Raw genomic sequence first — 259,028 nt, 5'->3', positions numbered from 1 at the left:
TTTACGTTTAAAACTGACTTCGCAGTGCTCTGATCTGATAAGTGTATACATTTATTTACTCAATAATTATTTACAAGAATTGTTCATTCTACTATTTTATGATGAATTACATATATATAGGATTATGCTTTTACTTGCAAAGCTGATGGACTTTGTTTTACTCATCTAGTATTTTATCATCTCATTTTACTATTCTGTTTACATAAAATAACGGCGTTTCACTACTGCAAAACTTAAAAGTTACTATTCTGTTTGCGTTTAAAAATCACATTTTAGTGCTTTCATTTAGTTCGCCTAAAAAATTCGCCAAATTTTGAAGGCCAAAATAGTTTGGTGCCAACTTACCCAGCTTATGGAATTTTAGCCTATTTTTTTAAGTGAAAATAGGTCAACGTGTACATGGATACCGTGTATGTGCAATTCTTAAAAATGCGGCAAGCAGTTTGCTATTCTGCGCTTTCTCCCAATTTCGCACCTAATCTTCGTCATGATTAAGCATTTTTGTTCCATAAAAGTTCTAGTATAAGCGCAATTCGGCTAGCAGATTGTTGGAAAAAATGTTGAGTAAAAAAAAAAAAAAAAAAAAAAAAAAAAAAAAAAAAAAAAAACATGCCTTTACTTCGTGAAAACAAAATGGCGTCCAAAACAAAACTAGCAGGTTGCTGTAGCAGGGTTGGTCGCCCAAAAATCGCTAAGTTACCATAATCTAAAGATTCACCAAAATCTTTTGTGTTTTCTTCATTAAAATACAATGAAAATACCTATTTATGTTTCTTAATATTTTTGTGCTGTTGTTATTTTGAAGAATATGTTTTCCCATCGGTTAATGTTATCAAAATAGCTGTAGACAAATGTGATCACATGAAGCGGTACCTATTACTTATAAATGTGTATGAAAGTACAAAAACCTCTATATTGCGTTAAATCAGGTCTGAGACTATTCTACTTGCTTAATAATTATGATACCTATTAAAGTAAAATTAATAATAACGTATTATTAACGTACCATATTTAACCTTTTTTCTCCATTGGATGATATGTTGCTCTTTCTCTCCCACAGTTTCAAGTTTATCATCGGGATTGTAAAGCATTTTCTTCATTACCAATTTTTCGAGCCGCGGAAGGTTTTGAGTTACGCGTAGACCTTCTATAAATATATCTATAACTGTATCACAGTATTTTCTTAGACCTACGACAAATTGCACCTGTTCGTCTTTGACTTCTAACGGCACTTCAAAAACAGGGGTGTTTTGGGGAGCCCACTTATTGCTTGAAAAATCGTCTTTCCATATATATCTCTCTTCTATTTCTTGAAAAACTTGGCAGGCTTCAGCAATCATGTTAGCATATTTACCTAACGAATCATTTATCACAAATCTAATAACATCCTGCATTTTGAACATAACTACTCTTAATAGCTTTCCCAATTTCGTTAATCTTAAACTATGTACTTCTGTTTGATCTAAATCGTATGAGCCACTGCTGCAGCTTGAAATATTAAATATAATGGCATCTGCCATCTTGGACATCCATTCTCCTTGAACGTATTCTTGAACCTTTTTCAGTTGCGTTCGTTGCAGAGATTCGAATTTATCCAGGGGAAGAATTTCGTCAAGAGGCAGAACGTACAATGACGTGTTATTTAAGACCAGAATTTGCTCCTCTAAGTGATTTAGAGCGATTACAACTTCTTTTTTAACCAAAAATGTTTGTTTTTGGAAACTTTCAAATCTCTCTGAAAATATGTAATTCAAGTTAACAATACTTCCTCGCTTATGAGGACACTGATTACTAATGTTTTCATTCTGAAACTCATTCATTAGACGAGAATTTTGGCCTGAAATTTCTGTATAAATTACACGATTGACTGTCATCTGGTATTCAGTTTCCATCTCTTTTACGCAGGTTTGCAAGTGATCTTTTATCCATTGTAGTTTTTGTTGTAGCTGAAGGCTGCGCCTGGCGATAGATATTATAATATCCACGTCTCCTTGTGGCCATTTTGGAATTCCCTCTAAAGGAATACATTGTATGTAATAGTTTAGTCTTAAATTTTCTTCAGCTAAATGCCGGGTTGTAACAGCTGTCCACAAACGCTTTGCAAATTTTTCAGGGTCTTCAGCATCAAACATTAGGTAGATACGAGATACCCACAAACCTGAAGATTTTTCCGATTCTGAGACAAGATTTTCGTCATTCAAATAGTCGTTTTCCTTCCTGACAAGATACATTTTCCGACAATCATCGTAATCAAGTACAGCTACTTTTGCCCATTTCAGATACAGTGGTTGACCAACTTCTTGCCGAGGAACAGGTACGAAAGCTGTTCCTGGTACAGGTTTTACGTTGCTTTCATCGACACCAAGAGACAACCACTCTTCAGGGGAACGTGTTTCATAAAGATAGTCGTCATCAAAGAAGTCCAAGGATAAAAATGGCTCGCAAGGTATACCTTCCTCTATATCCGATTTCAGAGAGTACATTCTATCTGTGTAATATAAAAATGGTGGTCGTATTACATTTACGTCAAGACCAAAGTTTTGAAGAAGTTCTTCGAAATTTTTATCTGAGAAACGCCGTTTTGCGATATCAGTGGCCACACGTTTTGGTAGCACTCCATAAGGCACTTGAACTTCTACCTGTAGCTTGGGATCATACCCTTTCTTGAAGTAGAGCTGAAATTCTTCAGAATCTTCCTTAGATTTAGGTATATCAATTTTTCTCGTTGGAAATAAATCAGCTTTGATAAATGGAGGAGTGTGAACCCATCCAAGAGTCTGCCAATAAAAGCTTTCTAAGACAGAAGCAGGTGCATTTTCTTCTTTAAGTTCTGGTTCCCGAAAATAATTTGGTTTTGGTGGTGTAAATGTAGCTTCTCCCAATTTTTCGTTTGCCATTCTAAAACTGAAGATTATAAATGAATAAATCCTAGGAATAAAACAAAACAAATAATATCAACTCCCGAAAACAAACGTGAACTTAACATTGCATATGATATTTTCAGTCAGAAATCCGTCTAAAATTCTTCAAAGGAAAAATCTAAAGATCATTTTTTAAAATTAAACGTGTTGCCATATTGCCATACCAAGTTTAAAAGTATCCTACAAAAATCTCTTTCTGCTGAAAGATTTTTAGACGATGACCCCCCCTCCCAAGAAAAAGAAATTGCTCTTTAGAAATAGCGATCTTTTTTTGTTTGTTTGTTTGTTTGTTTTAATATCTTGAATTTTTCCGCGTTTTCTAATGTATTTACGTGTAGAACATCACAGAAAAAATATAACTTCCAAAGTAAAATTTATTATATTACTTGCAAATATTTACAAATAATATATTTGCACACCTTGTCCACAGGAGACGTTATTCGGCCTTTATTTTCGCATTTTATTAGTTTATAGACATATTGTTAACTATGAACATATATGTATATCACTTACATGTACATCTGAATTATACAGATAAATTTACTATCTCCTGTATTTATGATTACACATGTTTAAGTTTCAAAGGCGTATCTGGCAGCAGTAACTTCTGTTTTGAAGAATTGAATGAGTTCTGAAAAGGCTTAATGATACCGTGATAATAAAATGAGTGACCGTGATAATAAGATGAGAAATAGAGTTTGAATCTAGGCTATTTATCTGATCTACTTCTAATATAACATACTTCCAGCTACAATAATGCTTTAAATGACGCAAAGTTTCATGTTTTAAATTTAGAGATAACAGTTTTGTAAATATTACGAAATCTAAACTTTTTATACGTTCCTCCTATCCTTATATTTGGGAGAACATTGTGTGTGTTATAAAAAATACAATACAAAGGATTTGACTCACGTACTAGAAAAATTGACCAATATCTCTAATTTCAAAATTTGAAGTAATATTCAATTTGCATTGAGCGGCCGATTTATAAAAAAATTAGAATGATTTGAGGTTGATTTTTTTTCCACTTAAATGCCATTCAGTGATATTTTTAGTCCAAAGGGGCTTTGTTCCCGAAGGACTATTGTTTTCGTTTTTGCGATTTTGCGTTGGTTCTCTATAAATGTCCGTTTCACTTTTCAAACTGTAAACACCAAATGTTAGAGTCCTGCATTATAGTTGAAGAAATTAAATAATGAAAAATCTGAATAAATGTATGTATATTTCTTGCATTGCGATAAAACAACGGTACATAGACCCATCGAATTTTGAATGACGTAATCCTACTGCGAATATGGGCATATGGAAGCCCAAATTTGAAATTTGTTTTATTATCGATTTCATATTTTGTAAAACTTTAACGAATTTTTAATTAGCAAACTCGAGGATTTCAAAGTGAGCAATGACAAAATTGTACAGAAAAACATTTTTATCTCCAGCGCGCGCGAGACTCTGTATCGGAAGTTTTAAAGATATGTTCAATTTAAAACTATTGCTTTTGAACTGAATTTTATGGTTTAAGTGCGAAGAACATGATGTTTAATAAATAAAGGTAACAGACAAAATGTTAAAAAAATGCCCCTTTGAGCGTAATTTACAATTTGAAACCTTTCAGAATTTTTTTATTTAATATTTTATAATTTCTAGTGTTTTTAGTTTATAATTTTGTTAAATTTGTACGAAAAACGAAATTTTGCACTAGTAATTTATAAATTTTCAAAGTCTGAAAATGCGTTATTAATATTCTCGTGAAGTTTTTAATAACTTTAGAATCATAATTTGATAACTGCACAAAAAAATCATCGAAGTGCAAATATTTTTATTTAATTTCCATAATATTACGAGTTGGCTTCGCTACGTGCCATTGCAGTTTTCCGAGAATACGAATTCTATAAGATTCTTTGAATAAGACCTCCATTTTATAAAATAACTCTACTGATTAATACTTTTTAGAATAATTTGCTTACAAATGTTCGTCATGTAATCTTTCAACATCAGAAATATTTTCCTAAACTGACACTTTTAGTTAAGTATACATGCAAACATTTCGCTCTTCATTTTTTGTACGATACCTGAATGATTCTCTGTTTTAATATCAGACATCTATGCCAGTTTTAATCGTCAAGGAATCGAATTTTTTTATTTTTAAAATGAGTACAAAATGTTCCTACATATATGCATACGATACAAATTTACTTTTTTTTACTTAATGTATTTTACATAAAATTGATTCTTTTTTTAATTCAAAAAAACTAAAATGTGAATTTATGTATAATTTAAAACTTTTTTGTAGTCTTAAGTGTATGTTAATGACTAATGGCTGGGAAAATAAAGTCTAGATAAGAACGTTTGTGGACACGGTGTACATAAATATTTTAAATTGCATCGTTTTAATGAAAGATGCTAAAAGGCAATATATTTAACTATGATGACAATCTTGTTCACATACGATGTGACTTTCGCTTTTTAGGTGCGCTTTGCAGTGCGTTCTGTTTAATGTTCTTAGCAGTTTTAACTACTGGTTGTTTGTGCTCTGTCCCATTGAGAAGAGCTGTACAAGTACTTTTGTGGAAAGTTCCAGAAGTGTACAGTGTTTCTGGGAAAAATACTATCAAGTTACCATTGGTTCTGTGTGAATTCATACAAACCCATACTCGCGCAACATTTTTTTTTTTTTTTTGTTAGAAGTGAGACTGAATGCCAGTGACAAGAGCCATGGATGAGCAATTAAGAAAGTTGTTAACAGCCTTTGCTGCATTCCACGAATAGATGAAAGCGGGTCAAGAAATGATGGAAGGGGCCATGAAATCAGTTCAAGAAAAGACTGAAGCTGGTCAAGAAGAAATTAAAAGAGAAATTACTCCCATGATAAAAAACAAGTTCGAGGCCATGGGAGGAAAACTATACATGGCTGCAAACAAAGTTGAAGAAACCGAAAAAAGAGTTTCTACTATCGAAAAACAAATCGATTACAGAATTTTTGCTGCTGTCACCAAGAAAGCGGACAGCTGGGCACAAATTCAGTGCCTTCACAAATTAAAGTTCACAGAGATAGCTGGACACAATTCCGAGGCCTTTAAATTCGTGTCTATGTCTTCTCGACCTTCTTTATAGCGGCTATCCATATCTAATGGCAAGTATACAAGACTCAGTTCTCTGTGGTGGCAAACGCTAATGGAGCCAGTGTGTTGGATCTGTGCTTTGACAAGAAGTGTTTAAAAGACTATAGTAGTCTTCAGATAAAATCTCGCCAACAGAAGTCCATGGAAACACCCCAAGAGTTCTCCACGGACGTTGAACGGTTGTCTCATATCGCCTTTTCGAATTGGCCAACAGAAACAAAGGAAATTTTATCTCTACAATTCTTCATATATGGCATCCAGGATTCTGAGATATATAGAAAGGCAAATTGCGGATATCAAGAATATAAAATGTGCTTTAATGTACGCCATGAAATTCGATGCAGCCTAGCAAGCAACTCATAGAAACCGTCATCCAGTCAGAGGTGCTCAAGTCTAGAAACCATTGGATAAATGACTGCGTGTCTAGACAATTTAATAAGGCATTTCAATGCCTTATAGCGTAATAGTAGCGGCAACAAACCGATCCTAAAATGCTGGAACAGTGGTGAAGACCATGTACGAAGGCACTGCGGAACACACCAAGGCACGGAAGCTAAGAGCAATTCCAACAAAGTAGAGGGAAACTTAATTACTGTCCATTCTCATGAGGCGGATATTATCAGAGATTGAGAAGCTCTTCAGCTCTATTTTAAAGCTGTTCAGATTTCTTTAATGAGTGGTGGTACTAATGGATTTCCTTGCAATATGACCATAGACACAGGAGCCAATGTTACCATCATCCGAAAAGATCTGGCTCAACGATTAAAATGTAAACTAATCTGGACGCCGCCCTGCGTTACCTTGCAGATCCTGTGTACGGGGATAAAATCGACATCGATGGAAAGTTAAGCGTTAACATCACGTTTGGATGTTCTGCCTACCTGGTTGCGGATAGGGCCGGCAGGCAATCGGGCCGATCAAGAAGCCCGAACGTTTGAATCGACACAGATGACTCAGCAAGAACAGCTTTGTGAGTGAGGGAACATGCGTAGAATTAATACTTTCACTCAGAAGTATATCTTCCAATGATATACAAAATGCACAGATAAGGCAAATGACAAAATATATTCTGGATAAAATATCAGCTTTTAGAATAATTTTTTCTGCTGACGTATATTTGAAAATATTTCACTATACTGCCAGTAACGAAATAGTTGCAACTTAAAGTATTAGATTACCTCCTAGCATATAATATGGTTAGGGATGCTAAAAGTTCTTTAAAAGTAATTTCTAGAAATTTCAGCGCACCAAAATCGTTTGCAACGGATTGCAATAATAAATTAGAAAGGCTGAGTTGTGATATAATTATAAAAGAACTACCTGCTAGAAGATGTCGAAAAGTGAAACAAATAGACGGCGAAGAATCGTCTGACTATAATTTAAATTGCAGTATCAAACAAATCGAAGTTACTGTCTTCAATTTTGTAATGGATAACACCATTTTTTCGGTATAAAGACATATCACTTCTCGATTCCAAAACCTTTTCGAAGCCATTGGTCGCCGAACTCTTTCGAATATTCATCTATATTTAATAATATAGATAAATATTCGGTATCTTTCAATGATGCAGTGTAACAATTAACGGGCACTATGCAGTGTAACAATTGGTAATTTTAAGGATGAATATCAAGTCCTAGTAATTAAATAGGAAATACTAAAAAATTCAATTGAAACTCATCATTTTGAATCTGATATCGAGTCAGGAGAGCGTGCTCTATCTATTAAATAGCATTCATCCAAAACTATATGCATTTTTTTCAAAAATTGCGTCTTGTCTGTATATAAATTATTCTTGAAATATAATTTATATAGTGTAATGCGTACAAGTTTGTACTCACACTATCTACAACGCAAGTGTATGTTCCATTGTTCAATAATAGTGGACTGTATTGTAATTTGCAATTTCCTCAGCTGAACTTAAGAAACTTCAGACTCATAAAACTTGACCGAATCTCTTTATTAGTGCTTCAAAATATCACGTTGGCTGAGGAACGGCGACAGAACATGGGGTTAGGTTAGGTTATTTAATCACGGCAAAGCCTCGAGGGCTATCTGCCTAAGGGGAGGGATGCCTTCGTGGAGGACTTTATAAGGGAAACTGGCTCGTATGCACGTTAGACATGGGGTAAACCACGAAAACACCCATGCAGCCAGCCCGTTCGCGGGATTCGAACCTCGGACCGAACTACCAGTGTTCAGCGACTTTACCGCTCGGCCGCTGGTGGGCCTCAGAACACGGGGAAACCTCTGGTTCGAAGAACATTTGCCTCGTTGGAACTCCAATAATACCCAGCAAACATAAAGCTCCAAATGCACGCTTGAAAACCCTAACAACACTGCGCTGCGCCGCTCCTCGGTTCAACGACAGAAATACAATTTGCATAACAACAAACACCAAGTTTAATGCGAAAGAGCTTTTTTAAAATTAAAAATTGTAAAAAGTAGATTAAGGAGTACTATGAAGCAAGCTAATTTGCAGTCATTGTTATTGATGAACATAGAAAAGGATATTTTGGCAAGAGCAATGGCTAATTATGAATAAACCGCTGTTTTGTTTATATAATTATTTAGTCGCTGTTATTTATTATTATATTTATATATATTGTTACTTTTTTTCCGACACCAGTTGTTACGTTATTTTCTTCCTTTACGTTCGTACTGGGTTCGTAGATTTGGAGTGAATAATGACGACACTTGATGAAGTATCGAAACACACTTTATTTACCAATATAAATCAGGACAGCTCTAAAACACTTTTACAGTCGTCGAAGTCACGTTTTACAGTCATCGAAGATCTATTATAAACACGCTCGAACAATCAGCGACACAACCTTCACACTGTCTGGCAATAACGGTAAAGACAGTTTCACTGCAAAGCACCAGAGTACAGCTTCCGACTCTGCTTGGTCGTTCTCGGAACTCCACGTACTCTCGAGACTCTCCACGCGATGCACTCGACGATACACAAGAGTATAGCTCTCGACTCAGCACAGACTAAGACAAAACTCGACAATGCACTAATTCGCGATGCATTGAAAGACTCTCGATGCACTCGACAACCAACTCGTCGCTAGACTTCGAGACACTCGCTCAATGACTGACTATCAGCTCGCTAGACGAGGTACACACACTTTTTTGAGGTCGCTGGTTAGACTGTAGACTAAAGACAACTTTACAACAAATACAACAATTTTATTTCGTGGACTGTATCATAATTAAAAATCTAAATCGAAAATGATAAATTCCCGACCATACGGATCAAAACATGTATGCTACGCTAGGAGTTCGAATCTTAACTAACTGAAATTGCGCAGAAACAATGCGCTGTACATAACTTTGAAATTGCGCAGAAACAATGCGCTGCACAAAACTTATATTGCCGCGTAGGAGGCAACATACCGCCCCACGTTGCAATATCTATGATATGCAAACTAAATCTAAATATACAATTCAATATCAATAACAATTCAGCTATTCAGTTTTTTTTTAAGCATTAACAAAAGACTTAAAGTTAGTAAATCATTTACAGAATGAAATAAGCAATTCAGAAAATTCGATAAAGTCTGAACATTCGGCAAATTTTTTCGATAGTTATATATATCAACATTTCAAACAGTAAAAACATTCACAGTTTTTCATTAAAATTACCAAAATATAATAAAGAACAATGTATATTTTATTAACAATGAAACTTAATCCTTGAAGTTATCTTCAATAGGCAATAAACAAATTTTTGATATTGGCCTTTTAATTGGACCAAACTTTGTGTTCATGACTGCTACTCGTATCTTACCATATTTACCAGGAATTGTCCGATCAATTCTTCCTAGTAACCATTTAAATGGAGGTAACTGATCATCTTTAATAATAACCATTGTATTTTTCTTTATATTGTCCTTTGAAAAATACCATTTCTTTCGTTGTTGCAAGTGATTAAGATAGTCAGTTATCCATCGTTTCCATATAATCTGTATCATTTTAGTTAACTTTTGCCATCTTGACAATCTGCTTTCTGACAAGTCTAAAATTTAAGGTTCTACAATTGAGTTTATGTGTCTACCTATTAAAAAGTGACCTGGCGTCAAGGGTTCGTAATCTGAAGGTTCAGACGATAAAGGAGAAAGAGGTCTCGAATTTAGTATTCCTTCAGTTTGATCAATTACGGTTAAAAATTCTTCATAGGTTAGTTTAGCGTCGGAAATAGTTATTTTAAGATGAAATTTGAAAGACTTGATTCCGGCCTCCCAAATTCCACCAAAATTGGGGGCACGAGGAGAAATAAATTTCCGAGAGATATTTTCAAATGCCAAATACTTACCCAAAACTTCATCAGGGACAGTAACTAAAGAAGCAAGTTTCTTTAACTCTTTGTGAGCTCCTACAAAATTAGTTGCATTGTCACTAAACAGACATGAGCTTTTACCTCTACGCGAGAAAAATCGTTTTAAACATGCAATAAAGGCTTCAGATGTTAAGTCAAATACTATTTCTAAATGAATCGCTTTTGTAACTAAGCAAACAAAGATTGCTATATAAACTTTATGTAAACTACCTTTCCTTTGATTTCTATATTTGATTAGAAAAGGTCCTGCAAAATCTATCCCTGTGTTATCAAAGGTTAGATTTGGATTTACACTTTCAGGAGGTAAATCGGCCATTAATTGGTCTGAAATGATAGGTTTATGACGAAAACAAATTAAGCATTCATGAACTGTTTTTCTAGCTAAGTCTTTGCCACCAATGGGCCAAAATCTTCTCCTATCAAAATGTAATAATGCTTGAGGACCAGCATGAAAATTTTTCAAATGATAATGGATAAATATTAGCTTGGTATGCTTATGATTTTTTGGCAATAAAATTTGATGTTTAGAATCATAATTAATTGTGGCATGAGTTAAGCGACCGCCTACACGTAATATATCTTTTTCATCTAAAAATGGATTTAAAGTTTTTACCGGACTTTTGATTACTTTCTGATCTTGAAGTGATTTAATCTCCTCTGCAAGTTCTGTTACCTGAACCATTTTTATCAAGTGCATTTCCGAATCTTGAAATTCAGTACTACTAATGAGGCCTGTTTTCTTCATTTGACTTTTCAGATTGGACAGAAACCTGAAAATAAGACTTAAAATTCTAATTAGTTTAACATAATTACTTGTTAATTCAAAAAAGGTATTCCAAAACAAGTTTAAATTTCAGTTCAAATTAACGTCTAAAAGTTTTTTAAGTTCATCCTGATAAGCAGGAGAATCTATGAGAGTCTTGTCAAGTTCAAATAAAGAAGCATCACTAAATTCGTTCTGTTCAGGACCATTCCACCACAAGGAAGATGTCACAAGTTCATGAGGATAAGCACCACAAGAAATCAGATCTGCCGGATTATTTGCTGATGGTACATGCTTCCAGTGTCGCGGCTCTACTAGTCTTTGGATTTTGGAGACTCTATTTGCAACAAAGGTCTTCAAAAGATGAAGAGAAGTCTTCAACCATGACAGTGCTATCGTTGAATCAGTGCACAGAATGATGTCATCTAAATGCATCTTCAATGAGTTGCTAACTTTCGAAATCAGATGAGCCAATAACAAACATGCACAAAGTTCCAATCTTGGAATAGATAAAGTTTCAATGGAGCCACACGAGATTTGCTGGCTAGTACATAAGATGACGAGCTGTGATCTTCATCGACACAAATCAAGTAGACAACTGCACCATAAGCGGCTTCCGAACCATCTGCATATCCAATTAGTGAAATCTTGCTTGGATGACTGGAGAGGATGCAACGATTAATTTTTATGTTCTCAAAACAGCCTTTAAATTTGAAACTATCTGTTACCATTCGTGAGCAAGAGTTGCGAAAAGTGGTTGTGCCCAACTCAGTTTTTGAACCCATAATTTCTGTAAAAATATCTTGGCTTTGGTGATTACCGGACCAATCAGTCCTAAAGGTTCATAAAGTCTGGCAATTGTCGATAAAATGTCTCTTTTGGTATATGATGATTTCTCCTTGATTGAGACTTTAAAGCTGAATTCATCCTTCTGAGAATTCCATGTAATACCACATTATCACTTTTGGAGCTTAACCACATTATCACTTTTGGAGGAGAATGGAAGCTCAGAGCTTGTAGAAGGGCTATCTGTGGCATTCCGACAGATACTTCAACTTATATTCATGAGATGGCGCCACGTGTAAAATCCAGTTCTTAATCGGAGCAGCAAAGCGACGTCATTACTCACTCAGACTTCTCGTCAGACAACTGTACGCGACGGTAGCATGAACTGTGTTCCGAGCTCTGCGTTGATCTCTGCAATGTAATTTAAATTGTAATTTAGTACTTAATATATTCTTTTGTTATAGAAGATTGTCTACTCTTATTTTCTTTAATTATATCATGCATTAAGCACACGACCACCAAAAGTGGTGACCTTTTGACTGACCACGCTACTGACAATGGATTTTCAACGACCCTAAGCCACGTGCATCCAAGGCATTCTGAAGAACTGACTAAAAATAACAACGAATATGGACATTAAACGTATGCTACAACGTACCCCTTCAATTATTTCTAGAAGTACTGATATATATTGCTTGTGTTTTTTTCAAAGTCATGCATATCACCGCAAGGAGCTTCAGCAAATCATCAATGTGATCTGTTTGTTCCGTTCCGCTGACTTCGCCAGTGCGAATTCTTCGCAATTCTTCGATCATTCAACTTTTGTGACAAATGTGATACAATAGTGATTTTCGCTAAATGTGCTACATCAGTAATTTTTCTGCAACGTGCTACGGCAAAATTCTTCCCTCAGTGTTCGAAAGTAGTGAATTTTTTTCCCATGTGCTACAGGAGTGATTTCCTTTTTCCTTCGAAAGTGCCTTAGCAGTGTGAAATGGTGATTTTGTGTGTGCGCAATACAAAATGAACGCATCATTTTTTTTCTCAAATAGGGGTTTCTTTTCAAATGCATTTCGGTAAAATATTATTTGTGTGTGTAATTGCTGACCCTGTATTATTTGTGTGTGTATCGTTACGTAAATTTTTTCTGCATGGTTAAAATATTTATTGTTATCATGGCAAAATATCAATAGTGTATCCTCTTGCTACAATATTTGTGCTGTTAAGTGTTTATTAATTAAAGTGAAAATTATCTATCAGTATGCCCGACGATATTCCACCAGAGCCACAAATCACACGCGTTGCGGTGAAGCCACCGCCTTTCTGGAAAAATAATCCTTCATTGTGGTTCGCTCAGATCGAAGCACAATTTTCTATCGCTCGCATTAGGAAGGATTCTACAAAATTCAACCATGTAGTTGCAGCAATTGAGTCTGATATTCTGAATTCAGTGCATGACTTAATTCTCAAACCACCTGATTGTGATAAATACTCCAAACTGAAACAGCGGCTCATTGAAATCTATTCAGAAAGTGAATCTTCAAAAATACGTACTTTACTACAAGGACTTGAACTTGGAGATCAGCGACCTTCATACTTGCTGTCACGAATGCGTGATCTGGCAGGAAGCCATTTTAGTGACGACTTGTTGAAATCACTATGGCTTTCGCGTCTCCCTAATAACATACAAATAATTCTTGCTGCTTCCAATGAAGATCTAACCCGTTTAGCAGCAATGGCTGACAAAATTAATGAACATGTTACTCCAGCTTATGTCAGTGCTGCTAATGCTGCACCTTCCAGTTCATCCCTGGAACAACAAGTGGCTGAATTGACTAAAAAAGTATCTGAACTCTCTACAAGTCTTCATGCTTCACGGAGATACAATCGATCAAATCAGGGCCCACGTAATAAATTTCGTGCTCGAAGCAGGAGTCGATCTCGTCACAATACTCGAACGCAGTACAAAGAACCCACAAGTGGCATATGTTTTTATCGTATGAATTTCGGCGCTCAAGCTCGCAAGTGTGCCCCTCCATGCACTTTTGAACAAGCGGGAAACTAAATGGGCGGTCTTCTGCTGGCCAACAGGATGTCCGCCACATCGACAGAATAGTACTGGCTGATCGTTCAACTCAGTTATGTTTTCTAGTAGATACTGGAGCTGACATATCAGTGCTCCCGAGAACTAAAACAAATGCTCACCAACTTAAACGTGTACTGTATGCAGCCATGGTACCCAAATTGCAACCTACGGCACCAAACTATTGACACTTGATTTAAACTTGCGCCGGACTTTCAACTGGCCTTTTATTATTGCGGATGTAACTCAAGCAATTATTGGTGTCGACTTCTTGACACATTTCCACCTTCTAGTGGATGTCAAGAATAATTGCTTAATTGATGCTACAACTCAGCTGACATCACAGGGCCAAGTTTCTCACATATCGAACGTACCTACCAACATAAGTGTTGTATCGGGCAGCACACGGTTTCATCGTTTATTAGCAGAATTCTCTGACATTTTAAACCCATCCAAATCAGGGCAGCATACTCATCAGCCAGAAGTGTATCATCACATTGAAACACATGTCTCACCTGTATTTTCCAAGCCTCGTCGTCTTTCTCCAGAGATGCTAAAAGCTGCTCGCAAAGAATTTGAATTCATGCTAGCACAGGGAACCATTCGCCCATCTAAAAGTCCATGGGCCAGTCCACTTCACATGGTTAAAAAGTCTAATGGTGACTGGCGGCCTTGTGGAGATTATCGTCGACTTAATGCCGTCACAGTCCCTGACAGATATCCAGTCCCACATATCCAAGACTGTACTCATCTTTTTCATGGAACAAACATATTTTCTACCCTCGATCTTGCCAGAGCATATCATCAGATCCCAGTGCATGCTGAAGATGTGCCCAAGACCGCAGTGACTACACCATTTGGTCTCTTTGAGTACTTATATATGCCATTTGGCCTTCGCAATGCTGGCCAAACATTTCAGAGTTTCATACACCAAGTACTGTCTGGCCTCGATTTCTGCATCCCATATTTTGATGATATCCTGGTTGCATCTACAGATGCGGAAGAACATTTTCAACATCTGCGTCAGATTTTCACTCGCCTTAAAGATCATGGATTAAAACTAAATCCATCCAAATGTGTACTTGGTCAACCCTCAGTTTCCTTTCTTGGATGTCTTGTCACCCAGAATGGAGTCAAACCTTTACCGGAAAGAGTCAAAGCAATTAACGACCTACCTCAGCCCAAAACCATCTCTGAACTGAAGCGTTTTCTAGCAATGTTAAATTTCTACCGACGCTTTCTGCCAAATGCCGCAAAAACACAAGCCTACCTACATGAGTTTCTGAAGAATAGCAAAAAAAAAAAAACGATCAACGAGCTGTCCCTTGGACTGAATCTGCATCTGCAGCATTCGTGCAATGCAAACACGATCTGGCAAATGCAGCCACATTTTCTTATCACTCACCTAGTGATCAGCTCTCTATAATGGTAGATGCATCTGACACGGCCATAAGAGCAGTGCTTCAAGCCCATACCACTAAAGGACATTCCCCAATGGCATTCTTCTCCAGAAAACTTACTACTGCAGAAAGGAAATACAGCACATATGACAGGGAGCTACTTGCCGTGTACTGTGCTGTTAAATACTTCCGGCACAACTTGGAAGGACACGACTTCATCATTTTCACCGATCATCGACCATTAACCTTCGCTTTTAGAAAAAACTCTGACTCATGTTCTCCTCGTCAGCTTCGACATCTGGATTTCATCGCCCAGTTTAGTACAGATATCAGACATGTCTCTGGTACTGATAATTGTGTCGCTGATGCCTTGTCTCGGGTAAACAATATCAACCTCACTACCCCAGATTTCTCTGAAATTGCAAAAGCTCAATTGCATGATGAGGAACTCAAGAACCTAATCTCAAATCCACAAACCTCCCTTCAGTTACAACCGCTGCACATTGATCCAACGCTTAAAATTTACTGTGACATAGAGAACAATAGAATACGTTCCTATATTCCTGTCAATTTTAGACGTGAAGTGCACATCCTGGAATCCGTGTCACTAAAAAGCTGATCGCAGACAGATTTGTCTGGCTAGCAATGAATCAAGACATCACAGAATGGACTCGTTCATGTATTCGATGTCAACGGTGTAAAGTATCCCGTCACACTCACAGCCCCATTCAACAATTTAACCTTCCAGCAAGACGCTTTGATCATGTGCACTTACACTTGGTTGGCCCATTGCCTCCTTCAAATAGTTACATTTACCTCCTCACTTGTATTGATCGGTACACAAGATGGCCTGAAGCCATTCCTATTCAAAATATATCCGCTGAAACTGTAGCTCGAGCATTCATCTCCCAGTGGCTTTCAAGATTTGGCATGCCTACCACCATCACTACTGACCAAGGCCGACAATTTCAATGTCACTTGTTCGCATCCCTCACCTCTCTTCTTGGCATTCGCCATATTCGCACAACACCATACCATCCATCTGGAAATGGGATGGTGGAACGCTTTCACCGATCTCTCAAACAAGGTCTGAAGTGTACACACTGTACAGAAGCCTTATCCCTAGTCTTGCTTGGCCTTCGCACAGCATTCAAAGAAGACATTGGTAGCACTTGTGCTGAAATGTTATATGGTGCAACCCTCCGTCTTCCAGGTGAATTCTTTCACCCAGAATCTACTCCAATTATCGACCCTCCAACATTCCTTCAAAGTTTACGTGAGACCATGAGCAATATCTCGCCAACCCCAGCATCTTCGCATAACCAGCCAAGCTATTTTGTACATCCTGCGCTTGAGACATCTTCGCACGTATTCGTGTGCAACGATGCAATTAAGCCAACTTTAACACCTTCATATGATGGTCCATTCAAAGTTGTCAAACGAACACCGAAACATTTCACCATCATCTGCAATGGCAAACAATCAGTGATTGGAATCGATCGTCTCAAACCAGCATTTCTAATGCAAGATCCAACAACTTCCTCATCAACATCACTCCCGGAAGAAAGCTTACATCCCGTTAAAGAGCAACCTAAAACTACCAGATCTGGAAGAAAGGTTAAATTTAATCCAAAGTACTTATAACGTACCGATGGTACTTGGGGGGGGGAGTACTGTGGCGTTTCGACAGATACTTCAACTTCTATTCATGAGATGGCGCCACGTGTAAAATCCAGTTCTTAATCGAAGCAGCAAAGCGACGTCATTACTCACTCAGACTTCTCGTCAGACAACTGTACGCGACGGTAGCATGAATTGTGTTCCGAGCTCTGCGTTGATCTCTGCAATGTAATTTAAATTGTAATTTAGTACTTAATATATTCTTTTGTTATAGGAGATTGTCTACTCTTATTTTCTTTAATTATATCATGCATTAAGCACACGACCACCAAATATCCAACAGTTCTGGAGAATTAGAGTTCCATTTGTGCAAAGTCATTCCACAACTATGAAAAAGCTGTGCAAGCTGATTTTTCAATTCCCTTTCTGAGTCTAAGTTTGATGAACCAGAGATGACATCATCAACAAACATCAACAAAGGTCTTCAATTCAACAAAGGTCAAAGCTGTCTTGCCAAAGCTGACAAGACAGCTTTGGCAGCTTCAGGATATTTATGCATTTCGTCATATGCAATTTGCTTTATGCATCTAATGGCTAAAAATGGAGCATACCATAATTCACCGTTTTGAGTCTATATGTCACAGGTGAGTCGCTAAGGTTTCTCTTCCGTAAGATTCGCAGTAAGTCTTTTTGGGATTCATCAACTAAAATTTGCCGGTACATGTTTTGTATATCCACAATAACTGCAACTTGATGTTTTTTAAATCTCATAAGAATATCAAAAGTACCTTCTTGGACTGCTCCCGCTAAAAGTAAATTATTCAAACTTAAGCCATTTGAGCTTGGGGCATTAGCATTAAACACAACTCTTAATTTTGTACTTGACTTCTCTGGTCTATATACTTCATGATAGGGGAGGTAATATTCAAGTTCCGGTTTTGAATTATCATCGCCCATATGGAAAATATGGTCCAAATATTCATATTCTGTTATGAATTCTTTATATAAATGTAGCGTTTTTGCTGAGACGTTTAACTAATTGATTGAGTCTAATGTTGGATAAGTGCTTTGAATTTCCTAATTGTTCGTCTTTCATAGGCATTTTTACGATAAATCTGCCATCTTTATTTCGTCTGTAAGTGACTTTGAAATGTTGTTCACAGAATTCTTCTTGGCTAAGCATTGGCATTTCTTCACCAATATTTTCTACCAACCAAAATTTTTCTACCAATCTATCAATATTATCAACATTACCGATAAGTCCTCAATAATTCTGACAATTTTCAAAGGATGTTTTCAAAGAACCAGTGGCTATATAACCAAACACAGAATTTCTGAAAACGAGCGATTTCGTAGAAGATTTAAATCGTCCATTAATAAAAATGTCACAAAATATTTCTGCTCCTAAAAGCAGATCTATACTAGATGGAGTTGCAAATTCTGGATCAGCCAAACTTGATGTATTAGGAATATCTATATTTTCAATATTTAATTTTGTAGAAGGTACTAAATCTGTGATTTTATTTACAACTAAAAAATTTAATGAAGCAGAGAACGAATTATTTCCATTAAAAATAGAAGCAAAAGTACGAGATTTAATGTTTGAAATTTGCCCATTTAAACTAGAAACGGGAATATTTATTCTTTCCTTTTTTAAATTTGCACGCTCACAGAATTCATTTTTAGCAAAATTTGACATTGAGCCTGAATCGAGAACAACTCTTGCTTTAACGAATTGGCCATAAATATCTCTAACCCAAACAATCGCAGTTGATAGGAGAACAGATTTATTTTTCGAAAAAAGAGACGCCGATAAGGCTTTTTCTGTTGATTCATTGCTATTCAAAACAGCCTCATTTTTGCGGTTCTCTGGGGAGGGCGTAGTTTCACTTTGCTTTCCCCCACTTGTTGCAGACGACATGGAAGCTTCATTCCGATGAAGAAGTGAATTATGTTTTGATTGCAAACCGAGCAAAAGTGTCTAGACTGACAGGAAGCTACGTTATGATTTGACTGTAAACAATTAATGCACAAAGAAAGCTTTTTAATCATTTCGTATCGTTCCATTGGATTTAATGCTAGGAATGTTTCACATTTAAAAATTGCGTGATTATCTTTGCAAACCGGACACATAAATTTTTTATTATTATTCGTTTTTGTCACTAGCGATCGAACTTTATTTGGAGGAATGTTTTGTTTTGTTTTTGCAAATACAGTTTTGTTTTTGCAAATACAGTTTTGTTTTGCATATTTTTTAACATCTGGCATCGCTTTTGAAGAGATGTCATGAAAGAATCCCATTCACATAAATCATTACTATTTAATGACATTTCAAATTGCTTACGCGATTCTTTATCTATTTTATTAAGAGTAATATTAATCAGCAAAGCTTCGCTTAATTTATCCATATTTAATTCCATAACTTTTAATGCTCTTAAATGTTTCTGAACTTTATCAATTAATGAGCGTAAATCTTTAGGATTTTCATAAACTATTTTTTCAATAGAAAGTAATTCATTAATACGAGAATTTACAACCAGTCTCTTATTATCATATCTTTCTTCAAGTGCCTTAAATAAGGAATAAAATGTATCATCTGTTGTTCGTATCTGCTTTGCATCACCAATTAAACAAGATTGTAAATAAAACAATTTCTGAGAATCTGTTAATTGTCTATTACATTAAATTAAAGCTACAAATTGGTTTTTAAATAAATTTCAGTCTTCGAAATTGGCAGAAAATTTAGGCAATGTTATTTCAGGCAATTTATAATTCAATGAATTACTTCTTGTTTCTGGGATACTATTATTTGCATACTCATTATTTGCATTCTTACTACATAATGAAGTATAAAGACATTTCAGGCTTACCTGAACATTGCTAATATCCATCTCGATTTCTTCAAAAGTAGCTTCGATGTCTGATATTTCTTCATCTTTGCACACTTTGTAATAATCCAAGCGAAGTTCATCAATTTGTTTATTTAACTTGTGAACTTTTTCTTGCAATACTTCTATTTGTTCGAAACCAAAATCATCACTTTTTCCACTGACAGACGACTTTAACTTCGTTATTTGAGCTTTAATACCCCCACGTTTTCTGTTTAACGTAGTTATGTCTTCATTAGCCATTTTTTTTTATTCTAATTAACTCCGGCTCGACGGACCGATGTTTTGAGGTCGCTGGTTAGACTGTAGACTAAAGACAACTTTACAACAACAACAACAATTTTATTTCGTGGACTGTATCATAACTAAAAATCTAAATCGAAAATGATAAATTCCCGACCATACGGGATCAAAACATAACTTATATTGCCGCGTAGGAGGCAACACACACACTGACGGCGGACCAGCAGGGTTTATATAGCTTTCGACTTGTGTTTCGAGAACATTCTGAGCTAAACCGGTAAGAATTCGTTCCAGAAGGTTCTCCATCCGTCCATGGTATATCGCCAAATGGGCGATTTCTCGCCAAATGTGGCAACCCAGCCATCCTTTGCCATTTTATGGCAACCCTAAAACTGCTTTGTGGGGAAGCCATCTTACCGCGCTTGGACATTTCGTAACAATATGTAACATAAAATATATGTAAATCAAAATTATAATTTAAAATAGCCCCTTAATTCTCCCTCTTTATTCTAAAAATCATAACTGGTTTGCGTCAATTCTATATCAATGCATCTCGCATGGTTTGCATAATGCTATGACGTAACTAATTCAGAACCTAAACTCACAATTTTAAAAACTGAAGCTTTTTTAAACTAAACCAAAATCTTCCTCTTGGCCAGCTTCCAATATTGGATAAATGAGCCACATTTTGCTTGAACTTCTGTGCTACTTTATGCTAATTTGCTTGCTCTTTTCCTATCGCAGCAGTATTAAAAAATGTAAGAGTTCTGGAAAATAGGCACGATTAGAGTCCCAAATAAACTGTGGCCACAAATGTGAATTTTATTAAATATGGAATTTAATACGGCCCTACATCTTCCTCTTCAAAATGGATCGATGCTCTAAGCATCATGTAACTACGCCAATTAGCATTACTACGCTTCTAGGTCTCAATGGTTCCTATATCAGTACTTCTAAATTTTGCTTTCATTACATACTATATATATGACTATGTTACTTTTATGCAAAATTAAATTTTTATTTTATAAAATTATATTTTCTGATGATTTTAACTTATGACACTCCATATGGGGTCTTCGGGCCGACATATATTTTTCCTGCCAGGGCCGATTTCTTTGGCCAGTCCGCCACTGTACCTAACATCACATGGCACATGTAGCAGAGCCTTTGTCTAGTGGTTACTTCGCAATCCTTTGAACTTGAAATTCTACCCTTGCCCTCGGATTAGACTGTTGTGGTTTATTCTATTTGGAAAAGCATCCTACCAATTTAACCCCAGAACAGCCGAGAGATGGCAGCACGTGATTACAGAGTACCAGTTTTCCTTCTAAGATTCTCATAAAGCAAGGGCAGTCAGTTGCCGAACGTTCGAGGGATACGCACGTATGTGGAAGTGCAGGAGAAATTAATGTTGTTAAGTTTGAATCTTAGCATCTAATTTAATCTTCATAATTAACTATCGTCTATTCTTAAGAATGGTAACCCGGCCTTGCAGCAACCAAGCATTATTGTTTTAAACCAATATTGGCACAAAAAAGCTATTTTTTTAACCTATTACTCGGGACTTAGCCACGTGACTGAAAATGACCGAAGGACCAGCAGTAATCGAAGCAGTAAAGATACCTGTGTACAACTTCGCCGATCCTGCACTGTGGTTCACCCTGTGCGAATCAACATTTGAACTGGGAACACCAAAAGCGATATCGGAGTCTCGCACGAAGTATAATTATATTGTTTCGCACCTGCCTGCCGAAGCCGCATCAAACGTGAGAGATGTGATCAAGGCCCCCAACTCCATCCTTACAATCACATTAAAACTGAGCTAATCGAGAAATCAAAGAACTCCTCGGCAGTTGTTTCGACAGTTTTGGGAGATCGCCGGCCAAGTGAACTCCTACGCATAATGCGACGACGCGCTGTGTCATACACATGGACCTTATAAGAGATAGACTAACCCAGTGGGCGGGGCGCGCGTCACCAACACGTCCCCAAGAAAGAGTAGGGACGATTTGGTTTACTTTAACACTGAAACCTATGGCGTTTGTATCACATAACTCTTTTTAATTATTAAATGTGATACGTTGTATAGCTAATTAAAAGACATGATTCAAGGCAACTATAATACTGATAAAAACACATGACTTTGGGCAGATATGATGCTATTTAAAAGCACATGTTGCAGGACAGAGATAATACTAATGAAAGACACATGATGCAGAACAGATAAATAGCTTATTGGCACACATGGTACAGGGCATATGTTATACTAATAGAAGCGCATGATGCAAGGCAGATATAATACAAATGGGAGCATATGATGCAAATAAATATTAGGGTAAACAGTTGGTGTTAGAACACATGATAGTATGTGTGTAGTAATATTTTAATGAGACAACTCATAATGCACGAGCCTAGGCGAACACATGATATAAACACTGTATGCAGAGCAGGTATGATGCTGATATATACACATGATGCAGAGCAAATATAGAGCTAATTAATAAACGTGACACAGGGAAGATATGATACCAATAAAGATACATGAAAATACATTATGCAGTGCAGTTTAAGTTTTAATGAACACGTATGATGCAGATTAGATATGAAAAAAAAAAAAAAAAAGCCACATGCCGCTGAGCAGGTATAGTACTATTAAAATCATTTGATGCAGGACAGATATGATACTAATGAATATACATGATGCAGAACAGATAAATAGCTTATAGGCTCACATGGTGCAGAGCATATGTTGTACTAATAGGAACGCATGATGTAAAGTAGATGTAATACAAATGAAAATATATAATGCAGATAAATATTTCGGGTAAACAGTTGGTGTTTCAGATAATATATATGATAGTATATGCGTAAAAATACTTATGATTCGACAACTCATAGTGCACGAACTTAGGCTGTCATACGATTGGAACACATGATGCAACGCAAATATGATATTAATATATATACATGATGCAGAACAAATATAGGGCTTATTAAATGACATGGTGCTGAGCAGATGCAGTACAGGTGAAGAACGAGTAAATAAATATACTTAATACAAAGTAAATATGATGCCAATAAATACACATGGTGCAGAGCTGATATGATACTAATAGCAAAGCAGATATAATACGAATAAAACACATTGTGCAAATAAATATTATGGTAGACAAACATACATATGATAGTATATGAGTAATAAGTGCTAATAGAATTATATGATACAGAGAGCTGATATGATGCAAATAGGAAGACATACTGCAGAGTAGTTATAATACTGACAAAAGCACATAATACAGTGCTTGTATAGAACTAATAAGGACACATGACAACATTAAAGTTAATTAAATATTTGCTATTGTGCAAGAGTTCTCAAACCAGTTTAAGTTCTGTTTAGGTATAAGATATCCCATAAGGTATGCATGTGTAAATTGTAGTTTCCTGGCTAAATACAGTGGAAAACCTTATGTTGAATAAATGGGCTGGCAGATATCCTGACCTAGTGCTGCGATAAATTTTATAATGTTACATATTGCATTAATGCTTCCCTTGTGCTTAATTATCAGTCGGTGGTAGGCAGTTATGTTGCTCGTGGGCATGAAAAGATGCATGGTTTCTGTCAGAGGGCACCTGGATAGGTAGTGGTCTGGCGTTCCGTTTTCTCCACAGACAAAGATGTCTGTAATTGATATCCCATGTCGATGAAAATAAGACGGAAACGGCCTGTGACCTGTTATGTAGTTTACCAAAGGAGCAATAGCGATAAGGTGGTCAGTTGATACTTTTGAAATACGCTCATAGGTACGCTTCCTTTTTCCGCATTAGTCCATTTTTCTTGCCATTGTTGTATTGCTTGTTCTTGCAAATGACGCTTTAGATAGTCGAGATTGCTTGCAGCATCCTTAGCCAAACGGTCAGCTGCTTCATTTCTCTGGTTGCCATCGTGGGCTTTGACCCAGACCATGGTAATTTTAGTGTGACGATTATGCTGCAGGATGTCTTGCAAGTTAATGATGCTCGGCGATACATGGTGTTGATTCTCTATTGCATTTATTGCTGAAAGTATGTCCGTGTATATGGTAGCTGCCTGTATATTGTTGTTGAGTATATGCTGTACCGCTGCTGTGAGAGCAGTAACTTTTGCCTGGAAGACGCCGTTTTCCGGATTCAGATGTCCTTTCCATGTGTATTCAGTGTTGGGACCTTCATAGTGTATAAAGGCACTACCTACTCCAAGTTCATGCTTCGAGCCATCCGTATATATCTTCGTAAGGGTGTCTCGATGAGGGTGGTTGGATTTAACTGTGCGTATGCCTGTCCCTTTTAGTGAGGAAAGTGTACGCAATACGTCGCCCCGATGCTCATATTGGACTGGGCTATAGGTAGTGTTTCCAAATGTCGCATCTCGGCGCAAGTGGATCAGGTGGGCATATGCAGATTCCATTAAGGCTTTGATATGCAGTGGTATGATACCAGCTAGTACCTGTAGTTCGATATGCTTTGCATAGGTTTATCGCAAAAGGTCTTTGCAAGGCTGATAGTTGACAGATTTTTCTGGCTCCCATTGGGTTTGCCCAGATTGGGGCTGCTATATAATGCGATTTTCTCTGCAACTGTTAGATATAACAGTTTCTGAAAATGGGGGCTCTGACCCCAATTCCTATCCTGAACCTTCACACAAAAAGATTAATCGACGCTAACACTAATCTTGGCTCTAAATGAAGTTTACGGGTTACATTCAATAAAGACAGTATCTGGTGACAGTATGTACCATAAATTATTATTAGAATTTCCAGAAATCACAAAACCACCCCGTGCTGACCATGAAATTAAGCACACAGTAGTGCATCATATCCAAACCACAGGAAATCCTGTCACTGCTAAAGTACGACGTCTTGCCCCAGACCGCCTGCGAATCGCCAAAGAAGAATACCAAAATATGATAGAATTAGGCCACATTCGTCCCTCAAAAAGTAACTACGCATCACCTTTGCATATGGTCCCTAAAAAAGACAGCACAGAATAGCTCCTGTAGGAGATTACAGAGCCCTTAATGCACAAACGATAAAAGATAATTATGACATTCCTAATATATTAGATTTCACTTCTGAACTCCATGGCTGCAAAATTTTCTCACACATTGATTTAATTAAAGCACATCATCAAATTCCTATACGTCTTGATGATATTCACAAAATACAGGCAGCTATAATTACCCCTTTGGCTTATTTGAAAGCTGCCGCATGCAATTTGGCTTATGTAATTCCACATTCCAAAGATTTATCGATGAAGTTACTCGAGATTTAAAATTTGTTTATGCATTTGTAGACGATATATTGGTAGCATCTAAATATGAGGAAGAGCATATCTCGCATCTAAGAATTCTTTTTGAAAGATTGAAAAATTGTGGTTTTAGCCTTAAACCTTCTAAGTGTGTTTTCGGTGTTTCCTCAATAAATTTCTTAGGTGTCAAAGTATCCGAAGAAGTAACTGAACCACTGAAAGATAGAGTAGACTGTATTTTGAACTTTCCTAAACCTAATACCATAACTCTAAGACGCTTCTTAGGTCTATTTAATTCCTATCGACGTTTCGTTCCTAAAGCAGCACACATATTAGCGGCCTTAAATAAATTTTTGGAGAATATCAAAAATAATAAACAGAGCAGAAAACCTAAACGAAATGACCCAAAAGAAACACTTCAATGGTCTGAGGTTAGCGAACAGGCATTTACAGATGCGAAAAATGCACTAGCTACCGTAACTCTCCTACGTCATCCAATTCCAGGAGCCAAACTTAGTGTTTGGGTTGATGCCAGTGACCTTGCAGTTGGTGGTTCTTTGATGCAGCTCAACACAACCAACTGAGGACCAATTGCCTTCTTCTCTGTCAAGCTCACCAACAGTCAACGAAAACTCTCAACCTATGATCGAGAACTATTGGCCATTTACAGTGCTGTGAAGAGATTTCCGCACATGCTCGTAGGTCGAGACTTTGTCATTTTCACTGATGAAAAGGCCTCTTATCTACGCCTTCAAGCAAAAGCCAGAGAAGTGCAGCCCACGCCAGTGGCGTCAACTTGATTTCATTTCTCAGTTCAGCACAGACATTCGTCATACCAGTGGTGTAAATAATACAGTTGCAGACGGATTATCCAGAATCGAGATAAACAACATCTCAAATTCCTCGTTTCTTGATTTTGAAGCATTTAGTCGTGCTCAAAAACCTGGTGATTTACAAAATCTGCAAAACACCAATCATTCACTGGAAATAAAGTCCATGCCCAGCCCAGTGTCAGCAACAGAACTCATCTGTGATGTATCAACCGGAATTCCAAGACCTCTTGTGCCACCCTCTTTTCGTAAAATAGTGTTCGACCATTTTCACAACCTCTCGCATCCAGGAATAACAGGATCCTGCAAGTTAATTTCTGCTCGCTATGTATGGCCCAATATGAAAAAGAATATTAAAGATTGGTTAAAAAGTTGTGATGCATGCCAGCGATCTAAGGTTCAAAGGTGTACAAAAACACCTCTGCGTACATTTGCTACACCAGATGCAAGGTTTTCGCATCTGCATGTGGATTTAATAGGACCATTGCCTCCTTCTGAGGGCAAAATGTACTGCCTCGCCATCATCGACAGGTTTACACGATGGCCAGAAGTGACACCCATCGCTGATATGACAGCAGCAACAGTATGCAGAGCCTTGTTCGAAGGATGGATATCCCGCTTCGGATGCCCTTCTACCATCACCACAGATCAAGGTCGCCAATTTGAGTCTTCTCTGTTCAGTAAGCTCACACAAATTATGGGAACAAGAAGAATTCCCACTACAGCTTTCCATCCCCAAGCAAATGGCTTGGTGGAACGTCTTCACAGAGTCTTGAAAAATTCTTTAAAAGCCCATGAAAACCTAAGATGGACTGAATCGTTACCAACAGTTCTCCTTGGCATTCGAGCTGCTGTTTAAAACTTAAAACTGACGTACAAGCATCAAGTGCTGATCTTGTGTATGGAGCTTCACTAAGACTTCCAGCAGATTTATTTTCCCAAAGTGCCCAAAATACAACTCCAACGTGCAGAAACTCCAGGCGCAAATGCAGCAGTTAAAGCCATTTCCCAATCAAAATCACCAAACAAAAATCTTTGTGCAGCCAGAATTGAAAAAGTGTACACATGTTTTCCTTCGTGTAAACAAAATAACACCACCCCTTACTCAACCATATACAGGTCCCCACAAAGTCATAAGTCGAAGCGACAAAGTAATAAAAATATCCATAAAGGGCAGACAAAGCAGTGTTTCCATAGATCGAACGAAACCTGCATCGATATTTAATGATGAAGTACAACAAATTCCTCATGAGCATGAATCTAAAATCTCAGAAAACACTAATGGAAACTCTGTCAACCATCCCAAAACCACAAAATCTGGACGAATTGTGAAGTTTTGCAAGAGATTCATGACAGAAATTGGTTATTTTGCTCATAATTACTCATGAATTGTTTCGTTTTCAATGTTCATCACATCACGTTTATCCTCTACAATATTTCAGAACTGACGAACTCTTACTTTCATTTATTTATGTCAATTATATTCAACCTGTATTACTTTATTTTGTTTTCTATTTTTATTTAATTTCATGTATGTAAACGATTTCAGCAACTGACAAGCCAGCATTCAAATTCCCTCCTGTTTATGCTAGTTTTGTGTAAATGCTGTCGTTCTCTCACTTCGCTTGTTCACTGGGGGGATACTCTTGTTATGGTTTATTCTATTTTGAAAAGCATCCTACCAATTTAACCCCAGAACAACCGAGAGATGGCAGCACGAGATTACACAGTACAAATTTCTCTTTTAAGATTCTCATAAAGCAAGGCAGTCAGTTGCCGAACGTTCGAGGGATACGCACGTGTGTAGAAGTGCAAGTGAAATAAATGTTGTTAAGTTTGAATCTTTGCATCTAATTTAATCTTCATAATTAACTATCATCGATTAAGAAGACTTTTAAAAAATACAATTTTTCGTTGGACTTGATAAATAACGAATTGTATTCTGCTTCTGAGGCGGAACAAAAATAACAATTATCGCAGTTTCAGCACTTTAGTGCTAAAACTGCGATGGTGAAGGCCCCGTACAAAGGAATTGCAAAATACCATAAAACACGGAAGTTAAGACCGCTCCAGCAAGAAGGCAGGAATCTAATTAGTTGCCATCTCGCTGAGCGGAGGTTGCCACATATTAAAAAGCCGCATTTTAAAGAGCATTAAATTTCTGGACCAAGTAGCGGCAATAATAGATTGCATCCATGGGAGATATTAATGGACTTTGCTAGCCAATGCTAACATCATCTGAAAAGATCTGGCTCAACGACTGGAAAGTAAACTTATATGGACGGCACCCGTTACCCTCTAAACTGAGTCTTATGATAAAATCCACATCGATGGAAAGTTAAACGTTAAAAACCACATTTGGACGTTCCGCTTACCATCACACAGCATAATTATAGATTCTTGTACATTCGGTGTAAACTTTCTACCTAAAAGTCATTAAATGCGACACGCTCGCTACTTTCATATGGCCATAGTACGTAATGTTCAGTGTATATAATGTAAATAGTATACCAAGACTACGGTCCTAATTGTATATAAAATTCGTAAATTAATGAATTTATTGTTTTAATATCGCTTTGACCTTCCTTTGAAGTACAGTTTCCTGTCCAGGGATTGTATTGCCTATGACGTGCAATCCTCGGGAAAAGGTCAATGTTACGAGTTTTGTATAATGTAATATGAACGGTCTCAAGAAAATAAAGCTCTGCCTAACATTGAAATCAATGGCTCTCTCTCTCTCTAAACTGGAGAAGGTTTTAACGAATAATTTCGTCGCCAAACTTGTCAACCATTTAGTCTGGGCCTTATACGTACACTTCAATTGTATATGCCCTTCAGTAATTTCAGGAAGTGGAAGGTACTGAAGATCTTTCGGCAGCCGGGGGGTGGAACTGTGTATGACTGCACAGAGCATCAGTTCTCCGTTCAGAGTATGGAGAGAATTTGCCGTTCTTTATACGCACTTTTTACTGCTTTGTGTTTAACGTTTCTAGTAATTCGAAGTGGTAACTACTGATTATGCTCTGATGTACAGAGAACTGTACAAGTACAAAGTGATTCTTTTAGAACAGACCTATTTCATTGAGCTGCAATTTTGTTAAATAGTATCCGATTTTAATGCGGCAAAAGATTCAGGAAAGAGGAAACTTTAATGGTCTGTTCCGTTTTTTGATATGCAACGCCGAAAAAAAGAATAATAACGAAAATCGAGAAATGCTATATAAGGAAGGATGGCTTGCGCCTATAAAACATTGTTTAAAATCTTCGATTGCTATGTGGCATACCAAAGTAACTAGCAAATGTTTATAAAAGTTATAAAGTTCATAATCATTTATTTACCCTATAGTAGGTGTTGAAAATGACCACCCTCATGGCGTAGACATAACCTAACTCGCACTCCATATTGCCCTGACATCCATTCTGTCGGCAGTGATGTTTGCAATTTTCCCAAAAATGTTCGCGGTTTATCGCAATAGACACGAAACGTGAAACTTTTCTGCCAGTATGCAGTCTTTCTTGTATGGAATTTCGTTGTTTTATTTATTTTTTCGGCTTTCAGAAAACGGGACGAAGCAATAAATTTTCATCCTTCCTGAATCTTTTGCCGTAATCTCATTAAATTCAGATACTTTTTAACAAAACTACAGCCCAATGAAATAGGTCAATTCTAAAAGAATCACCCTGTACTTTCGTGGAAGGTTCTCGATCTGTAATGTGTTTCTTTTGGGAAAATAAATTTTACAAAGCTATCAACGGTTCTGTATGCATTCAATCCATAGCCATGCAACAGTATATATGTTACGGTGGATGTATGAAACATCGGCATTCTATAGAAGGAAAGAGGAATATTCTGGATATGCTGAAAAGACAGCATGTAGTAAAACGGTTGAGAACCACTGTTTTATAGTGGCAAACGGGGCATTTAAAAGAATGCCTTGAATTTTTGGGTAATGCATGAAAGTTGTACACTTTCCCTAGGCACTGTAAAAAATACCTAAGCATTCTATAGAATGCAAATGATAGTTAGGTGAAGTGTGAAAAAAGGTCATGAAAAGGCTATTATTTAAAAAACGTGCATTCCTCAAAAATACAAATGTTATTTTTTAAAATGAATAAGAGAGCATTAAGTACTTTTATTCATATGTTCACATGTAAAAAAAATGAAAGTTGTACAAAACAAAATGTATGCCTTTCTTAATAAAGAAATCAACATATATGTATATTTGAAACGAACTCGAGATTTATTTTGTTCTTTGTCATAGAAGTGTATATGTTAATTGTTTCACACACTGCCAGCCAGTTTTCAACATTCTGTATAATGCTGGCTTTCATATATTACTGGTAACATATACATACATTTGTCTTCCCTATACCAGAGGTCAAACAAATTATACTTTAATGAATAAGCAGGTTTTTAAGAACGCAGACATTTACTAAAAGTTTACATGTATCATTTGCTTATTATATAAGAATTTTAAAGAATGACTATTTCCACTTCATTTATGAGGAAAATTAAGTATTCAAAAACGTTCTATTCGCTTCAAAAACCAAATATTCCACTAACAAAACAAATTATTTACGAAGCCCAAATTAAATTACAAGAAACAAATTTGTGTGTTTTTTTTAATTAAAGTAAGATTGGGAACGTTTGATGAATGGTACAAAATTACCTGGTTAAACTGAATTTAAAAAATTCTAAAATATGCATTAAAAAATTAAATTTATGACTAGAATCATTTAAACCAAACAGATTATGCACACATCAACAGTCTTCCTCAGTCAATTTCAAATGTATTTTGCAAAACGAATGTAAACGCTAACTAATATGGAAATGCAACCAAAGCTGAAAATTTAGTTGGGGAAGAGACATGAATGACATTTTTATAGGATATCCATATGCAAGTGTATACGAACCTGAAATTTCTGCTCATGTAATGATCTCCAAAGAGGGAGATAATTATAAAAGAAAATTTTTCAATTAATCTTTGAAGAATTCTGATTATAATGATTGGTTCAGCTTAGGAAATATGACATAGAAACTTATCCTCTGCAAATATGCAATATAATTACTAGACAGGTACATATAAGGTTTGGTTTACATAAAATGATTTTTGAGATTTTTAATCACCAAAAAAATATTGCCACCCAGAATCTGTTCTTTCAGTTTTGATCATGAATCCAGATTTCGAGATGTGGACATAAATCGGTACATAAAACATAGAGAAATTAACAAATTGATATGTTTTTCAAATGATTGTTTATGGCACAGTGCACAAGAACAATCTGCCTAACAGCACAGATGCCTTCCAGCATTTATTTCAAATGATTGTTCTAGGGAAAATGCCCACATCCATGTTCCACATGCAGAAAACCACGATTGTGTTCATGCAGGTAGATTGGCTGGGCTGTCATTCAAAAGATATGGACAGTGAAATTTTAATGAATACTGAAAATCAAAGAAAGACAGTTTAATTCTTAATTGAGAGGAGGGAAATGACAAATGTAGAGAATAAGTTTTCTGGGATAGAAAAATAAAAAAAATCAGCTACACCTCTTCTCGGATTTCAAAGAACATGGATCTCTCCAACTGCTAGTTGGATATGCTAACCATTTACACCAGACAAGAGAGTATAATTTGTTATACTCTCCCTCATTTATACAGAGTTCGTACACATTTCTGCATGTGGAAGTACTTTTAACCACCTGCGCTAAAAAGACGTGCCACGCACGTCGAGATGCTTTTGTTTCAAACTGCAAGCGACGTGAACACCATGTTGATAGGCATTTATCACAAAAATGAAAATAATGTGGTGCACACGTCGCCTAACAACGAGATTGTTTATTTCTTGAGTTACAGCTCTGGATTGCACTCGCAGATGCGGAGTGATGTAAATAAGACACTTTACCACTTGTTATTATAGCACACCGCATCGCAACCGTGAAGTTTAGTCGTAGCGCAAGTGGTTAAGGATATATCAGCAAATAGGAACTGAGTAAACTAAGGCAATTTATGCACCCGGACTTTACTTTTGTAATACCACTTTAGTAATTTGTAATTAATAAAATAAATCTGCAAGTAAGATGCATTATTATTGATCATAACCTAATATTTAATTACAAAACAATATGATATATACCAAACGATTTTTTCAAGTAGCATTAAATTATAAAATTTCCTGCAACATTCATATTTTTAAGGAGATTATTGACTTTTCATGCAAATTTTACTCACAGGGACAGCGAAAACTGGACGGAGCACAAAACTTCACCTATGGATTTCAGATTTTTGTTCAGTCGCACTACTGTTCATGCATTCTTTGTTTCTTTATTTACAGTTTTACTATTTTGAAATACCAATTGGTATCTTGATAATGCTTTGATGTTTATTTATATTTCATTGTTCATAGATAGATTTTTTATTCTGCAACAGATTTCATACAGAATCCTGTTGGATGCATCTATAAACATTTCTTTCATTAGTTCTGGCATATGCCATGAGTTGCATGATTCTTTCTTTAAAGCTCATTTCATTATGTACTCGCTCAGCCCAAAAGTTTGTGCAGATTTTATGTCCGGCATAAGCTAAATTGAGAAGTAAAATATTAATCAGCATTACTCGTAACAGAAGCTTGGCTGTTGCCACTGTAGTTGCTTGCTAAGAGTCAGGCAGCCAACTGACCAGAACAGACATGAACACCTCACATTTTGACAGTTGGTAAGTGTTGAAAGTTAGCTGCACTTTGCCTGATCCAGTTAGTGTCATAGCTTCGTGCTGATTTACTGTAACCTAGTTCATATACAGTTTGAATCAGTGGCTGAAGCACCCAAGGTGTTAGGTTGTTTTGTATTATTTTAAGCCTCATTAACTGTGAGGAATAAAGTTTTATTTAAAATTTTACATTTTTGTGTTGTATCTTACACCACAATTAGGATTAAGAAAAGGCAATAACTCACCTTAATAAGTAGAAAAGGGTGAGCAGTTAGTTACAAATAAGTAAGTTAGGCAGTTAGATATTCCTAGTCATAACAGATTTACATAGTTACAAACAGAACTTTTTTTTTTTTTTTTTAATTTCTAAAAATATCCATTCAAAAAGCCCTAAAAACATATATGCTATTGATTCTAAAATGATACTAGCATACTTATACATTAAAAACTACAAAACATTTACACATATTTTTTATTTGAAAAATTTCCAGATATTTTAGTTAATTTACAAGAATTTCCTTCTTTTTAGCATCTTTCCCAATTTATTTCAATAAACAAGTCAATGTTCTCACTAATCTCTCCTTCATCTTTTAATTTGTTAATGTTTCAACAATGTACATTTAAGGAATAATTTTCTCTTTATAAAATCCATTTTTTCTTCAACGAGTTTTCTCTTCTTTTTAGAATTTTCATATTTAAATAAAGATTTCCATTACTTAAAGATCTGGTTAGAATGTCGACCAAATTCTGCTATTGATGAATTAGCAGCCACCACATTTTTAGGTTAGGTGCCACTGCTGAGACTATTAATTTTTTCAGCAGGAAACATGAAAAATCAGCTGTGCCTCTGCTGATATTCAAACCATGAATCTTCCAATGGCTAGCTGAACATGTTAAACATGTATACCATGACAGCATGCATGGTGGATTCGACAATTCCTTATACTGCTACTGTTAATTATGTTTAACATTCAGGATCAGGATCACATATATACATGATCATGTGATTCTCCCTTCACAGCCCATGGTATCATTACATGTGTAAAGCCTTGCTCATTCTTGAGGGCCATGATCACACTGGAGCGATTTCAAATTGGTACATTTTATTTACTTTTTAAAATGACACTAGAATTCTGTTATATTTTCAAACAATCTTCCACCAGTAGTTACTTCAATATACGTTTTTGGGACTTTTCACCCCACAGTAGCGTTAGCTCAGAAGGGCTATTAGTGTCAAAACGAGATTTTGCATCGAATCACTTTTGAAATTGTTGCTACCAAATTTTACCCCTCATATTATTTTAAAAGAAATTAAAAAATAAAGAATGTGAATTAATGCAGGTAATTTCTCACACTGTGAATAGTTTCATTATCTAATTCACATATTGTAAAACTTTATGAATTTTTGATTTACAAACTCAATGATTGCAAAGTGAGCAATGGCAACACTGTACAGGAAGGGGGAAAAAATATCTCCAATGTCTATCAAAAATTCTAAAGCTATGCAGTTTATAAATATTTTGTGATAATGTAATTGTGATAATAAATTTCTGTTCAATTGAAAAAAAAGGGGGGGGCTAGTTCTACATCTCCTGGTGTACTTGGCCGATTGACAAAATTCAACTTGCGTTTTTCATGTCTCGAAAGCGCAACTTAGGATATATATTAGATTTATGTATAGCATTGTTCTAATATAGGTATTCTAACACAAAATCGGACTCTCCAATTTCTGTAAATTTAAAAGCAACAGTAATGTAGCACAATTCTGCTTCTCCAGTTTGAATCACAAATGTATAGCTACCAATCTTGACATCTTAAAAACCATGAGGAACTTGGAAGGTTTTCATACTGTGGAGCACACCATTTCAAAAAAGTCCACACTAACTTAATTTTATAATCCTTTGTTCAGATTTTTAAACAATTTGTAATTCAATTCTGATGTAAAACATATTAGCATTTAATTGGATATTCTAAATTTTATGTTCTTTGGTTTCATTTTAAAATTTTTTTACACTTTTATACCAAAAAAACCCTAAGCAATGAAGGAAAGTTTTTATATTTATCAAAGCACTTTTAAATGCGATGAAAATAAAATTAATAATTAATGTACACTCTGCCCCCCCCCCGAAAAAAGAGGACCGTTCTATATCTGGGTATCAACTGGGTCGGTTGATGAAATTCAACTTGCGTTTTTCATGTCTCGAAAGCACGACTTAGGACATGTATTAGATTTATATATAGCACTGTTCTAATATAGGTATTTTGACACAAAATCAGACTTTTTCTGAAATAGCATACCAATGTTTTTCCATATTTCAATTCTACGACTCAAATTATGCCAAACTACCAAGTTTTGTAAAAATTGCAAGAGTAGTTTTTCAAAAATTAGCTCTCAAAATTTTAGCTCCTCAATGTCAATTGAGTATATATTTATTAATATCTCTTTTTTTTATTAAGCTTATTTGATTCTTCCTTTCACATTTTGAAATTCACGTTCATTCCAAATAAAATTCACCCATTTTTTTTATTTATTTTTTAAATTTGTATTTTTAAATAATTTTTATAAATTTTTCAAAAAATTTCTAATTGTAATCTATAAAATTTTTACCATCTTCTTAAAGTAGATGTATTTCTAAGCATACCTTCAAAAATTACAATTTTTTATTTAAAATTTCTGAAGAGATACGTGAATTTATATATTGGTGTGTTTTGAATTTGGCATGTTTGTTGAAAGCGGTAAAATATCAAATGTTGTTTAAACACTTCGCTAAAATTATTTGGAAGTAGAAACGATGTGACTTTTTTCTGCTCATGCACAATGTAAAAAGAGAGGAACGAGATCGCTAAGATAATGTAAAAAGATAGGAACGCTTTTTTTTTTTTCTTCTGCATAATAGAAGGGAAAGGAAAATTGGTTGCCATATATTAAGAAGTTCGCCAAGTGAATTATTCTTGGCCAAACTGAAAAAATTTCGCCAAGATAAAATTTTTAATTTCTCTGTAAATTACACAAATTTAATATCTAGGCAGAATTTGAGTCATAGAATCAAAATATGGAAAAAAATGGCTACGTTATTTCAGAAAATGTCTGAATTTGTGTCAAAATACCTATGTTAGAATAATGCTACATATAAATCTAATATATATCCTAAGTCTTGCTATCGAGACATGAAAAACGCAATTTGAATTTTGTCAATCGGCCCAGTAGAATGGAAGTCCCCCCTTTTTTTGCGCAGTTTACATGGATTCTAATATGAGGTATAAGCAAATTTATATGTTAAACTAGAAACAACAACAAAGTATCATTCATTCAGTTACATTTATGAAATTTGTTTGGATATATCATAATTTTAGTAATAACTTGTTCAAAGTTTTAAAGCATCCATCCCCCTGATAATGTATATAACTAATGACAGTTTTCTTTAAAATTTGCAATTTTTTTATCTATGAAAACTTTATTACAGTACCAGATATTAGCACTGATAGAAAACTGTAAATCTTAGTGTATTTACTTGCAGTAATAATTTTAAATGAAATCAGGCTTAATGAGGGAAATATGCAGGTCCTATGCATTTGTATATTTTCAGAGCTTACGGGCCTTGGGGAGGGCTTCTTTCTGCTTTCACTCGTCACAAACACGTTAAAGGCGACTGCAAACAACACAATCGAGCATGAAATGATCGAGTGATAATTAAAATTCCATCATCCAATAATTATTTACCATCAAATATTCAAAATAACATAATAAAGATATTGCATTGCAGAAAGCAATACACAATAATAAAATGGTTGCTATTATAAATAAAAGTTATAATTCTTTAAATTAATTATTTCAGATGATCATATTGCAATAATAAAAAGTACTTGTTAAACTTTGTCCATTAAACACTTTATCAAAAATTTACTTCACTTGTACATTATACAACTTACTCAGCCTTTTAATTTTCATGAAATCCAATAAAATATACTAATGCAATTAAAGCTGTGAAATAATGTGCAGTGCACAAAGAAGAATCAGTCCCATGCAGTTTCACACAGGAAGTGTTCATAAAAATTTTGCTTGATCAATTAAACTTTGTAAAAATTTTAAATGACAAAATGTCAATAAATTTACTGTCATTGCATATCTTACTGAAGAATTACATGAAAAATAATGCCTTTAAAATAAGTTTTTTTATCCACAGCCAATAGAATATTGAAATTTAATCATTAAGTGTAATGGAAAGTTATACTTAGCCACTTTCTTAAATTGGCACGAAACACCATAGGAAAATAATCCCAAAACCTTAAATCATTTTTTATTCATACTGAAGAATATATATATTCTTTTAACTGATTAGGTCAGCCCACAGAGGAAAAACATGCAAATGAATGACAAGATTACAAAAATGTATCTACAAGAAAAAAAAAAAAAGTAGGGTATAATGTCTCAAAAACAAAGTATCACATCCATTTAAAAGCATTTAATTAAATAGTTGAAAAAAAGAGCAGTAGTTTTTAAATAGTTAAAGAACACAATTTACATATTATCTATATTGTAACAAAAATGTTGCTAAAATAACACACACTAAAATAACACGCATACACAGCAATACTTGCATTATCCCCCCTTTAATCACAGTCTAATTAAATTTATTCATTTAATTAAAATATCTTTTCTTTAATTAACATGCAATATCCATAAAAATTCATGTATATGAAGACACAGGCAGACATAACTAATTATAAATAAAATCTCAACAGAAAAATTCCATTTATGATTTTGTTTCAATTAAGCCTTGCCCCCCTTCAGAATAAACTGCTTACAAGTGAAGACTTTCCACATGCACAAAAGAAAAAACAGTTTCTCAAGTTTTAATTCATCACAGGATGTGAGCATTTTTAATAACACTCAGCAATGTAGGATACAATTTGACCCCCCTTTCGGGGCATATTAACACCCTAATCAGAAATTAAAATATCTTTTTAATGTTTTACTTTACAAAATCATATAAAAAGTTTAGTAAAAAAAAGCCCCTGTAAGATTATTTTAGTAAAAAAAAATTGTTGCAACCAATACGAACACAATAAATTACAAAATAGCTTAATACAATTTATACCCCCCCCAAAAAAAATCTTACAGTACATGATAAAGACTTATACTATTTCATTTTTCTAGCACTCATTTTTTCTTGTTTTTAATTCCTTGATGATGAAGGCAACTTTTTATTATTATTTCTTAATTTGTACACCATGCAATCAACGGGAAAAGCAAGTACTGGGGGAACATAAAACTGTACAACTGCTGGAGCTAAACTGTGAAGTATGGTAGCCAATATTGCTGCATAAACAAATAAGACAGCAGAGCATCACAGGGCCTTACAAACATATTCACAAATTGGACTTGCTTATATATAAAACTTCAAAGTACTGTCTCAAAAGTTCAAGTTTCATAGTGCACGCATATCAAAGAAAAAGAAATGTCAAGTTGAAAATTCTTTATTACAAGACCTTTCTGTAGATGCCTAGATTGAACCTTGTTTGCTTAGTTTAAGACATCATTACTAACATCTGACAAACAAAGCTGTGCAGTCTATCCCCTTGACCACAGTGCTCAATGTCTATTACAGGAAAACACTGTTCTAATAGTCTTGGCTCACAGTCTGTCTCAGCAGGCAGATCTTTCATATAAAAAAAGAGGAAGATTGAGAAAAACAGTGCAGATGGCACAGATTTCATGGACAGTTCTGTTGCCACTTTCCACACTTAAGTGCAATTTCTTGAGAAACAAAGGCCTCTGAGTGTCCTGCAACTGAACCATTAATGAATTCAGAAGCTCTACTTCTTACAACTTTTTCCATCTGATGCACACTTTAACTCTGCAGAAAGGTCTCCAGAAACACTACAAATTGTGAGAAGGAACGCATACTTCTGTAACATTTGTACAATCATGAAAGACTGAATGCACAGTTGTCCAGCAGAGAGGGGCAGCTGCAAGGCTGGAAAAAGCTGTCGCCTGAAAAAGACAATTATCATTCAAAATTCATACAAAACTGAAAATATTCTCTATTTCTGCACTATAACACAAACATAAATAATATAATCATGGTATATGCACACACATGTCAGGTCATCTCATCATATAAATAACGGGGTTTGGGGAAAACAGGTATAATTTTTTTTTCAAATATTTTATTATTTAAGTTCATTAAATATGTTTGTTATAACAATACAAAAGCTTATTTCTTACATATACTGAAACATAACAAATGAATATATAGGAATAAATAAAATTTTAAGTTACAATTTATATTTTAGATCATTTATTTTTTTATTTTTTATTTTTTTTTTTTTTACATTTCTAATTTTCTGTTTTTCCTTTTTTTTTTTATCAAAAAGGCACCTAATGTCATTTGCATTTTTCTTTTGTGCTCCTTAAGAAGTTGTCGATAAGCAAACAAGGTATCCACGACACTCCATCTTGCCTTTGAACTCCTATCAAAATCTGCATTATTTTCAACAAATGAGTCCATAACTTGTTATGGAAGTTAAACTGGTTTTTAGAAGTTCTTTTTGTTTTTTCATTAAAAGTTCTTTTTGCTCTTCTTCAGAATTGCTATTTTTAATACTTTTGTGTTCTTGATTCACAAATTCCTTGAGCACATCATTAAAATGACTTTCTGAATTTTTACAAAATTTCCTCCAGATTTTCCACATTTACTTCATCAACTTGTTTGTTTCTAGTGTCATCGTCCTTCTTTAAATCTGGCCAAATGATTTCTACACTCCTTTCACACATTTTTTTTTTTTTTTTGTAACCTCATTCCAAAAGAAATTTGTTTTCTACCGCATCCATGATATTCTAGTTCCTCGAAAAATCTCTTATTGATTGTTTACCATCACAGTCTTTTTTTCAATCATTTGTCTAAATGTTCGTTCCAATTAATAAGCTTTAAAATTAGATATAACACCTAGATTGATCAGTCGGATAAATGCAGTTATGTTACAAGGCAAGAAAACTACTTTGAATGGACTCTATGTTAATCAGATAAATTTGTTGGGTGGCTTGGAGAATTCATTACCTATTAAAAGTAGCACGTTTGGTTCAAGTTTTTTGATTTCACAATCTTCTTCAGAATTGCTATTTTTAATACTTTTGTGTTCTTGATTCACAAATTCCTTGAGCACATCATTAAAATGACTTTCTGAATTTTTACAAAATTTCCTCCAGATTTTCCACATTTACTTCATCAACTTGTTTCTAGTGTCATCGTCCTTCTTTAAATCTGGCCAAATGATTTCTACACTCCTTTCACACATTTTTTTTTTTTTTTTGTAACCTCATTCCAAGAGAAATTTGTTTTCTACCGCATCCATGATATTCTAGTTCCTCCAAAAATCTCTTATTGATTGTTTACCATCACAGTCTTTTTTTCAATCATTTGTCTAAATGTTCGTTCCAATTAATAAGCTTTAAAATTAGATATAACACCTAGATTGATCAGTCGGATAAATGCAGTTATGTTACAAGGCAAGAAAACTACTTTGAATGGACTCTATGTTAATCAGATAAATTTGTTGGGTGGCTTGGAGAATTCATTACCTATTAAAAGTAGCACGTTTGGTTCAAGTTTTTTGATTTCACAATATTGTTTAACAGACAGGCAAAAATGTTCAGTGGATAAATTCTGGACAATTTCTGGCAAAAAAAAGTTATCCTTAATTTTTTTTATTAGACTCCAAAATTAGATATTAATAAGTTCATTTTGCTATTCCTTTCAACACTCTTAGGTTTTTGGAGTGATAAACAAGAAGTGACTTTAAATTGAAGTCTCCAAAAATTTCAGTTGTGTCAGCTGTTTCAATCTGAGTATGATTAAAAATTCTTGCTTTTTTTATTATAATATCTTGGCTTAATCGCATATTATGTTAAATTTTGTTGTCAATCCACACAAAAAGTTGTATTTCCATCTACTCCATCATATTATTTCTAGAATGGGTTATTCTAATTGCAGAGGATTTTGTAGTTGCTTTTGTAATTTAATATGTATATTGAATAGCTCAACAGCCATCCGTGAACTATTCCTTTTCACTCAAGAATTTAAATTTATAAGTTTGTTGAATCAAGATGAGCACAAATATTATCAGTACGTTTTTAGATATACTGATGACATAATTGCCTTTAACAACTACAACAAACTGGAAAATGCAAATATTTATCCTACTAGCCTTAAGCTTAACACAACCAACGCACAGCAAATTGCCACCTTCAAATTATCAATTACAATCTTATTAAAATTTATGACAATAGCAGAGATTTCAAATTCTACACGCTTACAAACTGGACTTCTAACATTTCGAAAAAGGTCACAGTTTATCAATTCACAACTTCTAAGAATTAAAAGAATCTGTAATAACACAGATCTTCTACAAGAAGAAATACTTTACTTCATTAGTATCTTACAGTGAAATCAAATATCTAAAGCAGTTATTAAAACATATTTAAAAAAAGCTGGCATTTACCTATTATTTTAAAGTACTTGTTTTAGTGATATGGAATTTTTCTCCCAAACTCGAAAGGAAGGTGGATAATGGATGATTGAAATGAGTAATCTAATGTAAAAATGTAACATAGCTTCTCAGTTCTCCAAACTCTTTTCTCTCACAATTTGGTCTAGAAATTCAGTATATTTACTATAAATATTACGACTTACTGGACAACCTTTCCTTGTTATTTATTTTAAGGGCCTTTTTTTCTTTCAAAGACACCTCAGGGCCTGTTAGCACAAAGAATTAAAACTTTAAACTAACATTTTTCTTATTTCTCCATTTCTTCTTCTTTTTAGCCAGTTTAACAAATGCACAGCATTTTAGCCATCTTGTTTAAGTTCTCGCTTCTAGGTACAACAATTTCCTTTGCACAACACCATTTTGAAAGAGTTGCATTCTTCCTCGATCCCTCTCAACCCCCGAATTTCTTTCCTCACAAGCCGGACAGTACCATTGGCTTCTGCTAAAATACATTAACTTGCTTCCATGTCATACTCCTCCAATAGGTGGAATTTGACTGTTTTTTCATTCTGGTAGCACTCATAAGGCCTTCATTACTTTCTGGGAACCTTTTTCCTGTTTAATTTTGGAAAGAAAACACGTAGGACGCAGGTATGTTGCTCTTTTGTTCATTAATTTTTTTCAAGAATTCTTAGCTTTAAGGTCTTAACAGGACCCCTCATTGTCTTTATTATTTTTTTTCATTAGGATAAAGTTTTTACTTTTTGAGCTTAGGGGCCAGTCCCTTGAAATGTTTATTAATTACTTGCAGGTTTAACACTGCAAAATTTGTTTCTACATTTGCCTAACCAGCCTACTTTGTATAGGATTTTTCTTATATCTTTTTGATCATTTTTCTTTTTTAGATTACAAGTTTTTTCTTGTTTAAAAATTTTTTAAACTTTTTTAGTTCAATTTTGTGTTTTCTCACGCGCAGGCATGTCGGGAAAAGGGACAGATCAATTGAGACATTGTTCATAATAAAAAAATTAAAAACAAAATTTTAATTAAATTTGATATGAAAGCCAATTTCAGTCTCAATTGATCTGTTCGACAAAATGTGCATATTTTCTGGTAAATCGGATTGGTTGGAGGCTTCGGGCACTTTTTCCTTGACAAGTTTTGCGTGAGGCCTTGAACAAAGTGGATTGACCATGTTTTTTCTATGTAATATTTCTCTGTACTATATTAGTTTTTTAGATTTTTTCACGTATTCATTTTAATTTTGTTGTATGGTTATTTTTGTTTTTAATATGAAGATTTTTTTCACGAACAGTTTATTACTTTAACATAGTTTTAACTTTGTTTAACATGCAATCTCTGGAATAGGATTATTAAAATGTTCTTTACAGCTTTCGCTAATTTTTCCCTCTGCTTTTATTATCATTCTTTTTTAAAATTTACAACTCAACGCGCAATTTTTGACCAACTAGGTCTCGGAGAATCTTTTTTATTTTACTACTTGCTTGCTTATATACCAGGTGGCCATAATTAAACTGACAGTGCTCACAGTGTTCTGTAGCACGATCTATTTACAAGAATGACGCTACATTTTATAGGAAGATTAAACAAGATGGGGAATGAAGGATTCCGCGAAAAAACAAATTAGTTCCAAAAGTCACCATTAGGGGAATATTTGGCGCTATGTAATAGAAAATAGAGTGTTAACAAATGCAAGTCAATACGAAAATTACCTTTTATTTTGCATTCAAATGAGGTTCAATGTGGCTGCCGTTGTTGTGGACCACATATTGCATTCTGTGCACAGTATGCACAACAGCAGAAAGTAACATGTCTGCAGGAATCTCCCGTACAGTCCGTTATATGTTATCCTTCAACATATCCAGGTCCTGGACCACTCCTTGATAGACCTTGGTCTTAAGGTAACCCCACAGCCAGAAGTCTATTAAAACATATTTAAAAGGGTTTAATCAAGGTAATCTGGGGTAAGATCAGGCGACCGAGGTGGCTTGCAGTTGGAAAGTAGCGGCTAATGACTCTTTCTGTTGTGAATTTCTGTCGTAGCATCTGTTGCACCCGTACAGCAACATGTGGAGGGGCTCCATCTTGTATGAAAGTGATTTCCCCCAGGCATTGTCTTTGCTGAAGTGCTGGAATGACAAAGCTGTTCAACATGTGGCGATATTTCCCTCCGGTAACAGAACAGGTTTCCGGTCCTGTCGGGGTAATGTTCTCATAGAAGAATGGACCAACGATAAATTCCGCTGTGAACCTACACCAAACAGTTACCTTTGGTGAATGTAAGGGAATTGCTGTGACTGCATGTGGTGATTTGTCATCTCAAATTCGGTAGTTCTGGGTATTCACAGTTCCTTTCAGGTAAAAGTAGGCCTCGTCTCCCCATAAGATTTTCCACGGCCAAGCATCATCCACCTCCATTCTGGCAAGAAAGGTGAGAGCAAAAGTCAATCGCTTATCATGGTCGGGGTACAGTAACTCCTGTACACGGCTGATCTTGTACGGATAGAAGTTGATAATCTTTCGTAAGATTTTCCATATAGTACTGTAAGGCATATCCATATTCCGAGCTACTCCACGAGCGCTAGAATTGACAGCAATATTGCCTGGTCCTCTGTCGACAATTGCTGTGGCAACTGCTTTGATTGCATCCTGTGGTACAAGTTTTCGTCCTCTGCCTGACTGAACCTTCAGAAAACCTGTTTTCTCAAACGTCACAACCATTGCTTTTAGCCCATTAACTAACACAGGACCGTTACCTTTATGATTTTTTTTTTTTTTTTTTTGGTGTGTGCATTCTGTTGGTTGAGGTAAAAGAATTTGACCAGTAACGCACGCTCGACTAAAGAAGGAGACATTGCACATAAACTTTCAATCCGATTGATTCGAAACGTAACACATTGCCTTTTAAAACCCAAGCAGCTGGCACTGTGTGAATGGGATGTAACATGAAATTTGAATAAAGAACTTCTTCTGCTCAGCATACGTGATATTGCAGAGCACGAGACTTTATCGGTGTTTATGTAGATTTTACGCTTTTTTAAAAGTGTTGCCATATTGCACTTGAACTAAATCAGAAAATGTGCATAATAAAAGGTAATTTTATTCCATATTAATTTGCATTTGTTAACACTCTATTTTCTATTACACAGCGCCAAATATTCCCCTAGGGGTGACTTTTGGAACTAATTTGTTTTTTCGCAGAATTCTTCGTCCCCCGTCTTGTTTAATCTTCCTACAAAATGTGGAGTCATTCTCGCAAATAGATCATGCTACAGAACACTGTGAGCACTGTCAGTTTAATTATGGCCACCCTGTATATATCGGGTTTTGACGAAAGTTCCCACCACTTCAAATATCATCTGTGCAAACAGTTTGCACTGCCGTGTTTAGTCATACGATTTTTGGCACTGGAAGACTTCCTTTACAACACTGTGCTGCGAAAATTGTAAAAAATATCATTAAGTTTGTCTGAAATGGAACTATCACCATACCCAAATAGAATCATCATTTAGTTCCAGTTCTGTTGCAAAAAGTCACCAAATCATGTGTATAGATTTAGGTGCTAATGTTGTATCATATGACACTGTGAAGGTTTGTTAGTGAAAGTTCAAAAACTAGAACTATGACATTCCAGAAGCAGAGCACTCTGGCCACCCTACTGATGTTGATGAGGACCGCCTCAGTGAATTTATGGAAGAAGATCAGTATGCAACCACTTGAGAACTTGCTAAGGAGTTACACATTAGTGCCATGTCCATTATTTGTGTTCTGTATTGCATAATCTTGACAAACAATCGCCGGATGCCGCATGAGGTGACTCAAGCAGATAAAGACAGCCGTATTCGGACTTGCATTAATCTGCACAAATATCAATCCAAAGACAAAATTCTGGACCAAGATCGTCATTCGTGATGAAAGTTGAAATCCAAAAAAGGGGGTTGGTCTGCCCACGGTGACCCCCCTTGGCAGCATTGCAAAGCGCAATTTGAGTAACAAAAAGATCATGTTTTGCATATGGCGGGATTGGTGTAGTATTATCTACAAAGAGTACCTGGAAAAAGGTAAAACCGTACAGCAAAATGCTAGTGTGTATTGATGCTGCTATCAAGGAAAAAAGTTGAAGTGAGTTCTGGTACAAAGAGGTAATGTTCCATCAAGATAATGCAAGACCACATGTGTCTTCATTCACTGGTTGGACTCTGTATGAACCTGAATGGGATCTTTTCCCACACCCACCACATAGCTCTCTGCGCCGAAGACTTTGGAAAACTACTAAAACCTAGGCAGAAAATCCTACGTTTGGATGGTGATTACTACCTGCACTAAAAATATTGCTTTCACTTCTTTTTTCTCCTCCTAAATTTATTAAGTACATTTTTGGCATAAAACTTTCTTTACAACTAGATATAATACAAGGTCCGGCTATTAATTTCCAGGACTAATGTAACTGTAGGAGAACGAAAAGTCAGAAGATGGCGCCAATAATCGCACATTGAAGAATGTTTTCTTGTGCATGTGCAGTGCAAACGACGCCATTTTGAAGTAAGTGGTTCTCGTGGAAAGGCCCATTAAAACGTAGCTCTTAAATTCCTATTGTCGAAGTGAAAATGGAGAAAAGAATCAACATTAAATTTTGCTTCAAATTGGGCAAGACAGCTGCGGAAACCTACGAAATGTTAAAACAAGTTTATGGCGAGGAAGCATTATCCCACTCAAGAACTTTTGAATGATTTAAATGCTTTCAGGATGGGTGCGAATGCGTCGAAGAAGACTATGGCCGACCTTGTACGCATGCTGGAAGCAATTGAAAAAGCTAGCGATATGGTGAAATGTGATCGTCGATTGACTATTTGAGTACTCGCCAATGAATTCAACATAGACAAAGAGACGGTTCGGCGAATTTTGACGCAAGACCTAGGCATGTGCAAGATTTGTTCCAGATTCTTTCGTCACCATTTAAGGGATGAACAAAAGCAATTGAGACTGGACGCATGTGGCGAACTTATCGACAACGCTCATGCTGACCCTGCATTCCTGGACAGGATAGTCACAGGAGACGAGTCTTGGTGTTATCAATATCACTCTGAAATCAAGCTTCAAAGCTCCAAATGGCGATCTCCAAGTTCACCAAGGCAGAAAAAATTCCGATTTGAAAAGTCCAAAATCAAGGTCATGTTAATCGCTTTCTTCGATTGCGTTGGACTCGTTCATCATGAATTTCTTCCTCCTAACATGACTATCAATGGACAGTTCTACACAGAAGTTCTTGACCGACTTCAAAAACAAATTTGTAGAGTGAGGCCTCATTTTCAACAAAATGGGAGTTGGCTGCTGCTACATGACAATGCCCGCCCACACAATGCATTGCCTGTGAGGCGATTCTTAGCCCAGCATGGTGTCATTGAAATGCAGCATTCACCATACTCTCCAGACCTAGCACCCGCAGACTTTTTCCCGTTTCCTAAGCTGAAAAATTCGCTGAAGGGAACAAGATTTTAGGATGTCGAAGCCATCAAGAAAACTGTAACGTCACTATTAAAGAGCATTCCAAAAGAGGACTTTAAAACTTCTTCCCGAAATTTCTACAACCGAGCACTTTACTTTGAATCATATTAAATGGCTATGTGTTTAACCTTTTTTTTCTTCTGAGTTATTCCACGAGTCCTGGAAATTAATAGCCGCACCTTGTATATTACATACACTGACCGGGGAAAAAATAAGAGTCACAAAATTTCAGAAATACATTTGTCTATGTAACATATTTAATTAATTAAATTTTCAACATCACAGGCATACAAGAGAAGGGCCATTTCAATTCTGAAATGCTGTAGAATGCATTATGTTGTATAAGTGCCAAATGTCAGTTTGTGAGCATGACATTCCATGGCTGTTGCACTTCGTCGGTTGCCCAGTGATGTCCTATATATGCTTAATTGTAGAAAGATCTGGGATTTAGCAGGCCAAGGCAACACGTCAACACTCTGTAGAGCACGTTGAGTTACAGCAGTAGTATGAGGGCGAACATGATCCTGTTGAAAAACACCTCTTTGAATGCTGTTCATGAATGGCAACAGAACAGGTTGGATCACCAAACTGAGACATAAATTTGCAGTCAGGCTGCATGAAATAACCACAAGAGTGCTCCTGCTGTCATATAAAATTGCTATCCAAACCATAACTCCAGGTGTAGGTCCAGTTTGTCTCAGCCACAGACAGGCTGGTTTCAGGTGCTTGCTTGGCTTCTTTCCAACCAACACACAGCCATCACTGGCACAAGGCAGAACTAGCTTTCATCAGAAAACACAACAGATCTCTATTCCACCGTCCAATGCATTCTAGTTTGACACCACGTGCTGCAAACAGCAGTAATTTGAAGTCGGTGGAATACACACTACAGGGAAACTTGTTTGGAGCTGTTCTACAAGTAACCAATTTGTAATAATTTGTCACTGTGGTGCCAAGTGAAGCCCAAATTTCTGGCGCAGATACAGCGCAATGCATCACAATCATAGGCTGAACACAATGGTCTTCTCTCTCAGTAGTGCCACGTGACCACTTGGAGCCTGATCAATTTGATCACATTTCCTTGACCACTATTGAAAACAATCATGCACAGTGGATACATTCATGCTAAGTTTTTATAGAATATCATGGAAAGAAAATCCACCTTCTCATAGCCCAATTACATGACCTTGTTTAAACTCACTGAGCTATTGATGATGGTTTCTTTGTCTTTTTAAAGGCAATCTTGACTAACTCATTATATCAGATCTCAATGACAAATAACAATCACTAACTTTATAGTGCATATTTAAAGCAAACTGGATTTGCATGTCCATAGCAGCGCTACTGGCACGAAATATGAATAAACATCATCTTTCAGCTGTATAAACACGCCAGCCAAATTTTGTTTATCTAGCATGATTCTTTCTTGGTGTTGGGATATCCCCCCAGGTCAATATATATCTATGTATATATATAAGATATAACAAAATAAGATAGCTGCTTTAAAAAAAAAAAAAAAAAAAAAAAAAAAAAAAAAAAAAAAAATAAGAACTAGTGACCTCAAAAATTAACATTCTCAATTTGGTGATCTCCCCCTAAATTCATCTGTTCTCCCAAATTCGAGATTTTTCGACATTATGTAATGCTACTTGAAAAGAGTAACCAAAACTAATAACTAACAAATCATAGCTTGTTTCTAGAATCACACCTACTCTGGTATAAAAAATCCCTGGCAGCTAGTTGAGTCACTTTGTTCCTAGCTTCCACCTTGCTAATAACTCCTCGCTTCGCTGTCTAAACTGCAAGAGCCTTAATTTTTTTTAGAATCAATATACGTAGAAATTTACCATATTTAATTATGATTGAATAAGTGTCTACCAAATTAATTGGATGTGTGTGAAAATAAAGACTGGAAATTCTTCAAATTCATGTTTTATTATCTTCATCTGTATGTCTTAAACTCTTATCCCTTCTATAGATGCATGAAGCTAGGCGGGACATTTCCGAGAAACAAGATTCTAGTAACACTGCTTTAAGTGGGAGGCTTCCGAGTAATGTTTTATCTAGCTAGGCGAAACATTTCGAAACTTTACCGAAAATGTTCCGTCTTCTCTTCTCTGGAAAGAGCTATGATGGAGGGAACAAAAGTCCCCATTCTTCCACCCTATTTTAAGAATAATTCGGTCCGAATGGCGCATGCATGTTTGCACTCATGGTCGTGGATGAGGCGGCCGAACTATAATTTTCAATATGGTGATGGCTCTTGTTGTGAAATCATGGACGGTGGAAATAGATGCCGATTTGATTGAGGAAATACGGAAAAAGCCGTATATATATATATTGCTGTTTTATTGTAATATAACTGTATAAGTTATTTTTAAATGTATATATATTATATATTTATTAAATTTATAATCGTGGAAATTTCAGAGTAGACAATATTTTATGACGTGCTATTTCTGATGATTTGTTTACAAATTATTCGTTGCAAAAAGTTCACCTAATTTGTTGTATTTCAGACTCATCGTGTGAAAAGAATGTTATTGTTATATAATAGAATTTTTTTATTAAGGGGAATACATTTTCAAAATATGTCTGTATATGCGCAACTTTACTTTTCTGCTAATTACTTTTATTACTTTTAAATTGAAATTGCATAATCAGTGATTATGTATATTTATTAAAACAGATTATTTAATAATGACGATACACATTAAATTTGTATGCAACTATCTGCACGTTATTAATGAAATGCTTTTAAATTATGAACACATTAAGAACTATATTTTAAAGAAGTTTTAAGAACTATATATATAAATGCTACATATTGAAACATTGGAAATTTATGGATTTGTTATTATGAATGATGAAAAACAATTGTATAAACCTTCATTAATAAAAAGCTTATTCATTACATTAATACTAATAAACATACATCAACAATTTCTAAACCATCCCATCTCTCTCGCTATGTTTAAGTAAATATTACATGTGTGTATATATATATATCAGCAACTGTAGTCATCAGTTCTTTGCACATTATCATGGATATGGAATACACAGTTGACAAATAATTGAAGTGCATTTTATGCATTAGGCTAGTCATTAAAATTCACCCACTTACACACAACCTCCTTTGCACTTGTAACTATACTTGGGAATTTAAACAAAAAAATTGAGCAAGTAGCCTTTATGAAACATTTAACATTTTGGGGATGAAATAAAAATTTTTGACTCATCACAAAACAAATATCAGTAAATGGCATTATATCATGTACACAAAAATCATTAAATAAATATATGGATTCAAAAATAACTATTTACAATAATAAAATCAAATATATACAACACATCATTACAAAGAATAGGACTTGTCTTTGCACGTTTTTTCTCGTTAGATTTTTGAATCGCCAGAGTCGAGATAAAAGTGATCTACTTAATAGCCATCACCTTTCTATTATTTTCGATAACTAACAATAAAGTTTAAAACAAAAAGAGTGTAAGAAATACAACATGAAAAAGCAATCATCATTTGAAAGGAAACGTCACTTTCGCCAATCTGAGCAATAACCGATTCTTGTTTTGCTTTCAGCCCGTTTACCAAGTGAAGATGGTAACCCGATTTCGCAGAAGTGTGCTTCTCAGAATTGTTCCTCCAAACGTTTCGCTCTGGCAACAAATATCGTATGTGATACGGTCTTTAACCACAGCCATGACGGACATCGAAAGCAGCTGAGAGTTCTAGCCATCGTGACTGAGCTTCAAAAATATGACATATGTACACACACATAATAGGTCATCTGAGATGTTCTGCAGTTTTTGATGAAACACAAATGAAACAGTGAGAGAAGAATATCATTTTGTTTTACAACATGTTTCTACTTCTCTGGCAGCTGAAAAATTCCTTTTTTGAAAAAGATCATTAGGTTTATTCATAAAGAAGTTATTTGGTATACTATTTGACAGTCTCCAAACAAGTGAACTCCAAGCCACTCAGAAAATTTTGAAGTGGATGGAAGAGATGAAAATCAGAGTATAAGGCCTAATGAATACAAAAAGGGAGAGGAGGACAAAAAATAATTCCAGCCATATTCAACAAGACTTTGCCTAAGAATCACTGGAATGTGAGGCTGGCATTGCCATGATGAAGACAATGCCTTGATAACTGATCAGTTCTGGGTGCTTTGCTTTGATATCTGTTTTTAAAACTGCCATTTGAGAAGAGAATTTTTTCTAAATTGTCCACTTTGGTGGGAACAACTCATAGCATACATGTCCACCATACACAAAGTGTTACTTCTTTCAAATGAAGCCCCTCATCTTGATGTTACTGAAGGAGGTTCTTTCGGCTTACCTTGTGATCTTTATAACATTATAGTATAGTATCCATTTCTCATTTTCAATAATGAAACACTGAGGGGGAAGGAAAGCTTTCTTTCTTAAAAGCGGGGGGGGGAAAAAAAAAAAAAAAACGTTACACATTGAAACTCAAACAAGTATACTCTGCTCTGTAAAGTACATATACACTGTAGTGGCTTACAACACCAATCTTTTTTAAATGATTCTACACAGTACTCTTTGTAATATTAGATCTATGCGATATTACTGTATTAACCTGAATTTTCAGAGACAGCTTCATTGAACTCATCCTTGTTCACAAAAGATGGCTGCTCAAAGTGAGTATGATCTCTGAATATGAAATTTCTACCCTTCTCCAACCATCTTCGAATACTCATATATAATCACAAATACCAGCTTATACACATATGATGAAAATTTTATGAGCAGTTTGAAACAGCATTTCTTCTTTTTGTAAAATAAAAAAAAGAATAATATAAGAAAAACAAAACTAGGGGTTCTTCATTTTTGGCTCTTTGCTGAAACAAAAATTATGCCATTGCTCAATGTTAGAGATATGCAAACACAAGCAGAAAAGACCATATTTAAACATCTGCTTCAATCAAGATCACATTTTATCAGTAGTACAGTCAAAAGTCGTTAATCCGGACTCGTCGGGACTTCGGCGATTCCGGATTATAAATCATCAGTTTAAATCTGCTAAGATGGCATGCAGAAATTATAAAATATGAAACCGTAATTTATGAAATAAAGAACAATTATGAACTAAAGAGTATCAAAATTTACAAAAAAAAAAAAAAAAAAAAAAAAAAAAAAAGCTTAATATTTATTTGCTTACTTTATTAAACATTTCTTTTAATGTAAGTTGTTTAAGTTGCTTTGTTTTATGTGCTAATACTTTCTCTTTAGTTCTATATAAACAGACATAATTTCTTGTTCAGTTACAAAGTTTCGCTGTTCAAGTCCTGTAATTGCTGTGCCGAGAATACCGACTAATTTCTCAATCAAAATTTTTTCGTTTTCACTAATCTCTCTGTCACTTTCTTCATGCCTTTATCTCTGTCACTTTCTTCATGCCTTTATCCAACTTTTGCAGCAATTCCACTTTTTGTTTGATGGACATAGAAACATACTTTCACTTTAATCCAAAGTTCAAGCTTACTTTTATAAAATTGCTCTAACAGTCTGCAAAAAATAAGCCGGATCCAATTCGAAGATTAAGGAGCAACGCAATCTGTAACATTAACTGAAATAAGATAATTATATAATTTTAGCTTATACCGTCTGTTATACATTAAACGCGCATGCGTAAACGTATTATGCGCTTGCACACACGCATATGCGCAGCCGTAAAGGTGTTATGCGCATGCGTCAACATTCGCAGAAAGTTCGTACCTTTGAGGTCCGGATTATAGATCATTCTGGATTATGGGTGTCCGAATTAACAACTTTTGACTGTAATAAAATAATTAGAAAACTCACTTCAATTTGAAAACTAGAATAACTCAATATTGAAGACTGCTGGTTACCACACACTTATAATTATTAGAGGATATAATTTAAATTATATATTCCAACTCTTAAAAAGAAAACAGATGAAATATGTATACCAAATAAAGCTTCTAAAAATTATTTTACGTTAGTATATGTTCAAACAGAAACCAATATTCTATAAAAATTGATAACGAAGCAAATTTGTTAGTATACAATTTCAGTTATACTTCTAAAATTCTGTCCTGCCTCCAAAAACCTCAAACCAATATGGGTTAAATGCTTCAATCATTATTCTTTACTTTTCTTACTTTGTATAGTGTTATAATGAAAACACCAAGACTTTTTTTCTAAGAACATATTAATTTTTTCCCTTTTATTTCTTACTGAAAAAATTTGTTTGGCATCTGCCCAAAGATCTGGAGTAGATTAAGGATGTATACCAAGGCACAACTGTTAAGTATTTCATTCAGTTTAAGAATAAAATTTTGCTATGAAAACTGCCTGAATAATCTAAGGATTAAGCAGATATAATTTAAAATTTGCTTTTTCAAATTACTGAAAAGAATTTTCCCATTTGATACCTTAACTGTATCTATGTCAGTAAAACATTAAATGCTATTATAATATGCTTTTAATTTACACTTTCATATTTGTTATGAGGGATAAAGCAGCACTTTTCATTAAATAACACTCAAAAACAGTACTTTAGACTTGGGAAATTCAAAAAGAATGCATAAAGTCTTAAAATGATTATTTGCACTTGATAAATAAATTACTTTAAGAATATAAAAAATTTTTATTATTAAATTAAATAAGTTCTGTAATAAAGTATTCAAATGAAAAATGAATGCATACCACAATAATTTTAAATATTGAATGTACCAATGTCAGTTATGAATCTTGATTGCCTTTTCCAAATAATTATATCTTGATCGCTTTGGAGCTTTATTAATATGTTCTAAACCAAGCCAAGGCCTTGGTTGAACTGCACCGCCTGAAAAGGTCATGAGCATTATAAATTTGAGTTACTATACTGTACAAGGTTTGAAAAAAATACTAAATGAAAAACAAGAACTTACCAGTTTGTGGATGCGGAAGAAAATCAGGCAGATTAATATGGTAATCTTTATCTTCAATAATCTGTGGTCTTCCCATAACAACTAGAGCAAATTTATACTAAAAAGAATATTATTATTAAAAAACAGAAGCAGGGGGGTTACTTTTCCCTTAGCCAGGTACAAATGTCACCTAAGTAGATCTTTCATTTTGGTTACAGTGCACCACTTAAAATGACTCGCTGAAGTTTTTTTTTTTTTTGGGGGGGGGGGAGGGGGGAGGAGCTCTAAATGTAAATGAACTCAGAGCCATTAAAAGATTCAATTTTGATTATTTGAATCACATTAATTTATGAATAATTCTTTTTTGTTATAAGATGTTAGCGTTTCAACACACCACTTGCTTTGGCAGTAAAATGCCCTTTTCTGTTCAACGTAGACAAAATTAAAATTTTTCAGCATAATTAAGCATATAATAATCAAGCAAAATAATTAAGCAGCACGGAAAATGGATGTTATGTGAAAGATGGCATTTGGTGCAATATTTATCAAATTAATGCTTATGACTGGCTAATGAAAAAGTACCAAACAAGTTTCTCACATTGAATTCACAATTGGCTAAAAACATACTTAATTAAATCAGGGTTGCCACTCAAACAGGAGAATGAAATTCCCAGACTTTTCCAGGTGTGTTTTAAGAAAATTGCACTCTTTGCAGTTTGCATGTTGGCTGTGCTAAGAGGTAAATTAATTATGGTATTATCTGAAAACACAAAAATTTGCCAATTACATGACTTATACATATAATCCCCAAAGTATTACTATTATAATTATAATAAGAGTTGTTTTCTCCACTGAAGATTGAGATTAGAACCTGCCCAATTTGTATTAAAAATTTTTTTCGTTGCAGACAAACGAAAGAAATCCATTTAATGATATTTTAAAATAAATTTGGGTATTCTATATTTATTTAGCAGCATATTTAAGCAAAAAATATGTGTATTAAATTTCGTAATGATATGTCATCATACTGCTAGAATTAGTTTCAGGATTATGCCAGAGAAAATTTGTTGAAATTTGAAAGTATTATTTACTAATAATAAATAAATTTAGAGGGAAGAAGCAAGATTAAATGATACGAATAACATTAAAATAAAGATAATTACTTAAAAATTGAATTAGAATAATTAACGATATTTTAGCAAATATAGTTATATAAAATGGTTAGCCTTCGATGACTGATAACTATTTTTTTATTTACTGCAAAATGACAAAGAATTTTTTAAAAATAAAAAAAAAATAAAAAAGGTTTAAAAGATTTTGTGGTAAAAACTTAGTTTACTTAGTTTTGAAAATTGTCACCAACACCAAAATGACCCATTTACTGTTCATCATAATGTCTCCAAATCTCTTGTGTACCGTACATGGAGGTTAGAATAGAATACATCGAGGCTATTCTAACCAAAGAATGTCTATATAAAGAAGGAAAGGTTCCACAGACGCAATGCTATTACGCTGTTAGAAAGCAGAGAAAAAATTCACCAAGGAATTTGACGACATAACCTAGCGGTAAGAATTTTTCTCTCTGCAAAGTGTACAGGAAACTGAGGAACACATGTTAAGAAACGTTCTTTGACAAAACATTCCTTCTCTGACTTTTCGCAATAATTTAAACACGAATTTTCATATTTTTTTGGATCAAAATAACTAATCTATTAATTAATTTACTTGTGTGAAAAAATATTTTCTTTTTTTTTAATTTAAAGAAAGTTAAAACGATATTAATTTTATGTTGACACCTTCGAGCTTTGCTAACAGATATTTCATGCATGCGCAGCTGTTTCCCTCTACGTTGGAATGGAGCCACTCCTGTTGCACAAAAGTTCCTTCTTTACATATTCTTTGATTCGAACCTCCATAGTACCATATACTAGGATTAAACCGATTTTGTTTTATACAAGAATAATTATTTTGTTTAGTTCAACATGCACATGTGATTTTCTCGAGGTTACTGGAAGCCAAAGTTGCTGGAGACTTGCTTTGCCTTTCTAAAAGACAATCTAATTGGAGCTGTGAAAATTGGCTCTATGCCAGCTGCCCGAATGATGCTTGCGCAATACACAATTCGAAAAGAAAGTGATCGCTTCCAACGTCAGCGCAAAACTCGGCTTTTGGGGGGGGGGATTGCCGTATGAAATTCCCTGAATTTGTGGGTCAATATTCGAATTCCCCGACTTTTTCCGTTTTTCAAGGTAGCGTGGCAACCCTGTTAAAAATATATAAGGGTATTGTATTGTAGAATTCAAAAGTTCCCAAACTGAGTTTATAATGTAAAAAAAATTTTTGCAGTAGTGCGACTAAGAGAGCGTTTTTGTGTTACAACATTCCCCCTCTTTTTCAAAAGGGGTTTGTCCCAAATCACCTGGTTGAAAGCTTGCGGCGACAGCGTTTTTTGTAAGCACAAGCAGTAACCGGCGATAGAAAGAAATAGCATCAGTTGAGCAGAAAATCAATATCAAATTTTGTGTTTGCTCGGCAAAGAGTGCTACGGAGACTTTCGAAATGTTGAAGCATGAGCACGGAAGAAGCATTATCGAGATTGCAAGCTTTTGAGTGGCATTGTCGCTTCAGAGAAAGCAGGGAATGTGCCAAAGACGATGAATGCTGCGGCCATCCCGTGACTTCACACACCAATAAAAACATAAAAAAGGGTGTTTGCAGCAGTATGTGCGAACAGGCAGCAAACATTCTGACAAATAGCACATTCAGTTGGGATATCAAAAGCCACATGACAGCAGATACTGACTACAGTTCTTAACATGCATAGGATGTGTCAACACATCGGTCCCTGCATGTTAAACGTAGACCAAAAGGGAATTTGAATGGAAATGGTGGGAGACTTAATCTCTGCTGTTGACAAAGATCCTTCCCTACTTGGCAGAATTATTACTGGAGATGAGTAATGGTTTTTTTTGTATGACCCACAAACCATGACAGCATCAGCAATGTGGAAATCACCATAATCTCCATAGAAGCAGAAATTCCACCAAGATCGTTCTAAGCAAAAGGTCATGCTAGAGGTATTCTTCAATAGCCAGGGTGATGTGTATCTGGAAATTATCCCTGATAGATGCACTGCGAACAAAGAACTCTACGTCGAAATCCTAGGTCATTTGCAAGAGTCGATCTGGAAGAGACCAAAAATAAGGGCTAAGCAGTCATGAGTGCTGTTGCATGACAACGCTCCTGTTCACCGATCCCTATTCGTCAATGATTTTCTTGCGAAAACGAAAACAACTGTTTTGCTGCATCCTTCTTACTCACCTGATCTTGCATTCTGCAATTTCTTCCCATTTCCTGAACTGGCAAGACACTTGCAAGGTCGTCGACTGCAATCTTCAGATGAAGTTAAACGTGCATCTCGAGCTGAATTAAAGGACATGGCCAAAAATGCATTCCAGACATGCTTCGATGACCTTTACACATGCTGGCAAAAGTGTGTTGTTGCACAAGGGTCTTATTTCGAAGGAGGATGTGTTTCTGCAATTTAATTCATAATATATTTTATGTTATAGACTCAGTCCAGGAACTTTTTAATCCTACCTCGTATATTAATCACTAACAGAATGTAATAATATCAGGAAATAAAAGTTATCAAGAAATTAACAAATTTTCATCAAATTTCATTTCACATATGTATAATTTTTTATAGAACAGTACATGATTACAAATATACGCTGCTTGAAAAATTTGGCTACACTTTCAAATGTTTATTACAAATAAACGGAGGTTTTCACTTACTGTTTTCAATAAAGAAAATATCAGTGTTTTTCCCCTTCAATGAGCATTTATTCTTCAATTTGTGTAACATCATCACAGCTTCTGTTAGGGTGGCCATATTTTGGTTTTAACAACGCTACCTGTCAATCTTTCACGTCAGTTATTGTAGATCTTGAAGGTGGAATTTGATTGTAAGTAGTACAAAATTTACATCGTACCTCTGTTGCAGATTTAAATTCAATAACTATGTTACAACTTGCACTTGTTTTTGCGGTGAAGCTATAGTCCAAAATTTATGCTGTACCTCTGTCGCACATTTAAATTCAATAAACCATGCTACAACTTGCACTTGTTTTTGCGGTGAAGCTATAGTCCGAAATTTATGCTCTACCTGTGTTGCAGATTTAAATCCAATAAACCATGCTACATCTTGCACTTGTTCTCGCAGTGAAGCCATTTTGAAATGAGATTGTTGCAAAATGAGGATGTAGTGCCACCTAGTTTACATTTCAGTTGAAAGAAACTATAATCTTTTATTTTATGGGACATTAAAAAAAAAAAAAAAAAATCTTTGTTTACTTTTAATTCATTTTTTAAAGTGTAGTCATACTTTTAAGGACACTCTTTATAATTCCAGATTATCACATGAAATGCATTAATCTAGAGCAGCAGTCGGCAACATTTAGAACTTCGTTGACCACTAAATGCATAATTTTTGATTTGGCAGACCATTAAAATGAGTTTAGAAAAAATGGTAAATACATCTATACAATAATAATCAGAAAACTTTTATTTTATTAATGTGAAACTTTTATTTAATTAATGCAAATTGCCTAGGATCTTCCAATTTTAGGTAATAAAAACCAAAACATTCTTTCAGTGACTGGAAGTGCTGTTGAATAATGGATACCATTTGTTGGTTGAGATTGTTCTCTCCTATATTTTCATTTAAATTTATAAGCATTTGTATATTTCCTTCTACAGCGTTTGCTACAGTGATATTTTTTGAAAAGCATCTATTTTACTCATACTGTAAACGCATGCTTAAGTTGTCCTTGCATATGTTTAGTTCAGTTAACAGAGGAAAACCATCTGCCAAATATACAAGGTTGTCTACCCCCTCAAATCGTCAGACAAGAGTTCTTGAAATTCCGGATTATTTTACTGCTAAAAAATAATTTGATTTCTTCGTGTAGACCGAACAGTCATGTCAGTATCTCACCTCAATGTGAAGAAGAAGGTGAGTATAGTATAATGAGAGCCAATTTCTTTACAAAGTGCTTCAAATAATCGAGAATTAAGCACTTTGTGTTGAATTCATTGTGACGTTAATAACATCTGCTGATACTTGGTGTAGTTCTGGGGGACATTTTTTTTTTTTTTTTCCATGACAAGATGCTCACTATGTGTAATGCAGTGTGTAGACCGAAAGACTCCTGAAGGATGTCCAGTTATGTTTAGTAATTTCGTCAATTTTGGGCTTTAACAGTGTTAGCAGACTTACTACTTTCAATTTCTGTACAGGCTTTTTTCCCAAAATCTCTTCACAAGCTTGCAATATGCAAGGTTTGAATAATTCTTCTCCAATTGTATACGGCCTTTTGTTTTTCAGTACTTGAAGTGCTATCAGATAGGAAGCCTTTGATAGGGGCTTATCTTAAACAACCATATTTTTAAGGTACCTACTTATATTTGCATATTTTCACACATTTTTAAAAAATATTCAAGTAGTTTATTAGCAAAATCTGAGTGTTTTGATTTCAAGTGAGGTATCATGGCAGCATTAGATAAACTCTGAGAACAGATAATTCCAAAAGGCCATTCATTCAGCTTACTACTGGGTTCTGGAATAAATCCACATTTCATATAGTCTGAATCACATTTTCTTGTTATTTTGGGTTTTTTTCTTTGCACCTCCAGCTTGAACTTTCTCTCTATTGCTGTCTGATCATGACGAGGAATGTGGATGCTTTGATTCATTGATTACCTCTTTGTTAAATGAATCAATACTATTTTCATTAGTTATTCTATCTTTAGTTTTACTAAAGAAATGCAAAATATTCGCTCACTTTTTCTCACTCATTATGTGTCTATTATCTATTTTATTTGAATCTGAGAACCATAAAAAAATTAAAGAAAATTATTAATTGGTGAAAAATGTCTGCAAAAAATGCATAAGTTTATGTACATAGTTTTTCTGTGGACCATCAAAAATTTTTGGAGACCACGGATCTACAGCGCATAACTTTTGCCATTCATTACATGGTGCAATTCCCTCAAAATCTAGTTTTTAATAAATCAATGCCATTCTAAAATTTGCCTAAGTTTACTTGTGTCTCTCCATTATAATCCAACCAGGTTTTTTATTAACGCAAACATACACACAATAATGATTTGCCCAATGAACATATCATGAAACAAGATAGCTGTTTGCCCCAAGACTTTTTTACGGAAATTTTTTTATTAGGTGCTGCTTAATGTGATCACATTTGTCCACAGCTATTCTGATAATAAAATATTTAAAGCAAAAAGAAAGAAACCTCCAATCAGAAATAGAATTTAACTAATTTAATATATATGACTAGAAACACAAATACTTTCACAGAATTAGAAATACATGCAAAAACATATCTATGAACTTATTCACAAGGTCTCTAATGCAGTAGTTCATTTATGAAATGTTCATAACATTTCTGGAAATTCTTTGACCAAAGGTCTATCCTGAATACTTGGAGGGCATCCCTCATTCATTGGAAAAGAACGTAAAACTAAAATTTAAGATTGTGAAAAAAACCCACCCTTAGTTTGGTGTAGATGTTTTCAGCAAAACTATGCTTGCTTTCTTACCCAATTTTGAATAGTTGAGCAAAATCAAAATAAAATTTTGTGTGCCCCATAATCCCTTATTTGCTGACACTTTTCTGACACCTAGCAATTTTTATACAATTTGTTTTGGCCTTATTGAATTGTCGGTAACAATAAGTGATGTATTTTCTAGAATTTCATACACAAACAGGCAAGACTCCGGAAATTTGCTCATAACATCCAAATGATAACATTAACCACAATCACATAAAGCAGCGTCTACTGTATTCATATTATATGATTTAGCAAGCACTTTAATAGGAATTAACACCTAGATGAACCTGCTAATGTTCGATAAATTTAATCATTAAAAAATATGAAATACTTCAGAAGAATACTTTAATAACAAAGGAAGTACACCTAATTATGTTTTTTCCATGACCGACAAATTCCGGGGAAAGGAGATAACTGTGGATATTAAGAAATTAAAGGCGGATTCCAGATATGAAAATCCAAACAATCTTTTCAATCAAAATTTCCTTTTTAAGAATTTAAATACACTTTGTAATGAACTTATGTCCACATATACATATTAAATTGTTACAAAACATCTCAACTTAAAAAGGTTTAATCTCCCCCTCTCAAAAAAAAAAAAAAAAAAAAAAAAAAAAAAAAATCATTCTTGGACAGCTTCTTTCTATTTGTAACAAAATGATCTAGGTTACTCCACACATTCCTATTTTTGAAATTTCCTCTTTCAAGAATCTAGCATTGAATATAACAGCTTGAAATAATTTCTTTTACTGATTAACTGCCTTTGCAATTTTTGTGACCTGCAAACAATAGTTGTGGCAATATGGAGAAATTCACAGTACTTATGTATTATCACATCGACTATAAAACTGTTCCAGAGCAGCATGAATTAGCATCAGTTATGGATAATCATAACATTTGTGCTTTTGTCTGATGTAACTCTGATCTTGTTAAGCCACCTTTTGTTTTTATGAAAAAGAATATAAATTAACTGTTATTGCTGTATTTTTTCTTCTATTTTGAGAAAAATTATTAAAATTTGGACCTGCCTTCTACAGAACAGCAAGCAATGCATTATTTTCAAAGTTTTTTAACTTTATTAAATAAAAGTGTATTAATGGACATAGTCAGCTGAATATGGCAAATAAAACAGTATTAGATTTGGAAAATTATCTCGATTAGTTCGTAATTGTACTGTCCTACATAGAGCTTCCAGTAAATTCAGAGGCCCTAACAAAATAGCAGAAACTGAGAAAAGCCTATTTATGGAGCACAAAAACCAAGTAGGTTAAATAAAAATTGTTTATTAAATAAAGATGCATCGGCTCCTCCAGAATTCTGCAGGAATGATTGGCACAACATTCATAGGTCGGTGGTAGCCAACTTTCACAGTAATTATTGGGATATCTGTGAAATTCAGCACTGATCTGCTGTTAACTAAATCACTGTTAATATTATCTAAGCCAAAAAGTGACAATACAAGAAACCATACAAGTATTCTTCCACAAGAAAGACATTACATCATCTAGAAGAGCTGAAATTATAGCTATTGTCCCATTAAGATTCATACGCTTTGTAGAAGGGCCGGTTATGGTAACTTCAGAAACTCGACTAGCTTCTCATTTGCAAGAGAGTAAGCACTGACCATTGACAGGATCCTTAAGAGGTTATTTAGATTTTAATGCCACATGTATTTACTAAATTCAGTTTGTGCAAGTTAATCGCTGAATTATTTCCAGGAGTAAAGTTAGCTCAAGTACACACATTAGTTTAAAAACAAACTTTGTAAATAAGAATTCTACAGGCACTCTTGTACTTGTTCAAATTGTTAAATCTGCTAAGTCTTCAAATAAAAAGGCCAAACACATGCTATATTACCTTTTTAAAGGAGCTTGATTAGATATCATCATCCCCATAACGAAATAAATCTCAGAATTTGACTTTTCTTGTATATTTTGGACTAAATATTCAGGTAAATGAAATGATATATATACTTTTGTAACATATACAATTTAATAAATTAAATGAAAAAACATAACATTACCTTAACGTTAATTAGCTTCAAAAATACACTGCACAGAAAATGAAACTATAAAGGTAGATCACAACCATGGAAATCTCAGCTCTTAACTTCCACAGTTATTACAATTAATCAGTTATGAATAAAATAAAAGCTTACTCTTTCAAATTCCTTATCTGGCACTTCAAGTTTTTTCTGTATTCGTTCTTTGATTTTACAAAATGGTTCTTTCTGAAAGTAGAAGGAAAAAATTAACCAGTGAAAATTATTTGTAAACATTGTTACTCTACAGATCAAATTTAAAAATCATTTATTTTTGAGCATACAAGGTGAGGAAAAAGACTATAAATTAAGACAAAAATGACACATTAAACAGCCTTCTGGATGCTTTCTTTCCTACACAAAATTTGACAATTACATTTTGGTAACGCATTATTTCAAGCTAAAGTGACATGAAAGGATGATTAAAATTTTATTTCACTTTTTAAACATGCTACAAAGTATGATATAGATGCAATTTTTTTTTCTGATGTTATATCTACGAGAATGTTTAAAAAAATATTGCAATATCTAGTAAAGAAGCATATACACTAAAGAAAATTACACAAGCACACTGGACTAGTTAGAGTTTCAAAATAATAATACAAGGATTCACCCCCACTGTTATATCACTTTACTGACATTCAGCATGCATAAGCATTTTCTCATAATTGCTTAATAATGTTTAACAAAATTATTAATTTAAATGAAAAACAAAATTTAACGACTATACATACAACAGAAACAACAGAATAAGAAAGTATTTACAGTATTGAACACATCTAAATATTTCAGTATAAATTGTTATAATATTCAACTAAAATTATCACATCCATCATTATTTAAATTTGATTTAATGCAAGTCATATTAAATTTGTTATTCAACTTACATGCTTAACTTTTAAAAGAAAAGGTACACCAAATGTAGAGAAGACTTCCTAAAAAAAAAATATATATATATATATATATATATATATTTGGAACATAAAATAACACAAATTATAAGAAAATATATAGCAATCATTCAAATAATGTTTTGGTTACACATATAAAATAAAAGAAGTGGGAAGAAAATGCATTAAAATATCCATTAATATTTCAATCTAAAAAACTATTTTGTAGTTCTAAAAATGTAAAAAACTAAATTTTGTAGTTCAATCTAAAAAACAAAATTCATGGGACGGTCATTCTTTTAGTTTAAAGAGCCACTGGTGTTTTATGTGTAGAATTACTAACAAAGGTTCCAGATACACTTTGTGCATAATATCACGACAATCCCACCAGATACAAAATGTGATCTTTTTGTTAGTCGAATTGCGCTTTGCGGGCTTGAAGGACGCAAAATCAGGGCTGTGGAGTCAGTAGGAAAAGTGACCGAATCAAACGCCCTCATATGCAAACATATACACATAGGTTACAGCTTATTTTTTTAGTATAAAAGATGCAATAGATGCTACAGTGGGAAAATTGATGGCATAGTAAATTATTTATATTAATTAGCATTTATTTTAAAATGGAAAAACTGGCATTAGTAATTTCTAAGGAAAAAAAACAGCTTTGGCAAGATTTTTTTTTTGTTAGAGGACCACAGATCCGATTTGGTAAATTTCAGAGCTGAAGAGTCTTTCCACACTGACTTGAGTAGGAGGAAGAGCTGTTACTGTTAGAGCCATTTCTTTTAACTTTCCACACTGACTTGAGTAGGAGGAACAGCTCTTACTGTTACAGCCATTTCTTTTAACTTTTCAGAATAGATTTTTATAAGTTCTATAAGAGCTGATTTGCGCAAGAGCAATCATATTTCTCTATTTCTTCAAAGGTGGTGTAGAAATCTGGTTTGTATTTTTTCATTTTCATATCTAAAGGCTCTTGGTTCTTTATTCTCATTCGGTTTGCCTTAGCCTTTTCAGAATTATCTAAATATTTCTCAAAATCTCATTCATCAATGGAAGAGGATGATAGATACTCAGTTGCAATGACTCCAGTTTGACTGTCCTGATTTGAATACTTCAATTGTTCTGAGAATAATTTCATTCTTAGTGAAAGTTCATAGATGGCTTTCTTTGCCTTTTAATTTGTTCGCCATTCAATTCAGTGTTCAAATTCAGTGTTTTGGATCTACATATATTGAACCAAGAGAGATCTCATTACTTTAATTTAGAAGTCAAACAACATCTGATTGTCTCTCAATCTAGTTTCTCTTTTTTCATTGAAGAAATAATTCCTTCTGCAGTAAACCTCCATTTCAGAAATCGCACACATCACATTCTTCCATTCTCGTCTCCTGTTAATTCTTCGGATTGTAGCTTTTTTGTGGCTATATTCAGTGTAGAAAGAAGAATTTCCAATTCTGCAACATCATTCCACAGTCTTTCTATTAGTGAAACATTATGATTATCTACATATTCTAAAAAAGTTCTTAATTCTAACAACCTCTATATCTTTCCCATCGCGTTGCTTGATCAATAATTGCTCCTTTTCCTGCTCGCTTCCTAAGAACGGTATCAGATTTTGGGAGTTCTTGCTGCTATTACTGGTTACCTAAATTTACCAATGAGATGTGCAACTAAATGGATCAGTTTAATCAATAATGGCAAATATCACATCCATCTTCCTCCCTTTTATTTATTAATATGTCAATAAAAGACAAAATAACTATGGATATGGTCCATAAATAATAATAAAAAAAAAAAAAAAAAAAAAAAAAAAAACTCAGTTCATCGTTAATTTTTTTTTTTTTTTTCAATTCACTTTAATTTCATTTCAAATTGAAACTGTCCAACAAAAACTGGAGTTGGAGTCGACCTATTTTTAGCAACTCCAGCTTCCGACTCCTTTTACCGAAAAATCTGCCCAACTCCGACTCCACAGCGCTCCTCAAAACAACCCCTTTTCCAGCCTTGTTGCTGAAGTAAACCTACTTTTCATCACAAGTGATAATCTGGTCCAGAATTTTATCCTTGCTTTGATATTCGAGCAGATTAATGCAAACCTGAACACATCTGTCCTTATCTGCTTGAATCAGCTGATGCAGCACCCAGCAATTGAACTTGTAAACCAAGTTTATGCAATGCACAACACAACTAAAGGACATGGCACCAACGTCCGATTCCTTAGGAACCTATCGAGTGGTTGCATAATGATCTTCTTCCACAAGTTCTCGTAGGTGGGGCTCATTAACATCAGTAGGCCAACCAGAGCCCTTTGCTTCTTGAATGTTATAGTCCTTGTTTTTGAACTTAAAGTCCCAAACCTTCACAATGTCATATGATCAACATCAGTACCTTAAGGTGTGCACATGATTTGGCGACATTCTGTAGCTGACGTTTTGCAATAGAACTGGAAGTAAATGATGGTTCTCATCTGGTAGTGTGATAGTTTCATTTCAGACATCTTGTACTTAATAATGATGATATTTGTTTACAAATTTTACAACACAGTGTTTCTAAAGCAAGTCTTTTTCTTTCCAATTAGAAAAATCATTTGACAAAATATGATTAAAATTGCCAACAGTTTACACAGATGTTATTTGCAGCGGCAGGAAACTTTTGTCACAACCCGATATATAAATTAAGATGTCTGCAATTATATTCCAAGTAAATGTTAAGTCTGAAATGCATATGTATAGTTATTTAGCACCATAATGAGATTAAAACGAGGTTTCACAAAATCAAATGCTTTCTCATTTTGTATAAAATACAGTAAACACAAAGCTGAACAAACAGACTATCTTACCGGCCAACCTTGCCACTCAGCAAAATTAAATAAAATAAAATACAGCAACCACCACTCGAATACACTGCCTATCAGACAACCTTGTCACTCACACTTGGGTGCGTGTGTGCACTGAGCTTTAACGTCATTAAAACTTTACTATTTTCGACACGATACCAATGTGTATACCCTCTCCAATTTATATATAAAAAAAAAAATTGTGTGTTTGCCAATATGGTCTTTCCTTCATCTAATGTTGTATTTCAATTGAATGCAACATCTGTAGTTTCGAAGATACAAACATTCGCAAATACCTCAAATGGTGTCTTAATTTTGGCTTTCCCATCAGACCATTATGGAGGAACACAATCCTACATTACAAAAAAGTACTGACAATCAAGTTTAAAAATAACCTAACAATGAGTTCAACAGTTTTAGAATTCAAGTACCTCACCCTCCTTTTAAATATATGTTAGAAAATTATGTTAATGTATGACATGTTGTTGTCTGTAGTCTAATTTGTGACCCCTCAATTTACACTATCACTAAATCATAGATCCCAATGATCTGCTAAATAGCATATTTAGATGATCGATTACAGTACAATAAAAAAAGCAAAAAAGAAAATCTAGAAAAGTTCAAATCTTAATGTCACACCAGCTGAGGTTTTTTAAGCTTTCACTGAGCAGTTGTTTAACAATAGTAAAATCTTGCAATTTGATGATAATCCTAGAGTGTTAAAATTTATCTAGCTTCTTTAACAAAATGCTCTATGAACCATTTGGTGAAACGTTCTTTTCATGAACCATGAATTTTGTTTATTCCTTTAAACCACAGGTACTCCTTTCAGAGCTCTGGAACTGGTGCTATTACCCACTACCACTGTTTTACATTTGTAAGTTCCAGTTGCATTGCTGCATACTAAAAATAGTAACTCTTCCTTTAGCTTCTTTCACCTCTGACGGTGCATTTTCTTTGCTTGTCACAAATACCTTTCTTGGCAAACATAGCCACAAAAGTTCAGTCTCATCCATATTAAAACCTGTTCTGGGCTAAGATTTTCATCTGCCACTAACACAAAAAATTCATCAATAAATTCCTTTGCAGCATTTTTATCTTCTGAAAGTTTTCCCACGTGCTTTCAGATAACATATACCAAGTCTCTGCTTAAATCAGTTTAGCCAACCGCTGATGAAATTGCACAGCTCCTCTATTTTTAAATCAGCATGAATCTGATTTCTGTTTTTTCTCAGAAGCAGTCCTCAAATTGGCTCCCCCATCATCCCTCATCCACTGCTGGAACCACTCGTACAAGACAGCATTGAGGTTTGACGATTTCGCCTCGTGCAAAGATTTCTAGTTTCGGATTCCGGTGTTGGATTATTGTTGCTGTAAAATTTCAACAGCTTTTTTTTTTTTTCTTTGCCATGTCACAATTTCAAACGATTCTGCTATAAACCGAGAAGTAATACCTTTTTCCATCTTTTGCAAAATTTCCATTTGCCTTGCCGTTAATGCAATAGGTTTAGCTTTTTCAACGTTACAAACAGTAAAATCATGAATGCATTTCTTATCTGCCATTTTATTAAAAAGCGCTCAAATGCAAAATATTTTTAATTTATCCACAAAGTATCCAGATATAAAAACAGCAGCATTAAACAATGCCGTGAAACAATAAGGGTCATAAAATACAACGTGAATCGTGAACTTAAAAGAAAAGTTGACCAAATCATCTGCTTTTTTACCTTGATGCAGATTGGTGGGGAAAAACTTTCACCACGATGTCAATAATTTGGTGTTTCTGTTATTAATCATCCAGTAATTATTACATCATTATTCAGCAAGTATTTTTTCTTTGGTATTTCGTTCTCCATGTTGCGGCTTCCAGAACATATAAATTGAATGTTTACATTTTGAGAGGCAACGTGGATTTCAGGTCGTTGGATTTTCAGTATTTGGCTGTATAAAAACACATTAAAAAATAAACATATTACTTCGAACTTGCCAAAAACAAACTCTGCTGATTTCTATCACATGTTATTTTTACGAGGTCAGTAAATTTTGTGTATCGCAAAAAATTACCATATTACGAAAACGAACATGTAAATTAGATAATCAAACATAATTAAAATTAATTAAATTTATTTATACAAGACCTTCAAAATATGACTCATAAATGCCAGAATTAAACTTAAATCACCATCAAGGTCACGTTCATCACTCTGTTCTAAATCCCTTCTTCTAACGTTGAGTCATTTTCATTTTATTTTTCAATGATTTCCGGTTTAATCGTATTGTGATATGATCGTATCAGCTTGAACCAATTGCCATGCTTTATCAATCCACAAGGCAAGTTTCCCATATGAAGCTTTTCTCATCCGTCTGGAATTTTTGAAAAGAAATGAAATCTGCTTTGCATCCATTCCTCCCACTGCTTTCGCAGTTTTGTGCTCGAAAATTCTACTGATGGTGAGATACAGTGGCTGTAAAATTTTTGTAAGCCCACCTGGCATCATTGAGATATTGTTACTAAGTTTTTCTGCTTTATATTTTGCAGTAACCACTGAATGGGATCATAATGAATCCAGAATGATGAGTCCCAGAGGTTGGAAAAAAGCAACATTTCTTTTTTTAAAAAATTTCTGTCAGCCAAAACAACAACACTTCTTCGCACATCCATCTTTTATCACTGGTACAAATAATGATCTCTTTAAAAATTTTCCCTTTTTTTCTACAGAAACTAATCTTAAAATCACCAAAATGTTGATAAGTCGCCAAATTTAGAACCGTTTAATAAAAGAATTCACATCCCCAAAAGCAAAAAGTTGTTTAAGAGCTCTTTATTAGAAAAAACGAATTTCGAAATATTTATGTTTCACTTCTTTGCTTAGAAACTTGAGTATCCCATCATTTATATTAGAAATAGAAACAAATTATAACTCATGAACCCATTCAAAAAATAACCATATATACAGCAGTGAATCGCCAAAAATATTCCTCCAAAATGCTAATTCATACACAAAATGACAGTCGCAAAAACAAAGAAATTTCAGATGATTAAGGGCCTTCTGCTGGTTTTGTCCAAAATTAAGGACTTTTAAGGACCAAAAATCGATTAAAAAAATCTAAGAACTTTTAAGGACTCTTACGGACCATACGAACCCTAGCCTAGTAATGGACCCATGTCTCATCCATGGTGATAAATCGGCGCATAAAATCTGTAGGATCCCTGTTGAATCAGTTCATAGACACCTGCAAAAATCGTTTGATTCATATTCAGCGAATGCGGCACTCATCTTGCACAGAGCTTTCGCATGCCTAATTCTTTATGCAAGATGTTTAGCACCCTTTCTTCCGATATCCCCACAGCTTCAGCTATCTCACACACCTTTACTCGCCTATCGTCTAACACAAGGATGTCAAACTCACGGCCCACAACAAATATTTTTGTGGCCCGGCCAATATATCGGCAAATAATAATATATAATAATAAAATAACATGTCAAAGAAGTAAAAAATGAAATGTTTACTTCTAAGTAATTAACGATAATTTATTCAGTGTTGTTAGATTACTCACAGCAAGCTGACACACACATTACTTAAATTACAAATGCGTGCGAGTAGCTTGCGTTCAGCTACCTTTGGCTTTTGGGGGACACGTGCACTCAGAACTTGTACGCATCCCCCGATAGCCAAATGTGGCCGAGCTCATGGTCTCAGTTTTCAAATCATAGTTTTGTACGATATATTGGTGCATGCACTTTGCTTTATTATTAATTATTACTTAATTCATATTGTTACGGATTTCATAGTTATTTATTTATTTAGTTTTTTTTTTTATTTAGAATTGTAATTAGATTTGCTTCATGTTGCCTTAGCAACGCAGATGATTTTTGAAAAGACAGCTGCGTAGGAAGGTTAAAAATAGAACAGCGCGTGCATTTAATACCTAATAAATAAATATCTCGTAATTGCTGTTGCCATCTACAAAAATCCAGATATTTATAGATGTTTCCAGTATATTCGAGAAATTAATTATAAAGCTTATAAAAGCCGAGAACAAACAACTCATCTCAGTAGTAGCTGTAGTTCTAGTGAACTGTTTGTTTACTTAATGCTGTGATTGATTTGCAGCAATTTTGCTGCGAGATAGAATTAGTTTCTCTGTTTTGAATTGATTTTTGCTAAACGTTTGACATTTTGTGATATTGTTAGAATATTTTTGAAGAAACATTTCAGCATTTTGATTTATCTCTTGTGGAAAGAATAAATTTTTGTTAACTTTTTAACGTTAACCGTGTTTATTCCAGCCCTTTGTATTCAGTATGCCTATATCAAAACCAAGTGGTAGTAAAATTAAACGAAAAATCGCTGACGAACATAGAATATTCCAAGTAAAATGGGAATTAGAATTTTTGCTGTGAAATAAAAGATAAAATAATCTGCTTGATATATAATAATACTATTAATGTACCAAAGTTATATAATATTAAACGTCATTACGAACACACAATCGAAATATAACAATTACGAAGGATTAATGAGAGAAGAAAAGTTGAAAGAGCTCAAGTTAGAAGTGAAAAAGCAACAGTCCATGTTTAGTAAAGTATTGCAAGAAAGTGAAGCGGCGGTACATACAAGCTACGTCTTGTTCGAGTTGATAGCTAAATATTCGAAGCCTTTTACTGACTGTGATTTCATCAAGGAATGCCTAATGAAAGCTGGAGAAATTGTTTGTCCTGGAAATGTGAAGGCTTTTCAATCAATTTCATTGTCTCGAAATACAGCTGCGGAAAGAGTTACTGATTTAGCCGCGAATTTAAGTGATCAGATCAAAGCAAAATCATCTAGTTTCGAAAGTTTCTCCATTGCCTGTGACGAGAGCACGGACATTAGTGGCAAAGCTCAATTAGCAGTGTTTCTTAATTCTTGTGACAAGAATTTTAACATTTTTGAGGAATTACTGGAACTAATACCGATGCCTGGTACTACCACAGGAGAAGATATATTTACTTGTGTTTTTGGACTTCTGCAGAAAATCTACCTTTGGCAAAATTAAATTCTGTAGCTACAGATGGCGCTCCATCAATGACTGGGAAAAACAAGGGCTTCGTAGCATTACTAAGAAAAAAACTTAGTGAAATTCATGGTTCAAACATTCATCATTTGCATTGTATTATACATCAAGGAGTTCTATGCACAAAAGTAATAAATATGGAGAATGTTTTGTCATATATAAAAAAAGTTATAAATTTTTATAAGATCTCGAGGTTTAAATCAGCATCAATTCACTGCTTTCTTAAGTGAGTTAGATAGTGAATATTCGGGTTTGTCCTACTATACCGAGGTACATTGGTTATGTTGCTCCAAGATTCTCAAACAATTCTGGGATTTGAAAGAAGAAATATGCCAGTTTTTAAAAACAAAAATCAAGACATAAGTTTGTTTTACGATCCAATATGGATACAAGATTTATCTTTCTTGGTTGATATAACCAAACACTTAACCGATTTAAATTTATCGTTACAAGGAAAAGATTATATCATTACGAACATGTTTGACATAATTAAAGCATTCAAATGTCAACGAGTTCTTTTGGAAAAACAACTTAAAAACGAAGATTCGAAGCACTTCCCGACGTGCAGCATGAACAAATCAAGTTTAGAGGATACTTGTTCGTATCAAAAATACGCAGAAAAAATTGCAAATTTAACAACTGAATTTGAAACAAGGTTTAATGGTTTTAGTTCCCTCGAAGACAAATTTTTTTTGTTTTCTTCAATTTTCTCAATAAGTATTGACTCAGTACCCAGCCATATGCAAATGGAGGTGATCGAGATTCAAGTGGGCGTGCCTGAATTTTACAAATATTTTACAAATATTTACAAATATTTTACAAATATACCAGCCAGGTTTGAAAATACTCAAAAATTCGCATATGAAATTATTTCCATGTTTGGCAGCACTTATCGGTGCGAGCAGTTATTTTCAGTCGTGAAAGGTAATAAGTCTCCTATTAGAATCCGTATTAATGATGCTCACCTTGGGTCAGCGTTGAAAGTTATCACTGCAAACAAAATTTCTCCCGAAATAGGAAAGATAATAGCAGAGAAGAGATGTCAAGTATCAGGACGTAAACATTAAATTTTTCTTGTTCTTTTCTATATAAATATATATATATATGTTTATTATTGTATTATTCGAAATAAATCTACGTTTCTATGAATATAGATTTTTTATTTATTTATTTATTTTTTTTTTTTTTTTTTTGCGGCCCGCCTAAAGTTAAACCTTGTTTGTTTGGCCCAAGTGTACCTATGAGTTTGACATCCCTGGTCTAACACAACATCGTGCACCTCTTGATGGTTTTTGGCGTGGTTGCCGTTTTTGGACATCCTTCACATGGGTCATCTTTGAGGATTGTACACCACGTTTAACCCTTTGCGGTGACTATACTTTAAAGTCAGAATTTTAACCAAAAAAGTTGTATGCGGTCAATTAGGCCTAAAGAAGTATACACGTAAAATTTTGTATAAATTGCACTTACCGTTTTAATTTTGTGGGTGCTCTATGAAGTGAAACACTGCGCCGCCAGAGATTTTAAAAGTGCGACTAAGGGAGCATTGCAGTGAAGCACAGAAATGAGTAGGATCATTTTTAAAGTAATGAAAAAACACTGTATTATGGCTCTATACATGGTTTTCTGGATATACACAACATTATTGAACAAATATAGATAAATGAGATAAATATATGTATATACACAAGTCCTATATACAAAGATATTTACAAATTTTTCGATTTCTTAGCTTTGTAAAATTGTTCAAAGCATGTCACACCTTTCCGATGGAAGCACAAACCAACTTTTTTCTGATAGAAGCATAACAACAGGTTTTGAACATAAAACTTGTTTTGTGCGGCTTCTTGTTCCGTGAAACAATATGTTTATAATTCCAAGTAAAAGCTTGAGGCTGCGTAGAGGTGCCTGGGTAAGATGGATCATCAAGCTTCTCATCAAATAAATGAGTTTCATCCGACATATCATCACAGGATTACACTGGTTCAGGGGCATATATATCAGTATTGCTGCTATCTTTATGCTCTGATTCAGAATAAGAGGGTAATTCATGAAGCACTTTTAGCGCTTCTGAAAGAGTTATAGCTTCTCCACGCCATTTATGGAATGGCCTTTCCTCCGTGCCATTTATGGAAAATTAATAATAAAAAATTAACTATAATTAATACTAACAATAAAGAAAAATAAGCTATAAGATACACATACACACAAAAAAAATATCTACACAATTACTGAAAATAAATGGGAATGCGACTAAAAAGTGACAGCAAAAAATTTGCGCAGCTGTAAGTAAAGATTACTCGAGCTACTGATAAAAATCCCGCCTGAAAATTACTCACAAAAATTTCAAGATGACTATATTAGGGCTTTCATAGCACAAACTACACCTCATCCCTCAACTGCTTTGTTTGAATTCATTCCCCCAAAACAACAGAAATAGAAAACATATACAACAGATGTTGTGATGCGTAATAGTATGAGATTGCTAAAGGTGCAGTGTTCCCGCTAATGGAACACCCCGTTTTATTCAATGATTCTGTGCATGCTTTTTTAATGAAAAATGTAAAAAATATATAACAAATAATATAGAGTACAGCCATCAAAATTATACAGAAATTGTTTTTCAAACAATTTTATTTGTATCACCAAGAAAATATAGAAAATTACTAAAAAATAAGTGGATTTTAATAACACATCATAAATGAAAATTCAGTCTCTTCTTGTGATATGCTGCCGTCGACTATTTCAAAAGAGAAGTTCGAAGTATATTATAAAGGCATTTTCATCCATTTATGGTGGAATTTAATGGTTTCAGAAGCAATTCAAGTTGGGTGTTCCATGTAGTGGAACACTGAGCAACAAAGGGTTAAATTCAGCTTTTTAATGGTTGACATGGAAGAAGCAGAGTCCCCATAAACTTTTGGCAACTTCGGATGAATTTATCCATCCAATACAAAGAATTTTATGACTGCACGATACTCCAGTTTACCCATTTTAACGAATAAGACGCAAGAAGTCTACTTGGAAAATTCGTGCAAACAAACTACTTGAGAGAAGAGTTGAAACTTGTCATATGAGCTATTGACACCTGCACCCAGGCAGGAAACAAATTTTTGCTGAGTGGAGCAGCATCTCTGGGTTAGGCCAGGAACTTTTCACCTTACTCATATGTCTTAACTGTAGAAAATTTTGTAAGTAAAGTATTAGGAAAAAGTACCATCAAATTTGAAATAAAAGTTGGCAATCGAATAAATTAGACTGAATTAGAAAATGTGTTGCATAATCCAAATCTAAGAAGGAATTTACTATCGGAAGCAAGGTTAGAAAAGGCAGGTGCCCATTGAATATACTTCAATAACTGCGGTAGATTATGTTATGCTAAGTGGTATGATGTACTTCTATGACATAAAAAAATTTAGGCATACAACAGATACAGAGAAAGATGAAGTCATGGTACAGAAGATTTTGCCAAGTAAATTTTGATTATATTCAGAATATTAGTAAAAATCAAAGAGTGAAAGGATTAGCCGAATTCAAAAAACCAACAGAGAAATGCGATCCAGGTATGGCTGTTGCTAAATCAACATTAACGTTTGCGAAAATTACAACACAATGAACGAATTATGCAAATTGAACCAAATTTACAGGAAATGTAAAGTGAGGTAAGGCATGCAAATAATTAGAATTGCAAGGCAATTGTGGATGAGTGGACTAAGAACCGGCTGCTTATTCCATGTATATCAGGACCGTAAAGTTGTGTTGAAATCTGCTTATTGTCATCATCTGCAGCCAATGTTTATTAGTGGTCAATATGCCGCATCAACAGCAGAAGGTGCTATACCAAGAACCAACGGAGTTTGAACAAGGTTGTATTGTCGGTATGCAAGAGGGTGGACCTTCGTATCAAACAATCGCAGCTCATATGCAGTGTAATATCACAAATGTGATGTGTTTGGAAGAAATGGACAGAAGAGATCGGCAGAAGACAGAGCAAACAAGAAGAAATTGTGGGTGTGGGACATGCAATAGCACAATGGCACGGGACAATTGATACCTCATCTGCATGACTGCAACGGATCGTACAGCAGCTTCTCTTGTGTAACACAACGGTGGAGCATGGCTACAGGTGTTGCATGTCTAGCTCCATGGTTCGTCGTCGCCTGCTGTAGCATGAACCGCATGCAAGGGTTCTAAGCAAGATTTCCCTCTCACTGTAACATAGATGCCTCTGACTTCAATAAGCATGGCAACAAGTTGTTTTCTCTGATGAATTTTACTACAGTCTGGAGTACTACGATGTGAGAGTACATGCTGGAAGTTACAGAGGGGAATGTCTGTTACATCAGTGTGTTACCCAGTGTCAATTGCCTGGCATCATGGTTTGGGGAGCTATTGGGTAAAATTCCTGATCCCATCTAGTACAGATTACAACAACCTCAACAGTAATCGCTAGATAAGGGAAATTGTAGAGCGAGGTGTCCCCCCCCCACTTTTCGACACATTACGGGCACTGTTATTTCAGCAGGATGATGACCATGCAAATGTTTCTCAGACTACACAAGCATTCTTTAGGGCACAACAGGTTTCGCTTCTTCCATGGTCTGCTTATTTCCTCGATATGTCACTCACTGAGCATGTTCGAGATTTAATCGGTCGGCGACCGGCTCATACACCTGGTTGGGCACACACTAAGACTGCACTGTGTCAAGTCGTAGCCATACAGAATACCATTTCCCAGGATTACATTCAGAACTTGTATGATTCAATGCCATAATGTGTACAAGCTCTCATAGTTCAAGGCGGACAGAAAGTACTGATTTCTGAAGGTCTTTTTCTTTTTTTGTCTTGTAAATTCGAGTGCATTGTTCAATAACTTTAAAAACTAACTACCTTAGGCAAATGGAAAAACTGATAAATACATAACTAATGCCAATAATGGTGGTGAATTCTGTAACAGGTAATTCAAAAGCACTTAGCCTAAAAAGGGAATAGTGTTGAACATGCAAATGCATACACCCCAGAAAACAGTGTGTGTGTGTGTGTGTGTGTGTGTGAAAGCTTTAACAAAACAACGTTTGGTGCAGTTAAAGCTATGCTTAATAATTCTAAAATGGGGGAAAAAAAAGGTGGACAGATGCTCCCGGATGTTTTGCACAAATTTGGAACGAGGTGAGTCATAATAATATCTGAACCCATTACGAAATCTTCCTAAACAGAAAACTTAGTTTTATTTATTTTAAATGTTTGGACGTAAAGCATATGTTGGCATACCAAAACAGAATAGAGACAAATTACAAACAAAATGCAAAAAAAAATTTTGGTAGGATATGCCAAGGAAACTAAGGTTATAAAATATAGCTACCAGAAGAACAGAAATCAATAGAAACCTGTGATGCCAATTTCATTGAAAGAATGAATGCAGTAGATAGCATCCTAGGCCAGAAACCTAAAACTGAGTTTAAAGGATCAGAAATGTTACCAGAATCGGATGGAGAAAAGGAAATTCCTACAAACCAAATAAAGAGATCCTGTAGAGAAATTCTGTAGAAAAAAAACAGTTGTCAGATTAGGCACACTGATGTACAATATCACTTCATTACAAGATGGTGAGTGATGGAGTGTTTGACGTCGAATTCATCTCCAGCAAATTAAACAATGTGGACCTATTTATAAAGGCATGTGCCTGATATGGATTAAAAAAAAATTGTTTCACTGTTTACAATATTCAGGAAGAATTTAAGAATAATAAGTATTGTGTCCATATAATACAACAAAAATGTGAAATTTTTTGTAGTTCTATGCAAGTTTAATTTTAGACTTTGCATCAGTAAAAGGGGGACATTGTTGGCTTAATATTTTGTTAGTCTTTATTGCCTTGTAACTTAATATCCATATGCCAGCAAAATCATCCTCACCTTCCACAATTTGCTGCATTCAAATACAAAACTCCTACTGACAGGCATAGTCACCTAGAGTCAGGTGTTGCAAAAGGCATGGTTTGAAACGTAAATGCTGCAGCCAAGCATTCCACACTGTTTTATGCTGAATGCCCAGTTCACGGCTTGTACAAATGGTTGACTTCTGTGGGCTGACCACAAAACTCTGTCATGATTTCTTCTGAGATATGCAGTCACCCCTCCTGCTTTTCTCTATACACAGACAACCCATATCATGAAACTGAAACCAACGCAATATCCTCTAGTAACCAGGCACAGCTTTTATGTATTTGTGCACGAATGCACACTGAATGCTCATAATCAACAAACACTTCACTTATTCTAACACACAAAAACTATTTTCCAGCACAGTCATAATCTTGCAGAATACTGTCGCAAGCCTGCCATATAGTGTACATGCCAGCCACGAGGCAGGCTTTTTAAACTTAGTGAATTTATCTACCTTTCATGTATCAACCATCTTTGTACATCATAAATCTGTATATAAACAGTGCTTTAAAGCCCGATGAATAATTTAGATTAACCTTGTATACTGTTTGCATAAGGAACAATGATTTTAAAACTATGCAAACTATTGAACAATATGTTTAATATAATACAGCAATTCCAATGTGTGTATTATGCACATTTATCACAGAATTTTCTCAAGTAATAATTAAGTATGTTTAAAAAAGTAAAATGTATTTTTATGACAACTTTTTAAAATGATCCTCATATCTCAATAATCATTATAAAATAATGAAATTTTACAAATATTATATTATTATATTATTTCTATCAATATACAAATATTGATAGAAAGTACTCATATCAACATAAATTGTTTTTATCAAAATCAACAAACCTTCTGGAAATGAGCTACAGGTATTAACAGTTCATCATCTGCTATTTCTAACTCATCCTTGGGAATTTCTTCAATTCTTATGGACCTCGCACTTCCATTACCTAACGAATCTAAGGGCATTTCTTCCCTTTGAACTGCAAATATCTTGTAGCTTATTATTTCTAATAACCTAAAAAATAAAGACAGATCTATGCAAGAACAAAACAGCTTCGTTTCAATTTAGTACAATGCTTTACAAATTTAACAGTTCAACACAAAATGGAAATTATTTGTATTAAGTGAAAATACTCACCTAAGTCTACCAGAACCATTATCTGATAACTCTACTTGCTTTTTGGCTTCTTCCAAGAGATCAGCTACAAAGCCATTCTTACTTGGATATAATACTAGTTCTTTCTAAAATAATGATGTTATGTTTGTTAAAATAATTTGTTTAACAAATTTCTGTTATTTGGAATTGTTCAATATATATATAAAATCTATCATAATACTTACACAAATTTATAAGTTTTGAAAATGCTACAGATATTAAAACAAACAAGAAAAAAATTTGCCTACTTTTACCTCAAAAAAATTCTGTAGTATTAAGATATAATACTAGTTCTTTCTAAAATAATGATGTTATAGTTATTGAAATAAATTATTTAAAAAATTTCTGTTATTTGGAATTGTTCAATATACATAAATCTATCATAATACTTTCACATATTTATAAGTTTTGAAAATGCTACAAATATTAAAACAAAGCCCCCCCCAAAAAAAAACTACTACTACTTTAACCTGAAAGAAATGAAGAATTCATTATATTTTAACCAAACAGAAGGTGGCAATGATTAAAATATGGAATAATTCTAAATTACTCTGCATTTAAAATTTGTAAAAATCTTATACAACTGCATATTAATATATTTAAAAAATTTTCAATTCATTTATCTTCCATTAAACAATATAAAAAACTACACACCTCTTCTTTTAATTTACTATTCACCCACGTACACTTGAATTGCTTTTTATTCTCTAGTTCACTAACTTTAATATTCATCTGAAATATATAAAAATATTAAGAAATACATAAAAATTTCATTTGAATTTTCTATAATTCATAATAATTTTTTATTTAAAAAATTGAGCAAAACAACTTGAAACTGGAAATACCAAATTTTCTCAACAATGCATTTTTTCTCAATTACATTATCCAAAAAGTTATTTGAAAAGCTATTGCGAAGATTTACTAAGGTTTCCTTGCAAAGTTGTTCAGCATCCTTATACGAATGCTAAAAACATGCCACTTTTTTTTTTTTTTTTTCATGTGATACACATATAAGCAAATAGCATTACCATGTATTACATTTTTTATTTAATACTTATGCTTAAATCAGAAGAATAATTAGTTATTTTAACATAAGAAGAGAAATAATGCAATCCTTTGAACCTAAGATGGTAGACCAAAATTATTTTATATGCCAAAAATGCATTTAAAAAAATGACAAGACAAAGAAAAATGTCACTGGTTCTTAATTTGAACAATTGTACCATAGGTAATAAAAAAATCTCATTTATTAAAATGGAACTATGGCTGCACACTCAAATACTTTCTCATTAAAAGCTGCTTATTAACAACAAACAAAAGTCTGAAATGTTTAAGATTTTAAATTACATCCAAAGGGGCTTTTTTAAACATTTTGTGTGTTACATTTATTTATTAAATATCACATTCTTTGCACTTAAAGAATAAAATTCAGTTCAACAGCAATATTGCAAAATAGTTTTAAAATGAACATATCTTTAGAATTTCCGATACAGAGACTCACACGCTGGAGATAAAAATGTTTTTCCTGTACAACACTGCCATTGCTAGCTTTGAAATCGTTTTTGGTTAATCAAAAATTCGTTAAAGTTTTACAAAATAGGAAATCAATAATAAAACAAATTCACTTTGTGGCAACAGTCTGAAAAGTGATTCACTGTTTGTAGTGAATCAACACATAATCGCAAGACAAAAACAATAGTCCTTCAGGGACAGAGGCCTTTGGACTACAAAAGAAGACACAAGAATGAAAGAATAGTATTTCATTCATTTCAAATCATATTATTTACTATGCATGTTTTACTTTTCACTGATAATTTTAGTAAAAAAAAAAAAAAAAAAAAAAAAAAAAAAAAAATTTAACTATATTTACAGTCAACTCTCAATTAAACCATGAATGGAATTACTAGGTTTTTGTCTTAAAAAAGTTTATTATGCAACAATAAAAAACATTGCAATCACCATGGAATAAAACTTCTAACGCATGGCACATGGCAGCCATCTGCCTAAGAGGGAGAGATGCCTTTGTGTATAACATTCTAAAGAAAACTTGTTCATATTCACATACAAAAAAGAAAACAAAAATATAGAATAATGCATATGTGGATCTACAGGATAATCTACATACTTACCACATGAACTCTAAAAATAAAGTCCTAACCAACTTTTCTTTTCCATGCAAATTTGAAATTGGTGCATCATTTATGCTCTCTTATAAATAAATATCTCTTAGTATTTTCTGATCATTTGTATCCCTAATAAAAGTCATAAATTTTTTAGCAACTTTGGAGAGCATTTGCAAACTTATTGCAGACTAATTTTTTTGCCAGTAAATGCCCCACAGTCAAATGGCAACACTAAGAATTTAATACAACAATGAATAAAATTTAAAAAGCAAGAAACACTGGTTATAAAAACATTTACTTCTCTTCAAAAATCTCTCTCTTTTTTTTTTTTTTTTTTTTTTTTTTCTGTCCTTATTCCCATGTGCACAGCAATCTGTTTTAACTTAATAAAAACATCAGAGATTTGCACAAACTCAGCATTGCACACCAGCTAATGCAATAGCAATATCTAGCTTGCCATGTAAATACATTTTGGCACCACTGAAAATTGTCACGTAATTTTTGTAAAACGCCACGTAATTTTTGTAAAAATTTGTAAACGACATGCCTAATGATTTTTGAGGGGGAGGGGGTTGATGGAGATGTGGATAATCAGAAAGCATCTATTTTTCTTTAATAGCATTCGTACAGTGTGCAAAAAAAGGGGAGACAGTTTTATATCTCCCGTTCTAATAGGGCCGATTGGCAAAATTCAACTTGAGTTTTTCATATCTCAAAAGCACAACTTAGGTTGTATTAGATTTATATATAGCATTGTTCTAATAAAGGTATTTTGACACAAAATTCAGACTTTTGAAATGATATGCTGTTTTTTTTCCTCATATTTCGATTCTACGATTCAAATTATGGCAAACTGTCAAATTTTGTAAAAATCGCACGTGTACTTTTTAAAGAATTAGCTTTCAAAGTTTTAGCTCCTCAATGTTAATTGAACTCGATATATATTTATTAATCTCTCTCTTTTTACATGATTCCTTCTTCCAGAATTCGAAATTTAGGCTTACTCCAAATATAATTCGCACATTTTTAACGATTTATATTAAAAAATTTTTTATAAAATGTTGTATTTTAATCTATAAAATTTTCAACATCGTCTTTACAGTACATGTATTTCTTTTCTAGACACACCTGCAAAAAATTATACTTTATTCAAAATTTTCCAAGATACACATGAATTTACATATTGGAACGTTTTGAAATTTGCTTATTTTTTTCCCGGGGGGGGGGGGAGTAGTTTTTTCCTGCTCATCTACAACGAAAAAAAGAAATAAGAAATAGAAAATAGGTTGTTATAAATTAAGAAGTTGGCAAAAACTGAAAAATACACCAAGATAACTTTTTGATTTTCTTTATAAATTTCGCACCAAATTTTACAAAATTTAATATTTAGACATAATTTGAGTCGCAGAATCGAAATATGGAAAAAATTGGTATGTCATTTCAGAAAATGTTCGATTTTGTGTCAAAATACCCATGTTAGAATGATGCTATATATGAATGTAATATATATCCTAAGTTGCACTTTCAAGACATGAAAAATGCAATTTGAATTTCGTCAATTGGCCCAGCAGAACAAGGGATATAGCACTGTTCCCCCCCTTTTTTTTTTTGCAAAATATACCTTAATTCCATCACTAAAGATGTTTATTTTTCTGTTATTTATAGTATAACATTCTTATTTCAAAAACTAATTTTAACCTGTGTAATTATTTTTCAGGTTAAACTGCTTAAAAGTAGAAGTAAAGTACTTCAGCATTATAGAGGTTACTGAGTATGCTTTGGCGAAATTAGCGACATTTCAAAATTCATTTGCCAAGTATCAAAACAAAGCACAGGAGCCTTCCCCCCCCCCAAAAAAAAAATTACCACATTATAAGAACATAATAAATAAAATTTATTTAACAATTAGTAAAACATGAAATTTAATATGTATTTATCTTTCCAGAAATAACATTCACATTTGTGTAAAACACAATTTGACAGTGCTTTGTCTTGTTTCACCATTTGGCTGCAGTTTCCTTATAAATAATTTCATTTACTGGCATTTTTTTTTTTTTAAATACTTTTGCTTAGCGTACAAAATACTATGCTCTTGGTAAGAAAACCACTGATTTTTTTTTTTTTTTCCAGCTGATAGCAAGTTAACTATGGTCAACACTTTCTAGGAAAAATTAATAATAAAGAGTGAAAGAGCAAATAACATTACAAAAAAACATTCTTATTTTAAAATTTACAGAAAGTTGCCAACATTTAAAATGAACGTAAGTAATGACAGAAAGACTTCATTCAATCAAAAGTGAATATGAAAATTAAAAAATGTAGCAAATTATAACTACCACAAAAAATTTCTGTTCCAAGCAATGTTTTTCTAATTGATTCCAAGTTAAAATGCTATACATTTTACCCAAAAAAAAAAAAAAAAAAAAAAAAAAAAAAAAAAAAAAACTGAATCTATAATATCACACAGACAATGTCGTTGACTGCTGTGGCGGCGAGTTTGGTAAACTCTTCTTTATTGATTGATATTCTGATAAACATTGACTTTATTGTGTTAAAACCTGTTTTATTCGAAAGATTATATGTTCCGGTTTCAGAAAATGTATTGCTCGTTTGATTATTTTGAATAGTTTTAAACTTATGAACTTTAAAAATTTCGAATACTGAGCTGACGTGGTGGCGAGTTTGGTAGGCTCTTCACATTGATTGATAAACTGGTAAATATTGACTTTGTGCTGAAATGGGTTTTAGTTGAAAGATTTTATGTTGCGGTTTCAGAATATGTACTGTTTGCTTGAATACTTTACATAGTTTTCAAATTACGAACTTCTAAAAATTTGGATATTGAGCCAGGCCTAATGGATGCTGCCTGTTGACATTTGAAAAGCTGGTGCATCAACTGCTTAAGTCTTTCTACCTGATGGGGGCAGAACTTGGTGATAAAAATGTAGTATTTTATGGAAAATTATTTTAAGAGTTTTACATTGTGATTCTGATATGAAAATGGACTTTTAGACATTTTTGAATTTTATAAAATATTTTATTTATTTGTGAATATGTTCTAAACTCGCATCTTGTCCCAGTCTTGCGTGCTTACATTAAAATCAATGATAATACAAGAGAATCCATTCCTATGGATAATAAGATTCTGGAAGACGACGAAGATGTATTTTTAGTGATCGATAGATTAAATAAAGTTGTTGAGGATATGAGAGAAAAAAGAATTGCAAAGGCACTTATTGAAATAATCAAGGATTAGTTTACATTGCTAACAGGGTGACTCGTCATAATTTAATGGATGTTGAAATGGGAAAAATGAAGAAAACGGAGGATAAATTGGAAAACTTAATACAAGACATCACTGAAATAAAAGAATATATCAAAGCATATGTGAAAGTTAGGGAAAACAAAGAGAATGAGGAGAAAGTGAGTGGAAATACTAGTGTAATAGATACCAAGGTTGAGAGTGAAGATAAGGTAGTGAAACCTAATGGATCTGAGTATAATGAAATTGTAATAAAATCACTTAAGAATAATATAGATGTATTTACGGAACTGAAACGAAATATCAATCCACCAAATTTAGGCATAAGAGTTATTAATTTTTATAGTAGAAAAAATGAAGATGTGGTTGTGCAGTTAGCCAATCGAGAAGATTGTAAAATACTTGAAAGAGCAATTGTTGAAAATGAGAAACTAGCGAATATCGTGAGACCTCGTAGGAAAAAATTTATTAATCCGAAGGTTATAATTTATAATATTTCAGATATTGTGGAGGATGATCAAATCATTGAAAAAATGAAAATAAAATGTAAATGTGGTGGAGACTGTACTAGGCCATTGTTTAGGATTCCGACAAGTGAAAGAGAGGTATCTCATCGTGAATTTCAAATCTCTGGTGTCTGTCAGGGTTTCCTTTTGGAGGAACAGCGATTGGTAATTGGATGGAAATCCTATGCAGTAAAATTGTATCTACGTCCAAAGCGATATTCAAATCACTATGGATATGGTCACCTGAAGAAATTTTGTGAGAGCGAATCAGCATGCAGTAATTGTTCTTTAAATCATTTTAAATTGGAATGTAAATTGACTGCCAAGTGTTGTATCAACTGTAAAAAAATTAATGAGAAGTATGGTACCAAACATGCAGAAGATCATGATGTTTTTTCAAAAGATTGTCCGGTGCTTTTGGAAGAAATACGTTTTATTAGAGATCACTTGGATATGTAAAAATTATAAAATTGTGCTGGATTAGCACTTTGCTGGGACTGACAATTTTCCTTATTTTTATGTGTTTTTTATTTTAGAGATTCTATTTTGTATTTCACAAATTTTGCAAACTTCTATTCCTGATTTTTACAAGAAGATTTTTGTACTATATTGGATTTTTGGATCCTGATTGTCTCGCCCACCTCCCGCGTAAGGTAAGAGACTTTTGATATTATATTGACAAATTTTAAGTGATTTGATTTTACATACTATAGCTTTTTACAATAAAGAAGAGGCTGAGTGGTTTTAAAATTTTTTGAAATTTGTTTTGATTGTTGAGATTTTAACTGATATTTTACTGCTTTGTTTGGTTTTAAATATGAAGATTTTAAACTTAAATTTAAATCATTGTGCTGCTGCAGCAGTCCAGCTCTCAGCTATAAAATTTTGAGTGATACCCCAGATATTATTGCGCTGCAGGAACCATATTATATAGAAGTAAATGGAGGACTATAAACACAGATAACGGAAGAGCGGCCATTATTATTGTGAATGAAAATTTTGAGTTTTCCGTAGGGGTGGCCACCGATTGTATTGTGACAATTACTGTAGAAAGGGAAGGCTTTAAAATGAGTACCACCTCTGTTTATTTATGACCGGCGGAAGACCTGAATGAACACCTTGGTGAACTGGAAGAAGGTTTTAACGTATATGCAAAAGATTTTATTATAATTGGCGATTTTAACATTAAAAGTTTTAACTGGGGGGCTAAGATTTTGGATCAAAGGGGGATTTTAGTCAACGATTTTATTTTACAACATGATTTACAACTTTTTAATGATAGTGATTCTAAGACCTACCTTTTCCTTGCAGGTGGGTGTTGGATGGACTGATCTCGCACTTGGGTCATTGACACTAAAAATGAGGAGCACTGAAATGGAAATTCTAGATGCTGAACCACTGAGTGATCATAAATATGTTTTAATGAGAGTGACAGATTTCCAAATTGAAGATGATTACTCCTTTGCTTATAGTAGAAACTTAAGAAAAATCAAACATATGCTTCATAATATTGGTAAAAGCATTGAATACTATGAAGATAGAATAATTAAGTGCGAGACATCAATGGAAATTAATGAGTGTGTTTCTCGACTGGAAGAATTATTAATCGATAATATGGATAAGTACCTAAAAGTGAAATGTAAGAAAAAAACAAAGACAAATTACTAGTTGGTGGACTCAAGATTTGGACAAGCAAAGGAGGATTATACGTGCACTAAGGAAGAGTTCCCAGGTTAGCAAGATCGATGATAATTCAGAAGTCAAACAACAAAAATCAGCGTTATATTTACAAAATTTTCACAGGACTAGTTTCGATGGTTTTACCGAACCACCATCCTCAGCTGCAAAACCGCAAATGTATTTATTCGGCGTGTTATTGTGTCTTAATCGATGATAATGTTAGACTTAAGAGAAAAATTGAATACAAAAGAAATTTGGCTATTTACAAAAAGAAAATTAAAAAAAACTAAAAGAAACTATATAAATAGGATCTTTATACTAAATAAGGAGTATTATGATAATTATTATTGGACTGCAAAAGGAAGGTTAAGAAGTCAAATGATTTTGAAACAAGTCACGGGAAATAGGGGTCGCTTCCGTGGAGGAGATTTATAGGAAAATTGTGGAAGAAGTCGTATATGGAAAGCAGGATAGTGATTTAAGTATCGTAGGGGAGGTCAATATGGAAGATGATTACAGAATTGAAGATGCCTTTATCTATGAAGAAATTTCTTATACGATTAAGTGTTTAAGAATCCATTCTGCCTCCGGATTAGACAGGATCGGGGTTTGACTTATTAAGAAATTATTTGAGGAGTTTCCTTCATTTCATTTGATTTTATATAATAGATGTCTTTATTTGTGTATTTTTCCAGATGCTTGGAAAATTGGTCAAATGATACTCATTCCAAAAGGTATTGGAGGATATAGACCTATTTGCCTCTTAAAGACTTATGCAAAAATTTATGACAAACTAATTACAAACATAATTTAACACAAATTAAGAGAAATAAACTATATTAATGACAGGTAATATGGCTTTCAACGAGGCAAGTCTACGGATTTGTCCTCATATAATGTTTTACTTCATTTGAAAGATAAGAAGCAAAGACATCATGTTGCCCTGATCTCTTTCGATACCCGTGGAGCATTTGACTCAATTATTTGGCCGTCCATGCTATCTGAACTGAAGAAAATAGGGATCACAAAACAACTATTTGAAATTATTAAAGATTATCTATAAAATAGGAAGATTCTTTTCAAAAATAAAAATGATTCTGTCCATCTTGTTTACGATATTGAAAGAGGATGTCCTCAAGGCTCCTTGCAGCGCACCCTTGTTCTGGAGCCTCACTGTCAATAAAATTTTTATTAACATGACTGGTGTTGAATTATTCTGCTTTGCTGATGATATTTTGGCTATTGTCTATGATGACTCGTTAGAGAAACTCGAAAAAACTTTCAAGAGTTTAGAGGAAAATTTTATGAACTGGAGTAGAGAAGAAAATATAGAGTTTAACAATGAAAAAATAAATGTCATTTTCTTTCCTAGGGGTGGTAAGGCTACTAGAAAACCAAAGTTCAAATTTAATGGCATAAAGATTAATTTTAAAAGTCACTTTAAATATCTTGGAGAAATTGATGAAAAGCTAACTTGAACTATTGAAAATTTTAAGGCGATTCACAGAGATATAGAGAAAATTTTAAAATATTATAGAAGTGTACCTTTGATTCACAAACTTTAAAGTTAAAAAGCACCACCCTTAGAGATATTTATTTAAATGTTATTAGGCCAAAAATTTTATATGGTATTGGCATGTGGGGCTGCCAGGCAGGGGAATTAATTAGACTGAGAACTAAACTAGATTCATTGCAAAGGAGCTAGCTGCTTGCAATCACAAGAGCTTTCCATACTGTTTCTACAGAAGTTATTTGCTTACTAGCTGGCATTCCGCCACTCTCAATTTTTTATAACTTTTATTAGGAAAAATTTTAATCAGCTATGGTTTTAAAAAGATTTTAACATGTGAAAATGGTGATGTTTTAAATGGTAATGCCTTGACAGGAAAAGATTTTATTAATATACATCCAAAAGATTTCAAGGGTATACCATACGATAAAGATATGAATACTATACTGGCATGATTGACATATACACTGATGGCTCCGGACATGAAGGTGGAACTGGTTGTGCTTTTGTTATCTTTTATTACGGAATCAAAATCTATAATGGAAAAATATGATTAGAAGGAAATAAATCAGTGTATCAAACTGAAGCAGTTGCAATTAGAAAGGCACTGTGGTGGAGTTATAAAAACTTAAAACAGTACTTTACAATACATATTTATTCTGATGCTCTCTCGGCCCTACAAGGCTTGGCAAATCCGGAACCAAGCAATAGACTTCTTTTGGATATAAAAAACATTTATAACAAAATAAGAGAGAAAAATGGTATATATTTTCATTGAGTCAAGGCACATATTGGTGTTATCGGAAATGAGAGGGCGGAAATGCTATCTAAAGAGGCTGCCCTGGGAGAGGGTGATATTTATGATGCTCTTAATGATTCCAGAAGAATTACCTTGAGAAAAATGAAAGCAAGTATAATTCAGAAATGGGCTCGAGAATGGAATGGTTCAAATAAAAATAAGGGTTACTTGAGGATTTTGACCATAAAAAGAAAAATGGACCTCTTTAATAATATAGATACTATTCAAGTTATTATGGATCATGGTAGATTCCCGGCCTATTTAAAACGTTTTAATCTCCAGGGCAATGATCAATGCTTGGATTGTGAGAAGTACGGAAATGCAGCTCATTTTATGGAAGAATGTAAACTGACCGAGAGTGTGAGGATGAGATTTGGAAAAATAAATGAACAGAATATAATTGAAAAAAGAAAATTCTTGAATAGCTATGCAACAGAAATTATGAGGATTCTGAATGAAAACAAGACTATTATAGGAATAGAACATTAAATATCTTAGTTTTTCTTTTGTTTATGAGTTTATGTGTTGGATGAGTGAGTTATGTGTCGTCTTACTATTTTTTGTTTTCTAACCAATTATGCTTATGATTTTCTTTTTGTATTGTGTGAGTGTATTTTTAAAGATACGTAATCTGTGTTAATCTGTTTAATCTTTTAACTTTTTTTTTGTTTGTTTGTTTGTCTGCGTCGGGTGCGCTGCGTTAACCATGAGGCCGAGATTATTATCGGCCAGGAGGGTTGCAGCATAGTCGTAAACTAAACTAAACTAAACAGACAACATCATAATCAAAATAAAATCCACTGCAAATTAAAATTATGGGATTATATTAACAAAGCTTGGTGACTAATTTTCCTATTTTGACAATGGACTACAGTTGACACTATAATCCTAAATTACCACAATTGTTTACACTTTGTTTCTAGAAAATACAATAAGATTTATTTCTCCTTTCTGTGTCTTTTAACTGCTTTCAGATTAACTGCAATTCTGACTCAACATTCCTGGTAAATTAAGAGTTGACTGTATGAGCTTAGGTATTTTGCATGTTTTATTATTTACCTCTAACAAATTAAGCCTTGCTAAATACACAACTTATCATAAACATATGTATTAAAGAAAATATAATGTATATATATATATGAAAAAATAATGTATATATATGAACTATATTTATGAAAAAATCTCATGCATTAGACACATATCCTAAACCGGTTTAAAATTTATGAAAATACAGTAGCATGCTTATGTTATACTTCATCTAAACTGATGACACTTACCTGCTGATAATATATTTTTTTAGGTTGTCTACCTTTAACTGCTACAAGAAGTTCTTTTAGAGTTCCCTCATAAGTACACCTTAAGGGAGCACCAGGGCCATCTCTGTGGCTATAAAGTAAAAATAAACAATATCTAATGTGGACACCACAACTCGCTTGTATGGTCTATTAAATTAAATACATTTTTGTTACATTTCATTTAAACTTATTTCCTTGAATTTCATCAGAGAGATATTTTTCATTCAACCTAATTCAGTTCTCACTTCATGGTAAGGAAGCATAAAATCTAAAAAAAACTTCATTAAATATTGTAAAATATAGAAAAACATAGAACACTAAATACAGTTAAAAAGATAGATTTTTAAAATTAAATTTTCTATGCAAAAGCAAGCAATTTGGCTAGCAGTCCCACTTGAGCAAAATATACTCAAGTTAGGCACTAACTGACTTAATTCACTATTCTAGTTTCAAATGCAAAGAAATCGCTACCTCGATAGGGTTAGCACCACTTAAAACTTTTAAATTGTTGAACATTCTACAATTATTGCATGCAGATTAACTAAAGGCATAAAAACCTTAACCGGAACATAAGAACAATACAATTCAATCACTTTTAAAGGAAAAAATACACAATTAGCCAACATATAAGAATAAGAAATACTGAGTTCATTGAACTGGGTAACAGAGTGGGTATATACACTCTTGTCACAAAAAAAAAAATATGCACCCAGAAGAAAACGAACTACTGTCACGAAACTTAACATATATGTAGTGTATGAAGAGACAAAAAATTAATTACAAATTCAAAATGAAATATAATTTTATTAAGGAGTCATGGCATGAAAAAGGTTAAAAATCAGTAAGTAGTATAACCACCTCTGACGGTTATACAAGCCGAAACACGGCAGGGCATTAAATCAAGTAGTTCATTTATGAACCCTTGCAGAAGATCATGCCATAATCTTCGCAATTGGGCAGTTAATTCAACATTAATCTGGTATAACTGTAGTTGCCTTCCTAGCATGTCCCAAACATGCTCTATTAGTGAGAGGTCTGGTGACCTGGCAGGCCAAGGAAGTACATCTTATCCTTGAAGACACTGTTGGAAGAGTTGTGCAGTATGTAGACAAACATTGCCTTGCTGATAAATTGCATCTGGGCGCCTTTATAATATAGGCAGTACAGCTGGCATTAAAATGTCGTCCACATAACTGGAAGCTGTTAGTTTCTTGAAGATGATTAGAGGTGATGGTGTGTTCCAACAAATCATTTCCCACACTGTCACACATTGTGTAATCGCCGTATGCTGCTTGACAACAATTGCAGGATCAGACTGATGGCCTGGCCAATCTCCACATGTGTGCGCTGGTCATCAGCACTGAGACAATCACGATTCATCACTGAAGATAACACGCCTTTATTCGGTCACATTCCAGCTCGCCTGAGTTCGACAAAAATCCAATTGACACTGCCTATGTATGATGTATGGTCAGAGGTAGGCATCTTAATGGACAATCGGCAGCATATATTTGTTTTGGTCAGTCGTCTCCAAATGGTTTCTCTTGATACCCCCAGATTCCTGGAAGGTAGCCGCTCTTATGGTTGTGTGATCTTCGCACTCATTCGTATTCCTGGGACACCTTGACCTTCTGAAACAGTAGACGATTCCTTCTACAATCCATTGTCGCCAACACCGAGCCAACTACCATATCGCTCCATCTAAAGGAGGTGGAAGATACACCCTTTCTCAAAGTCTAACAACTGTTCATACTGCCGCTGGTTACATCTCAGAGGCATCTCTAGTTACAATACCATCCATCCAATTGATAGATTCGCTTGAATAGCCCTACAGCATGAACAATCATGCTTTTAAACTCTCCCAGCTGTGCATATCATATGCACATAACACGCTTACCCTTGTCTCATTGGCGTTGAAATTTAAATCATTTGCAAATCTCTTACCAGACTGCATTCCTGCCGAGTTTCATGATTGAGGCTTGAATCCTTCTGAGTGCACATATACATATTGTTACGAAATGCACAGGCACGGTGAGATAGCTTCCCCACAAAACAGATTTAGAGTTGCCATAAAATAGAATGAGAATGCAGTGTTGCTATATTTGGCAAGAAATCACCCATTTGGCGACAAAAGTGGCGATATGCCATGGACTGATGGAGAACCTTCTGGAACGAATTCTTACCAGTTTAGCCCAGAATGTTCTCGAACACAAGCCGACAGCTATATAAACCTGCTGTTCCGCAGTCAGTTTACCTCATCGAGAAGGCGTGTGTGCCTCGTCTAGAGTGCGAGTTAGTCGGTATTGAGTTGGTGTCTCGTCTATCGAGTCAATCCCTGCGGAGTAGATCGAATTGACAGCTGGGCAGCGAGTGTCGAGTGTGTCGTTGAGTTCACCGAAGGAGTCTCTTAGTGTATTGCGGTTAGTGCATCATCGAGAGAGCGTATTGAGCTCTGGCAACGACTGAACCGAAGAGTCGGGAGCCGTGGTGCATTGCAAGTTGTCACGTGGAGAGTCTCGAGAATACGTGGAGTTCCGAGAACGACCAAGCAGAGTCAGAAGTTGTACTCCAGTGCTTTGCAGTGACGCTGTCTCCACTGTGATAGCCTGATAACCTGAAGGCTGTGTTGATTGTTCCAGCGGGTGTACAGTAGACTTTGACGACTGTAAACGTGTTTTGGAACTGTCCTGATAATACTGGCTAATAAAGTGTGTTTGGATACTTCATCAAGTAGTGTCATCATTATTCACTCTAAACCCGTACGAACGTGAAAGAAGAAAGTAATGAAACAACTGGTGTCAGAAGAAAAACGTAACAATATATTTGTATAAATTTGCTGCACCTGACTGCAACCAAAAAGGGAGGTGCAGAACTGCATGTTAATGTTTCCCTTCATAATTCTCAGTACAAACAGGGAATTCATTGTTCAGGGATCCCGTGGTCAGAAGGCTAAGTATGCTTGGCTATAATGTGTGTATTGACAGTTTTGGGATGTTAATTTTGAAACATATTGTAAACTAAATTTTTGTAACTTTTTTTACTTCCTTGTCCGAAATAAAGGAAGTAATGTAATCTTGAAAAATTTTGGGTATTATATTTCCACGAAAATATCTATTCTGACTGCTCACAAATCTATTTGAACCATGTTTTTCCGTGACATCTGTACATGCGGACACAATAAAGGACTCTTTTTCTAAAATGTTGACATCTTACAAAATGTCAGCATTCTAAGACTACTTGTTCTTGAGTTATGCAAGATCTATGCATATAGATGTCGTGAAAGAATCCTTTCTGAATCCATTTTGGAAAAAAGCAGCCTTTATTCTGTCCGCACATACAGATGTCGAGTAAAAACATGGTTCAAATAAATTCGTGAGCAGTCCGAATGGATATTTTTGTTGAAACATGATACCCAAAATTTGTCATGATTCCAATATTTCCTTTACTCTGGAGAAGGAAGTAAAAACGTTTACAAAAATTTAATTTCTAACATGTTGAAAACATTCAAAAACTGTCAATACACACATTAAAGCCAAGCACAGTTAAGCAAGCATAGCATAACGCAGGATCCCTGAGCAGCAAGTAGCCTGTTCATACTGAGTATAACGAGGGGAACATTGTTATCATTTCCATATTAAAATTTTATGGTACGAGGTGTATTCGGAAACTAAGTACCGTTTTGAAAAAAAAAAAAAAAAATAGTAAAACAATTTTTTTGATTCCAATTTCATTTTTACATGAAAATACATGTCTTAAACTATTTTTCAACATAGTTTCCACCAATGATCAAACACTTGTCATAGCGGGTGACCAGTTTTTGTATACCATCATCAAAGAAACTTCCCGCAAGTTTCGATAACCACGACTCCACAGCATTTTTCATGTCATCGTCAGATCCAGAGCGCTTGCCACCAAGCTCGCATTTCATGTGCAGGAACAAGTGATAGTCGGATGGCGCCAAGTCCGGGCTGTATGGCGGGTGATCGAACTGATCCCAATGAAACTGTCGAATTAACGATTGAGTGACACCAGCAGTATGGGGCCGAGCTTTGTCATGGAGCAACACAATTCCTTTACTGAGCATTCCTCTTTGTTTGTTTTGAATGGCACGCCTTAGTTTTGTTAAAGTCTCACAATATCGTGCCGCATTAATGGTTTCACGTCTGGGAAGAAATTCAGTAAGCAAAACGCCTTTCCTATCCCAGAAGACAGTGCACATGATTTTTTGTGATGACATTGTCACTTTGAACTTTTGTTTTTTCGGAGAACGAGTGTGTTTCCACTCCATCGATTGTTGTTTCGATTCTGGTGTGAAATGACACACCCAAGTTTAATCACCTGTCACAATTTGGTTTAAAAAGTTTTCTCCCTCATCACTGTACCGCGTGAGAAATGTCAGGGCACTACCAAGTTGCTTTGTTTTGTGAACATCAGTGAGCATTTTTGGAACCCATCGGGAACACAGTTTGCGATAATTCAAGCGGTCAGACACAATTTCGAACAAAACAGTACGTGAAATTTGTGGAAATGCCTCTGAAAGAGTTGTCATAGTGAAGCTGCTGTTCTCATGAATTGCTCCATCAACTTTCCTTACCAAATCATCGGTGACAACAGAAGGCCGATCACTCCGAGCCTCGTCGTGGACATTTGTTCGACCTGCATTAAACATTCTTACCCACTTTCTCACCATTCCATCACTTATTCACCGTAAACTTCTGTCACTTGACGATAAATTTCGACCGGTTTAACATTCCTCGCGTTCAAAAATTTAATCACGGCACGAATCTCACAGTCAGCGGGAGAACTAATTGTCTTAAACATTTTGAATGTGCACAGCAAACTGAAAACACAACATAGAGCAACCAAAATGGCGACAATTGAAAGTCAGTGAACAAGAAAGACTAGTGCACATGCGCGGGACGCCTACCACAGCGCTGCGACGGCGCTAGAATGAAACGGTACTTAATTTCCGAATACGCTACGTATATTAATGCTGCAACTGCTATTTTTCTTTCAATTTATTAGTCCATTTCCAGTTAATGATTTCATATGAATAAAATTCTCTGATTTTACTAATTCTGTACCCGCAGCCAAAGGATTAACACATTTTGGGATGGCCATCTATACACACAATTTAAATAAATCACTTGGTAGCTAAGATTCTAAATGATACATTCATCTAATTATTCTGCAATGACATACACAGTTAATTTTTTATTTCAGTCTACTGCTAATGATTTTAAGGGGTGAGTATCAAACAATTTACATATGAACCCTTTATAGATGATAAAAATGCTACTAGTTATAAGGATAGAGACTGTTGCAAATGATTTTACTTTACAGGACAGCAGAATTCTCTCATTAAGCCTAATTTAAAGAAAAGGGTAAAAATTACAATTTTTAAAATTATTTTTGTACTTTTGTTTCATTATCCTACTTATGTCAGCATGAATTTTACCTTACTCATACTTTAAGAATTTAGAAAATTAATACTGCTCATAAGAACTGAAATATATTTAATATGCAGCTGCATATGATGCATTGAGGAAACAGATAATTTATTATGGGAAACTAGCTTTCATGTATACATGTCTTAACTACTTAAACTGTTTCTCAATTATTAAGCTATCATCATTTACTTTCTTATTTCAGTCAGAGATTTATTCCATTAAACTTCACTACCAAGTGTACTTTCATTATTGTCCATTTGTTACAATAAAAAGATTCTTGCAACAACTGAGGCAAAATTTTATAACTCTTTACTTCATTACCTATTTCTATACTTAACATTTTTCTCCATAGATGAAAAACATTCTCCTGAAAATAACAGGGGGGACATAATATATTAAAAAACTTAGAAGTAATATCTACCCTAGATGGAACATTTACTGTCTGTCTATGAGCAGAACAGCTCTTGCCACAGTGTCTGGCGGAGCGCGGTCGCTATAGCAACAGGACTAGTATATTTCAAATGGGGAGAACTAAGGGTTGCTAATTCATCTTTAAATACGCCAAGATGGCAAACTGAAAAGTAAATCTTCAAGACACCCTTACAGAAAACGAGTCAAGGCTTGTTTCTACAGCAACAGACAGCTGCAGACTAACTGGCGAGAGCTTTTCTTATGACAGACAGTACAAGAACGCTTAGAAAGAAAAGCCAAACTTTTGTTTCCTGCAGAAATAAATGTTTTTACATTCTAAAGAAAAGAGGATAAAAAGAAAAGCGACCATATCAACTGCAACGGGCAAGAAATGCCAATTATCAGTGCCATTCTAATGTTCTGAATAAACAGATTTTCAACAACCATTTTCTAATACTTCTAATTCAACTTCTTTTGCTTGCCCCATTTACACATTACCTATTTTCTTGAATGAATTCCTGACTGCAACATGATACATGGCACAATTGTCTGCAAACAGTTAAAGAAATTCATAACAACAGCGTTAAAATAAATGGCCCATTATTTACAAAGCATATGATTCTATGATCAACAGCATCCATCCCTTAACAGTCCTTTGAAATTTTTTCATTACTTATTATAGTCATAATAACTAACATAAATTTTATGACACTTCAATTAAATTCAGTATTGAGATAGTATGTGATCTACCACATTTAATTAGTTACTTCTTAGATGGCACCATTAAAAATGTTATTTTAAAATATTAAAATAAATACAAATAATTAAGAATATATAAATAGCTTCAAAATCCCCTAGCACAATTCAACTGTTTTAAATATTCATCAGGGCTAACAAAGTTCTTTATTGCATACTACATCTAGACCAATTTTTCTTTAGAAAAAACATACACCTAATTTTGAAATGAAGATATAAAACTTTTCTTCAGTTCACTAACACCAAATTCTGAGATATCAGGATGCACCAAACGTGTTCTTAAAATTGGAAAACAATGGGAAACCTATCAACATTTCGATTATACTTATGATAGTTATGTTAAATAATTTATGTATAACTTTCATCATGATGAATCTGAAAAGGCACAGGAAATTTGTTGCACATAGCTAACTGTTCACTAATATGATTTAATTTATTACTTACATCTTTTGATATATTTTCATATGTTCATTAATTTTTTTGTTATACTGTAAATTTCTTTTTATTAAATTCATGAAGTTAAATTAAAATTTGGTCATTTTAACGTTGTTGGGATTTGACTATGTATTCTAAGTTATCTATTTCAATAAAACACTGCATTCAATATTTATTTACTACAGCATATACAAGCCACAGTAAATTAGATTACAGACAGTGAAATAATGCTTACTTACTTTTGAGCTTTAAAAAACTGCAGCCTGTATGGATCTGCATTTAACCTCAAAGCAACAGCATGAGCCATCTGTAATTGAAATTTGATATATCTGTTACATTTTTGCATATAAAAGCAAATACATATATTCTGTATATCTGTATTATAATTTTACATAAAGCAATAACATGTATGGCGATTCTGAATCAGATGCTTTTATAGTGGTAGTGTATAATAAAGAAGTAATTTTCAGAGTATAAAATCGATAATCGAAGACGCAATAAACGTAGGCCAACACATAACAATCATAAAGAATTACAATGAAATGTTTACAAACTGGAGCAGCATCATTCAAAATATGATTGTTGCATGACACTATACAATCAAAAGCAGCTCAGGGAAATGTAAAAGATTCTAATTATTGTGAATATTCCAAGACTTCTTTATTATTATTAACTGCAAGTTCAGCATTGACCTCCTAGGGGTCTATGAAATTTTAAACGGGATGAATGATTATCAAAGAGATGACAGCTGAATACGCGCTAGCAGCTGATTGGCATAACCAAGATTCCAATGATTACAAAAAATTTATTAATAAAACTGATCATTTATTGTTTATGGACATGAAATTATATCATGTAATAAGGAAAATATTCTAAAATAAATGTCAACAGAAAAATGCACTAAAATTATTTGATATATTTTTTTAAATCAATATTTTTTTTAATAGGAACATTTTATGCAATATAAAAAAGTAAAATGCAAGAACACAAGAAAACACAATTAAAAAATATAAAGAATGCAAAACAGAGAAAACAAAAAACAAGTTGAATGTTTTTAAATGAGATGATTTAAAAATTAAATTAAGCAATTTTATACCTAATACATACTTATAAAGCGATTTCATCAATACATCAAATGTAACCAATCAGACTAATTAAAATCGAATTTTTGGGCAATTAGAATATGATTTTGTTTATGATATTTGTAAAATTAACTTCTGCTTATATCTTAAACTTAATTATTATCTTGAAGTTATTTATGTGCAATTATTTATATTATGATTATGCTGCATACTGTATAGAAAAATGTAAGGGGGCACAGAAAATCATTTCTTTAAAGGGGTTAATGGCCAAAAAAAAAAAAAAAAAAGGTTGGGAATCGCTGTTCTAAATCCTCATTAAATGGCTGGCAGACTTAATCACAGTCATTTAGAGTGTGCCTCAATATGAGAAAAGATCAGAGAAGGCTATGCATTCATAGAAAGCAATCATGTTCTTTTTAAAGAAAAAAATCACCAACAATTTTTGATTTACCAAGGGATAAAGAAAATTTTCTATCTATATTTATCTTTGAAAGAAGCTATTTTACCTCACATTCAAGCATGGACATGCAATATCAAAAATACAAGTAGAAGAAAAGCACATTGAGGAAACATGACAGCCGAAAACAGTATATTTATTTGTTTTCTTAACTTTTTTTAAATTAAAACTTACCAATAATCTTGGTACCATTTTAAATAATGAGGCTGTAATAATAAAAAAAGCAATTTTCCTGCAGGGATACATGGAATTTTTCTTATTCCAAACAAAAGCTCCATAACTTTTTAAATTCTACAACACTAAATTTAACAACTGTTTCGAATAAAACAAAATACACCCAAACACATATAACTATCAACTTTGAAAACTGGCAGTTGTGGAAGGTTTTCATGCTGTGCGGAAATTTTTGCTTAATGCATGATTCAGGTTAATAAACTATTTATAATATGAAGCTGATGTAAAACATTATCATTTCGTCAGATATTCTGAACTTTGTGATCTTTGGCTAAGGTCACTTTAACTGAGAAAATCTTGAGCAGGAAAAGAAAGATTTCATTAATCTAAGATCTTTTAAATATGATGAAAATAAAGTTGACAATTAATATATGAACTACGGTGTGAATAAACTTAGTAATATATGATAAACTTACATAAAACAAAATTAATTATTAATGGAGTAACAATGATTGAATCTTCAAAGAAAGTTCAAGAAATGTCATCAGCAGATTAAGACAATAAATAATAAACACTTCAATCAAAAAATTTAGTGAGAAAAATTTATGCTAAAAACCACTATGGGTGGGGAAATGGTATTTGCATTATTTAATTTTCATTAATTTAATACATTTGATTTACTGCAACGAAACATTTCCTCCAGTAAAGACTAAAAAAATTAAAACTGTGTAATGTGATCAAAAACCGGGTTTGTTACTAAAAAAAGACATGGCAGCTATAGTATACACAGCTTCCCAAGAATTCACCAGATTATATGTTTATTGCCAAAAAATAGCAAGATCTGGCCCTGAAAAAATTCCCTATGCCAAACTAAGGTTGCTTTTTTGCCGAATTTTAAATTTTACATTTGCATGTCTATTTTGAACATGGAATACCTTCCATATATTAAGAGTTACATCAGTTAAATGATTTCTAGAAACTTCATGAGAAGTACATAAATGAACATTGTGGTTGATAAACTTCTACTTTTTCCTAATTAAAATGAGTACTTATTTATATGTTTTTTATTATACTTACACTGTAATGTATAATTTTTTATTATACTAATACTGTAATGTAAAGTAAATTTCATTGTTGTAATGTTTAAGAACTATTTTTCTTATTGTTATTTTTAGTGTTTGGTTAATGTTATGAAAATAGTCACGGACATACATGATTGCCATTAAGTGGCACCTGCTACATACGTATACAGTGGTGGCCAAAATTGTAGACACTTTTGGAAATTTTTATGTTTTTGAACTTTGTATGCTTAAAGAGAATTTATTGCTGAATTTAATACAAAAAACAAAATTCAATTATTTGCAATATAAAAAAAAGTTAAACAATAATAGGTATCAATATACATTAGATAGTGATGATTGCAGTGAGTTATCAGTACTTAGTAGGGTACCCTTTATTTTTGATTACAGCTTCACATCGACGTTTCATTGAGCTGACAAGAGTTTTAAGCTCTTCTTTCGTTATTACATGATGCCAGGAAACAATTATAGCCTTAATTAGTTCCCTTTTATTTGATGGGTGCCTCATTCGGACAAGAGTTTTCAAACGGTGCCACAAATTTTCGATAGGATTGAGGTCAGGACTGTTTCCTGGCCATGACAACAATTTAATGCTCTTTGTACGAAACCACTCTTTCGATATTTGGGCCGTGTGGCAAGGAGAAAAATCCTGCTGAAAAATAAACGAAGCATTGTTGGGAAAGAGATCTTTCATGGAAGGTAGAAGTTTTGGTTCTAGAATAGTGTCAATGTATTTTCTGGCATTCAGTGTCCCATCGATACATGAAGGCGACCAATATCATCTGCTGACATGCATGACCAAATTATAACACTAACCCACTAACTGGGTTCTTCACAGATGCTTGAATGCAGTCAGGATGTAGCTCTTCTCCTATTCTACGTCTTACATATTTTCGCCCATCACTACCAAATAATGATATCTTAGTTTCATCACTCCATATAACTTGTGACCACTGATCATCTGTCCAAGTAATGTGTCCCTTTGCCCATTGAAGTCTTTTTTTTTTTTTTTTCCTGAAAATTAAGATAAGGCTTTTTTCATGGAATTCTACCTCTCAGTCTAACATCTGTTAATCTTCTCCTGATTGTTCTTTAACTGACAGAAACACCAGCATCATTCAGATCACTTCTGATGGCCGCTGATGACATTTTTCTATCATGGAGACATAGTCTTTTTATTCTTCTGTCATCAATAGATGTAGTGCACCTTTTTCGGCCTTTTCCTTCTTTGTTTTTTATTGAACTTGTCTCCTGATATCGTAAACAAAACTTTCGGACTCCAGATGTAGTCACTGAACCACCCACCTGTCTTGCAATTTCAGCATAGGAAAGACCACTTTCTCGTAACACAATAATATTACATCTCTTTCTAGGTATTCAATCTACTCTTTTATTTGATGTCATTGCTTCTTGACTAAATATTAAAAATTTTTACAAAAATTCCTACTTGTAATTGCAGTGTATAAGAAACAGGTCCTCCTCCTACAGAACAAAGCAAAATAATGAATTGTTTCAAGTGTAAACATGATGTCAGCTTCTACTGGCAGTTACTAACATTTGATTGGTTCTCAGAACAAGAACAGTGAATGACCAGTAAAGCTAGACATTACAAACCACTTCATAATTGTGTTTATTTATATTAAAGTACATATAACTTTTTTTGTATTGCAAATAATTGTGTTTTGTATTGAATTCAGTAATAAATTCTCTTTAAAATGATGTATACAAGTTTGTATTTTGCGAAACGTAATATTTTCTATAAGCATACAAAGTTCAAAACCATAAAAATTTCCAAAAGTGTCCACAATTTTAGCCACCACAGTATATGTAGGTTGTCTGAAAATTTTCCAACCTAACAAAGAAAAAAGATATTTTTTCTCCAAAATTACCTTTAATAGTCGATATAGTCACCTGTAAGTCTATACATTTCTTTCAGTGGTGCTCCCATCAGTCAAGTTCGTTACAGACTGAATGCACAAATCCGATAAAAAGTTAATAAAATGTATTATCACAGGAATAAATAACAAAATGAAGGATTTTTCCTCAAAGACATTTGTATAATATCACACAATATAATCAGCAGCTATATTTTAAACTACTAAAACGTTAAATAGAACACAATCCAAAGCGCAAAGAAAGCTAATCCAATCAATATTTTACAGCAACTAAGTAAACGACAACAGCTCAATAAAACACGGTTCGTACACATTCCTGCAGATGGAAATTAGGTCCTTTTAAGGATTTTTAAGGACCATTAATGAAAATTAAAAACCTATCAACAAATGGGAACTGAATAAATTCAAATAAAGATATTAGCTATGCCTAAACTTCACTTTTGTGATACTATCCTAAGAATAACATAGATCCTCAAGCAGAAAGCATTATTATTAAAAATAATTTAATAAACATAATTATAACACAAATTTGAGAATAAAATCAACTTTATAAAATTTATCAGGTTGCATTAAATATTTTACCCTTATAATAGTTGGATGTAGTTGAAAGAAGGTTACTACATTTTATTTACATTTTACTAACAGCTTTATGTTGATTGTTTTTTCATGTCCCATTTTGTCACCTACTTGCTCAGTTTAAAGGTTTAATAAACAGCAGGTAGCTTTTACATCAAACGGCACAGGTTAAACTGAGAAGTAAAATCATAATCAGCATGAAGACTGGCTGCTGCCACCGCTGCTGCTTGCCTAGAGAGATCAGAACAAACCTGAAGGCCTGATGTAGGCACGGTTGACAAGATTTGAAAGTTAGTTGTGCTCTGTCTGTCTGACGCAGTTAATGTCATAACTTCATGCAGAATTCCTGGTGTTGTAACCCAGTTAATATATTTTAAGGTTCCAATAAGCCACTAAAGCATCAGAGGTGATAAGTAGTTTTGTATTATTTTAAGTCTCACTAGATACAAAGAATTAAGTTTTACGTTTTTGTGCTTTATCTTTTGATCATGGTAAAGATTAATGAAAGGCAATAAGTCCCTTTAATATTCACAGATAACTTTTAAGGGTGACCAGTTAGTTACAAATAATTAAATTAGGTAGTAACCCTTAGTCATAGATTTACATGGCCACTATTAAATTTATTTTTAAAAAAATATTTGTTAAAAGAGCAGATTAAAATCACTATCTATTAACATGTCACAGTTTAAAATACATGTAATTTATGACATTGATTCTTGAACGATATTTGTGCAACTTTTTTATATGAAGCCGTTCCAGACATTCTGGGTAATTTATATCAATTTCCTTCTCTTTAAGCATCTTTTCTAACAATTAGAAATTTGTTTCAATATGCAAACCAGTATTTCCACTAGTTTCTGGGGTTTTTATCTCCTAACTTGTCAATCTCTTGACTATGTAACTATGAGGTTTTACCTGATCTCATAAAAGTTTAATAGTCCGAAACCCCTGACAGACTGAAGCAAATTATTGCTATGTCTAAAAGTAACTACAAAGTCGGATAAAGATTTAAATAAACCTCTTACTTAAAAAGACTTAGACCTTAACATGTTCTTATACTAACAAAATCAGCTACTGCTTATGGTGATTAAATTAAACAGGAACAGTCAAATTCAAACTAAAAATGAAGACTAGTAGTCAAAGACCGGTCGTGGACACTTAGCCGACGGGACACTTAACTGACACCAGTTAGCCGACATGGACACTTCGCCGACACGACATTTAGCTGACACGGACAGTTAGCCGACAGGACACTTAGCTATGGAACAGTTAACTGTCAAAGCATTTAGTCAACAGGACTAAGCCGATAGTGACGTTTAGTTGACGCGTACCCAATAATCATTTAAATTTACAATCAATTACAAAATTTTTCGACTTCTCCATAAGTTCAATACTTAAGTTATTTTTTCACCTATCAGTAAAATTCAGTTTTTGATTCTTGAATATCTCATATGTGCTTTTAATTATTGTGTTAATTTAGCATTGTTTGATATGTATCGTGCTGTTTGGTGTATATTGGCTAAATTGAAAAAGCGCTGAAATTTCTCGTCAAGGAATATGAATTAAATTTGCCTTCAAATACCTTCAAAATAAAAAAAATTCTTACAACTAACATTTGCTAAAACTTTTTATGTGTATGTTGTCACCAATAAAGTCGTAAAATGGCAAGATTTGCGCCAAAAATTACACATCGTGACTTGCAAAACATAGTACATAATATTATTTATTCACATGACTCATCTAGTTAAATCTATAGCATCACATTATGGTGACTTTTCAAGATCTGGCATGCTTTGCTTCGCCCTATTTTGTTTGTGGCCGCCTCCTTCTGCAGCTTTAGTTATGAATAAAACAAAACCTTAAAGAATATTTTACTTCTAAATTCAACATTAAGCACTAGTTTAGGGCTATAAACATTAACCTAAGTATTTAAGCGAGAAGCGTGGTCAATAAAATGTTAGAGAATTTTTATCTCAAGAATGGTGGCATGAACTGCAAATTATAGAGGTCACAAATAATTTATACCTTTGCTGGTCTTATAAATTCACTTTTCTAAATTGTTTTTAATAACAAAATAAAATATATTTGCTAAACTAACAATAACCGCCATGTTTCTATAAAAAAGTATAATTCAAGAATAACAATAATTTTTATTGCATTATTCAGATTTTTTATGACAAGGAAATAAATTTCATTAGTGGGAGGAGGCAAACGATTTTTTAAGGGAAGGAATGTAACACGACGTGATGAGCAAAATAGTAATGTAATGTAAAGATGTTAGAAATTTGAAAGCATTTGGAAGAGCGAGATTGGAAAATTAATATCATTAAGTAAACAAGAAAAATGATTTATGATGTGAAAGTTGATTAAATGAAGCTTTATGGATAATTTTTGAAGATCCCATATTAAAATGTAATTAAGTGACTGCCGTACTTAGCTAAAAAAAAATTCTTTCTCCTTTCGAAATTTAATTCATATTCCTTGACGAGAAATTTCAGCGTTTTTTCAATTTAGCCAATATACACCAAACAGCAAACATATCAAACAATGCTAAATTAACATAATAATTAAAAGCACGTATGAGATCTTCAAGAATCTAAAACTGAATTTTACTGATAAGTGAAAAAAATAACTTAAATATTGAACTTATGGAGAAGTCGAGAAATTTTGTAATTGATTGTAAATTTAAATGATTATTGGGTACGCGTCAGCTAAACGTCACTGTCGGCTTAGTGTCCTGTTGACTAAATGTCTTGACAGTTAACTGTCCCGTAGCTAAATGCCCTGACGACGAATTCTGTGTGTCGGCTAAATGTCCTGTCGGCTAAATGTCCTGTCAGCTAACTGTCCGTGTCAGCTAAATGTCCTGTCGGCTAAGTGTCCTTGTCGGCTATATGTCCTGTTGGCTTAGTGTCTTGTCGGCTAAGTGTTTTCTCAGCTAAATGTCCGTGTCGGCTAAATGCCCTGTCGGCTAAGTGCCCATGTCGGCTAACTGGTGTCCGTTAAGTGTCCCGTCGGCTAAGTGTCACGGACCCGTCAAAGACTACACAATTTAATTTTAATCTAAGCTGGCTCAGTAACACGTCATAATGCATTACAAATTAAATATCGGCAGAGATAATGCGAAGATGAATAATTACAAATTACCAGAGCTGGTTGGAACTAATGCAGCGTGCAAATGGAAGCCAGAAACAAATTCTGTCTTACAACCCCAAAACCTTAGTTAAACCTATCTACGTGATTTTCTTTCTAGTGAGGAAACTAAAATTATAGCAAAGGCTGAAATTATAAACAACTGCTTAATTTACATAATAATAATTCTTTGAAGAATAACTTTATTTCTCTTTATATATTCAGTTTCTTTCTTTAATATGCTTTTTCATTTTAGAATTTTGGGATTTAGTTAGATTTCTGTTATTCTAAACAACTGTATGCATTTAGATTTTATACAAAAAGATGCTAATTTTATTTCTTTTGTAATATGAACATTCAGAATAAATATGAAATGATATATGGTAAGGGACAGTTGCAGAACCGGTGTAGTAGAAATATTAGAATTTAGTAACACACTGAGCAACAAAAATCTAGAAATGGCAAAATTTTAGAATTTAGGAAGGCAGCTGAATTTGAGATCTACAGACATTGCATCAAGTGGGAAAATGCGTAGTGTGTATAATGCACAGTGCCATAGCTAGGGTTTTCAGCATCCGAGGACAATTGAAACTGGTGTTAACAGGTAATGGATGTCACTAGACACAAGCTTACATTATTTAAAAGTTAAACTTTTTTTTAAGTTTTAAGTTAAACAATAAATCTAGATTAATTTTTTACTTACTTTATGTGTTGCTTCGTTTAATCATTTTGAAACACACATTTATTAATAATGAGAAACACTTATGCAAGAATACGTTCAATCGCTTTGCAAACTGTAATAAATGTGACGGGCAATGAGAAAAAGACGTGAATTGCGATGCCTAACAAATACAAGAAACGCTATTGCTCCGACTGGGATTCATTGATGTACACTGCGCAAAAAAAAGGGGGGGACAGTTCCCTATCTTGCGGTCTACTAGGCCGATTGACGAAATTCAACTTGCGTTTTTCATGTCTCGAAAGCACAACTAAGGATATGCATTAGATTTATATATAGCATTGTACTAATATAAGTATTTTGACACAAAATCGGACTTTTTCTGAAATAACATAACAATTTTTTTCCTTATTTTCTGACTCTACAACTCAAATTATATCAACAGGGTTCGTACACATTTCTGCACACGGAAATTAAGTACTGTTAAGGACAATTAATTAAAACAATTAAGGACCTATGAGCGAATGGGAACTGAATCAATTCAATTAAAAATATTATCTATGCCTGAATTTCACTTTTGTAATACCATCCTAAAAATAAAATAGATCTCTAAGTAGTATGCATTATTACTAAACATGAATTAATTAACATAATTATTAACAAGTTTGTGAATAAAATAAACTTTATGAAATTTATCAAATAGCATTAAATATTTTACACTTATAATAGTTGGACATATTAGAAAGAAGGTAAGTGACATTTATGTTTTACTAACAGCTTTATGTTGATTTTTTTTTATGTCTCATTTTGTCAGATACTTGGTCAGTCTAGAGGTTTAGTAAATAGCAGGTAGATTTTATGTCAAACGGTATAGGTTAAAATAAGTAAGATCATAATCAGCATGATTCATAACAAAAGACTGAATGTTGTCACCGCTACTGCTTGTCTAGAGAGAGACCTGCTGATTAGAACAAACCTCAAAGGCCTCATGTAGGCACGGTTGGCAAGTGTTGAAAGTTAGTCAGGCTCTGTTTGATGCAGTTAGTTTCATAGCTTCGTGTAGAGTTTCAGGGGTTCTTAATATACTTTAAGGTTCCAATAAGCCATTAAAACCCCAGAGGTGATAAGTTGTTTTATATTGTTTAAGTCTCACTAGATGCAAAGAATAAGTTTTACTTGAATTCTTACATTTTTGCATATTACCTTGTGACCACAGTGAGTATTAATGAAAGGCAATAACTCGCTTTATTATGTAGAGATAATTTTTAAGGGTAAGCAATTAGTTATAAATAATTAAATTAGGTAGTTTAATAACCTTAGTCATTATGGAGTTACATGGCCACTATTAAATTTTATTTTTAACAATATTTGTTAAAAAAAAAGCTTTATTAAAATTAAAATCTAATAAAATTTCACAGTTTAAAATAAATGTAATTTATGACATTGATTTTTAAACCATATCAGGATAATTACACATTAAAAGCTACAAAACATTCACGTTTTGTTACAACACCCAACAAAATATTTATCCATCATTTTAATTTGAAGCTTTTTCAGACATTTTGGCAAGTTTATATCGATTTCCTTCTCTTTAAGCATCTTTTCTAACAATTAGAGATTTATTTTAATATGCAAAACCACTGCTCTCGCTAGTTTCTTCGTGCTTTATCTCCTAACTTGTCAACCTCTCCACAATGTACCTATGAGGGTTTACTCGATCTGGTAAAAGTTAAATAGACGAAAACCCCCGAAAGTCGTGAAGCATATTATCGCTATGTCTGAAAGTAACTACAATATCAGACAAAGGTTTAAATAAGCCTCTTATTTAAAAAGAACTTAAAACATAAATGTATGCATAAATGATGTGCTAACAAAATCAATTACAGCTCACAGTGATGTAATTAAACACAAATTCAAACTAAAAATGTGGACTAGTTGTCAAAGATTATATAATTTAATTTTAATTTAATCTGGCTCAGTAACTCTATCCTATGAAGAAATAGAAATGGGAAATTATAGTAAAGACTGAAATCATAAACAACTGAGTAATTAACATAATAACAACTACACATATCTTTGAAGAATAATTTTCTTTGTGCATTCAGTTTCTTTCTTCAACACATTTCATTTTCATTTTAAAAGTTTTGGATTTAATTAAGGATTTCTGTTATTCTAAAAAACACTAAATGCATTTAGAATGTACAGAAAAAGAGGCTAATTTTATTTCTTTAGTAATATGAACATTCAGAAAAAATATGAAATATATATGGTAAAGATCAGTTACAGAGCTGATGTGGCAGAATTTTTAGAATTTAATGACACATCAAACAACAAAAACTAGAAATGACAAAACTTTTAGAATTTAGACAGGCACTGGAAGCAGAATTTAGGATCCACAGAGACTACATCAGGTGGGAAACTGCCTAGTGTCAGCCATGTGTATTGATGAATGATGATGCATTAAAACATATTAGATGAATCTTTTAAATTGTAAGTTTTTAATTTCTTTATTAATAAAAAAATCCATTTCTATAATGCCTGCCCATGTGATAAGATAAGAAGCATTTTTGATATTTTCCATGCTTGTGTCTAGTGAAATGTAGAGAAAATAAAGGGAAGATTCATCTTAAGATTCTAGTATCAGAAATGAAACATTCAAATATTATGTTTTCATTGTTCTTTAAGACGTTCTCCAAAAAGTAAGAAATCCATTGCAGACTTTCTATAAAATGCATCCATCATGAATTAATACCATGGAGACATTTTTCGTTTTGTCACACAGTTCTTGAATTTTCTAGAATCGTGGCTCTATAAATCCTGCCTTCAAATCCTTCTAAACTATCCAAGCAGCAATGTCTAAAATCCTAAAGAAAAATTATCTCTACCAATTCTGTAACAGTAAAAAGCCAGAAATATTTTGAAAAAAAAAGGAGGAGGGAAAAAGTGCAAAATTTATTTTATAGAGAAAACTGATGCATACTCTGAGAATTTTGAATATTCTGAGATAATTATATGGGGAAAAACTCTTACTATGAAAAAATTAAAAAGAAGACATTTTTAATTAATTACATAGCTAATTTTGCTTTTGCTGAGAGCTGTTTCGTAAACTGTGCCTCATAGCATTATACCTTGTTTATTTTTCAGATTCAAAATTTTGTATAAGTTGCCAAAATGAAATTTTATAATGTGACAGCAAAAAATAAAAGTCTTTATTTTAATGTTATTTTTTAAATATAATTTCAAAATGTTACCATTATTTTAATGAAATTTATCAATGTTACGATGTTTAAAAAAAATCGAAAAATTCTCAGATCTCAGAATTAAAAATTTTCTATAGAAACTGATCTTAAAATCGCCAAAATGTTGATATGTAGCGAAATTTAGAACCGTTTAATAAAAGAATCGACATCCTCAAAAGCGAAAAGTTGTTTAAGAGCTCTTTATTAGAAAAAATAAATTTCGAAATACTTCTTGCTTAGAAACTCAAGTATCTCATCATTTATATTAGAAATAGAAACACATTATAATCCATGAACCCATTCAAAAGATAACCATATACGACAGTGAATCACCAAAAAATATTCCTCCAAAATAATAATTCACACTCAAAATGGCAGTCGTAAAAAGAGACAGAAATTTCAGATGATTAAAATTAAGGACCTTCTGCTGATTTTAGCCAAAATTAAGGACTTTTAAGGACCAAAAATTGATTCCAAAAAATGTAAGGACTTTTAAGGACTCTTAAGGATCGTACGAACCCTGTATCAAACTGCGAAGTTTTGTAAAAATCACTCCAGTAGCTTTGAAAAAATTAGCTTTCAAAATTTTAGCTCCTCAGCGTTAATTGAGTTTGGTACATATTTAATAATATCTCTTTTTTTTTTATTAAACTTATTTGACTCTTCCTTTCACATTTCAAAATTTTTTAAATTCCAAACCAAATTCGCCCATTTTTTGTGAGTTATTTTAAAAATTTGTATTTTTAAATAACTTTTATATATTTTTGAAAAAATTTTGAATTTTAACCTATAAAATTTTTGCCATCATATCAAAGTAGATGCATTTCCAAGCATGCCTGCAAAAAAATTATAAATTTTTATTCAAAATTTCCAAAGATATACGTAAATTTATTTTTCGGCGCGTTTTGAAATTTGGCGTATTTATTAGAAGCCATAATAATGAAAATGTGGTTTAGGCACTTTGTTAAAATTATTTGCAAGTAGGAATGATTTGACTCTTTTTTTTTTTTTTTCACATGCATAATGGAAGGGAAAGAAAAATAGGCTGCAGTATACAGTACAAAGACCATAATCTGGACGTCCATTATCTGGAATGATCTATAATCCGGAACTCAAAGCCACAAACTTAAGCATGCGCATTTGATGCGTGCATCCACTATGCATGCGCATAAAGCCAGTAAAGCGTTTACACATGCGTGCTTCCGATAGTGAAGAAAGTGACAGAGAGGTTATTGAAAACGAAAAAATTTCAATTGACAAGTTAGTATTCTCAACACAGCAATTACAGGATTTGAATAGTGGAACTTTGTAACTGAACAAGAAATTATATCTCTTTAATAGAAGAAAGAATTAAAGAGAAAGTATTAGCACAAAAAACGAAGCAACTTAAACAACTTACATTGAGAGAAATGTTTAATAAAGTAAATAAATATTACTTTTTCTTTTTTTTCTTTTTTCTTTCTTTTTTTTTTTTTTTTTTTTTTTTTTTTTTTTGTAAATTTTGATAACCTTTAGATCATAATTGCTCTTTATTTCATAAATTACGGTTTCATATTTTTAATTGTATAATTTCTGCATGCCATCTTACCAGACTTAAATTGATGACCTATAATCTGGAAAAACTCCTAATTCGGAATCACCGAAGTCCAACGAGTCCGGATTACGGACTTTGTACTGTATTAAGAAATTCAGCAAGTGAATTAGTCCTGGTGCAAATTAAAAAAATTGCGGTTTGAATTTCTCCATAAATTTCAAACCAAACTTTACAAAATTTTTAAATTAGGCATAATTTAAGTCATAGAATCGAAATATGGAAAAAAATTGGCATGTCATTTCAGAAAAAGTCCGATTTTGTGTCAAAATACCTATGTTAGAATAGCTTTGTAAAGTGAATTAATTATTGCCTATTCTAATTACAGATATATTTTCATACAGTAGGAAATGTTTCAATAACAGTTGTTATAAAAATATACACATATTTCCAAGTTAAATTTTAAAATTTTCATTTGGAATATAAAAATATAACATATTTCTAAGTTTTAAAATTGTCCTTTGGAAGTTCTTTTTTAAGCAATTATACATTTTAGTACTAGACAACACATTAAGTTGTTTCCTTATGCAAAACCTTCTACATACCCATAAAAGACAAAACATTAAAAAATGAGAAATTAAAAAATAGCTAAATATATTAAAAAATCCTAATAATTGTAATGTTGAAATATTATACCTGATCGTATGTCATTTTTAAGGATAATTCCATTGTAAAGCCAGGATCAAGAGGAAGGGTTTTATCACAGAAAGTAACTTCAACTCGGTGAAACAGGTCACTAAAAAATTCAATATTAGCCCCAGATTATGCTTATTTACAGTAAACAACTAATATATCAGTATCAGACTTCATTCATAACAAGACAGATGAAAAACACACCAAACTAAAACTTAAAATCAGCAAAGCACCAAACCTACGTTTGGCATTTTCTACCTTTAACCCCTTAAGGCACACATTAATTTCTAATTTTCGGTCAAAAAATCACCTATTTTTTTTCTTGCATAATCATATATATGCATAACAGACAGGGTTAGCTTCAAATCGAAATCTTGGTGGTGCAACGTTTGGTTGATTTATACTAATTTGATACCAATTCCTTGCTATATCCAAAATCTCGTTGTCATTATCTTCCGATTCACTTCCATCACTTAAGAAATCACCACTCTCATCGCTGAAACTGTCTGATAAATTGGCATATTCAAAATTGTCATTGTCAAGAGTCGCTCATTATCAGATAACTTTTTTTAAATTACAAAAACACTTAGTAATATAATTTGCAGTTAACTGCTTACTTTTATTATATTTACGTAATAAAAATGGATATATTACCTTTTCCACACCAAACGACTACTTTATAGCAAAGAATTCCTAGCAAACTTATAGCTAATCATCAAAATGCACCACGTGGTTTACACAAGAAAAATGCTGAATAGTGGTGCCATCTATGTCAAATAAGTTTAATTATAATCTAGCCTATTTATTTTTACTGGAACGGATCTCAGACAAGCATTAGAAATAAAATAACGCTAGATACAAGGGCGCCCGTGTGAGACATGGGCATGTGCAAATTTGCCGGAAACTTTCGCCCGTGTGAGACACGGGCAAATGCGTTAAGGGGTTAATTCTTGGGGAATTTAAAGCATATCTTGTCCTTGTATTTGAGATAAATCAGCATTTTACATCAAGGAACATGAAATTTAATGTCTGAAAAAGTGAAATTAACAAGTCTCCAATAGCTAATCACAGTTGGAAATTTAGTCATGATTTTGACTTCAGGCCTTAAAATTTATCCAAAATGCCTCTTCCAATGGTTACTTGGATTTTCTTGCAGCTTTTCCCACTCACAAAGGTTTAGCTTTAGTTAATGACTTTATTTTCAATCCAGTCAATCCTAAGGCTTTTAAAATTCCATTATCTTAATTTTTAAATTTTTGTTACTATTTACGGCAACACATGGTGCTACCTTCTTGTTTGTTTTACTACTTTTGGGTATAAATATAAACATGCTTAATTCTTTGCTCACAATGAAAAGTTAATTTGTTTGTCCTTGATACTTGAGAGAGTCTTCACTAAAATTTATGCCAAACACAGGGTTGTTGCTTTGTTAATTTAACTTCATCTATATGTCTACAAAACATCAAATATATCTAGATTATAAAACTCTACATTAAATACAGACTGGAAAAATTAAAACCTTAAAATTCAAGTTTCATCTTTTAATGTAATGAAACTTAACAAATGTTAGCCATTTCACTGTTTTCTAATCAACTCTTTTCCTATAAAAAATTTCTAAATTCCTCTTACATTCGATACATAGATGTTCATACAATGTCTCTGGGGTATGTGGGCACTTTGCATAATACTGAACCAAAACGTTGAGGAACATTTGGTAAAGAAAGACAGCTAGAAGTATAAGGGTATCTTCCTTCAAAAGCTTGAAACTGGACAAAATCATTCTCTCATTAAATGATGACCAAGGCTTCAGCTAATAACAGGTATTGTTATCCTCTGGTTTTTATTTCATTTAATATAAGCACAATAGCTTTAAATAAATGCAAATGATATCTTATTAATACAACTTGTAAATGGAAACATTTAGTTTGGGTTAACATTTGTTATTCTAAAAAGAATATTCTTTAAAAAGTTATGCATTATAATGCAGAATTCTCTCGACTTACCTTGTAGAACTAAATGCTGTAAATAAAAACACCTCTGAGAAACTCTGATGCTAAGGTTTCTTTATTAAGGACTTTGCGGGACATGGACTCAAAAATACTTAAACTGGTTATCAAAATTAAAAGATAATGACAAAACATATGCTCACTAAGTTAATGTTACGCCCAATGCTGTAATTATTTAGGTTAAGTAAATACAATTGAACAACAAATTGCACTTTCATGAATACGTTAGCACCAAAAATATGCAAATTTGGTTACTGACAATGTAGTGAGAATGGAAGCATGTAGGAATTCCGGTCTGTAGTATAGTTTAAAGTGAATGCTGTTTCTGACAGTGATCAGTTTTCGCTAATTATGTATCAAAGGCATCATTTAAGTGAAGATCAGGTGCAATTAATAGAATCAAGGTCAAACAAAAACGGAGGTCGAAAAAGATCTGAATATCTCTCAAAGTATCATATCAAAAGTTTGGAGCTGCTTTTTCAGTTGATACACAGCCTAATCAAGAAGGATCAAGAGCAACAACTGCATCAGAACAGAAACTCAAATTAGCTGTTCTACTGCTCCATAAAGACTTAACGAGGCTGGACTGCATGCAAGAAAGCCAATGGTTTTTTCCTCACTCACTCCACCTTCCAGAAGGTCCCATTGTCATGTTCTTTATATCTGCCTAAACAATAAGTGAAGTTTCAGTTGTGCCATGCTTACATGTCATCTTACTAGATTTAAAATGATTATTTAAAATTAAGAAATTTTCGAAATTGTTGACATCCCAGTGATTCTGGATCTCAGATATTGTACTGTTTTGCATTTAACTTTCAAATAATTTTGTTGGCTAAGGAAAATGGTCTTGTGCATTTTTATTAACATAAGAGACTGGCAAACATAAACCCACTAAGTATAAAAACTTTTTACCTAATAATAAACCCCACTTTCTTTTGTCATTGCTTGACACTTCTGTGCAATGCTATGGTTGCGAGCTCCAATCTTTTATACATTAGTAAAAGTATTAGTATTTCAAATATGCAAATTTCCTGTTTAGGCAAAACAGTAATTAAACCTTCTTTCTCTATTATAAAAATATTTATAATGTCTTGCACACAAGCACTGTAAGTTTAAAAAATGGCACAGTTACATCTTAAATAATTAAATCCTATCTTCATTAAATAAATGCAAATGTAAGAATACAATCATAGCAAGTTGCCTACTACTCTTTAGCACAGCTGGCTGTTTTAAACAGTTCATTTAAAGTGTGCAATTTTATGTTCTACAGCTTGATTTTTTTAGGATTAAATTCTTCAATCTGTAGAATCATAATAACTTTTTATTTAAAATTATGCCAGGTGTTAAACTAGAATTTGAATACATTGATCAGATTGTAATTTTTTATACTTATAAAACTACACTTATTATAACTTCTTATTTATTTGGATGTTAAACTAGACTCTGAATTCAAAGATTAGATTGTAATTTTTTTATATTTATAAAAAAATTAAAATAAATTCGAAATCAGATACATTTACATGATTATATTATGCATAATTTCCACAGTGATGTACAATACAGAAAGCCCATACCATACAAACATCAATTTGTGTTTTAACAAGATAAATTATTAAAAGTTTTTTTAAAATATGGTTAAATTTTAAGATAAAATTTGAGTTATTTAAAAGTTAGATAAGGTTAAACGTTTAGTGATTACCGAAAGTACTCTTTTACAGTGGGCAGTTCACAGTCTGTAAAGTTTATATCAGCTCTTTGAAAAACAATGATGTCTCCATCCATGAGCTCGTCTAAAACCTTCTCCAAAGGAAGGTCTATATTCTCAATACGCTCCACAACATTTGGTTTAACTTCCTGGAAATTATATTAAGGAGATAATTTTAGAAATGTATTTCTTTAAAAATAATGAAAAAATAAAATAAAGATATAGCAGAAGAAGAAACTCGTGCCTCATATAACATCAATTCAGTATCTTCAGGAAATCCTGCTCTTTCATTTAGAATTGGAACCAATGCCTCTGAAAAATAAAAACCCATATAAAAAAAACTTTTGCACTGGCATTTTCACATGCAAATTAGATTATCGCAATCAAATGAATTTTTTTTAAACTTTACTTACAAACATACCTCTAAAAAAAAAAAAAAAAAAAAAAAAAGACAGACCACAGAAATAATAAATTAAAACTTAAAAATATTAAGTTATGCTAGATGGATTTCACACATTATGCCACAGCTGCCAACTTTCAAATCTTAAAACTGGATTATTTTCGCACTGTAAGGTGACATCATTTTAAAGGAACTCCAGATTGACCTTTAACTTATTTTATAATGCCTAGTTCAAATTAATGAACTAATTGTAATTCAATTATGATATAAAATATATTAGCATTTAATTGGGTATTCTAAATTTTATGTCCTAATTTAATTTTCTTACACTTGTACACTGAGAGAAGTAGGAAAGAAAGCTTTTATTTATGAAAGTACTTTTAAATATGATGACAGTAAAATTAATAACTAGTATGCATAAATAATATTTACATGGATAAACTTGGTAATGTATGATGAAGCAAACAAAATTAAATACAAATATCAACAGATTAAACATTGCTTGAATCATATAAAAATCAACAACTGTCTACAGTAGATTAAGACAACTCAGATCAAATGAAATGTAACTAGATCAATAGAATGTAATAAAAAATACAATTCAGATGAAACAAAATTTAATAAGGAAAATTGTTCTGAAAATCAATAAAGATGGGAAAATGGAATTTGCCTAGTTTAAATTTCCTTTACTGCTGGGAAACACTTTCCTTAGTAAAAGCTAAAAATTAAAAACCTGGAGATGTTATGAACCACTGAGAGACTGAGAGCTGGCAGCCAGGACATGCTAATAGTTTCAAATATGGCTCACTCTTTAAGGAGGACAAATTTTCAAAAGGTTTTGATTCAGAGATATTTCAATATATATCCTTTACTGATAAGCACAATGAACATTTATTTACAGAAATTTGTATTTCAGGCAGTGGTCTCAAATTTTCGGTCCCCAAAGCATTGTTATGCAGCTCACAAATGCATTTCAATTATGTATTTATTGTAATTAGGGTTAGAGACAAAGACATATACTGAGCTTATATGGGCTACTACTATTCACAGGAAAAACAATGAATATGTTGGAGCTTTGCCACTATATACTTGTCATCAGGCCACATGCTTAGGCTAACATGGGAGAATTTCTCTTATTGGTACAGTCAGTAAATTTAGTTTGCCAGATGATAACTGGTAATGCTTCAGTATTTTGTAATTTACAGTTTTTCATTTATGGCTAAAAGTCAAAGAACATGATATTTAATAAATAAAGGTAACGCACAAAACATTAAAAAAATAAATAACAATAAAAAAAAAAGCTTTCAGATTTTTCAATTGTTTCCTTCTCAGTTTTTTTTTTCTTTTGTTAAAAATGTTTTTAAATTTTGTTTAAAAAAATGCTCTGGCCTGTCAGCTCCTTTCAGATCAAGCATTCGACCCACATACAATTTGATATTACTAGACATTTAAAATTTTAAAAATTCCAACTAATCATTTAGTGTTTTTAAAGTGACCATAAAAAGATTTCTGCAAACAACATAACATTCTTTTAGGCAAAGTGGCAGCAATGAAAACACTTTTTTTTAATAACGTCAAAAGATATTTTATTAGTCAATTCTGGTTCCCTCACATACACAAAATTTGCACAATGTTAATAAAATTATCTGTAATAGTACTAAAATAATGCTTTTAATCAACGAGTAGCAAATTAAGGAACAAGGTCTGACTTTAAAAATTGACTACACAGGAAAAAAAACTATAATATACGTTATAAACATCTTTTTAAACAATTTTTTCCTATTTAATTCTTTACAGGTTGTTTTTTAAATTTTGGCTGAATATTTATCTAACATGTTAGGGCTTATGTTTTCAATTGCAATAATAGACTATAATGGGATGCTACTACAGTACAAAGTCTGAGATCCGGACTCGTCATGACTTCAGCGATTGGGGATTTTTCCGGATACTAGATCATTAGTTTAAAGCTTGCAAGATGACATGTAGAAATTATAAAATTAAAAATATGAAATCGTGATTTATGAAATAATGAAGCTTACTTAATGAAGCTTTACCTAAAGGGTAACACAATTTACAAAATAATAAGAATACTACTAATTAAAAAATGTACACTGCTCAAAAAAAAAAAAAAAAAAAAAAAGAGGTACAGTCCTATATCTCCCGATCTACTGGGCCGATTGACAAAATTCAAATTGCGTTCTTCATGTCTCGAAAGCGCGACTTAGGATATATATTAGATTTATATATAGCACTATTCTAACATAGGTATTTTGACATAAAATCGGACTTTTTCTGAAATAACATACCAATTTTTTTACATATTTCGATTCTACGACTCAAATTACGCCTAAATATGAAATTTTGTAAAATTTAGAGCGAAATTTACGGAGAAATTCACAAATTTATGTTGGCACTCTTTTGTCAGTTTGCGCCAAGAATACTTCACTTGGCGAACTTCTTAATATATGGCAATCTAGTTTCCTTAGGAAAAAAGTCACCATCGTTCCTTTTTTCCAAATAATATTCTTTATATTATATTTTTAATTATAACTTATTAATTTAAGTAATTTTTTCTTTTTCGAATTTCATTTTAATTGTTTAAATTGCACTTTTTTTTTCGAATAACTGTTTTAAAAATTTCTATTTACCTATTCGAACTGCGTAAATAAAGGTGCAGCGTTTATTTTTTTTCAAATAGTTTTCTTTATATATATTTTTCGTCATAGTTATTATTTTAGGTAATTTTTAAATTTTTATACTTTTATTTTAATTGTTTGTGTTGCATTGTCTCTTCAGATAATTGTTTTAAAATTTTCTATTTATTCCTTCGAACTGAGCATTTTAAATATATTTATTAATATCAATTTTCCAGAATTTGATTTTATTTATTTGAACTGCGTTTCTTTCGGAAGAATACTTTGTAACCCAGACTACGATGAGTTTGAAAACTGCATACTATATTAAAAGAGAAAATACAGTAAAGCACAGTTTTACACGCCTTTCAATGTTCCGTTCAGAAAAGATATATATAAATAAGAGAGATGTATAACCGACATTTTAACTTAGGATGACTTGCATACACTGCTTTAAACAGTTTTATCATTGTGCCCATTGCTTTACACAATTTTATCCTACATTTGTTTCTTAAAATGTCATTCATATTTTAGTCAAATATTTTATTTTTCAAATCGCAAGAATCAAATATCATAACATTGAAAAGTTTTAAATTAAAAAAAATACAAATACTAAATTTTACGAAATAATTTATTTTTCTTCTCTTTTTCTTTAAGCATTCTGAAAGTATATTAAAAAGTATCCAACTTTTCGAAACATTTTGGTATTTTTGACAATTATTTTAAATAAAGTTATCGCCTTCCATTTCATAAAGGCCCACAAACGGCCGAGCGGTAAAGACACTGATCACTGGTAGTTCGGTCCGAGGTTCGAATCCCGCGAACGGGCTGGTTGCATGGGTGTTTTCGTGGTTTTCCCGATGTGTAACATGTATACGAGCCAGTTTCCCTTAGAAAGTCCTCCACGAAGGCATCCCTCCCTTTAGGCAGATAGCCCTCGTGTGCTTTGCCATAATTAAATAATCCAATCCATTCCTTAATTAAATATAATTGATTTGTAACTTCTACTAGAACTGACGTTAAGAATTGAAGTGCAAATAAATAATCTCGTGTGCAAACTTGATTAATATAAAATTAAAAATATTTGCACAGAAACATATTTGCATTCAGACAGAAAGTTTTTTGAAATATTTGCAATTACTTTATAAGAAGGATATATTAATAACCGTAATAATTACTTATTATATTACTGGTGATTAGGAATCAGTTCTTGACAATTACATTCTAAATTAGAATTTTAAGAATTATTAGAATTTTAAATTAGAATAATGAAAATACGCTACGCACAAAAATACATTTTAGGATAAAAAATGAGTTGATTTTTTATGTTTTAAAACTTCTTGAATTCATTTAATAAACATCGTATCCTCGTTGTTAATTGAATTCAGAATGTTGGGTGTCGTTTATATAATTATTCTTACTTGTCCACGGAATCTGCTGACTTATCCTGCCATTAAGTAGCTGCAGATCATTTCTGCATAGCCATTGAACTTCCATTAATTCTCTAGAGGGTTGCATGTTTATATCATAATTTGACTTTTATAAAAATGATTATTCTAAATCTTATGTTTTTATAAAAATATACTGTGCTTTAAAAATATGGATGCTAGTATCAGCCGCTCTTTCAGCCACTTCAAAAGCAACAGTTTGTTTAGAAATAAGTTATGCAGTTAATGTCATAAAATTCAAATAAACATCAAACGAAAGTTCTCAGTTTTAGACAATTTGATTTAAACGAAGTGAGGTAGCAGACGATAAAACGCCGAAGGTAAAAATTTACTCTTACAAAAATTTACTTTTATTTTTTTTTAAAGATAGAAAGAAATTAAAAAAAATAGTTAAAAATTTGAATATTATCATCTATAATTAAAAAAATAGCTTTTCATATATTATTAATAAATATTTATTACGCATCATTGAGGGAAAAAATGTTATATAATTAATTCTCCGTAAAATTTTACTTGAAATTTAAGGTTAAAAAAAGCTGTGGCAATTCACTGTAACAAAAATACATAGACCACATTTGGCATTATTATCGCTCAAAAAAAAAGATGCCAAATTTCAAAACGCGAAAATATGTAAATTCGTGTATATCTTAGAAAATTCTGAATAAAAAAGTCTAATTTTTTGTAGATATGCTTAAAAATACACCTACTTTAAGATGATGATAAAAATTTTATAGGTTAAAATTCAAAATTTTTTTCGAAAAATTTATAAAAATTATTTAAAAATAGAAATTTAAAAAATAAAACACAAAAAATGGGTAAATTTTATTTGGAATGAACCTAAATTTCGAAATGTGAGAGAAAAAATCAAAAAAGTTTAATAAAAAAAGAGATATTAATAAATATTTGCCAAATTCAATTAACATTGAGGAGCTAAAATTTTGAGAGCTTATATTTTAAAAACTACTCATACGATTTTTACAAAACTTGGTATTCTGGTATAATTTGAGTCGTAGAATCAAAATATGGAAAAAAATTGGTATGTTATTTCAGAAAAAGTCCGATTTTGTGTCAAAATACCTATGTTAGAGTAGTGCTGTATATATATCTAATATATATCCTAAGTCGCGCATTCGAGACATGAAAAATGCAGTTTGAATTTTGTCAATCGGCCCAGTAGAACGGGAGATATAGCACTGTCCCATTTTTTTTTTTTGAGCAGTGTACATTTGCTTACTTTATTAAACATTTCTTTTAATGCAAGTTGTTCAAGTTGCTTTTTTTGTGCTAATCTTTTCTCTTTGATTCTGCAGACAGAAATAATTTCTTATTTGGTTATAAAGCTCCATTATTCAAGTCCTGTAATTGCTGTGTCAAGAATTTCGACTAAATTGTAAGTGGAAAATTTTTTCGTTTTCAATAACCTCTGTTACTTTCTTCACTATCGGTAGCGGTATTTGCTGATTTAGAACCATACTACAGATTTCATCATTCATTAATTGATTGATAATTGGTACAGTCATCGCAATAAAAATCTTCTGTAATATCATCTTCATTTATTACCGATTCGCCACATTTCTTTAAAAAGTCCATTAATTGAGAAATTTAACCTTTGGTTTGTGATATCCAAAAAACTTCCTACTCACGGCTATCATATCCATCAACTTGAATATGAAATACGCTAGCTGGCCATAAATTATGCCAAGCAGTTTCTAAAATTTTCGAAGACACATCCTCCCAAAATCTTGCGATGTTCAACAAAGCAGATTTTACGCTAAAATATTTCAAATATTTTTTAATAGTCTTGCCATTATTCAAGAAATTTAACATGAATTTTACATATGCTAGTTTATATTTGCATTTCAGCGCGAGCACCATTCCGATATCCATAGGTTGAATCATTGACATACAATTTTGAGAAAAGAATAATATGGATACATTATCTTTCATTAAAACTTTAAGTGAAGTATGAGCCGAAGAGTTGTCTACAGTCAGGACAAATTTTGCGTTATCACATAAACCAAACAAATTCTGCGAGCCTCGGGTATGAAATGATTTTCAAACCAATTATTCCTTAACACTTCTATCATTCGTGTCTTTTTATTTGCATGATACATAACGGGAAACGTTTTACTCATTTATATGCTCGAGGTTGTATTTTTTCCCGATTATGAAAAGTTTACATTTGTGCGTTCCTGCCGCATTTGCTCATGGTAAAGTTGGTGGTCTCGCTTTGGAATCTTTGCAGCATTTTCTATAGAGGTTGAGAAAGTATCTTTCAGTACATACTGCCACATCAGACCAGTTTAATCAGTTTTGTAAATTTGTTCTGGAGATAACATTAAACTATTAACGAGTTCAATGAATTCATTTGCAAATAGTTCAACAGTTTCAGTACAAGCTGAAGCTTTTTTACCAGAAATGCTTAACTGCCTTATACCACATGGCGATTTTTAAATTTGGTTATCCAATCAGTCGAATGTGTGCATCCAGTTTTTAAGTTCATTTCTTAATGAAATATTTTAGCTTGCGCCATTAGCATTTCACTCATTAATGGCATGCCCTCACTGCGATGCTGTCCAATCCATTCAAATATCACTTTGTCATGATCTTCACGTTTAGCATAACAAACAATTTTTCTGTTATTCGTTGCGAGCAGGGGTTGGAATCCACAAAAAATTCAAAAAGTTCTTTTTTTTTCTTATGTTATACACAATTGACAATTGACTTCTTATGTTATAAACAATTGGAATGCCATATTTCTCGCATAATTTTGAGACGGATATATCTTTATCCATTTTTTTGCAGCAATTCCACTTTTTGTTTAATGGATATCGAAACTTGCTTTCACTTTATAGATTCTGTTGCAGCTCCAGAATTAGAAACTCTTTTCGACACTAACGGAAAGTTGAACCTTGCATTAAATTGCTGTAATAAAAACAATCTACAAAAAATAATATTAGGGATATTAATTATTAGTAGATATAAACCAACAATGTTTCTATCTAGAATCTTGGGGGGGGGGGTCAAATGTGCATGCGTAAAGCATTCAAAAAAAAAAGTTGTTGGCAGTTTTTAGGACTGGATTTTAGATCATTTCGGATATTGGATGTCCGGATCTTCGACTTAGTACTGTATACTGTTTAACACGAATTAAAATTATAAACTGTTTAAGAAAATTTTAAAGCAAAATACTAATTTAAAGAGAAAAATCAGATTTAAATCACAAAAATCTGCCTTATGGCTGAAATTATTTTTTTATACACCCTAATAGTATTTGTGCACTTTAATGATATCTCTGATTCTTTTCAGAGCTCATTTAATATGAAATTTTATAATATATACTTTTTTAAAAAAACCAAGTAATGAACCAAAAATTCTGTTCATTAACTCAAATGGATTATTGCTCGTGCATTTATAAAGTTATAAGCCCACTGTGTTGCATTTCCTTCAAAAAAAAAAAAAAAAAAAAAAAAAAAAATCTAATAAGCATCAAATTTATTTATGGTGTAAAAAATACAGATCAGTGAAGCACTGCTTTGTTATTTTTATCTAAAATTTACTATAAGAGACAAAATTAAAGTTTACAGCATATTTAATTTATGTACTTACTTGCTTTTGCATTAATTGACATATATGTGTGGCCACAATATGATATCCGTTTATTCTTTGGATCATATAGTTTGAAAAAGAGTAGGACATCAGCTAAGAGAAATAAAATTTTTTGGAAAATAGAAGTAATTGTTTTAATAAGGAAAATAAATGCAGCAAAATGACAGTAACTTAAAATGAAAAAAGAATAAATAGCTAAAGGAAACAGTATTACATTATTTTTCCAGCAAAAATCACAACTGCAAAAAGAACAGCAGAACACCATTGTTTAGTGAAATATGGGAAAGTACAAAAGGTCTAGCTGCTTAAAGGGACAGATGACTTCAAGAAATATTTCCTGGTGAAACTGGCTCATATATATATTACAGATGACAAAAACCACATTCCCAGCATTCAAACCAAAAGCAAATTTATGGAGTAATGTGTACTGGATTAAGACTTTAGAAACCTTCAGCAACTGAAATATTTTGGTGATCCCTTATTTACACCACTTTTTCACCATGCTTTTATTCTCAGACTTTCTTAATTGCACCCTATATCCTACAATAAAATTAGTAAAAGAAAGTTTCCGTAGTATCCCTTTTCCTTGATGCCCTAAACCACATGCTATTTTGCATAATGGCTAATCCAGCTCTGAATGTCACAACTGCAAGGGTTTCCCTATTCCACGGACTAACGAAAACACACACACACCAAAAACAGGTAAACATAGCCTGTACCTCAAGACAAGGAGTACCTCTGAAAGTTCAAGAATAGCGCTCTACTTCATAAATCTGCTAGTGATTCAAATACAAATTTACCCAAAAAATTATGAAAAATAGTGGAATATCCCAAAATAATAATTTATCTTAAAAACTACACAGATTCCTAACACATTTTACAATAAAAACACTGATTTATGCACACAAAATGCTAAATAACTTCAATAGTTTTTATTAAAGTATTAAATTATTTTATTAAAGTAAATTAAAGTAATAAATTAATTTATTACTTTAATAAAAACGTTATAGTGTGACTACAGGTTATTTGCATATAACAATACCATTAAATTTAGCAAACTGAATTTTCTAAAAACGAAAGTTATGTTTACTTACACCCCCCCCCCAAATAAATATGAGGCCTACCAGCGGCCGAGCGGTAAAGTCGCTGAACACTGGTAGTTCGGTCCGAGGTTCGAATCCCGCGAACGGGCTGGCTGCATGGGCGTTTTCGTGGTTTTCCCCATGTGTAACGTGTATACGAGCCAGTTTCCCTTAGAAAGTCCTCCACAAAAGGCATCCCTCCTCTTAGGCAGATAGCCCTAGTGTGCTTTGCCATAATTAAATACACCAACACCAAATAAATATGCATGCATTATCAGAATTCTACAGCCTTCTTCATATGCAAACAAGAAAATTTTTATGCAGTTTTAAATTTAAGTAAACTGAAATCTTTTTTAATGTTTTGACTAAAAAACATATAAGAATGTGTAAAAAACATTTTAAATTATTAAATCCTAATAATAATTTTAATCGTAATAATAATTATATTAAAATTATTTCTCTTGGTAAATAATTTTTAGATTAATTTTTAAATTATTATCCAAAGTTTCTTTAAAAGAAGACTTTAATTTGTCCTGTGCTGAAGACAAGTTCTTGTTCCTTATCAGTTTAAATGCTGCTAACAAAAAAGTAGAAGGATTTCCAGTCTGATATGTAGGTTTCATTTAATTTAATTAGCAGTTAATTTTATTTTGAAGCAACCTTTCCTACTGCTCTTGTTTTCAACCCATGCTTTCTTGCCAGAATGAGATTTAAGTTTTGCATGTTATGCACAGTAGGAAGAAAAATACTATTTATGCCGGTGTCTGAGTTACTTCAGACAGAGCATGCTCTGCCTTTCAGACACATTGGCTCTGCTACTTAAGCTTACTATTTTATGGCCATATATATTAATAGCTGGTTAGTCTACACTGGTGATAGGGTCAAGAGCCAACCCATAAAATATCTCTGTATGGCTTTAGCTAATTATTTCAATTAGACTTAGTTTTAATTTTACATTTGTTTTAAGTTGCTGCCAAAAGTGTCAGATCTGCAAGCACCAGGAGTGCCAACTGTAAATACTTTTAAGTTGAATAAAAGAGTATTTTCACCCCTCCAACGTCTTGTTACTGATAAACATGAACTTAGTCGCTTCACAGTTCAAGTAAAAATCTAGCCAACAAAGTAACTTTAATTTAGCTAGATTCTTAGATACTTCTTAACATATAAATAGTTGAATAAAAAATTAGGTTTTGGCATAAAAATTGAAGAAAAAAATAGTATTAAATATAATGAGCAATAAAAGAGTAAAATAATATAACAAAAGCGAATACTAACTTTCTTTATCAAACTCTGGCAGACAATGCATTCCAGAATCTGGTTCAACAGTTTCCAAAAACACTGTCCATGGACTAGCATTATCAGCAATATCAATTAGCTATTCAAAAAAAAAAAAAAAAAAAAAAAAGGTATTATCCTCAAACAATGCTTATTTTAAGAAAACATTATATTCTTACAATTATTCTCTGACTACCATCCACCCCCTTCCCTAAAAAAATTAAAGAGGAAAATATCTTGTATAAAATAATAAAAATATTACTGCTTTCAAAAGAAAAAAATTTAATATTTTCAGAACTTTACACCAAGCAGAAGGCAATTTGCATATGAAGCAGAAAGCAACTTGCATATTATTATTAATCAGCACAGGATTATTTTCAGTGTTACAACAATCAATCAAAACCTCAAATCTTTCAAAGGCAAGAGAGGGGGGGAAACTACAGTTAAAACTCCTCCTAAGAATTCTACAGATTAATATAGCACTCGGAAATGAAAAGTTGTTCGTGTTTAAAATTTAATAATGAAATTTTCAAATAAAAATTTTACATGCATTTTAATCAAATTTAATGATTATTTAATTCAAATAATCACAACACATTTCATTTCTCAAAACACAAATTTATGGTCTGAAAATATTTTATCATATTTGTTTAAACTTTACTTAAAATGGCAGTACATTTCAGACATATTTAAATCAATATCAATTAACAAAAAATCGGTAACTGTTTAATCTTTTTATATGTTCCAAATAGTATATCAGCATTTTTTTCTCACTACTATTTCTTCATCATTACATTGTTTCCTACTTAGCACCAAAGAAATTTGTGTACATTTACTAACATTTAAAATTAATACATTCCCATAAGCATTTTATGTAAGTAATTATTAAATACACAGCTGCTTAGTGATTACTCATTAACTGCTTAATTAATGTTTACTATTTCCATCTTATTATTCATAATAAACATACATTTTCAACTGTTATTATATAACAACTTTTCACTCATTGTGTGCTTCCTGTTTTAAAAGATGATTTTCTTATTATACCAGCCATGAAAGATGCAAAATATAATGACAAAATACCACCTTTGAAGAATACAGTATTTCCAGAAAATAAAAGGAATTTTTTCCTTGGAAACCAACATAAGTATAACAATCTGATGAAATTTTAAACTTAACTAAAAAGCTGCATAACCTAATTGTGATTATGTCGTTTTAAATAAATGAATGCTACACTTACGTGTTTGGTGCAGTCTAATTCTAAATCTACAGCTACTGGTCGACAAGTCTGGTTCGTTCGATATATCAGGGGCCAAGGTCGGATCATATTGACAGGATATTTCTAAAATATATTTGTTGAACAATTTACTTTTCATGGAAATGAATGAGGATGAAAAACATAATTCAACATTAGAGTTTTCCATTTGCATGGGATAAAAAAAGCACTGAAAAATTATTTACCATTTGCTCAGAGATAAGTGTTATGAACTCGCGCAACGATGTCATCTTTTTTACTTTAAAAGACCTGATAATATAAAAGTATTTTCAAATAATATCTGACAATACAAAAATGTTTTATATATATTTTCAGACAGCTACTATTTTTATATGAAAATTATTAAAGATACTACCTGTAGCTAACTTTGTCTGGATCATACAGATCTGTTCCTTGATGACCACAAAAATTATCGGATGTAACAATCTGAACATTCATATATAAATGAGCCTCATTACGTTCTTTCCTTCGTAAAGTTTCTTGCCGCCTAATAATAATGTACAATTAGCTAGTTATATCATAGGAACAAATTTATAGTAATGAATTCAGTGACTGAAAGCCAATTAATTGTACATAAAAGATGACATTAACCGTTTGAGTCCCAAACAGCACGAGATTTTATGTCAAGAAAACCCAATACATTTCAAACACTGTGGACAACTGGCAGTGTTACTGATTCCCGAAGTTGCGTGCTCAGATTTACTGAAGCAAGTACATCACACAACTCCTTTTAATGTAAATAGTACATTTTACAATAGATAGAATAATACTATAATAATGCAATAATACATTACAAAAAAAATTATTTCATTGTTATCTTCTTCAATAATTTTTAGTAAACAAAATTTGAAATATTTATAAATTTACAGTATGCATATGTAATAATACATTTTATAAAATAATGAATTACAAATTTAAAATATTTTTGTGTTATGAACAAACAATTTAAATGGAGAGTAACAATTATAATTTGTAACACTGGTGTTTATCAAAACATATTGGATGAATTCCTTTTTTACAGAGCACACAAAGTAAATGTGATCTTTTTATAGCATTTTTGGTACTGCAAACTACGCATTGTCGCAAGTTACATTGAGGCAATTTTATTAAACCAAATGTTTTTTTCCTTTACACAAATATGTGCTTGCTTTTCATTCATCCACAGACACTCAATTTCAAAAATAACACTAGACATAAAATCTAACTGAGATATTGCTTTACTCAACTCTTTCCTTGTAGATTAAACATGCATTTAAAACCATGCGGTTGATTATGTTAAAGGCTACCTTTTCCCAATATTTAACTGATCTTCGTTCATCTAGATAGGTATATAGCATTTTTTCCGATTCATCGACACCACCAATGAAGGCATTGTAAGACTGAATAATAACAGATATTGTGGAACGTATTTCTCTGCCATGTCGATTTTTTGTTATAGTCACATTTTGCTCTTCTGATTTCGTTGAAATTAATAATACAGGATTTTTTACTCTTTTTTTTCGCGATAGGCACAGAATAATACTTCATTATTTCGAAAATATTTCACCTCATTTACTTTAGTTTGTTTCAAGTTATCGGCAATACATTTCTTGTTCTTTCTAATAGTTCTAGTTAAATAAGTATCCATAGAATATAAATATCTGGCTAATTCTACGCTAATAAAGAAACTGTCGAAAAAAATGTGATGTCCATTATTAAAACAATTACTATCTTAAAAAATTTACCGCCACATCATATCCGAGCCCAAAACTTTTTTTCCCATCAGTAGTAGTTGTTTCTTTTGCATCTTTATAGCAAGAGAATGCCAAACAATATTTTGAAACGGAATCACACAGCATCCAGAATTTTATTTCCCAACAATGATGCTTTATATTTGGCAAGTATTGCGTTATGCTAGAATGACATGGCATTCCAACTAGCGACTCATCAACTGATAATTTTTTGTGTGGTTTATAATGTAATTTGAATACTTTAGTAGTGTGTTCAACAAGTGGCTTAAATTTTGCACAGGGATCACAAGTAACGTGACCATGTGGAAAACATAAAGAGTTATCAATTAACCGAAAATATTTCAAAATTCGTCGAAATCTATTCTGAGAGAACATTCTCCGAAACCACAGTATGTTACGGGAATTTTCGGACCAATACGAACGTGTATTGGGTTTTCTTGCAATTCCCATTTCCAACAGCACTGCTATAAATGCCTTCATCTCTAAAATGGTAACTGGCGTCCAAATAGCTGTATCAAATGATTCCAATTCTTTCATTAATTTGTGAGTACGCTCATAGATTTTCCTTTTCAATTCATTCTACCTTTTTGGGGATACAACAAATTTTAAAAAGTTAAACAATAACTTACTTTTTGCGTTGCTTCGTTTAATCATTTTGAAACACATAATTATTAACAATGAGAAATACTTACGCAAGAATGCGTCTGATTGCTTTGCAAACTGCAATAAATATGACGGAGTGATAAGAAAAAGACGAGAATTGCATTATCTAACAAATACAAGAAGCGCTATTTCTCCAATTGGGATTCATCGATGTACACTCCGCTAAAAATGGGGGACAGTTCTATATCCCGTTCTACTGGGCTGATTGACGAAATTCAAATTGCGTTTTTTGTCTCTCGAAAGCGCGACTTACGATATGTATTAGATTTGTATACAGCATTGTTCTAATATAGGTATTCTGACACAAAAATCAGACTTTTTCTGAAATAACATACCAATTTTTTCCCCCATATTTTGATTCTACGACGCAAATTATGCCAAACTGCCAAGTTTTTAAAATAGTTTTTAAAAAATTAACTCTCACAATTTTAGCTCCTCAATGTTAATTGAGTTTGGTATATATTTAATAATCTCTCTTTTTTATTAAACTTTTTGACATTTTTTTTGAATTCTTCCTTTCACATTTCAAAATTAATTCCATATAAAATTCACCCATTTTTTATGATTTATTTTTAAAATTTGTATTTTAAAATAATTTTAAAACAAATTTTTAATTATAATCTATAAAATTTTTACCATCATCTTAAAGTAGACGTATTTCTAAACACCTGCAAAAAATTAAGTTTTTATTCAAAATTTCTGAATATATACATGAATTTATATATTGGCGCATTTTGATATTCGGAATATTTGCTGAAAGCGATAAAACATAACAGAGTGACTTTTTTCCCGCTCAGGCACAATGAGAAGAGAAAAATTGGTTCCCATATATTAAGAAGTTCAGCAAGTGAATTATTCTTGGCGCAGATTGAAAAAATTGTGCCAAGATAAATCTTTGAATTTCTCTGTAAATTTCTCACAAATTTTACAAAGTTTAATATCTAGGCATAATGAGTCGTAGAATCGAAATATGTACATTGGTATGTTATTTCAGAAAAAGTCCGATTTTTGTGTCAAAGTACCTATATTAGAACCAATGCTATACAGTCAAAAGTCGTTAATCCGGACTTGTCGGGACTTCGGCGATTCCGGATTATCGATTTTTCCAGATTATAGATCATCAGTTTAAATCTCGTAAGACGGCATGCACAAATTCTAAAATTAAAAATATGAAACCGTAATTTATGAAATAAAGAACAATTATGATCTAAAGGGTATCAAAATTTACAAAAAAAGAAGCTTAATATTAATTTGTTTACTTTATTAAACATTTCTTTCAATGTAAGTTGTTTCGTTTTATGTGATAATACTTTCACTTTAATTCTATAAACAGACATAATTTCTTGTTCAGTTACAAAGTTCCGCTGTTCAAGTCCCATAATTGCTGTGCCGAGAATATCGACTAACTTGTCAATAAAAATTTTTTCGTTTTCACTAACCTCTCTGTCACCTTCTTCATGTCTTTATCCATTTTTTGCAGTAATTCCACTTTTTGTTTGATGGACATCAAGACATACTTTCGTTTTGTAGATCCTTTGGGAGCTCCAGAATCGGAAATTGACATAATCGAAAGTTCAAGTTTACTTTTATAAAATTGCCCTTACAGTCTGCAAAAAATAATAAGCCACATCCAATTCGAAGATTAAGGAACAACGCAATCATCAACATTAACTGAAATAGATAATTAGATAGTTTTAGCTTATACCGTCTGTTATACATTAAACGCGCACGCGAAAACTTATTCTGCACTTGCACACACGCATGTGCGCGTAAAGGTCTTACGCGCACGCGTAAACGCCTATGCGCATGTGTCAACGCGGCGCATGCGCAGAAAGTTTTTAGCTTTGAGGTCCGGATTATGGGTGTGCGAATTAAGGACTTTTGACTGTATATAAATCCAAAAGTACCAATGCTATATATAAATCTAACATATATCCTAAGTCATGCTTTCAAGACATGAAAAACGCAATTTGAATTTTCTCAATCAGCCAGTAGAACAGGAGATATAGGTCTCTTTTTCCGCAGTGTACAATAAGCAAAGCACTATTGCGACGCTTGGTATTTCTTAACATAAAATAAAACGAACACTATCGCACTGCTTGGGTCGTTTCATACTCATTTAGAAAAGCGTGGCTGCACTGTTTGGAATTCTCCGGCAGTATTTTTTTTTCAAAGAATTAAACATTAAAATGTAATACCATATTAAAAGTTATACAACCATGTCATTAGCTCACAAAAGTATTGAAATAAAATACAAAATAAACTTTAATATTGCAACAGCGCACACTCTTGAAAGTTTATTAGAAAAACTATGGAAATCAAAACCACCGACATGCACAGAGCACTTCAAAAGAAAAATATTGCAATATACGATACCTATGGAAATACACACAGCATATTCCATTAATAAGGTAGATTAATACATGATATTAAACCGTTACATAATATTAATACACAGAATTAAATCCCTATCATTTATCTGCTTGCAGAGTTGTTTTATTTACATATAAATATATTTAAAATAAATTTTGTGTTCAATATTAAATAAATTATTAAAATGCAACTATCTTTTATTTAGTTATTGTTATGAGTAAACAATCAAATTTAATGCATAATATTCAAAGGGGAAAGTGTTCACTTTAATTTTTTTTTTTAAATAGTGCATGGTTAGTTATTCATGAATAAATTATTATGTTATTCATGAATAAATTTTACTTCTGAAAAAATTATTTGAATAAAGTATCTTTCAAGATACAGAAATTCATGAACCCACCAGTATTTTTTGGTTAAAACTTAGAGGTATTATGCTTTGGTGGCATCACCTCATAATAAAATTATAATCGGAATTACTTTATCACTGCCATGTGTATGATACTGGGTGTGGGGGACAGCACCCAAGTCACCAGACTGAAACCTAAAATTGTAGCAGAAAGCTAACAGCTCTGATCAAATGGTTTTTAGAATGCAGATCTATGAATCATCAAGCTGTCCTATATTTAGCCCCAATAACAATTATCAGCACTTTTTCTTAGCAAGCAAAAGGTAGACTGCCTTCACAGTCCCTACATTCTATAATACCATACTGAAGGATATGATTTGTATCATCAATAAGAGTCGATCAACAACCTATCAATTCAAGACACACGACATCAACAATTCAACAATATCAACAATCAAGACACACGCCTATCAATCATATTGCATGTTTTATAATGCATAGTTAAACAAAAAGGATCAATTTTATAATTATTTCCTTACACAAAGACTAAATAAGCATTTCAACTCCTTATATATAGAAAAAAGTTTAAGATGTTACCATATACTGGACTCACACTCAGCTTTGAGAAACACATATTCATTAATCATTTAAGGTGCTTAAATATTATCACAACCACCTTAGGAGAAAACGCCAAAGTTTTGTGCATCACAATTCTTCAGTTTTAACAATCAATGTCACCGTGTTAATATACGTACTTTTATATGTATTCTAAATTCAACTTTTTTTATAGATACTGATATTTTTTGTCTTAAAAATATGTATTTGTGGGATCTGCCTGCATTAAAAGGAATTGCAGTAAAATTTTTTCGGGATTACAGTACTTTGTCAAAAAATTGATATAGAGGACAATTAATTTGAATCTCTTCTTAAAGTAATAGCCAAGAAATTTCCACCAAAACAAAAGAAACATGTGTAAGTGGGTTTATCAATTTTTTCTTTTAAATGTTTAGTTAAAAGGTAAAATATGCCTGTGTAATATGTATGTGTATAATAAGTATCTTTTACAATTATAAATCATTCTTTTCTCTGTAAACTTCATCAAGGTGATAACGCTAACATATAAGTACCTTATTTAGTGCTGAAAATTTATTCTACACTGCTGAAAGAACAGAAAACTGGTCAAAAGGATTCATCAAAATATGTTGGCATAAAAACATGTTATTTGGCTAAAACAGCCTCTTTCCAAAATTTCAATATTTTCAACGAAAGGATGAATATTAGAATAAATACCTTTCTTCCAGAAGTCTCTCTACTAACTGATCTGGAATATCTTGCTCGGTTACAGGTTGCAAAACATCAGCTAATATTAATGAAAGAAAAAAGATGAATTTATTTGCAACATGAAAACTTAACACAATTAAAAACTTATTATGGTTCCATAAAAATTCTTTTTAACTCGTATGTATTCTAGAAATCATCTAAATATGCTCAATAACAACGCATTAATATTCCAAAAGAAAAAATTTGATTCGGGGTTACTTAAAATATATTTCAGTAAGAAACCTACTACTTTCATGAGTTATAATGCATAATATGGAGTGACGCTGATAATGAAAATAAACCTCACAAATGAAGCATTTTACAAAGAAATGTTACAAATAAATGTTAACTCACTTCTAAATTTACAGATGAATCCCTCACCTAATGAAGCTCCCAAAATGCTTTCTAGCCATTTAGTTGTCAATGGCTATACTGCATTTTTGTTTTTTGGCTGGAATTTACCATTTCATAGTTTTTTTTAATTATTGTGCACCATCATAACACTTGAACTACTAGTATTTTTTATTGATTATCCCTATTATACAGTATGCACAGTACTGATAATTTTTTCAGTAATTATCAATTATTTTATTATCACATTATGGCCAATACTGTTATTTAGTCTCTCAAATTTGCAGGTTAATTAACATTTGGCATTCTAAAGACCAATTTCCTCCTTAATAAGTAAAAATTTTCCTAATATATTTTGTTTCCATATAAGAACCAATACAGTTTTTTTTTAAGCAATATGTTAAAAACTGCAGAAAATCCCAGTATTTTATTAGGAAATTACTATTCCACAAACTCCACATATCAGTACTCAAGATCAAGTCATTTATTATGGATTATTTTGAATACAGCAAAGGATAAGAACAAAAGGAAATCATATTGATTCATGGATAATATTTTAAAGGAAACTGGTTTATTTACATTACTCGTGGGGGGGAATACTCTCTTACAGCACTGCCTAGTCACTAGAATTCGCACAACCAATAATCAGAAGTCAAAAAGTACATAAAATAATTCTGCTTGACTTTGAAACAAAATCAATGTTCTAAAGCAAGCCCAATCATACAATCCTTTTAAATTAACATTAAAATTTCTAAGTCTACGCTCCTTAAAATAAACTGATTAAAAGTCGCACATTATAAATAATACAACTTTCTTGCTTCAAGTTGTTTAAAATAAAAAAAAACCCTACTAAAATTCCTTTTGCTAACATTAATTGCGCGAAATTAAAATACAGAATAAATAAATCAGTCTAACTTAGTAATGCTTAGTCTAACTTATCAGTCTAACTTAGTAATTAACTTAGTAATGCTACTGAAAGATCTTTTATATGATATTAAGATGAACATTAAATAATGAAATGTGATGATACGCTACTGAAGCACTAGTTACATGAGAGATAATTTAAAAATCTCAGTAAAATTTAAATACAGAATTCAGGATGGCCCTCTCCGGCCTAAAAACTTGCTGAAACAAAATCAAATCCCTGCCTCCCCACAGGCTAAAAGAAAGATGTATTACAGTTTCCATAAGTCAACAGTATTGCAATAGCTCTAGCTAACACTGGCAATGGCATTAACGATAAGAGAATTTAAACAGATCACACCAATAATTGGATTTTCTCCATAGATATTCTATATGATTGCATATTAGTTACATTAGAAATAAAATTAATAGCTCCTGTAATTCATGAAGCCCCTGCTAAATGTAATGAAAAAGTTCCAAAATCAATTGATAGCCCAAACTTTTCCTATTTATTGAAGCCAAAAGGTGGATAAACAGTTCAGTCTGATCCTATTTCCACTATTGAAGACAAACAATAAAAATAATAAAGAAGGTAATAATCAAAATCTCAAACTATTTATTCAAGGAAAAGCTACATCAGGTGCTCCTATTATCAAAGCCTAGTGGCCCAAATCCACCAATTAAAAATTAATCATAATTATAGAAAATATATGAACATCACATGATTTTCTTGTATAGCCTATTAAATAAACACATTTTATGCTGCACTTCATTTAAACTTATTTTCTGAAATTACTCTAATTTAATTAACTAATTCCTCAAAGTATGTTGAAAATGATGTCAAAATTTCCAAGTTTTCAAATTAAGTACCACAGACAATTTGTGTCGTACATTTTCGTCAAATTTCTTCTATTTTAATTTTTTCATAATGAGTAAAGAGCATTTCTAAATATAAATACAATAATCAGGATACAACATTAAAAGTTAAATTTTTACCTGTCCAATATCAATTTTTTTTTTTTTAATTTTACATTTACAAAACATGAATATTTTCGTCATTTCAAACACTTCTACAACTGGAAGTATATGACTATGACCAACCATTGCAAAATAAAGGCTGGGTAAGGACTTTTAAACTGGCTAATGGGAGTGTATATATACTGATCATCAAAATTATAGGATGATAGAAAAAAAACGTAACTGATACTTAATGAAAAATTATTAATAGAAATTTAAGTTAGTTAACATATATGAGCGTTAACTTAAATTACAATGTTTGGCTGTTGATTATTTGAAAAATATTGAAATTAAATTTATGGAAACTGGAAAATGATAGAAAAATTAAATCTTCTAAAAGTGCATTTTTCATCTCCTGAAAGGTTCAGGGAAGAATTTGGTGAGCTAAAATTTGGCACCTTAAGGCATCATACACATGCAGTCGGGTGAGAAAGGTAGACAATCCATTCGAGTGATAGCTTCTGTTTGCAAGTATTCTGACACTACATATGCTTAATGAGGATGAGCATTATCATCCATTAGCAAAATCTCTCGCCCAACTGCAGTCCTAAATATTATAAGATGTGGTTCCAATATCTCATCCACATATCTCAGAGCGATTGTAGAACCTCCTTAGATATGAAGCTTGGTGTGGCGATTTGTGGTGATTCCTCTTCAAACTTTTAAACTGCGTTAGCAGAAACAGGATGTTTCAGACAAGAGGAGGCAAGTTGCATGTTTTCTTTCCTTTCTCCACATCAAAATAAATACATCTAGAATCACTGTTCAGACTATATCTGGATTCGTCAGTAAACAATATCCAGCCCAGTCATTTTGGTTGCATTCAACATGACAATAGCACCAGTTTAAATGTGCCCCTCTGGAAGCTTGTGTGAGCGAGATGCAAACCATTGGTTCCTCACATACAGTCCAACTTCGTTGAGCCTTCGTGCAGCAGTAGAACAGCTAATTCAAGTTCTGTGGCAGCCTGAAGATCTGAAATCAAATTTCTTGCAGTCGCTTCCCAGTTTCTCCGAGCCACCAATGACACAAACAGACTTCTGAGGAAGTTGCTGCTTATGGTTGTTCCTGACCACGCTGTCTAATCACCGATACTATGCTTAAAAAGCTATTCCAAACTCTTGTTATGACACTGACAGATATTCAAATCTTGGGAGATTTCTATTTGTGTTCGACTTCTTTGAAATGATGCTTTTAAGCCTTAACTGCTGAATAATGATCACTCTTAGAAATTACATTCACTTTAAGCAACACTACAGATCAGAATTCCATCATGGGTCCAATGCACACCACATTGTCAGTCACTAAATTTGCATATTTCTGGCACTAACACATATGCAACAGTGGAATTTTGTGTTCAATTGTATTTAATTAACATAAATAATTATAGCATTTGGCACTGTTTGCAACATTAATTTGGTGAGAATATTTTTTCTCACTCCTTTAGTTTCTATGACCAGTGTATATACGTACTGCTAATTGCAATAAAAAAGCAAGCTGCAATTCGATGTTAACAATTCCATATGTAAAATTTCAAATTTTTACAGCTAATTATTTTTGAGTTAGATGAGATACATATGTACTTGCATTCTTATGTCAGGAAAAATCTAAATTACAATCCATTTTGGAATAAAGAGTCTTTTATTCTGTTTATGTATACAGACATCCCCCCCAAAATAGTTAAAAATATAGATGGATATCCATTTTGACAAAAAAAGTCAAAATGGATTCTGTTATCAGTTTTTGATGATGAATTGGAAATTCACATTAGCTTACCACTTTAAATGTTGAAAGCCAAATAATTAGTTTCTTATTTTTCTATAATACTCTTAAAATTGCTTCTCCAAATAATCCCAATAAAATTTCTCTCATCAAAATTCTATCAACATTTTTATAAAATATCTTCTTATTCACATTCTTCATATACGTATCTTTCAATGCAATTCATTCTAAAATGCACTGTACAATTTTTTAAAATACTTCAACCATATGTTTTTTTTATGGGACAGATGTTCAAATATATAAATTAAATAAATTATAATAAAGATACATTCAAAAAATTAAAAGGTTAGGGAGACTTTTTTCAGTTATTTTGCCAGCACTGTACTTCTGTTAGAAATTTTTTTTTGAGAATGATTTTCATTCGTACCGTATATTCACAAATAACCAAGTCCCACCGAATAAGACGTGCACCAGATATTTTCTCGATACACCAAAAAAGAAAAAATGTCCACGGATATGGCATGCATATTTTCATCAAGCCCACTGAAAACTTAATTTACAGAAAAAATCTTTTTTCTGAATTTTGAGCATAAAGAAACAAATATGATCCTAATCAATGGTTATCCGGAAAGAAATGGGAGCTACCACCTGCAGCTCCAGCCTAAGCACATAGCAACACATGCCAGTAACATTTTAATGAGAAGGAATTAATCAGTTAGTAGAATTTAATTCTACAGCAGAAAGAAAAAAAAAAAAACTGCTAATTTAAGCATGTTATATAAAATTGTATTCGTTAAACAATAACTTCAGCTGTTTTGTGTTTCTTTATTTCCAGTTTCCAATCAAACTATTCTATGTTCTTCTGTTGTAGCAATATTGACAATGAAGAAGTACACGCTTTGCTTTTCTTCCCCAAAGAGGGTTCTAAGGACCTTGGAGGTTCTTTGTCCTCACGATATCAGTTTTTTCTCCAAGTGCTGCAACTTCAGTCACCTGCAAGCAGACACTGGCTCAGAAATGACAAAAACAACCCCCCCCTTTTGTCTTAGCACTGGTTTGTGTACTGCAATTCCTTCTTCCTTATCAGCTGAGCTCCAGTGCTGCAGCCTATGTTACGGCTAAGAAGCCATGTTTAGCAAAAACCATTCAAAGAATAACAGTTTGGTTGAAAGTACCAGTATATCCTCTACAAATCCCTGGCCCAGATTTGTTATTTGAAAGGTTACAGTAGCAACATATAATCTTATATTTTCTGGGGATACCGCAGCTTCAATAAGAAATAACTAATGTGGACCAACTTGCATTTACCTAGCCTATATTGCTTTGTTTTGTGTAACCCGCACACCTCAATTTCTCCGATTAAAATTATTTTAAAAAACCTGAGCGTGGTATTCGTGAACATACGGCAACTTCCTTTTAAAATTATAAAATATTTATATGAATTGATGTGGCTTTCTGAGATAAATTTCATCATTTTATTCAACACTGAAATTTCTTTATGAAAACATATTGCAACTAACACAAAAAGCACAGCATACTTAAAAAGCAGTTCTCTTAAAACCACATTTTACAAAGGAACATTAGGCATAAAATGCATTATTAGACATTAAAATAAACGCTGCATGCTTAGACATTAAAATACATCACTACACAGTAAACACTAAAATATATTACTACATATTTAAACATAAAATATATTACTTTGCTGAAAAAAATATTTTCACTTTTACAGATAATCACGAAAAGCATAAGGATACTAAAATTGCAATGATTTTCTCTCCCTGAAAAATATTTGATGCAACAAACACAGCAATAAAAATTCAGAAAAAGTAAAACATAAGATGCAGTTATGGTTTGTTCTAAATTCAAAAAGATTTAGGAACTGAATATCAAACTGCATTTTAGATATAATGTGTTTATAGATTCAATTATTTCAATTTATAGATTCCTAAACATTGATTGCAGAAAAACCACACCTCGTCCAAACATGAAAGTAGTACTGAATTTAAAAATAACATGCCAAATACGATTGTTGGAGGTACTAAGGCAACAAGAGTCAGGGCAACAGTCATAAATTTGCACTTCTACAGCTGAAGAAGCTACATTTAATTCTTCAAAACTAGTCTGCATATATTTATGAATATTATGTTTCTTGCTGCCTTACCATCTCCAACAAATGAAAAGCTATATATTGAGAAGTTCTATTTATGGGACACTGTGACACAGAATTAAGAAAAGTTTCATTAACCCTTTTGCAGCGACTGTCATGCAAATGTGCCAGCAAGAAACACAATTCCCGGCTGGCATGCTACAGCCTTTTCTCGTTTACCCCCGGCTGTCACATATTTGTTCCTATGTCCCGGAATGTATTAAAGACCATTATATAGTATCCTGTATCCATTATTTTTTAAATGAATACAGTTTTAGGATCCTGACCTTCAATCTGATCTCATTCTGTGAAACGTTAGTGTCAGCTGTTGCAACAGGGGGATTAATGTAAACACCATTCGCATTTCTATATCCCTTCTAATCTTTTCTTTCTTTATTTTTTTTATTTTTTTATTTATTTATTTATTTATTTATTTTTTTCCCCTACCATGTAGAGTCTTTAAGGGTTACTATGCGAGATTTGCTTTGCATTGCTTTTATTTTGGAAAGCCTCAACTTCAGTTTATTATTATGGAGAACAGTGAAGATCACTACAAATTTTATTTAAGCATTTATTTCTTACATACAGTTTGTGGCTGCCACAATTCCATACCTACTTTGATAGAACAAAAAATGCATTTTCTTGACACAAAGACTTTCACCAAGCAAGCTGTAAATTTGCAATTTTAAACCTATTATCCTACTGTTAATGGGCTGCCACAAAGTAGGAAACTTACTCAGAGTTTTTGGTGTGACAAGCAGATTATCATTGTTAAGACTTATTTATCAGATGAATAGTAAATGAGCCAATTAGTGATACTGATTTAGAGTGATGATTGTTCTAAAGAGTTAGAGATCGAAATTTCTAGTGATTCGCATGCGGACATTTTGTCAGAGGCTGAGCTCACTGAGTATCTGCCATCTAGTTCATGCGAAAAAGATTTTATTCCTTCTTCTTGTAAACAGTCTTTCTTATATTTTTTAATTAATTAAAAAGCTTATTAATGTATTTTATCAATTAAAACTTCAGAATTATTTCAATAACACTTCCGAAAATTATTTCTCATAGTAAGCAATTTTTTTAAATATATTCATGTAAAGCAAGGAAAAAGATTATTAAACATATACGATAGCTTGCTTAATAATCTAAAATACCACCAAAAATTATGACATTAGAACGTACAATTTTTGTTTGTGATTCCCCCCCCCCAAAGTTTAGTTCAGCAGATGGAAAGTCCACGGCCTGTGGGATGACTGCTTTCGACTCCCATCCATCCCGAGGGGACGACTTAAACAAAGGTGCACTGTCTCGAAAGGGTTAAAAAACTTAGCCATTTAGTTATATAATTTCGGTGGAAAAAATAAATCCAATTATCATACAAAATGATTTCAGAAAGTTACTCACCTATTGCACTATCTTTTATGTAAACAAGCATATAAGCATTTGTACAATGTTTTACAGTGATATCATCTTCGTGACCACCAAAATTATGATCAACAGCTTCTTGTTTTGAGCAGCGAGATACTACATCATCATCAAACTTACACCACTGTAAGACATCATAGTTTATTACTATATTTTTTTAATTTACACAATAATATACTTTATTTGAAGAACGGAATTTTTATTTTACCTTCCCATCTCCTTTTGGATTTATGAAAACTACATAATGGCCTCCATGATTATCTCCACTATGAACTAGAACTGCATGTAAAGTATATACAGGTGGAGCAGAATCTTCTTCATCTTTTAGAAACTCCTCTAAGTTAAGCTGTTCTGGAAATTCAAACCTATATAGACACATAAAAGTTTTAAAACTACAGAATATACGTTCAAATTTATTATTTTATGCAAAAGGAATTTCGATTTTAAATGATTGAAGAATTGAGTGGTTGATTAGAGTAGCATTAGATGCATACCTGTACTAAATATCACCAATATTTTTAAATTGACTTTAAAAAATACAGCTGCAAAAAGAGAATAAAAAAATTCACAGGAACATAAAAATCATTTTCAAAGCAGATGTTAACAACTGGCAGCTGAACTTAAGCATTCATGAATGAAATATATTAAATGCTTATTGTAGCAAGTTTGAAACATATTTAAATAGTAATAAAATTTTAATTTTATGTATTAAGTTATTTAATTTTCAAAATATTTTAACTAGCTCTAATAATCCACTCATATAAAACACAATAAAATTAATTAATATCTGAAATTGTTATCGATACTAGCTAATGGACAAGGTCAACTGCATTAATAACTGCTATAAAAAATTATGCAATGCTTTTAAATAAGCCTGGTTAGAGTAATTTTAACAGTTCGGTTAGTAATTAATAAAATAGATAAAGCAATTGTATTTATTACTTTTAAACCATTCGTTTGTTCATCAGTAACAAATAGATGTAATAGTAAGTCGATAACAAACAAATTTGAGAGAAAAATATATTAAGCTTATCCATATGGTAAAACTAGCTGATGGAATATTAAATAAAATTATACTGAGCAAAGGCAATACTTCTTTTAAATCAATCTTTTACTAAAATTGAAAAACAAATGCCTGGTAGTAACATATTTTTTTATATCAGTTTCTTATTTAAATTTGAAACATAAATATCTTATACTTTGTTGAGTGGTAAACATTACTTTTAAATCATCTAGTTTATTAATCCAAGTGCCATTAAATTTGCCCAAAATATGAAACAAATTCAAAATTCTGGCTTTGAAGTACATATGTTACAGAACTATGAGTGTTGAAAAATTTGATGGCTCTAAGTTCTGGTGTTTTTTTACAATGCAAGGAACATATATACATTATTTAATAAGATACTTGGTTTAACTACTAATTGTTGAACTGCATCACAAACAAAAACTCTTAAAGATCATCATAATGGTTTAAAAATTAAATTGCAAGCACTGATCAGAGAACTACTCTACGTCAGGCATTTGCATTTGACAGAATTTTTTTTGCAAAACCTCTCAAATCTAGGAAAGAGGGAGGGATGAGGTTGTCATTTTTTTATGAATATATTTAACTGTGGCATTCTGTAATAACGAATTCTGAAATTGTCTCATTTATTATACTCAATTAGAAAGCAAAGCGGAAGTAAAAAGAGCTGAAAGCCATCAGAAAATAAATTTAAAAAAAATGTTAAAACTTGTCACTCCCCATGATAGTCACTGCAATAAAAAAGAAGTTATGACACTGGCTATATATCTCATACTTTTATGTAATTATTATATAACTTATATTATTTAATACTAGAAATGCCAACAGCAGTCAAATTGACTGCTCAGCGAGTTAAATGTACATACAATCAAAAGTCTTTAATCCGAATATCCGTAATACGGAATGATCTATAATCCTGACCTGAAAGCTACAAACTTTCTACGTTTACACATACGCGTTTAATGTGTAACGGACGATATTAGCTAAGCTAAAATTATCTATTTCAGGTTACGTTGCAGATTGCATTGTTCCTTAATCTTCTAGTTGGTACAGGCTCTTTTTTTTTTTTTTTTTTTTTTTTTTTGAAGACTGTTAGAGCAATTTTATAAAAGTAAGCTTGAACTTTCGATTATGTCAAAAAGAATTTCCGATTCTGGAGCTTCCACAGGATCTACAAAACGAAAGCATGTTTCGATGTCCATCAAAAAAAAAAGTGGAATTGCTGCAAAAAAAATGGATAAAGGCATATCCTTTGTTTCTCTAACCATTCCGAAATCTGTTTATCAATTTCACGCTGCTCTGCGGGGAAGGGGAAAGTCACGATGCGCAATGAACTGGAAGTTGATCTGTCAGCACTATCCTCATCTTCAGGGCAGATGTTTTTATTTTATTCGGCTTATAATTCCTTACTAAATGTAGTATTTCATCTCGATGTACTCCGTCTTTGATATGATTTAAATCAAATTCCTCGTCATTATAAATATCACAAATACACATACATCAAATAGTTTTCTGGTTGCAATTTTCTAATTTCGACTATGCGTAATGTATGCTTTACGCATGCGCGCGGTGAAATAAATGTTTAATAAAGTAAAGAAATAAATATTAAGCCTTTTTTTTTGTAAACTTTTATAGCCCTTAGATCATAATTGCTCTTTATTTCATAAATTACGGTTTCATATTTTTAATTTTATAATTTCTGCATGCCATCTTACCAGATTTAAACTGATGATCTATAATCCAGAAAAACCGATAATCCGGAATCCCCAAAGTCTTGATGAGTCCTGATTAAAGACTTTTGACTGTATATCAAAATGCAAGTGCTCTATAATGCTTTTAAGAATATTAATTATAGTTGTTTAAGAACTTCTTTAAACAACAACAGCTTATTTTTTTAAAAAATAGATATAATAACTTTCACCTTACCCTTAATAAAACACATTTTGTAGCTTTTCGCAGTTTTTATACAACGTTTTCAATACTGGAAGTGCATTTTCACACACATAATATGAACATTTTTTACATACATCACTGGTTTTGTTATTGTTACAAAGTCTAATCTGGCACTGACATTTATCCTTCGAGACCCTACTGCGAGAGCTGGAAATTTCGTGGGGCAATTGTGTGCTTTTTCTTCTGTTTAAACAAAGCTCTCTTAGCTCCTCTGCTAATTGAAATAGGAAGCTGTGCCTTGTAATACTTTTGTCACTCAATTTATGGTAGATAATGTAGGCATTCGTTTCTGCTAAATCCATCATATTATAGAAAACACACACAGGCCATCTACATGAAGCAATCCGAACAGAATATTTATCCGTCATCTGGTCAAGGATATAAACTCCACATTTAGTTTTGCTGAAAAACACTAATGTTTTTGGAAGTTTCTTTTTATTTTATGAGTCTACATTTACACTCGGATGTAAGGTACTTAGGTAGAAGGATATTTTTATTCCTTTTTCTCTGACAGACCAGCAGTGCAGTTTCACATTCTTTAGCAAAACTGTTTCAAGTAGTCGAGTTTTTGATTCCCTTACTTCAGGCGGTCTCTTTTTTTTTCCAGGGTCTTCTTACTGTGCCCACAAAACTTGCATTTTTCATTTTAAGCTTTTTAGCTAATGATAGTGAGGAAAAAAAATGTCCACAGTCAAATTTCTACCCGAATTCAGATAATGGCTTAGAAGATGCATGCATTACTGTATTCTCAAGACTTTCAGTTTCACTTCTTGATGTATCTTGTCCAAGATAGGGAAAAGCACTGCGCATAAACTTGAGTTAACATCAACTAGCATCTAAAGTTTGATACAGAATTTGTCTGGTTTATTTGGCATATGCTGTATAAACTTACCTAGCTTTGGATGGAAATCCACACCTGCTCATCCACAATTAGATTTTCTCTTGGCTTATAAGAAATCGCACATTTTTTTTTTTTTTTTTTTTTTAAATATTCTGAAAAAAGTGCAAACTTATCACTTTCTAAATGCCGAGTCCTAGTTGACTTCAAGTCAAATCTTAGATATTTCACAATGTCTCGAAAACGATTGTGAGACATTGTTTCTCGAAAAACAAAAAGGCAGGATCCAATGTATTATTTCCACAAAATATCATAATCCATGTCATTGCAGCCATATATTGCAACCTCTTGCATAAATAATAGCAATAAAAGCATCAAGCTCTTCTAAAAATATTGTCCAAATTTCTTCATTTTTCAAAACCATCTGCTTCCATGCACATTTTAATATGGCGCAACATCCATTCATCCACAAACAACATCCAAGCACTCAATACATTGTCCCCGAAATTTCTTTTTGCATAAGATGTTGGACATGGCAATTCTTTAAGCACATTTTGAGCTCCATATTTCCCAGCTGTAGTTTGTGAATTAGATGTCACAGTCCACGAAAAAAGGTGTTTTCTGAACGGAAGGGAAGTATATCCTGTTGTAAATAATCAGTGAATGAAAGGAATGTGTATGCCAGACGTTTTTCGAAGAAAGAGAGTTTTCTGAGCATGGTAACATGATAAATCTACCCAGTGCTACTAGCAGTCAATAAGACATGGCATAACTAATAATAGCTTCGTTAATTTTAATTTTATTCAATTTATATTTGGTAAAAATAATTTTCGAGCTTTTTTAGGAAAGTCCAAAAATTTGTGACTTCTTAAGGTAAAGGGTGTTTGTTTTTACGAATCCAAGGTGAAATGACGAAAGCAGTCAAAATGACTGCTCTGGCACTTCTAGGGTTAAGCTAGAAAAGTAGAAAATGAACTGGAACTGTCTTGAATACAATGGTTTACAACACGAAAATAGACAGCATACCAATTTTTTAAAACTTTTTAAAAGCAAGTCACGTAACCAGTTAGATTGGCACATACTTTAAAAGTATGTGCCAATCTAACTGGTAAAATCTAACTAAGTAAAAATTATAGATAAGTAAATAAAATATCTTCTTGAGAGCAAATTTTGAAATTAACTACAGAATCTTAAAATATCACTTTAAGTCTCTTTCATTCCTATTTTAGAGGTCACTTTGCCTATAAAACTGCTTTTCAATTAGTTCCAGTTGTTGTTCTTCGAAACAAAACAATAATTTTTGGTACTTAGACACATACAAGCCAAAACATTATGACCATTCCCATATTTTTCAATGAACTTGTCTCAACGACATTGATGGCTCGTTATTAAACAGAAATGGTATTTAACTGCTGCTAGAGAAGGTAAAGTATCATTCTTGCACTTCTGCAAGTGATGAAAATGCTGCTGCCCTAAGCTAATCTGATCTGATTGAGGGCAAATTGTAATGGTGCAAAGCTCTAAAACGAGTATTCCTAAACTGCACGACTGGTAGGTTGTTTACAACCTGCCATTGTTAGTGTTTATGCAGTGGATAAATAACAGTAAAACCAGCAGTACACGACAAGGTGACTGACGTCCACGCGTCATCAAAGAAAAAAGGATGTTGGAAACTTAGTACCACAAAATCAGTGCCAAACAGTGGCTCAGCTAACAACCCAATACAATTGCAGGTCCAAGTACAGATGTTTCAGAATACACAGTTCAGTGGACACTGCTGGATATGGCACTGTGCAACAGACGTCCCACTCGTGCCTTTGTTAAGAATCACTGTCAACTATGTGTACAGTGGGCAGAGAAGACCTGACCATGGGTAAGTGGAAAAGAATTGCCTGGTCAGATGCATCATGACTTCTCAATTATCACATTGATAGTTATGTCAGAGTACGCCATCTTCCAGGTGAACAGTCTTCCCCTCCATACAGCAGGACATACACAGGCTGGTGATAGCAGTATTATGCTTGGGGAATGTTTTCATGGGTAGGTCTGGGACCCTTAGTTATGGTAGACCAGACCATGGAAGCTGCAGACTATCTGAACATAACTGCAGATCAGTTGCACCCTTACATGACATCTGTCTTCAGAACTGGAATCTTCCAGCTTGTGTCGGTGTGATTCGAGGAACATAAAGACGAATTTCAATTAATATCCTGGCCACCTAACTTGCCAGAACTTAACACAATAGAGCACATTTGGAATGTCATGGAGCAGCACATCAGAACTCAAACACCGCCATGTTTGAATATCTCGAATTCGTGGACCACTGCTTAGATATTTGGTACAACCTGTCATTTGTCAAGAACTTGTGGCATCCATGCCAAGGCAAGTTGCAGCTGTTCTGCAGGCCAAAGGTCACAGAGCACGTTACTGCGTCATAATGCTTTGGCTCTTCAGCATAGATTTTCCTGATGACCATCAATTTAGAGGAAATCTAGCCAAATTTATGCTAATATTCCTAGCAGAAATCTGAACAAATAGATTTTTGTTAAGATAATCACAGATTGCTCCTTATTCAATTAGATCACTAAAAGCTACAATTATGGATATAGCATACAAAAAACTTAAAATAGGAGTTCAAATTTTGAGACTGCATGACGAATTCCTTAAAACCTACACCAAACATTCTGCTGGCCAAAATTCCCAAATGGCATTTAATGTAGCCATTAAACAGCTACCTTCTTTATGAACTAGGTGCAACATAAATTTCATTAAATGCAAAACTATGTGATATCATGCACTTCCACAGTATTTTACACTGAACCCAAAATCATCAAATATTTTGAGCATGCACACCAATATAACAGTAGTCCCATAATTTTGATAATATTTCACTTTCTGATGCATACAAGATCCAAAATTTCAATCTCCCCCTCTGCCAAAAAAAGACAAGTATGTGTATGTGTCATTTTGCAAAATCACAACACTGGATCTTGTGGCAGTTACTGACCACTGCATTGAGAGGTACTGCCATACTTGTATTCTAACTTAGTTCCATGTGATTTTCACCTTTTTGGTCTCCTGAAAGAGCATCTTGGTAAAACATTTCACACAAAGGCAGTTCCAACAATAATCCAAGAACTAGCCAACAGAATTCTATGCTCCAGATTACACAAGTTTACCATCAGATGAGAATAGCATGTTTTAGGAAAGGGAACTACATCAAAAAATTAAAGAGCTAATTTCAATTTATCTGTCAAATTTGTCTAGAAATTACTCCAGTCAGACTGTTTACTGAATACCAACAGATTTCAATTTAATTAAATAAAATTTCATTCATCAAAAATCACTTTAAATAATCAGAGTTTAAAATATGGAATTATTATTTTAAAGCATTTAGGAGTTACGATGATATGTGCAGACTTATAAACACAATACATTTAAGATAAAATAAAAGGACAATATACTCTAGTAATACTTGTAGCAAATCTGCAAGATACAAAAATAAAAATTTTGCAAAAAAATTAATTCTCTAATTAAACTTCCATTACATAAAGATAAAATTTAATATGCATACCTGTCATTAATTTTGATATTTTGATCTGTTAAAGGATCATACTGGAAACGAAGAAGATGGAGATGCAGAACAGGTGGCAGAGAAGAGAAAAAAATGCCCTTTTCTGCTTCTTGTAATCCATACTCGCCAGCATCATATTTATTTTCTCCGTCTAATGTCTCAGTAGCACAATAGTCTTTGAAAGATTCGATAACTTGCAGGGCGAAAATTATAAATATTTTTAATAAGTAAACAACATCCCCCCAAAAAAGCACAAATTCAGTTATATTAACTTAAATAAGAATGTTAAATAAGAGTATTTCTGCAACAAACACAATTTAGATAAAATATGATAAGTATTATATAGACAAAATATACTTTTATGCCTTCCTGCATGGATGACCATCCAGTGAAAATATTTCTTACTAAATTATGCAAGATGAAAGCACTGAATGCGGAAAAAAAAAGCATTAAATTTATACTGGCGTCTTTAATTTCCTTTAGAGCATTCTACCATATTTTTATATTCAGGGCCCGATTAAAATCATCTAGGGCTCTAGATAAAGCACTCTTTTTAGTTAGATAATGCTCACTTTATTGATTTTCACTCCATAAAAACAGAGTAATGATATCATTGAGAGCCTTTTAAAAGCTGGGTCAATACCACGCATTATGGGCTTACATGGTAATCAGGCCCTATCACATTTCATACATTAACATAAAACTACTAAATTAATGTCTAATAAATTTGAAAAAAAAAATATCTTACTATAATCATTAATAAATTCCACAGATCTGTACATTTTTTCTCTCTTATCTTTTATTAAATGAAAACATTGGTTACTTACAAAAGGAAAAAGATCTCGTATATGATTAAACACATGGTTTATTTTCTAATAAATTTAGTATCTTCAAATAATGTTATCAGTTTTAGCATTTTCCTAGTTAGTGTGTTGTTGATTGATGGTAACAGCACAATTTTTCAGCATTATTTTATTTTGTACAAATGGGAAATACATGGATCTTTAACCCTCTGACTGCTCAATTTGTGGACCGAAATCGCTTCCAAATTTTTTGGGGGGCATATTTTAAATCTTTATATATTGGAGAATTGAAAAATGCACTTTTTCTTTGTAGAAAATATTTTTTATATAGATTTTTATTATGAGAAACTAAGTTGCTAGAAAAACCAATTTCAGATGTTATCACCAAAAAAATCTTTTTTTTAAATAAATTTCAGTCAAATTACAGTTAATTTCTATTTATTGCATAATAAAAAAAGGAAAATGTATAAAATTTAAGAAAATATAAAGCGCTGTGGGAAAAATACCTTAGAAATGCAGTTTAGTATGATAGAGTTCAAAACAGAGTTCAAGGCACAGTCAAACCTCACAGTCTTTGCACCAGATTCAATAAATCTAATTAATAATTCAATAATTTAATTAAATAATCAAGATTATCGCTGAACGTTTTCTAGCAGCCATTTCTGTAAGAAAAAAGCAGCAAAAAGTGAAATTTGAGTGCTAATACCATGTGCCTTCAAATGCCGCAATTTAGTGGACAACTAACAATATCTGTTTGCCAAAATGTAAACCAAATGCCTAATACTGTATATAATTTATTTCAATAATTAAACGAGGAAAAAACGGGATGTGTTCCTCAATACAGGAAGAAAAACATATGCCAGCGGAAATCGTGGCATGAGCAAATTTTGCTACATTTGAGCTGCCCGTGAAAATCGCAGGACGATCAGCCATAGGGTTAACCTAGGGAAGAAGATACAATTTCTTTCTTCTAATCCAGAGGGTTTCTCCCAAAAGCATACATCTGTAAGAACATACTGGTTTGGAGGAGAAACTGATGGCCATGCACTTTCTAAGTGCAGTTGTAACAATCACCTTCAGGAAGTAGTATTTAGTGTAAAATTTCTTACATTCCCTTTCTAATGCTATGAAATTTAGTGCTAAACAAAAGAACTGACATCTATTATATGGTGTGAAAAACAATTAGACCAAGCTGTTAAAATTGCAATTGGTTGAAATAATTAGTTACTTGAAGTGTGTGCCATATGGTCAAAATTCAGAGAAACAAAAGTCCCAATCAAATTATTGAAAGAGAAAAAACTGGATTAATTCTTCTACAGCAGATTTTTTATGATACTTGCAAGGAAAATAGAAAGCAACACCTTAAGCAGCCCCAAAAGTAAAGCCAAATCACACATAGAAACAATCACATTTAAATGAGAAACATGATATACTCAGATTGTTCAAAAGAATAAAAATCTGAGCAATGTTTGTAATATGTTTTAACACTTTATGGTAAACCATACATACAACTATGAGAACCTACATAGCGATACTTATTTACAAAAATAAATGACTGAGATCAATAAAGTGGAAACATAAATTTAAAAAACACTGCGTTTTAGCACATCGGTTTATTATACTGCCGAATTCATTTGAAGAAGAACAAGGAAAACAAGGGCTTATCTGAAGCATTTTTATTTGTAACAGCAGATTCCTGGACACTAGAAAATGCAGTGAAATAAAAGTGCAGCATAGAAAACAAAATTATATACAAGTTTGCAAACTGATTATGATTAAATTAACCTTCTTTTATTTTTAGAAGAGCAAAATATATTGTAAATTTTCAGAAGATGTAAACCAAATTAATTTTGGAGCATTTTCTTTTAAACAGTGCCAATCTGTTCCCTTTAAAATGCAAGTACAGTCAAAAGTTGTTAATTCGGACACCCATAACCCGGAATGATCTATAATCCGGACCTCAAAGCTACAAACTTTCTGCGCAAGACCTTTACGGCTGCGAATATGCATGTGCGCATGCCCAAAATACGTTTACACATGCGCATTTAATGTATAACGGATGGTTTAAGCTAAGCTAAAATTATCTAACTCAGTTAATGTTGCAGATTGCGTTGTTCCTTAATCTTTGAATTGGATCCGGCTTATTATTTTTTGCAGACTGCAGCAATTTTATAAAAGTAAGCTTGAACACTTGATTATGTCAAATAGAATTTACGATATATATTTACTAATATGTAAAGGATCTACAAAGCGAAAGTATGTTTCGAAGTCCATTAAAAAAAAGTGGAATTGCTGCAAAAAATGGATAAAGGCATATTCTTTGTTTATCTAACCATTCCGAAATCTGTTTATCAATTTCACGCTGCTCTGCGGAGAAGGGGAACGTCGCGATGCGCAATGAATTGGAAGTTGATCTGCCAGCACTATCCTTATCTTCGGGGCAAATGTTTCTATTTTATTTGGCTTATAATTCCTTACTAAATGTAGTATTTCATCTCGATGTACTCCATCTTTGATATGATTTAAATCAAATTCCTCGTCATTATAATTCGCTTCCGATAGCGAAGAAAGTAAACAAATAAATATTAAGCTTTTTTTTTTTTGTAAATTTTGATACCCTTTAGATCATAATTTTTCTTTATTTCATAAATTACGGTTTCATATTTTTAATTTTATAATTTCTGCATGCCATCTTACCAGATTTAAACTGATGATCTATAATCCAGAAAAATCGATAATCCGGAATCGCCGAAGTCCCAACGAGTCCGGATTAACAACTTTCGACTGTATTAAAAAAAAATTGTAAACATTTTTATTAAAATGACTTATTTTGCATTTTCAAATTAGAACAAATGTAAGTCTTCTAATGAATAGAGATAAAATTCCAAATAACTTACTACTTTTTTTCCCCTTGACATTCAACTGAATATCATAGAAGGGCTCTTTTCTGCTAGAAGTGTAATTAACATGCTTGCATCGAAGAAATGACTAAAATGGGGGGGGGGAAAACTTATAAGCCAAAATACATAATTTGAAAGGCAAAACTCTATCAAACCAAATACTTAAATTACATTTAAATACTTAAATTACATTTATACCAAATACTTAAATTACATTTAAATTATTATCTCCCTCAAATATCTCTAATATGTTGAACATTACAAAACAATGCATTACAGAATTATATTCAAATGGTAATTTCTTATAAATTATGATATATACATACATATAATTCAAAAAATTTAACAAGTAGCTAATTAATTTCCATGTAACCAATTACTAAACAGTATATGACAAATTTTTCACATCTTTCATCACATCAATCAACAGAAAGTATATATTTAAATACTGAAAAAAGCAACCACTATATTGAATCAGTTCTAAGAATTCTTTATAACAAGTCAGACTTAATCAGTTTACTTAGAAACTAAATACTCAGAAAGATTATTTTTAATTTAATCTGCATAATCTTTCCTTTTTAAATAAGGAATAAAATACTGCAACCACCTAGATGGTGGTTTTTAATAGAAGAAAAAAATAGCTTATAACTGCAAAGCAATTTTCCATTAAAAGTATTTACTTTGAAGTATTAATCAATAAACCACTTACAAGACAGTTTTTGTTTTTGTTCTGGTGGAAATTTCATGCAGATTGTTTTAAGCATAGATTAAAAGTAATTGTTCCCTTAACACCTTCGCGCCGGGTAGCGCAAATGCGCGCTTATCGTGGAGGCCGGTAGTGTCTTACGCGAGCGTCTGTCCAGGGCTGGGGGCTTTTTTGCTATTAAGCCTAAATCCATGAAATTTCCGAAGTATCAACGCATTGTTTAATAATGCTCTATACAGTATTTAAACGGCTTATGCTTTATAGATATTTTTATATATACTTTAATTACCTTATTTCTTGTTTAAATGCATATTTTACACATTTTATTTTCATTACTCACCATTTTATGACTTTTAACATTATACATCTGAAAACTAAATATATTACTTAAAATTCTCTTTTCGTATGAAAAATTTGAAAACAGGGATCTACACACAGTTCTACGTTACATTCCTTGCACTCGTAACAACTCATTTGCCATTTTGGAGGATTTTTCCTGGAATGTGAACAAACGAAGCATCGTCGTCTCATTTTCTTATCAGTCTCTTCTGAACAAAGTTTTGGAAAATGTCTTTCTGTTAATCTTTCAGAATCAATATCAGAATTTCAGAATCAATATCTGAAATATTTTCCATCATTTCTGCTATTTCATGCTCAGTTTAACATTTTCGAAGCTTCGACATTGCAACGGTAAAAACATTTCGAAGCTTCGACATTGCAACGGTAAAAACAGACAGAATTCACGTCTAACAAGATCTAATTATTTTCTAAAAACTGAACTGCAAACCGAAATACCCAACGCTTAAGCGAAAATAAAACTCCTCTACTTACAATAAACAACTACCACATGCGAATTTAAAGAGACGTCATAAATCACGCCCTTTGGAAACATTTATTTCCCCTTTTGTTTATATAATCAAAAACACATGTATGTGAGTCATGCTTCTCTCATTTCGAGTAGAAAGTCTAATGTACATGTATCTGAAACCATATGGACATACAGTGCCATCTTGTGGCAGAAATTATAGTTTTTAAAATGTTCCAGGACACTGGCACAAATACGTGACAGTCGGGGCTGAACGGGAAAACGCTCTGGCACGCTAGGACGGGAAGTGAGTGTGTTCGTTGCTGGCATGTAGACGTGACAGTCGGCGTGAAGGGGTTAAGGAACTTAACTAAAAAATGCAATATCCCTGCATAAATTTTATTGCAGTTTTTCTATTTTAGCAAAATGCCACAAATGAACATTTTAAAGCTGATTGTGGGATAAAAATTATCTCAATTAAAAACCACTGAAACTTAAAATACAATAAGAATACATATGAAAATGATGTTTCTTGTTAAAATTAAAGGATTATTATGTCAATCATAATCCTTTAATTTAAAGAGGTTTGCGCATTCTGCATATCTTGGAACTAAGGGAGTTAAGGTAGTACAAAAGAGCCCAAAATAAATGACAAGAAATCATTTTAATAAAAACTAATGACCTTAAAATTGCTTTTTGGATGTGCTAAAACTAACAAAAAACATAGCAAAACTGACAATGACTAAACTATGTTAGAAGTTTTATGAAGTGATTATGTAAGAAGTTTAATGAGGATATGGCTCCTTGCCAAATGTTTAATGCAAGGAAAAGAAAGGCATGGCAAAGGATTCTTAATACCTTTTTCAATAAAGCTGTCATGTCTCCATGTCCCCACTATACCTTCAGTTGATCTGCTAATCAGTATGCTTCAAGTTTCTCTAATTTGCATTTCTAATTTACCACTTAACTCATCTGCCTTAGGGTTTTTTAAGGAGGAATTATTCGATTTCAAGTAGTAGTTTGTTACACACTTCAAAACTGTCCTGAAATAGTACACAGCAATGCCATTAACAGATGTACAACTCTCTTCACCTCAGCTGAACTGCAATGTCACTTCTTAACTGTTGTTTAGATATATCTTCTCTCTTCTTCAAATGTTCTTGATAGTAGAGTAAGCAACAGTCCTCTTGAATTCTCCCCTCTTCCCTTAAAAAAAAGTTCTCCCTCTGAGATTCCTTTTAAGTAAAGCCCGCAGTTCTTCAAGGATAACCACATTTTAGTATGTTCTCTATATCATATTCTTCAGTCACCACTGCTCAGGAAAAAATCTACTCTCCAGATCATTATGTTCTGGTACATCCTGGATATAGGCAGCACACATACTCATCCATGCTGAGCTGATTTTCTTTCAAGCAACTTGAGAGTTTCTCTATCAGTCTGATATCTTCAATAATTTTGAATTTATTCTTTCAGAATTTTATGTCAAGACATAAAAAAACAGTGGACTTTAAAGCACTCTACAAGTGGTCTTTTTTACAGTTTCCTGAAGTTAGAAATCAGCTGTATATCCATCTGCTGAAGTAGAGAAGGGACATGATAATTACTGACTTTACCCTCCAAGTTTTTTTAGATGGCTCGAGACATTATCAAGCAAATGCAGGCTTTAGAGACAAATTTTACTACATTCTGATGCAGAAAGAAAAAAGCTGTACTATCTATGCTTTAACAATTAACTGACTGATCCAAGATTTTTCATTTATTCTCCATGAGATAAGCAAACCCAATTTTAAAGTACTCCGTAATCTTTCGGGGTTTTTTAACCCTCTCAGTGCCATGACCGGCTTTATATAATCATGAAATTTTTTGTCACTTGGTATATATTAGCTTATAATTTATGATATTTTACTTTCTTACTTCTTTTAATGATATAAATGTCATCTTAATAATAAATCCAAGTTTATGAAAATAGAGACTAAAACTTAGCTAATACGGGCTCTTTAAATACAGGTATTCATGAAAGATCCAAAAATCTGAGCCGCTCAGAGTTAATTCTCTGAAATTCTCAAACTAGTAAAATTAAATCTGAGAAAAGATGAGAATTACAGAAATAATAAATGTGAAACTTATCAACTCCAATATATTTAATTAAAAAGATATACCGTCATTTTCCCTTCGAAAAGACGAGGTATCGTTCCTTCTACACAAGTACCTTTCATTTTGCTTTCCATGTTATCTAAAAGCTATAGAAATAATTTTTTTTTTAAAAATTGTAATTTTCTTTAATTATTAACAATTACATCAGAATCTGCCATAAAATGTTACTTTACTCACTACTCGACACAATTCTTGTACATCATGTTGCATGAAGGAATCGAGGGTTTCCCAGCTGTAAAAAATAAACAAAAAAGGAGCAATAAAATATTTTATAGAAAAAAGATACTAAATTACATAACCCAGTACTTTTAATATCTTGAAATTTTTTTTAATTTTATATCTCTTAGAAAAATTTCATTCTAATTCATAATAATTAAGAAATCTTATTTAATGCAATAAATAATCATTCACAAAAATACCCTTTCATCTTTCAGTAAATGGCAAGTTTGGCTGAGTTAAGCCAAGTATGCAAGTTTTGGTACTTACGTATTAATGCAACCGCCTTGGTATAGTTTGACAATTTTCTACACAGGAAAAGATAAAAGTTATTTATCCAGTGCAAACTGACATGACTTTTTTAAAGGCTTCTCAAACTACAAATATTTAATGTAAGTAGGCAAATATTATGAACACAACAAAAGAAAACACATTAGCCCTTTAAAATACAAATTTTAATTATTAAAGTAAGGATTTCATTACACAAAATTATTACAGAGACTATTCAAACTGATGAGAATGTTGATTTGAAAGGGGGAAGAATGTTATTGTTCTGAGATCTCGTTTAGGGTGAATAAGGCATGTAAGTCCATTCAAGGGAAAGAATGTAAACAAAATAACGTTCGCAAAAAGCAACTGAGTGGTCTTTTGTGTGGGAATAGCACCAGTCTATGCGCAATGACAAGGCCATCCAAACTATGTACAATGACCATCGTATGAAATATTTTATTTTTAGTGCACCTAAACGCCGCACCCGCTGAAAATTTAAGTTTTAAACACGTAAACACCGCGGCGTTTCTTCCGGAAATTACGGTACCTAAAGAATGATTATAAACTGGTTGGTACATTCTGAAAATTTGGCAACTTCTACTCAAGGGATTGCGATAATACATACGTACCCACATAAGTTCTATGTCATTTTATATGCCATTTGAATTTTGAGACAAATTTTTTTACTTAATATACAGGCATAAAAGTGCAAGTTGGCAAAAAAAGCTGAACAACACGTAGACACAAAATTACACAAAAACTAAATGCGCACACGCAGCCTCCCAAAAAAAAAAAAAAAAACATTTTAATATAAAAAGTATTAAACATATACAATTAAACTAAAATAATACTTATACTTACTATTTTGCTATTAATTTCATCTTCCACTTGTAAAAAAAAAATATCAGTAAATCACCAAGGGATTGTAATGAATTAACCTTCTTTAAGATGCTCTTTATGTAACTTAATTTAACAGTTGATACATGAATACTGTACACAACATTACAACACACTAATATACATATTTATGTTATATATTACTGCCCATTTTCAGGCAATGACAAGTTTTAGAGATAAAAATATATATAGAACTGTTACTATAGCTTTCAATTGTCTTCACTTTTAGTTCAATAAACAGTACTTTATATAACAGCAGAAAAAATAGTCATGTGAGATAATATAGTTACAACATATAGTTAAAGGAGGAATATTAAAAATAACTATTTTGTCTCAGTCTCACTCGATCCTGATTAAAAATTTTTAGGGAAAAAGCCTTTTTTTTTTTTGCTACTTCTGCAGCCAACTTTTCTAATTTCCGTTTGCGAGCTAGTCCCAATTTCTTTTCAGCAGCTTTTATACAATCCATTGATGCTTTTTTATTTTCTTCTTTATTTTCTGCAATGTTTAATTGCTTTTTTTTTTTTTTTTTTTTTTTTTAAGATTCTCGCTCTTCCTTCTTTTATCTCTAGTTCTTCTTTGTACAGTTTATGAGCATTCCTTAAATTTTTACATAGAGAAATAACATAACGATCTGCGAGAGAAATAACAATGATCTGCGCTCCGAATTGCAGTATGCCAGCTTACATACGCTAAAACTCGCACATGCTCTGGATAACATCAGTAGGGTATCCATATGTCTGACAGCACCGATCGCTGAAATTATTGAAGTCAGCTCTCGTTTGACAGTTGCTTGCTCTTTTTTGATTCGATATTCATACCCACTTACTTCCGCCATTCCACATCACATAAGCCTCACCTACTTCGCCTTGATGTGAAACAATGCATTTCGTAATCTCTGGCATGATGTAAAGTTTTCTTTACAAAGAAAAGAGGAAGAGAGAAAGCATGTCCTCCATTCACCCCCCCCCACACACACACACATTTGCCGGTCACGATTTCTCAACGGTTCTGCATCAATCTCAGAAATAGCACAGGTGACATTCAGAAAAGCGGAATTCCGCGAAAACGCGGGAAAACTTTCATGCCCGTAACATAATTTCTCAGCTTGTTACATAACTGTATACAAAGATTAAGATTTGAATACTATGGAACCTCAGATCAGAAACTAATAATCTCAGCAAAAAATGCCTCAGATGACGATGCTTTCAGTTATGAATACTCAAGCTGGCAACATGATTTTCAAAGGTGTTCTGAAGCTATATCTCCCAAATAATTAGCACTCGGGAATTTCTGGAAACATTTTGATATTTACCATTGCTTAACCCTCACTAGCAAAGCCTCGCAGCATATGCAGATCTAAAATTTCAGCCTAGAAGAAATTATCATCAGATCAAGTTATTGCACATCAATTATGGTACACTGCATGTAAAAAAAAAAAAAAGGGGGGGGGACAGTACTATATCTTCCATTCTACTAGGCCGATTGACAAAATTCAAATTCTTTTTTCCTCTCTTGAAAGTGTGACTTGGGCTATATATTAGATTTATATATAGCATTGTTCTAATATAATTATTGAAAATTGAACTTTTTCTGAAATGGCATGCCAATGTTTTTCCCCATGTTTCAAATATACGACTAAAATTATACCTAAAGATTAAATTTTGTGAAATTTGGTGCGACATTTAGAGAGAAATTCAAAAATTTACCTTGCCATGCTTTGTTCAGTTTGTGCCCAGAATAATTCCCTTGGCGAACTTCTTAATATATGCCAACCTAATTTCCTTTTCCTTTTTACATTGTGCAGGAGTGGGGGAAAAAAGCCTCATCGTTCCTACTTTCAAGTAATTTTAACAAAGTGCCTAAACCACATTTAACGTTATCGCTTTCAACAAATACACCAAATTTCAAAATGCTCCAACATGTATATCTTAGGAAATTTTGAGTAAAAAGTCTAATTTTTTGCAGGAATGCTTAGAAATACATCTACTTTAAGACAGTGGTAATAATTTTATAGATTACAATTAAAAAAAAATTTCCAAAAAAACTTTAAATAATTCAAATTTAAAAAATAAATCATAAAAAATGGGCAAATTATTATTTGAACCTAAATTTCGAAATATGAAGGGAAAATCAAATAAGTTTAATAAGAGAGACTAATAAATATATACCAAATTCAATTAGCATTGAGGAGGATTTTTTAAAAAGTACTTGTGGTGCGATTTTTACAAAACTTGGCAGTGCGGCATAATTTGAGATGTAGAATCAAAATACGAAAAAAAATTGGCTTGTTACTTCAGAAACAGTCTGATTTTGTGTCAAAATACCTATTTTAGAACAATGCTATATATAAATATAATACATATCCTAAGTCGCACTTTCGAGACATGAAAAATGCAAACTGAATTTCATCAATTGGTCCAGTAGAATGGGAGATGTTGAACGAAGAAGTTAATAAAAAATCATAAAAATAAACTCAACAAAAAAGAACTAATCAATTTCAGAAGCAGCAACAAAACATGATTGCAGATGAAATACATTCCAAAGAGGAAGAAAGAAAAAAGGATCTGATTTCCTCTAATCTGTGAAATTTGGATAAAATGGGTTAACATGCAAAGTTTTCAAATAATAGTATTACCTCATAAAGAAGTAGCAATTTCCAGCATAAGCATGTTTAATAACAATGGCATGTCCCTTCTTTGGAAACATTTTAATATAAAGATTAACGACAAATCATACTGGGCAAACTTTGAAACAGAAGCTCGGTGAGTTCCAAACAGAGTTAACCATACTTACAGATAAGGAAAAGATAAACCAAGGACCTTACATGATTTTTTTATGAAAGGGATTGAATTGCCCAAACGACAGCATCTTCATCATTTTCCAATTACTCAGACCACTCTCCTTTATGCAGATACAGTAAAATTAAGTTTTTGCTTATTTTATTTGTTTAATAGTGTGCTTATCATTTTTGTTTTATATTTAATGATTTCCACTGGTTTTGGCTTATGAATTTATAAACCTTAAAAAAAAATTATATGCGGTCTAAATATAGACTAACACGTTTTACACTAATTCCTATGGATAAAATTGATTTGGTTTAAAAAGAAGCATTAGAAATGGATTAAATTAGTGAACTGAGATTTCGCTGCATAAATAACTAGAAAGGTGCCGTTTCCAACTTTGCAATGTTAGAAACAGGAAGCTTTGATTTTAATTTTGAATGATTTTAATTCACTTTAAATGAACTATTTGTAATTCAGTTCTGATGTCAAATATATTGATATTTAAGTGTATATTTAAAGTTTCATGTTCTTTGCTTCATTTCAATTTTAACATTTCTTATACTTTTACACAGAGAAAACCACAAGCAGGGGAAGAATTTAATTAAATTCAATATTTTTATTTGATTGAAAAGGCATTTAGCCCGAATTGGCTATTGATCTTGAAATGGGATTTTGTGTTGTCCACTATAATGCCTGTATCACTTTTCAAACTGTTGCCACCAGATATTATTGCCTGGTATAATTTTAAAGAAATTAAATAATGAAGAATTGAAATGCATTTATGTTTCTCACATTGTGAAAAAATGACAGTAACTAGGGCCATCAAATTTTGAATAACTTAGTCCTCCACCCACACATGTGCACCTGAAAGGCTAAATTTTAAATTTCGCATTTTTTAAAACTTTAATGAATTTCTGATTAACAAACTCAACGATCTGAAAGCAAGCTATGACAACACGGCACAAAATAAAACATTTTTATCTCTAGCATATTGGACTACATATTGGAAATTTTAAAGATATGCTGTTTTATATATTTGGTGATTTTGCTGTTGAATTTAATTTTATGTAGTGTGAAAAAAATCAGTATGCAACCACTTGAGAGATTCCTAAGGAATCAGACGTTAGTGCCATGTCCATTAGTTACATTATGCATTGTATAAACTTGATGTACAAGTTCAATCGCTGGGTGCTGCGTCAGCCGACTCAAGCAGATAAGAACAGATGTGTTTGGGCTTGCATTAATCTGCTCGAAGATTAACACAAGGATAAAAAGGATCGGATCGTAGATTTACTTCAACAATACAGGGTGAATAGAGCGCTTCTGTCTACACCCAGTGGCCCCGCTGACAGCGATGCAAAGCACAATTTGACTAAAAAAAACCATGCTTTATATCTGGTGGGATTGCCATGGTATTTTCAACAAAGAGTATCTGGAAAAAGGAAAACCCTCGACAGTAAGGTATACAGTGTGATGCTAGTCCCTATTGGTGCTGCTATCAAAGAAAAACGTCGAACTGAGTTCTGGCGCAAAAAGGTAATGTTCCATCAAGATAATGCAAGACCACATATGTCCGCATTCACCAGCTGAACTCTGTACAGACTCGAATGAGATATTTTTCCACACCCACCATACAGCTCCAACATGCTCCTTTGGAATTTTACCTTATTTCACAACTACAGCTAGATCTTGCTGGTGTTATCTTCCATTCTGCACATGACGTCTGAAATAGGGTTGATTTGTTTTTCAAAGCGTGGCTACAACGTTTCTGGGCCGAACTAAAAATACTACTATCATATTTTTTTTCTAACTTTATAAAGAATGTTTTTCAGCAGAAAACTTTAGTTACAACCAGATATTTATTGCAGGGAAACAAATACTGGCTAAAAGTTAAAAAACAAGGAATTTGGTGATCTACTAAGCCATCGGAAACAAATGGGAGAGTTGGCAGCTAGGATAGGAGAAGAGAAGTGCTTTTCTTTTGGAGTAATATTTTCACACCATAACGGAAAATATTCACATATTTGAGAAATCAGATCATATTTTAAAATATGAATTTTAAAGTTAACAATATACACTTTTTAAGGTAAAAAAAAATCACTATATATTTAAGCATACATTAAATATTTAAAAACAACACATATTACTAACCCAAAAGATTTTGTTAACTTTTTTGTTCCAACAGGTTTGTCTGAAAACTGAAGTTCGTAGAAAACTCGTTGAAGTGCCAAAGCTACACTCCGGGATGAATCATCACTTTCAGTTGGTATCTGATAAACAGCCTTTTTTAGCCAAAGATAAAAATAAATCAATATTAAAAACATATCAGACTTTCATTTTCAGTAATCTTCTCAAAAGATTATTAAAATGTTTCAAGAAGAAAGAAAAGAAAGGTGAGCAATACATAAAATATTTGTAATAAAATATTTTGAGGAAATTGGCATGCAAAGCAACATGCCAATTTCCTCAAAATTAAGGCTATAATTGTTAGCTTACATTAACATTCTCAAAAATTAATTTTTTATAAATTTCTTACATTCTCTATATTTTTCAAAAATTAAAAACTGCTCAATTACAAATATTAAACTTTTTAAATTTGATGAAAATAACATAGAAGAGAAAAGGGGAAAAACTTATTAAAAGATGAATCAACATACTTTTCTTAGTTTATTTGTGAAGAACAAAGTTTGTAATAAGGAGTTCATATAACAAGTAGCACCCTGATTCTTTAAACCGACGTAACCTGTGTGTTTCTTAGAATCCCAGCTGAAAAACACACATAAATCTTAATATTCTCATTAAGTGAATGAGTGATGTTAAAAGATTACATACATTAGTTTTGAAAAGTTAAACTCAAAATATTAAAAGCAAAGATTTCATCAAAAACAGATGTGTCTTCCATTTCTGAAATTTAAGCTCTGACGTGATTTTTTACATGACTTAAAATTTATCAAAATTAATTACAATCAAATTTTGAAAATATTAGATTTCAAGTAACACTTACAAATCTTCAGCCTACTTACAGTGTCTCCCAAAAGTTCTTTAGGTACTTAGATTATTTCATCCATCATGAAATTGTTGCCAAGCAGCGTGATTTAAAGCCAGCAATGGTAAGGCTGAAGTCAAAATACACTCATAACAACTGTGCTTTCGTTTGATGTAACTTTGATCTATTCTCGATGAGTAGCATTTTGTTTTTACAAACAAGGACATAAATTAAATTTTATTTCAGTAAATTTTCCTTTCATTATGAATATATATATTAAAATTTGGGATAGCCTTTTACAGAACAGCAAGCAGTGGTTTCTCTCGTAAGATATGAGGATCTACCATAAAAAAGGATGCATTAATGGACGTGATATTGTCAGCTGAATATGGCTGATAAAACAAAAGAATAACAGATTGGGACCTGCAGGAAGTTTGTGCTAAACAAAATCGTAGGAACTAACAAAATGGTATAAATCGACAAAAAGCCATTTTACAAAGTGCTAAGATGATGTGGGTCAAATACTTCCACAGCAATGGCTATTTGGTGTATTGTGCCGAAAAACTAATGTTTCAGTAAGTTTCAGAAAGGAACACGACTCAGAGTTCCGAAGAACAACTGTTGCAACTTTGGTGGGATCTCTACCAATTTTGATTCCACAATAACCAACTTTCATGGTCAAAGAGATAATAGCCAATTACGTAGCATATTTGGAAACTAAGTACCATTTCATTCTAGCGCCGTCACAGCGCTGTGGTAGGCGTCCCGCGCATGCGCACTAGTTTTTCTTGTTCACTGACTTTCAATTGTTGCCATTTTGGTTGCTCTATGTTGTGTTTTCAGTTTGCTATGTACATTCAAAATGTTTAAGACAATTAGTTCTCCCGCTGACTGTGAGATTCGTGCCGTGATTAAATTTTTGAACGCGAGGAATGTTAAACCGGTCGAAATTTATCGTCAAGTGACAGAAGTTTACGGTGAATACGCGATAAGTGATGGAATGGTGAGAAAGTGGGTAAGAATGTTTAATGCAGGTCGAACAAATGTCCACGACGAGGCTCGGAGTGATCGGCCTTCTGTTGTCACCGATGATTTGGTAAGGAAAGTTGATGGAGCAATTCATGAGAACAGCAGCTTCACTATGACAACTCTTTCAGAGGCATTTCCACAAATTTCACGTACTGTTTTGTTCGAAATTGTGTCTGACCGCTTGAATTATCGCAAACTGTGTTCCCGATGGGTTCCAAAAATGCTCACTGATGTTCACAAAACAAAGCAACTTGGTAGTGCCCTGACATTTCTCACGCGGTACAGTGATGAGGGAGAAAACTTTTTAAACCAAATTGTGACAGGTGATTAAACTTGGGTGTGTCATTTCACACCAGAATCGAAACAACAATCGATGGAGTGGAAACACACTCGTTCTCCGAAAAAACAAAAGTTCAAAGTGACAATGTCATCACAAAAAATCATGCGCACTGTCTTCTGGGATAGGAAAGGTGTTTTGCTTACTGAATTTCTTCCCAGAGGTGAAACCATTAATGCGGCACGATATTGTGAGACTTTAACAAAACTAAGGCGTGCCATTCAAAACAAACGAAGAGGAATGCTCAGTAAAGGAATTGTGTTGCTCCGTGACATTGCTCGGCCCCAAACTGCTGGTGTCACTCAATCGTTAATTCGACAATTTCATTGGGAGCAGTTAGATCACCCGCCATACAGCCCGGACTTGGCGCCATCCGACTATCACTTGTTCCTGCACATGAAGCGCGAGCTTGGTGGCAAGCGCTTTGGATCTGACAATGACACGAAAAATGCTGTTGAGTCGTGGTTATCGAAACTGGCGGGAAGTTTCTTTGACGATGGTATACAAAAACTGGTCACCCGCTATGACAAGTGTTTGATCATTGGCGGAAACTATATTGAAAAATAGTTTAAGACATGTAATTTAATTTAAAAATAAAATTGGATTCGAAAAAATTGTTTTACTTAAAAAAAAAACAGTACTTAGTTTCCGAATATAAATCTCATACTTTTTTTTTTCAACACTTTAATCAGAAAATAATCTATCTCTGCTTTTCAACAGAAAAAAATAAATAAAGATTTTTATGGTACAAAAATAATGCAAGATGTCCAAAAATTATTAACTAAATTATAAATCATAATATCTTCACCAGGAATGATTTCAGAAGTTTAATCGCACTTTTGATGAATTCAAACTCCACAAGACTAATCTTAACTGCATGATTAGCCCTTTTTTCACAGTTAACAGCTGTTTCATCAAATATCTATCTTCATATCACTTTTTCTTAACACCTTAAGGATCATATAATTTTCACACAAACAGTAAGTGCCTATATTTTTATTCAAGAAAACTGTTTAAAAACAAGTGTATGAACAATGTATGTTCACTTTTAACATTTTAAAAAGGTTTTTAGCTTAATCAAGAAAATGCGTAGAATAAGAATCAGAAATTCTTCCAGGTACACTTTCAATTTTTCTGCTGCCAAAATTATTCAAAAAACTTCTTCCATTGGAGAAGTGGATTTTCTAGAGGCATTTCACATTTAAAAAAATCTTTCTGTTCTAGTCAACGATGCTAATTCCAATCCATCTTTACCGTCGGCCTTTAAAGAAATTATCTTTTAGTTCTGGTTTCATCAACAGATGGCACTACTAGCTTATTTCTGTCCAGGCTTTTTTATCTTATCATTATATACTATCTCGTTCATTTGCGCTTTTGCAGATGACGATGGTGGTTCGGTAAAACCATTAAAACTAGTCCTGTGAAAATTTGAAAATATAACGCCGATTTTTGTTGTTCGACTTCTGAATTAGTATTTGTCCGGCATGTTATTGTGTCTTAATTACTATTTTAAAGAGTTAATAAGAATTCATAAAACAGAAATCATAAAGTAAGATTTCTTTCAAGATGCTATCCACCATCAGTTCATTATGAAACAATATTTTGAGGGATGAGAATGTTTAGGTAATTTTAAAATATTTAAAATCTTCATTTTAAAAAATGAATTTATTATATTGAGGTTTTCTATAAAGCAATAACTGTAGTGCTTTGATACATCTTTTATTGAAATTCAGCATTAACATTTCAAGCCTACTTTATTCCAGAAGATAAATTATAAACTCGTTAGCAAGAACGATATATAACTGATCAGTCTCCATTTTCAATTTTAAATGAAACATACGTATGTTACTAAGGATCTATAAAGCAATAACTATTGCCTTTATAAATCTTTTGTTGAAATTCAGCATTAACATTTTAAGTCAACTTTATTCCAGAAGATAAAATATGAAACTCATTAGCAAGAATGATATAAAACTGATCTGTCTCCATTTTCAATTTTAAATGAAACGTATGTATGTAACTAAAGTTCCATAAAGCAACAACTGTAGTGCTTTCATACATATTTTGTTGAAATTCAGCATTAACATTTCAAGCCAACTTTATTCCAAAATAAAATATATTAGCAAGAATGATATAAAATTGAACTGTCTCCATTTTCAATAAAACATGTATGTGGCAATGGGAAAAAACGCAGCAATATGAAAGTTACATGTAAGCCTATTATGCATTTATCTCGAATGACACCACCACTTTACAGAAATCAAAAGTTATCTTTCATTTAATAAAAGTACTAAGTTTGAAATCCTGAACTGTCATGACTTCAGTGATTTTGGAAATTCTAAGTGAAATTCAGATTCAAACAGTGCAGCTGCACCAGGTGTCATAATTAAGAGACGACAAAAATTTTAGAATTTAGAGGAGCACCTAGCTGCAAAGATTGAAGATGGCTGAATTTTTATAATTTTAGAAGTAATGGGCAGCAGAATGTGCCGAGGAGAAAAAAGTACATAATGGCAGCCCTGCCTCATTAACAGCCACTAAAGAGCCTAAAATATCCTGACCAACATTCAAAGATGCCTCAATGGTATATTCGCTGTTCCTAGATTTTAAAAGGGGAGGCCTTTCTTATTTATTAATTTATTGGCTGGTGATACAGATATTAAAATATTCTAGTTATTGAATGTCTAGAGTTTAGACTCTGTATTCTACTTCATGTAGACCTACAGAAAGATTGTTGAGTATCTGAGCAATGAAAAATTTAATTTCTACTCCATGTCATAAGAATTAAATTTAGCAAATGTTTATTGCAAAATAATATTATTTCTTACAGAAATTTACATGCTATAAAAATTCCTTTCCTTGTCTATAATAATGCTTTACCACTGAAAAAAAGAAATGGGCAATATTTACCTCACACCATGAGGAGCATCTGCAGTAACACTAACTTCTAATATGATAGAATCATCTTTGATGTAACCTTTTTCAGGATCCAAAACTTCCTAAACAATTCAAAACAAAAAGAATGTAAATTAGGATGATATAAATTTACTTTCTATTAACACAAAGAAAATTTTTCCTTGTCGATTCCCACATACATTATTACGCCAAAAGGACTTCCCCCCCCCCTTATGTTTTGTGTGTTACCTTTATTTATTAAATATCACGTTCTTTGCACTTTAAACCATAAAATTCAATTCAATAGCAATATCGCAAAATAATTTTTAAATGAGCATACCTAGCATTTCCCATACACAGTCTCACGCGTTGGCGATAAAACGATACGAATTATGATTTTTTGTGGAATAATAAATGGGGTTCTTTTTGTTAAGAAAAAATGTTTCACTATCATTTGAGATATTATGAAATATCTAAGGTTTGACTCAAAGTCAACTGGACTCCTCATTTAGAAAGTGACAAGTTTGCACTTTTTTCAGATATTTGAAATAAAATTATACAAAACTGTGCTATTTCCTATTAAGCAACAGAAAATCTAGTTGTAGATGAGCAGTTATTTCCATCCAAAATCAGGTGTAAGTTTATACAGCATATGCCAAATAAAACGGATAAATCTAATATATAATTCTGTATGCTAGTCGATGTAGACTTGAAGTTTATGTGCAATGCTTTTTCATATCTTCGAAAAGATATATAAAGAAGTGAAACTGAAAGTTTCCTGAAAATGTAGTAATGTGTCCTCTAAGCTCTCATCATTAATTCAGGTAGAAATTTGACTACGGAAAATTATTAAGACATAAAATGAAAAACAAAAGTTCTGTGGGCACAGTAAAGAAGACATCAAAAAAAGAAATTCCGCATGAAAGTAAGGAAATCACAAACTCGGCTATTTGAAGCAGTTTTGCTAAAGAATGATGAAAGTACAATGATGGTCTATCAGGGTTAAAGGAATAAAAATGCCCTACCTTATATCTGATGTGCACTGCGCAAAAAAAAAAAAGAAAAGTAAAATGACAGTTCTATACCTCCCTTTCTACTGGACAGATTGATAATATGCAACTTGCGTTTTTCATGTCTCGAAAGTGTGACTTAGGATACGCATTAGATTTATATATACAGAGTCCAACCTGCAGCAAAACGTGTCAGTAGTCAACATGCGAATGAAATTTTTACAACTTTGAAAATGCGCTTTTAACGTTCGTTGTAATTAACCATCAATTAATTAATTAATCATTAATTTTAATCAATTTTATTACATTTAAAATCCACATACGTATAAAACTGAATAATTAAAAATATCTTGTAAATTATATGCATATTTGATTAGAAATTTTCATTTAACTCCTCAAGCATGTAAATCACTAAATCTACTACTAATATTTGAGTAAAGCAAGTATTTTAAATCACTACTAATCATAGAAAAAAATCAGAATCCATATATCATATATCTTTATTCTGGATTTGATTTCCACAGGAAAATAAAATTTTAAGAAATTTATATAACCAAGAATAATACATATAAATATTAAACAAATAATTTATGAATGCAAAGATTTATACGTAGCATGCTTAGCAAGCTTAAGTTCTGATTTTAAGAATTTTTTTTAATAACACAGTTGCCTGCATATTTATTTTTTTAATCAAAACTGCTTCAAGAGTTTTAGGACCCGAATTTGGTCTAAATTCCATCTCTCTCTCCCCCCTTTTTTAAATTCTTTTGCTAGCTTCATTTGAATGAGTTATTATTAATACAGCAAGCATTATAATAGGCAATACTTTGTATTTACTACACCCATTCATATTTTTTAATTTGGCAATATCTCCCCATGCTATATCAACAATCTACAATTTCTTTCAAATCATCTACTTGAGACATGGAAAATTCAATTTCTACTTGATTATGATATTTTTCATCAATAATGGATGAAAAAGTATTCATCATGTAAAGAACAGATGAAAATGAAACTTCAGTCCTGCAGTTGAAGTCAGCAACTTCAGCATGTTTTAGAAATGGATCACTTAGTGAAAATTTATCTATTATATATGAACATGCAGTTACAAAAAAAGCTTGCACAGAATTGAAAAATGATTTCACTTCACTTTCATTCAACTTGGCATTTTTTAAATATAGTCTTGTTTCCGCACCAATCACTAAATTTTCATTTTCTTTTTGTTTACTACACTTTTGAAATGAAAGAAATGTTAGAGTAAAATCTTCTTTAGAAATTACTGATGGTTTTACAAATCTAACAAATAAATTCATTAAAAGTTCAACAAGTTCTCTTTTCAATTTATGTATATAAGGAGCTTGTTGTTGCAAATTAATATTTACTGTTATAAACAAAGGCAAAGTATTTTTAAAAAATAATAAGTACAATTTAGTGGTAGGTGATTGTAACATTTTTTTAATGTTTTGCAATCTCTTTCCTTCATTCTCACTGTTATCTGTTATCACTGTTATCCATTAGGTGTAACATGTCAGAAATGTACCCATCTGCGTTCAAATTACCGTCGATCTGAACTAGAGATGTGCATGTCATGTACCCAATGGCTGCCCAAACTATCACAAAAGTTGCAGGGCACCTATGCCGATATCGAATACAAGCAGGTGACGTGCGGTCTCCTCGGACACTCCACACAAGTATACGGCCTATCAAAATATGCACGTAGAACTGGGACTCGTTTGAAAAGGCAACATTGTGCCACTCTTGTACCCAGCTTTGACGTCTGGTGTATCAGAGTCGCCATCTCTCTGTATGCTGCATTGTCAGGGAAAGCCGAAGAAATTGTCACCCTGCTGATAGTCCACGCTGCTGCAAATGTCGACGCACCTTATAAGCTTATACTGAGCGTGCTGCAAGCATGCCCATTTCCTAAATAATGCTCCGTGATGTGGTCGTACAGTTTTGCAGGCTGACCTCACAATACGTCTGTCCTCTCTGGCGTTAGTGATGGAAGGGCGTTGAAATCCTGCATGCCGTTCAGTATGACCCTCAGCAATTCATCGATTCCATATTTGCATGACAGTGGTTGGGTGTCGAGCAGTGCGACCGGCGACATCACAGAACGATAATCTAAACTTTCGATTGGCAACAATCCTGCCTCTATTGAATTTTGGAACTTTCTGGTAAGCATTTCCTCTTCTTGTTCGAGGCATAACACGATATCATGAGCAAACTCCAACCTTACAAAGCACTTTCTAAATGAGAAATCCACTATGCAATTTTTCTTTTATGCAGTGCTACAGATGTCGTTTCTCCCTCCTGTGTCATCTATATACTCTGAAATATTAATTATTTGCATATGCCAACCTCTTCTTCCTTTCATGTGACTTTGACGTTCGTCAGATCATTCCTTCCTGGTGTTGCAATTTTAATGGCCAGCAGCGTAGATTCTAACAGCGACAACCATCTCTTATATCAGTATTTCAAAATTTTATGAGATTTTGCATTCTGTCCCAAAATTTGTTGAGCAACTTTTTTGAAAATTTGAAGCTGTACTTTTGTTTTAAACTTTTCATCAAATAAATATATATATATCTATTAACATTTTGATTTCTGAGGCAATTAATTTTTCAGTAGCCTTTTTTGCAGCTATATGCAAGACGTGGCATGGACACCTCGGATGATTATATTGGTTTATGCATTCTGATAAATTATGCTACATTTTTAAACATTCTAATCATATTACTAGCATTATCTGAAGAATGATAAGCAATTTTTATATTCTAAACCTTTGCTTTTAAAGTTTTCATTTATACATTTAAAAATACCTTATCTGGTATTATTTGTGGATTCTAAAATAGACGGTTCACAGACGATTCACTATTTCTCATTCAATTCAGTTCTTACTTCCCACCAAGACAAAAATACATAAAAACTCAAAATATCTATATTAAAAATTACGAAGTAATCTTAAACACTTATTTTCTCTAATAAATTCCAGAATGGATTAAGCATGATTTAATTCGCAGTAATAAAAGAAGGCTCTATCTTTGTTGTTGCGAAGCATAGTCTCTAGATTGGCAACAAATTTACTATACTGCTGTTTCAAACTTAAACACATATGTCTGCCATGTTATTTAAAAATTAGGCTTAAATGCACTTAAACAGCTTTTAAATTGTTGATAACTGTACAAATATTGCTTGCAGATTTACTACGGGCACAAAAACCTTAACCGGAAGAAAAGAACAACATAGCTCAATCATTTTTAAAGCAAAAAATGCACACTTTACAAACATATAAGAGTAAAGAAATTGAGATCACTGAGCCGGGTAACAGAATGGATATAAATAGATACATAGATTTATACACGTTTGGTGTGGCCGATTGCAACCAAAATACAAGGTGCACATCTACATTTTATAACAGTCCTATATACAAAATTTCCAACGTTCTGATGCTACTAGTTTTCAAGTTATGCGAAATATGTATGTACGTAGAATGCATTTTAAAGCAGTTTTATAATTTTTTTGGAGGAAAAGAGTCTTCTATTCTATCCTTACGTACAGATGTCACACAAAAACATCGTTAAATTGCATTCAATAGTGGTCAAAATGGATATTTTCGTTGAAATATGCTGCCTGAAAATTTTCACGATTACATTACTTCCTTTTTACTTCGTACAAGGAAATAAAAAGAAAAGAAAATTTTGCATATAAAAATTATTCGAGATCCTTAACATGCTCTTAAACATTACACTTACCTGATGAAATATATCTGGCCTAAATTTAATCATTTACTATGTCATCAAGTCTAATTACGAATAACAGCCATCTGATTTTAAACAGTATTTTTCAAAACAATCATGATTTCCCACTGTCAAAATAATACCCTATACACTCACGTAATGTCAGCCCTTTTTTGACTAAAATTACATTACTAAAATGCAGGTGCGGACATCAGATGGGTAGTTCAAATGTCACACTTTTTCTCATTAGTAATTTTGGGTGTAAAATTCATTTCAAACAGCTTAGTTTTAAATGGAAGAAAATGGCATAAGTAATAAAAGTATCAAATTTAAAGTTGTTTAATAGCTACTTAAAATTAACAAACTCACTTTCTCCCATACACATATATAATATAAATTACCCAATTTACTTTATCAACACTCTCCATGTATTAGTTTGCACAGAAGCACAATATAGAGGCACAAATTAACCAATACTTGCAATTTTAATATTTACTTTTACACAAATATGCATTGGTTCTTTTAATATTTGTTCACATTATTTTTAAAAAAGTCTGTTCTGACAAGTTTATATGAAAATTTTGGTTGTTATGTCTGCGTGTGTGAAAGTAAAATCTTTCTGCTGCAAACAGCATCATAAAAATACACAAGACGGAAGCATAGGCACTGTAGTGGAGAATCAGTGGGCGGTATTATTTCTAATTTCAAGCTACTGCAAGAAATAAATAAATAAAAAAAAAAAAAAAAAGCATTGTGAATATTACTCAGTATACAAGTGCAAATAAATTAATCAGTAAACACTTTTTTATCTCACCTTTATTTCGTCCTTGCAAATCATTTCCAATTGCATCAGCACACACTAATTGTTAACACAAAGCGTACACATTAAATATTAAAATTCAGATTTTTTAAAACTTTTACAGTTAAAAACAGTTTTTAAAAACTTATGATGAACAATTTTCAACACACATGTAGTACCAGTACTTTTGTTCTTTTTCCACAAATTAGTTATCATTGTCATCTCTTTCTTCAGTCACATTTTCCTCATTTTCTTCATTCACATCATCTTTCTTGTTTTCCTCATTCATGTTATCCTTCCAAAGTTCATCTTCTGTTCCATCCAAAGTATTTGATATATTAGTTACTTTAAAACTTTTCACAATCACATCATCAGATATGCTTATCCACGCACACACTTCCGAGATGTATGCCCTTCTCGGATTTCCAGCTGCTGTGGTCCCCCTTTTCTCGAAAGTCATCCAATTACAGTAGCACTGTTTGAATGCCATTTTTAATGGATTGCATATGCAAACATCAAGTGGCTGAAGAATGGAAGCTAGACCTCCTAGAATCACAGCAAGATCAGTCTTTGAGGTTTCAAAATTTTGTTTCACTGCGTCTGCGAGATGCCCTTTTGAAACTGCCCAGCATGAGAAGAGAAAGTAGCTGCAACAGAGCTCCAGGTCATTTATACTACACACTCTGAAGCCAGTCCTGAACAAAAGTGTCATCCATCTACCCTCTTGAACTTGTATCACAATTCCTGGTAGCAGTTTTTCTTTCGGCAATGTTTTCGCTTAAAAACCACATATGGCGGAAGTTTTTTTGCCATTGGCAACAACTGCTAACATAATACATGCTCTTGGTTTTTCATATCTGCATATGCCTATTGATTTTACACCATGTTTATTTACAGTACAAGTGTCTGGAGCATAAAAATAAACTGTCTTCTGATCGGCATTCACAATTTGTGATATTAAATAATGATTTGCTTTGTGCTTCGCGATAATAAAGCGATGACAGGACATCAACTTATCTTAACATATGCAACTACTTTTTATTCTAAGTTCGGAAACTTGTGTTTCGATCCCAAAAACACACGTCTTGTTTTGTTCGCTGCCGCCAGCTGATCACGCTGTTTGCTCCAATTGCGCACACACTTTTTGTCCGCCTCATAGACCCTTGCTGCTGCTCTTTTTCCATTTTCCTGCACAAATTCTACGACTTTCAATTTAAAGGCCACAATATAGCTGTTGTATTTTCCCATTTCAAACCCGCTATTTGCTAACTACCACGAATTCCAAATGATACTATGAATGAAAACAGAAAGCTTGAAATATGCGAATGCTTGAAGGAAGAAGGAGGGGAAAGTAATTTCATTAAAAAACAGCATGTCCTGAAAGCCAGTGTGGTGAAAACCTGTTTGGACTGCCTGCATTTATTATCGCGTCTGCCATTTGGATTGCTGGCGCCGATGTTATTACTGAATAACAGCTGCACCAGAATGCAAGGAAAGTCTCTGCTTTCCATCCTGGCACCAACCAAAGACAAAACAAATGCATTTTCTTTCTTTAAAGATGTTTACTGACTAATGTTATCGACTGAAGGAAAAAGGAAATATTAAAAAAATATATTTTAAAGTAAGAAATTCTTTAGTTTATGGGGGGCGTACATTGTACAGGTCACCTTTTTTTACATAAATTCTATATATAAAGTTCAGGTGCACACATTACATGAGCACGGACATTACACAAGCATATATGGTACAAGCATATCAAAACAGGTAAAAATGTCCCAATTTTTTATTACTGATAGCAATAAGCATACTTACATTCCATGACATAAAATGGCTAAATCCCCAATCATTTTCTTTACTATAAAACAAGTGTTGAATTTCTGAAATATTGAAGAATAATTAAAATTGGCACCTATATACAACTGGATACACAAAATGTAAGAACTCTGTTATATGCAATGATATTGGTTCGTAACTAATTTATTCGGTAGAAATTATTTTATGATGCTAGAAATAAAGAATGCAAAAATCAAAAATATTGCTGCACTGAAACAAATCAGCATATTTAGTCAAAAACCGATACCAAGCAATGAAACTATTTATAACCAAGAGAAATCACGCTAATTAGAGCTGTATTATGCATATTTACAAAAATTTGGATTTATTACGAATCTAAAATAATTCAGTACTTTAAGGGGGAAATGCTTTGCAGAAAACACCAAATTTGCTATGAACACAGCTTAGTTTTTATAACTAGTAATCAAGCTTCTATTTCTGATTTCATTCACATCTAATCAAATTTGGAGCACAATTTGTACACAAATATACACATGCCATATTTCCTCATGTATTTTTCCCCTTTTTAATTTATTTTATCATCTGAAAATTAAGAGACTAAAATTATGCAAGTAATCTAATTCCTAAAAAAAGCGACGACAGTAAGAGCATAAATGAAAAACAGTCATGGATAAGCCACTGCTGTCACAACATTATTTCTTTAAAAGAAACCTACATTCCAATAAGAATACATATTAATACAAACATTACAATATTTGATGGATAATGAGCCAACATATGATGCTAACTGAGCCACATTCATTTCAGTTATCTTGTAAAGATCACAATTCTCTCGGTCACCTTAAATGAAAGTCTTGACTGCAATTCCAAAGAGGAAGGAATGGAGGGGAATAAACAAAAGATTCCAATTTCAAAAGATCAAACAGGTCAGCAGTAGATAAGGCTACAATGAGCTGGAACACAAATAACAGAAGTAAAATGAAATTCAATTTTTGGAAATTTTCTTAAATAAGAGAACACCGACCATGTTTGGGTAGCTTAATGAAAAATCTGCACAAAATACATTTCAAGTAAAAAATGAAAGAGAAAATAAATGGATAAAATGCTAATGCAAAAATGCAAATAAAAGTTGAACACACTGAATAAAAATAATCAAGTGAATATATTTTACCAATTTAGCTAGTCCTCAGACAGAAAAACTATGTACGATACAAAAAGATGATGATTGTGCTTTCCCCCCCCTCCTTAAATTCAAAACCTAGCCCTAAAAAGATACGAGCAAAACATATGAGGAAAACACTGTGTGTGCGTTTGGTGATTCCAAACTAACAGTACCAACTTTGAGGGGAGTTATAAAACAAAGATACAAATAATATTCACATAGGAAATTTAAGCCACGATCCATTTACTTAGTCATAAAGATAGGGTCACTTCAACTGAAGCAATATATTTACAAGAACTGTTCAACTTTCCGTCCACCAACATCGATACATGCTTGACAGCGTCAGTAGAGCAATGGCCTTCCCTGGCACAAAGATGCCAGGTGGTGGTGGTGGTGGTTGAGTTAATGGCGCATAACCAGAAAGGTTATGTGCACCAAACACATGGTGGTTTATAAAAAGACAGATAAACTTTATAAAATAACAATTAGCTAAGTCATAAAATCTACATGAAATAATAAAATGGTGAACATTAAAAGGAGTAGGTATTAAAACTCAGCAAATGATATGTAACAAGAGATGAAACACATTAAAATTACTTAAATTAAATAACAGAAACCTGTTTCTTTTAGGTATAGAAATAAATTATTATTGGCCTCTTTCCCGATTAAACAGTCATAAGGGAAGTCACACTCGTTAAAATGCTTTAGTCTTAGTCTATAATTCGGACACTCTATTAAAAAACGACGGACAGATAAAATGCTATCACAGTAGGGACAAATTGGCTCACTCTCTGCTTTGAGAAGATAACTGTGCGTGATTCTGGAGTGGCCAGAATCACGCACAATTATCGAATACGAGTCAAAAGTACTTCTTCCCTTCGGTTTAGAGTACTTTCCCAAAATTGCACTCTAGGCTTCACATTTCTTAGCTTATTATTTAATTGTGCATCCCACATTTCTTTCCATTTTTCTAAAATTTTCTGCTTGATGGTTTGGCTGATATCTCTGAGAGGAATGAGTGGTTTAGATTCCTCGACAGCAGCTTTGGGCTGTGATACCTGCCAACTCATTACCTTTTATTCCTACGTGTCTAGGAATCCAGCAGTAAAGAATTTCGAATCCACGATTACTTAGGATTTTATTAAACTTTAAAATTTCAACTATTTCTGCGGATTCTGTGTGTCAGAGAATGTTTCTAAAGCCTTCAGAGCACTGAATGAGTCAGAATAGATAATAAACCTTCTTCGGCAACACCTAGATATAGATAAAAGGGCATAATAAATATCAGTCAGTTCAGATGTCAGGACTGAACAATTAAGATTAAGTTGTCTTCCCACCATATGATTTTCAATTACGAAAGACATTCCAACATGACCGATTGCTTTCGATTCATCTGTATATACAGGTATATAATTAATGTAAATTTGTCTATGTTCTGAGAAAAGTTGTTGGTATATGATCTCATTAGTACTTTTTTAACCAGATGGACGAAAATATCAAGAAAGCAAATTTGTACATTTTCCCAAGGTGGTATTTCAAAATGCTTTACTAGCTGGATGTTTAAGTCAGGCATGGAATATTTCTCAATTAATGAATGAACTTGTAAAGAGAAGGTAGGAATACAGGAGGGTTGTGCTTCAAATAAGAGGTCACTGTCATCAAGCAGAATTTTACAGATTGGTTCAGTTGTGATAAGATAGTGAAATAATAATGAAGAGACAAATGCTCGCGTCTTAGCTGGAGTGGTGGTTCATAACAGTCAACATTAAGGCTTTGAACTGGAGATGTTCTGAAGGCTCCAGAACATATCTGCAAGGCCTGGTGGTGTACAGGATCTAGCTTCAGTAAAGTAGAACACCGTGCCAAGCCATAGTCCAGTCTACAGCGTACAAGAGCTCTATAAATGCGAAGCATTGATTCCCGCTCGGCGCCCCAGGAGGTGTTCGCCAAGACTTTTAAAATACTCAGTGTTTTGAAAGACTTCTTCCTCAAGTAAAGGACATGGGAAATAAAGGTCAACTTTCGGTCAAACATCACTCCTAAACACTTCGACTTCTGGTACGACAGGAATCAAAGAATCTTGAAAGTGAAGCTCCGGCTCGGGATGCATATTTCGCTTTCAGCAAAAGTGCATGCAGACAGTCTTTTGCTTTGAAAAGATATACCCGCGTTTTTCTGACAATTTCTCAATTCTGTTAAGAGCAATCTGTAACTGTCTCTCGACAATTCTCATATCTGCACCACGTCAACTTATTTGGAAGTCATCCATATATAATGACCCTGACACAGTAGGGGGAGTTCCTTTAAAATAGTATTTATTTTTAAACTAAATAAAGTAACACTTAAAACGCAGCCTTGAGGCACACCCTCTTGTTCAAATACATCTGAGAAAACAGAGCCAATTCTCACCTGAAATGTCCTAGCGCTAAAAAATGCAAGCCACAAGCAAAGATGCCAGGTATTTCATACATAAGATCGATACATGCTTGACAGCGTCAGTGGAGCGACTGGCCTATACTGGCACAAAGATGCCAGGTATTTCATACATATGTGTAGCAGATAGTAATATTCAAGTAACGAGATCTTAAGCTCGCTAGTCTCGGAGTCGCATAAACGAGACTCTCCAGATGTCTCCAGAAATAGTAATCGAGGCTTGATAAATCGGGAGATTGGAATGGCCAAGAGACTGGTCCAAAATCGCCAATCCATTGTGTCCCAAAAGTGTCATTCAGGTAACTGTAAACATCAGTGCTGAAGTAGGATGGTGCCCCATTATGCTAGAGTCACATTCAGTTAAAAATAGTGCTGTAGAAGTAACGAGAAATTGTGTACCCGTATGTATTCGTTACTCGGTGAACCAGTACTCGTTACTATCGTATCGTTACTCGGTAAAATCGATCGGTTTACTTTCGGTAAAAATCGATCGGTTATCCGTATCCTGAGCCTATTTTATCGGTCTACGGCCCTAAAAAGAGCTTTGAAACCTCGCATTGCATTGAATCACATGAGCTATTCTACGCCGCGGGAACTGGGTAGTGCTGCGATAAGGAGTTTTGCGTCGCATTTTTGGGGTAGAAATAATTCACTTTATTTTGGCTATTATTTTTTGGTGCACTGGATTCATTATTAATTTTTCTATTGCTGTCAGGGCTTAGTTTCTAAAGTCAGAAATGCCTACGGAAGGCCGTCAGGAAAACAGGAAAAAATAAAATAAAAAATAAAGAAAGAAAGGAAATAAATATTACAATAATAACATTAATTAGTAATTAAAATAACAAAAAAATTACTTATTAAAAAACTTAATAATTAAAATAATAAAAAATAGTGATTAAAATAATGAATAATTAAAGTAACATAATAATTAGCAACTGAAATATAAAATACTTATAAGTACAATTTAATAAAAATGTAAAAACAAATAAAAATTAAAATAATTTTTAAATTTATGATGACTAATTAAATAATAAAGTAAAATACCAGATCTTGTCTTATTGGCTTAGTATCGTTTCGTCCTTTCTCATTTCATCCCCAGCTCGAAAAAGTGTTATTTCGTTCGCTGCCTTCCCCCACCAATTCCCTCTTTCCCGTTTCATCCGCAGTTTGAAAAATAGGTGTTTACTTTACGATAAGGCGAACGTCTGTTTACTTCAATTAAAATGGTTTAGAAGAGATGACTGTTTTTACTTCGACTTAGCTTTTGATTTTTTAATATTATTTAATATTTTATGCAGACAAATTATGTTGAGCAGAATAATGAATTTCAGACGTGTTCAAAAGGTGTGTATCTGAATATAATAACATTTTTGTTGTATAGTATGCATTTTTTTAATTTCACACATTTCTAAAGCAACAGAAGTACGTTATCACTATTTTGGCACACACATCAAAAACATGTATAATTAAGATTAATGTTACATTCCTTATTAAAAGTAATGGGTCTTCATTAAATGCAACCATTCATGCTTTTAGAGGATTTTACATGTGGTGGTCTTAAAAAGATGATGTTCACTACCAATGTTTGTTTATGTTCCCAAAAATAGAGATCTCTTAAAAGGTGACCTCTTAGAGATGTCATAAATAGATGATTTGCTATAATTATTTTCTGATAGATAATGGAATTAATGTAATTTAATGTCAATAACTCGAGGAAGCAAGTTTAAATACGGTGCAACAAAAATACAGAAGTATTTTAAATGACGAAAATATTCATATTTTGTCAATGTCAAATTTAAAAAAGAATTAATTTTGGACAAATTATGAAATCTAACTTTTAATGTCGTCTTCTGGTTTCTATATTTATATCTGGCAAAGTTTTATACTTGTTATGAAAAAATAAAAATGCAAGAAGTTTGAGTCCCGTAGGACAAAGATTGACCGGGAAATTTAGTTTCAAAATTTGCAATGTTTGATGCCATTTGTAACTTGCCTTCAGGTATCGCTTAATTGAGTTAGAATAATTCGAGGAAATAAGTTTAAATGAAGTGCAGAAAAAATAAGCATAATTTAAATAGTCATAGAAGGAAGTCATGCGAAATCCATATCAAATTTTCACTTTTTCATAATGACCATAAAACTTTCCCAAATACAAATACAGAAACTGGGAGACCGCATTAAAGATTAGCTTGCGTTATTTGTCTATTATTCGTTATTTCGTTTGCTGCTTCCCCCATTCCCTTCATCAGAACCGCTAATGACGAAAAGGTGAAATTTTCCCGATTCATCCCCTCTCCAAAAACTCCTTGTTGAGACTGTTATTTGTTGAGACAAGGAATGCTATATTATAAATGTCAACTTGCTTTTTACACTTAACAATAAAATCGATAAAAACATTCGCAAATGTACAGGTTAAGTACGAATAAGAACTTAAAAGAAATTTAGAAATCTACAAAAGGTAAGGAAAGTTTTATGTTACTTTATTAGAGATAATAGTGAAGCACTAAATATTTCAATCAGTGTTATTTCATAATGCTGTGAGTATACCTTTATTCATTTAAGAAATGGCCCACCAGCGGTCGAGCGGTAAAATCGCTGAACACTGGTAGTTCCGACCTGAGTTCGATCTCAGGCAAACGGGTTGGCTTCATAAGCTTTTCGTGGTTTTTTCCCCGTACCAGATTACAAGCCAGCTTACCACGTACCATACGAGCCAGCTTTTCTAAGAAAGTGCTCTACGAAGGCATTTTTCCTTTTAGGCACATAGCCCCAGTGTGTTTTGTCATAATCAACTAAACCAAATCATTTAAGAAATATATCAGTTGATCACTGCTCAGTGTACATCTGCTGTTTGCTTATAAAAACACTTTGTAAAGACGTTTCCACTATTTTGCTAATAATTCTGGAAGGCTCATAGAATCCGAAATTATGTTTCACTAGCTAACAGAGAACTTAAGTCTGCTTAATACAACAAAAATCTGCTTGACTTGCTTTCGTGTCTTTGGGAAACGTAAGTATATGCAGAAATAAATATTAAAATCTATCACGTATATTTGTAAGGATGTAAAGCATACTGTTTTGGTTCACGATAATGATAAATATGCATCATGTTACGACAGTTTTAAAAGATCACAAATAACTATACATATGCTAGACTTCTAACAAAATTTCTGTTACAATATGAATATGCATTTATTATTATATGAGTCGTAAAACGGCCCAGCAGCGGTATAGCGGTAAAGTCGCTGAACACTGGTAGTTTGGTCCGAGGTTCGAATCCCACGAACGGTCCGGCTACACGGGTGTTTTCGTGGTTTTCCTCATGTGTAACGTGTATACGAGCCAGTTTCCCTTAGAAAGTCCTCCACGAAGGCATCCCCCCTTAGGCAGATAGCCATAGTATGCCTTGCCATAATTAAATACACCCATACACACATGAGTCGTAAAATTCAGTATTCGTCATTTTTAGATTCTAGGTATATGAAAAGAATTTTTTTTTTTTTAATTTTCGTTTTGTTTTTAAAAATTAATTCACTTTATAGCTTTTCTTCAATTTATTATAAAGGAATAGGAGTTTAAATTTTGATTTATATATAATATGATATAAATTCATCACTCATTAATAATATTTTATGTATAACAAAAAATTATCATTAATGTTCCAAATTTTAATTTTTTTAATGATTTGTCTTACATTTGTTGTATATTTGTTGAATGCATAGCTAAATATTTCAATCATACACAATAAAGGTTATGCAGAAAACAATTCAGCTGGCATGATAGCTAATTGCGAAAGAAAAATTAGTCTTATTGCTCTTAACTCTTAGTACAAGCAGATATTTTTAAATTGATGTTAAAATAAATTTATTCTATGGTCTATTAGAAAATAACTATACTGAATCATTTATTGACGACTTCTAAGAGGTCGCTTTCTGAAAGAAACCTGTATTTTTGAGAACATAAACATACGTTGATATTGAACATCATTTTTTAAGATGCCAGAGCAAATGCACAGAGCTCCAAAAATCCTCTAAAAGCATAGACGGTCACGTTCTAAAAGGCTGACTACTTTTAATAAAGCCTGTATATCAATGTTCATTATACATTTCTCACTTTTTTACTTTCTTTCAAAACAGCAATGCTGTGGTTCAATTGCTTTAGAACTATGTGAAACTAATAAAATGTGCCCTATGTTATAAAAACCTAATTATATTCAGATACACAACTTTTGAACATGTTTGAAATCTATTATTCTAATCAGAATACTTTGTCTACAAAAAACATTGAATCAACATTAGAAATCAAAAGCTAAGTGAGATTAAAGTAGGAAGAGTCATATCGTCTAACCCATTTTAATTGAAGTAAACAGGTGCTTACTTTATCGTAAAGTGAACACCCGTTTTTCAAACAGCAAATGAAAAGAAAAAAAGAGCCCACCAGAGCTCGAGCGATAAAGTCGCTGAGCACTAATAGTTCGGTTCGGGGTTCAATTCCCGGCTAACGGCTAGCTGCACGGGCGTTTTCATTGTTATTCCCGTGTGTAACTTGCATATGAGTCAGTTCCCTTTAAAAAATCCTACACGAAGGCCTCCCTCCCCGTAGGCAATAGCCTAGTGTGCTTTGCTGTTACCGAATAATCCGAAACTGGAAAAAAAAAAGGGGGAGGGGGGAATAGTTGGTGGAAGGCAGCTACGAAACGTCGTTTTAGAAGAATGGGCTACATAACCAAATTTCTATCTATACTCTGGTAAACAGTACATTATTTGCTCATCAAAAGTGTAAATTTATCTAATGCTCGGCTTAGTTCTTAAATTGTAATTTTAGCCACAGCCCCCAAACAAGACGATGTCTGGTATTTTATTTCATTACTTAGTTATTCATCATTAATTTAAGAATTAAATTTTCATTTGTCTTTAAATTTTTATTGAATTATAATAATAATCATTTAATATTCTAGTTGCTAATTATTTTATTATTGTAATAGTTATTTTATTTATTTTTATTTATTTATTTATTTATTCATCTTTCCTGATGGCCTTCCATAGAGCTCCAGCACTTCTAATTTTAAAAATTAAGTCCTGACTACAACCAATTATTGCGAAAATAAAAGTCAAATAACTTATTTAGTGATAATTAAATAAAATAAAAGCCAAGGCTTTTACTTTCGCCTTACTTGGCTTTTATTTTATATTTATATATATGTGTGTGTACTTTACATTTAATTATAAGGACATATATATATGTACTTTACATTTAATTATAATTTATTTGATATATATATACATATTTACGTTTGGTAGTATTACCGATTGCAATAAAAAGGGAGGTGCACATCTAGATGTTATAACGGACCCATATACAAAATTTCAACGTTCTATAACTAACCGTTTTTGAGTTATGCAAAATGCATACATACGTACTTACACATCACGAAAAAAATCCCTTTCAAGTATCAACTTAGAGTCATAATCATTAGTAATAAGTATCAGCTTAGAGTAAATGGGATTACATTTAACAATAAGTTTTTTTGAAAAAAAAAAAAAGAGAGAGAGAAAGAGTCCTTCATTGTGTTCATACGTACAGGCGTCAGCACAAAAAATAATTCACATGGATTCCGAAATCGTCAAAAACGGATATTTCCGTTAAAATATGATACCCAAAAGTTTTCTCGATTGCAATAATTACTACCATTTTATTTGATACAAGGAAGTAAAGAACCTATATTAACCTACATATTCTTATATAAACAATACCTAAGTGCAGTATATAAATATTTCAAATCAATAAAATCTGACTATGGCACGCTCAAAGAAAAAAAAAAAAAAAAAAAAAGATGAATCATCTAAATTTTCAAATTACAAACATAAATAGCAATAGTAAAAAGCAAATACAAAATAACGCTTCACGCTATCAAAATTGCTCATTTTCTTAAATATCAACAACTAAATAGTATTTCAACTAAAACACATAATGTAAACAAGAGTTTGCCCGATGCCCAAAAAAATTCAAAATTATCTATGAAAAATATGAGCGCATTGTGACGCAACCGTATCATTCGTATTCGAACAGCAACCACATCATTCGTATTCGAATAGAAACCGCATCATTCGTATTCGTATAGCAACTGCATCATTCGTACTCGAACAAACCGCATCGTACGACAGATGCGAGTAACGAAATGAATTTGTAAGTACCGAATCGGTACTTCGAGTCAACCGATGTACCCGTTACTCAGTAACGAATACATGCGGTTTGCTCCAGCTCTAGTTACAAATGGAGATCGGAACACCTTGCAGCAGTTCTAATAACACCTGTTCCAGAAAAATAAGATAATGCTAGCCAAAGAGTCACTGCGGCTGCAGGAATGGGTCAGTTAAAAAGTTGTGGACAATATCCACCTATACATTCACACTGATTCGTTGTTGAAACGTATATGGTTTCACTACTTGTGGATTCTCAATGGCCTACACATGAGAACTGAATGCATTAAATTCACTCTCAAGGGTATACACCTATGAATACCTCATCATATTATCTGTAAATAGCACGAGCTGTGAAGTCCAGCTGCAATGAAGATTGCTGCAAAAGCTGCCGACAGAAGTTCAGGTGCAGTGGAGTCTCGTGGATTCAAAGTTTGTACTCGTTGAAAATGAAAGGGGTGTATGCACTTTTCATTTAACACTCTCCAAATGGTATATTGGCATATATCTACACTTTGCACTACAGCTCTCATACTTTATTTGGGTCTATCAACAACAATGTTCAAGATACTTTCTTTAGATCTTGGATTGTGTACAGTTCATCGACCAGTATCGGTGTAAATGGATCTTGGATTGTGTACAGTTCATTGACCAGTATGGTGCGGTGGAAAAAACCTATTTCACAAACCTTACAATGTAATCACTAAAACATTATGATCCAGCATTTGTCTATTTGGACACTGCAAGGAATACATTTGTAGTGCAGCTTCGACATTACTGTTTGCACGGACATACAATGTAATACACATCTGCTTTTTCGGCATACATAAACTCTATCAATAATGAAAGCATAATGGTGATTACCCTATCGAGATGCACACCTACTGGCAAACATATTTTCACATGCAAATTACCAATACACGAATGTGTTTCATGACGTAATTTGAAGCATTGCCTTTTTAAATGAGATATAGAAGGTTCTGTGGGTGCTGTGCTTCGTGTGAAGCAATTCATACGAGATGTTATGTGACTTCAATCTTATTTTAAAGTTTTCTTATTGTAAATGCATTTTAAGTTGCATTTATGACTAAATAAATCGATTGCAAACTGAGTTTAATATGTGAATACTAATTGTGTCTTTGTTCTGTACCACACCTCCAAATTTCTATTATGAATTTAAAAACACCCTGTGTATGTATATACATATACAAGGTAATTATAAGTAATTTTAAAAAGCTAAATACGGTATGGTTCCATTATCCGCGCCAGATTCAGTAATGTATGAATGTTTGCAGCACATGTGTATTATGTATATACACACATTTATACTTACATATACACATGCATACATAAACACGTACATCTACACATACATACATAAACACGTACATCTACACATACATACATTTTTTAATCCGGTCTTGATAACCTGTGCTAAAGCTACTCAGTAATAAAATACATAAATAGTTCATGACTTAAATTCGATTATTACTTGGGGAAAACGATAAAACACTCTCGCTTATTTTGGTTATCAAAGATTGGTTTGTTCCCCTTGAAAAGTCAATCTCCTATCAATAAGAATAATTACTTCTTTTTTCTGCACTTCTGATTTTACTATTTTGTCTATTTATTTAAACTTATTTTCCTACGAGATGGTGCATCTACAAAACTCTTCCCATACATACATATATAGATATATATACAAATAACACTTTCCTAATGATGCAAAAGAGTTCATGTGTGTAATTATTTTTGTCTAGTAGGTTGCAATTTTTCATTTGAAATTGTTTTCTGCATTCTTTATTTTTTTAATATGATTACTAAATTAATGACTTCTGATCTCTTACCAATATCAGCAAATATCATGGCACTTGCTCATGCCTAATAAATGAATCTTTTTTTTTAATTATGTTTACCAAACTGAATAAAAATTTTAAATATAACATAAGGAAAATGAGGAAAAATAACTTAAACACTAAGAGATTTCGTTCTGAACAACCACTAAACTTCCAGGAAATTTCTGTCTTCATTGGAGACAAATATAAAAAATATAATTATGAATCATAACAGTTATCAGTTTGTACCATACTTTCATCTTATTAGTGTTCTTGAATCCAGTTATATTTTCATCATTTACTAAATATTTTCGTGACTCGAATAAAAAATTATATAAATAATAACACTTCATTAGTTTTCTCGGTGATGATGACTAAATCAATTAAAATTTTACATTAAATAACATGTACTCAGAGAAAACATAGAAAAATATGTATAAATAAAAATAAGAAAAACATACTTCTAGAAAAATTTTCTACTCCTTCTTTTTGGGAAATAATCTTTAAGTCCGCTATGGCATTACAAGACCAAGTTCTAGGGGAAGAAAGTAAAATACTGTAAGAGAATTTATATAAATACTTTAACAGTGTAACTCAATATTCTATATTAATTCATTTAATACTATTATAAATTACTTTATCACAGTATATTATATCATTATCCAGACTGAGAAAACAAAGAGACAAATGGTAAAATTTTATTCTACATTATTAAGTAGATAAAATTTTACAAGTTTTAAAATGGAATTTGACTGTTAAGTATATTCGACTTACGATGATTCCGATTCTCCATTACATTGTAAAAAGAAACCTAAACTTCTAGTAGGTGTATTTCTATCTTGTCCATGACTCGTACGAGGCATAACCATGATTTTCCTGAAATAATCATTTACAAGCATTGAGAATATCTACCAAACTTCCCATAAATTAAACTGTTGGCTTTAACAAATAACTTGTTAAAGGTCTTAAACCATATTATCTTTTAAATTAATATATACTGACCATGGCAAATTTCTAACATAAGTCGGTGAGCTAAGAGCTGTTTCCCGCAACTTGCTGAAATTGGGAACAACAAATCTAAATGTTGCTTCAGAACGAGCTTCATCTAAAATAAAATAAATATAAACATAAAAAAGGGCAAAAAAGACGTTTCATTACACAAAAAAACTTCATACAAAAGCTAGAACTAAACCACACAAATGATTGGGATAATGAATAGCAATTAAATCTCTAAGCACAGTATGAAATGAAAACGAAAATGGTATCCTTAAGTTTCCACTCGCTAAAAATAACAGCGACATTGTCTGATATACACTCTGTACAAAAAAAGAGGGACAGTTCTATATCACCTGTTTTACTGAGCTGACTAAAAAAATTTAATCTATCTCAATTTAATATGTCTCAATAGCAAGACTTAAGATATACATGTAAGAAAAAGAATATGTAAAAGATTAAATTAGCAGCCTAAATTAATTTCCCTTCTCTTTCTAAAAATAGTAACCCCTCTCTGCACTGTGTCATTTCGAGAAAAATCCATGCCGTGTGACTCTTACATAATTCTGATGACGTAAATGGAACTAAAACTCTTAATAGCCAATAATAATTTTACAACAATATTAACCATCCAATCAGAATGCTTTGAGAAACAAAACTAACTCTCTGACTTGAGATTTCATCCTGAACATTACGCACTTGCTTTCTGTGCTTTGGCCTAGCTACACTGTTATGTGTCTGCCTCTTCTTTTTTGCTACAAAGTTATCGAAAATGTAAGCCTTTTGGAACAGGCACATTTAATGTGCCGACTTGTATGTATCTGCAACATATTGCCGAAAATAAAACTGAAGATTTAATCTGCCTTCGCCATCCAAATTCCTAGTCATTATGGATCAACACTCCTGCGTAATCAAAATTCCTCTTCAGTTACTTCTAACTTTGTTTTTATTATAACTGAGTTGACAGCACACATGTCCTGTGCATTGGAATTCCAGTGGAAATGTCATTGCAGTGTCTGCAATAGCCAGCCATCTCTTCAAACTTCCATGTGTAATTCATAATGGATATCCAGTATCTGCAAGTCCAAAAGTGATAATGTCAGTGAAAACAAAGTGCAATGCCATATCTCAAATGTTTAGAAGAAAAAAAAAAGTGATTTAAATCATCAAAGTGTGCCTGTTTTCACAGAAGTGTTATCATTGAAATTGTGGCTACGATTGTGAAAGCGAATTAGTTAATGCTTTCATGTTCTAATCTTCAATATATTTACGGCTCCCGCCAATCTATGTGATTCAATATGTCTCCCGCCAATCTATGTGATACAATTCGGTGCAGCCTCTCAACTACACCGAATTGTTATAAAACAAGTGTATTTAAAAGTCAAAATTCATGCTTCGAAATTCAATCTAGCATATGCAGTTATTTAATAAGTGTAACATTGTAATTGCATAGCCATATGAAAATGTGAAAAAAAAAAAAAAAAAATTCGAATCACAGAATTGCTGAGAGTGCTTAAAAATGAAATCTAGTGACACCCTTTCAAAATTAATTCAGCGTTTCTTTATAGTAAAATGACCACAATGTTTTTCGAGTGCTGACGTTTCAAATCATTCCGGTGCTTTCAAGATTATCGAACTGCATATCTTAAAATGGCTCTTATGCAAATAATTTAGGATGTTCTTTCGCAGTTATGGGATTTTTAAAATTGAAGTGGGGTACCGGACGTTTATTTTCACTTCTGCTTTTGCTTAATTAAATCTCCATTGGGAACTGATCTTTTTTAATAAATTGGACATTAAAAATGTAACCCTGTGATATGAAAAACTGTAATGATATTAGAAATTTGAATTCTAATAATTTAGAAAAGTTAATAAGTAATTCTTGGATTTTTAATTATTTTTAGGAAAGGTTATTAAGATAAATTTTTATATTTTTGAAATTTTGAATACGAATTTTATTATTCTAAAAATGAAGTAGATGTAAAAAATAAGTGAAATTAGTACAGATAAGTAATATGAAATTATGGTAAATGCATGTTAAAATTTATGACCTCATCATTTTATATGAGAGTGTACTGGTTCCTTAAACAGAGGCCTCTAATTACCTCTGTAGAGTTGTTCCTTTTACCCTCTTCATGCAAGATAATGTTGGAGGCTCTCATTTTATGAGTGTTTGTAGTTTTTTATACAGTCAAAAGTCGTTAATTCGGACACCCATAATCCGGACCTCAAAGCTACAAACTTTCTGCATCACATTGACACATGCGCGTAAGACCTTTACGGCTGCGAATTTGCGTGTGCACCTGCGCAAAATACGTTTACAAATGCGCGTTTAATGTATAACGGACGGGGTAAGCTACGCTAAAATTATCTAATTATCTATTTCAGTTAATGTTGCAGATTGCGTTGTTTCTTAATCTTCGAATTGGATCCGGCGTATTATTTTTTGAAGACTGTTAGAGCAATTTTATAAAAGTAAGCTTGAACTTTCGATTATGTCAAATAGAATTTCCGATATATATTTACTAATATGTAAAGGATATACAAAGCGAAAGTATCTTTCGGAGTCCATTCAACAAAAAGTGGAATTGCTGCAAAAACGGATAAAGGTTAAAACCTTTGTTTATCTAAACGTTGTTTATCTTTAACGGTGCAGCACCGCACAATGAATGGGAAGTTGATCTGTCAGCACTATCCTTATCTTAAGAGCAGATGTTTTTATTTTATTTGGCTTATAATTGCTTACTAAATGTAGTACTCCATCTTTGATATGATTTAAATCAAATGCTTCGTCATTATAATTCGCTTCCGATAGCGAAGAAAGTAACAGAGGTTATTGAAACCGAAAAAAATTTCGATTGACAAATTAGTCGGTATTCTCGACACAGCAATTATAGGACTTGAACAGCGGAACTTTGTAACTGAACAAGAAATTATGTCTGTTTATAGAATTAAAGAGAATGTATTATCACATAAAAAATGAAGCAACTTAAATAACTTACATCGAAAGAAATGTTTAATAAAGTAAACAAATAAATATTAAGTTTTTTTTTTTTTTTTTTTTTGTAAATTTTGATACCCTTTAGATCATAATTTTTCTTTATTTCGTAAATTACGGTTTCACATTTTTAATTTTATAATTTCTGCATACCATTTTACCAGATTTAAACTGATGATCTATAATCCGGAAAAATCGATAATCCGAAATCGCCGAAGTCCCGACGAGTCCGGATTAACGACTTTTGACTGTATTATTATTTTTTATTGTGGAGTGTATTAGTACAGTTTTCAAAGGCCAGTTACCTTATGCAAGGAATGGAGGCCTTTTCAAGTAACTGCCTAGGCACTCTGGGCCACCAGTGCAGAGAACATACTGGTTAGCTCAAGAGGACAACCCTACTAATGGATACGTTTGTTCAGAAGTATTGCGAGGCCTTCCAGTTTGGTAAAATCAGCAATTGCAAATGAACAATAAAAACGTTGAAACCATAATTTCTGAAACTGTTACTCCTATTATACACTGGTTATCATAAATTAAGGAAAAATCACAATTACTGAAAAAGTTACATGTAAAATTTTATGAAACTTACCTACAATATAAAACACAAAGTAAGGTATCAAATAACATAAAAAGAAATTACCAGACAATTATGGTAGTATAGAAATTAGCACATGTATAAAATGAACAAATCGAAGATGTCAGTTTGCTATAGTAAAAGTACCTTCAATATGGAATATAATCGCCTCTAGAAGCAATACAGCACATTCCGCGATGTGTGATGCTTTCAATTATGCGGTCTATCAGTTCCATAGGAAGCGAGAGCCATTGCTCTTGCAAAGCAGTTGCAAGGGGGCGGATTGAGAGCAGCTAAACGTCTCCCTAAAGCATTCCAAATGTTCTCGATAGGATTCAAGTCCGGGGATCGAGCTGGCCACTCCATGCGCATAATTGTAACCTGTTGCAGATAATCATATATGATGCAAGTCTTGTGTGGTCTTGCATTGTCGTCCTGTAACAATAAAGCATGACCTATTACCCCAGCATATGGACGCACATAAGCATCAAGGATGTTATCTCTATAAACATGAACATTCACGGTTTCCCTTGGAAGAACATGTAGGTCTGTGCGTCCACCTAAAGAGATGCCACCCCAAACACAGACACTGCCTCTTCCGTATGCATCTCTTTCACGGATGTTTGACGGATGAAACGGGTTCCAGGTTCTCTCCATATCAAATAATGCGTACTATCTCGTTCTAGACTAAACCTGGACTCATCCGTAAAGAGAATAGCCCTTCTTTGCTCAGGCGTGCAGTGGACATGTTGTCGTGCCCACTGCAAACAGTCCCTCCTATGGTGTTACTTGAGCAGCACACAAATGGTTGTTCGCCTCGCATACAGACCACCTTCGTGAAGCCTTCTACGCACAGTTGACGGTTGACACCAACATTCCGGTGGCTGCAGGAAGGGAGGATCTAAAAAGAGTCGGAGTAGCGGTTCTATTCCTGAGTACACATAATGTCAAATATTGGTCATCGGCACTCGTCGTAGCAGTTGCCCGTCCTTGGCTGAACCTTCTAGGTGCTGAATCTGTGATTTGACATTGCCTCCAAAGTCTATGAACCACAGAAGGACTCACATTTAGCCATCTGGCCACTTCTGTTTGATTTTGTCCTGCCTCTAGTCTCCCAATGGCTTTCTGTCGTAGTTCTGCAGGCAAATGATGCCTGGAGATGATTGTTACAAATTGGCTATCTCAGATTTCTGATCACTATCACAGTGAAATATGTGGGCTTGCTCACAAACATGGACTTTTATATTCCTCGCAGATGACGTATTCCGAGTGCAGCACCACTAATTTGCATACTGGAGTTTTACTCAGCTACTCTATCTTGGAAACATATTCAAATTTTACATGGTTTGGCTTATTTTTGAGGGAGTTATCACTATTTTTGTGATTTTCCCTTAATTTATGATAACCAGTGTATTTATGGTGTTAAAATATAATTTATCAGTATGGAAGTTAGCATCATAAATATTTATGTGTGTTACATTTAATTATAAGTAATGATTATGTAAAAGTTTTATTTTGTGATACTCTGCGATATCAAGAACCTTCCCTGAAGAATTATGATTATGCGAACTCTCAAAACAGAAAGACTTTTGGACTAAAATGCTGATAAATTCAATAGAACTCAAAAAATTTTTAATTTATTTTAGAAAATTGGTATTTATAAATTATACTTTTATAGAATCAAAATTTTATGATTTATGCTTTTCTTTTTCATTTGCTAATGCTTTAATGCTTTCTCTTTAAAAAGGCTTCTCCTGCCTTTAAAAAAGCCTTTTTCTTCTTAAAGGGGGGGGGAATATGTAAGAAAAAGAATAAGTAAAAGATTAAATTAGCAGCCTAAATTAATTTCCCCACTTTTTCTAAAACAGCAACCCCTCTCTGCACTGCGTCATTTCGAGAAAAATGCATGCAGTACGACTCTTACATAATTCTGATGATGTAAACAGAACTAAAACTCTTAACAGTTAATAATAATTTTACAGCAATATTAACCATCCAATCAGAATGCTTTGAGAACCAAAACTAACTCAGTCTGACTTGAGATTTCATCCTGAACATTACGCACTTTCTTTCCACGCTTTGGCCTAGCTACACTGCTGTCTGTCTGCTCTGCTTTCTTGCTACAAAATTATCAAAAATAAAAACCTTTTGGAACAGGCACAGTTAATGTGCCGACTTGTGTGTAACCACAACACGTTGCAGAAAATAAAACTGTAGATCTCCAAATAAATCTACTTCTGGCAGAAAATATGTTCTAAACAACACATTGCACTTGCACTGGCATCATCCGGCATAGCCGCCACACTTATGGAATGAGGACAAGCTGCCCATTCCGCACTAGAACTACCGTTGAATATAGCTGAAGAACAATTCCCGATATGTAAAATCTCGAGAGGATATGAGCGGGGTGAACTTTAGCTAAAATTATCTTCTGGGACAAATGTACAATGGCACATAAAAAATCACTCAAAGCCATGGACAGTTAATTACAAGACTTGAGAGAAAACTCTGAAGTGATGGAAGGAGCTCTATTCATATTTCTAGAAGATTTTTGACAAACACTTCCAGTTATCCCCAAGTCAACATGAGCAGATGAAATCAATGCGTGCTTAAAAAAATCACATGCACATGAAATCAATGCATGTTAAAAAAACACACCTCTGACCACATATAGAAATACTGTGACTAACAAAAAACATGCGAGAGTTGAACTATTGGAAGATGAAACTACAGCACATTCTGCTAAAAAACTTTTACAAATAGGCGAAGGCACATATCCTACTGACCAGACAATCAGCCTTATTAAATTCAGCAGTGATTTTTGCAACATAGCCACTACTGAAAACTTAACTCATCAACCAAATTTATCCAAACATTGTTCACAACTATACCAATCTATGATGGCTATTTCAAAGGACAATTTTGGCAACTAAAAATAATATTGTCGACGATACCAACTTTAATATTCAAAAGAAAATTCCTGGTGAAGAGAGAATATATAAATCGATTGACACAATGGTAACACACTATTTAAAATACTGCTGATATCTATTGAACTGCCACTCCAATTTAAAAGACTGCAATTTCCAATCAAATTAGCCTATGGGTTTGCAATTAACAAAGTGCAAGGAAAAACTTTAAAACACTGCGGCATCAATTTCAAAGACTCCTGTTTTTCTCACAGTCAGCAATACATAGCTTGCTCTCGAGTAGGAAATTCGAAAAATGTGTACATACACTCATTGCCATAAAAATTTGGGCACTAAGAAATAATTGTGGGATCGAAACGAAACTTGGCATGAAGGTACATGTCGGGTAGATATGCAAATGATTATAAATGCAACGTGACTACGCACTGCATAATGCCACTAGAGGTCATTGAACTTCAGTTGTTCTTGGAGTACAAAACAGGTAAGTACAGCTTGTTTGAGCGTACTTAATCTTTTGCTAAGAAAACGCTAAGGCAGACATGCCGTTATGCCGCCATCAAAGACAATATCAGCAGCTGTCAAGAGTTTGAGAGGGGAAGAATCATTGTGATGATGGAAGCTGGGTAGTCAGCTCGGTGAGTAGCTCGTAAGGTAGGCCATTCTGATTTCCCTGTGAGGAGTGTTGGAACCAGTGGACAGAAGAGACGTAATTTACACAGTGACCAGGCTCAGGACGCCCTTGACAAACCAGTCATCAAGAAGACAGTCACATCAAGCGATTAGCATGCATAGAGCCAACTGCCTCATTGGCTGCTATCCAGACACAGGCAGCAGCTTCACTGCGGGCCCCTGTGTCTTCCCGAACCATCACAAAGCGCCTGGTTGAAGGACACCTAGTAAAGCGGTGCCCATTACATGTGCTGCCAATGACACCCACCCACAAACGCCTCTGTTTGAAATGGTGTCGCACACGACAGGATTGGACTTTAATGGAATGGAACAAGGTCGTCTTCAGCGACGAATCTAGATTCTATTTGACCAGTGATGACAATCGCATCTGTGTTTGGAGGCCCGTTGTGAACACCTCAATCCTGCCTTCGCTTTACAGTGACACATTGTTCCCACAGTTGGTGTGATGGTATGGGGTGCCATTGCTTACGATACACAGTTACCCCTAGTATTGATGCATGGCACAATGACTGACCAGTGGTACGTCCATGACATCCTTCAGCCACGTGTGTTGCCACTCATGGCTGGGTTCCTAGGAGCCTGTTTCCAACAAAACAATGCTTGACCACACACAACATGGATCTCAAAATGCTGCCTCAGCCACATTAACACCCTTACCTGGCCTGCTCGATTCCCAGAATTGTCAGCATATCTGAGATCATTTGAGACGGCAAATTGGACAGACGAGATTAGCCGAACTAGAGGCACATTTACAGCAACTGTGGAATGAGATGTGTCCGGACACCATACAGAACTCATATGCCTCAATGCCTGCTCGTATCATATCCTGCATTCGCACTAGAGGAGGTCCAATAGAGTACTAAAACTTCCATTCATGTGTACTTTTTTTCGCAATAAATGATCCTTTTTCTTTGATTTTCTAATCGCTTACTTATATCAAAGTAGTACTTACATATGTAAAATTTCGTTTCACTCTTACAACTCTTTCTTGGTGAGCAAATTTTTATGGCAATGAGTGCATATGCCCCACATAACAAAATGAAAAATGTCGTTTATAAACAAGTATTGTAAATAGTTGGAATTTATTTTCAATAAAAATTTTACATCTTACATTTTAAAGTTCATTCTTTTATTCCAACTACTACAATCTCATGTCAACTCCCTGAGGGAAGCCGGCTACCCCAGCTAGTTTTGAATGAAAAATTATAATTTTCTGCAAGTATGCAAATCTGCACAACTCTCTTTAGGTACTTACGTATTAACACAACCTTGGTGCAATCAAGCAGTTTTTCACAGACGAAATGGTGAAAGCTATATATTGTGTGCAAGATCGAGGTTTTCACGACTTTTTCAAAAAGATTACTGAAGTATAGATAACTACTGCAGGTTGGCAAACATTATCAACTTATGAAAAGTTAATACATTTCAACATAAATTGAAACTTTTAATTTTTAAATAAGGGTTACGTGATATATTGAAAAATAAAATATTTCCAAACCTTTCCTTTTGTGTGTGTGTGTGTATATACGAGAATACAGTGATATATTTCCACTTAATAAAACACCAGAGAATTGCAGAGACCTGACATGGCTCAAACCTTAGCAGTACAGGCTAACACATATATCTCTAGAGATTTTAAGAAAAAATCACAAACTGGATCAGCTGATAGACAGCCTGGTCAAGGACGATCAACAGCAACAACTGCATTAGAAGGCCATTTCCTGATGTTGAAGGTTTGAATAAACCGCGACGCAACTACTATAGATTTTGTTTTAGACCTTCAGGCTGCAACACAAACTCAAATTCATTATTCTACTGCAACACAAAAGCTTTACGAGGTTGGAATGTATGCGAGAAAAACCAATGATTTGCGTTCCACTCACTTCAACTTCCAGAGAGAGCCATTTACAATGGTTCCGTTCTCATGTTCAATGGAGGAAAGACAACTGGGACTGAGTATTGTTTACTGACAAGTCTATATGTAGTCTAAACAGTGATTCTAGATGTGTTTTGATCTGGAGAGAGGAAGGAACATGCAACTTGGTTCCTTTGTCCATAAAATATCCCATTTCTGTGACTGTGGTTTAATGGTTTGGGGAGAAACCATGACAAATGGCCACAATATACTGCATATCTTTTAAGGAGGTTCTGTAACCACTTGGAGATATGTTGACAAGATATTAGAATCCCAACGTAGATTGTTTATGGGTGCTGTTGGCCCAGAGATTTCGCTAAAGGATGACAATGCTCGGCCTCATTGAGCATATGTGGTGTCAGAATACTTGCAAACAGAAGATTTCACTCAAATTGATTGGCCACCTTATCACCCAACTTGCATGTGTGGGATGCCTTAGGGAGCCTAATTCCACCCCAGACCCTCCAGAGCTGAAAAGTGCACTTTTAAAAGAGTGGCATACAATTCTACAAGATTTGATCGACACTTGGTAAATAAAGTCTACAAAATCAAGATACGAGATGTGCAAATCTGTCTGACGTGATCATACACTATATTACAGAAAAAAAATTCCCAAAAAAGGTGGTTTTATTTTTCCATCATTTTCAAATTTCCATAAATCTTGTTTTAATTTCAACATTTTGCAAATAATCAACTGCCAAACATTGTAATTTATGTTAACTAATGCTTCTGCAAAAATTTCTATTAATGTTTCATTTAGCATCAGTTATGTTTTATTCCTGTCATTATACTTTAATTTTGATAACCAGTGTGTACTAATCATGTAGAGGGTGAATGTAAATCTCTTTTATGGGAAAATATAACAAGAAACTTCAACTACCATTCAATAAAAGATAAAAATTCAGCACACTCCAGTCTTATATTACCAATGTTTATCCTCCTACGGAAGAAAGTACACACTAATGCACCAAAATGATTTCAAATTGTACCAAATAATGAACTAAAGTACATTTCTCTGTCTTTTAGACTTTTTAGCATATGATATAAAATCTACCTAATTAAAAATATTTCTGATTCCAAAATAAAGGTAAGAATTTCAAAATAAAACTTTTCCTATTACAATCAAAAGTCGTTAATTCGGACACCCATAATCCGGAATGATCTATAATCCGGACCTCAAAGCTAAAAACTTTCTGCGCATGCGCCGTGTTGACATATGCACATAGGCGTTTACGCCTGCACGTAAGACCTTTTACGACTGCGCATATGCGTGTGAGCAAGCGCAGAATACATTTTCGCGTGCGCTTTTACATATAACGGACGGTACAGTCAAAAGTCGTTAATTCGGACACCCATAATCCGGACCTCAAAGCTAAAAACTTTCTGCGCATGTGCCGCATTGGCACATGCGCACAGGCGTTTTACGCGTGCGCGTAAGACCTTGACTACTGCGCATATGCGTGTGCGCAAGTGCAGAGTATGTTTTCGCCTGCGCGTTTAATGTATAATGGACGGTGTAAGCTAAATTTATCTAATTATCTATTTCAGTTAATGTTAATGATTGCGTTGTTCCTTAATCTTCGAATCGGATCCCGCTTATTATTTTTTGCAGACTGTAAGAGCAATTTTATAAAAGTAAACTTGAACTTTCGATTATGTCAAATAGAATTTCCGATGCTGGAACTTCCAAAGGATCTACAAAACGAAAGTATGTTTCGATGTCCAACAAACAAAAATGGAATTGCTGCAAAAAATGGATAAAGACATGAAGAATGTGACAGAGAGGTTAGTGAAAACGAAAAAATTTTGATTGACAAGTTAGTCGGTATTCTCGGCACAGCAATTAACGGGACTTGAACAGCGAGACTTTGTAACTGAACAAGAAATTATGTCTGTTTATAGAATTAAAGAGAAAGTATTATCACATAAAATGAAGCAACTTAAACAACTTACATTGAAAGAAATGTTTAATAAAGTAAGCAAATATATATTATGCTTTTTTTTTTTTTTTTTTTTTTTTTTGTAAATTTTGATACCCTTTAGATCATAATTGTTCTTTATTTCATAAATTACGGTTTCATATTTTTAATTTTAGAATTTCTGCATGCCATCTTATGAGATTTAAACTGATGATCTATAAACCGGAAAAATCGATAATCCGGAATCACCGAAGTCCCGACGAGTCCGGATTAACGAATTTTGACTGTACTTGATTTAAACTTTCCTTCTTACTTGATAAGTAAATAGATTTAAATTGTGATTAAAAATATTTTTTAATCTGATAAAATATTTACATCTGAAGCACAACACTCATATTTTAAGCACTTTTGTTTTCCGGCTTATTTTTAGTTACTGAAATTTAATAGCTTCAAAGGAGATCAGAACGCTTACATAAAATATTTTTATTGTTGCAGCTTTATTCTTTGTTAATATTTCCAACATATGAAATTTAAAAATGTCATACAATTCAAATAATTACATATATTAAGCTACTGCGTTAATAATTTTGCAAAGTTTTCATATAAATTATACTTTTATGCATTTAAATCCAATACAAATTATATTGATTTTTTGTTTAAATTAATGATTATGAAATTCAGATATTCATGGGATGCAAGTTATTAAAATTTTACAGTTACCTTCTTCCTCCATGGCTTCTTCTTGGTTCCCTAAATTACCTTCCTGAATATCACCATTCAAACACCTCTCTTCAAATCCACCCCCAGGCTGAACCTGCCCATTGTCATCTAAAGAATGAATTAAGACAACATATAAATTTAAAAGTGTATATATTGAAGATTATATGCTAATGATGAAGTACAATTAAATTTATAACTGGCAAATCTCGGGCAAGAATAGCAAACTAAAACATTTCAAAGTAAAGGCAAAATGAAGAATAAGCAACTAACAAAATTCTATACTTGAATATTTTATTTATTGAAGTCAATTAAAATATAGGCAGGTAAAGAAATAAAACATAAAAAGGTTTCACTCATTTGCAATTATCTGAAACAAGAGAACTTTTATATTTAAAATTCTTTATCCTGTACATCTAGTAATTTACAAAATTAAGTATAATCACTTACCACATTAAGTACGTTTAAATTTTACATACACAAGAAAATATTTTAAAGTTTCATGATACTGAACTTACAATTCCACTCTTAGAAACAATACATGTCTAAAGATGGCTTAAATTTACTTCCCAGATACAGGATACGCTGTAAAACATATGAAATGAGAAAATTCAACTATGCAGGTTATATTTTTAAGCAATTATAAATACCCCTTAAAGACAAATTTTAAGGAGTCCAAATACTAGTATTTCATAATGCAGAATTTTAATAAATCATTTGAGTATATCAATTCTAGCTTAGAATGAAGTCCTATTTCAAAAAGCAGTCAATTAAATGCAATATTGACAAAAAAAAAAATTTCCACATCCTTTACGACATAGTAATTTACGACTCAGATAATAACCATAAATTTGAATCATTTCAATTGTAACACAGGATACAGTGTATTTCTACAGGAAATCAAAAAATTTATATATTTAAACATTCTGGAAAACGCAAATGCTCCCAACAGCTGAAAATTTACTAAAATGAAGAAAACTAATAAAATAAAAGTGATCATCAAGAGATATAACTGAGAATTAGGATACACAAAACAACGCATTCAATAAACACTAAAAAGTGAATGCAAGTTTGTGAAATGCAGTTTGTACTATTACGTACTCAAAATGGCATAACTCAACATACATTTAAATAAACACTCAATTACACTTATATGAATATCTAATCGTAAATAAATATATAGAGTAATTTAGCATACTTTTAGAATGCATAAAAAATTAAAAGGCTAAGAACAATGTATGAGCGTCTTCATCGGAAAATCATTATCATAATCACCTTCACGAGTGTCCATTTCTTCCGATTCAGAAAGGCGACAATGTTTATCAAAAACAACTTGGTTTAAGTGGTTCATATTAGAAACAGGATAATAGAATCCTTCTTTAATTTTCTTGGATTTTATATGGATTACTGTTCTCTCCTTTCCCGAACCAGTCGTCAAATTCTTTCCAGACACACTCACTTTAAAATACTTGCTCGCTATTCGCCCAATGTCTGCTGGTGTCAACCCCCCTGGAAGGGGAAGGCATTAACACCCGAACACCGGATTAACAAACCAAAAAGAAGTCAGCAAATTTAGTTTAATGCTCACCGATAGAAAGCTCACACAATTAATTATCCTGTGTTCGTCGGACGGCAAGTTCTACCTCATGTCATGAAAATAAACAAGATGGCGGAAATCGTCTGCCGGGTATGCTGGGACAGTATTAAACTTATCTAAAGATGAGCACATTCACTTAGTTAATTTATAAATAAAAAAACTATTTTTTAGCTACTTTTATGTAAGTTTATCACACTTTTAATCTCTTATTAATTAGTCTTCTATCGCATCAATTTCCTTTCACGTGATTGGCTTGTTATCGACATTGCGCAGTGCGAATACAAAGAATCTGGCGAATGTGCCTTTAGTATTAGCAATGAAAAGTCGGAAGGAGTGAAATCGGTAAATTTGTTTTCTATGTTTTCGACTTCCGGTTGCGGTTGTTAATTCCAATGTTTAGGGACGATAATAGAATTGAAGAAACTCCGGAATGAGTATTATAGAATCATTTTATGGAATAGGGATTAGAAATACGCCAATGAAGAAGGGGGAAATCTAAAACTTTAAAGTTGAATTACAAAATGCTAATGATAGCTGTGCAGAAATTATTATTTTTATTACAAAATGCTGCTACGTGCATTAAACAGTTACATAAAAGTAAGTAAAAAAGACCAAAACATAAAACACCCAACTTTCAGAAGCCACCTACCATCAGCTGGAAATTATCTCAATACGGAATTATTTATAAGGGTTAGCACCACGGTCCAAAACAGACCATGGTTAATCTTGAAATTTGTAGATGTGTGTATGGATAATTGATATTGTTATTATTTTGTTAACTTTGTAACAAAATCATAAATCTAGTTAGGCAGATACTCCAGTGCTTTCCGATAATCAAGTAAACCAAACCAAAATCTAACTTGAAAGCAAGGTTGACGAACTTACTCTTCACACTTTTGATATATCCGGAAGGAAATTTCAAATAATTCATTTATTTATTATTTTAAATCTAACGTTTGATTATATCAAAAGGATTAGCTTAAATCAATATGAATTATTCGCTTGAACTCCTAACTGCATATTTAGTTTATAAATCTGTTCTTGTTCATATGTCAGTGTAATCATCGGTATGAACTGTGCATATTTATGTGTAAAATTATTGGTAAAATATTAATCGTTAGTTTAGATATGATGAAGGAAATGTAGGTTATTAATTAGATATTTTGGTTTATCCGATTGTGGCCAAAGCACGCAAGGGCTATTTGCCTATTGGAGGTATGAAGCGCAAACTAGGGATGATTTTTTTGCTTATTTGTAAATTTTATATTTGCATGTTCTCTTCCAGCGAATAAGGGATGCCTTTTAAATATTAAGAATTAAAGTATACCATCTATCAAATAATTTCCATAAATGTTATGAACTATTCATAAATAATTTCAAAAATTCCCTGAAAGTATTCGTTTATATGTTTCTTGTTGCATTTATATTAAATTAGTTAAATTTCATTTCTGTTTTGAAGTATATTTTTTCCTCATCTTTTAATGTCATCAAAATAGCCCAGGATAAACATGATCACATTTGGCAGCTCATTCCAAGTAAATAGGCAAGAACTATTCATTTAAGGTTAGGAATGCCTTCATAGAGGATTTTTTTAAGGGGAATTGGTTTTTGTTCACATTATGCATTAAGAAAAACCTAAAAGCTCCCACAGTCAGCCTGTTTACTGGAATATGAACCCAAGTTAAATTACCAGTATTCAGCAATCAGCTTGACTACTGGTGGGAAAATTAAAGAATTGAAAGTTTTATTTTTCCCATAATTCTTATATAATTTAACCAAAAAAGAATTTTAATATAATTGGGGATACTCAGATAATCGGCACTTGCATATTAGTGCAACTGCTTTGCACCATATGCAGAACAGTTTGGCAGTTGTTTACAGTAGAAAAGAATTATGACTTATGGTTGTAAAAAAATTATTATATGCATGCATATTATTACATATATATTTTATATTTTCATGAGGTATTTATCCAGGAAATCAACCAAACTGGTAAAATATTCTTAGAGAGAGGTTTATTCAAGTAGGAATTTCATGGCAATTGCTTTAAGGGTAGTTTCAAAGCAGTTGTTTGCTTTAGTGATTTTGGCAGCAAAATGCTTGCAGAAATTGGAGTTTCTTGCATAAAGGCACATGTCTCAAAGCAGTCCTATTTTTGAATTGATTTTATAGCAAGAAATGTCAGGATGCTTGAATAATTAGGAATTATTAATATTAATAGTAAATATCATTAGGAATCATTGGAATATTGCAAGACAAAATGCATGAAGAATGATTATTTTTGCACCAATAAAAATTCAAAGGTGATTTTAGCCTTTTTTTTTTTTTTTTTTTTTCTTTCTTTTTTTAAACACAAAACTGTAGCAGATATATTGTGTGGTATTTATATATGAAAAAGTTCTTGAGCATATTTACTTGGGCATGCAGAAATAATTTAGTTTGGTATATGTAAGCTAGCTCATTTGAGTGCAATAAGAGGTTGAAGCTGAAGAACTGTTACCTGCATGATTGCCTGATCTTGGTGCATTGTGAAAATTTTGTAATTTCTTGTTAGGTACTTTTGCTAATACACGAATACCCAATTTGCTTTACAGAATAAAATATAAATGTAGATTTTATGATAAAATGCTATTTTCTTATGGTTTTGTCACACAAATTTAATGAACATTTGATACCATTAAATTAGATAAATGTTATGCAAGGCTGGTGCTTGGCATTTTGCTGCTTTGTGAAATCTCTGAGAATCCTAAAGTCCGCTGCTCACTCCTTCCCTAAATTCTAAAAATGTTGCCACCTCTTAATTCTGATGCTCAATGCTGCTCCTAAGTTATAAATCCCTAATTTTTGCTGCATGGTGCCTTCTCTAAATTCTAAAAATTTTTCCTCTTGGTGCAGCGTGCTGTGCTGTTTGAAACGAGACATTTAATTTGACAGTGGCCAGTAGACAACACTATCCCAACAGCACAGTGATGTTGCTGTGGCAATGCAAACATGTTGCACTGTGACAATCTCAATCTCACAGTAGTGTTCTAGGTATGGCTTAGTGTCTGCATTCTGTGACAATGTGAAATCACATTGTGATGTTGTGAAGTCGCACTGCAATGTTTATGTAACGTCCCATTGCAACTTTATACAGTACAAAGTCCGAAATCCGGACTCGTTGGGACTTCGGCAATTCCAGATTTGGGATTTTTCTGGATATTGGATCATCAGTTACCTAAACGTCAGCAGAAAGTTGTCGGGGTTGGTAGCCGGGTTTGGCAGTGATTGCCCCCACCGGCTGCCGTAGCCAGGTCGCCAAGAGCCGGTTATCCGAAAACTGCCGTAAGTTCTTTAAGTTGCTTTGTTTTTGTGCTAATACTTTCTTTTTAATTCTGTAGACAGACATAATCTCTTGTTTAGTTACATTTTTGAAGTCCTGCAACTGCTGTTTCGAGAACTCTGACTAGTAAATCGAAATTTTCTCATTTTCAGTAATTTTTCTGGCAAATTTTCCTTAACCGACACTTGGCGATTTTTTGCCCGCCATCTTGGAAAGGCACGTTTTTAAATACAAGATGGCGGCGAAAATTGTTTTCCCTGTCCGAGGGAAATCGGAGAGGGAAAACAAGTCTAACCTACCAAACGTGCAAAAAACAAGAAGACACGAACTTACCGAATTTATGGTGACATCCTGAACACTACTCATCGCTGTTCCTTCAGATATGATCTGCTAATTATCAGGATAACTGCAAATAATAAGAAAAACAAAATATAATATTTTTTTGCTGAGAACAAGTGTAAGAAATATTAAATGAAATTGCTTAAACTACATTAAAAACAACTGCTTAATGTTTTCAAATATGTGATTTTCAGAACTGCAAGTTATAAGAAAAAATATATTTTTTTGCTGAGCACAAGTTTAAGAAATATTAAGTGAAATTGTTTAAATTACATTAAATGCGGGGATGTTTCCGTAACCGGCACTTGGCGAAATTTCAGATTTGTTTACATCAGAAGAGAGTGTATGTGCGCCAGAATATGGCAACCCTGATAATTGTTGCAACCCACACAGGGAATTTTCCTGAAGGAGGAAAAGGGAAATTTTCTGTTTACTTTTCGAACATTACGGTAACAGAAAATAAAGTTTGAAAATCGCAAATCATTATTTGTTCATATTTTTGCAAAATGTTTATGGGAACTTTATTTTCTGTTACCGTAATGTTCGAAAAGTAAACCCCATAAACATTTTGCGAAAATATGAACTAATAATGATTTGCGTTTTTTAAACTTTATTTTTTTAACTCCCAAAACCCCATATACGTTTTGCAAAAATATGAACTAATAATGATTTGCGATTTTCAAACTTTATTTTCTATTACCATAATGTTCGAATAGTAAACAGAAAATTCCCTGTGTGGGTTGCAACAATTATCAGAGTTGCCATATTCTGGCGCACGTACGCTCTCTTCCGATGTAAACAAATCCGAAATTTCGCCAAGTGCCGGTTACGGAAACGTCGCAATTATTCTGTCACTTTCTTCACTATCAGTAGCAGTATTGTCTTGATCTAGAACCATATGACAGATTTTGCCATTCATTAATTCATTTATGATTCAGAAGCATTGTCATTCACAATGAAAAATTTATATCATCTTCATTTATTTCCGCTTCTCCACACTTCCTTACAGAGTTCATTCATTGTAAAATTTCACCTTTGTTTTGAGATATCCAAAAACCTTTAAAATTAGCGACTGTCATCATCAAATTTAGATATCCTTCATGAGCTTGGCGACTAACAATCTGTTGTTCTGTTAAATTTTATCTTGCTTCTATCGCACACTAAGACAATTAAGCATGAATTGTACTAATTTAGTTATTTATTATACTTATGTCTATTTCTTTCACATGCTTAAGACTTATCAGTGTTCTAAATAAATAAATTTTCACATATTCTTAAGCCTTATTGAGGGCCGGCACTAGATATCTTACTGCGTGATACAGCCTCTGTGGGTCCTAAATTCTGCGACTCGGTGCGGCTATACGAGCCCTGGCACTGGTTCTGGATTTCTGTGAATAACAAATCAATTATTCTTAATTTAAATAGCCTTAAATGTAATCTTTGGGTCTATGAGTATAGTTAACAGAATCTATTTTTAGCATATGGAAAAAAATTTTTGGTATATTTTTCTTCGTCAACAGTTTTAGCTCATTTAATGTAATGTCATATATAATCATCGCCAAGCATAATGCCAACATAAAAGGTTACCGTACTCCTTTATTATTCAATTACTAACATAAATTGTTTAGGCATCATTACATGAGTCATTATTCAAGTTATCATGTTTTCATAAACATGCGGTGATGAAAGGAAAGTATAATAATGATTGCCCAGGTTCACGTCAGATCAACGATGTATCTATATGGAATGTTTCGGTTTGAGATGTGTGCCAAGCAGATACACAGCAATGGAGCCAAATTACTTATGGTACAAATTTACTCTAAAATGATTGTTTTTTCACTAACAAAGTATTGTATTTAGTGTCGAAGTGAAATTAAGAATTGGGACTCTCCAGATGTTTTATTATACACGAAGAGGGGGAATCAAGTGTGCATGCATGAAAAATTTGTTGGTTGTTTTGAGGTCCAGATTTTAGATCATTCCAGATAATGGACATCCGGATTTCGGACTTTGTACTGTATCACTAAAGATGTAAATGAAGTCGCACAACATTACATTACTTTTTAAATTACTAGTTTAATGTGGCAGTACTCTTATTTAGAGACTCCCTTTAGTAAAACAGCTAGCTGCAAATATGTTTCAGGAATCTAATAAGAAGTTCTACTGTTTAAGTTATTGAAAATATTCCCATAATATTCAAAACTTTTCAATTATTGCAAATTTTCAATGTAATTGAGAAATTTTCTCAAGGTAATAAGGTGGTATCTCGTCCTACAGTCAAAAGTCGTTAATTCGGACACCCATAATCCGGACCTCAAAGCTAAAAACTTTCTGCGCATGCGCAGCGTTGGCACATGCGCACAGGCGTTTTAAGCGTGCGCGTAAGACTTTGACTACTGCACATATGCGTGTGCGCAAGTGCAGCATACGTTTTCGCCTGCGCGTTTAATGTATAACGGACGGTGTAAGCTAAAATTATCTAATTATATATTTCAGTTAATGTTAATGATTGCGTTGTTCCTTAAACTTCGAATTGGATCCTGCTTATTATTTTTTGCTGACTGTAAGAGCAATTTTATAAAAGTAAACTTGAAACTTTTGATTATGTCAAATAGAATTTCCGATGCTGGAACTTTCAAAGGATCTACAAAACGAAAGTATGTTTCGATGTCCAACAAACAAAAAGTGGAATTGCTGCAAAAAATGGATAAAGATATGAAGAATATGACAGAGAGGTTAGTGAAAACGAAAAAATTTCGATTGACAAGTTAGTCGGTATTCTCAGCACAGCAATTAACGAGACTTGAACAGCGGAACTTTGTAACTGAACAAGAAATTATGTCTGTTTATAGAATTAAAGTGAAAGTATTATCACATAAAACGAAGCAACTTAAACAACTTACATTGAAAGAAATGTTTAATAAAGTAAACAAATAAATATTAAGCTTTTTTTTTGTAAATTTTGATACCCTTTAGATCATAATTATACTTTATTTCATAAATTACGGTTTCATATTTATATTTTTAGAATTTCTGCATGCCATCTTACGAGATTTAAACTGATGATCTATAATCCGGAAAAATCGATAATCCGGAATCGCTGAAGTCCCGACGAGTCCGGATTAACGACTTGACTGTATTAAGGTTATATAACTGTGATTTATAACATATTTACATAAAATGTATTCTGTTCGCAGATCAAGTTGTCGTTTTCTAAGCAAATTGTATAGTAAATACTTATGAGTATTGCATGTACAGAAGCACATAATGTTACTTTTTTTTTTATTTATTTTATTTTTAATACTTTATGGACCTTCGTAATTTTTAAACATTTCTAAATTCCATTAAATATCTCTGTTCATGTTATAGCTTACAAAAACATAACTATCTTTCTTATTTACAACCCCTCTCCCTTTCTTTTACTTCCTTGTACAAAATAAAGCAAGTGTTGCAGTTGCGAAAATTTTCGGATATCATATTTCAACAAAAATATCTATTTTGACAGCTATCGAATGCAATTTAATAATGTTTTTGCATGAAATCTGTATGTAAAGACAGAACAAAGGACTCTTTCCCAAAACAGGTTGAAAAAAGATTTAAAGGGGATTCAAAAGAGTTCTTTTTAACGTCTGCATCCATATGTATGTATCTCACATAAATTAAAAATGAATAGACTTAAAACATTGAAATTTTGTATACATAACTGCTATAACATGTAGTTCTTCACCTCCCTTTTTGGTTGCAGTTGGCTGCACCAAATGTATATATATATATATATATATATATATACCCACTCTATTACTCGACTCCGTGAGCTCAGTTATTTTATTCTTACATGTTGGTAAATCGTACATTCTTTGCTTTAAAAAATGATTGAAGTATGTTGTTCTTATCTTCCTGTCAAGGTTTTTATGCCTTTAGTTAATTTGCATACAATACTTCTACAATTATAAAAAATTTAAAAGTTGGGTAAGTGGGGCTAAGCCTAATTTTTTTACCATAGTAGCCATATTTGTTTACATTTAAAACTTAGCGGAATAGTGAATTAAGTCAGCATCAGAACCTGTGGTGACTGTGTGCCGAATGGGATCAAAAGTAAACTTTCAGTTTTGTGAACCAAAAAATCTGCCTTCTTGCCCACTGGCTGCTTGTTTTTGCATAGAAGTTTTAATTTTAATTGTAAAAATTGTTTTTTGAGTATTTTAACTGTATTTGGTGTTTTATATTTTTCTCTAATTTTCAATTTTTAATAAAAACATTTTGAAGTTTTATGCATTTTTGCCATGCTGCAAAGTGAGAACTGAATTAAGTGAATGAAAAATATATCTCTAATGAAATTTGAGAATACAATCAAAAGTCGTTAATTCGGACACCCATAATCCGGAATGATCTATAATCCGGACCTCAAAACTAAAAACTTTCTGCGCATGCGCCGCGTTGACACATGCGCATAGGTGTTTACGCGTGCGCGTAAGACCTTTACGACTGCGCATATGTGTGTGCGCAAGTGCAGAATACGTTTTCGCGTGCGCATTTAATGTATAATGGACGGTATGAGCTAAAATTATCTAATTATTCATTTCAGTTAATGTTGATGATTGCGCTGTTCCTTAATCTTCGAACTGGATCCGGCTTATTACTTTTTTCAGACTGTAAAAGCAATTTTATAAAAGTAAACTTGAACTTTCGATTATGTCAAATAGAATTTCCGATGCTGGAGCTCCCAAAGGATCTACAAAACGAAAGTACGTTTCGATGTCCATCAAACAAAAAGTGGAATTGCTGCAAAAAATGGATAAAGACATGAAGAAGGTAACAGAGAGGTTAGTGAAAACGAAAAAATTTCGATTGACAAGTTAGTCGGCATTCTCGGCACAGCAATTACGGGTCTTGAACAGCGGAACTTTGTAACTGAACAAGAAATTATGTCTTTTTATAGAATTAAAGTGAAAGTATTATCACATAAAACGAAGCAACTTAAACAACTTACATTGAAAGAAATGTTTAATAAAGTAAACAAATAAATATTAAGGTTTTTTTTTTTTTTTAATTTAATACCTTTTAGATCATAATTGTTCTTTATTTCATAAATTACAGTTTCATATTTTTAATTTTAGAATTTCTGCATGCCATCTTACGAGATTTAAACTGATGATCTATAATCCGGAATCGCCAAAGTCCCGACGAGTCCGGATTAACGACTTTTGACTGTATAAGTTTAAATGAAATGCATCAAAAAATGTGTACTATAATTTAATATTCTGTACAAGGAAGTCATGTGAACAGGGTTCATATGGTCCTTAGATTTTTTGGAATCGATTTTTGGTCCTTAAACTTTTGTTGCATACAAATAATCTAGAGAAGTTAAATGAAAATGTTTGTATTTTTTCTATTTAAAATAACCTTAGTAATAATAATAAAAAATAATTTTATTCAAATTTCGTTTTAAATAATTGCTACAGTTTGTTCACTACAGTGGGCAGCATATACGTACGTGCATACAAATCTCTTCCCAATGATTTACGATCATTGCATTTGAAATCATTTCCTGCCTTGTTTGCAGTAATTATTACTATCTTCTAAATGGTAAATCTACAACTGACATGTACATACAGATCCCAAAAATACTTCATTTCATCGATTGTGATTGAATTCATTTTGCTATAATTTTGTAACCTGTACCTATTGGATTCAAATGTCAAATGTTCTAGAAATTCCTTGCCAAACATAAATATTTCCAGTGGAGTTTTGGCTTGATAAGCAGTACATTTGGGTTTTAATTCGTTCTTTTCGGTAGATTTTTATCTCCCCACTCCACAGTTTGTGGTGTGGGTGCCACTGGCAACGCGACCAAAGTAAAATACATAATTAGAATAAATATTGATACTGATAAATTTCTAAATAGTACCATTGTTACTATAATGGTTTGAAGAATAATAAATCGCAAGAATTTAAATTATAAATCACAAAAATGGTCTACAGATGTTTGGAGGTTGCTGGTGAGCCCCAGCATGAAGCACGATTATATAACATTATGTTCTGTAGATAATATTTCGACATAATATATATCGCACAATAAAAATTTCAAGTTGGCGTCATGCGCAAATCACGTAAAATGCATGCGGCAGTCAACGTGTTAATGTTTACATTTTAAATTATCCTTGTTCCACATTTATAGGATTTTATGAAGATCATTTGAACTTCAATTTTTTTGTCTTTGTGAAAAGTTGTTTCTAGATTTCTTTATATACTATGTATAAGAACTCCTACGCTCCTAGAAAAAACTAATTTATATATTTATTTATCCCAAATTTTCATTTTGAAACATTTTAGTACATGCTTTTCCTCAATATTTTATAAGTTGATTTTTTGTTGAACTGAAATATATAACATGGAAAAACTCTATCAAAAAACATAACTCGGAATCAAAACAGGAGATAAATAGAGATAATAATAATGTGGGATATTCGATTCTCTTCCCCTAATAGTCATTTGAAACATTTTAGCGTGTTTTTCCATTCAGCTGAAACAGTAAAAATATAGAAAAATTCCCACAGAAACATAATTCGGCTTAGAAACAAAACAGGCAAAAAAATGGTTTGGTGTCAGGAAACTGATTGTTTTAAAACAGGGCTTCTTAAACTTTTTTTCAGTCGTGACCCTTTTTTATCATAGATTTTTTTTCACGACCCCAAAATATTTATGAAAATTTTGTGGGACCCCATAAGCATTGCGAAAATCTGACACGCGCGAGTGAAACTGTCAATTTTTTCACTTGTATTGTAAGATAGTATTGCAATTTTAGATCATATCTTTAATTTCTCATTTTAAGACATAGAACAATGTGAAAATTTTAATTAATTAACAGATGAAATGACAGCGTCACGTGCAAAGCAAGTAAAGTGAACATTTATATTATAAACAGAATGCGTTGAAACATTTTTGTTTTTCTCTGTCTGTATTGTCTTATCTTTATCTATTTTCAGATACATTGTGTAAAAATATTGGGTAATTGTAAAATTATTATATTAAGAAATACCAAAACAACTAAAATTTTTTGCGACCCCCTGCTGTAGATGGGGGTTGCGATCTACAGTTTAAGAAAGTCTGGTCTAAAATAACGTTACAATATTTGATTTTGTTGGAACATTGGATAACAGGCTACAGCCAGTGCAGTTATGGCAGGTGTGCAAATTTTGGAATTTACAGAAATATCAAGTAGCAAAATTTTTGGAATTTAGGAGTGGAAAAGTTTTTAGAATTTAGGACCCACAGAGATTGCATAGCATAACAAAATGTACCTGCTGAAGCTAGGACTCCAGTGCATGGTTATATTCTTATAAAAAGTGTATGCCTGAATGCAAAGATGCATTTTGAGTCATCATCGCTAGGTCACTAGCCTACACAGCATTGTGTGAATACATCATTCATGTAAATAAGAAATAAAATTGACTGCACTTTAGTTAAATAACCTAACTCATTCCTTGTAAGTTTTATACAAGAGCATTGTAATTGTTTTTTCGAAAACAACCTCATTTTCGAAACAAGTCGCAGCCATTTCTTATCAGATTGTTTCTTTCAATACTGGCATACAACTACATAGAATTTTTACAAAATAATTTAAATTTATGCCCCAAGACCATTCGCGGTAATTAAGACAATTAGACTGCAATCACTCCACCCGCCCGAAGGCAAAATCAAGGGTTAAATTCATCAATTCTAATGAGAATGCAGTAGCGAAGTAAAGCACTGCGGTTTTACGTAATTTCTGAGTAAGCTATTTGACCGAATTGAAATAATTCTTGCATTTAAACTTGTATTCCAAATTAAGATTTAACTTTAAATTATTGTAGATAATTACTGAGAGAATTAGATTTTTGTAGCGTAGTTTACGCGAGATGAGATCACGTGGTGTTACATGATACGAACCGGCGAATTAGGATGTTGAACCATGAACACATAGTAAATTCTTAATGTCTTTTAACAAATTTATTATCTCTATTTATTGGCTTTTTACAAAATTTTAAAAGATATTAAAATGTTTGTGCCTTCAAAATAAAAAATTCTTAGAACTAACGTCTGTTAACATTTTTCATTTGTATATTGTATGTTGTCGTCAACAAAGTCTGTTTGGCTAGATTTGCGCCAGTGAAACTGAAAAGTACCTCAGAAACTAAACATAAAGATTAAGTAAATAAATCTGAAGAATTTTTTTAAAGAATGAGCTGAGAGCATTTAAAATTAAAATGTGTTTTTGAAAAATATACAACAGTTCCTGAGAAGGATTTACAGGCGTCCTTAAAAGTTTCATATTTAATTGCAAAAAATTAAAACCTCATACAATTGGAGAATCCCTAATTCTTCCTTCAGCAATTAAAATGACATCATTTATGCATGCAGAAAAATATAGTAATGATTTAAAAACAATAGCATTAAAAAAAGATACTGTTTCTCACCAAATTTTTGTCATATCAGACACTTTAGAATACAAAATCCAGTCTTTACTATAAAACTTGATGAAACTACCGACAGTACTAAAATGTTTCAATTTATCGTTTGTGTGAGATACGTTTTTGAAAACGACGCAGTAGAATATTTTTTATGTTGTAATATTTGGGAAGGAAAAGCAACTGGAGAGAAAATATTTGAAATTATTATCAGACATTTTGAAACAATCTTACCTAGACACACTGTGTCACAGTTTGTACTAATGTAAGCTCTTAAAACTAAGCCAATACTTTGGCAAGGAGAATTGAACCCCCCCCCCCAAAAAAAAAAAAAAAAAAAAAAAAAAAAAAACAGAAACATGCTTTTTCACAATTTACTAAAGAAAATAATACAGATTTCTTGTTTAAAACGACATATGATAAAATTGACAGAAATGTTTTTGAAAAATTTCCAAATAAGGAATTAGGTTGGATCTGTGACTCATTTTGCCTTTGGTATTTTCAATTCCAATGTATCTCTAAATGAAAAAGAACAATTAATTGATATTTTAAGTGACGGAATACTGTGTGTTAAGCCTCTAACTTGCCAAAAATTTTAGTTGTCTATTGGAAACGAATATGCCGATTTAAAAGGAATGAAAGTAAATTATTATGTTTCTTACATAAAATTGTACAGCAAACCTTTAGCTTATATTTAAAACTTCTAAAATGCTTATGTTACATTTTTCTGTTATATAAGCATTGAAAGTGGATTTCTCACTGAAATAGAAATAATTTTGCTATTGAATTAACATGGGGAACTTTTTTATTGAAATATTTTTTCTCTGTGACATTAATTGCATCTACTACAAAATAAAGATTAAAGAACTGTTTTTAAAACATTTTGAATTCGTTGTCATATTGATCTATGAAGCACTAGATTAGTGAGTTTTTATTATATTATTGACAAATATAGTTTTTAAACAATCAAAAAATTTTCAGCAGAGATAATTATTTGTCAAATATGAATGTGTTTTCAAAGAGGAAATAAATAATAAGTGATAAAAAGAAAATTCAGTTAGAACATTCACATCTCTAACAAAGTAATTTGCTTTGATTTAATCTTTATCATACAATATATTTTAAAATGATAAGGCAAATCCAATGTGAAAGGTTATGCGAAGATTACGATAGTACCTAGAGTATTCAGCATTTCGTATAATCCTATAACCAGATAATAATAATAATATTAAAATAAATTTTATCTGAATGAAGTTTTCTTGGAAGCACTTCCGCAGAGAACCCGGTAAATGTAAACATCGCCAACTTTGGCGATAATAGTTCAAACCTGGTAACCTAGCTAATTTATCCTATTCGCTTATGCGAAGGTTGTCGTTCGCATTTGGAGATTTATATTATGTTTCTCTTATTAATTATTATTTTTTCTGAATTTTTAACAACGAATAGATAGAAATATTTTCGCGTAATTAAAGAAGTTTTCGTCGAAAGATGCCGGTTCTCGGGTCGTCAGTTCGGCATCAAAGGAAGAAATTATGGCGGGAGGGGTGAATGCTAATTTGTAACATGACTGTTCACGTTATGTTCTTAATTATTAACAGCTGTAAGCATGCAGATCCATGAGGTTTCTAATCCCTATAATAATTTTAAAATGTATAAAGTTCTAGTTTTATTAAAAATGCTACTGAAGAAAATTTGATTACTGTTGAAGGTTATTTGTATTGTGAAATATATTATGAAAAAGGTTAGGTATTTGTTTCAACGTAAAATGCTTGCTGTATGCAAGAAACTTGAAAAAAAAAAAAAACTTAAAACTATGTAAAATGGATATATTAAAGGTCATGCATTCATTAATTTATTACATGGGCATGGCTCTTACCGAAATACATCAATCAACAGGCAAAGTACTCAATAGTGAAAAAAGACATTTGTAATAGAAATATTAGTATTCTATATGAATTAGAGAAAATACATATAAGTATATTGTAAACGTAAGTATAAGAAAACTAATTGTTATTTTTTAAATGAATTTTTACTTCCCGTTATGTTTAATACATTGTTTTCTGTGCTAACTTGAATTTAATAGAAATTTATTTTCGTATATCACGTTTAACCTGTTAGTTTTATATCTACATACTTATTATCTGTGAATTTCTACTACCATTGTCTGCTAACCTGAATTTACATCACTAAAAACCACGTTTACAGAATATCACGCTTACGGCTCGGCTCAGCTTGGCGAGTAAAACTGCAACAGCGCCAAAGGGTTCTTTCCCGAAACGCCAACGGGTTCTCTGCGGATGAAAACCCGTTTTCTTATTACAGAAACAGTAAAATTATGCAATTACATAAACGAATACACTTTCAGACAATATATTTAATACTGTTTAGAAGTGCAAGCCAAAGTTCTGTTTATGTTACCTCTCGCCCTTCAGCGCATGCTCAAGAATTACCATCCAGGCGAAACTAGTCGATTTGTCCATGACGTCAAAAATTCGAAAAGTGAGGTAGGGTTTGGAAATACGCGGCCGGGAAGAATTGGATTTAGCACGTTGCAAGTGTGCGAAGTCGGCAAAAAAGGTAAGACTAAATTTTCTAATATGTAGAATAACTATGGCTGAAGAGTCTGTTGTTAAATTAAAATCGAAACGCAAAGTTATCAGGACCACCGTGTCCAAGATTCTAAAAAAAATCGAATCGGAGTTGAATAAAGAAGAAATTGATACAAATACATTAGAAGAAAATTTAGACCAATTAATCATAAAATCGAAAACTCTGGGTGAATTAGATGCTCAGATAGAGCGTGACTTGAAATCAGAGGCAGAAGAGTTTGAAACAGAAATTCTAACTTGTATCGAATACGAAGAGAAAATTTAGTTATGGCAATTCAGAGCAAATAAAAAATTGAAAGAATTAAATTAACAAATTCGGATAATAAAAACTCTCTTAACGAAACTAATTCTAAAATCGAAAGCAATAAATGTACGCGTCTGCCAAAATTAACTATCGCTAAATTCTATGGAGATTAGACCCAGTGGACAAGTTTTTGGAACTCTTTCAAGGTAGCAATCCATGATAATGAAGCTTTAACAAAAATCGAAAAATTTAATTATTTAAAATCGTACTTATGCAGCAACGCTGCAAACGCGATAGAAGGTTTTTGCATTTCGGAACCAAATTACGATGAAGTTGTCGAAATACTTGAAAACAGGTTTGGTAGAAAAGATATAATTATAAACTCACACATGCAAAAACTGAATCTTACCCCAGTAACCAAAACCAGTGTCTATAGTGTCACAAACTTCGCAAACTTTGTGACACTATAGAAACTCAAATACGCAGCTTAAAATCATTAGAAGTCACACCGGATAAATACAGTTATATGTTGATTTCAGCCATAATGAAAACTCTGCCGTCTGTTATAACCTTAGAATTCAATCGTAAAACGGATTCGTCATCTTTTTTTAATGTTGACGAATTATTGCAGTTTGTTCGTTCGGAACTGGAAAGTCGCGAGAGAAGCTATCTTTTGCTCTCCACTTATAAATCAGAAAGCACTTCCTGTGTTTATAAAGAGAAGGGAGGGAAGGGGAGTATCGTCCATTCCACTCAGCAGCTGCTGGCGCCGGTTAAAGAAAACAAAACTACTAATTGCTGTCTGTTTTGTAATGCATCCAAACATGTTACTGAAGACTGTGAATCACTGACAGTTGATGAGAAGAGAAATTTATTACGTAAACATGCCCGATGTTACCTTTGCCTGAAATCAAACCACCGCATAAATCAGTGTCGAAGCGATCTCGTCTGCTCCAAGTGCAAAGGTCGACATAACCGTTCAATATGCTTTCGCGCTGAGAAAGAACGAAATGAAAAAAAATAAAAGTATAGAAGATTCGCATGTTCTTTCAGCATTCTCAGGCAGCAAAATTAAAACTATTTCGCTTCAAACGTGTTGCGTAACACTTCGAACGAATACGCAGTAGGTTTTAATTCGAGCTCTACTGGATTCAGGTAGTATGCGTTCCTTCCTGAGCAAAGAAATCGCGGATAAATTGAAGCTTCTGTTATTCGAACAGAGACTCTTTCGGTACTTACGTTTGGAAATAAAACACCTATCAGAAAAACATTTGACGTTGTTAAGATAAAATTACAGAACAAGGAAACACCGAATTTGAAAATCGAAATTGTAGCTCTCGTGACTGAACAAATTTCAAGTTCTGATTTACCACCTCCTAATCTCGATAGACACATTTTAGGCAAACAGTTAGAAGGTTTACAACTCGCAGATTCTTGGGATTGCAAAGAAAAAATTACTCTTTTGATAGGAACTGATCATTATTATGATGTTGTAACTGGGAAACTTAAACGTTTAAACAAACATTTACTAGCTGCTGAAACGTTATTCGGTTAGTCTCTGCTAGGTTACACTAAAGGTACAACACACACGTCCACAGCCTTTAATATGTTTAATATGATGCCACAGCCTTTAATTTGATTTTAAGTTGACTAGTTGAGGAAGATATAATATCTGATCAAATAAAGAAATTTTGGGAGCTTGAAAGTTTAGGTATAAAACCTGAAAATGAATTATCTGATCCATTAGACAATACCATAATGGAAAAATTCGAATCAGAAATTTTATACAAAAATTCTCGTTACAAGGTTAGGCTGCCATGGAAGTTTGATAGAAAATATGAGTTACATGATAATAAAGCGATTGCGCTGAAACGATTTGAGAAACTTCTAAAGCGATTTCAGAATAACCCTGAACTCTTTTATTCGTATCAAACAAGATCTACAAGATTATTTACAACAAAACATCATTGAACCAGTTCCAGACACTGTTGATAGTGAATCTCAAATCACATTTTATTAGCCTCACAGAGAAATCGTTCGTAGTGATTGAACTACTAGTAAACTACGTATCGTATTCGACGCGTCTTCACGTGGACCTGGTGAAATCTCGTTAAATGACTGCTTGCACATTGGTCCAAATTTGTATCCTGACATTTTTGAACTTCTGTTGGCCTTCAGGCTTCATCCTGTAGCATTTACAAGTGACATAAAGCAGGATTTTCTTCAGATAGAAGTGGAGGAGAATGACAGAGATGTAACGCGTTTTCTGTTTACTAAAAACCCATTCGATGATCCACAAAATTTTATAACTTATCGGTTCACACGTGTGTTATTTGGCGTAAGTAGCAGTCCATTTTTACTGGCTGCAACCATTAAACACCATTTGAAACAATATGAGAAAACCTACCCTGCCACTTGCGAATTTCTAAATGATCACATTTATGTAGATGACATCATTGGAGGACACCAAAACGTTGAACTTGTTTTCAATACCAGTTTAGAAAGCGTTAACATTTTTAGAGATGCTAGTATGATTCTACATAAATGGCACACCAATTCTCAAGAACTGCGCGAATTATAGATTAAAGAAGGTATTGAATCCGAGGAATCTAGTCATGTTTCGGAAGCTGGAAATCCTCCATTAGGAGTCGCTTGGGACAACCAAAGTGACATAATTTACTTTGATGTAAAAAATTTGATAACATTTCTATCAAAACAAGTTAATACTAAACGTTTTGTCTTACAAGCAATAGGACGAATTTTTGATCCTATAGGTCTATTATCACCGTTTGTACAGAGTCAAAATCTTATTGCAGCAAATTTGGACACTTGCTTTAGATTGGGATGATGAACTACCAGAAAATTTATGTTCTGTTTGGAAAACATGGTGCAAAGAAGTTTCCAATTTGGACGAAATCGGTATTCCACGATATTATTTTTCTGCAACCGGTAATAGTGATGTGGAAAGGATTGAACTGCACTGTTTTTCTGACGCTAGCAAAAAGGCGTATGGTACAGTAGCGTATCTGCGTATAATTTCTAGCAATGAACAAATATTTACGGTTTTTGTTGCTTCAAAAACTAGAGTAGCGCCTTTAAAACCGCTCACCTTACCTAGGTTGGAATTAATGGGAGCTCTTTTATCATCCAAATTAGGCACTAGCATCACTAAAATTTTGAAGTTACAACATTTTTTTTTTTTTTTTTTTTTTTTTTTTTTTTTTTTTTTGGACTGATTCGAAAATCACACTTTTCTGGATAAAAGACTGCGCAAAGAAATTTAAGCTTTTCGTTAAAAATCGTATTCAGGAAATACAAAATTTAACATCCCCAGAAAATTGGCATTATTGCCCCGGTAAATGTAATCCCGCTGATTTGGCTTCGAGAGGAGCTAAACTTCCTGAGTTAAAAAACAATCCTATCTGGTTTCAAGGACCAGAATGGCTTAGAATGTCGTCCGAGTTGCGGCCTCGACAGAATGAAGAGAAACCTGTCACTGAAGAAGAATTAGAATACCGCAAAAATATTAATGATATTTATGAATTTGTGTGCACAGCAGTTGAAGAAAGGCTTATAGACATCTCAAAATATAGTAATTTAAGAAAATTGTCTAGAATAACTGGTTGGATGAAGCGATTCATTGGCAAAATTAGGAAAACAAACCATTTGACAGGTCCATTAACGACTGAAGAAATAGTGGACGCCGAAAATTATTGGATTCGATCTGAACAAGAACGTTTTTATCCCGAAGAAGTTGAGTCTCTGAAGAAAGCTAATAAAGTCAAAAAGAAATCATCCTTATATCTTTTTAACCCATTTTTAGACCAGAACGGGATACTTAGAGCGGGTGGAAGATTAGAACATTCTAGTTTGTCACATGATGAAAAACATCCGGCAATTCTTTCAAGAGACTCCTGACTAACGAATTTGATAGTAGAAAGTGCACATGTTAAAATGATGCATGGAGGAGTAGCAACGACTTTAGCTGAAATTCGAAGTCGCTTTTGGATCCCAAAAGGACGTCAATTTATCAAGAAAATAATAAACAAGTGTCTTATTTGTAAAAGATATCCATTGAAGTCTGCTAACCAGAGCACTTCTCAACTTCCAGAAGATAGAATCAATGAGACACCACCATTCTACGTGTCTGGCATCGATTTTGCTGGACCGATTTACGTAAAAAACATCGAAGGAAGTCAAAAAGCCTATGTAACATTATTTACATGCGCTATCACTAGAGCCATACATCTGGAACTTGTACCGAATCTCTCTACAGATTCTTTCTTGATGGCATTCAAGAGATTCACATCTAGGAGAGGCAATTGTCGAGTAATTTATTCGGACAACGCGAAAACATTTAAAAAGGGAAAAGGAACTCGAACATTTCTCTAAACTATTGTCGAAGGAGAAATTCCAAGATTTTCTGTCGAATGAAAGAATCAGTTGAAAGTTTATAATAGAACGAGGGGCTTGGTGGGGAGGCTTCTACGAGAGATTAGTAAAATCAGTGAAAGAGTGCTTAAGAAAAATTCTCGGTAAAGCTATACTAACGTTTGAAGAATTGTCAATAGTTTTAGCACAAGTGGAAGCTGTTTTGAATTCTCGTCCTTTGACATATGTATACAATGAGCACAAGGAACCGTTGCCACTGAAAAGCCAGTCAATTTTTTGATTTTTGGAAACAAAGATTCTACATTACCTATCAACTTTAATTCCGTTGTTAAAGATGGCTCTACCAAGTCCTCTCTGACCAAAAGAAAGATTTATCAAGATTTATTGGTTAGGCAATTGTGGACTAAATGGAAAAAAACAATATTTAATGGATCTTCGAATAGCTCATCAATTAAAAAATCCTAACGTTTATGATGATCTAAAAGTTGATGATCTTGTATTAATTGAAGGCAACAATAAGTGTAAACTTTTGTGGAACTGTGGCAGAGTGATAAACGTTTTTCGTGGTCGTGATAACAAAGTTCGTTCTTGTGAACTAAAAAAGCATTTTTTTTATTGTTTAAAAATATGAATAAGATTGAATATGTTTTTATGCAATTGTTTATTTTACTAGTTTAATTTCATATGCTTAGATTAAGAATAGTTTAGATTTACTGAAAGTAGCGTCAGATTGTATTTGATGATTAACATACCTTTTTTTAGAATTTAGTATAATGATTATAGTTTGAATATATTTTCTATTCATTTAATATACTTATAAATTGTTTTATAATTATGTGTTAAAATACTTATTGATATAAATTTGATTGTGGTTAGATTGATGTGAACTGTTGACAGAGTTCAGGTGGGGAGTGTGTGGAAATTATTTTGATTAATTGATAGATGGCGCTAGCGTTGCGTGTTAAAGCGACGCAACGTGCTTTCTGAATTTCCATAGACTCTCCGCCGGCAGCACGATAGATGGATGTCTGATGGTTCGCACACTATTTGATTAGGATCGGTTCATATTTGATTTCGAATTTCGATTATGAAAGCATATAGATTTATTTGTCAACTGAACCACCATGTTTTGATTAGTGATCTGTAAATATTGTACATATTAAAAGTTACATTTTAACGTGATTCATGTCGATTTATAGATCTTAGAATATTTTGAAACATGAAGAAGTTGATCAGGGGTGGCGCCATATATCGGCCACAGATGAAGTCTTCGTTGGATAAGCTATAATAGCAACTAAATTTTGGCATATGTTTTACACATTATGGTAGATTTGACACAGTATCGTACAATAGTAAGATGAAAAGGCTGATAAAGATGAAACAAGATCTAGATTAAATAGTTGAAAATAATAAAATATATACAAGAACTACCATCTAACATTATGATATATAGTTCTGGGCCGTTTATGCTGCTGTTCGATTATATAGTCGTACTCCCCTATGTTTTTAATAACTTCGTGAGTGGAGGAATCACATTTTTCGTAGAATTTGAATATAATCTTTAGTAATTCGGCACCTAATGGTAAAATCTTTAAAGAATTATGGATGACAGTGTTCCTAACGAACTACGGAGAGTTCGAGAGGAATCTGAGAGTTTTACTCTGAAAACTTTGAAGCCTTGCTCGGTTTGAACGGTTTGAACATAAAAGTGCCGTGTCATCGGCATAGCATGCAGTGAGAATATTTTCAATATAAGGAAGATCATTAATATATAAATTATAGAGAAGCGGGGAAATTACCGACCCCTGTGGTAAACCCGCGTGAATTTTTCTTGTGGTAGAATAATTATCTTGAATCTTAACTTGAAAAGTTCTGTTCTTTAAAAAATCGGCGATTAGATGGATGATGGCAGGTGGGAAATTATAGTTCATCAGCTTGATAAGACAAGACCGTGATGCCAAACTTTATCGAAGGCTTTCTCTACATCCATAAAAATAGCAGCAACTACTTCCTTTTTATTAAAATTTTCACCTATGAATTCTACGATTCGGCGATCTGCTTAGTCGTTGAAAATCCCTGGCGAAATCCGAATTGATGGTCTTTGATGATGTTATTTTCAATAATAAAAGTGGTGAGTCGAGACTCGATAAGCCTTTCGAAAAGTTTGGCAATCGCAGGCAGAAGACTGATCGGTCTAAAGTTACTTGTGAGATTTCCAGCTTTGCCAGGCTTTTTAATGACAGTTAGAATGGCGTGTTTCCAATTTTTTGGGAATGTATTAAGTCTTAAACATGCGTTAAAAATATTTTAATAAGGACGATGCCTTTCCTTGGGAGGTATTGCAGGGCCTTATTAGTGATATTGTCATATCCAGATGCTATATTGTCATATCCAGATGCTTTCTTTGGATTAAGTTTCTTTATAATTTTCTGTATTTCTTTGGGAGAATTCGGGTTGTTTTGATTTTCAGGATCTTTGCAGAGGAAATCGGTCACGTGATTGATAATATTGATATCATTCGGGTGTGGGAAATTATTTATATTAAACTGTTGTTCATAGTTATCAGCGAAGAGGTTGACAATTTTCTTATGATCGTAAATTTTGGTATTATTATTATCTAGAATGGGTCCAATATTGGAGGGGGTGCTTCGGATAGCTTTAGCAACTTTCCACACAGAGTGGTCGGTGTGCGAAAGACTTTCAAGGAAGTTATCCCAGCAATTGTTTCTGTACTCTTGGATAAGTTTTCTGAGGTTTCGATTGGCAGCATTAAATCTTCTTTTGTCTTGGGTGGAGTGGGAACGTTGATAAATTTTTCTTAGTCTATTTTTCTCTGTAATTTTCTGTCTAATATTGTGTGGGAGCGTATAATTAGTCTGTTTTGGAATAAATTTGGCGTGGTTGATGGCTTCGTTGATTTTACTGCTAAGATAGACTGTGGCATCATGAATTTCACTGTTATTAGTCATTTTAGTGGTAGCAGATATGTTTTCTTCAAGGTGATAAGCATAGTTTTCCCAATTAATGCGACACTTTATAGGCGGAAAACCATGCTTTAAGCCATATAAAGTGAAGCGTACTGGTAGGTGATCTGAAGAAAGTTCATTATCCACTTGGAGTAAAGGTATTTGAGAAACATTGAAGGTAATTAAGATGTCTAATACATCAAAAGTATTTGAGATTTGATGAAGATGCGTAGGTTCATCTGGACCATAAATGTTGATATCAGGGTTGTTGATGATGTAATTATTAAGAATAATTCCGTCTGGATTATTTCGCCTGGAGTTCCAGTTAGCGTGTTTACAATTTAGGTCCCCAGCAATAATAGTTGGATAACCTAAGTTGAGAATATAAGTCAAGATCTTGAGTGTTGAGGCTATTGTTGGGTGGCTTATAAACAGCAATGATGAGATATTCTTTATTGTCACTGTTCAAAATACACGCACTTGTTTCAAAGCTCATAAGGGGAAGAGGAAAGATGGTACGGTTTAGGCATTTTTCATGAGAATAGCTGTACCACCACCACTGTTATGAAGACGGTCAGATCTATAGATGTTGTAGTTGGGAATTTTAAATTTGTCATTCGGTTTGAGGTGGGTTTCACTTAATAAAATTACATCCAGACTGTGCTGATGTAGTTTTGAATTTCAATTTTTTTATTTTTAATACCATTACTATTATAAAACATAAACTTGGCATAATTAATATGTTGCATGGTATTTGGATTAGCCGTATGGGCGTAATTATTCATGCTCGTTCTGGATGAATGTCTTTAGTGCTGTCACTGCAGTCTTGAGCCTGGAGTCGGGGTTAGAAGCCTGCTTGTATTGTTGTATTGCTGGTAAATTTAGTAAATTTCAGTAATGAACCCGGTGAATTCTCAAAGGATTGTTCTTCTGTGTCTGTGTTTACTGATTTTCGTTTATTTTTGGAGGATTGATCTTCTTTATCGTTATTTACAGATTTCATATTATTCTTGAGGGATTTCCTGTCGTTAACCGTCTTCGGGTTGCTCTTGGTAATCGCCGCATATGATTGGTTATACGGGGCAGTGCCCAAATTACATGATTGGCTGAGAGTAGCCGGAGTCTGTTGATCTTGCTTATTTTGGTAACTTTTTGGTGTTTCTTCTTCATTAATTTTTTCAATAGCTGTATTTCCTGGTTTTTTGGGGCATTCCTTACTACAGGATGCATGTCCTCCTCCACAGAGGACACATTTCGCAGGAAATTCTTTACCTTTTTGAGGGCACTGGAAGGATTTGTGATTCTCGGCGCATCTGAGACACCGGGGCATATTTTTACATGCACGTTGAGTATGCCCGTACCGTTGGCAGTTGAAACACTGCGTCGGTTCGGGCCTGCTTTTGTACGAAACCACTTTTACTCTAATATCAGTAATGTGGCGTACATGATTAATTAATTTTCCAGCTTCAGTGCGTGGAGTTTCAACATAAAAAACGGGTAGGTTCACAGCTATGCCATCGCGCATGCGCTGTATTTGTTTGCATTTTAGTACTGGAATGTTTTGAGATTTAAGATCATCTTCAATTTCTTTTATGTCTGTGTCATTTGATAACCCTTTTATTATGCTTCTAACCACTTTGTCAGAGTTCAGTAAAAATGTGTCATAGGGAATCTTTCGAGAATCAAGCCTATCCTGAACTTTGCAGTAGTCGTCGGCAGAAAACAGCTTAATCCTGAAGTTTTCGCCTTCTATTTTTCCTTCAACTTTTTCGATGCCTAAATCTTCTTTTATTTCTTTACGTAATTCTTTCCAATTTATTTTAGGGTCTGTGATAATAAGTGGTGGAATTTTGCCAGCATATTTACGTGGTTGTTTAAATCCTGTGATACAGTAGTCGTGATCGTTAAATGCAGTAGTCGTGGTGTAACTCGCAGAAGTATCAATTTCAGTGTCTTGTTCCATATTATCTAAGTTTTCTTCGCTAGGAAGAGAGTCAAATTTTGATTGAGTTTTTAAGGGGGTAAATCCTCTTCAACCGAGAAGTTACTGTTATTTCGTGTGCGTTTTCTGGGAACCTGTTTCCATTCATCTTTGGTTTTAGTGTTTTGTGAAATGGCTATTTTTTCGACTTGTTTTACAAGGCTTTCGGGAGTGTTATAAGTATCATTAAGGGTTTTATGATACTGTTGCCTCAGATTGTTTAGCACAGCTAGTTGCTCACTATTCGGTTTGCCGTCGACGAAATTCGCCGAATAATTTGCAATTTCTTTTTCCAGGGTAAGAAGTAAGTCCAGATCCTTAAGGTGCGTATCCTTTACCGTTTCCATACCGTCTTCGTTAAAAAGCAATTATAGCGCGTGAGACGGACTCTCAACTTAGAATCAGGATAACCAAAAAGAACAAATTACAGCTCGGAAATGATGTTGCACTTATTAAGCCTAATTAGGCTTAGCAACGCGCAGCACAAAAAACGTTAATTATTTTACAAGTTTCGCTCAAAATCAAAAATACTAAGTCACACTAGATGAAGTAACTAACACTTAAATTATATGAAACACATAAAGTCACAATTCAAATGAACTTAGAAATACAAAATGAAAGCATAAATTGAAGAGTTCACCAACTTCCAAGTAACATCCAAGTCGCTAGGTTCGAAGCTCGACAAATTGGAACACAACGCATCAAACAGCTCGCAATCGAAATCGAAATCGAGTCAATGGCTAGGCGGCAATTAGTAGCCAACCGCTACTATAACCGTCTCTGTTGGTAAATTGCCCTAAGGCGTTGGTATTTAAGTTTTTAATTAAGGCGATTTACGCCACGCCAACTAGGCGAAACTTGTCAAATTTTGTGAAATGTAGGTGGAGTAAGGGAGATGATTGGCAGGAGCCTGTCACGCGGGTGGTCACCAGCTTACGCGTACAATGAGAAATATTGGAAATATTAATAATTATCAAGTTTTGAAACAGGTTATCTAGATTGGAATAATTAAACTAATATCACGATCTAAATGAAGACAAATGGCACAACTAAGTGCAACAGATTAGCTAAACAAAATATTCAAATTCATCCTTTCTGTAAAACACGGATTGAACAGTGGTAGTTCACGTGGGAGTCACCCTCCCGTGAACTGTCCACAGCCCAATGCATCTTGAAATAGTAGATATCACAATTCAGTGAGGTCTTGGTCTGAGAAATTAAACACTAAAGTTCTTGTACAACACTGAGGCACATGATTTACTGTAACTATACACTATGTACATATAGGGACGGCGGTATTTGAGCGAAGTGGCAAATGGTGAAAAACATTTTACACTAGCAATAAATAATCAGAGCTTTGAAGATCCAGGTACACGGATCATGTCCATAAGTCTACAATATTACAAAGTCTCTGATATAACAATAAGAAGATTACGAAAATGACAAATATAAGATCAGTGCTTTGAAGATCCAGGTACACGGATCATGTCCATAAGTCTATAAAGTTTCAAAGACACTGGTAAAATGACACAATGAAGATAAAATAAAGATAATAGTACTATGTACAATATATACACATTTCACCATTTGCTGTTATGGAAGATGCCTCTTGGGCGCTTTGCTGCAATTTCTATAGTAGGATCATAATTTATCAGATTACGGATATGTTCGTATTGAGAAAGTTCTATTTTAGCATAGAAATTGTGGCTCGTGGTGAGAATTTGATCATCTATGGGTCTTATTTTTAGTTCTTTATGTATCTGCAGGTTACGTACGAACCATGGGGAGTCAACAATTTGTCTGAGTATTTTGTTCTGAAAGACCTGTAGTTTGTGTCTATAAGTCTTGTACACAGTGGCCCAGATAGGCACTGCATAAAGTAGGGTGGGTCTTATTAAGCTGGTATAGATCTTCTTGAGACTGATATTTAATTTAGCATTTCTTCTTATTAAAGGGTAAAGAGACATTTTAGCAGCGGTGGCTTTGCGCAAGGCATACTCCGTGTGTTCTTTGAATAACAGCTGTTAGTCGAAGACCACTCCTAGATACTTGGTACTTGAAACAATTGCTAGGGCTTGATCATTAATTTTTATATTTACATTTACAGGAGTGAACTTCCGATGACGTCTGAAAAGGAGAATTTGGCTCTTTGACGGATTTACTTTTAATTTCCATGAATCATAATAGTGTGCTATGATATAATAGTGCGCTTTCAAGTTTATCTACAGCGAGCTGAGGTTTTAGCGACTTGGTTAAAATTGCTGTGTCGTCGGCATATTTCACTACTTTTGCATTCAAAGGAACCGGCATATCATTCGTGTAGATATTAAACAGAAGCGGTCCCAGAACGCTTCCTTGAGCCACTCCGCTTTTAATTCTTTTTCTTGAAGAGAGAGAGTCATTAATTTTTACCTGAAAGGTCCTGTTTTTAAGATAACTTTTCATGAGCTTAATAAAACTGATGGGCAGATGAACAAGGTGCAGCTTGTAGAGGAGACCCTCATGCCACACCTTGTCAAATGCTTTTTCTAGGTCTAGAAAGCAGCTGGCGATTGTGTTCTTTTTTGCGAAGGAGTCTGCAATAAATTCTGTAACGTTCAGTAGTTGGTGCACGGTACTATGACCGGTTCTAAAACCAAACTGCTCTTTACATATAATTTCCTTATCCTCTAGATGTCGAGTTAATCTCTTTTGGAGAACACGCTCAAATACCTTTCCCAAACTGGGGAGAAGGTTGATCGGACGGTAGGAGTTTAAGTTCTTTGGGTTTTTCCCCGGCTTGACAAACGTAATTATCTGCGCGTGCTTCCACTGTTGCGGAAAGTAATTGAGCCTCATACAAGCATTGACTATGTTTGTAATGAGGACTATGTAGGTTCTTGGGAGAGCTTTGAGAACCGTATTGGTGATGCTATCGTAGCCGGGAGCTTTCCTGGACTTTAAGTTGCTAATTATATTACTTATTTCTGCTGGAGAAGTTGGGTTGAAGTGATTATTACAAATTCTGTCAGCTAGGTGGTTAATGAAATTATCGACTTCTTCATCTGTCTCATCATTAAACAGCTCGCAGAAACGTGGACTGTTTTATAGATACGCGAGGAAGTGAAAGTGAAAGTAAAAACCAAATCGTCTTGGCTGTCGAATGGGAAAGCTTTCTCAGAGCTCAGAAAAAAATTCTGACTCGTTGAGTTGTTAAAAAAAGAAAAAAAAAACTTTTTGTTTAGACATAATAAAAATTAACGATCTCCCCCCTTTTGTCTAGGAATGATGACTCACCTTTCTAAAAATAGATTTCTAAGAAAAGAATGAGTCTTCTCTTTCTTGGAAATGTGCTTTAGAAACATGTTGAGACCTGATTCGAACCAAAATAGGGGAGGTAAAGTTAATTTTTATCATGTCTAGAGACATAATAAAAATTAACAAAAAGTTTTTTTTTAAACAACTCAGAGACTCAGAATTATTTTCTGAGCTCTGAGAATTCTTTCCCAGTCGAAAGCCAAGACGATTCGGCTTTTACTTTCACTTTCAATTCCTCGCTTATCTATAAAAACATTCCGCGTTTCAGTGCAGATCCGTGCTGGCTGTTGAAGAGGCAACACATCTCTCTTTCTGCTCAATCTGGATCCAGGATACTCTTCAGAGGAAATTCTTTTAGGAATTGTTTACAACTTCTGAACCTTAGATGAGTTGGATGTCAATTCCTCGCTTATCTATAAAAACATTGCACGTTTCAATGCAGATCCGTGCTGGCTGTTGAAGAGGCGACACGTCTCTACTAATCTGAACCCATGATGTTTTTTTAAGAGGAAATTCTTTTAGGAATTGTTAACAACTTCTGAACCTTTGATGAGTTGGATGTTTCTTTTCGTATTTCGAAGCACTTTGTCAAAGAAGGAGATTCCAATGGAATTGTTTAACGATGTCGTCTATTGAAATTGGAAAACAAAACAGGAAATATCATTTGCGTCCCGAGAGTTTTAAGATGAGAATGCTTTTCCGAAATTTATTCCTGTTTTCGTCTGGATAGACATAGACTTCATAAAAGGTAAGTCTTTTACAAATGTTTTACTCAAACTATTCTTTTAAACATTGTCTAGTAGAGCACTGTAAGATGTAATAGATTTATAAAAGCAATTTTTTGTTCCTAATGTTATTGTCATACCGGGCATGATTCATATGTTTCACTATACTCTTTAGATCTGATTCTCCCTTCTTAAATAGGAGTGTAGAAAATATCTGTATGCAGAGAGAGTTGAAGGGATTTCCCCGGCCCCGCCCCTAAAACGCATGATTATTTTAAAACATATGTGTGATGTTTAGTTTGCTTTCCTTTGGATATCTTTTCCAACGTCACGTGGTCGCTGAAATGGGGCAAAAGGATTTCTGTTCGGCTGGCCGCCCTCTTTACGCTGTGATTTAAAAACTGTCGTTTTAAAGCCCTTCACGGATCAGCAACGAGAATCTAAGGCAAAATGCTTATATTGATTACCTATTACTAAAGTATCCCAGAAACATTTTTTTAGATTGGTTTTTATTTTCTGAGCTCAGAGAAAAAAAAATCTCTCATAGATAGTTTTTTTTAACTCCCTGAAATAGGTCTCGAGTGAAACGGTCTGGACTCAAATCTTTCCGTTCAACAGGTTCCTCCTTTTACGTTGACCGTAGAGGTTGGAGGGGGGAGGGCAGATCGTGAGATCCATTTCCGTTTCCACGACAGACAACACTTTTGAGATTTAGGGAGGTATGAGAGACGAGCTAGAGAATTTTTTTCATTTCCGTTAACAATGTGAAAGGATCTCCCCAATTTCAAAATTGTCTGTTATCAGAAAACCATGATCCAAGTTGGATTTTTTAATTTCAAATCAACCTATTTTTTTGAACACTTGAGGAAGGTTGAGTTCTTTTCGTTTTTTCAAACCACCGTGGTATAACTAAATCGAACTTTGAAAAAAATGTAAACAAAAACAATTCTTAGCTTTGCTGTAAGAGGTCTAGCTAGATACATCAGGATAAACAGACCATGAGAGTTGAATAAAAAATACTGGCGCCTGATGATGGCTCAGTCTCCAACCTCCACGATAGAGATTGAAAGAAATAGGGTAAACAAACTGTAACAGATATGAAATGAAACTGGAAAAGCGTAGAAGGAATCTCTCTTGATACCAATTCTTTCCAGATCAGGGAAACGTGTGTCTCGGTGATTCCATAGCAGGGACTGAACTGGAGCTAAACGCAGAATGCTTCATTCAATAATGGATAGTCTATTCTTAAAAAAAAAAAATAGGGTGATGACTCGTCGATCGAGTCGGCTGGGAAAAATTTCTCAGATTTCAGAAGAAAATTCTGAGTCAGTCCCGAGACCTGGCATTTCTTTAGGTTGAAAATGCTTTTTGAAATATATTCTCGCTTTCGTCTGGATAGAAATAATTTTCATGAAAGGCATGTTCCATTTTCATTTCTCAAGTCGTTGTTTAAAGTATGCTTCTAAACATTTCCGAGTGAAATATTGTCAGATTTTCTTTTTATAGAGTGAAACTGTATTATTAAAAATGTTTATAGTTCCTAATGTTGTTACCATACGACCCCCCCTCTCTTTGAACGCTCGAGAAAGATCCTGTTGAGAGATCTTGTTCTAGTTTTCTCAGATCACCCTGGTATGGCTAAAGCGAAACTCGGAAAGCTGACAATAAAAATCATTTTTCAGATTTTCTTTCAAAAGCTACGCAAAAAATGCTACGAGAATCCAAGAGAGCTATAGGAATTTCCAGAAGGGGGTAGAAAATAGATACTCAAGTGAGTCCACAGCACGAACTGCACGGAAGTGAAACGGGAAAGACTTCCATAGATAACAGAGAGTCCATTCTTAAAAATAGAGGGCTGTCTCGTCGATCCAGTCGGCTGGGAAAAAAATTCTAACAACTGAGAAAAATAATCGCATACCTTCATAATGGATCTTTCCAGAAAGGAGTAGTGTGTATTCAGGTCAAATCCACAGCACAGACTGTTTGGAAGTCGAAACGCGAGTGGTTTAAATAGATAAGTGTGAATTCCTTCTAGAAACAATTTTGTATGTCTTGTTTTGATTTTCGAGTTGAGGGGGGAGAACTCTCATAGCTCTGAAAAAATTTCTGACTGGCTGAGTTGTTAAAAAATAACTTTTTGTTAATTTTCATTATGTTTTTAGACATAATAAAAATTAACTTTACCTCCCCTATTTTTGTTCGAATCAGGCCTCAACATGTTTCAACATGCTTCTAAAGCAGATTTCCAAGAAAGAGATGACTCATTCTTTTCTTAGAAATCTATTTTTAGAAATACCCTTTTTGTTTAGGATGATGTCTCACCCTTTCTAAAAATAGAATTCCTAGAAAAACAATGAGTCATCTCTTTCTTGGAAATCTGCTTTAGAAGCATGTTGAAACAGGTTTAGACCTGATTCGAACCAAAACAGGGGAGGTAAAGTTAATTTTTATTCTGTCTAAAGACAGAATAAAAATTAACAAAAAGTTCTTTTTAACAACTCAGCCAGTCAGAAATTTTTTCCAGAGCTCTGAGAGTTCTCTCCCCTCGACTCGATCATCAAAACAAGACATACAAAATTCTTTCTAGAAGGAATTCACATTTATCTATTTAAACCACTCGAGTTTCGACTTCAAATCACTTTGTACTGTGTATTTCACCTAGATACACACTACCCCCTCCTAGAAAGAGATTCTGTGAAGGTATGCGAGTATTTTTCTCGGCTCCTATAAATGTTTTCCAGCCGATTGGATCAACGAGATATCAGAATACACACATTTCTCTCTCCTAGAAAGAGATTCTGTGAAGGTATGCGAGCATTTTTTTCTCAGCTCCTAGAAATGTTTTTCAGCCCACGTGATCGACGAGACATCAGCTGATGTTTTAAAAATGGATTCCCTGATATCTCTGGAGGATTTTCCCGTTTCGCTTTCGTCGAGTCCCTGTTGTGCACCCAATCTCTCAGAAAAATATTTTTCCAGCCCATCTCAAAAGGATCCTCCCAGCCGACGTAATCATCAGCCCATTTTTGATTCCAATACCTCAGAAAAAATATTTTCCAGCCCATCTCAAAAGGATCCTCCCAGCCGACGTGATCATCAGCCCATTTTTTGATTCCAATCTCTCAGAAAAATATTTTCCCACCCCATCTCAAAAGGGATCCTCCCAGCCGACGTGATCATCAGCCCATTTTTTGATTCCAATCTCTTAGAAAAATATTTTTCCAGCCCATCTCAAAACGATACTCCCAGCCGACGTGATCATTAGCCCATTTTTTTATTCCAATGTCTCAGAAAAATATTTTTCCAGCCCATCTCAAAACGAATCTCCCAGCCGACGTGATCATTAGCCCATTTTTTTTATCCAATCTCTCAGAAAAATATTTTCCATTCCATCTCACAAGGATCCTCCCAGCCGATGTGATCATCAACCCATTTTTTAAGAATGGATTCTCTGATATCTGTGGAGAGGTTTCCCGTTTCGATTTCGTCGAGTCCCAGTTGTGCACACACCTGGGTACAAATGTCACATCTTTCAACATGAGCCTTCTTCATCCAGCCCATTTCAAAAGGACTCTCCCAGCCGACGTTATCATCAGCCCATTTTTTGATTCCAATGTCTCAGAAAAAAATGTTTTCCAGCCCATCTCTAAAAAGGATCCTCCCAGCCGACGTGATCGACGAGACATCAGCCCATTTTTTTTTAAGAATAGACTCTCAGAAAATATTTTCCAGCCCATCTCAAAAGGATCCTCCCAGCCGACGTGATCGACGAGACATCGCAACTCATGCCACATCTCTCAACATGAGCCTCATTCATCCTTTCCGAAAGACGACACATTTGTATTTTCTTCACGAGTAGTTTCCAAATTTCTCTGAGATCTTTCAGAAATTTTTTGTTATCCTAGAACGATGTCGGATTTCGGGACGCTCTGGTGTTGACTCAAGGGATAGTTTCCTCCCCAAAATCTTCAACAGGTGACATGTTCAAAATTCGTAAGTCATTCCATTGAAATATTCTTCTTTGATCAATAAATAGCTTCGAAATACGAAAAGAAATATCCAGGTCATCTAAGGTTCCGAAATGGTAAAATATTTTCAAAGAATTCTTCTTAAGATAATCGTGGGTCCAGATTTGGGTAGAAAGAGAGACATGTCGCATCTCCAACAGCCCACTCTCTTCTGAACAAAAACGCGTAATGCTTTTATAGAAAAGAGAAGAATTCAAAGTGAAAGTCAAAAAACGAAATCGGATCGGTTGGGAAAAAAATTTTCAGAGCTCTGGAAAAAATTTCTGAGTGGCTAAATTGTTAAAAAAGGAAAAAAAAAAACTTTTTGTTAATTTTTATTATGTCTTTAGACATAATAAAAATTAAGTTTACCTCCCCTATTTTGGTTCGAATCAGGTTTCAACATGTTTCTAAAGCAGATTGCCAAGAGATACTCATTATTTTTCTAGGAATTCTATTTTAGAAAGGATGAGTCATGATCTATTTTTAAAAAGGGTGATACATCATCTTAAACAAAAAGGGTATTTCTAAAAATAGATTTTTAAGAAAAGAATGAGTCGTCTCTTTCTTGGAAATCTGCTGTAGAAGCATGTTGAAACCTGATTCGAACCAAAATAGGGGAGGTAAAGTTAATTTTTATTATGTCTAGACATAATAAAAATTAACAAAAAGGTTTTTTTTAACAACTCAGCCACTCAGAAATGCTTTCCAGAGCTCTGAGAGTACTTCCCCTCTCGACTCGAAAATCAAAACAAGACATACAAAATTGTTTCTAGAAGAAATTCGCACTCATCTATTTAAATCACTCGAGTTTCGACTTCGTTCTGTGCATTCGACCTGGATACACACTTCTTCCTCCTAGAAAGAGATTCTGTAAAGGCATGCTAACATATTTCTCAGCTTTTAGAAATGTTTTTTCCAGGCGACTCGATCGACGAGACATCAGCCGATTTTTTAAGAATGGATTCTCTGATATCTCTGGAGGATTTTCCCGTTTAGCTTTCGTCGAGTCCCTGTTGTGCAACCAATCTCTGAGAAAATATTTTTCCAGCCCATCTCAAAAGGATCCTCCCAGTCGACATCGTTCTAGGAGAAGAATGCAGCCCATTTTTGATTCCAATCTCTCAGAAAAATATTTTCCAGCCAAAAGGATCCTCTCAGCCGACGTGATCATCAGCCCATTTTATTAAAAATAGACTCTCAGAAAATATTTTCCAGCCCCTCTCAAAACGATCCTCCCAGCCGACGAGATCATCAGCCCATTTTTTGAATCCAATCTCTCAGAAAAATATTTTCCAGCCCATCTCAAAAGGATCCTCGGTTCAGGAATCCACTCAACAGGATCTAGAGAAGTATTCTGAGTTTCGTTCCAGAGCGCATGCGCTGCTGAAGATACCTACAACATGGATGTAATTGTTTCCTCGTAGCAGAAACAATGTTCCTGAATGGTTTCAAGAAGACTCTTCGACAAGTTTCCCGTGATCGTTTTTTAAAATAGAGAGAGGGGGGTTATTTGTTATTTTTTTTCTTTACAACTCCGTGTGGTGTTCACGTAACGAAGCATCCTTTCCGAAAGACGACACATTTGTATTTTCTTCACGACTATTTCCAATTTTTCTCTGAGATCTTTTAGAAAGGGTTCAGGAATTCACTCAACACGATCTAGAGAAGCTTCGTTTCAGAGGGCATGCGGTATTGAGATAGGATTCAAACCAAAAAGGGGAGAGGGATGTCGTTCATTTTATAATGTCTGAAGACATCATAAAATTAACAAAAAATTTTATAATATGTATATTATATATATTCTTAGATTTTTTTTCAAATCTCTCAAAAAAATATTTTCCAGCCCATCTCAAAAGGATCCTCCCAGCCGACGAGACATCAGCCCATTTTTTTTCCCAATCTCTCAGAAAATATTTTCCAGCCCATCTCAAAAGGATCCTCCCAGTCGACGAGAGATCAGGCCATTTTTTTTTATTCCAATCTTTCAGAAAAATACTTTTTCCAACCCATCTCAAAAGGATCCTCCCAGCCGACGTGATTGACGAGACATCAGCTGATTTTTTTTTTCAAATCTCTCAGAAAAATATTTTCCAGCCCATCTCAAAACGATCCTCCCAGCCGACATAATCATCAGCCCATTTTTGATTCCAATCCCTCAGAAAAATATTTTTCCAGCCCATCTCAAAAGGATCCTCCCAGCCGACGTGATCGACGAGACATCGGCCGATTTTATCTTTACAACTCCGTGTGGTTTTCATGTAACGGAGGGGTGAATCTGGATCTGTAGAACGAAAATCACTTGAGTCAAAAAACAATAACCGTTTTGCTGGAGACTTATTTCAACGACCACGAGATGTTGGCGAGAAGAATAGCTGAACAGTCTCTAGTAACAGAAAAAGCTAACCATGACACACATTTCAGCGACCACGAGATGTTGGAGAAAATATCCAAGAAACATCTCGTGGGGAGGAGAATAGAGGAAGACTCACTCGTCAAAGAAAGCTGACCATCCCACACATACCTACACACGCCCATTTTTTTAAAAAATCATCACGTCTTTTGGGAAACGTATTTTCATTCTTTATAGAAAACTTCATGTTTAAGACCCACATAGCACAAAGCGCACATCCTCAGGACATCCCGCGAGCCTCCTAAACACCTTCTCCTGAGTGCTTAATGTCACATCCCAGGATATCCTCAGGACATCCTAATCAAGTCCCATCGACAGCGTGTGGGATGTTGTTAGGATATGAACTCCTACTTACTACATCCTCAGGACATTCCACTAACCTCCTAAACACATCACATTATATCCTAAAAACATCCTATCTATGTCTCATCGACAGCGTATGGGATGTTATTAGGATTTAAAGTCGTACATCCTCAGGACATCCCGTAATATCCCAGTTTCCTCCTAAACTCATCCTCCTGAGTGCTTAATGTCACATCCCAGTATATTCTTAGGACATCCTATCTAGGTCCCACCGACAGCGTATGGGATGTTATCAGGATGTGAAACACTAGTTACAATATCCCTTTAACCTCTTAAATACATACTCTCAACTGCTTAGTGTCACATCCCAGTATATATACAGAGGAAACTTCCAGTGAAAGTATGTGAAGGTGTGATGATCTAAAACCTACTTATTTTACACAGATAGTCTCAAATCCTTCTATGGTTACTATGAAAAAATCAGAAATGTTGAAAATATTTATACAACTTATTTTGTTTTAAAATCTGAATTTGTGAATATATTAATACTGAGCAAGGAAATTAAAATGAATTATTAATACAAAATATTAAAACTGAAAATTTTGCTTTTATTTTTAAGATATTACAATTCTTTTGATCATTTTTAAACATCCAATAATCCCCAAATTGAATTATTCATAATTAAATTATTTTACAAAATCACTTTCTAATTTCAGTTAATTTGAATTAAAAATTCAGTAATAAAATTAGCCATTTAATAATCTTTACATAAATGAATCATCTTTCTTTAAAACATGTAAGGAATTTATAGTGTTTTGATGACATTGTTGGGAAATTGTTAAAAGGAATAAATTGTATTTTTAAAACTAAATCAATTGCTAGCCTCAGAATAAATAAATATGTTTTTGTAACTTGAGAATGCTGCAGGCTTTTTTTATATATTTAATATTTAATTGTAAAAATTTGACATTATGTTAACAAATCTTTACATCATTCAAAAGGTAACTGAAGAAGCTCTTCTAAAATTCTATCTTTCTGCTCACACAATTAAAAAAAAATTCTGAAAGGCCTCAGATTTTAGCAGTCACTCAAAAAGGCTAAAAGTTTATAAATGCATAGATTATCAATACAGATGAGGCAGCGGAAATAGCAAAACATTTTATAAGATACTGACACCAGAAAGTTATACATCTTTTATATATTTGAAAAATGAAGAAATTTATCATGTAATTATGTAAAAATATTAAATGTTTTCAATTAGATATATCAGGAATTAAATGCATTTTAAATCAATCAGATTAAAAATTTTAAAAAAAAAGCATTGTTAAGAACTGTGTGTATTGCTTTTAAATAGCTTGGCTTGTTAATCAATAATAGATTAGAATTTAAAGGTAAATATGTTAAATTTTGCCAAATGGCAAGACTTGAATGAAAAGCGAAACAAGTTTACGATTGACGATACGAAGTCACATTTCCAGACTAATAGCCCTTTTGGATTAAAAAAAAAAGTTCTGAAAATAATTTGCAATAGTTCATTGGTATTATTTTACGCAAAATTCAGTAAAATGAAATTTTTGGTATTATTTTATGCAAAATTCAGTAAAATGAAATTTACCAGTTGAAATCAGCACCAAATTAAACTTTGTAAATTCTAGCACATGTTAAAGGTTATCTCATCCAGAATTTTATTACTAACCATTCATTTCAGAGCAAAATAAAACGGTAATTGCCATTTATATGACAATCGATATCAAAAATTTAAATCTGCATTTTACGCAACATAGAAAAACTCCAAAAGATCTACTGTTTACCATGCAATTAAGGCACTTTATTCTGCAATCAACTCTACCAATTAATACTTCTAAGTATATTCAGTTTACTCTTTCTGCTCAATATATGCTGTGTAAAATTTTCCATAAATTTATTTTCATTTTATTTTGAGGTGAGCTTTTATTCAACTGTCAATGCCAACAAGAATGTTTAGTACATTTTTTAGTCGGTCTCAAAAGAGAAATCATAATACGTGGATTTATGTATGTGTATTTATGAATCAAAATACATGAGAAATCACGGTGAGAAAAGCACTGCTACCTTAAACTGTGATTATATATAACAAATGCAGTGAATTATAGTTAAAAAATAGTGAAAATATTTATATTTCTGAACTATTTCATATATAACATTTTCAGTTTCGCATATGTGGCAATTTGAGAACTTTTTTATGTATACCAATTTTTTTAAATGTCTAAAAATTTTTGTATTTTCAAGGAAAGCTTATTCTTTCACCTTTAGTATGTAAGTAATGGTAATTTACCAGATAAAATTACTTAATGAGGAATACAGAAAAATATCTAACCACTTACCTTTGTAACTTCATCTGCAGAGAGACTAAGAAAGTAGTTCAGCTAAATCTGTTATAATAAATATTTATAATTATGCTAAATCCTGCAATATCTATTACTATGACAAATTTTTGTAAACTTATTTATTTGGATGAAAAATAAAAACATTCAGAAATTTATGGCACTATATTATGATTAACAGAGGAAAAACACTTTTCAAAATTCAAAAGAGTTTTTATTAATCCAATTTATCACATTTTCTTTATTCCTGAAAAGCAATCCTGAAATTCAATCTTTTCTGAAATTCATGAAAAACAACCTTATATCCATGTATTCTTATGTATATAAGAACTCTTGATAAACTGGATCTCTGCCATTGGCTTTCACAGCACCTAAAGTAAAGAAAAACTCCACAATTACTATATGTGAATATAATTCATAATTAAATTTAAACAAATGACTATTAGAATGCAAATTAAAGGAAGCATTTAAAATATTTTAACATTTAGTACCTATAAACAGAGTAGCAATTATTTGATTATTCGATTATAGTAAAATAAACATGGGGGATGCCTTTTAAAATTTTTTATGGCAGCAAATAAACTCAAAAAACCAGCTGAACATATAAGCAGTTTTATCAATCAGCCACTGGTAGGTAACCTGGATACCGAATCAATATATAAAGTTGCCAAGATAAAGAGAGAAACAAAATTATGATAATTACATCTTACCTAATCATAAAACTATTTTTAATTTAATGTGTAGGCAAGTCCAAAAAGAGTGGGAATGAATTTATTTTGCAAAACAAAGTAAAGTTGTTTTGCAGGGGCAAAAAAAAAAAAAAAACTTGTCTCATGAGATTGGCAAGTAAAAAATAATTAACTGCATTTAGTAATATTTATCTGCCTACTCTGTTCACAAGTAGTAATTCAAATAAGCACTTTATAAGAAACAAGAAATTTTAGGATGCACACACACAAAAATATATATATTGGGTCAATATTCACATATTTTTCATCCAACGGAATACTATTCAGAAATACAGATTAAATATAAAGCATGTAAATACATGTGTGTGGTATGCATATTCATAGTTTGCTATTATCGTGTACATACTTTTGCAGTTTTAGCATAAGTTAAAGCTGTGAGGGCAGGTGATCAGAAAGTATCAGAATTTTTCATGTATAAGAAAAGATTGCCCTGACAATTGGTGTGGGTACACATAAGTAACTGTTAGCTACGTGCAGAAAATAAAATCTGATCATGATAAGCAATATGCAATTTTAAACTTTTGAATTTAACTGCAGAAATCTACCAAAGAAGTATATTTTATGTTGTAACAGTAGTAAATGAAGATGTGGCTAATCTTTACTGTATGGTACACCTTGGTTTCTGTCTGAAAAAAAATCGCAAAGTGGTATTGGTTGTTTGTGAAATGTGGAAGCCCATTGCATGAAGTAAGTTTTTAGGTAACCCTAATGTTGATAATGTTGGCGAAAATAGCCTTTGGGGGGGGGAAACTTTTTTTTGTCAATAAAAAGGAGTTATTTCTGCAAATATTGCCAACGTGTTGTGATAAATTTAGTTTTGGGCTATTTTTTTTTTTTTTTTTTTTTTTTTGTAATAGTAAACCTTTTGTACGGACCCAGGTTTTTGGTTCTTACCATTCTTTTCAATTGCTGTGTTTGGTTGCACGGAAGTGGTATGGTCTTGTATTTTGAACATGCTATTATTTTGGTGTGGGTACCATCGTTTGAGTATGTCTGAGATGACTAAGAGACGAAAAATTTAATTGAATTGCTTACTTGGAGGATGGAGGAGATGGTGGCGGTAGCCTAAACGTCTGCATGTGAAAAAAAAGGTATGTTAAAAAAATGACGTTTTATTTATTTATTCGTCTCTGTGTGTTAGTTTTTGTTAAAAGATTTGTTGTTTAATGTTTTTATGTTAGGAAATATGTATTTTTGGTAACTTATTCCTCTCTGTGTATTTTTGGTTGTCTCTGAGTGTTAAGACAGTGGCGAATTTTTTTCTGGTAAACATGATATTTTTAACTTTCTGATTTTCTTAAAGTGAAAATAGATCAATGTGTACATGGACAAAGTTAAGGCAGTGCACAATGCCTAGTTTGTGCAGTTCTCTTTTTTTTTTTTTTTTAAAGTTAAAATAGGTCGATGTGTACATGGACACCGAGTTTGTGTATGTCTTTGACTTCTTATTTTGGTTTTGTGTAGCGGCCATCTTGAAATTGGTGCCGATCTTGATATAAAAAAAGAAATAATTCGCCAAGGGTTACAGTAGAGTAAATTTTTACCAAAGATGTTCTACCATAATCTCCATTTCAGTGGTTTAAACACTAGTGGAGCAGTATGCAGAGATGAAGATCCGAGTTTTGTTTACACAGCATGATGGTTTAGGCACTCAGCCATTACAGTGAACAAGATTATAATAAACATAGCCACAATAATTGTCTATAAATATTGATGTATAACACTGCATTAACTAATATATTTCTTATGCTAGTATATACAGAATCCTTAATCGAAGTGAAAATGAGAAGACTATGCATACATTTCCTTTAACTGAAACATGGATTTGACCATACAAATCTCAGTCTTATGGGACATGTCACACTATGCAGATAGACAGTAAAAAGTGCCCGTGTTGTTTTTATTTGTTAGAGCTATGAAATATACTTCTACATTTTAATTTTTTTTCTTTTCTTGTTTTACATTTGGATTTCCTATCAAAAAGCAAAGAATTTTGATATTATTACAATATCTGAGTTAAAATAACATTCTAAATAACAATTATTGGACATGTTAAAGTAATGAAAATTTTAAATTAGTTTAAAAAGTAACCCTTAATGTGGCATATTTTTGAATTAAACTCTATCGCCTTTACAAACAACAAAACGTCCCTCTTTATTAAGGACTTTAATTAACTAATTTTAAATACGGAGCTATGTATGAATTTTTTCCCTTGCATGTTATAATAACTGAAACAAAATTACACTGATCAAATCAGTCAAAATTCCTAAATGCAAGTACATAAAATGTACTTTAGCAATTTAAAGAGATGAGGCACACTGAACACATGAATAAATTTCTATCAAAGAATAATTTATTAAATTTTGCCTGTTCCATAGTAAACTTTAACCATTAAATTACATTACACCATGTTATCAGTTTGAAAAGCAAGTCATATGCCAGATCTTGGTTGTAAAAAAATGCACAAATTAATATATAGATTATTGAAAAATGATGTATACCAGTGTTTATAGATATGATTAAATGTAACAGAAAATTTACTGTCACAACCACATTTTTAAGTGAAATGTATTATTTTAACATTTTACAATATTTAAGGTATGGCATTAAATGCAATATTATGTGCCTGGACATAAGTTAGTACATTTACAAAAAAAAAAAAAAAAAAAAAAAAAAAAAAAAATCATCATCAAAGAATGAATGTCATGACAAATTTCAAAAACAAGCAGAATTTAATTTAGACCTTTAGACACTTATGATAAATAAATTTGAGAATTCTTCACGCAAAATTAAATTATAATTTACTAAAACCAGTTTGACTGACCTTCTACAAAATCCTTCAGCTGCAATTTTTTCAAGCTTCAAAACCAAATTCTTCTCCCCATGGTAATAACATCTTAACCAGTTGAAATTCCTACAGAAAGTTTGATAACACAATAATAGAATAATTAGAATAGAAAAATTAACACAAAAGTATAAAACATCATTTAAACCTTACATTATTACAAATTTTGGTGCTTTCTGACTATCTGCAAAGCTGTGAAAATTGGCAAAATGGTTAGTTTATGGTTCATATCTACTACTCTGTTCACAAGTAGTAATTCAAATAAGCACTTTATAAGAAACAAGAAAAAATTTTAGGATGCACACACACACAAAAAATATATATATATTGGGTCAATATTCACATATTTTTCATCCAACGGAATACTATTCAGAAATAAAGATTAAATATAAAGCATGTAAATACATGTGTGTGGTATGCATATTCATAGTTTGCTATTATCGTGTACATACTTTTGCAGTTTCAGCATAAGCTGTGAGGACAGATGATCAGAAAATATCAGAATTTTTCATGTATAAGAAAAGATTGCCCTGACAATTGTATCTCAATTGTTTAGCACTGACATTTACATAGTGAATTAGAAATATAGGTACTATTCCGTTTTGAGGGCCGTAAAAAATTGCAGCGAAAATGTTTGAGCAAAAGCGCCAAATGTAGCAAACGCGCCCATTTAACAGCGCCAAATCTAGCTACGCGCTGATTTCAAATTGCGTAGGTTTAGATAGTTCTATATTTCTTAAGACGCCATTGAAATACTAGTTTAATTTTTAAATCCTTTTTTGATTTTAAATCTTTTTTGATATCCTATGGATTTAACAACTTAAGAATTGTTTTAAGAACGCGTTTTTAAGCATTGCACATACTTGGTATCCATGTACATATCGACCTATTTTCACTTAAAAAAAATCCCAGAATTGCACAAAAATGGCACTGCGCACACCCTTGACTTTATTTATTTACACATCGACCTATTTTCACTTAAAAAGTAAAAGAAAAGTGACAAAAATTCCAATTGTTTTTACCCTTCTAAAAAGCGCCAAACAAATAAGTGGGCGATTCTGCACTTTACCAAGAATTTTGTCAAAGAAAAAGCATCATTCATTATAGAAAATTATGTTTGAACAACCAATGAGATGAAATTATGTTTTAGCGATAACTCGATAGCGATGCAGGAATCCATTCAGTTATGTTTAGCTTTTTTTTTTACATATATAAATTATAATAATGATCTGAAATAGTTATTTACTCTTATGCTTCCATTCAGTCATGTTTAGCCTTTTTTACATAAATTATAATAATAAAAAAGTATTATATGAAATTAATCTTTCATCTAAATTAAAACAATAATATTTAGAAAGCTATTTACTATTGAACTTCCTTTCTTGAGTTAGGGTTGCCACAATTATTTTTGGCAGCACTGGCATCAACAATAGTTTGGCGATTTTTTACGGTCCTCAAAACCGAAATATATAGTAATATATGTATAATAAAAAGATAACTGCATACTATTACTTCATTTTTTTAAATACCAAACTTATAACAATTCCTTCACATATAATTAAACAGAATTCTTTCACATGAACATCTAAAATCTTAACTAAAAAATAAATAATAAAAACATGTAAATTTCTTATGAAGCCCATCATTTCCGAAATGTCCACTTCTGAAAGTTCCCAGCATTTCTCGGTATATTATTAAATTACTAAACTAAGCATCAATGATTGTCATGTTCGCTAATGTGACAATATCTTTCACACTTCTTTGTTCCCACAAGTAACAAGTAGGCTTCAATAAATCTTTAACTGTTACATGCTATTTTTGTCTAAAATTTGTACAAATAATAAAATTAAATGAGCTTTTTATAATATGCTCAAAGAAATAATTTTGTATGAAAATTTGTAGGTTATATATATTGGCTTGATTAATGATTCAGGAAATAATTCAAATTTCAGCTTGTATCAAAATAAAAATAGCACAAAGATAAGCAAATTTCCTTATGAACAATGCATTTTAACATTACTCAATCACTGGCGATCATACAGTACTGATTGCTTCAATAAACTTTACTGTAATTGTGTTATTTAAAAGACTGTAATGTTTTAATTATTTTCTTAATTAAAACATTACAGTCTTTTCCTCTTTCTAACACCAAAAGAAAAACCCAGATAAGAAATATAAAAATATCAGTAAAAATAAATTATATTATTGAATGACACTTTACATTAATTACACTTATGCATATATTATTTTATTATAAATTATTTCAAAATCAAAGAAGAGAAGGGGGAGAAACTTTAATATTGGCATTTCTAAAATGATATAAACATTAATCATTTAGTACAGTTTGTTATTTCAGGCAAAAAGAATTCACTTTTCTGGATAGCATTTATATTTACATCTCACTTTCAATGAAACATTATGAGAAATGCATATAATTTAAACACCAGTTTATTTTATTTATCACACAGATTATGTCAACTCAAAAAAACCTATCAGTAAAATTCGGTAGTAATAATTCTGAATGTTAGACAACTTGCAAGATTCAACAAAAATTATCCCAATACTTTTATTATAATGACAATACTACAGTAACATGAACATAAAATTAAACTGCATATAACTATAAAATAAGCAGCATATAATAAAGGTGCATTGGTTTCTAAAACAATGGGCTGGATGAAAAAATACATGTATTATGGTAGCTATTCATATTCTTCAGCTTTCCTAATATTCTCATGTTCACTTTACATAACTAAAGTATCTAAAATACAATAAAAATGCAAACAATATTTATGAGAAAATATTAAAAGCAATCATAAGCATTTGATTGAATGACCATATTTTGTCTTCCTGCAAGTCGAATCTTAAAATGATATGCAGTTTGAAAAATGCTTAATCCTTTTATAAAATATTCAAAAAAGATACTGTTCTGTTATCAGGGCCGGGTTCAGAAATGTATTTATGTATGCTTGTATGTGTATGTGTCTACATATACACATTCTTACAAACACAGGTTCATACATTTCCGATTCTGGTCCCGATAAGAGAACAGTACCCCCAAAAAGATGATGTTTCAACCATACATAATTTGGACAAAACAATGCAAACTCTTATTTTTATACAACTATTCAAACTATTTAACATAAATTTATTGCTGCAATAAAATAATAAGCAATATGATCACACATATTATTTTGAAACTGAATGCATAAACTAGACTAAAAAAAAAATTCAGTCATAAACATTTGGAGAGCAGGGCAAATTAGATATTTGAAAAGACAGCCTGCCATTTAGATATACACGTAATTCACGACAGAATGATGATAATTCATAAAGCTGTGATAGCTAACACATTTAACTGTCAAAATGACATAAATAACATAAATTCGAAAAGCAAAAGAAGTAAACATACAAGTATTGCAAGTGAACTTACCTTTCGTGCAACAAAAAATATCCATACAAGTAAACCTCATGGCGCAGCCATTTTGGATTTCGTTTCAAATCAGACAGACGTTTACGGACTTGCGGAAGAATACGAGGAACTAGTAGTTTGCCGGATACAATGTGCAATGACGGGAAAGAATATATTTCTGCAGAACTTCCTACATTATTCCGTAATAAACAGTACTATTTCATAATTTTTTCTTTATCTAATTAATTAATAGTTAAATAATGATGAATTCATTTTTAATGAAATGTAAAATTTTGCATGTATGTGACGACCACCTTCTGTCCAATATTTCTGAGAATATAAACAAATTTTAAATCTGAGAGTATTAGTAAATAAATATATAGAATATCGCCTCTCAAACGACCACTTCTGAAAGTGACCATAAGTTCTGAGATTATAAATAAATATTTGTGATGTAGCCGTTCCTCAATAGACACAAATGCCGGCTAGCTTTAAAAGGATTTATTAACAGAGCACACAGGAACGGTTACAAACAAAAGAAATTTACATAAAAATGAAACTTGTACCAAATGGAACATCAAACATTGAGAATAACATAACATAGTAAGCTATCATCATGGCGGCTGGAGGTCGACTGACGTTTTTTTCATATCGCCACGAGATGGCGTTTTAAATAAAATAGTTCGGTTACAGTTCATGAGTTCATGGCGTGAATAAAATAGTTCAATTACACTTAAATAGGTCTGTTACACATATATTTTTTTATAAAAAATGTATAAATTACATGTATAATTACTTACAGATTACAAACCCTACTATAAATATAGGTAAAATTATATATATATATATATATATATATATATTTTTAATTACGGAAACGAATTTTTTTTTAAATTTGGGTATAGAGACATTACGTATTTTTTTGGAAGCAGGAAAGATGAAAATTTAGCAACTGCCTTCGCCGGGAATCGAACGACGGACCTCTGGAATACTGGCCCAGTGTGCATAACCACTACATCACGAAGACACGCTAGGAAAGCGGAAGAAATACCTTATATTACTCCCCTTTTTTAAAAGACGACTTTTTTTTAAGGGGACCCAAACACTAAATCCTGGGTGTGGATATACCTCATCCAACACCTTTTTACTTCGGGCGCCACTGTAGAGACATTAAGATTTTTTTGGGAAGCCGTAGAGATGAAAAATTAGCAACTGCCTTCGCCGGGAATCGAACCACGGACCTCTGAAATACCGGCCCAGCGTGCAGAACCATTTCACCACGAAGGCACGCTAGGAAAGTGGGAGAATTACCTCATAAGAAAATTTTTTTTCCCTAATTATAGGACAAAAAATGCTTTTCAATCGCGCGATCTGTTTTTGATATTGAATTACAGTCGTGCGATAATTTCGCAGTAAAAATAATTCTCTGATGACTATCCAAGATTTTAGAAACTTTGGTCTTATATAGAGATGGTCGTCTTATAGAAATAATGCTTAATATCAAGATGTAACAGACCTATTTATAAAACTCAACTTCCTGGCAGGCGGAACTATTCTTACAAACCGACTAATCCATCCAAACACAAAGTAGAAAATCGAACAAGTGACATACAGGGAACTCATAAAACCTTTTCAAATCGTGTTCAGCAACAAACAGAGGAAACGCGACCTCCTTTAATATGCTATGGGTGCGAAAAAAACTGGTTTTATCAAGTCTAAATGTCCAGACTGTAACCCCTCAAAGACTTCAAATTCATCAAATTTTGGCACTATCCAAATCCGATCCTGTTTATCTTCCACTCGGACTGCTGTATTTCCAATTAGTATTGGTGGTGTTTCCGGTACAGCTTTCGCCGACACTGGTGCTAGTCACTCAATTGCAAGTGAATCCCTCTATCATATTCTGCAGAAACAAGATGCAGTATTTGAAAAGACAACACTAGAGGTGTCTTTCGCTGATGGTTTGGTATCTGAAAAAGAGGTACTTCGCACCGAACAAATCATTCTTCTCGAAGGCAGAGAGTTCAAAACTCCGCTCCTTGTGTTGCCTGATGCCAAAAATAACTCGACTCTGTTAGGAATTGACTTTCTTCAAAAAGCTAAAATTGTTTTAAATCTTGCTGAAAATAGGTGGAACTTTTCTGATGAACCTCGAAGAAAATATAGCTTCGTGAAACCTCATCAATCCCAAGTACTGGAAGAAACCCCAGTTGTTGTAAACAACTGCCAACTACGAGAAAATGAAGGACAACAATTAACTACAGCCCAACGGCTTGCAACTGATGCATTGCTTAACAAATATCACACTGTCTTCAAAGTAGGAGAAGCCACTCCATTCATTGAACACCATATTAACACAAGAAACAGCCCCCCTGTTTCAGTCCCTCCATATCGGATGAGCCCAAGTAAGAAAGAACTGTTGAAAAAGGAACTTGATTCCCTTCTAAAACAAGGTATCATAAAAGAATGTGAAAGCCCCTATGCCTCTCCTGTGGTTCTGATTCCCAAGGCAAATGGAAAAGTACGGTTATGCATTGATTATCGTAACCTAAATGCTCAAACCGTTCCAGACACTTATCCTTTGCCACGTATAGATGATTTGTTGAGTGAAGCAAAACCGACACCTTATATGTCAACTATTGATTTGAGATCCGGTTATCATCAGGTGAGAGTAGCTGAAGAAGATCAAAATAAGACTGCTTTTGTTTGCCCTTTTGGTACATATAAATTTACCCGAATGCCCTTCGGATTGAGAAACGCTCCTGCCACTTTTTCTAGATTGATAGATAGGTTCCGTTCTGGACTTAATAATGTGTTTGCTTTGACATATTTAGATGATATCATCGTGCTGTCATCTAGCTTTGAAAAACACCTTTCTGACTTAGAACAAGTTTTCCAACGTCTATCGTTATTCAAGCTCAATGCTAATCGTGAGAAGTGCCACTTCTGTTGTGAAAAAGTGAAATATTTAGGGCATTACATTACTAAGCATGGTATAGCTGTTGATCCACACAAGACTGCTGCCATTGCAGACATGCCATCGCCGAAAACTGTTAAGCAAGTGCAATCGTTCGTACAAACGTGTTCCTGGTATCGTCGATATATTCCAAATTTTTCTCAAATAGCCAAACCGTTAACGGATTTAACAAAGAAAAAAGCGCTGTGGAAGTGGGAAGCAGGATGTAACAGACCTATTTAAGTGTAATTGAACTATTTTATTCACGCCATGAACTCATGAACTGTAACCGAACTATTTTATTTAAAACGCCATCTCGTGGCGATATGAAAAAAACGTCAGTCGACCTCCAGCCGCCATGATGATAGTTTACTATGTTATGTTATTCAAATGTTTGATGTTCCATTTGGTATATGTTTCATTTTTATGTATATTTCTTTTGTTTGTAACCGTTCCTGTGTGCTCTGTTAATAAATCCTTTTAAAGCTAGCCGGCATTAGTGTCTATTGAGGAACGGCTACATCACATATGTTATTTAGAATTTTGCAAATATTCTAGAAAATGCTAATCCATTGAAAAAAATCTTTTCCATGACTAAATAATTTTTTTAAAAACGTCAGAAAAAATAGCAGTTAAAAATATTAACAAAATAACAAGAATAAATCATCAATCATATCAATATTTTTAATGTACAGCATTTAGAAACAACTTAGTAAAATACATATGAAAATTAAACAATGTGCAAGTTTCAGATGTGCAATGTCAAAAAATTAAAACTAGTAAATTTGAGAACAAATATCCTCAAAATGTTTGACAACGGAAGTCCTCCGGACAATGCAGAATGAATGTCCTCAGGATGTGAAATTGGTGAAGTCCTCAGGACATCTGAGAATCAACATCTTTAGGACATCCTGTCATATCCCGAGACATAGCGACTTAAATAAGACATCCTCAGGATGTTAAATTACAATCTCCTCAGGACATCTGAGAATCAACATCTTTAGGACATCCTAAGTATGTCCCGGGATATTGCGACTTAAATAGGACATCCTGAGGATGTTTTGTGCTATGGGGGGAGGGGGTCTCATTTAAAATGTATAGGAAAAAACATATGAATCATGACAGGTATAGCCATCATATACGACGAAATAAAATTTTTAAAGATTCATGGCAAACACAAAATCATAAAATGTTTTACACGAACACTATAAACAGAAAACATTTGACTACCCACAGAAAAACTCGAAAATGTTTAAAATAATACTTTGAGCAATTATTTAAAAACGAAATGTAAAAGCTGACTTACCTTTCGCGAAAATCATTTCTGTGTAGATGAAAGTGCGAAGACATCTCGAAAAAACGTTCTTATCCTAAAACGATGTAGGGTTTTGGGGCGCTCTGATGTTGACTCAAGGGATAGAGTTTCCCCCCAAAATCTTCAATGGGTGACATGTTCAAAATTCGTAAGTCATTCCATTGGAATCTCCTTCTTTGATCAACAAATAGCTTCGAAATACGAAAAGAAACATCCAGCTCATCTAAGGTTCCAAAATAATAAGAGATTCTCAAAGAAGTCTTCTTAAGATCATCGTGTGTTCCAGATTTGGGTAGAGAGAGAGATGTTGCATCTCCAACAACCACACTGTTCTGAACAAAAACGCGTAATGCTTTTATAGAAAAGAGAAGAATTGAAAGTGGAAGTCAAAAAACTAAATCAGATCGGCTGAGAAATAATTTTCAGACCTCAAATGTCTGAAGACATAATAAAAATTAACAAAAAGTTTTTTTTTTTTTTTTTTACAACTCAGCCACTCAGAAATTGCTGATTTTTTCCAGACCTCTCAGAGTTCTTCTCCTTCGACTCGAAAATCAAAACAACACATACAAAATTCTTTCTAGAAGGATTTCACACTTATCTATTTAAACCACTCGTGTTTCGACTTCCAATCAGTCTGTCCTGTGGATTCGATCTGGATACACACTTATCCCTCCTAGAAAGAGATTCTGTAAAGGCATGCTAACATATTTCTCAGCTTTTAGAAATGTTTTTTTCCAGCTGACTCGATCGAGGAAGCATCACCCTATGGACTCTCTGTTATCTATGGAAGCCTTTCCCGTTTCGTTTGCGTTGAGTCCATGCTATAGACCTAGCTGGGTTCAAGTGTCCTTATTCTAGAAAGTAGCCACCGGTTTTGTGTTTCATTTCATAGCTATGACGATTTGTTTGTCCTATTCATTTCAAACAACACCGTTGAGATAGGAGAAAATTTAGAGCATTCCTCTTTGTATACGGGTGAACAACGGGTCGCCCACTGAACACAATGGAGAGCTGTTGTTCGATCTCTCATCTCTCAACATGAGCCTGCTTTAGACGACACGTTTGAATTTTATTTTCAAGAATGTGTCAAATTTTTTCTCTGAGATCCTTTAGAAATAGATCTCTTAACGTGAATTCCTGTTTGTCTACGGGTGAACAACGGGTCGCCACCTGAACACAGTGGAGACCTGTTGTTCGATCTCTCATCTCTCAATATGAGCCTGCTTCAGACGACACGTTTGAATTTTTTTTTCAAGAATGTGTCAAAGGTTTTCTCTGAGATACTTTAGAAATAGATCTCTCAACGTGATGTATACAGGCATTCCACTTTAGATCAGCATTGCCCAATTTCCTCGTAGCTGTATAAGCGAATTTAAAATTTGGACTCGTAGCTCTCAAACGGAGGAAAATTAGATCTGCCGAACAAAAATCACTTGAGTGATCACGAGAGTTTTAGCGACCATGAGAGAGTGGTCCAAAAAATACATCCCGTGGAGAAAATCAAAACTAGCTCGTAAGAGAGAAAATCTAACCCTACAATACATACACAGACATATTTTAAAAGGATCATGCCTTTAGGACAGAGTCGTAGCTAGGGTTTTCAGCGCCCAGGGACAACTGAAGATTTCGCGGCCCCTACTGCTTGCCAAGGATGGAAAACATTTAATTCTAAAATGTCGTAACATCAGTTTGGCGCCCCTTGGATTCTGCGCCCGGGTACAGATGCCCCCTTGCCCCCCTCTAGCTACGCCCCTGCTTTAGGAAAATAATAATAGGATTCTATTCCTCTTAATAATAGGAAATTCAGTTTAAGAGAGGATCTCATCTGAAACGTATAGTAAATATATGAATCATGTCGGATATAGAGCAATAAAACTGGGCATTGAACAGTTTAAAGATTCACGACATGATTTTTTTTAAAGATTCATGACAAATAGAAAATTATACAATGTTTTACTCGAAAGTGTTTTAAAAAGAATACTTTGAACAAATACTTGAAAAAACAGAAATGGAAAAGAGGACCTACAGTCGGTCACAAAAGTATTCGAACACCGGTACCCTATCAGAAAATGACAAGATGGCGTTTTTTTCCTCTTTCTCTCTGTGTGTCGTGTTATTCCATCCTAGGTTTTCTTCTCCCCCCCATCTTGGAAAAAAATTGGTCACGATCTCTTTTTGAATGGGGAGATGCCATTTTGAGAAAAAGCTGACGACCCTATCTTGGAGAATGAACATGACCACTCTATACACCCTTTCACTCTCTCTCTCTTTGAATTGGGAAGCCATTTTGGGAAAAAGCAGACGACCCTATCTTGGAGAATGGAAATGAACGCCTCTCCCTCTCTCTTTGAAATGGAAAGCCCTTTTGGGAAAAGCGGACCCTCTTCTTCTGATCTTGGAGAACTGGAAATGAACGCTCTACACGATCTCTCTTTGAATTCAGAAGGTATTTTGGGACCTTCTAATGTTGGAAAAATGAAATGGACGCTCTACGCTTTCTCTCTCTCTCTCTTTGACATGAGTAGCCATTTTGGAGGATTCTCCACCACCATCCTAACCTTGGAAAACTGAAATGAACGCTCTACACCATCTCTCTTTGAAAATGGGGGGTGTCATTTTGAGACCTCCCTCCCCTAAACTTGGAAAAAAACTGAAATGAACGCTCTACACTTTCTCTCTTTGGACATGGGTAGCCCTTTGGGGACCCTCTCCTCTTGGTAGGAAAAAAAAGAACTGAAGTGAAGGCTCTACACAATCTCTCTTGGAATGGGATCCATATTTCGGGAAACGTGGATCACCTCATGCTGGAAAACTGAAGTGAACCACCAAGATTGGACTCTATATAATATTTTTTTTAATTGACATCATGACCCTCCTCCAATTTGTTATTAAAAAAATTTTTTTTGTTTTGGTTTTTATCCCATTTCCGATGTGATTTCAGAAATGCAATTCCAGAACAGTTCAATTTCATTCGAGGTTAAATGATCTAAACAGTCTTTGACCCACCCATCCGTATGATTATTTTCTTCTCCTTCCTGTTGCACCAAATTTTGTAAGTCCATATAATCATTCCATACGGAAAGGGCTGGATCCTCACAAGGCTGTCTTGAAACACTTGGAGTCTCTTTGGGATGAGTGGAGGGATCTAGGATGTCTGGACCCGGCTGCGATTCTACCTCCATGATTTCTGGACCCGTTGGAACTTGTTTACCCGGCTGTGATTCTGCCTCCATGATTTCTGGACCCGTTGGAACTTGTGGACCCGGCTGACATTCTACCTCTACGATGACGGGACTTTTTGAAGCTTGTGGACCCGTCTGACATTCTACCTCTACGATGTCGGGACAGGTTAGAGAAGAAGAAGAAGAAGAAGAGGATACTGGAAGAGGTTCTGTCTGTGAGGAGTCCAAAAGAGGTTGCCTGTTTGAACAAGTCGGGGAAGAAGAAGAAGAAGAAGCTTCTGGATTCTGAAGCGGATCTTGCACGCCAGGTAGGTTCCGGTAAGTCGACCGTTTTTTAAGAGGTAATTTTTTTTCTTCCTCCTCATCTTCAATTGTGATGACTTCAATTTCATTCCGTTGCCGGGTCGATTTTGTTTCGGGCCATGACGGTTTGGTCCAGCTCCTCTTATCATCTAAGGAAGGGATGGGTAAAGGTGGCGGAGGGTTTTCTTCTTCTTTTTCTTGAAACATCATCGGGAATTGGAAAGAAATCTCCTCTTTCAATTGTTTCCAAAGCGAGTACGAGCACCGATCGACGAGAAAGAGACTCTTCTGGGTTGTGACGATGAGATATTGCGTTTTCGGGGGAACGACATAGTTTTGAAAAGGTCTTAGAATATATTTCTTATATTTCATCCTGTCGCTGACTTTAAAACTTCTTTCCTTCAGATTGGGGGACGATGATTCGTAATAGGCGAGAGGAGCGGCTGTGGTTTGAACAATATGAACTTCGTCCTCAGCCGTCGTTTTCACTCCAAACGTAAAATATCGTTTCGTGAGAAAAATATTCTTCCACCGAAAACTCGTGCGCGGATCCGTATATCGCCGGTCTGTTTGAATGGGCCGTCTCAAAGCTCGATCCATCCGATTCCAAGAGAAGGGAGATTCCTCTTTCGTTTGTTGCGATTCGAATAAATTTCTGTATATATTCTGAACGAGCAGGTTGGAGGATTTGACATCTTGGTTGAAAGAAACGATCGCTTGATGAGGTGGTAAATGCGGAATAAATGTCGCACAATGACACGCCAAAAAAATTTTCAAGTTGGAGATTTGCTTTAGCGTCTTCAAATCCTCCCTGTTCGAAATCCGTTGAGTTGGAAAAACGTCTAATAGCGACATGGCTCCCAATGGAAAAGAAATGATCTCGTCCAGTACTCTCGCCTTTATATATATATAGACACACACAGACACACATAGAGGCTCTATGACGTCCGTTTTATTTGTTTTTTTTTGTTTCTCTCTCTCTCTTCTTTCCAAGAAATCTTATCTCCATGACCTCTTTTTCTTTTCTTAAAAAGATGAATGTGTGTGGGAATGAGGAAGTGAAAGTAATAATTTAATAAACAAAAAATTATCCAACCATGACCTTCTTTTTTTTTTCAAAGTCATCCTTTCCAATCCAAGGACGTCCAGAGATAGAGGAAGCAGGGAGAGAGGAGGAGGGAAGGGAAGGTCACACTCTCTTTCTCTCTATAAATAAAAGGGGAGAGCCCTAAAGTCGTATTTTTGTCCAAGTGGATCATGAGAAGGCATCCCCAGCTCACTACGTGTATTCCTTTCAAATATAAATATGTTGATCTTTCCTTTTATATCATCCAAGGAGTCGTTTACTTGAAAGCCTCCGATTTTTCAAAATGTGCGGGTTATCATACCGTGGGGAGTTATCAAAAGATGCGGGACGAATTTTTATCCGACGAAAACGTGTTGATGGCTCGTGACATTCCACCTTTGGATGCACAAATTTTGTTAATGAAACGAGCCAAATATTTTTACACGTCCCACTTTCTAACCGTCTCGCAAATGAATAGGCTTATGGATCGTCTTGAGAAGACAAAAGGGATTCTCGTTCATTTTAGTGAATGGTTGCACAAATGTTTGCACGAACCTCTCTCGATCGAGAAGACTGGGAAGAATACCTATTATATTCTTCTCGAGGACTCTCCTCCTTCGTCTCATCTTAAAGAGGCCACGACTTTTGAAAAAATCCTCGAGCAAGAAAAAATAGAATGGTGGAACAACTACCCCATCCCTCTCCCCGAGCATCAAGAGGAGCCTGTTCAGAAGAAAAAGAAAAAACCTTTCCAAAAGCCTATCATCATCCTCCTCGATAATGATGGGGATGAGAAGCCTGTTCAGATTCCTCTCCTTTTGTCAAAACCCGTCGAGGATGAAAAACCTCTCCCTTCCTCAAAACCCCTTGAGGAAGAGAGACCCCTCGAGAAGGAGAGATCTCTCCCATTGTCAAACCTCCTCGAAGATGAAAAACCTCTCCCTTTCTCAAGACCCCTCGAGAAGGAGGGACCTCTTCCTTTATCAAACCCCCTCGAAGATGAAAAACCTCTCCATTTATCAAGACCCCTCGAAAATGAGGGACCTCTCGATTTGTCAAAACCCCTCGAGGATAAGGGAACCAAAACTTCTCTCTCTTTCGAAGATGAGGGACCTCTCAATTTGTCAAGACCCCTCAAGAATAAGGGAACCGAAAATCCTCTCCCTTTCTCAAGACTTCTCGAGGAGGAGGAGGAGGAGAGACCGCTCCATGTCTCAAGACAGGACCTCCCTCTATCTCTTGAGGATCCGAGGGAAACGATTCCTATTGAAAAACCATCTATCGACGATCCCCAGAAAAGGTCTTCGGAGGAGATTAGACTTCCATGTAGAAAACGAATCTGCCACAATCATCATCATCATAATAATAATAATAATAATAATAATAATAATAATAATAATATAATACCACCTTCTCAACAACAGAATCCTACAACATTTGCAGATAAATGCATTCAAACCAATCCCTTTATAGTAACCCTTTTGATTGGAGAACCCGTGCATTAGCCTCGAAAAAAAAATGAGATTGTAGACTGTTTCTATGACCAGAATGTTAAACCAATAGATAGGTCTAGCTCAGAATTTTTCTTTTTAAAAGAAAATAAATAAATAAATAATCCAAAGACTATTCGTAAATATAAATGGTAAAGTCTCGAGTCGGCTGAAAAAAAATTTTCAGAGCTGAGAAAAATTCTCCAACTCAAAAAAAAAAAAAAAAAAAAAAAAAAAAAAAAAACTTTTTGTTAATTTTTATCATGTCTTAGACATGATAAAAATTAACGACCCCCCTTCCCTTTTCGTCTGGGAATGTTGTCTCACTCTTTTGAAAAACAAATCGTGATTCATTCATGGAATGATTGCCATTAGCGAAAGGATGAGTCATGGTCTATTTTTAGAAAGGGTGAGACATCCTTCCCAGACAAAAAGGGAGGGTCATTAATTTTTATCATGTCTAAGACATGATAAAAATTAACCAAAAGATTTTTTTTTTTTCCATTAGAGAATTTTTATCTCAGCTCTGATAAATTTTTTTTTCTCCCAGCCGATTCGAGACTTTACCATTTTATTAAGAATGATTTCTCCCTGATCTATTATTTCAAAATTCCAAGTTTCTCTTCAGAACCATCTGTGCTGTTGAAGAAGTAACATGATATATGTATTTTTTTAATGAGTTCTGTCAAGATTGAATTGTGCAGGATCGACCTTGCGAATTTCTTCTCTGTGTCTTTAAATAATAATGATACCGAACCGCTTTTTGTAGAGCGCAATGGAAAAAACCTTTTGTATGGTTAGGACAATTCATGTGTTCGATCCCATTGTATTTGAGAATCTCTTGCGTCGATCCCGAAATGCAATAAATGGATCTTTGCAACCATTTTTCTAAAAACCGCCGTTTCATTTCTCCTCGCACCCAAATCATGGAAAAAGGTTCCGTCAACATCGTTAACACCCATGGAAAATAACTGTACGGAATTTCTCCTTCGTACCACGACAAGCCGTGATAATAATCACTCGCCCACACAGCGGTTCGTTTTTCTTTCTCGGTGAGCATTTGCCATGGAAACGGGGGTTTAAAAACAAATACCCCTCGAGAAGTACCGTCCAATGTGACGTAAGCCAATTCTTTCACAATAAAGGCTCCTTGAGAATCGTAGAAACCTTCAAAGTCGAGCACGAGTTCCATGTTTTTTATTTCTTTTTCTTTCCAAGGTGACCTTTATTATTATTATGATGGATGTGTATTGAGATACGCATGATATTATTCAAAAAACAAATATATATACGAATGTGACCTTTCCCAGAATTCATACGACCTGTCACGTGCAACCTTCTCTCTCTCTCTCTATAAAAGAGGAGACGGCGAGAGAACGCTATCCATTTTTTCCTTCAGGACACACAGCGAGAGAGAGAGAGAGAGAGAATTTTGTTTTCTTTTTTTCCTCAATTGAAGAAGATGGACATTTTGAGTGCCAAACCTCTCAAAGATTCCTACATTGTTCTGGACATGGAATACTTTCACTGTTATGATCCAAAGACGGGAGATATATGTTTCATCTTGAAAGAACTGGGCTACATCACTTGCGATTTAACCTTATGCGGATCCATGATTTTTCTCCCTCCTGTCCATTACGATGACTTATCGTCCCGCAATCAAGCTGTGGTCAACCAGACTACAAATAACCGACACGGCCTGCAATGGACCGAGGGTCGTCTTTCCTACGAGCATCTTCCTACGATCCTGAAAATACTGACCGAAAATGTGGAGGTGATCTACGTCAATGGATGCGATAAAGCCGAATTTTTCAGCAAGCTCTGCCAGCGATCCGTTTATGAGTTTTACATCACAGGGAAAACCGAGTGGCGGAACAAGTCGAAATGCACGCGACACCTATATTTCCAAAAGATGATTCATTGTGCCGAGAACAAGGTGAGAAATTTTCGATACCATTTGATGGAGGGTAGTTACGTTTTCCGGAAATTACATTGTTACCCCTCCGAGAGCAAAGCTGTCGAAGACGAAGAGGAGGCGGAAGAATCTCCCCAGGAGAACTCGTGCGACGATGAGGAGGAGGAGGAGGAGGATGAACTTTCTAATAATAATAATAAATGTCTAAGTTGGGATGCTTTAGAGACCCAAGAATATTGGTCTCAACCCTTATCTCACCTAGACCTGAAAGAGGATCCTCAAGTGTACTCTTTGTGGTCCTCTTCTAAAATTTGGTCTTGGAGAGAACCCTTGAATGTTCATGAATGAAATGGTATGTAAATCCGTAGAGAAAAAAATAGAAAAAAAGTTCCTTTTTTTTGTAATGTGTTGATTTCTTTCCAATCCCATTTCTTTTCCATAACTCCAGCCCAATCGACGAGAAGAAGAAGAATTTTCCAAGTTACACAAGACGAATCTTCCAAGTTACACAAGACGTAGAAAGATTTCACAAGGATTTATAAATCACACGCTCCCACATGATATATGTATAGAGAGAAAAAGACCCTCTGTTCTCTAGCCAATACGTCAAGACTTCCCTAAACTAAGAGAGACCATGAGTACCGAGGAAACCTTAGCACAGCAAGTGGAAAGACTTTCAAAGTGATTAGAAGAGTTAAGACGGGATAGATTTACAGTTCCGCCGACTAAAGAGGAAACTATCATCGATTTCAACAAACCGCTGTACTTTCATCCTCTACCCCAAAGAATGAGACGAGTGGACTCGCCGTTGAACAGTTCCAATGAGAAACAAAATGTCACTTATTTGAATAGCCAATTTCAACACATGAATATTTCATAAGTATTTTTTTTGTTTTTTTCCCTAAAGCGTAGGGAGATCGGATCAGTAGTTTTTCCCTTTTCATCGTCGAAAAAGATTGGGAGGAAAAATCTTTCTCAGCTCTCTCAGAAAAATTTTTCAGCCTTAAAAAAAAAAAAAAAAGTAACTTTTTGTTAATTTTTATCATGTCTTAGATATGATAAAAATTAACTCTACCCCCCTTTTGTCTGGGAATGTTGTCTCACACTTTCTGAAAATAGACCATCACTCCTCCTTTCCTAAAGAATAGAATTCCAAGAATGGGAAAAAACTTTTTGTTAATTTTTATCATGTCTTAGACATGATAAAAATTAACTCTACCTCCCTTTTGTCTGTGAATGTTGTCTCACACTTTCTAAAAATAGACCATCACTCCTCCTTTCCTAAAGAATAGAATTCCAAGAATGGGATCTGGTCTATTTTTAGAAACGGTGAGACCCTATTCCCAGACAAAAGGCGGGTAGAGTTAATTTTTATCATGTCTAAAGTTCAGGGTCCATCCATCTTCTTATGTGAAACGGTGACCCTGACGAGATCGAGATAAACAAGTCCTGTGAGTTGTTTTGTAATCTTGACGCGATCCAAGAAAGACTTTTTATTATTTTTTTTAAATAGGCGGGGGGTGGGGAGAGAAAATGTTCTCACGACCCTCAGATATCTTTTCATAAATATATTTTTTATCAAAGTGTTTCTTTCATTCCGATCCTTTTAAGAGGTTGGAATGACCCTGACATTTAGATGGGGTCGCGATCCCGACAGATGTCATGCGAGTATAAAAGTGTGTATCCTCCGCGAGATTTCTTCAGAGAACAGAAGAAGACGTGAATTGAGCTGGTAAGTCCCTTTGGTCCTATGAATATGGTTTAATCATAACTTCATTTAAAAAGACCTTTGAAACTTTGAAACTTCTTAACCCTTTGAAAAGAAAAATGTCTCTTTCAAGACGACGACTCTAAAACGTTTTATTGTTTTTTTTTCCTTTCTAGATCTTCCCTGTTATACATATATAGCTTTTCGATTCTCTTTTTTGCTCCTGTTTGTGGGAGACATCACCGTATTCATCGCCATGGCGTGTTCAGAAAACTTTATCGTGCTCGATCTAGAGGGTTTCCAGTCCTACAACCACAAGAAGGGTGAATTTACCTACGTTTTAAAAGAATTGGGCTATGCGACAAAAGATTTTTTGACCGTGGGATCGTTGACGTTTGCTCCTCCTCACCCCTTCCACCAACTGAGTGAAAAAAACCAAAAGACGAATGCCTGGCTGACGAGAAACCGGCACGGACTTCGTTGGAACGAGGGTCATATTCCCT

General features: G+C 33.3%; 2 protein-coding genes and 1 long non-coding RNA gene across 6 annotated transcripts; 1 reads left to right on the top strand and 2 right to left on the bottom strand.

Annotated features, from left to right (window-relative positions):
• Window positions 1-37,439: 37,439 nt before the first annotated feature.
• LOC118189049 (ubiquitin C-terminal hydrolase 7-like) lies at window positions 37,440-203,901 on the bottom strand. 4 transcript variants are annotated; one of them, XM_085824998.1, is made up of 34 exons: window positions 203,829-203,901; window positions 198,580-198,687; window positions 186,840-186,942; window positions 186,612-186,713; window positions 186,299-186,372; window positions 174,226-174,290; window positions 166,880-166,968; window positions 162,275-162,383; window positions 161,769-161,899; window positions 155,626-155,680; window positions 155,454-155,534; window positions 151,781-151,871; window positions 148,081-148,273; window positions 140,900-141,056; window positions 140,671-140,815; window positions 133,095-133,164; window positions 127,048-127,179; window positions 126,878-126,941; window positions 126,657-126,758; window positions 125,417-125,516; window positions 123,060-123,152; window positions 115,214-115,281; window positions 114,964-115,118; window positions 111,262-111,361; window positions 96,961-97,028; window positions 89,652-89,760; window positions 79,149-79,226; window positions 78,477-78,580; window positions 78,185-78,353; window positions 63,483-63,530; window positions 62,713-62,784; window positions 53,940-54,036; window positions 53,716-53,854; window positions 37,440-38,986 (listed from the first exon to the last, which is right to left on the bottom strand). In XM_085824998.1, exons 2-33 carry the CDS (start codon window positions 198,590-198,592, stop codon window positions 53,748-53,750), a joined length of 3,144 nt encoding a protein of 1,047 aa, XP_085681124.1. In that variant the 5' UTR covers window positions 198,593-198,687; window positions 203,829-203,901; the 3' UTR covers window positions 37,440-38,986; window positions 53,716-53,747. The 4 variants fall into 4 exon arrangements, with proteins under 4 accessions (XP_085681124.1, XP_085681122.1, XP_085681123.1 ...); XM_085824996.1 differs by lacking the exon at window positions 203,829-203,901 and adding an exon at window positions 199,852-200,461; XM_085824997.1 differs by lacking the exon at window positions 203,829-203,901 and adding an exon at window positions 200,165-200,461.
• On the top strand, window positions 46,423-47,001 carry LOC146994984 (histone-lysine N-methyltransferase SETMAR-like). Its single transcript, XM_085825114.1, has one exon. It carries the CDS (start codon window positions 46,423-46,425, stop codon window positions 46,999-47,001), a length of 579 nt encoding a protein of 192 aa, XP_085681240.1.
• A 33,877-nt stretch (window positions 203,902-237,778) lies between the features above and the next one.
• Window positions 237,779-245,200, bottom strand: LOC146994983 (uncharacterized). Its single transcript, XR_015043414.1, has 3 exons — window positions 244,609-245,200; window positions 241,155-241,244; window positions 237,779-237,952 (listed from the first exon to the last, which is right to left on the bottom strand). It is a non-coding gene; the product is annotated as an uncharacterized LOC146994983 (long non-coding RNA).
• Between the last annotated feature and the right edge of the window lie 13,828 nt (window positions 245,201-259,028).

The sequence above is a fragment of the Stegodyphus dumicola genome, chromosome 10, assembly GCF_044657685.1.
Source record: "Stegodyphus dumicola isolate Sdum_Otavi_A_Nest chromosome 10, ASM4465768v1".
Taxonomy (NCBI): Eukaryota; Metazoa; Arthropoda; class Arachnida; order Araneae; family Eresidae; genus Stegodyphus; species Stegodyphus dumicola.
The sequence above is the reverse complement of the archived record's forward strand: the minus strand, read 5'-3'. Positions and strand labels throughout refer to the sequence as shown.

Coding starts and splice junctions, on each gene's coding strand:
- LOC146994984 (XM_085825114.1), top strand. CDS start 46,423: ATGTGCAAGATTTGTTCCAGATTCTTTCGTCACCATTTAAGGGATGAA.
- LOC118189049 (XM_085824996.1), bottom strand. CDS start 199,927: ATGAACCACTTAAACCAAGTTGTTTTTGATAAACATTGTCGCCTTTCT. Junction 198,688..199,851: donor AGAAATGGACACTCGTGAAG/GTGATTATGATA, acceptor TTCATTCTTTAG/ATGACAATGGGCAGGTTCAG. Junction 123,153..125,416: donor GCCAGAGTTTGATAAAGAAA/GTTAGTATTCGC, acceptor TATTTCTCTTAG/CTGATGTCCTACTCTTTTTC.